Source organism: Neoarius graeffei, chromosome 5, assembly GCF_027579695.1.
Source record: "Neoarius graeffei isolate fNeoGra1 chromosome 5, fNeoGra1.pri, whole genome shotgun sequence".
NCBI lineage: Eukaryota > Metazoa > Chordata > Actinopteri > Siluriformes > Ariidae > Neoarius > Neoarius graeffei.
Genome location: NC_083573.1, coordinates 78,897,952 through 79,131,604, shown reverse-complemented (window position 1 = coordinate 79,131,604; position 233,653 = coordinate 78,897,952). Strand labels below are relative to the sequence as shown.

General features: G+C 42.3%; 1 protein-coding gene across 4 annotated transcripts; it reads right to left on the bottom strand.

The window, feature by feature from the left end:
- Positions 1-18,412: 18,412 nt before the first annotated feature.
- Positions 18,413-168,959, bottom strand: slc12a7b (solute carrier family 12 member 7b). 4 transcript variants are annotated; one of them, XM_060922449.1, is made up of 26 exons: positions 168,522-168,959; positions 100,241-100,332; positions 95,045-95,176; positions 92,770-92,919; positions 83,604-83,658; positions 83,328-83,458; positions 80,877-81,118; positions 77,086-77,297; positions 75,311-75,484; positions 74,610-74,708; positions 73,923-73,980; positions 73,342-73,516; positions 67,016-67,134; positions 66,458-66,556; positions 63,055-63,174; positions 62,790-62,894; positions 57,883-58,051; positions 53,817-54,012; positions 50,488-50,654; positions 50,214-50,345; positions 49,996-50,103; positions 48,579-48,695; positions 44,771-44,946; positions 37,595-37,609; positions 27,442-27,575; positions 18,413-23,290 (listed from the first exon to the last, which is right to left on the bottom strand). In XM_060922449.1, the coding sequence occupies exons 1-26, from the start codon at positions 168,625-168,627 to the stop codon at positions 23,199-23,201; spliced, it is 3,375 nt and encodes a 1,124-aa protein (XP_060778432.1). In that variant the 5' UTR covers positions 168,628-168,959; the 3' UTR covers positions 18,413-23,198. The 4 variants fall into 4 exon arrangements, with proteins under 4 accessions (XP_060778432.1, XP_060778433.1, XP_060778434.1 ...); XM_060922450.1 differs by lacking the exon at positions 37,595-37,609; XM_060922451.1 differs by lacking the exon at positions 48,579-48,695 and having other exon boundaries at positions 168,522-168,958.
- Between the last annotated feature and the right edge of the window lie 64,694 nt (positions 168,960-233,653).

Sequence of the window (233,653 nt, the reverse complement as noted above, 5' to 3'; positions counted from 1 at the left end):
TGTTCCTTCAGGGACTTGCACGAGTTTATGTAGAGTTTATGTAGAGTTTATGTAGAGTTTATGTAGAGTTTATGTAGAGTTTATGTATAGTTGTCAGTAGGTTTTTTTAGTAGTAGTTTTATATTAGTTTTATTGTACATATTTTCCTATGTTTATTTTAGTATTTATGTGTGCACTTTATGGTGAAGCTTTAAATCTCATTGTACTTGTATAATGATAATAAAGGCTTTCTATTCTATTCTATTCTACACTCACACATACTCACTCACACTCACTCACTCACTCACTCACTCACTCACTCACTCACACACACACACACACACTCTCACACACTCACTCACACAATCACACACACACACACACACACTCTCACTCACTCACTCACTCACTCACTCACTCACTCACACTCTCACACCCTCACTCACTCACTCACTCACACTCTCTCACTCACTCACACCCTCACTCACTCACTCACTCACTCACACACACACACACACTCACTCACTCACTCACACTCACACCCTCACTCACTCACTCACTCACTCACTCACTCACTCACTCACTCACTCACACAATCACACTCACACACACACACACACACACTCACTCACTCACTCACACACACACACACTCACACCCTCACTCACTCACTCACTCACTCACACATACACTCACTCACACACACACACACACTCACACCCTCACTCACTCACTCACTCACACACACACTCACACCCTCACTCACTCACTCACTCACTCACTCACTCACTCACTCACACTCACTCACACACACACTCACTCACTCACTCACACACACACTCACTCACACACTCACTCACTCACACACACACACACTCACTCACTCACTCACTCACTCACTCACACACACACTCACACCCTCACTCACTCACTCACTCACACACACACTCACACCCTCACTCACTCACTCACTCACTCACTCACACCCTCACTCACTCATTCACTCACTCACTCACACACTCACTCACTCACACACACACACCCTCACTCACTCACTCACTCACTCACACTCTCACACCCTCACTCACACCCTCACACTCTCACACCCTCACTCACTCACTCACACTCTCTCACTCACTCACTCACTCACTCACACTCACTCACTCACTCACTCACTCACTCACTCACACACACACACACACACACACACTCACTCACTCACTCACTCACACATACACACTCACACATACACACTCACTCACACTCACTCACACACACACACACACACTCACTCACTCACTCACTCACTCACTCACACTCACTCACACACACACTCACACCCTCACTCACTCACTCACACCCTCACTCACTCACTCACACACTCACTCACTCACACACTCACTCACTCACACACTCACTCACACACTCACTCACTCACACACACACTCACTCACTCACACACACACACACACACACACACACACACACACACACACACACACACACACTCATTCACATACACACACACTCCCTCCTTCCCTCCTGTGTGTTCTCATAGCACAGGCGCGGCCCCGGTGAGGGCGTGGCTTACTACAATGATGTGTTAGGGGCTCGAGTCACAGACTTAAACCCGCCCCTTTTCGGAATAGAGTATTTTATAGACAATAAATATCAGAAAATTTTATTTTTAAAAAAACATTTATTATTAGACAAGAATGAGCTTGTATATCATCCATCTATCCATTATCTGTAGCCACTCAACCAGTTCTATAGGGTCACAGGCAAGCTGGATGAGAGGCAGGGTCCACCCTGGACAAGTCACCAGATCATCACAGGGCTGACACATAGAGACACACAACCATTCACACTCATGGTCAACTTAGAGCCACCAATCAGCCTAACCTGCATGTCTTTGGACTGTGGACAAAACCCACGCAGACATGGGGAGAACATGCAAACTCCACACAGAAACACCTTCGTCGGCCACTAGGCTCGAACCCAGGACCTTCTTGCTGTGAGGCGACAGTGCTAACCACTACGTCACCGTGCCACCCTGAGCTTGTATAATATAGCTATATTACAGATCTTGGATAATACATTGTTTACAGCTAAGTAAACAATGTCTAAAATGTCTATGGTGTAGTGGTTAGCACTGTCACCTCACAGCAAGAAGGTTCTGGGTTCCAGCCCAGTGGCTGACGGAGGCATTTCTGTGTGGAGTTTACATGTTCTCCCCATGTCTGCATGGGTTTCCCCCACAGTCCAAAGACATGCAGGTTAGGTTAACTGGTGACTCTAAATTGACCGTAGGTGTGAGTGTGAATGGTTGTCTGTGTCTATGTGTCAGCCCTGTGATGACCTGGCGACTTGTCCAGGGTGTATCCCACCTCTCGCACATAGTCAGCTGGGATAGGCTCCAGCTTGCCCGCAACCCTGTAGAACAGGATAAGCGGCTACAGATGGATGGATAGACTGTTAGGGTTTTGCTGGGATTCGAACCTGGTTCGTTGGTGTGATAATCCAGCAAACCCCCACTAGGCCACCAGGGGGATGACTCAAATGCAGAGGCGTGAGGCGGAAGTAGAAAAAGAATCAAAAGGTTTATTTAAACTATATACACTATATACAGGGCAAAACAAAAGACAAAAAAAAACCAAAGAGTAAAATCCAAAAGAAAAGCAAAGTGCAAAAATACAAAAGCTAAGAAGATCAAAAAACACAGTACAAAGGAAACTGGAGATAAACATAACAGCACAAAGACTCCGTGACAAGAGGACTGAACTCAGGGGTATAAATAGACAAACTAATTAAGGACACAGGTGAAGATAATTAGGCAATTAACACAAACACAAAACACAGGAACAGTGGCGGCCTCTAGAGGCCAAAATAAACACGACATGAAAAGGAAATAACAGCGGCCTCTAGAGGCCAAAACAGTCCTAGTCCTAACAGGACCCCCCCCTCTAGGAGCGTCTCCTGACGTTCCCAGGGCGATCCGGATGGGCCGAATGGAAGTCCCGACATAGTTCTTTATCAAGGACATCCCGAGCAGGAACCCAGCAGCGCTCCTCAGGACCATAGCCCTCCCAGTCCACCAGATATTGCAACCCGCCGCGGACCCGGCGGGAGTCAAGCAGGCGATTCACAGTGAACACAGTCTGCCCCTGGAAGATGCGGGGGGGTGGGGGGTTCCTAGGGGCAGGGGCATACGTAGACGTCAGTACGGGCCGTAACAGGGAAACATGGAAAGTGGGGTTGATCCTCAGAGTCCGGGGCAACTGGAGCCGGTAGGAGACAGGGTTCACCCTGCGCACCACCTTGAAGGGGCCAATGTAGCGAGGAGCAAGCTTGCGGTTCTCCACCCGCAGTGGAAGGTCCTTAGTGGACAGCCAAACACGCTGCCCAGGGCGGAAAGCGTGTGCAGGTCTTCTATGGCGGTTGGCCTGAGTCTGGTTGGTTCTGGAGGTCTGTATGAGGGTCTTCCTGACCTTGCTCCAGGTCTTGCGACACCGTCTCACATATTGGTTGACCGAGGGCACCCCCGCGTCCTCCTCCTGGTCCGGGAACAGAGGTGGCTGGAACCCGAATTGGCACTGGAATGGCGACAGCTTGGTGGCCGATGACTGCAGGGTGTTGTGGGCGTACTCCGCCCATGGCAGCCAGGTGCTCCACGATGTCGGGTTATCCATAGCCAGGCCTCGCAGGGTGGTTTCCAGGTCCTGGTTGAGCCTCTCCGTCTGACCATTGGACTGTGGGTGAAACCCAGAGGAGAGGCTGGCAGTGGCTCCGATGACCTTGCAGAACCCGTGCCACACTCGGGAGGAGAACTGGGGCCCTCGGTCTGAGACGATGTCCTGTGGAAGACCAAAGACTCGGAAGACATGATTAAACAAAAGTTTCGCAGTTTCAAGAGCAGAGGGGAGTTTGCACAGTGGTATGAAGCGGCAGGCCTTGGAGAATCTGTCAACTAAGACCAAAATGACCGTGTTACCTTGTGACTCAGGGAGACCCGTGATAAAGTCGACTGCCACGTGGGACCAGGGACGCCGGGGAATGGTCAGAGGATGCAGGAGACCCTGGGGACGCTGTCGTGGGTTCTTGGTTCTGGTGCAAACCTCACAGGACAGGACAAATGACCTTACTTCCTTCTCCATGTTAGGCCACCAGAAGCGTCTTTTCAGGAAGTCCAGGGTCCTCCGAGCTCCCGGGTGGGCGGTGAGAGGGGAAGAGTGACCCCACTGGAGAACCTTGGCCCGGGCTTGATGTGGGACGTACAAGAGGCCCGGTGGCCCCGTCCCAGGACCGGGGTCCTGGCGTTGGGCTCGTCGAACAGCCTCCTCAATACCCCAGCGGACAGGGGCCACAATCCGGGACACCGGGATAATAGGCCCGACTTCATTCTCCCTGTTAGTGGCAGAGAACAGCCTGGACAGTGCGTCAGGTTTGGTGTTCTTGGAGCCGGGACGGTACGAGAGGGTGAAGTCAAACCGACTGAAAAACAGGGCCCACCTAGCCTGTCGAGGGTTCAGTCTCTTGGCTTGCTGGAGGTACTCCAGGTTCTTGTGGTCAGTCCAAACCAGGAATGGATGTTGTGCTCCCTCCAGCCAGTGCCTCCACTCCTCAAGGGCCAGTTTGACCGCTAGCAGTTCTCGATCCCCCACATCGTACCGGGACTCAGCAGGACTCAGGCGGTGGGAGAAGTAAGCGCAGGGGTGCAGCTTTCCTTCCGAACGTTGAGAGAGCACCGCGCCGACACCACTGTCCGAGGCGTCCACCTCCACGATGAATGGTTGGGAGGTGTCCGGGAGAACCAGAATGGGTGCCGTGCAGAAGCGGTCCTTGAGGTCTTTGAACGCCTTTTCTGCCTGAGGAGACCAGCCATAAGATCCACCTGTCCCTTTGGTGAGGTCTGACAAGGGTGCTGCCACAGAACTGAAGTTCCTGATGAACTTGCGGTAGAAGTTAGCGAATCCTAAGAACCGCTGAACCTCCTTAACGGACTTGGGAGTAGGCCAATCCCGGACGGCCAGGGTCTTGGCAGGGTCCATTTGGAGTTGGCCTGTCCGTACAATAAATCCCAGAAAGGAGACCTCGGGAACATGAAATTCGCATTTCTGGGCCTTGGCGAACAGATTGTTCTGTAGCAGCCTCTGGAGAACCTGGCGGACATGGTGGCGGTGCTCCTGCACGGTCTTGGAAAAGATAAGGATGTCGTCGAGGTAGACAAAAACGTATAGGTTAATCATGTCCCTTAAGACGTCGTTGATTAGGGCCTGAAAAACAGCTGGTGCGTTGGTGAGTCCGAAGGGCATCACCTGGTATTCGTAGTGCCCAGACGGGGTGTTAAAGGCAGTCTTCCACTCGTCTCCCTGTCGGATACGGATGAGGTGGTATGCGTTCCGTAGGTCCAACTTGGTGAAGACGGTGGCGCCTTGGAGCAGGTCGAAAGCTGTGGACATCAGCGGAAGGGGATATCGGTTGCGCACAGTGATCTTATTCAGGCCCCTGTAATCAATACATGGTCGGAGCCCCCCATCCTTCTTACCGACAAAGAAGAAGCCGGCTCCAGCAGGTGAAGTGGAGGGTCGAATAAACCCAGAGACCAGGGCATCTTTGAGGTATTCCTCCATGGCCTTGCGTTCTGGCTGAGAGAGTGAAAACAGTCTGCCACGAGGAGGGGTAGTCCCAGGGAGCAAGTCGATGGCACAGTCGTAGGCCCGGTGCGGAGGAAGAACGGCGGCCCTGCTCTTGCTGAATACCTCCTTGAGATCCCAGTACTCTGTGGGAACTTGAGATAACTCGGTGAGATCAGGGGGCTCGGCAGGAGACACAGGAGAGCTAGAGAGCAGACAAGAGGCATGGCATGCAGGGCCCCATTCCACAACCTGGCTTGTTACCCAGTCTATGCGAGGGTTGTGGCGAGTAAGCCAAGGAAGGCCTAGAATAACTGGGAACTCAGGTGAAGGAATCAGGTGCAGGGATATTTCTTCCTTGTGACCTTGAGACTGGAGGAAAACTGGAGAAGTAACTTGAGTGACTCTTCCATCACCTAACGCTTGGCCATCGAGGGCAGACACAGACAGAGGGACTTCAAGAGGTGCAGTAGGTATATTGATGCTTTGGGCGAAGTGAATATCCATAAAGTTCCCAGCCGCCCCTGAGTCTATCAAAGCTTGACAAGAGTGGACAGACTCACCCCAGGAGATGGAGACCGGGATGTAGATTCCTTGGCCAGGGAGTCCGGGAGAGAGGGTAGGCCCCGTCACAACCCTCCCTCGGCTGAACGGGGCGGTCCTTTTCCCAAGAGTTCGGGACATGATGCTCGGAAGTGACCAGGCTTGCCACAGTAGATGCAGCACTTGTCCCTCCTTCTGCGCTCCCTCTCAGATGCGGAGAGGCGAGTACGACCCACTTGCATGGGTTCTGGACAGTCACTGAAGGAGGTAGACGGTCTCCAGGTAGAGGTAGGGAGGCTGGGGGGGCTCAAGGCTTGGTGGCGTTCTCTCATCCTGTTGTCCAGACGAATAGCATGTGAGATGAGGGTTTCGAGGTCACTTGGGCATCCAATAGAGGCCAGACCGTCCTTGATGGGGTCAGACAGACCATGGTGGAAGGCTGACACCAGGGCAGTCTCGTTCCATCCACTTACTGCTGCGAGTGTTCGGAACGAGATGGCGTAATCTGCGACGCTTCCTCCTTGCCGGATGGACATGAGCTTTCGGGCTGCGTCGGTACTGATGTCTGCCTGATCGAAGACCCGAAGCATCTCTTCAGAAAACAGCTGGAAATCAAAGCACTCAGGTCCCTGTCTTTGCCAGATAGCAGTAGCCCAGGCTCGCGCCTTACCAGCTAATAAGGTGATCACAAAGGCAATCTTGCGGCGATCCGTAGTGTAGGTGGTAGGCTGAAGCTCAAAGGTGAGTTGACACTGGGTAAGGAACTCTCGGCACTCACTGTGCTTGCCGTCATACCTCTGTGGTGCAGGAAGGCTGGGTTCGCGAGGTGAAGAAGGCAGCATTGCAGGAGGCACTGGAGCAGGAGTGGGAGCTGGATCAGGAGCAGGAACTGGATCAGGAGCAGGAGATGCAGGCAGAGATGTCAGCTGTGCCAGGGTTTTCCCAATTTGCTGAAGCAGTTCCTCGTGGCGAGCGAGGGCCTCACGTTGGCTGGTGAGCGTACGTCCATGAGCGTCCATGGTCGCTCCGAAGCGTGTCAAAGCTGCCATAATTCCCTGAAGGTTGGCCGGGTAGACAGTTGAAGCAGCCTCTGCTGAGTCGGTCATGACGGAGTCTTTCTGTTTGGGTTTTGCTGGGATTCGAACCTGGTTCGTTGGTGTGATAATCCAGCAAACCCCCACTAGGCCACCAGGGGGATGACTCAAATGCAGAGGCGTGAGGCGGAAGTAGAAAAAGAATCAAAAGGTTTATTTAAACTATATACACTATATACAGGGCAAAACAAAAGACAAAAAAAAACCAAAGAGTAAAATCCAAAAGAAAAGCAAAGTGCAAAAATACAAAAGCTAAGAAGATCAAAAAACACAGTACAAAGGAAACTGGAGATAAACATAACAGCACAAAGACTCCGTGACAAGAGGACTGAACTCAGGGGTATAAATAGACAAACTAATTAAGGACACAGGTGAAGATAATTAGGCAATTAACACAAACACAAAACACAGGAACAGTGGCGGCCTCTAGAGGCCAAAATAAACACGACATGAAAAGGAAATAACAGCGGCCTCTAGAGGCCAAAACAGTCCTAGTCCTAACATAGACAATAAGTATCAGAAAATTTTATTTAAAAAACATTTACTATTATACAAGAATGAGCTTGTATAATACAGCTATAATACAGATCTTGTATAATAATTTTTTTACAGTTAAGTAAACAATGTCTAAAATGTCTATGGTGTAGTGGTTAGCACTGTCGCCTCAAAGCAAGAAGGTTCTGGGTTCGAGCCCCATGGCCGCGAGGGCCTTTCTGTGCGGAGTTTGCATGTTCTCCCCGTGTCCGCGTGGGTTTCCTCCGGGTGCTCCGGTTTCCCCCACAGTCCAAAGACATGCAGGTTAGGTTAACTGGTGACTCTAAATTAACCGTAGATGTGAATGTGAGTGTGAATGGTTGTCTGTGTCTATGTGTCAGCCCTGTGATGACCTGGCGACTTGTCCAGGGTGTACCCCGCCTTTCGCCCATAGTCAGCTGGGATAGGCTCCAGCTTGCCCGCAACCCTGCACTGGATAAGCGGCTACAGATAATGGATGGATGGCTTTAAAAATAATTGATATGAATTTATTTGAAATCTGTAAATCCTGTGGATATTCCTGACTACACAGTAGACAGATAGATAGATAGATTTTCAGTTATTCCGTGAAATCAAGTTGTACATGAGCTGTTAGCCGATGAGGCGCGTAGCACCGAGTTGGCTATAAGCCATGTATGACGAGATTGAGTGGAATAACTGTTTTATTCTCTCCACATTCACTGGATTTTGAGAAACAGAGCATTTTTTTTTGCAAATTTGATAAATAAAAATGTTCTACAAAAAATCTGACAAGCTCATTTCCACTTAGAATGTAAACAAACCTCTTACAATCAAATACTCTTATTCCATATTTTGTTGCTTTTTTGTATTTTTGGGGGTTTTGTTTTCAAGTAGAGTTTTTATTTCATCCTCAGTTGGTTCAGCAACACGCTCCGCCATTTTGATTTTCTCTACTCACGGTATATGAGCTGATAGCCTCGTAGTAGAATAGCCAATCAGAGCACGCGATTGCTCATATCCAGTGAACGTGGATAGAATAAATAAATAAATAAATAAATAAATAAAGATAGATAGATAGATAGATAGATAGATAGATAGATAGATAGATATTTTATTCATCCGAAAGGAAAGACATCCAGTAGCTTATATGTCACACACAGACACACATGCAGATACAGAAGGGGGAAAAAAAACCCTCACAGAATATTCTAGATTCTCGGCAGTATGTATAGTGAAAGCGGTGCAGTAGGATGCTATGGTAGAACAGATTGTATACCATGGTGGAAGTGCAAAAAGTGAACAGTGCAGGGATATACCAGTGCAATTACTACAGTAAACTGTGGGAGGGGTCTGGGGAGCCAAATGATACCAAAACCATCCCAGGTAACTACACTGTTAGAAACAGAGGTACAGTAGGAGTCCATTTCTGTCCCCGTGTACCCCCTACAGCTCATTATTAGACTTCAAGGTGACTATGTGTACCTTTTTAGGGCCAAAAAGGTACATATATGTTCCCAAGCAGTATATAAAAGGTACAAATAAGTACCTTAGAGGGTATGGTCCCAGTGACAAACCAGTGTACCCCTAAAGGTGCAATAATGTACTTTATGTTCTGAAAGTGTAAGATTGCAGCTTCCATAATGTTAGAGCTTTCACTATATGTTACATTACTGTAGGCTACCATATGGTACGTATAACTAACTACAACCCCGATTCCAAAAAAGTTGGGACAAAGTACAAATTGTAAATAAAAACGGAATGCAATTATGTGGAAGTTTCAAAATTCCATATTTTATTCAGAATAGAACATAGATGACATATCAAATGTTTAAACTGAGAAAATGTATCATTTAAAGAGAAAAATTAGGTGATTTTAAATTTCATGACAACAACACATCTCAAAAAAGTTGGGACAAGGCCATGTTTACCACTGTGAGACATCCCCTTTTCTCTTTACAACAGTCTGTAAACGTCTGGGGACTGAGGAGACAAGTTGCTCAAGTTTAGGGATAGGAATGTTAACCCATTCTTGTCTAATGTAGGATTCTAGTTGCTCAACTGTCTTAGGTCTTTTTTGTCGTATCTTCCGTTTTATGATGCGCCAAATGTTTTCTATGGGTGAAAGATCTGGACTGCAGGCTGGCCAGTTCAGTACCCGGACCCTTCTTCTACACAGCCATGATGCTGTAATTGATGCAGTATGTGGTTTGGCATTGTCATGTTGGAAAATGCAAGGTCTTCCCTGAAAGAGACGTCATCTGGATGGGAGCATATGTTGCTCTAGAACCTGGATATACCTTTCAGCATTGATGGTGTCTTTCCAGATGTGTAAGCTGCCCATGCCACACGCACTAATGCAACCCCATACCATCAGAGATGCAGGCTTCTGAACTGAGCGCTGATAACAACTTGGGTTGTCCTATTTGTACTTTGTCCCAACTTTTTTGGAATCAGGGTTGTAAAAACCAGTTGGTTTGAAGGCAGATATTGATGGAAAAGATCTTGGGTGAGGCAAAACTTCATTATTACCTCCACCAACTATGTTGGAGGAGGTTATGTTTTCACCTCCATTTGTTTGTCTGCTCCCAACATAACTCAAAAAGTAGTGAGCGGATTTTTCAGTGAAATTTTAGGAAAAGTGAGCCATAGGCCAAGGAACTATTGAATAGCTTTGATGCAAATCCAGATATGTTTGTAGATCCAGGATATGTCGGGGAGAGCGGTGAGACTTGGGACAAGTTTTCAGCTTTTGTAGATTGTGTGAAATTCTTTGCAAGTAGCATCATATTCATATTGCTTTAGAGAGTATGTATGATACCCATAGTTTCTCAGCTTGTCGCATATACTGGCCCTCAGGCTTCACTTTTTCTGGCATTATTTTTTGCGTGGAGACATGGGACAAAAATAGAATACCTAGGCCTACATGTTTAATTTTTATTTATTCTCAAAACTTGTAACACATGAACTGTATGAACACACAATGCTGGTCCAGCAATAGAAGAATGTCAGTTTACCCAAAACCTGACAAGACAAAACAGTTCCATTCTCAAGAAGGAATGAAATAAGTTTAATCCTCATGCAGGGACACACCCACATTTTTAACAAAGATTTTGAAACAATTTTATATTTATAGACTACAAGAAAAAACCTGTAACATGAACTGTCCCAACTCTCCCCATCCATCCATTATCTGTAACTGCTTATCTGATACAGGGTCACAGGCAAGCTGGAGCCTATCCCAGCTCACTATGGGCAAAAGGCGGGGTACACCCTGGACACATCGCCAGATCATCACAGGGCTGACACATAGAGACAAACAACCATTCACACTCACATTCACACCTACAGTCAATTTAGAGTCACCAGTTAACCTAACCTGCATGTCTTTGGACTGTGGGGGAAACTGGAGCACCCAGAGGAAACCCACGCAGACACGGGGAGAACATGCAAACTCCGCACAGAAAGGCCCCCTTTGGCCACTGGACTCGAACCCAGGACCTTCTTGCTGTGAGGTGACAGTTCTAACCACTACACCACCGTGCCACCCTCGCCATCTGGCCATTTTGAAAAAATCCTTAAATGTTTTTCCCCAGAGTTTAAGTTTAATAACTAATACTATATCTGGTAATTCTTGGCTACAGATTTTAATTCCTAACAAATCCCAAACTCCCCAGCACCCATTACAGCATAGAATGGAGGTGGACTGAAGTAGAAAATATAAGTTTTGGTTGATTAAAATAGTGAACTGCACAAACCTGACTGCAGTGTCCAGCTTTGTGGCTCCAAAGGAAGTTGGTTACTGGAGCAACATCTAACTTCTGATGTCATCTGAAACCTGATTGGTTGAAATTAATTGATGGGAATACAAACTGTCCCAGGGCGGCACGGTGGTGTAGTGGTTAGCGCTGTCGCCTCACAGCAAGAAGGTCCGGGTTTGAGCCCCGGGGCCGGCGAGGGCCTTTCTGTGTGGAGTTTGCATGTTCTCCTCGTGTCCGCGTGGGTTTCCTCCGGGTGCTCTGGTTTCCCCCACAGTCCAAAGACATGCAGGTTAGATTAACTGGTGACTCTAAATTGAGCGTAGGTGTGAATGTGAGTGTGAATGGTTGTCTGTGTCTATGTGTCAGCCCTGTGATGACCTGGCGACTTGTCCAGGGTGTACCCCGCCTTTCGCCCGTAGTCAGCTGGGATAGGCTCCAGCTTGCCTGCGACCCTGTAGAACAGGATAAAGTGGCTACAGATAATGAGATGAGATGAGACAAACTGTACCAAGTCTTCTTGCTCTCCCCCATGCGGATTGTGGATTTTTTTTTCGACTTTTCCCAACGTAACTCAAAAAGTAGTGAATGGATTTGGATGAAATTTGGTGTATACCTTTAATATTATCCTAGGTTCAAGTAATTTGATTTTGATGTTGATAATATGTGGCTTGGAGGCGGTCTCATCTCATTATCTCTAGCCACTTTATCCTTCTACAGGGTCGCAGGCAAGCTGGAGCCTATCCCAGCTGACTACGGGCGAAAGGCGGGGTACACCCTGGACAAGTCGCCAGGTCATCACAGGGCTGACACATAGACACAGACAACCATTCACACTCACAATCACGGTCAATTTAGAGTCACCAGTTAACCTAACCTGCATGTCTTTGGACTGTGGGGGAAACCGGAGCACCCGGAGGAAACCCACGTGGACACGGGGAGAACATGCAAACTCCACACAGAAAGGCCCTCGCCGGCCCCGGGGCTCGAACCCAGGACCTTCTTGCTGTGAGGCGACAGCGCTAACCACTACACCACCGTGCCGCCCCGCTTGGAGGCGGTATACACTCTATTGAGTGCCCTTCTAGTTTGTGAATGAAATCACCTTTCTAGCTTCAGTCGCCAACCCTCTTCTTTGGCCAAACTATTCTTATAATGAACAGTAGGACAAACAAAATAAAACACAAAGTATGTACTCTTAAATAGGGAATACATTATGATTTCAAGTGATTACCTCTTCTCTGTCTGAGTTAGCACAGGATGTTTACAAGGGTGAAAAGGATGAGGTAGCATATAAACACAACAATAACTGTACAAGGTGTACACCAGGGAAGCAGCTGTTTTTATAATTATTGAGTACAATAAAGCATTGAGTCATAGTTAAATTTAGTATTTCTTTTTTTGGAGCAGATCACATATCTTCACTGCTTGTTGCCAGATGTTGCCATGAGTTTATGTGTAGTGTTCAGTGTAGTCTGTATTAACACAGGCTTGAGATACATGCTTTATTTACATCCACTGTATTGTCCACGGAGGCTATGCTGGACTCCTACTGTTCGTCCAGTATCAGTCATGATGCATGCAGTTGTATTTTAAGAAACAATATTGGTAAAAGTTAAAGGTAGGGTCAGTGATTTTTGAATAATATGTAACAATCTACATTATTGTACATCAGCTGATAATAAACTATCCTGTCACCCCAGGATTTGTCAAAAGGAGGAACAAAAAATAATAGCAAACTAGAAAGGCGCTCGGTAGAGTGTACACCTCCACCAAGCCACATCTTCAGATTTGCATCAAAATCTAATCAATCGTTCCTTGGTCCATGGTTCACCTTTCCTCAACATTTCATCAAAATCCTTTCACTGTTTTTCGAGTTACGCTGGGAACAGAAAACAAACAAATGGAGGCGAAAACATAACCTCCTCCAACCAAATTGGCAGAGTTAATGATCTGGACCATCAGTGACTCCCAAATAAATAAAATGAGGCATCTTTTCTTGCCTGACAATCATGCCAATCAGCAAACGTCCTATCTTGAAGTAAAATTTTGCATTGAAAAGGTGTGTGTTTGAGGGAATGGCTTGGGAGTGAACCCTGAAGAGAGGAGCTGTATTTATCTTAAACTTCAAAACAGCTAGTATTATCAGCACAGTGGTGTAGTGGTTAGCACTGTCGCCACTCACAACAAGAAGGTTCTGGGTTTGAGCCCAGTGGCCTACGGGGGCCTGTCTGCATGGGTTTCCTCCGGGTGCTCCGGTTTCCCCCAAAGACATGCGGTTAGGTTAACATGGGGCGGCTTTGGGCTGAAGTGCCCTTGAGCAAGGCACCTAACCACCAACTGCTCCCTGGGCGCTGTAGCATAGCTGCCCACTGGTGTGTGTGTGTGTGTGTGTGTGTGTGTGTGTGTGTGTGTGTGTGTGTGTGTGTGTGTGTGTGTGTTTGTGTGCATGCTTATGTTCACTGCTTCAGATGGGTTAAATGCAGAGGACAAATTTCACTATGTTTGAGTGTGCATGTGACAAAGTCTTCTTCTTCTTCTAGCTTGCTGCTGCTGGAATTACTGGCCATACCACGAACCATTTATTGCTAATACTTTAAGCATGGTGATTCATGGTGACAAAATGAAAGTTTCCAGGGGATATCCATGAGGAAATATCTCTTCTGCTGTGTTAAACGTGGGGGCTAATTTCACCTTGTTGTGATGCCAAAATTCTGGTCATTATACAGGGTGTTTCAAAAAAAAAAAGATATGATTTGAGATGTAAATATCCCAGAAACTACATAGTCTCGGCAAATGAAACTGAACATGCTTAATGTTGAGCAATATAAGAATTATCCCTCAAAATTTGAATGAGAAATTCAAAGGTATGTGGAGTCCATGAACGATTTCACAAATTTTCAATATTTGCGAACCCGCTCGACCGTCTCTTCCGATGCTGGTGGTCGTCCAGATCCTTTCGCCCTGCACACACAGCCTTCCTCTTTGACCTTTTTGTGCCGTTTCCAAATCTTCATTGTAGTTGGTGCATTTTTAGAGAATTCTCTCATAAATGCACGCTGCACAGTCTTGTTCGACTGTGTCCGAGCGTACTCTAACACACACACCTTTTCTTTTCCAGTGAATGGCATTTCTATACCGAAAAAGATAAACCCAAAAAACATTAAACATAAAATTTTGATCTGTTTCCATACATGCTGTTAAAATTTGAGGTCAATTGAACGAGAATCAGCAAAGTTATTAGATTGTGAAACGATCTCAAATTTTTTTTGAAACACCCTGTATTATTTCTTTGTGGAGGATCTGGTGCCATCTGGTGCACCAAATTATAAGGAGCTATGAAGGACTTTTTGCAGATAATGTTCTGAATGTACCTTTTACAAAGTCATGCTTTCATACAGTATTTGATCTCTTTTACTAAAATAAATTTGTTTGAATAAATTATGGCTGGCAATAGAAATAAAGGACAAATAAAGGGCGGCACGGTGGTGTCGTGGTTAGCACTGTCGCCTCACAGCAAGAAAGTTCCAGGTTTGAATCTCATGGCTGATGAGGGCCTTTCTGTGTGGAGTTTGCATGTTCTCCCCGTGTCTGCGTGGGTTTCCTCCGGGTGCTCCGGTTTCCCCCACAGTCATGGAGATTAGGTAAAATACAAAAAAGCAGAGAATGCGCGCACATCAGTAGCACAGGTGCTGAACCAAACAGAAGATAACTAAAAGAAAATAAAGGTTCGCAACACTGTTATATGCCCCCATTTTTATTTTATTTTTAATAGCACGACGTTTCGGATGCTCAGTCCTTCATTAAGTGCAACAAAGAACAGGTGTAGAGGGTGTGGTATAAATACCTAGGAAAGGGAAGGGGGTGTGGTGTGTGATACAAAAAAAAAAAAAAAAAGGAATATATACAGAGTGGGCACCAAAGGGCACCTTTCCCAAAACATCATTTACAATCAACTAGAATAAATCTATGCAATATTTACAATCAGTTACTTCAGAGGTCATAAAACTATCTCTTCATCAGTCAGTCTTCAACAGATCTTCATCAGCCTCATGGCCTGAACATTGGAAAACAATTAAATACCATAAAAACCCACTACCCTTCCAGATTGTCTATATCATGAAAAAAATTATTAAGAATACAATAACACAAGGGCGGCACGGTGGTGTAGTGGTTAGCGCTGTCGCCTCACAGCAAGAAGGTCCTGGGTTCGAGCCCCGGGGCCGGAGAGGGCCTTTCTGTGCGGAGTTTGCATGTTCTCCCCGTGTCCGCGTGGGTTTCCTCCGGGTGCTCCGGTTTCCCCCACAGTCCAAAGACATGCAGGTTAGGTTAACTGGTGACTCTAAAATTGACCGTAGGTGTGAATGTGAGTGTGCATGGTTGTCTGTGTCTATGTGTCAGCCCTGTGATGACCTGGCGACTTGTCCAGGGTGTACCCCGCCTTTCGCCCGTAGTCAGCTGGGATAGGCTCCAGCTTGCCTGCGACCCTGTAGAAGGATAAAGCGGCTAGAGATAATGAGATGAGATGAGACAATAACACAATCATACACTTGTTCAGTACAGTTGGTAGTCATAAGGAAACACAAGATGGAGAGTCCAACAAACTAAGATATACAAGTGAAAAGGCATCAATATTAAACCACATCTAAAGAAGTTAACCTACAAAAACGGTTTAATGTCAAACTCCTCATTTAAGCCTGCTGGAGACATAGTGCTAAGCGTAAGTAGTAGATCAGTTGGTTAAATCATATACTACCACACCAGAAAGACTGCGCACCTTCTTGGATATTCCAGAAGGGAACTACAAATGCGCTAATTGTGTCCAATGTGGCTATACAGCCAAGTGCACAACATATAAACACCCACACAATGGTAAAACACTAAAAATACGTGGAGTCATAACATGTAACACCTCTTTTGTCGTATATCTCATAAGATGCCCTTGTGGCCTTGCTTATGTAGGGTGTAGTAACATCAGGTGCGGTGATGAGCGCAACCCTGTGGCGATGCACTTTAAAAAGGCCGGCCACAATTTGTGCTTTTTTCAATACATAGGTATTGAGAAAGTAAACAAGCCCCCTAGAGGAGGTAACCATAAACGTCTTTTACTGCAACGTGAGACTTACTACATATATACGCTTAGCACTATGTCTCCAGCAGGCTTAAATGAGGAGTTTGACATTAAACCGTTTTTGTAGGTTAACTTCTTTAGATGTGGTTTAATATTGATGCCTTTTCACTTGTATATCTTAGTTTGTTGGACTCTCCATCTTGTGTTTCCTTATGACTACCAACTGTACTGAACAAGTGTATGATTGTGTTATTGTCTCATCTCATCTCATTATCTCTAGCCGCTTTATCCTTCTACAGGGTCGCAGGCAAGCTGGAGCCTATCCCAGCTGACTATGGGTGAAAGGCGGGGTACACCCTGGACAAGTCGCCAGGTCATCACAGGGCTGACACATAGACACAGACAACCATGCACACTCACATTCACACCTACGGTCAATTTAGAGTCACCAGTTAACCTAACCTGCATGTCTTTGGACTGTGGGGGAAACCGGAGCACCCGGAGGAAACCCACGCGGACACGGGGAGAACATGCAAACTCCGCACAGAAAGGCCCTCTCCGGCCCCGGGGCTCGAACCCAGGACCTTCTTGCTGTGAGGCGACAGCGCTAACCACTACACCACCGTGCCGCCCTTGTGTTATTGTATTCTTAATAATTTTTTTCATGATATAGACAATCTGGAAGGGTAGTGGGTTTTTATGGTATTTAATTGTTTTCCAATGTTCAGGCCATGAGGCTGATGAAGATCTGTTGAAGACTGACTGATGAAGAGATAGTTTTATGACCTCTGAAGTAACTGATTGTAAATATTGCATAGATTTATTCTAGTTGATTGTAAATGATGTTTTGGGAAAGGTGCCCTTTGGTGCCCACTCTGTATATATTCCTTTTTTTTTTTTTTTTGTATCACACACCACACCCCCTTCCCTTTCCTAGGTATTTATACCACACCCTCTACACCTGTTCTTTGTTGCACTTAATGAAGGACTGAGCGTCCGAAACAGGGAGCATATAACAGTGTTGCGAACCTTTATTTTCTTTTAGATTAGGTAAAATACCCAGCCACTGGGGTTGTACAAGACAGTGCATACTTAGTGCTAGTCTCAAGCCAGGATAGATTGGGGAGGGTTGTGTCAGGTGAAAGAATCCTGTTCCCAACGTAACTCAAAAAATAGCGAATGGATTTTGAAGACATTTTGAGGAAAGGTGAGCCGTGGACCAAGGAACGATCGATTAGATTTTGATGCAAATCCAGTATGGTGGCACGGCAATGTAAGTGGTTAGCACTGTTCCCTCACAGCAAGAAGGGTCTGGGTTCAAGCCCAGTGGCCGGCGAGGGCCTTTCTGTGTGGAGTTTGCATGTTCTCCCCATGTGTGCGTGGGTTTCCTCTGGGTGCTCCGGTTTCCCCCACAGTCCAAAGACATGCAGTTAGGTTAACATGGGACGGCCTTGGACTGAAGTGCCCAAGAGTGGCGGTACCCATGTACCGTATGCAAAGGCTTTGCTCTCCTATGATGAACTAAATTTTGTTGTACATTTGTGCAGTGACAATAAAGGCATTCTATCTACGGGTATATGTGGCTTGGTGGAGGTATATATGCTACCAGGAACCTTTCTAGTGTGTTGTTCCTCCTGTTTACAAATCCTGAGGTGACAGGATAGTTGATTATCAGCTGATGTACTATAATGTATATCTTCTTTAAATATTATGATGCAGCCAGTGTAAAACCTATGCCAAGTCAAATACGTGGAATAGAGCCGCTGTGGTGACCCCTAACGGGAGCAGCCAAAAGAAGAAGAAGAAGAAGAATAGAAAAAAAAGGACAAATGAGACAAAGACTCTAGATGCATTTCAGTACTTTAATTTAAATTATTCAGAGGCACAAATGTAATTTAAAGGGTTTCTTTCCACTACTGTGGATCCATATGTGCTGCAATTGGTGCCTTTCTTGTATTATATGCACAAGGCTACTACAGGTTTTGGTTGAGTGTGTCTATCCCAGCGGACGTGAGACACAGGTGGTTCTTCTGGAAATGAAAATGATGAGGGACTTTGGATCTGAGAAGTTTTTTGAGAGATTTTTGATGATACTGCTACATATTTCAGTGCCCACAGATATTACACATACATTCTATGTTCTCTCTCTCTCTCTCTCACTCACACACACCTCTCTTCTCTTCCAATCAGAATCAGGGTTAAGCAAACATAAAATGGTTTCGAATTTTCTTAAGCAACTAATGAGACACTACTTTTTAAGCTCTCCACAATATTATCATTATGGAGCCTCTGACTGATCTTTTTGTAGCTGTATATCAGTAAATCCCATCAGTCCCTGGTTCAATGGCTTCTCACTCATCATTTCTATTTAGTTAAATTCCATGTGCTCGTGCCTCACCTTGATAAACATAAAGAGAAACCTTCTCCCACACCAAACAGATGGTCCTAATATGAGAACTTTTTTTTATTTTATTGCCCATTGCCCGTTTATTGTCCTGTTCCCATAGAAAAGTTTTCCCAGTGAACCACAAAAGCACTACATGCTATGTTCCAAATGGTTTAGTTGACAGAAAAGGAGGGAGAAAAAAAACAAGAACACAAAACCTTATACACACTTATTGCCCTTGCCACATTTCACTAAAATTCAGCATAACACTTAGAATAACATAACTGAAGTGCAGAGACTATGACCACAGACAACACGATAAGACGACTAGTAAATGGATAGAAACGTGGATGTTGAACCCCAGAGAAAGAGTCCCGCTTCATCAACATCCATTTGTAGGGATTCCCTTTCTCTAGCTAGCTCTATCACGATGCACTGCAGAAAAATGCAAATGTTCAGGTTACAAAATACTGCACAACTAAAAGAAAAGGAAAGAAAATAAACTGTTCAAATATATACAGTGATATATCCCTTTTTCTCCACACAGGCTTGAACAGCATTGGATACTAACAAGGCCATAAACCTGCAGAGATGATGGTAGGGAATCCAAATTTGCTCTCTCACTCAAGTTTCAGACCTTATTGACAAGAAAACAATTCATGCCACGGAAGCTGCAATCATAGAAACACACTTTTACAAGGTTTATATGTTGCACATACACATTTTCTCCATCTACTGTGCGTGACTGTAAATACAACTAAACACACACACACACACACACACACACACACACACACCTTCCAGTATGTTTTTTGGCACAAATCATATTTTGATACAAAGGACAAGTACATTAACTTAAAAACGTAAAATAATTAAAGCTCAAACAGTATTTTCTTTGTTATACCAGCTTATCACGCTTCCTAAACCAAAACAGGATTTCCTATGAGTCTGGCCCTTACATTTAAACTAAATTGGTGCTGAAACAAAAACACAAACAAACAGACAAACAAAAACCCCCAAAACATATGAGCACACGGACTATAGTTATGTTCACTCCAACTCTGTTACTGTATAAGGCCCTGGTCATGCTACTGGTCCCAATTATGTTGCCCAAGGGGTAAAATGGAAATATTCTTGTATGTATCCAGTACTATACTTTTTGATTTCCATCCATCCATTATCTGTAGCCACTTATCCTGTACAGCAGGGGTCTTCAATCCTATCCGCAAAGGGCCGGTGTAGCTGCAGGCTTTCATTACAGCCAAATTGGAGGCTCACTTGATTGTTGACTGGAGACGAGGGTGAAATGATTAAACAAGTGAAATCAGGTGTAGCTCCTGCTTGGTTGGAATGAAAGCCTGCAGCCACACTGGCCCTTTGTGGATAGGATTGAAGACCCCTGCTGTACAGGGTCGCAGGTAAGCCGGAGCCTATCCCAGCTGACTACGGGCGAGAGGCGGGATATACCCTGGACAAGTCGCCAGATCATCACAGGGCTGACACATAGACACAGACAACCATTCACACTCACATTCACACCTACGCTCAATTTAGAGCGTAGTCACCAGTTAACATAACCTGCATGTCTTTGGACTGTGGGGGAAACCGGAACACCCGGAGGAAACCCACAGACATGGGGAGAACATGCAAACTCCGCACAGAAAAGCCCAAGTCGGCCACTGGGCTTGAACCTAGAACCTTCTTGCTGTAAGGCGACAGTGCTAACCACTACACCACCGTGCCGCCCCTTTTTGAGTTCCTAATACCCTAAAGTTAATAAATCACAGGGAGTGAGAGCTTAATGGGACCTTGTGCACATTATCCAGGCATCTGAATGAAGCAACAAGAAGGCTCTTCTGCTTCAAATAAGAAGGTGGCGTAAACTCAATGTTTCTAAAATTCACTTTACCTAGGCTTGTCAATGATCCAAGCGAGGTAAACACACTTTTTGTGGCAAAACTTGAAAATTTCAGCAGAATTGGAACACTGCTTACAGAGGTAATTGAAATTCCGTATGTGACAAATGTTTACGGAAAATAGTCGAATGAACTTTGGTCAAATGGCACATCTTAAAATTCTCAGTGTTTCAGAAGTCTGTGTATTACACTTATATACTGCATGTTAGACTCCGCCTTCTCAGACAGCACTTTGAATGAGTCTGGTTCTTACCTATTAGGACACAGCAGCCTACTAGAAATAACTTAAAATTGTTTATGGAAAATGTCACATACAGAACCATGGGTTTGCATTGCTTCTGGCGAGACTTGCATTCAACATGCAGCTTGAATCTTACAACACATTTAAACGATAAACTGTTAGGGGTCCAACCAGCAAGAAATGTAGAGGCTATACCAAACAGGCAAAAACTCTGAACAGTTCCTATCTGGTCCGATATCTGCATGCAACATGGCATATGGCCAAATGGGAGGTTTTGGGTGACTGTCGTTACCTGGAAATAGATCATAAAAAAATAATTATGCTACCCAAGCTGAACACTATATGAACACTATTAGGACGTTGTGCTTTTGGTGATAAATATCTAACATGATCTAATAGGGGCTTAGACATGACATTTTTTGGAGTGGGACCAATAGTGTGACCAGCACCATAAGCTATATGACCTACCTATTATGACCTGCAGCCTGGATTTTAAATATTTATCCCTACATGATGTGTACGATTGTCACCACTAAAAACATTACGTGGTCCAGCATTTAAAAATGATCAGTTGTTCGTTTCCTTCATCTCACACAGATGTTAAGGCAGGTACGACTGTAAATGATGGGAAATAATACGGCTTTGGTTGTAACCATGCTGACAGCTTAAAACGTTGTGATCCACTGGATGACATTTATTATATATATATATATATATATATATATATATATATATATATATATATATATATATATATATATATATATTTTCAGTTCTGACATGTAACATTTACTCTCAAGAAGAGTCTTGTTAAAAAGAAAGATTTGAAGATTTTTGGTCTAAAACTTCGACTAAAATCAAGATTGTCCAAGTTCTTTGTGCAAGTATTATGGCTATTTTCCTGCTGCTCTGATGGGACGTAGTTAACATCTCAGAAAAACAAATCAACCAAGTAAACCCTTAAGCAGCTCGAGAATGATATGCTAGTGACAAAAAAGAAGGAACCAAAATGATTGCATGTATCCACATAAATAAAATGCGCTAAAATAACATGCACACATTTGGCAAACACATCACAACTAGCCCTGTACATGAAACAAATAAATACTCACTAGTTAAAAATGAATCGTGAGAATTTTCCTGGGGAAAGAAAATCAAATAATACAATAAAAACAATATAAAAGAATGATGTAGACTGAACTATGATGATTTGACAAAGTATATATAAAACAAAGGTGACAAAGGCTCTTTAGAATAATGTCATAGCAAGAAAATCGATGGAGGAACAAAAAAAAAAAAATCACACCATCAACGCAACATTTATATTAAATGGAATATTATCTTCGGAGTTCAAATGTGTTGCTGTTGTTAAGTGTAAAAATGGTTAAAGAATGACAACCAAAAGGTTGTAATTCCTTAACGGCATTACTCGAAACAGCCTGTGAATGCAAAAATAAAATAACTGTTTTGTAATCTAAAACCTTATGAACATATGGTGCAAAGGCCAAGGGAACAACTGCCCAGGTCTCCTCATAACGACATGTAGTGCTGCTGTGGTGATCAGAGCCACCAATCTGAAGTGTTTTATTCCAGCCCTCGTCACAAGCAGCACATTGAGAGTAACAGTAAATCTAATTCTACCTCTCCCACTGAAAACTCTGCATTGCCTATGTAAAATCGCTTAGTAATTTGAATATGCTCATGGCTGTTTTATGAATATGCTCATGGCTGTTTCGATTCCTTTAGAAAACAATAACAGTCGGCACATAGAGCATTTCCTGATATTACATATTCTTCACTGAACATAAACAGACATGGATGGTAGAAGAAAAAAGGAGAAATACAAAATAAAATGAATATAGATAGTCAATGAGTGCCAATAGTTTTGGTGTGCTCGTTTGTCCGTTGGTCTGGGTTATACGTCCTGCCCGAAAGGTCTTCCTGCCTAAGGGAGGCAGCCTCTTTTTCCCCACCAAGGCCAAAACTGCACAGTCTCTCCAGAAACACCAGTCCTCCATCATGCCACTGTCCCAATCCCAGCTTCGCCATCAGTGCTACTCAAATACAGCTGGGACAGCAAGGGAGTTAGGAGTAGATGGTGATAACCTCTCGCCCACCACCACGCACCAACAGGACCCGGTTGAGACCTTCTAACAAAACCTCCAGGAACTCCATGTCTGAGGCACACTGATTAAGAAATAAAATCATTCATTTGTCAGTGAATAGAAACAGAGATATACCAGAACTCTTCTTTAACTGTTGAACCTGGCTTTTGTTTAACTGGCAGTACCAGTCAAAAGTTTGGACACACCTTCTAATTCAATGTTTTTTCTTTATTTTTATTCATTAAAAGACACTTCTTCACATCTTAAAGTAATGATGGATGTCGTTTCTCTTTACTTAGCTTAGCAGTTCTTGACATAATATGGATGACTACAGTTGTGCAATCGGGCTATTTACTTTTAATAGTATTTTTATTATTTACTGTTTGATCTCAAACACATGAAGAAGGTAAGAAATTGCACTAATTAACTTTTAACGAGGCACCTGTTAATTGAAAAACATTCCAGGTGATGACCTCATGAAGCTGGTTAAGATAATGCCAATAGTGTGTAAAGCGCCATCAAGGTAAACGCTGGATACTTTGAAGAATCTAAAACATCTTTCGCTGTTTTTTTTAAACACTTTTTTGTTTCGCACATACGGTAACTCCACATATGTTCCATATTTTATTTAATAGTTTTGATGTCTTCAGTATTGGTAGACAATGTAGAAAATAGTCAAAATACAGAAAAACCTATAAATGATGAGTAGGGGTGTACAAACTTTTGACCGGTCTTGTATTTGTGTGGCGGTTTGGGAAAACTGAAAAATTGTATTATATATATATATATATATATATATATATATATATATATATTTTTTTTTTAATTGTTAGATTTTTATCTGTATATTGTATAGTTGGGGGCGGCACGGTGGTGTAGTGGTTAGCGCTGTCGCCTCACAGCAAGAAGGTTCGGGTTCGAGCCCCGTGGCCGGCGAGGGCCTTTCTGTGCGGAGTTTGCATGTTCTCCCCGTGTCTGTGTGGGTTTCCTCCGGGTGCTCCGGTTTCCCCCACAGTCCAAAGACATGCAGGTTAGGTTAACTGGTGACTCTAAATTGACCGTAGGTGTGAATGTGAGTGTGAATGGTTGTCTGTGTCTATGTATCAGCCCTGTGATGACCTGGCGACTTGTCCAGGGTGTACCCCGCCTCTCGCCCGTAGTCAGCTGGGATAGGCTACAGCTTGCCTGCGACCCTGTAGAACAGGATAAAGCGGCTACAGATAATGAGATGAGATTGTATAGTTGGTTTGTTCTTGGGATCTTTTTTCCCTTGAAATTCAATTTTATGTTGTATAGAGTGTCTTTTTTCTTTTCACTTGTCTGATAACTTGTGGCTGTAACATAATTTCCCTGATCTATCTATCTATCTATCTATCTATCTATCTATCTATCTATCTATCTATCTATCTATCTATCTATCCATCCATCCATCCATCCATCCATCCAGGGTGCGATTTGTCAAAAAACCAGAAGGGGGGGATTTTTTTTTTTTAAATCATGAAACGTCACAAAATTAAGGTAACAATAGGCTAACAGCTCAATAACATCCGATGATATCAAATGAATAACACTAAATGAAAACGAACACTAAACCAGAGATAGTAAATTCATCTTCCTATCTCTCTGACTAAATACACGAACACTAACACACAACAAAGTTCGCATTGCTTGTCGCGTTGCTGTGATGTTTCTCTCCCTCCGGATTAAATGGACAGTGACTCGAAAATCACTAAAATACATGAATACTAAATGAACAGTTTGCTCTGATGGCGCAGTTCACATTGTGCGCAGCTTTCCGATTTAAACTGTTTTTTTCTCATCCTTATACTTCCTGTTTCATGGACTGTAATGGATTTGCTTATTTAGTAATTTTAATACAGAATTTACTTTGAAATTATAATCAGACACTCCAACGCCCCCCCTAAAAAAAAAAATCGGCCGTGAAAAAGGCGGCATCCGCCAAAAGGCGCGCTGTTTGCATCCCTGCATAGAACGCAAAGATATTGTTATTATCTACAATGTATCTATTTGCTGGGGACGTTCGTGAACATCAAAGCTGCCACTTCGGGTCATTTTGAAAGTGAGTGCAATGTAGACCATAGAAAACTGTGTCACAACATGCCTGTCATGTCAACTTTTTTTTTGGTTTGTTTGTTTGTTTTTTTGACGGGGTTGTCCCCGAGGATTTTTTTTCAGCAGAGATAAAAACCAGAGGGGGGGGATGATCCCCCCCAGCAAATCGCACCCAGTATCTATCTATCTATCTATCTATCTATCTATCTATCTATCTATCTATCTATCTATCTATCTATCTATCTATCCCAATATATTTCATAGAGTGTGTGTGTGTATACTGTATATGTACACTGGAGATCAAAATTAGAGAACAACTTATAAAAACTTGAATAATTTTGAAATAATACCATCTTCACTGCTCAACAGTTTAAGGACATTTTGTTGTGTCTATACCATGCTACAACAACACTTTTTCACAAAATGGATAACGCATTTCAACAAAAAACCTGCATTTTGCAAAAAATGCACTGATCAAAATTAGAGAACACTTTCAGGTGCCTCCCACTTAATGGTGCTAATCTAGCACATGGTGCTAATTTCCTTGATTATCAGTCAACCCCTATTTAAGTGGCATTCTAACTGCCAGTTTCATTGACTTTGCAAGATGGTGGGTCGTTCTAAAGTGACTGAAAGCCTCCGGCAGCAGGTTGTCCAGATGAAGACCAAAGGGATGACCCTATCAGCCATAGCAAGACAAGTTGATCGTTCCAAATCTGTGATTTCAAGAATATTGAATCTTTACAAAACTACAAACTCATTCAAGTCGCCCAAGAAGGCTGGTCGTCCACGGAAGACAAATGCAAGAGAGGACAGGTCACTGCGAAGGATGTCAATGGGTAATCGTTTCCATACTGCAGGTGGAATTGCTCGCCAGTTCAGTGCTGAACATGGTAAGGATCTGTCTCGCCATACAGTGGCTCGCCGTTTAAGAGCATTTGGACTGAAGGCCCACACTGCAGTGACCAAACCTCTCATTAGCAAAAAAAATCAAAAAGCTAGACTGAGCTTTGCTGAGGAGCATGTTGTGTGGACAGAGGAGAACTGGTCCAGGGTTCACTTCAGTGATGAAAGCAAATTTAATTTATTTGGGTCTGATGGGAAGCATTATGTTCGGCGACACATTGGAGAAAGACTAAACCCAAAGTGTGTAAAGAAGTCAGTGAAAGGTGGAGGAGGAAGTGTCATGGTTTGGGGCATGTTTTCTGCTGCGGGAGTTGGGCCTCTTGTACAGCTACATGGCCGAGTGAATGCAAATGTGTATCAGAACCTTCTTCAACAGCACATGGTTCCTTACTTGCGTTCATCGCCCAATCAGCCTGCAGTCTTTATGCAGGACAATGCTCCATGTCACACAGCAAAACGGGTAAAGAATTTCCTTGAAGGTGAAAACATTGAATTAATGGCATGGCCTGCCCAGAGTCCTGATCTCAACCCAATAGAGAACCTCTGGAAAATCCTTGGTGACAAAGTTATGGTCAAGAAACCCTCTACAATCACCGAACTGTGGAGGAGGCTGGAAGAAGAATGGACCAAAATCACACCAGAGCAGTGTGAGAGACTAGTGCTATCCTGTGGCCGCAGATGTGCTGAAGTCATTCACAGCAGAGGCCTGTACACTTCTTACTAATTGCTGACTGTTGTAACCTTCAGATTTTTGTTCCAGATTGTTGTTCTCTAATTTTGATCAGTGTGTTCTCTAATTTTGATCAGTGCGTTTTCTGAAAAATATTTTTTTTTTTTGTGAAATGCCTTTAGTCATTTTGTGAAAAAAATGTTGTTGAACCATGATATGGACACAATAAAATGTCATTTAACTGTTGAGCAGTGAAGATGGTATTATTTCAAAATTATTCAAGTTTTTATAAGTTGTTCTCTAATTTTGATCTCCAGTGTACACCTTGTTAGCTAAAGCTGTCTCTACACTATACAATTTTCAGCCCATATTTACTGTCACAGACAAAAATTGTAAAATTATTTGAGTTTAGATCGGCAGTACCAGAAATGTAAAAATAAAATCTCAGAGTGTGACTTCTACAACAACACTCGTGTAAAAGGCAGCAGGGGGACAGCAAAGGATTATGTGAAACTCATCAAACAGCTACAAGTATGATAGTGGCTTAGACACTTATAAAATTCGATAAGGATACAGTTTTCATCTCCGTCACGGTTCCTGGGTGGTCCAGGCATGTTGAGGAGGACCAGCTGAGCGTCATGCGACTTGGACAGCACCACTTCGTTCAGCTTCACGGCCGTGTGCATGCGCCTCACATTCGACTGGTTGCTGTTTTCCAAAAGTGTATAGAGGAGGAGTAAATTTCAAGGGACTGATGTCTGAAAGCCTCAAAGAATAGGTGATAAACCATAGATACCAAATACAGGGACAAAGTGAATTAAGGACACTTAATACTTCAAAGTAATAGATGATCAAGGCCCTAGCTGGCAGTTCCAACAGCACAGACACAAGTCTGAGCTTATAGTCATAGAATGTAGTGCTATAATTAGTTGGTATAATTTATGTATCAATTAAATGATTAAAAATATACTGAAATGTCCCTGTGTTGAGTCCTGTGGTTTAAATCTCGCATTCAATTACAATGACCAATATATCATCCTGTACAAAACTGTGCAAAAGTCTTAGGCACATGCAAAGATATACTGTAGAGCAAAGATTCCTTCAGAAATAATGAAATTAAACACTTCTATATTAAAAAAATGCTATAAACAGCAGTAAGCCATAATAAATGAAACAAAGTCCATATTTGGTGTGAGACGACCCTTTGCTTTAAAAAAAAAATAGCAGTCTCAGGTCCAATGAGTGCAGTTTTATAAGGAAATGAGCTGTAGGTTTTACTGAGCATCTTACAGAACCAGCTACAGTTCTTCTGGACACTTTGACTCTCACACGTGCTTCTTAATTTTGCACCAAAACCCAGCAGCCTTCATTATGTTTTCTTTTTTTTAATCTGAAAAATGCTCTCTTATGTACAGTGGTGCTTGAAAGTTTGTGAACCCTTTAGAATTTTCTATATTTCTGCATAAATATGACCGAAAACATCATCAGATTTTCACACAAGTCCTAAAAGTAGATAAAGAGAACCCAGTTAAACAAATGAGACAAAAAAATTATACTTGGTCATTTATTTATTGAGGAAAATGATCCAATATTACATATCTGTGAGTGGCAAAAGTATGTGAACCTTTGCTTTCAGTATCTGGTGTGACCCCCTTGTGCAGCAATAACTGTAACTAAACATTTCCAGTAACTGTTGATCAGTCCTGCACGCCGGCTTGGAGGAATTTTAGTCCATTCCTCCGTACAGAACAGCTTCAACTCTGGGATGTTGGTGTGTTTCCTCACATGAACTGCTTGCTTCAGGTCCTTCCACAACATTTCAATTGGATTAAGGTCAGGACTTTGACTTGGCCATTCCAAAACATTAACTTTATTCTTCTTTAACCATTCTTTGGTAGAACGACTTGTGTGCTTAGGGTCGTTGTCTTGCTGTATGACCCACCTTCTCTTGAGAGTCAGTTCATGGACAGATGTCCTGACATTTTCCTTTAGAATTCACTGGTATAATTCAGAATTCATTGTTCCATCAATGATGGCAGATGCAGCAAAACAGGCCCAAACCATGATACTACCACCACCATGTTTCACAGATGGGATAAGGTTCTTGACCCCTGACTGCTCCCCGGGCGCTCTGGTGTGGCTGCCCACTGCTCTGAGTGTGTGTGTGTGTGTTCACTGCTTCAGATGGGTTAAATGCAGAGGATGAATTTCACTGTGCTTGAAGTGTGCATGTGACTGCTGGAATGCAGTGTTTTCCTTTCTCCAAACATAACACTTCTCATTTAAACCAAAAAGTTCTATCTTGGTCTCATCTGTCTACAAAACATTTTTCCAGTAGCCTTCTGGCTTGTCCACGTGATCTTTAGCAAACTGCAGATGAGCAGTAATGTTCTTTTTGGAGAGCAGTGGCTTTCTCCTTGCAACCCTGCCATGCACACCATTATTGTTCAGTGTTCTCTTGATGGTGGACTCATGAACATTAACATTAGCCAATGTGAGAGAGGCCTTCAGTTGCTTAGAAGTTACCCTGGGGTCCTTTGTGACCTCGCCGACTATTACACACCTTGCTCTTGGAGTGATCTTTGTTGGTCAACCACTCCTGGGGAGGGTAACAGTGGTCTTGAAGTTCCTCCATTTGTGCACAATTTGTCTGACTGTGGATTGGTGGAGTCCAAACTCTTTAGAGATGGTTTTGTAACCTTTTCTAGCCTGATGAGCATCAACAACGCTTTTTCTGAGATCCTCAGAAATCTCCTTTGTTCGTGCCATGATACACTTCCACAAACATGTGTTGTGAAGATCAAACTTTGATAGATCCCTGTTCTTTAAATAAAACAGGGTGCCCACTCACACCTGATTGTCATCCCATTGATTGAAAACACCTGACTCTAATTTCATCTTCAAATTAACTGCTAATCCTAGAGGTTCACATACTTTTGTCACTCACAGATATGTAATATTGGATCATTTTCCTCAATAAATAAATGACCAAGTATAATTTTTTTGTCTCATTTGTTTAACTGGGTTCTCTTTATCTACTTTTAGGACTTGTGTGAAAATCTGATGATGTTTTAGGTCATATTTATGCAGAAATATAGAAAATTCTAAAGGGTTCACAAACTTCCAAGCTCCACTGTAATATGCTGCTCAGATACAAACTTTCTTTTTCTGTAACATTTAATTTTGTGCTGGAGAACTAATGTTTGGAAATTGAAAATGGTTTTGTACTGACTCGATAACGTCGAAGTAAAATACATAATTAATAAAATAAAAATCTGTATGTACTAAAAAAAAAAAAGATCTAGGGTGCCTAAGACTTTTGTACAGTACTGTAGTGCTGTACTGACAGGGTTATTCTATGGTCCAAAATACACATAAGACAATTACAATGCCAAGATTATATGAGGATTAATTGTTTTTAAAGTATCATAAGGGAAAGAAATCACACTAAAGTCACCCTAAACCTGATTAAATCTTTATTATTGAATTCATTTCAATGTGTAAATTGGTCCAAAGTGTTCAGAATATCACTGCAGCAGTTTTCTTCTGTGAAATGGGGAAGATCTGAAATCTAACTGGACAATCTGAATTTACTGAGCAGGCAAGCATTAAAATATCAATAAATAATGCACAATTATATGCCAATATGCAAATATATGCAAATCACCACCAGTTTTAAGTGCATGTAGGACTGGTTGTGTTTAATTTAGCATATTCACAGAATCTACAGAAAGTCCAAAAAGTCAGGGACCAATGAGACTATGCATCGCAAATTTGTCAATCTGAATATGTTGCACGAAAATCTGGTAAAACACAATTCAGAAGCTGAGAAAATGAGTAGAGTGGAAGAGTGCACATGCAGCACACACACCGATCAGCCATAACATTATGACCACTGAAGAAGTGAATAACATTGATTATCTCATTACAATGGCACCTGTCAAGGGGTGGGATATATTAGGCAGCAAGAGAACAGTCAGTTCTTGAAGTTGATGTGTTGGAAGCAGGAAAAATGGGCAAGCGTAAGGATCTGAGCGACTTTGACAAGGGCCAAAATGTGATGGCGAGATGACTGGGTCTGAGCATCTCCAAAATGGCACATCTTGTGGGGTGTTCCCGGTATGCAGTGGTTAGTACCTACCAAAAGTGGTCCAAGGAAGGGTGAACCAGCGACAGGGTCATGGGTGCCGAAGGCTCATTGATTCGCATGGGGCACAAAGGCTATACGGTCCAGTCACACAGAAGAGCTATTGTAGCACAAACTGCTGAAAAATTTCATGCTGACACCCATTTTGGAGATGCTCAAACGCAATCATCTAGCCATCACAATTTGGTCCTTGTCAAAGTCACTAAATCCATTCGCTTGCCCATTTTTCCTGCTTCCAAGAAATCAACTTCGAGAACTGACTGTTCTCTTGCTGCCGAATATATCCCACCCCTCGACAGGTGCCATTGTCATGAGATCATCAATGTTATTCACTTCTTCACCTGTCAGTGGTGTTAATGGTATGGCAAGGTTGTAAATAACAAATACAAAATACATTCCATTACGTGTATGTTAGGACTAGGACTGTTTTGGCCTCTAGAGGCCGCTGTTATTTCCTTTTCATGTCGTGTTTATTTTGGCCTCTAGAGGCCGCCACTGTTCCTGTGTTTTGTGTTTGTGTTAATTGCCTTATTATCTTCACCTGTGTCCTTAATTAGTTTGTCTATTTATACCCCTGAGTTCAGTCCTCTTGTCACGGAGTCTTTGTGCTGTTATGTTTATCTCCAGTTTCCTTTGTACTGTGTTTTTTGATCTTCTTAGCTTTTGTATTTTTGCACTTTGCTTTTCTTTTGGATTTTACTCTTTGGTTTTTTTTTTGTCTTTTGTTTTGCCCTGTATATAGTGTATATAGTTTAAATAAACCTTTTGATTCTTTTTCTACTTCTGCCTCACGCCTCTGCATTTGAGTCATCCCCCTGGTGGCCTAGTGGGGGTTTGCTGGATTATCACACCAACGAACCAGGTTCGAATCCCAGCAAAACCCTAACAGAAAGACTCCGTCATGACCGACTCAGCAGAGGCTGCTTCAACTGTCTACCCGGCCAACCTTCAGGGAATTATGGCAGCTTTGACACGCTTCGGAGCGACCATGGACGCTCATGGACGTACGCTCACCAGCCAACGTGAGGCCCTCGCTCGCCACGAGGAACTGCTTCAGCAAATTGGGAAAACCCTGGCACAGCTGACATCTCTGCCTGCATCTCCTGCTCCTGATCCAGTTCCTGCTCCTGATCCAGCTCCCACTCCTGCTCCAGTGCCTCCTGCAATGCTGCCTTCTTCACCTCGCGAACCCAGCCTTCCTGCACCACAGAGGTATGACGGCAAGCACAGTGAGTGCCGAGAGTTCCTTACCCAGTGTCAACTCACCTTTGAGCTTCAGCCTACCACCTACACTACGGATCGCCGCAAGATTGCCTTTGTGATCACCTTATTAGCTGGTAAGGCGCGAGCCTGGGCTACTGCTATCTGGCAAAGACAGGGACCTGAGTGCTTTGATTTCCAGCTGTTTTCTGAAGAGATGCTTCGGGTCTTCGATCAGGCAGACATCAGTACCGACGCAGCCCGAAAGCTCATGTCCATCCGGCAAGGAGGAAGCGTCGCAGATTACGCCATCTCGTTCCGAACACTCGCAGCAGTAAGTGGATGGAACGAGACTGCCCTGGTGTCAGCCTTCCACCATGGTCTGTCTGACCCCATCAAGGACGGTCTGGCCTCTATTGGATGCCCAAGTGACCTCGAAACCCTCATCTCACATGCTATTCGTCTGGACAACAGGATGAGAGAACGCCACCAAGCCTTGAGCCCCCCCAGCCTCCCTACCTCTACCTGGAGACCGTCTACCTCCTTCAGTGACTGTCCAGAACCCATGCAAGTGGGTCGTACTCGCCTCTCCGCATCTGAGAGGGAGCGCAGAAGGAGGGACAAGTGCTGCATCTACTGTGGCAAGCCTGGTCACTTCCGAGCATCATGTCCCGAACTCTTGGCAAAAGGACCGCCCCGTCCAGCCGAGGGAGGGTTGTGACGGGGCCTACCCTCTCTCCCGGACTCCCTGGCCAAGGAATATACATCCCGGTCTCCATCTCCTGGGGTGAGTCTGTCCACTCTTGTCAAGCTTTGATAGACTCAGGGGCGGCTGGGAACTTTATGGATATTCACTTCGCCCAAAGCATCAATATTCCGACTGCACCTCTTGAAGTCCCACTGTCTGTGTCTGCCCTCGATGGCCAAGCGTTAGGTGATGGAAGAGTCACCCAAGTTACTTCTCCAGTTTTCCTCCAGTCTCAAGGTCACAAGGAAGAAATATCCCTGCACCTGATTCCTTCACCTGAGTTCCCAGTTATTCTAGGCCTTCCTTGGCTTACTCGCCACAACCCTCGCATAGACTGGGTAACAAGCCAGGTTGTGGAATGGGGCCCTGCATGCCATGCCTCTTGTCTGCTCTCTAGCTCTCCTGTGTCTCCTGCCGAGCCCCCTGATCTCACCGAGTTATCTCAAGTTCCCACAGAGTACTGGGATCTCAAGGAGGTATTCAGCAAGAGCAGGGCCGCCGTTCTTCCTCCGCACCGGGCCTACGACTGTGCCATCGACTTGCTCCCTGGGACTACCCCTCCTCGTGGCAGACTGTTTTCACTCTCTCAGCCAGAACGCAAGGCCATGGAGGAATACCTCAAAGATGCCCTGGTCTCTGGGTTTATTCGACCCTCCACTTCACCTGCTGGAGCCGGCTTCTTCTTTGTCGGCAAGAAGGATGGGGGGCTCCGACCATGTATTGATTACAGGGGCCTGAATAAGATCACTGTGCGCAACCGATATCCCCTTCCGCTGATGTCCACAGCTTTCGACCTGCTCCAAGGCGCCACCGTCTTCACCAAGTTGGACCTACGGAACGCATACCACCTCATCCGTATCCGACAGGGAGACGAGTGGAAGACTGCCTTTAACACCCCGTCTGGGCACTACGAATACCAGGTGATGCCCTTCGGACTCACCAACGCACCAGCTGTTTTTCAGGCCCTAATCAACGACGTCTTAAGGGACATGATTAACCTATACGTTTTTGTCTACCTCGACGACATCCTTATCTTTTCCAAGACCGTGCAGGAGCACCGCCACCATGTCCGCCAGGTTCTCCAGAGGCTGCTACAGAACAATCTGTTCGCCAAGGCCCAGAAATGCGAATTTCATGTTCCCGAGGTCTCCTTTCTGGGATTTATTGTACGGACAGGCCAACTCCAAATGGACCCTGCCAAGACCCTGGCCGTCCGGGATTGGCCTACTCCCAAGTCCGTTAAGGAGGTTCAGCGGTTCTTAGGATTCGCTAACTTCTACCGCAAGTTCATCAGGAACTTCAGTTCTGTGGCAGCACCCATGTCAGACCTCACCAAAGGGACAGGTGGATCTTATGGCTGGTCTCCTCAGGCAGAAAAGGCGTTCAAAGACCTCAAGGACCGCTTCTGCACGGCACCCATTCTGGTTCTCCCGGACACCTCCCAACCATTCATCGTGGAGGTGGACGCCTCGGACAGTGGTGTCGGCGCGGTGCTCTCTCAACGTTCGGAAGGAAAGCTGCACCCCTGCGCTTACTTCTCCCACCGCCTGAGTCCTGCTGAGTCCCGGTACGATGTGGGGGATCGAGAACTGCTAGCGGTCAAACTGGCCCTTGAGGAGTGAAGGCACTGGCTGGAGGGAGCACAACATCCATTCCTGGTTTGGACTGACCACAAGAACCTGGAGTACCTCCAGCAAGCCAAGAGACTGAACCCTCGACAGGCTAGGTGGGCCCTGTTTTTCAGTCGGTTTGACTTCACCCTCTCGTACCGTCCCGGCTCCAAGAACACCAAACCTGACGCACTGTCCAGGCTGTTCTCTGCCACTAACAGGGAGAATGAAGTCGGGCCTATTATCCCGGTGTCCCGGATTGTGGCCCCTGTCCGCTGGGGTATTGAGGAGGCTGTTCGACGAGCCCAACGCCAGGACCCCGGTCCTGGGACGGGGCCACCGGGCCTCTTGTACGTCCCACATCAAGCCCGGGCCAAGGTTCTCCAGTGGGGTCACTCTTCCCCTCTCACCGCCCACCCGGGAGCTCGGAGGACCCTGGACTTCCTGAAAAGACGCTTCTGGTGGCCTAACATGGAGAAGGAAGTAAGGTCATTTGTCCTGTCCTGTGAGGTTTGCACCAGAACCAAGAACCCACGACAGCGTCCCCAGGGTCTCCTGCATCCTCTGACCATTCCCCGGCGTCCCTGGTCCCACGTGGCAGTCGACTTTATCACGGGTCTCCCTGAGTCACAAGGTAACACGGTCATTTTGGTCTTAGTTGACAGATTCTCCAAGGCCTGCCGCTTCATACCACTGTGCAAACTCCCCTCTGCTCTTGAAACTGCGAAACTTTTGTTTAATCATGTCTTCCGAGTCTTTGGTCTTCCACAGGACATCGTCTCAGACCGAGGGCCCCAGTTCTCCTCCCGAGTGTGGCACGGGTTCTGCAAGGTCATCGGAGCCACTGCCAGCCTCTCCTCTGGGTTTCACCCACAGTCCAATGGTCAGACGGAGAGGCTCAACCAGGACCTGGAAACCACCCTGCGAGGCCTGGCTATGGATAACCCGACATCGTGGAGCACCTGGCTGCCATGGGCGGAGTACGCCCACAACACCCTGCAGTCATCGGCCACCAAGCTGTCGCCATTCCAGTGCCAATTCGGGTTCCAGCCACCTCTGTTCCCGGACCAGGAGGAGGACGCGGGGGTGCCCTCGGTCAACCAATATGTGAGACGGTGTCGCAAGACCTGGAGCAAGGTCAGGAAGACCCTCATACAGACCTCCAGAACCAACCAGACTCAGGCCAACCGCCATAGAAGACCTGCACACGCTTTCCGCCCTGGGCAGCGTGTTTGGCTGTCCACTAAGGACCTTCCACTGCGGGTGGAGAACCGCAAGCTTGCTCCTCGCTACATTGGCCCCTTCAAGGTGGTGCGCAGGGTGAACCCTGTCTCCTACCGGCTCCAGTTGCCCCGGACTCTGAGGATCAACCCCACTTTCCATGTTTCCCTGTTACGGCCCGTACTGACGTCTACGTATGCCCCTGCCCCTAGGAACCCCCCACCCCCCCGCATCTTCCAGGGGCAGACTGTGTTCACTGTGAATCGCCTGCTTGACTCCCGCCGGGTCCGCGGCGGGTTGCAATATCTGGTGGACTGGGAGGGCTATGGTCCTGAGGAGCGCTGCTGGGTTCCTGCTCGGGATGTCCTTGATAAAGAACTATGTCGGGACTTCCATTCGGCCCATCCGGATCGCCCTGGGAACGTCAGGAGACGCTCCTAGAGGGGGGGGTCCTGTTAGGACTAGGACTGTTTTGGCCTCTAGAGGCCGCTGTTATTTCCTTTTCATGTCGTGTTTATTTTGGCCTCTAGAGGCCGCCACTGTTCCTGTGTTTTGTGTTTGTGTTAATTGCCTTATTATCTTCACCTGTGTCCTTAATTAGTTTGTCTATTTATACCCCTGAGTTCAGTCCTCTTGTCACGGAGTCTTTGTGCTGTTATGTTTATCTCCAGTTTCCTTTGTACTGTGTTTTTTGATCTTCTTAGCTTTTGTATTTTTGCACTTTGCTTTTCTTTTGGATTTTACTCTTTGGTTTTTTTTTTGTCTTTTGTTTTGCCCTGTATATAGTGTATATAGTTTAAATAAACCTTTTGATTCTTTTTCTACTTCCGCCTCACGCCTCTGCATTTGAGTCATCCCCCTGGTGGCCTAGTGGGGGTTTGCTGGATTATCACACCAACGAACCAGGTTCGAATCCCAGCAAAACCCTAACAGTGTAGGTTCCTGACGTGTCGGACACTTTGTAGATTTATCCTCATCAAGAAAAGCGTAGGTTTACTTTTGTGTATTTTATCTAATGCCTATGAATTGATATTATGAATAAAGGGGAAAATACCTTCAAAATAGGTTTTGGGTGACTTTAAATAACTATTATATTCCAGTTATGTTACTATATGTTTATATAATATTACATTACTATTCTATTACAGGGCTTTGGTAAAAAAAAAAAAAATCAAATGCATACATTATAACAAGATGTAAAAATGATTGCTTAATGCACTGTATACAGTAATTGTTTAATAAAAATTGCATTGTTCTTCTACAGGGTCATAGCAACTAGGAAAATAAAGCAAATAAAGCAAACAGGATAATGTACTTTCAGCAAATAAAAGCACATTAGTGGAGGTTAAAGCGCATGGCACTGACAGCAGGTGAACAGAGCAGGATATGCACATGACCTTAATGCAAATTATAATGAAAAACTCACACGCAACACAATCAAAATCCATGCTCTCCATCACAACCTGATGTCAATTCAACCATCCACACTCAAGGATCTGTTTATTTTGCATGTCTTATGATGGACCGTAAGGTTTGAATTAAATTTTCAGATATTCTCAAACTGACACCAGGTGCTGTGGTTTGAAGAGCATGCACTCTTTTGGCTTAAAGGAAAATGCTATTCTGTCATGCTAGCTACATGACTTTATGCAGTGAAAGAACTCTCTCTCTCTCTCTTTCTCTCTCTCTCTCTCTCTCTCACACACACACAGAGGAGGATAAATTGTAATGAACCAAGGAGACAGGACAGCTACACCAAAGACACATGGCCTACGGTACATTAAAAAGAAAGTGGACTTACAGACTCTCCCACTCTCTGGAAGGAGGAAAATGGGACAAAACAATAGAGACAAACTTAGACGTTGCTGCAAACCCTTCACGAGGACATGCCAACCAACCATCCCAGCAAATCGACAGGTAAAAATATTTAATGCTGTAATCGGCAATTGTCTAATCACATATACTGAGAAACTTTAGCAACCGCTTTAAAGCAGGATTCCCAATCCCAGCGCCAAAGACACGTGTTCTACTTTAACACACTCCGAGACATTAGTTTTCAAAGTACATCAAAATTTGTTGAGTTAGCATTCCTCAGAACTGGGATTAGGAAACACTGCTTTAAGTATAGTTCATTATTATTATTATTATTATTTGAAGGCTTCATAATGAGGATACTGGTCAAATAGACACCTAAGTAAAAGATGGTTGTCTTGCATAACTACACACACAGGGCTGTATTCAGAGTTGGTGATACAAGTTTAATATTTATGTCAATATTTACGCAGGGGAAAATTACTCATATTCAGACTTGGGTTACGCAGCTGCTTCTGTCAGTTTTCTGGGCTCCCCATGCAGATGATGCAAATCACGTATGTGTAGTTTACGTGTCCAAAGTTGCAAAATTTTTCTCGAGTACAAGCATGTGACATGGGTTTTTAACAGCGTCTAGATCACCAACTAGCAGTTCCCGTTGAGCACGAACGAAAGATCGGGCAAAATAAAATAAAATCTAAAGAAGAATTTTTCATTAAAAGCATTAATACGATAATTTTTAATTTAATAATATGGCTTCCATCCTCATTATACAACAGCGAATAAACTAGCACGTGATCTAGCACGTCCTATTATTAATTAATGAATGAATTAATTAATTAATTGGTTGACTGATTGATTAATTAAAATGTCAGGTGCCAATATAATAGAATAGAATAGAATAGAATAGAATAGAATATACAGTGGGCGGCACGGTGGTGCAGTGGTTAGCGCTGTCGCCTCACAGCAAGAAGGTCCGGGTTCGAGCCCCGTGGCCGACGAGGGCCTTTCTGTGCAGAGTTTGCATGTTCTCCCCGTGTCCGCGTGGGTTTCCTCCGGGTGCTCCGGTTTCCCCCACAGTCCAAAGACATGCAGGTTAGGTTAACTGGTGACTCTAAATTGACCGTAGGTGTGAATGTGAGTGTGAATGGTTGTCTGTGTCTATGTGTCAGCCCTGTGATGACCTGGCGACTTGTCCAGGGTGTACCCTGCCTTTCGCCCGTAGTCAGCTGGGATAGGCTCCAGCTTGCCTGCGACCCTGTAGAACAGGATAAAGCGGCTACAGATAATGAGAGGAGATAATATATAGTTGTGTGAAGATATGACGTTCATCTTTGAGTGGTGAATATATTTTCAACACTATATTACACAGGGTTAGTCAAAATTATGTTAACACTAATGGATTATTTTTACTGTTCTTGTTTTTATTTTTCTTTAAATGGTACTGTTGCTTGCTGGTTTTTGTGTGTTGAACACGATGGCGAACAGGTTGAGACTGTCCTGTAAATCATCTTGCACATATGATGTATGTTTTGTGAATAAATGGTTTCTACCATTTAAGTGTCAACATAATTTTGATTAACCCTGTATATTCTTAATTTCCCTGAGGGAACCCATCCAAAGGGATCAATAAAGTTTTATCTAATCTAATCTAATAATATAAATATTATTATTATTCATACAGGACACTTTTTCCATGGAATAAAAACATGTGCTCTATTCCCCTCTAGTGGGTTTCATTCATTTGGTTTGATAGCATGCAGTATTGTTATCTTATCGCTTATTCTACATGTATTACGTCACTCTACCCAATGGAGAATGAGCGTTGAATATGGTTTACGATATTGCATAGTTGTCAAGACAACATCATGTCACATGGCGGAGACGTAAAACTTCCATGCTAGCGAGCGACTGTGACAATTTGTAAACAAACATGGCCGCCAGGTTTGCTTCATTAAATACGGAAGATTTTGAGAGAATTTTAAAAGAGAAAGACGTGTTGAACACCCGAAAGGAATGTGTATGTATAATAATAATAATAATAATCATATTGCCTAGCTTTTTTGCGTGGTATATCAGATATAGTCTATTCAGCTAGCATGATACCGAACTCATCTTTGACTATCATGCTAGCTGAATAGACTATATCTGATATACCACTCAACGCCAGCCAATATAATATAATATAATATAATATAATATAATATAATATAATATAATATAATATAATATAATATAGCCATGAGATTCTAAATCTAGCTAATAAAATTGTACTGTGTGTGGGATATAAGCTATTAATTTATGTGGGATATTAAGACTTATTTGGATAAATTTGAGTTGTCAATTAATAACATGTTATGGTTAATTTAATGCGCTCACCTCTTAAGAAAACATGCCCACGGTTTGAAGGATAAGCTCACTCAGCATTCAGTGTTGTTCCTAATTTTATTCACAAAAAATCTAGTCCATAAAAATAAACTTTTTGTGGATTTTGCATGAACAATTATAATTAATCGATTAATAGTGTCATATTTGTGTAATTAGTATCGGCTTCAAATGGCATTGTATAGTTTTTCTGGAGTGTATTTTCAAATCAGAACGTGAATTTCAGTGTGAAATAGTGCGGTTTTGTGTCAGACAGTGTTTCAGGACTTTATACTGTTCCTCACTCGAGCTGCTAATACGCAAGGCTTTAAAGGAACAGTCCACCGTACTTCCATAATGAAATATGCTCTTATCTGAATTGAGACGAGCTGCTCCGTACCTCTCCGAGCTTTGCGCGACCTCCCAGTCAGTCAGACGCAGTCAGACGCGCTGTCACTCCTGTTAGCAATGTAGCTAGGCTCAGCATGGCCAATGGTATTTTTTGGGGCTGTAGTTAGATGCGACCAAACTCTTCCGCGTTTTTCCTGTTTACATAGGTTTATATGACCAGTGATATGAAACAAGTTCAGTTACACAAATTGAAACATAGCGATTTTCTATGCTATGGAAAGTCCGCACTATAATGGCAGGTGTACTAACATCTTCTGCGCGGTTCGGCAGCGCATTGCTATCTGAGCTCCGTATCAATGCGCTGCCGAAGCGCGCAGAAGGTGTTAGTACGCCTGTCATTATAGTACGGACTTTCCATAGCATAGAAAATCGCTACATTTCAATTTGTGTAACTGAACTTGTTTCATATCACTACTCATATAAACCTATGTAAACAGGAAAAACACAGAAGAGTTTGGTCGCATCTAACTACAGCCCCAAAAAATACCGTTGGCCATACTGAGCCTAGCTACATTGCTAACAGGAGTGACAGCGCGTCTGACTGCGTCTGACTGACTGGGAGGTCGCGCAAAGCTCGGAGAGGTACGGAGCAGCTCGTCTCAATTCAGATAAGAGCATATTTCATTATGGAAGTACGGTGGACTGTTCCTTTAAGTTCAGAATCATGTGGAACTGAGATACGCTTCTTTGAATTTCGCTCAAGACCATGATTATGTCCGAGGTCTGAATACTGATGTGTGCAATTTCTGTATTAAATCCTCACTCTATGCACTTATTTCAACTCTGAATCCAGCCCATAATGTCAGAATAAATAACTTCGTGGTCATGAAAGAGAAATATTAATTAAGTTCTAGACTTAATTATAAAAGGACACGGACACTATATTAAAAATTATTGCCATTGTTGTTTACAGACATACAATATGCTGTATGTTATTCTTTTAATAGTAATTATTTCATACATGGATATCGTATACTGCATGTTATTTATCCTTCAGGGAAAATTTAGAAAGTGTTACATATTATTTAAGAGAGTTTTAAATCTCGAGTAACTGAAGCATGAGTATTACTTATAATAATAACGCATTCTTGCACACATGGATGTTGGGAATATGGAGGTTTCTTCATTAACACAGAGACACAGGACACATGGTGAGATCATGACCGTTAGTCCAGACAATGTGCCTACACACTGGGCCATGCTGTTTAACAGAGATGGCTTGCAAAATCCGATATGCAATAACCGACACTACTACACATCATGCAGGCTATGCCCTTGAAAACAAAACAAAACCAAAAAAACCCTTGAAATATACACAAGAACTTCAGAGGACGTGTCAAATCATACAAACTTCTTCCAGACCAGAGAAGCTTTTTTTAAAAATTGTGCTAATAAATCAAATACTGACAAAACTAGAATAAATTCTAACATGAATCTTAAACTTTCCATAAAGTTGTAACAAACATTTTAAGTATCATGGTTTTTGCCTTAACTTTAATCTTTTACATACTATGAGAACTAGGGCTGCAACGACCCACTAAGACACCGATTCGATTCGATCCGATTCGATTTGATTCATGACTCAGACCCTTCGATTCGATTGATTTCGATTCTGCAACTAAATATAAGGGACAAACAAACCTCAGATTTTAAACTTTAATTAACAAAATCCCATTGAAATTTGTCTGGAAAGATGAAAACTTTCCAAATGCTGACTAGGGAACAGGATATGTAAGTATAAAATGCTTAAAACAAAACAAAACATATAAAATAAGTTAAAATAAGGATATTTTGGCAACTTGAACTGATGAATTCCTGAGCATTTGCTGAAACATGTCCTACTAGGAATGGAATATCTTGGCTCAAGGACATTTATCATGTTTTTAAACCCATCATTCTGTACGGTACAGAATAATAAGATCCTAGAGAATGAGAAAATGCCAAATGAATGGAGAAAGAGTGTGCTAGTCCCAATATACAAGAATAAGGGAGAGGTACAGAGCTGCAGTAATTACAGAGGAATAAAATTGATGAGCCACACCATAAGGGTATTGGAGGCGAGATTGAGAAGAGAGGAAGCAATCTGTGAACAGCAGTACGGGTTTATGCCAAGGAAGAGCACGTTGGATGCAATTTTTGCTTTAAGAATGTTAATGGAGAAGTACAGAGAAAGCTACATTGTGTGTTTGTAGACCTGGAGAAGGCATACGATATAGTGCCGAGAGATGAGTTATGGTATTGTATGAGAAAGTGTGGAGTGAATGAGAAGTATATTAGAGTGGTGCAAGACATGTATGAGAACAGTGAAACAGCAGTGAGGTGTGCAGTTGGAACAACTGAATGGTTCAAGGTGAAGGTGGGACTCCATCAAGGATCTGCTTTGAGTCCTTTCTTGTTTGCCATAGTGATGGATAGCTTGACGGACGAAGTGAGGCAAGAGTCACCATGGAACATGATGTTTGCGGATGATGTTGTGATATGTGGTGAAAGTGGAAAGGAGGTTGAGTTGGGTTTGGAGAGATGGAGGTATGCATTGGAATGAAGAGGAATGAAGGTGAGCAGGAGCAAAACAGAATACATGTGCATCAATGAGAATGGGGATGAGAGTGTAGTGAAGATGCAAGGAGTAGACGTAAAGAAAGTTGGTGAATTCAAGTACCTGGGGTCAACTGTGCAGGAAAATGGGGGCTGCGATAGTGAGGTGAGAAAGAGAGTGCAGGCATGGTGGAGCAGTTGGAGAAGGATTTCGGGAGTCATTTGTGATAGGAAAGTCCCAGCAAAAGTGAAAGGTAAGATGTATAAGACAGTAGTGAGACCAGCTGTGATGTATGGATTGGAGACCATACCCTTAATGGAGAGACAGGAGGCAAAGCTGGAGGTGGCGGAGTTGAGGATGTTAAGGTTTGCGATGGGAGGTTGGACAGGATAAGGAACGAGCACATCAGATGGACAGCACATGTGGAGAGCTTGGGAATTAAGCTAAGAGAGATGAGACTGAGATGGTCTGGGCACATCCTGAGAAGAGATGCAGAGCATGTTGGAAGGAGAATGTTGAGGATGGAGCTGCCAGGCACACGAAAACGAGGAAGGCCAAAGAGGAGATACATGGATGTGGTGAGAGAGGACATGAAAGTGGCAGGTGTGGTAGAGAAGGATGTGGAAGACAGGGAGCAATAGAGACGAAAGATCCGCTGTGGCGACCCCTAATCGGGAGCAGCCAAAAGAAGAAGAAGAAGAATCTATACGGTACAGTATGGCCGCATATCATAGGCGAGGTAGCCACTAATAACCTTCGAAATAGCTTTATTTCTAGTTTCATTCAGTTTTGGTCTGTTGACAACATCAGTTAGTTTTAACTGTCCCTGCGGACCTGGTTTTACTACTTTTGTAACACTTTGAGTTTTCAATTCAGCGGCACTTACTTCGTTTACATCCACGTTGTGTTTTCGCTTTAAATGATTTGTGAGGTGGCGGCACAGTGGTGTAGTGGTTAGCACTGTCGCCTCACAGCAAGAAGGTCCTGGGTTTGAGCCCAGCGGCAGGCGAGGGCCTTTCTGTGTGGAGTTTGCATGTTCTCCCCGTGTCTGTGTGGGTTTCCTCCAGGTGCTCCGGTTTCCCCCACAGTCCAAAGACATGCAGGTTAGGCTAATTGGTGGCTCTAAATTGACCATGAGTGTGAATGGTTGTTTGTCTCTATGTGTCAGCCCTGGCTCCAGTTTGCCTGCAACCCTGTAGAAGAGGATAAGCGGCTACAGATAATGGATGGATGGATGACTTGTGAGGTTTGTAGTTGACCCTCCCTTATATTTCACATCAACATAACACGTGCCGCACGTTGCAATGTCCTTCGTGTCTTCTCGAAACCCAAAATGTAGCCAAACTTTCAATTTAAGATGAGACGAAGGATCTTTAAGCTTGGCTTCCGCCATTTTGGTGCCCAGCAACGGCGTTGCCATGTAAAGTGTCGGCTACTCTGATTGGACAAGAGCAAGGACCCAAACCAATCAAATTGCACATTTTATTTAGAAGCAAAGCTGTGCTCCATTCCGGCCGATCGCTTTATTGCATTGGTTTAACAATAAATGGTTACGTGGTAAAAGTGCGTTTATAAATCAGTAAAAATTGAAATTAAAAATGTCGCCGAATCGAACTGAAAATACAGCTACATGGATCGATAATCGGTACGGCAGGTATGAACTCGATTTTCGGTGCACTGTGGTTTATCGTTGCAGCCCTAACTAGAACATGAAGATTGCTCCAACTGATTCTCTTAACACTAGGCTAAGGCCACGAGCATAGTTTTGCTGTACTTGTACACAAATATAACCAATTCCCCCTTTAATATGTACTTTAACACAAAAAAATCCCTCAAACTGTGGTGTGTACTCACGGTTTCATGTTGAAAATATCCCGCACACCCACACCGGCGTTTTGCTCCCGGTTGCGATTGCGTTCACCAATAAACTTCTCTTTGGTCCAGGTCATGTGGACCCGGTCAGGAGTGGCATCAGCTTTGTCACTAATAGCAGCATGGGACGCTGTGTTCTTATCATGAATGAGCTGCGCCTGAGGAATCATCACAAGCAATAAATCAGTTCACATGGCTCAGAAAACATGAAAGCATCCTAGCCAACCCAAGGATATCCTCCCTGAGAAATGCTAAAGTCAGGTAATTTATATCCAAGGCTTCTCTTAAAACTTCAAATACAATAATAAACAGCACATACTGGCCTGTGAGAAAGGTATCTTTTTGTAAACTTTAGGCTCATGTAAGCTCACTGGCAGGGGTGCAGATCCGATGTCAGGATTGGGGGGGACACAAAAGTGATTTTTTTTTTTTGCCTGTATGCAACTCATACCATGCAACCATAAATCACAACTTCGTAGAGGCTCGCCACATCATTCAAAAAGTACTGCACAGGGAATCATTTGTCTGAAAATACATTTGTTTGTACAATTTTGAATAATTTAGGGGATTTTTATTGGGGGGGACAATTCATGTTTTTCAGAAATTGGGGGGGGGGGGGGGGGTCATGTCCCCCCCCCCCGTCATCTGCACCCATGCTCACTGGATTCAAAACGAAGTTAACATTCATCTTAGCAGCAGTTTGACACGATGTATAAATTAAAACACTTTTACAGATCACAAATTATAAGGAGTGTTTACTTTTGTGTTTTACTATTTCTGATTTGCAAGGTGGCTAACTCGTGCAACTCTTGCTAGCAAGAACAGTTGGCAACTGTAGCTAGCTAGCTAATCAACTTCTGGGCATGTTTATTCAACAAAAGCTTCAAATGTCCTTTATTTATACGAAGGGACATTACAGGTTTAGAGGACCTGTAACTATTTACAAAGACATAATCTAATTTAGTATTTGCTCATTTCTACAAACCGTGACTAGCATGGGGCTGAAATGCTGAGTCATTGCTAACATCACCACAAACCAAGATGGAGGATTTGGCTTTGTTGCTATTTTTCAGATCTCTCCTATTTTGTAATGACTTAAAATTTTAACGTACCTAATGAAAGTACAAGCTCCACCTAATACAATTTTGACCATGACTCTACTTTTAACTAGGGTGACCAGATTTCCCTAGTCTGAAACCGGGACACTTTTGAGCGCGACCATGCTCGTGCACGCACACCTTTTTTTTACATAAACGTGACACTCAGAGAGGTCCTCTTATCATTTTGTTGAAGCTCACATTTATCAACATCTCACATGAAATAAACAGGCATTTTGTTATCTAGTAGCATGGTGGTATACAGATCAGTTAAATTATGGTCAGACAACAGATTTTGTAATGGCTGAGAATAGGCCAGGCTATGTCCATAGGCCACATTTAAACTGATTTATTTCACCTGTTTGTGAGAACACCAAGAAGCATGCATATGCACATGTAGGCTATATCTCTAAAATTGTATGCACTATAGCATGAACTTAAAAAGTAGATATGTGACCTCAACATAGCCTAGGTTAGAATCAACCTTACTAACCATTCCCCACAACTGAATGAATAAAGCAAGAAGGTGTGTACAAAAGTGAACACTTTAATGGAAGGTGCAACAAGCTGTTCAACACAGCAATATGGCCAAACTGTCAGAATGGTATGTTAAACAGAAACAAAAAAGAGACAAGTGATTTGAGAATATATACTACGGAAGCCGAGAGAGGCCCTTCATATAATCCTTTTTTTTATTCACCTTGTTATCCCGAGATAACGACAATTTAATTCAGGATCTCGAGAAAACAACACAACTAATTCGAGATCTCGAGAAAACAAAACCGTTATTCCGAGATCTCGAGAAAACAAAACAATTATTTCATGATCTCGAGTAAACAGCTGAGAAATGGTTCATTCAGGTGCGCCAAGAGACTTGTGATATGCTGACTTTGGGGCTATTTCTCATTCTGTATAGACACAACTTTGGTCATTAGAAGGTCTGGAATAATCGATCACCTAATAAGGCAATATTTTGATCAGGGGTTGACACAGGGAGAGATTGCATTAAGTCTTTTAATAAGGGATAATTTCAAAATTATTCCGCGGCACCTCCACAGAAGACTGGCCCGGATTCGTCTCTACCGATGGAGATACAGTGATCCAGCTGAGATCATGAAATAACAGTTTTGTTTTCTCGAGATCTCGAATTAGTTGTGTTGTTTTCTCGAGATCCTGAATTAATTATGTCGTTATCTCGGGATAACAAGGTGAATAAAAAAAGATAATATGAAGGGCCTTTCGCGGCTTCCGTAAATATACACTCAAACAAAACAGCAATAAAGGAGGAGAGGGGCGACAGCCCGAGGAAAGCCCCCACAGGAGCGCACATCATTTGCAACATAGGCTACCCAACTCAGTACAAGAACAAAGCACTTACAGTGTGTGCAGTAGGCTTCGTGCGCATTGTTCTGTACCTCTCGGAGGAAGGGGTAGGTGCCCTGTAAATCTTTGGAAAAGGTACATTTTCTTTTCGGCATAATTGCTGCGGCATTACTGCTGCTAGACAAAGAGCATTCGTGCCAGTTAATGTTTATTTTATTGTTGCATGGCAACCCGTTCTGTTGTCTGGAATAATGTGGCTAAATAAACACCCATGCCACAGGGCCAGGGGGCAGTAACCAGGAAAGTTTGCGATTCCTGTCAATTCATCAAAATAGTAAATGCAGACATTTCTCCGCTAATGATTCCCACGCTGCTCAGTCGCAAACGTCGCGAGTGGCGAAAACCGGGACATATCCGTGTCCCGGCAGACTTTTGTCGGGACTCGGGACACACAACCCCAAATCGGGACTGTCCCAGTAAAACCGGGACGTCTGGTCACCCTACTTTTAACGACAATAACAAGCATTATTAGCATGCTTGAAATGTGCACACTGCAAAATATTAACAGGCTTTTGTTATTTTTTATTAGAATGTTTAGCCTCTTAAAATATTAAAACTTGTTCAATGAGCTCTATGATCAATGCTGGAACTTCACTTTAGTAAAATTTACATATTTTAGTACACTTGCTAACAAATTATAATGAATTATAAACCTTAAGCAATGGATAAACCAAAAACACAAACCAAACACAAACACAAATGTATACATAGTGGTGAACATGTGCTTCGTTTGAGTACCAAATGATCCATGCTGTATTACATGTAATACACATAAAAAGGTTATTTTGCTGTTTAGTTTTTGCATGTACTCTGCAAACTATTAATACGCATGATGAGGTGGTATTATACCAACAAGCTGGCATGCAGTTATGCATATCATTGGTGAACAAAAAGCAATGCACAGGTCAAAATACAAGCTTCCATTCGCTGCTTTTTGCTCGCGAAGTAAAGAGGACAGTCTGTGGTGAAGCTCTCGCTATGAGAAGGGTAGCAAATAATAAGGAGTGAAAGGAGAGAGGAAGAATATCTATATTCACAAGGGGTTCAGAAGGAGGTGGAGGCCACTGTGCATGGTGTCAGAGATTCATGCTTAATGGGAGGAGTCATGGAGATGGATAAACACACCATGGCAATTACAGAGCCATCATGTCACTTGATACCAAAGTGACAGAGAGCTCTATGTAAAGATTGAAGATTAAGAAGGTTTGTCTTTGATTATAACAAGCTCTCTGGACTTATTTGTGGCTCTGTAATTGTGAGTGTTGGATCCAGGGTGGTGTTATCGAGGGCACGGTTTTCATATTCGCTACCTCATTCTCCATTTCGTCCTCCAGTGCAGCACCTTGGTTACTTGAGCCCGAGCTCTGAGCCCGAGCATGGTTCTTCCTCCGAATGGAGCTACGAGATTCGTCAGTGATGCTCTGAATCTGAAGGGGGAAGTGCCCGTCCCCATAGCAGCAACAATATAAGACATGTCATATAGCTACATTATGGTGTGCAACAAGGATTCATGCTAGGTCTTCGAATGTTTTTAGACAGCTGATAATCAGATGCTGTTTTTGCATTTAAATGGATACATTAGGACCCAAGAGTAGATTTCTATGATGTCATACATTATTGATCAGGAGAACCTGAAAATGTACGTCCTGGTTTTTCACATACAATCACTATCACTATAGGTTCATTTTACAGCGCTTTGAAGAACAGCGAATTGGCAAGGCCAACCCAGAACTGTCTCAAAACACAATAGCATACTGTTATTCTTACATACATGGAGTTAAAGTCACCCTAAACTTCAAATGATTTTTCATTTCAATTAAAGTAGCATGAGTTTGTCGACTGGACAAATGAAAACAGTACTTTTAAAGATTCACTGCCTTCGAATATAAAATATAAATCTCATTAGAAATGGTGAGTACTGAACAAACAGAAAAGACTATCATGTTCCAATCTAGGCGGCACGGTGGTGTAGTGGTTAGTGCTGTCGCCTCACAGCAAGAAGGTCCGGGTTCGAGCCCCGTGGCCGGCGAGGGCCTTTCTGTGTGGAGTTTGCATGTTCTCCCCGTGTCTGCGTGGGTTTCCTCCGGGTGCTCCGGTTTCCCCCACAGTCCAAAGACATGCAGGTTAGGTTAACTGGTGACTCTAAATTGACTGTAGGTGTGAATGTGAGTGTGAATGGTTGTCTGTGTCTATGTGTCAGCCCTGTGATGACCTGGCGACTTGTCCAGGGTGTACCCCGCCTTTCGCCCGTAGTCAGCTGGGATAGGCTCCAGCTTGCCTGCGACCCTGTAGAACAGGATAAAGCGGCTACAGATAATGAGATGAGATGAGATGTTCCAATCTACAAATGCAGTCCATGTAATATTAAGGATAGTATATGAAGTCTTTATTTTAGTAGGGGAAGAGGTTGGGATGTGCGGATTTAAGGGCGTTTGCAATTGGAGTCAGTCGATTGACTCATCACGAGGGGATATTTCTGTGCCATTTTTATAGTAACTACTGAAAGCAACATAAAGCAATTCAATATTATTTGTTACTAATTATAGAAAATCATTATGGTCTACTTAAGTTTAAAGTGACTTTAGGCAATTAGAAAACTTAAAGAAAAAGAATAAAGATGATAAATCCTTGCATGCTAGCTTTACAATGAAATTTTTTGGTTGCTATGCAAATGTAATTATGACATTTCCATGTAACAAATTAAGGAAGCTCTTGCAAAAGCATTACCTCTCTCTCCCTCTCAGTCCGGGAGAGATGCATCTGCTTCAGCATCTGGGAGCGCTGCTCCATTACAAGGGTCTTCTCATAGGTAAAAGCCGAGATATCACTATCGTGCTGTTTTCATGAAAACACAGGAGAACACAAGTTTTTTTTTTTAAAGCAGCATTTATAATATGGCTATGATCAGATGAAACCAAGAGACAGCCATCAATAAGAAAGCTTACCATTTCGACAACCTCAACTTCAGCATCCAGCCGAAGGTGGTACAAGAACATCTGAAGGTCTTTCTTCATCTGGATGCTATTATCATCCAGCTGAGCTACGGTGAAGATACGCATCTTACACTTCCTCCACACCTGACAGAGACATGGAGAAAGAAAAGTAGAAGCAGAAGGAGCAGATAGACAGTGATTAATTCAAGCAAATGGGAAAAAAACACCATCATTGGTTAGTTAAGTTTAGTTTCAGATATCAGACTCAGATTTTTGTTTGGTGTACCTTGTGCTGGCGGAGCAAGAAAGGCAGCAGCATAAGCAGTCCTCCATCATGAACCACCCACCAAACATCTATGGTGCCTTCTCGTAGCCGCTCCTGGTGAGGGAAATTGTCTATGTTCTTAGCCACCATCAAAGCCTGATGAGCAGCTGTAGTCTCTCGCACAGTCTCTGAAGAAGACAGCAAGTGTTTTCAGGATGTTTACAGAAAAAAACTAAAAGGGCACTCGGTAGAGTGAAATCAAATCACTTGAACCTAAAGCTATACACCAAATTTCATCCAAATCCGTTCACTACTTTCTGACTTACACTGGGAAAAGACAACAAAATCCTGGATCCACATACATATCTGGATTGACATCAAAATCTAATTAATTGTTCCTTGAGCCATGGCTCACCTTTCCTCCAAATTTAATCAAAATCCGTTCATTAATACAACCCCGATTCCAAAAAAGTTGGGACAAAGTACAAATTGTAAATAAAAACGGAATGCAATGATGTGGAAGTTTCAAAATTCCATATTTTATTCAGAATAGAACATAGATGACATATCAAATGTTTAAACTGAGAAAATGTATCATTTAAAGAGAAAAATTAGGTGATTTTAAATTTCATGACAACAACACATCTCAAAAAAGTTGGGACAAGGCCATGTTTACCACTGTGAGACATCCCCTTTTCTCTTTACAACAGTCTGTAAACGTCTGGGGACTGAGGAGACAAGTTGCTCAAGTTTAGGGATAGGAATGTTAACCCATTCTTGTCTAATGTAGGATTCTAGTTGCTCAACTGTCTTAGGTCTTTTTTGTTGTATCTTCCGTTTTATGATGCGCCAAATGTTTTCTATGGGTGAAAGATCTGGACTGCAGGCTGGCCAGTTCAGTACCCGGACCCTTCTTCTACGCAGCCATGATGCTGTAATTGATGCAGTATGTGGTTTGGCATTGTCATGTTGGAAAATGCAAGGTCTTCCCTGAAAGAGACGTCGTCTGGATGGGAGCATATGTTGCTCTAGAACCTGGATATACCTTTCAGCATTGATGGTGTCTTTCCAGATGCATAAGCTGCCCATGCCACACGCACTAATGCAACCCCATACCATCAGAGATGCAGGCTTCTGAACTGAGCGCTGATAACTTGGGTCGTCCTTCTCCTCTTTAGTCCGAATGACACGGCGTCCCTGATTTCCATAAAGAACTTCAAATTTTGATTCGTCTGACCACAGAACAGTTTTCCACTTTGCCACAGTCCATTTTAAATGAGCCTTGGCCCAGAGAAGACGTCTGGGCTTCTGGATCATGTTTAGATACGGCTTCTTCTTTGAACTATAGAGTTTTAGCTGGCAACGGCGGATGGCACGGTGAATTGTGTTCACAGATAATGTTCTCTGGAAATATTCCTGAGCCCATTTTGTGATTTCCAATACAGAAGCATGCCTGTATGTGATGCAGTGCTGTCTAAGGGCCCGAAGATCACGGGCACCCAGTATGGTTTTCCGGCCTTGACCCTTACGCACAGAGATTCTTCCAGATTCTCTGAATCTTTTGATGATATTATGCACTGTAGATGATGATATGTTCAAACTCTTTGCAATTTTACACTGTCGAACTCCTTTCTGATATTGCTCCACTATTTGTCGGCGCAGAATTAGGGGGATTGGTGATCCTCTTCCCATCTTTACTTCTGAGAGCCGCTGCCACTCCAAGATGCTCTTTTTATACCTAGTCATGTTAATGACCTATTGCCAATTGACCTAATGAGTTGCAATTTGGTCCTCCAGCTGTTCCTTTTTTGTACCTTTAACTTTTCCAGCCTCTTATTGCCCCTGTCCCAACTTTTTGAGATGTGTTGCTGTCATGAAATTTCAAATGAGCCAATATTTGGCATGAAATTTCAAAATGTCTCACTTTCGACATTTGATATGTTGTCTATGTTCTATTGTGAATACAATATCAGCTTTTGAGATTTGTAAATTATTGCATTCCGTTTTTATTAACCCCGCCGACAGTAGTCGGAAGGGTTATTATTTTCACCTGCGTCAGTCTGTGTGTGTGTGTATCTGTCTGTCTGTCTGTGTGTCTGCAAGATATCTCAAGAACCAATGGATCGATTTGGACCAAATTTTGTACGTGTTGCCAATCACCCAGGAAGGAAACCATTAAATTTTGGAGGTCAAAGGTCAAGGTCATGGCAGAACTTCGAAATTTTCGCCCAATGTATTTTAATAGGGAAAAGGCGGGGTTTGCACTCGTTAGAGTGTCCCTGTCTAGTTTACAATTTGTACTTTGTCCCAACTTTTTTGGAATCGGGGTTGTATTTTAGTTGCGTTGGGAACAGACAAACAAATGGAGGTGAAACCATAACCTCCTCCAACAAAGTTGGCAGAGGTAATGCGAGAGCATTTTGTTATTTTGTTTGAATTTTGGGTTAAAGCTTCAGAACGTGTTGGGATTCCCATAGACTTTCTGTCTCTGTAAGCACCAAAAGGTGTGAAGATTTCTGTCTCTGTAGCCACACTTATCTTTTTTATCCATTTTTGACCATTTTAGAAATACTGCTCTCCCATTTCAATATTTTATGGACCTCACACCTCCAGTCACACACTGGAGACACCCCCCTACACCCCCAGATACACACACACACACACACACACACACACACACACACACACACAAACTGTCTTAGCCTGCTACAATTATTTTTGAGATCATGGTGAAATTGTTGTATAATTTAGCATGAATTTATGATTGTTATACTTGGGAGGTATTTTAACATCAAGCTCCTTTAAGCTGAGCCTAAGTACACTTTGAGTTTAAATGTTTCGAGGACCTCATGTATATGTGATCATCTTGTGTTCTCCACCACTGATTATCATTGTAAAGGTATTTTGCGTGACAAACAGACTCATCATTAAGTAGTAAAACCTTGAGAATGCCATTATGGCAAATGCTAGCATGTCTGCATTCTTTGGAAAAATAGCCAGAAATATGTTTTAGCCAATCAGGAGTCTGTGTTTCAAACAAAAAAGTCCTTGTACAATGATTTTAATAGGAGCTGCTATTTTGTTCTGGGGCAGTCCTGGGGCGGTCCTAGGGTGGGTCTCCCAAAAAGGGACCCGACTTAAAAACTAATGGAAGAAACTTAGACTTCAGTGCTTTTCTGGGAATCACTCACACTTCCATTGTTTCTGTGCAATAAAAGTGTTTAAGGCAACTTCTTTCATGTAAGTATATTTTTGGCTACTTTTAAGGTGCAGACTTCCACAACAGTAACTAGAAATAATCTTGACCAATAAATAAATAAATAAATAAATACATATTTTGAGATGCAAACCGATGAAGTTCTTCCATAAGAGAGGGTCGTTGGACTGTTTCCAGGAATTCGGCCATGCCATCAACACTGTGTTGTGCTTCATGCCCCCAAGACCGGCTGACTGGATTAGGTGTGAGATGCCATCACGCATGTTGGATGTCACCACCACGTGACAGAAGCCCTTGGTCTTTTCTGCAGTCATGGCTAATTTGATGTTCTGTGCAAGTACAAAAAAAACAAAAAACCCAAAACGTAAGTTATCTTATCAGAATATCTGTACCTTGTCTCACTTGTCTTTATTGCCTCACATTAAGTACTGTTTGTTCTGTGATAAGAACAGAAGAATAAACTGATATTATGAAAAGGAATGAACACTTGGAGGCATGTTGTTCTTGTGAAATAATCAACAAAGTGGTGGTGCAAAAAGGGAAGCTACCCTTAGGACCCTGAAGGAGATTATTTTCCCATAACAGGTCCCAAAATGTTGTATAGCTCAGATACCAAAGTAATTTCCCAGTGCTAACAATAGTTTATGCATTAAAGATGCATGGTTAGCACTGTCGCCTCACAGCAAGAAGGTTCTACGTTCGAGCCAAGCGGCTGACAGGGGCCTTTCTGTGTGGAGTTTGCATGTTCTCCCAGTGTCTGTGTTTCCTCCGGGTGCTCCAGTTTCCCCCACAGTCCAAAGACATGCAGTTAGGCTACAGTAATTGGTGGCTCTAAATTGACCGTAGGTGTGAATGTGAGTGTGAATGGTTGTTTGTCTCTATGCCCATGTTTACATTAGACCGTATCAGCGGATCATCAGATTAACGTTTTTAAAACGATTAGTGTGCACACAGCAACACCAATACACGATTTGCGTGCACACAGCAACACCAATACACGAATACGCTCGGCTCCGCAGGCATCCTGCGCTCCAAATCACTCCGCCCTGAACAGCGAGTGCCCTCTGGAGGGTGCGCACTCCGGCCCTGCGCAGCTCACACAGCGCACGAGTGAAGTGCACGAGCCACGATTCGGGACTGAGCCGCTGTGTGTGTGATCCCAGCGCATATCACTTACCACTTGCAAGTGGAAGGATGGCAAGCCTAAAGACAATCATAACTACACAATGGGCAGTATTTGCATCAGTATTTGCAGTATTTTCATACTTTTATACTCTTTAATGAAAGGTGATACAAGGCGAAAGTCCGCGCCGTTTTTCAGCAGTCGCGTCACATGACCAACGCCAACGAATCAGGAAGGTGGATGTCACAGTGACGTTGGCCAATGACGACGCCAGCTAGAGCTCAGCACAGCGTATTCGCGTATTCTGAATGTTTACACAGCACCGGAGCTGACACGATCTGGATTGAATACGTGGACCCTGGCGGATTCCCGTTTCCCGGCGTTTCCAGGCGGTTTAATGTAAACGGACAGTGCATCCGCGAAGAAAACGAGACAGATACGGTCTGATGTAAACTTGGCCTATGTGTCAGCCCTGCGATGACCTGGCGACTTGTCCAGGGTGTAGCCCGCCTCTCACCCATAGTCAGATGGGATAGGCTCCAGCTTGCCCGCGACCCTGCACAGGATAAGTGTTTACAGATAATGTATGTATGTATGCATGTATGTATGTATGTATGTATATTTTATCCATTTACAGTCATGTTTAATCTTGCAGAAGATCAAAGCCAGTTAATAAGACCAATTGCAATTGTAGCTGGTCAGGTGACTGAGAAACTGAAAAGTGCAGCTCCTCTCTCCTGAAGACTTTCCCATGTTGGAAAACTTACAGTTAAGAAAAGTTACAGCTTTACTGCTGGCTATTACAATGCACAGACACTCTTTCCATAAATACTAAAAAAATCCTTCACCACATCAACAAATACACACTTTTTAAATCCATTTATGGCTCCATTATGATTATTATTATTATTGATCCATGCCATGATGTGTTGTCCATCGTCTGTCTGTCATCCATCCACGTTTCACGAAAATCGCTTCTTCTCTCTCAGTTCTTCACCAATTTTTATTCTTTTTGGCAGGAAGGTAGATCTGCCTGGGGTCCATATGGCTTCTACCCAAATTTGCATAATTGCAATTGATAATGAAGATATGGAGTAATTAAGCCCAAACGAGCAGTTTCCACACAAATTGCTCCTTCTCCAATTTTGATTCTTTCTGGTATGAAGGTAGGGGTACCTAGGGTGCATATAACTTCTACCCAGATTTGCTTCATTACAATTATTAATGAAGTTATGGACTAATTAAGCCTTAATGAGCAGTTCAACAAAAATCACTTCTTCTCGATCAATTCCTCGCCGTTTTGGATTCTTCCTGGCAAATAGGTAGGAATTCTTAGGGTGTATATCGCTTGTATATAGTGTATATAGCTTGCAACATTTATTGCGCAAGGTGGCCCACTTTAGATCGCTTCTTCTGGACTAGATGGGGCCGGAGTGAGCTACGCCGTCATTGACGGTCTTGTCAGTATCTGCGATACAAATCCGTATCTAAGTTGTTACTGTCAAATTACCATTAGGAAAAGCACATTATTATAAATATATGATTCGAATTACAACCAGGACTACTGTACAGAAGAGCTGTGCTGCTAGTGCAAAGTAATCAACACATTCTGACCACTGAATTGAAAATAGAACAGAATTCACTGTGTATAAGACACTCTATAGCTTTAGATAAGCCAAAAAAACCCAACAGTATTAAAGAAACATGGGGTTTCATGGTATTAAAGAAATATGGTGTTTGAAATTCCATAAAAAACACCTGCGACTTAGTTGTTAGATGAGCAGACCTCAACACATCTAATCACCTGATTACAGCTACATTTCTACTTAGTGCCACTAGATGTCAGTATCCTCTTCTTCTGCATATTTGATTTGGCATAGGTTTTTACACCTGATACCCTTCCTGATGCAACCCTCCCCAATCTATCCAGACTTGGGACTGGCACTAAGGTGGTGTTTACATTAGACCGTATCCGTCTCGTTTTCGTTGCGGATGCACTGTCCGTGCACATTAAAACGCCGGGAAACGACTCCACAGGCGGAACAACTTGAATCCGCCAGGGCCCACGTATTCAACCCAGTTCGTATCTGATCCGGTGCTGTGTAAACATTGAGGAACGCGGAAACGCTGTGCTGAGCTCTAGCTGACGTCGTTATTGGACAACGTCACTGTGACATCCACCTTCCTGATTCGCTGGCGTTGGGATCACACACACAGCGGCTCAGTCCCGAATCACTGCTCGTGCGCTTCACTCGCGTGCTCTGTGAGCTGCGCAGGGCCGGAGTGCGCACCCTCCAGAGGGCACTCGCTGTTCAGGGCGGAGTGATTTGGAGCGCAGGAGGAAGCGCTGAGCCGCACTGAGGTTTATTTACACATTTCAACTTATTTACCTCCTTCAGGCGCTTAAACTCAGTGAGAACATGAACATCACAGCCAGGTGTGTTTATCTGCTGGAGAAGGTGTTCGCTTGCCACCCTTCCACTTGCAAGTGGTGAGTGACTTGCGCATGCCCGATATGCACTGGGATCATGTGACGTGCCGTCTAATTAGTCATGTGATTAGCGTATTGGCGTTGCTGTGTGCACGCGAATCGTTTTAAAAACGTTAATCTGATGATCCGCTGATACGGTCTAATGTAAACACCACCTAAGTATGCACTGACTTGCGCAACCCAGCGGCTGGGTATTTTACCTAACCTGCATGTCTTTGAACTGTGGGAGGAAACCGGAGCACCCGGAGGAAACCTGGACAAACACACGGAGAACATGCAAATGGGACACAGAAAGGCCCTCATCAGCCATGAGCTTCGAACCCAGAATCTTCTTGCTTTGAGGTGATCGTGCTAACCACGACACCACCGTGCTGTCCACTAGATGTCAATGTCTCCTCATGACACTTCAAGCTTCTACAAATTGAATTCTGTGGCCTACATGACATTTTCCTCCTGCTATAATACACTGTACCACAAATGAAATTAATCTCAATTTATCAGATAACAAAAGTAGCATGGTAGTTCAATCTTATAGCTGTGTTGCTTAATGCATGCAGCCATCATTGTGTAGAGGTGTGATCTTACTTGCTCGGCTTGCTTGGCTTCTGTCTCCTTGGTGAGGTATGTACCTTCCAGCACAGAGCCCACAATAGTGAGCCCTTTACCTGCCTTTAGCTGTGTGGTGAAGGAGAGGAGACGAGGGTGCATCACGCTCAACTCCGAGTCTAGTTTCAACAGCACCAGCAGCTGAGGTCTTAAACATAAGAGCAGAGGAGAAATAAGTGACGTACAGCAAACTTCAGTTCTCAATTATTTCTCTGAGGTTTTATTGTGCATGTATTCTTATATAAGCTTCTTATAAGAGGCTTATATAAAATGGGCCTAAGATCTGCTGCTGTAATCATAAAGACTTCACTGTGCTTATCCTAGGATTGTTATTTGCAATACGCTCAGACTCAACATCCTTTCTGAGCACATCTTTATAGCACACAGGTGCAGAAGAATTATGATTTATAACCCCAGTCTATGGGGAAAGTTAGAAAGTTTCCAGGTAAGGAACATCTTAAAGGAGAACTGAAGTCATTTTTAAACTTGCTTTATTTCTTAATTAACGTGTTATTCAATTACGTTTTCGGTTTTAGTAACCTTATAACATGACTCATATTGAGATTAAATATTATACTTATCGGCCTATTCGGTTTTTAGCCATGTTGAATTTAGTTCGTTTGGTCCACGGCAGGCGTCGCTTATCCGCGCGATCTTCATGAGACTTGTGCGAGACTTCGAAACGTGAAGTGTCAGCCAGGTGTCAGTGCCGCCATTTTGAAAACTGTTTTCCAAATGAAATATTGCACAAAAGTGACTTTAAATGACGATTACTGCCTACTTTTTTCAAACTTTCCTGATTGCTATCAAAACAAGCAAAACTTCCGGCTTGATTACATCAGCATTCGAAAGAGGGCGCGCGCGTCTTTTGACAACATCGGCAGATGTTGGTCACTTTGATTTCTGCTGTACGTTTTACTTCCGTCCTATGATGTCTCACACAGGTCTCAACAAGTCTCGTTTATGGCCATTGCTTGACATATGGACTGATATATTCTCATCTCATCTCATTATCTCTAGCCGCTTTATCCTGTTCTACCGGGTCGCAGGCAAGCTGGAGCCTATCCCAGCTGACTACAGGCGAAAGGCGGGGTACACCCTGGACAAGTCGCCAGGTCATCACAGGGCTGACACAGACACATACCCCTTTTCCACCAAATCAGTTCCAGGGCTGGTTCGGAGCCAGTGCTGGTGCTGGTTCACAACTCGTTCAACTTGCGAGCCAGCTGAGAACCAGTTTGCTTTTCCATAGCTCGCGGAGCTACGTCATTACATCGCTGTATACGTCATTACGTCGCTGTATACGTCATTACGTCCCTGTATACATCAGTTACGTCGCTACGTTTGCATAAACCTTGGCACGAATATTGAAGCAAAAACAACACGGAAGCAGCAGCAACAACAACAATAATAATAAATGACTTCGCGTTTGTACAGCTGCTGCTTCTCGTCGCTTAAAAATGGCGATCTTTCACGGTCGTTATTGTTGTTGGTCTTAACAACTCCGCCCCCCCCCGCTGACGTAAGCGGTTCTTTCCTCTGGCCCAGCAGAGAGTTGGTGCTAGCCTGGAACTGGTTTTTCTGGCCCCAGAGCCAGTTCTTTGTCAGTGGAAACAGAAAACCCGGTTCCAAACTAAGCACTGGCCCCGAACCAGCCCTGGAACTGCTTTGGTGGAAAAGGGGCAACAGACAACCATTCACACTCAATTTAGAGTCACCAGTTAACCTAACCTGCATGTCTTTGGACTGTGGGGGAAACCAGAGCACCCGGAGGAAACCCACACGGACAACATGCAAACTCTGCACAGAAAGGCCCTCACTGGCCACGGGACTTGAACCCGGACCTTCTTGTTGTGAGGCGACAGCGCTAACCACTACACCACCGTGCTGCCCAGACTGATATTACATAGCATACTTCAACCACTCATAACTTGCTATAGCAGTGACAAAATAGCTATCAAAAATGCATTCCTACATTTAATAAAATGAGAGAAATAGAATTCTCTTATCTCATCTCATTATCTCTAGCCGCTTTATCCTGTTCTACAGGGTCGCAGGCAAGCTGGAAAAATTGGCCTTCAGTTCCCCTTTAAAGAATCACCTCTGCTGCCTCTATTGTAGCTCTATTAGGAACAGAATCAAGAACTATTATCAGCTCTTGAAATGCAAATAAGCTGGTTGTCAATGAGGTGGTTTCCCTGAATGGTCCATTGCTGTGTCTTTTGCTCGAGGAACTGTAGAGGAACATTATTTAGGTATTTAATTTGAACCTAAGCAGGTTGTGGTGGATCTCGAGCCTATCCCAAGAACAAGATGGAAGAAGTCACCCTGGAAAGGATGGTAATCCAACACATGTCACCATTCTTACCCATGATTACACACCAGGGGCAATCATATACCCAATATACCTGCATGTTTTTTGAAGAAAGTATCCCAGATAACCATGCAAAGACACAGAGTACATGTGAAAGTTTGCACAAGCAGTAACCTGTGCTCAGGATCGAACCAAGGACCCTGGAGCTAAGAGGCAGCAATGCTGTGCATCGCATCACTGTGCTGTCCTATTTTTTGTACAAAGGTCCTTTATTTTTGACAGTGAAAATAATTCTGCTCTTCTTGTTTTTAACCACATGAATTTCACAAGCTGATACTTATCAAACGTCACATTCTTCTACGATAACACCAGTTTATATACAAAGATTACACTGTTGTCAGTGTCGTTCTTCATACACAGGGTTCTCCAGAAAATCTGAAGTAGCCAGCTAAAAAAAAGTATTTGGTGGCAGTGGAATTTGCAGTGGCAAAGCCGCCGCGGTGCACCAAAGGCGTGCTAATGCTAGGGGGGTCTAGGGGTATGCCCCGCCCAGAAAATTTTGAAATTTACGTGCCTTCTGGTGCATTCTGAGCTAGTAAATGATTAACCATTTCCCTGTAAAATACTTGCAAAATACGTATGAAATTTCCCTCTAGATGTGTGTGTGCTTGGCTTTCTCAGTTACCCTCTGTAGTACGCTGCCTGGCTCTGGAACATAACTACATACGCTACAGCGTGGTCATGTGGTCCGGCTCAGCCAATCAGAGCACGAGAATCGATCAACAAATATGGCATCGCTTCCGGTCATGCTTGACCCGAATCGAAGACAATGTCACAGTGGAATAATTAGATTTGCAGCAAATTATGAACAAAGGAGACAATATAAATCACCTGAACACTGAAAGGCAAGTTTTCTTTTTTTTCTGGGATCAAGTAGCCGGCGCAGACCATCTGTGTAGGCAGAGAAAACCACCAGTGCTTGTGGACATCCCTGATGTATCTTTTTTGCTCTTCTACATGGAGTCAATAGGGTTAAGGGTCTTGCCAAAACACCCTACAGTGGCAGATTGGCATTGCTGGAGTTCAAACCCCCAACCCTCTAATCAGTAACCCAGAGCCTTAAAGTGCATATCCTGGACCAATTTCGGGTTTTTTATATGAAAGTATGTCCCTTTACACACTCATCCAGAAGGGTAATTTTGCACAAGGCCATCTGTCTACAGCAGAAAAAAATAAAATAACAAAACGCATCTGGAAAAATCCCAAGGGAGTCTGGAGCCAGATTCGTGACGTTACCAGTGAAAGCGCCAGCAGGCTGCGCGAACTTTACACGGTTTCAGTGCACAGCCTGTGTAGACCAAGCGCTCCCATTTCTCTCTCATTGTCCGGTCTTTTGGGAAACGATGAGTACTAATCCCATCAAGATTGGTGTTGCTACACCCTCCTACGATACATCTGTTAACCATTTTAATAATTACGCGATAACGTTGAAGAAATTTGCAGAAAACCACCAGGTCGTTTTCTCATAAACAAACCAGCGCTGACGTAGGATTCAGAAGGAGGCGTCCCGCACGTGACGTCACGAAAATCAATGTTTGCGGGGAAATCCAAATGCCAAGTTTTTTTAAAGATATTTTTGTTGGGCTTTTTGCACCTTTATTGGATAGGACAGTGTAGAGACAGGAAGTGAGCGGGAGAGAGAGATGGGGAGGGATCGGAAAATGACCTGGGGCCGGAATCGAGCCCAGGTCCCTGGATTTATAGTACGGCGCCTTATCCACCTGAGCCATGACGCCCCCCCCCAATGCCAAGTTTTTTCAGAGGCGGACCAATTCGCCTCAAATGGCTTGATTTCAACTGAATTTTTCTGGTATTGCGCAAGGTAAAAAAATTGCAGAAAATGCAAAATGTGACAGATATTTGACCAAAGTTTAATATAAAATAGGAGAATTACATTGATCATTTACCCGTGATATGCAGTTTAACCCTTTGAGCCACCGCTGCTCCTACCAGTGTATTTACTCTATAAATATGTAACGATCCTCAAGGTTTGGAAAGCACATCGGTTAAATACTCTTGAGTTGGAACAGTAAAAGTAATAGCGTTTTATTAAAACCTGCTACGTAGGTCAGCAAATTTAATCTGTCTGCATGGACACGCTGGCATCAAGCCACGTAAAGATGCTTAAGCAGGAATGACAGTGCAGAAGGGTATTGGTTTTGTATCAACACATGACATTCTTCCCGCTCGGACAGATGGCACTATGAGTTCTTGTTTTCTTGGCATCAGCTTACAGCAACCCTTGGATAGTTGGACTGAAAAGGAGGAAGAGATTTGGCCTCAACATTTTCAACAACAGTCTGCTAAGGGTTGGATGAATTGCTGTCAGGGCAGGTAATTTATTCAGTGTGGGATTACCAAGGTCTTGAGGCAAATCAGATAGTAATTGTTTTTGGATTATACAAGTGAGAAATGAGGACACTAATCTGACTAGCGGAGTAAAGACAAATCAGATTAAAATATTTCTCCATATAAATTTTAGAATATTATATAGAGAGACTGGAATTCTCACCTCCAGTTTTTAGTGTGTGGTGGTGCTTCCTCCAGCCGAATGAGAGCATAACGAGCTGCATTGAGCGACAGTCCACGGATGCCATCACCCCACTCCTTTTCAGCACTGTAGACACACAAATGCACATATATTGGAGCCAGAGATTAGTTGTTTACTTTTAATGCTTTAGAAAAGCAAATCAGCTTATACGCCTACACACGCAGTGCTGTTGATCTGGACATGGTCGGTCACACCTGTGCTTACAGTCAAATTAAGCTGAGCTTACCCTCTGTATTCGATGTATTTGTAGATACAGCCAGCGATGACCATGGCCACCAGGGCATAGTACCAAGAGGAAATAAACATTAGGGCAAGACACAGGCTCATTCCTAGGAAAGACAGCGTCCTGTTGGATAAAAGGGAGACATAAGAGCTTGTCTTCAACTGAAAGAAAGAACTCGGTTATTTTGTTGGGGTTACTTTAAAAAAAAATGCTAAATGGCCACCTACCAGGACCTGTTTTTATAACATTTTTAGTATAAATACAGAGATGATTATATAAAATCGCACATGGTGATTGGTTAAGAAATTCAGACTATTTCTCGATAATCACCTCGAGCAACTCGGCAAAATGGCGGCCAAGCACTTTGTCACCGTAAGTAAGGAAGAATTACAAATTGGAAAAGAAAATGCTGTTTCTAAAAACACTAAAGATGTTATGACATTTGGTCTAAAATTATTCAAAGGTAAGGTGGAATTGCGATTTATTTTATCCATTTCAAAACAAAGTATTTTATGCGAGTCGGTGTAGCTATATATAGCTAGCCCACTGTTAAACCTACCGTACCTGTTTGCCAGGCAACTATGAATCATTAACTGTTATTCCACGAAATCAAGTCGTACATGAGCTGATAGCCGACGATGTACGTAGCGCCAAGTTGGCTATAAGCCATGTACAATGAGATTGAGTGGAATAACAGTTTTATTTTGTCCACATTCATTGAATTTGAGAAACAGAACATTTTTCTCATCTCATCTCATTATCTCTAGCCGCTTTATCCTGTTCTACAGGGTCGCAGGCAAGCTGGAGCCTATCCCAGCTGACTACGGATGAAAGGCGGGGTACACCCTGGACAAGTCGCCAGGTCATCACAGGGCTGACACATAGACACAGACAACCATTCACACTCACATTCACACCTACGCTCAATTTAGAGTCACCAGTTAACCTAACCTGCATGTCTTTGGGGGAAACCGGAGCACCCGGAGGAAACCCACGCGGACATGGGGAGAACATGCAAACTCCACACAGAAAGGCCCTCGCTGGCCACGGGGCTCGAACCCGGACCTTCTTGCTGTGTGGCGACAGTGCTAACCACTACACCACCGTGCCGCCCCAGAACATTTTTATATTTACTTTTTGCAAATTCGATCAATAAAAACTTTATACAAAACATCCGACAAAATCATTTCTGCTTAGAATGTAAACAAACCGGCGAAATGACAGGAGCAATTTGTGAAAAATGCAAGAATAATAATTCTTGAAAAATAAAAATACATATGTTCTTACCATCACATACTTTGATTCCATACTTTGTTGCGCTTTTTTGTGGTTTTGTTTTCAAGTAGAGTTTTTATTTCATCCTCGGTTGATTCAGCAACACACTCCACCAGTTTGGTTTTCTCTACTCTCGGTATATGAGCTGATAGCCAATCAGAGTGCGCGATTGCTCATATCCAGTGAATGTGGAAAGAATAATAGCAAATATCAGTCTGTCAGTGTTAAACTTTGTGTTGACAGGGACTCAATTAATTGGGTAAAAATATTGCTGAATGCAGGAAACAATTTTCCGTACAGATTTATTTTATGAACATGATTATTAATGAACAATTCAAATATCAGGCTCATTATTTTTTGTGTATGATAGCGCCAAAGAGCTTGTTATTCCTTACATTTCCACTCAAGAAAACCTTCATTAATAAAACTTTCATTCGATTGAAGTTCTGAACCTTGGGTCTATGCCATATATTAAAGTGCATATTCTGGACCAATTTCGTTTTTTTTATATGAAAGTATGTCCCTTTACACACTCATCCAGAAGGGTAATTTTGCACAAGGCCATCTGTCTACAGCAGAAAAAATAAAATAACAAAACACGTCTGGAAAAATCCCAAGGGAGTCTGGAGCCAGATTCGTAACGTTATCTGCGGAAGCGCCAGCAGGCTGCGAGAGCTTTGCGCAGTTTCAGTGCACAGCCTGTGTAGACCAAGTGCTCCCATTTCTCTCTCATTGTCCGGTCTTTTGGAAAACGATGAGTACTAATCCCATCATGATTGGTGTTGCTACACCCTCCTACGATACATCTGTTAACCATTTTAATAATTACGCGATAACGTTGAAGAAATTTGCAGAAAACCACCAGGTCGTTTTCTCATAAACAAACCCGCGCTGACGTAGGATTCAGAGGGAGGCGTCCCGCACGCGACGTCACGAAAATCAATGTTTGCCGGGAAATCCAAATGCCAAGTTTTTTCAGAGGTGGACCAATTCGCCTCAAATGGCTTGATTTCAACTGAATTTTTCTGGTATTGCGCAAGGTAAACAAAATTGCAGAAAATGCAAAATGTGACAGATATTTGACCAAAGTTTAATATAAAATAGGAGAATTACATTGATCTTGCTCCTGAATTTACCCGTGATATGCACTTTAAGGGTTGACATACAGCTTGATGCCAAATCTGTCCATGATTTATCCACAAACAGACAGCTATTCCATAATAAGATTTACATTCTATTCAGAAATGCAGCTGTTAATGAGTTAAAAAGTATTTTAAAAGGAGTGTATGTACTATTTAAGAGCCTTCCAGTCGACATGCTGATCAGGTTTTGTCAGCAACCTTGATACCTTCTACTGATACTATACGTCTCACAAATTGCCTTTTAGCAGAAACAAAAAAGCAGAGCTGAAAAGCTCTACTTTCTATCTGGGGGGCAGAGCTAATTTCTGGGTTGGAAAAATACAAATAGAAGCCAATAATGAAGAAACTAACCAGATTAATTCCATATCGATATTCCAAACTGCAGTTTTTCCACGGTATCTTTGAAATAATATGAGTAGTACAGGTCTTGAAACACTTTGAAACATTACATATGGCACCTTTAACACTTGATGAATTTGCCCACACTTCATCATATCCCTTATAATCTCAGAGGGTTGTTTGTATTTGCATGAGGGAACAGCACTAGAGCCTAGTGTGACCAGAATATGACTTGGTAATGAGATTTATGCAGCAGGCTTGGAGGAAAGGGGAGTGGCCAGAGACAAGGCATCCCTCAACTCTGAAGCGATGCCAGTTGGCAGGCTGTGTGCCTTTAGCCCTAAAGAACCTCCTCCTCCTGTGCAGTGGAACTGCTCTGATACGTCATCAAGGACCAATGTGTGTATCCTCCAAGAGCGTGTCCTCAGAGAGATCTGAGACTCTGTAAATGAAGTACCTCCTAGGAGCTGAGCAGGTTTCCATGCCTGGCTGCCATGATGATCAAAACAACTATCAGAGGTCACTGACCCCGGGGAAGCTCATTAGCTCTTGTTCATTTGCTTTACTTGGATAATCTAAAAAACAGGACCTACGCTGATAATGGACCAACACAATCCAGCATGAGTGATGTCTGTTCGACTTTTGCTCACCAGTGATAGTACTTAAAGCGGGGCCGCCAGTTAGGGGTGCGCAAGAGGGTCTGAAGAGCACAGGCCAAGTTCACAAACAGATAACACATCAAGAAGAACCTAGAAGACAGATACACATAAAAACACAGTGCATCTGTTAAAAAAAAACTCATAAAACAGCTTTCATAAACAACCAAGAAAGCGAGGTAAAGATAGGTGAGCAGGAAGGAAAGAGGTATAATGACCAAGAGGTTGTTAGGGGGTTTGAGAGTCAGTAAAGTTATTATCATCATTAAAGCTGGTGAGGGACTGCAGTCAGACATGGGGATAAGGGAGTTCAGGTTGAATTAGATGAAAGAGAAAGGGAGATAAAAGCATATAGGTGTCCTAGTGAGAAAATAGCAGAAAATGGAGGACAAAAACGAAGGCTCAATGAAATAGCATCGAGAAAAACATTTGTGAAAAGGAGTGAGAAAGTCACAAATGATCACAATTATATGACTAATATAAGCAAGTACTATTATGGCATTAGAAATGAACAGATGAGAAAAAGAGCAATGGAAAGACAGCTCAACTCACATGGACAAGATGGGAGCCACAGCGTCCAGTGAGGCGATGAGAATGCCGATTTCACAGATACCAGCAGTAAGCAGCAAAGCCCATGTAGGTTCTCCATTCGCTTTTCCATGCCCAAACACCTGAAACCAGGACCATTAATGTGACATTCTGTACTGTGCAAAAGTCTTAGGCACATATAAAGAAATGCTGGAAACCAAAAATGGTTTAACCCCTTGGCTGCCACCCACAATTAATTGTAATGTGCCGGGCATATACAACTCTGATTCCAAAAAAGTTGGGACAAAGTACAAATACGGAATGCAATGATGTGGAAGTTTCAAAATTCCATATTTTATTCAGAATAGAACATAGATGACATATCAAATGTTTAAACTGAGAAAATGTATCATTTAAAGAGAAAAATTAGGTGATTTTAAATTTCATGACAACAACACATCTCAAAAAAGTTGGGACAAGGCCATGTTTACCACTGTGAGACATCCCCTTTTCTCTTTACAACAGTCTGTAAACGTCTGGGGACTGAGGAGACAAGTTGCTCAAGTTTAGGGATAGGAATGTTAATCCATTCTTGTCTACTGTAATGTAGGATTTTAGTTGCTCAACTGTCTTAGGTCTTTTTTGTCGTATCTTCCGTTTTATGATGCGCCAAATGTTTTCTATGGGTGAAAGATCTGGACTGCAGGCTGGCCAGTTCAGTACCCGGACCCTTCTTCTACGCAGCCATGATGCTGTAATTGATGCAGTATGTGGTTTGGCATTGTCATGTTGGAAAATGCAAGGTCTTCCCTGAAAGAGACGTCGTCTGGATGGGAGCATATGTTGCTCTAGAACCTGGATATACCTTTCAGCATTGATGGTGTCTTTCCAGATGTGTAAGCTGCCCATGCCACACACACTAATGCAACCCCATACCAGCAGAAATGCAGGCTTCTGAACTGAGCGCTGATAACAACTTGGGTCGTCCTTCTCCTCTTTAGTCCGAATGACATGGCGTCCCTGATTTCCATAAAGAACTTCAAATTTTGATTCGTCTGACCACAGAATAGTTTTCCACTTTGCCACAGTCCATTTTAAATGAGCCTTGGCCCAGAGAAGACGTCTGCGGTTCTGGATCATGTTTAGATACGGCTTCTTCTTTGAACTATAGAGTTTTAGCTGGCAACGGCGGATGGCACGGTGAATTGTGTTCACAGATAATGTTCTCTGGAAATATTCCTGAGCCCATTTTGTGATTTCCAATACAGAAGCATGCCTGTATGTGATGCAGTGCCGTCTAAGGGCCCGAAGATCACGGGCACCCAGTATGGTTTTCTGGCCTTGACCCGTACGCACAGAGATTCTTCCAGATTCTCTGAATCTTTTGATGATATTATGCACTGTAGATGATGATATGTTCAAACTCTTTGCAATTTTACACTGTCGAACTCCTTTCTGATATTGCTCCACTATTTGTCGGCGCAGAATTAGGGGGATTGGTGATCCTCTTCCCATCTTTACTTCTGAGAGCCGCTGCCACTCCAAGATGCTCTTTTTATACCCAGTCATGTTAATGGCCTATTGCCAATTGACCTAATGAGTTGCAATTTGGTCCTCCAGCTGTTCCTTTTTTGTACCTTTAACTTTTCCAGCCTCTTATTGCCCCTGTCCCAACTTTTTTGAGATGTGTTGCTGTCATGAAATTTCAAATGAGCCAATATTTGGCATGAAATTTCAAAATGTCTTACTTTCGACATTTGATATGTTGTCTATGTTCTATTGTGAATACAATATCAGTTTTTGAGATTTGTAAATTATTGCATTCCGTTTTTATTTACAATTTGTACTTTGTCCCAACTTTTTTGGAATTGGGGTTGTAGGACAAAAATAGGTCAAAATTGGGATATTTTGATAATCTTTCTCTAACTTGTTTAGAACTTTATATTTTTAATATTTGTATAGAAAATCACAAAAAAACACTGTTGTAGAGTAAAAATAACTTTAGTCATCAAAAATCCCAAGACAACGGGTCTCGTCAGTGAGAACCTGCCCATAAACATGAATTAATAGCACTTGAAAACACAAAGGGTCCATGTATTCCAAGTAACCGGGTACCATTTTTATGATGGTCTTTGGTATGACCCAACCATGAATAGAACTCACAATCTCCCGATCAAGAAGCAGACACGCTAACCACTAGGCCAACTCACCGTAATGTACCACTCTGAAGTGAAAGCAATATGCCTTGTAAGGTACATAAAAGGAGGTGTTTATGACGAGTGGCGTACATCATAAGGCACAGCGGTAAAAGATTTCATGACGTACGGTACATGACTCGTCCAAGGGCATTGAAGGGGTTAAAAAAAAATAATGATATGAAATGTTTCAATATTAAAAAAAATACTATAAACCATAATCAGTAAGCCATAATAAATTAAACAAAGTCAGTATTTGGTGTGAGACGAGCCTTTGCTTTAAAAAAAAACAAAACAAAAACAAAAACAGGGTGTCCAAAAAAAAATGTACTCACATTTTGACTCCTTGTACCGTAACTCGTTGGCTTTTTCATTTCTTTTCAGATCAAATTAACCCTAATAATGGCAGAAGTACGACTAAGTTTTGAAGAAAGAAAATTTATCATAAAGTGCTACTGGAAGCACGAAAACATCATAGAAGTGCAAAGACAATTTAGAAGACATTTTCACAAAGCTCCACCAACGCGACACACCATTGCTCGCATCCGAGATAAGTTTGAATCAGATGGAACTGTGCATGACGTCCATAAGGAGCGTTCAGGAAGACCACGGTCATCAACCAGCCCCGCAAAGGAAAACCAATTGCTGAAAACCCTCAACTGATCCCCACAGAAATCTGTACGACAAATGGATTGTGAGACAGGAATCCCGAAATCAAGCGCCCGTCGCATTTTGAAGCAAGTTCATTGGAAATGTTACATGCCAACATTAATCCATGCTCTAAATGAAGATGATCCTGAGTGAGTGCATTTTTTGGGACACCCTGTAGTAGTCTCAGGTACAATGAGTGCAGTTTTATAAGGAAATGAGCTGTCGGTTTTACTGAGCATCTTACAGAACCAGCTACAGTTCTTCTGGACACTTTGACACTCACAATCGCTTCATTTTGCACCAAAACCCAGCAGCCGTCATTATGTTTTCTTTTTTAATCTGAAAAGTGCTCTCTTATGGAATATGCTGCTCAGATACAAACTTTTTTCCATCCATCCATTATCTCTAGCCACTTATCCTGTTCTACAGGGTCGCAGGCAAGGTGGAGCCTATCCCAGCTGACTACGGGCAAAAGGCGGGGTACACCCTGGACAAGTCGCCAGGTCATCACAGGACTGACACATAGACACAGACAACCATTCACACTCACACCTACAGTCAATTTAGAGTCACCAGTTAACCTAACCTGCATGTCTTTGGACTGTGGGGGAAACCGGAGCACCCGGAGGAAACCCACGCAGACACGGGGAGAACATGCAAACTCCACACAGAAAGGCCCTCACCGGCCGCTGGGCTCGAACCCGGACCTTCTTGCTGTGAGTCGACAGCGCTAACCACTACACCACCACAAACTTTTTTTTTCTTTTTTAAAATTTTGTGCTGGAAAATGAATGTTTGAACTCTAAAATGTTTTTGTACTGACTCGATAATGTAGAAGTCATAAAATAGAAATCTATAGCAAAGTTTACATGAAAAAAAATACGGTGCCTCAGACTTTTGCACAGTACTGTATATGATCAGATACACACTTAAAGGTACATGTCCACTTAAACTGTTTCCCTGTGTTAATGCTTCCACGGGATTAGTTATGATCACTTAAAGGGAAATAACTATCAAATGATCTCAAATGTGGGTGACATGGTAGTGTAGTGGTTAGCACTGTCACCTCACAGCAAGCAGGTTCTGGGTTCGAGCCCAGTGGCCGAAAGGGGCCTTTCTGTGTGGAGTTTGCATGTTCTCCCCGTGTCCGCGTGGGTTTCCTCCGGGTGCTCCGGTTTCCCCCACAGTCCAAAGGCATGCAGGTTAGGTTAACTGGTGACTCTAAATTGACCGTAGGTGTGAATGTGAGTGTGAATGGTTGTCTGTGTCTATGTGTCAGCCCTGTGATGACCTGGCGACTTGTCCAGGGTGTACCCCGCCTCTCGCCCATAGTCAGCTGGGATAGGCTCCAGCTTGCCTGCGACCCTGAACAGGATAAGCGGTTACAGATGATGGATGGATGATCTCAAATGTCTTCTGAAAGCAGCATTTCCCAACACTTGGAGAATGTCCGCTGCCTTGTTATATCAATACAGATTGCTGTGGATTGGCTCGTGACGCTCTGATTGACAAGGGAAAAAAATGTCCTTCCCAGAGAGCAGAACCGGTTAGACACACAGCTTATCCCTGAGTTATCCATAAATACTTAGTCAGCTATACATTAAGATTAAAATTCTATTCAAAAATACAACTATAACTGACAAACAATTAAACATTAAATTTAAAGTGACGCAGGATTCTGCATGAACACCGTGTCACGCATCAAACGGATGGAAGATAAGCAGGTAACCATGTTTTAAATAAACAGGCAATAAACTAGCCACTAGTTTATTTTGATTCATTTTCTAATACTGCATTGACATCATTTTTGTCGAGAAATGCAAACAAATTGACCGAGAAGCCATGCTAGACCATAATATTATTACTATAGTCTAGTTGTTGCTACAGAAGGACTCTCAGGCATGCTCTGAACAGCAAACTGCCCAGAACTGACTCACACGTGCACCGTGAATGACACACACCTGCCTGGGATTAAGGCACAATCAGCACGCCTGTATAAGGACTCAAAATGCAGACTTACTTTGCAAAGTATTGTGTTGTTGTGAGACATTACCCAGCCTTGTTTCCTGACTGATTTCCTGGTTTCTGATTCCTGTTCCTCATTTTTGATCCTGCTTCTGGCTACGATATTGTGTTTGTGCCTCGCTCAACCTTTTGCCTGTTTTACCGTTCACGATATACGCCTGCTGATTTGGACTGTTCACCTGTTTGCACTTTTCTTTATAATAAAGATCTTCTGCATATACATTCGTCTCCAACCATCCCTGATAGAATACTTTGCCCTGCTGGCACTAGTATAGCATGCACTTGTACACCTCCGCTATGCTTGCAGACAATGACGTCATGCCCGATGGAGTTATGGCGGCCTCCCTGACAAAAAATAGTCCCGTCTATTTTCATCACTTTAGTGGTTATATCGTTAAGAACAAATTCAACATGCAGCTTTTTTTTTTATAAAGGACAGACATAAAGATCGACTTTTAGCTCAATTTGTTTATTTGCGAGATAGTTTATTTCAAGAAACTGTCTTTTTTTTTTACAGCCTTCTTTTGCATGTGAGACAATCTGGACTATATTTAAAAAGATTTGCCCATTTAAATGTCCTCTGCTGAGACTATATAAGCCTTAAAAGTTGTCTTTAAAGGGGGAGGGGGATAAGTAGAGCAGAGCCAAACAGCTCCATTTTGCATTTGGCCAGACTAGCCAGACCAGCCAGATTAATATATTCCCAATATTGCACACTACAGTTTTTTTTCTTAGACTATTGTGTTGCTATTTTGTATTTTAATCTTGTGTTATGTTATCGAGTACATTATACCTTACATATATTTATATCTGGGGCGGCACGGTGGTGTAGTGGTTAGCGCTGTCGCCTCACAGCAAAGAAGGTCCTGGGTTTGAGCCCCGGGGCCGGCGAGGGCCTTTCTGTGTGGAGTTTGCATGTTCTCCACGTGGGTTTCCTCCGGGTGCTCCGGTTTCCCCCAAAGACATGGTTAACTGGTGACTCTAAATTGACTGTAGGTGTGAATGTGAGTGTGAATGGTTGTCTGTGTCTATGTGTCAGCCCTGTGATGACCTGGCGACTTGTCCAGGGTGTACCCCGCCTTTCGCCCGTAGTCAGCTGGGATAGGCTCCAGCTTGCCTGCGACCCTGTAGAAGGATAAAGCGGCTAGAGATAATGAGATGAGATATTTATATCTAAGCTTACAATGATGCAAGGACAAAGCATAGACACATGTAAGTGTGAAATACAATGTGCATCAGATTTCCATTTTGCAAAAACGCGAATGTATTTTTTCAGTAAAAACATTATAATTTATAATTTAAAATGCATAATTCAAAAGGTCATTCTGGGTTGAAGTACAGGAGTGACTGTAAGAATTGATGTGAGCTAAGCCTATAAATATAGCACACTCTACTCCACCACACAGGAAGTTATAATTACTCAATATTTCACATGAGCCAGAAATAAAGCGTGTGTGTGTGTGTGTACGTCAGGCTTACCTCCAAGAAAGGCACGATGCCATCTCGAGCAATGGCCTGCAGCAACCGAGGGGCGCCGGTGAGACTCTGCAGACCGGCCCCGCAGCACGAGAAGAACGAGCCAATCACAATAACCCATGGAGAGGGCCATGATAAAGTACCAATCACTAAGTTGTTCTTCACTGAATCTCCAAACCTGATAAGAGATGCATATTTTTAGTTCAAGTTTCATGTCTTAATTTTATGTTTGGTTTATATTCAGGGTAGTTTCTACAGCTGGGTTTTGACATGAGTCTGTTATTTGGAAGTAGGTTCCTCTACTTCTGATCACCTTTATTGCTTCATGCTTGGCAATAAGTCATGAAGGATGACAAACTTTCATTTTTTCATTAATCCTAGCCGGTTTTTGTTGCATTATCGTGTTTGTAGGTGTGGTTTTGCCCTTAAAATTTCTCTGTTTTGTGCTTTTGGGATTTATTTATTTTTGATCCACTTGCCCCTTTTGAGTATCATTGTGTTTTGATTTCTGTTTTTTTTTTTAAATCTTGAATTCAGAATTTGGTCTGCATTATTATTTATTTATAAAGTAAAAACATACTCACTTGTCTCGGAGGACCACTCCTTCAATGCAGGCACCAAAGAGCAAGACACAAGAAAGGTCTAAATTATATAGTTAAGAAAATTGTTAAAAAAGTAAAAAAAATAATAAAAAAAAGTGAATGTTAATTACTATCCATCAATTGTCTGTAGCCGCTTTATCCTGTTCTACAGGGTCGCAGGCAAGCTGGAGCCTATCCCAGCTGACTACGGGCGAGAGGCGGGGTACACCCTGGACAAGTCGCCAGGTCATCACAGGGCTGACACATAGACACAGACAACCATTCACACTCACATTCACACCTACGGTCAATTTAGAGTCACCAGTTAACCTAACCTGCATGTCTTTGGACTGTGGGGGAAACCGGAGCACCCGGAGGAAACCCACGCGGACACGGGGAGAACATGCAAACTCCACACAGAAAGGCCCTCGTCGGCTGCTGGGCTCGAACTCAGGACCTTCTTGCTGTGAGGTGACAGTGCTAACCACCATACCACCATGCCGCCTGTTAATTACTATACGACCTATACAAGAATTTAGGCGCTATTATTTGTCACTACATCATCCCGTACATCCTGTAGATTGTAATAACAAATTAAAAAGACTGACGTCTGCCCTAAAGTCTTTCTTAAGAAGACAAAAAATGGCACAGACTAATATTCTAAAGCCAGAGGGATCAAATTAAGGATACAGATGAAGGTAGTAGTTGCTATGGCAAGAATGGTTCCGATGGGAATGGACTTCTGTGCATCCCGCAAATCTCCAGAGCGGTTGGATCCAGCCATGATGCCTGAAAAATGAAGAGAGGACAAACAACAACAAGAACAGCAAAAATTAGGAATGATTAAAAAAAATAAATGCTAAATATATATATATATTAGTGGGTTGCTGAATCTTTCTGCCTTTATTTGATGAATTTATTCAATTTATAATTGATAAATTTTTATAAAACCAGTGCTCAATTTGAATTTTGTATTTGCATAAAGACAGTACATTCCCTTGGTTAAGCATTTTGTTCTTGTGTATTTTTTATAAATGTTCATATACCTGATTGTTTTACATATTTTAAGGAAGTGTGGACATTTCCCATGAGTGCTGATGCTGTATGAGCACGATTGTGTTACAGCGAGTAGGCATGAGGCCTCTGAGGGGAAAAAATACTGGCATGAGACATTTCCAGCTGAAGTGAACAGATAAGCACGATCTCCATGCTGGCTCCCTGACTGTCTATGTGTGTTGAGATACAGCACAAGCCACCAGGCAAGAACAGAAATTAAATACAAGTGGGTGGACCTGGGCTCGTAACAACCTTCTAGAGGACTATGCAGCTAAAAACATAGTGTGGAAAAAAAAACTGAAAGAAAAGTAATGGCGAGGTGAGAGTGTCCTTACCAGTGACTGAAGGAAAATAGATGCCCACCAGTAGGGTGAAGAAGGTGGCCATGTCGTTTAATACATAGGGAAAGGAGGTGATGGGCTTAGGGATGATTTTAGACACTGGTGTCACTGACTCGATGTTTTTCTCCAGCAGCTCTCCGTCATCACCGTAGGCCGACCACATGTTCTCTGCTCAGACGGAAACCACCATTAATGCTACAGCGAGCTCCATAAATGTTATAGCTCTACAAAAGATGCTACAGCTCACTCCACTGGCATTTACAAACAACATACAAAGTCACATTGCTGGTGCCTTTGCCATCTGGCAAACTACAGGGTTTCCTGACAGAAATATATTCCTATTTCTTTCTTGGTTACATTCAAAAGTGAAAAGAAAGAAAGAGAAGTTTTCAGTTCATCTGTCGTGGACATTTTGATGGCTAGTATCTGATTACAAAGTGAATTGTTCAGGCCCGTGTCTGTTTCACTAGGTCAAGTCAAGTTTATTTTATAGCGCTTTTAACAATAGTCTAAGTCTAAAGTCCTTCCCGCACCATATGGCCTGTTAGGCGGTGCTGATCTCCGTTTCTGTAGCCCTCGGCCTCTCACATAGCTAGGGTTACAGTGGGGGGCTGGTCCTCTGGTAACCACGAGAGTTTGACTCCCCACTCGCATCTGTATTGCAGCGTGCCTTGCCAGACGGCAGTAGGTACCATTTTTATGATGGTCTTTGGTATGACCTGACTGCAAGTAGAACTCGCGAGTTCCCGATCGAGAGGAGGACACGCTAACCACTAGGCCAGCTCGCAGTGTTTTAAACAATAGACATTGTCGCAAAGCAGCTTTACAGAATTTGAATGACTTTAAACATGAGCTAATTTTATCTGTAATCTATGCCCAATGAGCAAGCCTGTGGTGACGGTGGCAAGGAAAAACTCCCTCAGACGACATAAGGAAAAAACCTCGAGAGGAACCAGACTCAAAAGCGAACCCATCCTCATTTGGGTGATAACAGACAATGTAATTATAACATTTTTAACAGTTTTAACATGAAGTCTGTTTCGTTAATGTTATAAACTCTTCATTGATGGAAACTTGAGTGCAAAACTGTTCATGACAACTGCAGTCCTAATTTATATATATATATATATATATATATATATATATATATATATATATATATATATATATATATATATATATATAAATAAATAAAAGCGTAAACTAGGTATGTCTCCATCAACTTGAAAACAAAAATAAAGGAGATCATATGGATAAACCATTTATATTTCTGTCTTAAAGTTGATGTGCCAACGTACAGTATGTTATCGGCATATATTTTGGTCAAAACCTGATTTTTTTTTTTTTTGCCTGATTGCTCGAATTCAGCTGTAGCAGCATCCTCTAGGTTTTTCCCAGACCACTAACTACATGTGTACCGAGACATTATTTAGATCCATTCCTACAGTAGATAAGCTCAGCAAACACTTTTATAGCCAGGCTACTATCAGCAAGTAAACGCTGAATACTGAAGAACACTTTTCCTGAGCGCTCATATGAATGTAGCCTATATTTACAGAGGGTGTTTTTTACTTTACATACACGCAACTGGTAAGTGAAAACAGATGTGCGTTCTGCTAGTGCAGGTTAATGCCAGTTTCCGTACTTGCAAGGAGAAACCTTTTTCTACTAAATATAAGAGCAGGTTAAGACCAAGTAACCAAGAGACTGAGTGAGATTTACATGAGCCTGTCCACGAGATGTTTTGTATCCGAGTGATGGTCCCTTACCTGAGATGACGCCGCTGGTGAGGCCAGGAATACCCTGCAGTTCTGTGAGATTGTTTAATGTGAAATACTCGTCGCAGGAAGCATTGAGATAAGTGCTCTCACAAAATAGAGACCACAGCTTTGTGGTCACAGTGATATTATCTTTGATCTCCATCTTTAAGCAACTGTCAAAGTCTTTGTTTTGGAGTGTGCGGTTTCCCAGCAAGCAGACCCTTCAGGAAAACAAGGTTTTAATGAAATGATGAAATTGATCATAGTGAAATTATCAATACGGTGTTACATGTCTAAATCATAAAGTGCAATCTGGCTTACTACAAAACTGTGAAACCTAATTTACTCGTTTAAGACAAAGTCACTAACTTAATTACACAGAAACTGAGGTCCATAATAGAAACATTCACTCATGGAACCAAGGCCTAATTTTCAACCTGATGTCGGCAAATGTGTTATTTATAGTTCCACAGCTGCAACCCACCTGTTTTCTCTGCTCAAAACAATCTTATGTGCAAAAGGAAGGGAAAAAAAACCCCACCCCAAAGTAACGTGAATACCAGACTGTAGACGATGTAATAAATCCGTTTACATTATAAACTGACTTCCAAAAGACTAAATGGGCCATTTACAAATCCTGAGCTCCATAACTTCTACACCTTCCCAATCAGACACATTTAATGCCACTACTGAGTATCTAATACTGTGCACATTATAACCTACTAGGCATCAACTAGTTTAATTAACTATTCACTTCAAAGGTGAAGTGAATATCGGTGAATAATAACCGAGCCGAAATCGAGGTTATTATTTAAATAATATTGGCTGGCGTTGAGTGGTATATCAGATATATTCCATTCAGCTAGCATGATACTGAACAAGTCGAAAACGAATGAATAGAATATATCTGATATAACATACAAAAAAGCTAGCCAATATTATTATTATTATACATACGCATTCCTTTCGGGTGTTCAACGCGTCTTTCTCTTTCAAAATTCTCTCAAAATCTTCCGTATTTAACGAAGCAAACCTGGCGGCCATGTTTGTTTACAAATTGTCACAGTCGCTCGCCAGCATGGAAGTTTTATGTCTCCGACGTGTGACGTGATGTTGTCTTGACAACCATGCAATATCGTAAACCATATTCAACGTTCATTCTCCATTGGGTAGAGTGACGTAATACACGTAGGACAAGCGATATAATAATGATATTGCATGCTATCAAACCAAATGAATGAAACCCGCTAGAAGGGAATAGAATACATGTTTTTATTCCATCGAAAAAGTGTCCTGTACGTCCAGTAATAGCCAATATTCACTGAGCCTGAGGTGGATAATTGTTTTAGTATAAATACACAGGTGATTATTTCAAAAAATTGTATTAAAAATAATTTATTTCAACCTTCAAAAGCGGCATATAAATGTAATAAAGGCGCGGCACAGACTTCTGTCACTTATCTATGCTGAGTCACATAAAATACTCTGTTTTGAAATCAGATGGGAACTGTCAGGGCCTTGTAGGCGTTCAGAGAGAGCCCAAACATATCAGCATTTCAAATGTTATATTTAATTGCTTTCATTCTTTCATAATTTCATTATAATTATTCTCTTCTAATTCTAACTTGGCCTCATTTTCTATCACATTTGCTTCAGAAATGAAAGGGTCACTGTCCTGAAAATATTAAAATCGAGTTATCCAATGAGATTTTTTTGTTTGTTGTCTCTAGGCTGAGAAGAGTTTAGAGCTGCTCACTCATTGGTTAGGACTTCACTGCCGGGACAGAGGGCCATGGTACTGTATGTTTATGTAGGAAGTGACAGATGAATTAACCAAATCAGATTTAGATTTATAGTGGGAGGGACCAAAAACGTATCGCCCTCGGCCTTCTTGAAGGCCAACGTGAGCTTAACCGTGAGTCAGCGCAGCAGTGAAGTCACTTTCCACCTGGTGTAGCGTTCATCAGGAGTGTTAGTGAATGCTAATAAAGAGCAAGTAGCACAGGCTAACAACCGAGAAACGAAGATTTCTGCCTCCAGACTCTTCTTCCACGCTGCACACTCGGCACAGTATTTTTCACTCAAACTTAAAGTGCATATCCTGGACCAATTTCGTTTTTTTTTATATGAAAGTATGTTCCTTTACACACTCATCCAGAAGGGTAATTTTGCACAAGGCCATCTGTCTACAGCAGAAAAAAATAAAATAACAAAACGCGTCTGGAAAAATCCCAAGGGAGTCTGGAGCCAGATTCGTGACGTTACCTGCGGAAGCGCCAGCAGGCTGCGCGAGCTTTGCACGGCACAGCCTGTGTAGACCAAGCGCTCCCATTTCTCTCTCATTGTCCGATCTTTTGGGAAACGATGAGTACTAATCCCATCAAGATTGGTGTTGCTACACCCTCCTACGATACATCTGTTAACCATTTTAATAATTACGCGATAACGTTGAAGAAATTTGCAGAAAACCACCAGGTCGTTTTCTCATCAACAAACCAGCGCTAACGTAGGAGTCAGAGGGAAGCGTCCCGCACGCGACGTCATGAAAATCAATGTTTGCCAGGAAATCCAAATGCCAAGTTTTTTCAGAGGCGGACCAAAAAAATTGCACAAAATACAAAATGTGACAGATATTTGACCAAAGTTTAATATAAAATAGGAGAATTGCTCCTGAATTTACCCATGATATGCACTTTAAGTATTCATTTCCCTTTTTAATTTACTTAGTTACTTTTAAAATCAACATCGACAACTACACACGACGGAGCGACCTGGCAGCCTGCCGCTCACCCCTTGCAAAATCCTTTGCCCTGTTGCTTTTTTGCTGTGTCTAGCTAAGTTTTGGCTGAGCTCAAGTCTCAGCTCGAATAGTAACGGTTCACCACTGTTTGAAATAGATAAAATAAATCACAATTCCACCTTACTTTTGAATAGTTTTAGACCAAACTTCATAGCATCATTAGTGCTTTGAGTTACAGCATTTTCTTTCATAATTTGTAATTCTCCCTCACTTACAGTAACAAAGCGATTGGCCGCCATTTTGCTGAGTCGCTCGAGGTGATTGAGAAATAGTCTGAATTTCTCGACCAATCAGCGCGCGTGATTTTCTATCATCACTTGCGTATTTATATTAATATAATTTATATCGCAACACTGTTCAATTCTCAAATCTGATTGATCGGAAAGTGTTAAATAACTTTCTAGCACAGCGATTATGACAATCGACTTGACTGCAAGGCAAATAACAGATTTATAATGAATGTGCTTATTTGAATGCATTATTCTTTCGATAGTAACAGCTAATTCACAGTGACTTGGATGCAAAAAGGGCCACACAGTATAAGCCTCATAATAAATGGATTAAAAATGTGTTATTTAACAAAAAACAGTATGTAACTATTGATACGGTGAAGTTTTCTGTAAATTTATGAAAGGCGTATTGAGTATCAGCACTTTGTATGTCAGTCAGAAAGTCTTCCACCACAGGGGATTTTCTCAGTAACACGAAAACCCGATGTTGATTATTTTCCCATAACATGACACCCTGTTGCGATTTAGTGCTTGCATAATTGCAGAGAATGGCATTTACTGAGTCAATGTTTAATAAACCCACACACCTGCCCGAAGTGTGTCGACCACTTTAGAAACCGCATACTGTGTGTAAAACTGGATCAAAAATACTATCTACTCACATAAGCTTTTTTTCAAACAATAAACCTGAAAAACTTGGGTTAGACATAAAAAAACAAAAAAACCCAAGGAGTATTATGAGCAAATACAGCTTGTACTTTGTCACTCACGGAAAGTCTGGTGGCTCGAAGATGGTCTTGATGACTCCAGCATAGATGGCCAGAATAGAGAGGACGACGCAGGCCAGGAAAACTAGTGCAAGTTTATTGACATACTTCACTCCCACAAACACCACCAGCGCCATCAGGGCTAGGCAGCAGGTGCCATACACTCGCATGTTGTTCAGCATGGCTGCTGCTTCAAGCTCCTTCCCCTCACCCTTAAAGATGGCACCACTGGGTACTATGTAGGTCTGGATTATAAATACAGGACAACAAGAATGTCAACCTGATCTCGCCAGTAATTTAGTTAAGAGTTTAGTGAAGATACATGTAGACAAAGGTACTTTTAGTCATACACTGAGAACTTTAGTGACTGCAGTATGTTCATACATTATTATTATTTACTTACTTATATGCAATCTAATCTAAACTCTAGAGGGTCATGATGCTTTTATTTGTAGCTTGGATTGCATGATTGGCTGCTCTGCCATCTTGTAGGTGTTTGGGTGTGTTCTTTTAATTACAGGCCGCCGTGATGATTTGTTAGCATTAGGAGGAGCTGCCCATATAATAAAGACCATGACAGGAAGTAGGGGGTGTGTTTGCTTCTGGTGTGGGATTACGGCACGTTCCGTGTTCCCAGACTTTCCTTGAGCAGAACCAGCCAAGCCGGATTTGTTTGCTCGCTCTTTGGCTGGCAGATGGCGGTGTCTAGCTCACAGCTTACTGCTGTCTTGTGAGTGGTGTGTGTAACAATAATCGCATATAGGAACGAGACCATCAATGACGGCGTAACTCACTCCGGCCCCGTCTGATCCAGAAGGAACAATCTAAAGTGGGCCACCTTGCGCAATAAATGTTGCAAGCTATATACACTATATACAAGCTACATATAGAAGCTATATACACCCTAGGAATTCCTACCTATTTGCCAGAAAGAATCCAAAACGGCGAAGAATTGATTGAGAAGAAGCGATTTTTGTTGAACTGCTCATTAAGGCTTAATTAGTCCATAACTTCATTAATAATTGTAATTTAGCAGGATAGAAGTTATATGCACCCTAGGTAACCCTACCTTCAGGCCAGAAAGAATCAAAATCGGTGAAGAATTGAGGGAGAAGAAGCGATTTGTGTGGAAACTGCTCGTTAGGGCTTAATTACTCCATATCTTAATTATTAATTGCAATTATGCAAATTTGGGTAGAAGCCATATGCTCGCCAGGCAGACCCACCTTCCTGCCAAAAAGAATAAAAATGGGTGAAGAATTGAGAGAGAAGAAGCAATTTTCGTGAAATGTGGACGACGCCAGACGGATGATGGACTACACATGATGGCGTAAGCTCATTGCCTGTCAGTCAGATGAACTAATAAGGTGAAACTACTAATGCCGCTTTTCCACTACAAACGCGGCTGAGTCGGGCTGAGCCGTGCCGTGCTGAGTTGGGCTGAGTCGAGCTGAGCGGGGCTATTGAAGTTGCATTTCAACTACAACCGCGCTGAACCGTGCTGGCTGGAAGTGGGTGGACACATTGGGTGGAGTTAGCGAAAGTGGGTGGACGTCACGTGATGTCGTTAAGCAGCGCAAACAGTGACATCAGTGACCTTTTAAGCGGTAGTCTCACGACCCGAATAGTAAACAATAAACATGGAGGACATGGAGTCGTTAGTGTTGCTGGTCTTGGTTCTGTGGCTTGTTGTCACCGACAACGCCAACAGATACTGGCAAGAGCGTATAGATGAGGCGAGGCGCATAAGGCTTCAGAAATTCTCGTAATTCGTAATTATTCTTCTTCCGGGTTTACGGTGTTTACAGATCCCAGCGCGCTCGCGGGGCGTGTGTGGGCATGTGAGGACACTCCTCCTCACCAATCAGTGCACAGGGGAGTGTCTGCTCACGCCCCCAGCCTCACTCGGCTCGCTTTGGCTCGCTTCAGCCCCACTCCAAAACGGTGCGAGTTTTAGGGGCTAAGCAGGGCTGAAGCGAGCCGAGTCGTGCTGTTCTTTGGTAGTCGAAACGCGAGCCGTGTCGGGCTGAAGTGAGCTGAAGCGAGCTGAAGTGAGCTGAAAAAGGGTAGTGGAAAAGGGCCATAAGCATCCATATAAATAATGAAGGACTGCTTCTTTGTATTATTTTCTCCTATTTTTCTAACACTTGTTTGTAAAGAGTAGGTAGCACCCTACAATTTACATGAGATGACTTTTCTTTTGTCTCATCCTCTTTCATATGTAATCCCCTTTTCATTTCATAAATAAACCCAATTATGGTGGTAAACGTTGTTGTCTGAGGAGTTATGGGAACCAGGAGGACATGACTACTTCTGTCACTTTTTGTTATGGTCTGGTCCCAGACCAGGCCATAACACTATCACACACACACACACACACACACACACACACACACACACACACACACACACACACACACACACACACACAACTTTAATTCACACAGAACTCACCAGAAGAATCTCAATAGTACCAAGGATGTACATGGCTCCAGCAAATGTGGTACCCAAATAGAAACACAGTCCTACAGCTCCTCCAAATTCTGGGCCCAGAGACCTAGAGATCATGTAATAAGATCCACCGGCTATGATGAGAAAACAGAGACAGGGAAAACAGCAGTCATGAATATCTGCATTGTAAAATATTTGAGCAAGTAGTCCATATCCTTCATGGTTCTGAAGAGGGTGTGCTAAATAAAAGTGGACATTGTGATGATAAAGTGATTTCACCTGGAACTACTCCATTTGTAGCAATGGCACTCATAGATATGGCTGTGAGCATTGTCTGAAAGAAACAATAGAGCACAACACTTTAGAAAAGAGCGTAGACCCACAACAGAAAAATGACTCAATATAACATATAGCTTCACCCAATATAATTCATTATTATACATACAGGACACGTTTTCCATGGAATAAAAACATTTATTTTTTTCGCGGTCCAAATCCTGCACTCTGATTGGCTGGCGAGCGGGTCCGTACCGTAGGATATGGACCCGCTCGCCAGCCAATCAGAGTGGCTGTTACAGACTGGGTTAGGGTTACAGACCTCTGGTGACTCGCTCGTTCACAACAACAACAAACGTAGTAAAATTTTTTTGTGAACATTTATCTTTTTTTTTATAAGATTTATAAGATTATCAAAAATCTTATACATTTTTGCCAGTATTTCTCAGGAGAATAGCATTAATTTTACATCGTGGATAGCGATAACGACAGTGTTCACAGCGAAAGCGAGTTTTACTACCCTGAGGAAGAAGAAATAAAATAAAACATTTCAGGAGAAAGCTAAAACCTGTAATTTGCTCACACCGAGCAAAAACATGAATCCTGAATGACTCCTATTTGTATAAATAGGGGACTACATAGGCGGCAAAATGTAGTTTTTTTCCTGCCATGGAAGTGCACTTGTATACCGAGGAGGAAGCAATTTGCATTACAGCCGTGAATGAGGATTCAAAATGGCGGCTCGGCTCGGCTCGGCTCGGCTTTGCATTTCGGGCGCTCTCGTTTTCTGTTAGAATTTGGTAAAGAAAAAAATAAATATATTATTTACCAGCTTAAGGTCGGTCCGTATGGTGAAATACCGTGACCTCGGCCTTGAATACCGACCTCGGGCCAGAGGGCCTCGCTCAGTACTTTCAAGACCTCGGTCACGGTATTTCACGATACGGACCTCCCAGCTGATAAATAACATATATGTATTCTATTCCCTTCGAGTGGGTTTATTGATAGCATGCAATATTGTTAATCATATTGCTTATCCTCGATGTATTATGCCACTCTGGCCAATGGAGAATGAGCATGCAATATTGTTACGATATTGCACGTTGTCAAGACAACACGGCGTCACACATCGGAGATGTAAAACTTCTGCGTTAGCAAGCAACAGTGACAATTTGTAAACAAACATAGCCACCAGGTTTGCTTCATTAAAAATGGAAGATTTTGAGAGAATTTTGGCTGCCAGGTCGCTCCGTTGTGTGTAGTTGTTGATGTTGATTTAAAAAGTAACTAAGTAAATTATACAGGAAGAAAAATATTCAGCTTGATTGCGCTAGCATTGGCCTTTGCTAACACTACACCAGCTGGAAGGTAACTGGACTGCCGTGCTAACAGCATCGAGTCGCAGGCAAGCTAGCGTTGGCCTTTGCTAACGCTATTGCTACGCTGGCTCAAAGGTAACTGGACTGCCGTGCTAACAGCATTGAGTCACAGGTAAACTAGCCTTTGTGCCCCATGCAAATCGATGAGCCTTCGACACCCATGACCCTGTTGCCGGTTCACTGGTTGTCCTTCCTTGGACCACTTTTGGTAGGTACTAACCACTGCATACCAGAAACACCCCACAAGATGTGCCATTTTGGTAGGTAGCCTTTGCTAACACTACTGCTACGCCAATTGGCCTGCTGCGCTAACAGCATTGAGTCACGGGTAAGATAGCGTTGGCCTTTGCTAATGCTACGTCGGCTGGAAGGTAACTGGACTGCCGCGCTAACAGCACAGAGTTGCAGGTAAGCTAGCATTCGCCTTTGAGAATGCTGATATGATGAGAGTGTGTATGTATAATGATAATAATATTGGCTGGCTTTTTTTCATGGTCTGTCAGATATATTCCATTCAGCTAGCATGATATTAAACAGTAGCATGCTAGCTGAATGGAATATATCTGATAGACCACAAAAAAAGCCATCTCATCTCATTATCTCTAGCCGCTTTATCCTTCTACAGGGTCGCAGGCAAGCTGGAGCCTATCCCAGCTGACTATGGGCGAAAGGCGGGGTACACCCTGGACAAGTCGCCAGGTCATCACAGTGCTGACACATAGACACAGACAACCATTCACACTCACATTCACACCTACGGTCAATTTAGAGTCACCAGTTAACCTAACCTGCATGTCTTTGGACTGTGGGGGAAACCAGAGCACCCGGAGGAAACCCACGCGGACACGGGGAGAACATGCAAACTCCACACAGAAAGGCCCTCGCCGGCCACGGGGCTCGAACCCGGACCTTCTTGCTGTGAGGTGACAGCGCTAACCACTACACCACCATGCCGCCCACCCAAGATCTTTACAAATAAAATTCTTTTCATTTTCTGTTTCTTTCAAAACCATACCCCAAACCACATATCGTCGCTGTCAGGTCAAAACCTGCTATGTGACATTTTTCCTTTTTTACAGGAGACATAAACTAAATAAAACTCTGAAATAACAAGCTGAGAAGCCAGTAAAAGTTTACTTGTTCTATTATTAGCTTGGTCAGTTAAATATCCATCAAAATAGCTAATTGCAGCATTATATTAGCGTAAATTGCAAAAAAAAAAATCATCCTTGAGAACACATAAGAGGTTCTGCATGTCAGATATTTGCACATATAAGGTTTTGACTGTTTCAAAGATTCACATAGGAGGTTTTGATCCCAGTTTTACTTCAAGATACTTGTACATAAGAGTTTTTAAGCTGTCTATAAATTGATTATTTTAATAATTTTAATTTTCTTTTTTATTAATTCGTTCAATTAATAAGTTAAAGAAATCTCATTAAAGGCAGAAAAATCAAAAACAACATTGTGATTCAACCATGGTGGGTAAAAACTGAGCTAAAGCTTTCTTCTGCTAGTGTGACAGTGTAATGATGAACTACACTGCTAGGCCTACTAAAGTTGTGATTTCTCATTCTATTAGGCCTCTGTTTTCAGAAAAAAAATAGGACTACATGTATGAGCAAAAAAAGGATTTAGCTGAGTTGGCACTAGCTGAAATATTGAATTGACACACAAAAATTAGGCTTCAATCCGTAGTAACGAAGATAACTGGTTTAATTGATTAATCATGATTACAAATTGCAATTTTGGCAAAAGTAGTAGCATTCTATCACTGCTAATTTTTCTGGTGGTAGCCGTGTTAGTCCAAAGGAGGATGAAAGGATTTGAGGAGGCAGCACTCTGATAAGACTAACTTTTAATTTGAAAGGATGCATGAGCTTTCGCTTGTGATGTACACAGGCTTCATCAGGCGAAACTTCATTCGCAACTGTGTCACTGCATTCTCTAGGCATTCTTAATTAATTGAAGGCCATGATTTTCATTAAAGGACGTTAATTTTTATCATTATCTTGTGATACTCACCATCAGCAGTAGGCCTACTGTAGGGGTTTGGCCATTAGCAGACGAATTGCAATTCAATTCAAATCTGGTTTATTGACAGTCCAGCATCCACTTGAACTGAATGACTGATACCATCCAATCTGTCACTCTATACAAATAATGTATCTGGTTACAGTTTATAATATCTATAAAATCCTCCCTCGTTGATAATTCAGTCACAAAATGTTAAAATAATTCAAAATTTTGTAAAAAATAATCTAGAAAGAGGCGGCACGGTGGTGTAGTGGTTAGCGCTGTCGCCTCACAGCAAGAAGGTCCGGGTTCAAGCCCCATGGCCGGTGAGGGCCTTTCTGTGCGGAGTTTGCATGTTCTCCCCGTGTCCGCGTGGGTTTCCTCCGGGTGCTCCGGTTTCCCCCACAGTCCAAAGACATGCAGGTTAGGTTAACTGGTGACTCTAAATTGACCGTAGATGTGAGTGTGAATGGTTGTCTGTGTCTATGTGTCAGCCCTGTGATGACCTGGCGACTTGTCCAGGGTGTACCCCGCCTTTCGCCCGTAGTCAGCTGGGATAGGCTCCAGCTTGCCTGCGACCCTGTAGAACAGGATAAAGCGGCTAGAGATAATGAGATGAGATGAGATAATCTAGAAATAAGACATATTTTAGACATGCAAAACCTCCCATGTGCAATCTGAGTGACTAAGAGTATTGTGTGCAGAATCTGCTATGTGTGCCACTAGGTGCACATAGTTGATATTGCACACAGTTTATTTGGACCCATCACATGAAAGGGATTGAATCTAGTCTCTTCTGGATTATCCATTGGTCCTTCCATTTTCTAATTAGCATAAATGGAAGCACGAGGTTAAAATTGACCAATCAGCATAGAGAACCCAATTTAAGCTAAATTGTCACATAGTAGGTTTTGAACTGACAGCGATGATATATTTAGAAAATCCCCTTTTTTGTGTCCCAGAGCTGAACTCGTGATCTCTTGGTGATAACGTGAATCCTTTTTGTTGTACTACTTGGGAGTCCTGTTCTGAAACACTTTTGTGTATTAAAACAACCTTGGCCCATTTATTTTTTTGGATCCAGAGCAAAGAAACCCTTATTCGTCACATGCACACTTCAAGCACAGTGAAATTCATCCTCTGCATTTAACCCATCTGAAGCAGTGAACACACGCGCACACACACACACAGAGCAGTGGGCAGCCCAGAGAGCAGTCAGGGGTTCGGTACCTTGCTCAAGGGCACTTCAGCCCAAGGCCGCCCCACATCAACCTAACCTGCATGTCTTTGGATTGTGGGGGAAACCGGAGAACCCGGAGGAAACCCACACAGACACAGGGAGAACAGAAAGGCCCTCGCTGGCCGCTGAGTTCGAACCCAGAACCTTCTTGCTGTGAGGCGACCATGCTAACCACTACACCACCGTGCCACCACCGTATAGCCTCAAACAGCTGAAAGCTAGTTGAGGGAATGAAGCCTTCTGAAATCACAGGCAACATGATTGGCATGGAAGTACAAATGTGTTTTTGTTGTGATTGCACATACACCAATCAGCCATAACATTATGACCACTGACAGGTGAAGAAGTGAATTACATAGATGATCTCATGACAATGGCACCTGTCCAGGGGTGGGATATATTAGGCAGCAAGAGAACAGTTAGTTCTTGAAGTTGATGTGTTGGAAGCAGGAAAAATGGGCAAGTGTAAGGATCTGAGTGACTTTGACAAGGACCAAATTGTGATGGCGAGATGACTGGGTCTGAGTATCTCCAAAATGGCACATCTTGTGGGGTGTTCCCAGTATGCAGTGGTTAGTACCTACCAAAAGTGGTCCAAGGAAGGACAACTGGTGAACCAGCGACAGGGCCATGGGTGTCGAAAGCTCACTGATTCACATGAGTCACAAAGGCTAGCGCATATGGTCCAATCTCACAGAAGAGCTACTGTAGCACAAACTGCTGAAAAAGTTAATGCTGGATAAAACAGAAACGCGTCAGCATTAACTTTTTCAGCAGTTTGTGCTACAGTACTGGGAACTGTGCTACTGGGAACACCCCACAAGATGTGCCATTTTGGAGATGCTCAGACCCAGTCATCTTTGCCATCACAATTTGGCCCTTGTCAAAGTCGCTCAGATCCTTACGCTTGCCCATTTTTCCTGCTTCCAACGCATCAACTTCAAGAACTGACTGTTCTCTTGCTGTGTAATATATCCCACCCCTTAACAGGTGCCACTGTAATGAGATAATCAATGTTATTCACTTCTTCACCTGTCAGTGGTTTTAATGGTATGGCTGATTGGCGTATATTGTTCAAGTATATAATTTCGTATATTCACAGAACCTGGCCACCACAGAGACCAGAGTTAATCCTTGAAGGAGACTTTTGTTTCTCCTCGAAGATGTGAGGAGAACTTCACCAAATGTTATTAAAAGTGTTTTTTTAAGTATTCAACTGTTATAAAAGAGGAATCACTACTTCATAAACATTTAATTGCTTTTTAAGGAGATTTCTATCACTATTACATAACACACCTCTGCGTTCTAGTGTCCTTGAACTAACTCAGATAAATGATCAGTATAAATCACTTCATCTGCTTCTGTCTCAGTCATAGTCCAAAACCTACTCTAAAGCCACTTACTGGTCCATTACCTCAAACAGGGGATTAGTGATTGCAAGAGCATTACTTGAATGAACAATTTTGTGATCTCTGGCAAACACTATGAGGAGGAATAAATCTGTCCGATTTATTAGAACTTGACTGGGAAACTATCCATCCATCTATCCATTATCTGTAGCCGCTTATCCTGTACAGGGTTGCAGGCAAGCTGGAGCACTGGGAAACTATCTGGAGCAATATTTTCTCATCATCCAAATGTCTGGCTCATCAGTTAACACACTTTAAGTTTGCCCACAGGGTCTACATAACACCATGCAGAGCTTATTTGATGAAACTGTTGAATGACGAATTTTCTAATAAATGCAGGTCAGGCTCTATAACAACTGCTGAATTAAAAAAAAAAAGAAAAAAGAAAAAACAACACACAAGATCAACTGTGAGCTACTGCTCACTTACGTATCCCCCCCGCTCTCGCTTATATCAGAATGCAAGCAATCGAAGGAATAGGACACTTATTATGAATGTTGACTTCAACAAATAATTAACCCTGAAATAAGTAAGTAAAGAGCAGTGTCTCTCCCCAGGGATTTCAAACAGCATCCTGGTAAGCTGTCATTTTGAAACAGCATTTTACTTGAAATAGCGTCAAAATCCACGCTATATGTTTCGTAAATACATTCAGTCGATAAACAGGAAGTCGATATGCGACAGACCTGAAAACGGTATACAGGATATAGAACCCCAAGCTACGCCTGGTACCAAATATCAAGTAGTTGTAATTTGTAGTTGTTGAGAAAAGTGTTATGAAAATTTTGTAAATCCACCCTATATGTTTCATAAATACATTCAGTCGGTAAACAGGAAGTCAATGTGTGACAGACCTGAAAACGGTATACATGGTATAGAACCCCAAGCTGAAGCCTGGTACCAAATATCAAGCAGTTGTGATTTGTAGTTGTTGAGAAAAGTGTTATGAAATTTTTGTAAATCCACCCTATATGTTTCATAAATACATTCAGTCGATAAACAGGAAGTCGATATGGGACAGACCTGAAAACGGTATACACGGTATAGAACCCCAAGCTGAAGTTTGGTACCAAGTGGCTATGATTTGTGGTTGCTGAGAAAAAGGGTGTTTCGAATGGATGGACGGACAGAGGGAAACCAGTATACCGCCCTCCTTCGGAGCTGGGGTATAATAAAAATGCACACTGATAGTGGATTTTCATGATCAGTAAAAATGACAAGGGATTGTTTGAGCTTTCAACTTTTCCTGAGTGCCACTGTAAGCAAATATTAATGCCAGGACTGCAGTATTCAGAGCAGGCAGATTCATATCATTGTAACATGCATCAGTCAACTTCGACAGAGAATGTGATCCACACTGTGACAGCAATGCAAGCCTGGTACTGTGGTACTGTGATTGGCACTTCAACCTTTCTCTGGGAATTTATTTTATCAACTTGTCTTAAAATCAACTGCTAATTAAGATATGATGCAATCAGAGAAACCTTCAGTGCATTTATAGATCCCTGTATTTAAACAAAATGCATTTAACTATATGACATTTTTTGACCTAGCGATGTCACAACACAGAGTAAAAGCAACTCGGTAGATATCTCATTATCTCTAGCCGCTTTATCCTGTTCTACAGGGTCGCAGGCAAGCTGGAGCCTATCCCAGCTGACTACGGGCGAAAGGCGGGGTACACCCTGGACAAGTCGCCAGGTCATCACAGGGCTGACACATAGGCCAAGTTTACATTAGACCGTATCTGTCTCGTTTTCTTCGCGTATGCACTGTCTGTTTACATTAAAACGCCTGGAAACGCCGGGAAACGGGAATCCGCCAGGATCCACGTATTCAATCCAGATCGTGTCTGGTCCAGTGCTGTGTAAACATTGAGAATACGCGGATACGCTGTGCTGAGCTCTAGCTGGCGTCGTCATTGGACAACGTCACTGTGACATCCACCTTCCTGATTCGCTGGTGTTGGTCATGTGACGCGACTGCTGAAAAACGGCGCGGACTTCCGCCTTGTATCACCTTTCATTAAAGAGTATAAAAGTATGAAAATACTGCAAATACTGCCCATTGTGTAGTTATGATTGTCTTTAGGCTTGCCATCCTTCCACTTGCAAGTGGTAAGTGACTTGCGCACAGCGGCTCAGTCCCGAATCACTGCTCATGCACTTCACTCGCGCGCTCTGAGCTGCGCAGGGCCGGAGTGCGCACCCTCCAGAGGGCACTCGCTGTTCAGGGCGGAGTGATTTGGAGCGCAGCCGCTGAGGAGGAAGCGATGAGCCGCACTGACACATTTCAACTTACGTGCCGAATTATTCATGTGATTAGCGTATCCGTGTATTGGCGTTGCTGTGTGCGCGCGAATCGTGTATTGGCGTTGCTGTGTGCACGCTAATCGTTTTTAAAAACGTTAATCTGATGATCCGCTGATACGGTCTAATGTAAACCCCACCATAGACACAGACAACCATTCACACTCACGGTCAATTTAGAGTCACCAGTTAACCTAACCTGCATGTCTTTGGGGGAAACCGGAGCACCCGGAGGAAACCCAAGCGGAGAACATGCAAACCCCGCACAGAAAGGCCCTTGTCGGCCACGGGGCTTGAACCCACACCTTCTTGCTGTGAGGCGACAGTGCTAACCACTATACCACCGTGCCGCCCCCTCGGTAGATATATTTTTTGTAAATCAGCATTCCCTCAAAAGTGCCAATCTGAACAGTGACACAAAGACAGGAAGCGCATTGCCACAATTGTAAGTAAGGGCTCTCAAAAAAGATGACTGATCCCATTGTCTGCTCTGTTTCAGCACCAAAGATTACACACCAAGCTGCCAAGAGGCATAAAATGCTAGATTTCCGTTTGAAGAGGATGGCAGACTAAACATCCATCCACTTATTCTCTCACATAGAGCTTCAGTTTTCTTTGCCCCTGTTGTACACGATCTCAGTGTAAAGTTGGAATGTTTCAATTTGCCCCAAAAGAATAAAACATTTATTAAGCTACATGGAAAAATATCTAAATTTAGCCCCTTATGGCAAAACTCAAAATACAGTATTACAATCCACCAGGACAAAAATTCAAAAGCCATCTGTCGAGCAAACTTTCAAGGCACAGTACACTTACACAACAGCAGCACATGGATACGATAATAAAGGCCTCCAGGATGCCTGCAGTTCCCACAATCCAGGTCATTCGCAGAAACAGGATGACCCCCAGGATATTCTGAAGGCAGGGCAGGTAGACGCCCATGAACGTTCCCATTTGTGGACTCGCCTGAGTAAAGTAGAAGCACAAAACACAAACTCTTTTCACTCTCTTGTTAAAATAAGCAATGATAACAGAACAGAAACTCAAAGGGTAATCATTCTGAGAGTATTGAATTAACACTAAGTTTGGAAAATCACTAAATCCTGTCATTGTGATGTAATAATTAAAGTATTGTGAAACTATTTTGAACTCCTGAATTATGATCACAGCTTATAATTTTAGATATATGAAGTAACTATTTCTTTATGGGATAGAATAACTCATGAAAATACAAAGAAAAGTAAAAATCACCAGTAGGAATAACTTGATCAGGGTGGAACAATCAGTAGCCGGGGACCCCGGGATAAGCAGATTTCATGTCCTGGCTATTACTTCTTATTCTATCCACATTCACTGGATATGGGCAATCGTGCATTCTGATTGGTTACTCTACTACTAGGCTACCAGCTCATATACCGTGGGTACCGAAAAACAAAATGGCGGCACGCATCAAGTCAAATATATCATTTTGTTATCAAGTATTTAAAAGAAACAGAAATAGCTAAAAGAGTATTAAAAAATAATATTTTTAATAGTTGTTGGTTAGTGAGCACAGGACATCAGCAATTATTCTATCCACATTCATTGGATATAAGCAATCGCGCACTCTGATTGGCTACTCTACTACTAGGCTATCAGATCAGATCACTGTGAGTAGAGAAAAACAAAATGGCGCAGCGTGTTGCTGAACCAACCGAGGACGAAATAAAAACTCTACTTGAAAACAAAACCCCCAAAAATATAAAAAAAAACCCAAAAGATGAAATAAAATTATTTGATGGTAAGAACACACATATATATAATTTTTTTTTTTCAATCATTATTATTTTTGCATTTCTCACAAACTGCTACTGTCATTTTGCCGGTTTGTTTACATTCTAAGTGAAAATGATTTTGTCAAATGTTTTGTATAAAGTTTTTATTTATTGAATTTGCAAAAAATAAAAATTTTGTTTCTCAAAATCCAGTGAAAGTGGATAGAATAAAACAGTTATTCCACTCAATCTCATCGTACATGGCTTATAGCCAACTCGGTGCTACGCGCCTCATCGGCTATCAGCTTATGTACGACTTGATTTTGTGGAATAACTGTTAATTATTCATAGTTGCCTGGCAAACAGGTAGGTTTAACAGTGGGCTAGCTATAGTACCTCGAGTAGCTTAGCGTAAACCAATGTCACGTGCACGCCTACCTCCAAATAGAGTATCATAAAGGATCTAAGGGTAACCTTAGTACCACTCATGCACCATTAAAACAACTGTGCCACTCAACTCTAGGCTTTTATCAGAATCACAGCTCTTATTCATTCTAACATCTTCAGTATGTGAGAAGCATTTTGCAGCATCATAGCCCTTTATGGTCATTTCTCTGTATGTCTGCAGCCTGACCTACCAAGCAGAAGCCGTGGCACTCTTCGCATAAAACATGACAAGGGAATGAACCTGATCACTGCCACCACAAGGCACTGAGCCCAGTGTGTGTTTTTTATGGCATGACTTAGCAACCATTTAGAAATTTCAACAACAAACAAAGCAGGACGTTAAGTTGAAGAAGCCCACAAATGAAGGTTAGAGCTGTGCTGGCCCCGTAGATATATGTATGGGTAAAACAAACTGTCGAGCAGTCAACACACAATTTATCATTCTAACGGTCCAAGCATTCTTGTCTGATCAACGCGAGTATACATAAAGTATCATTCGAAATATTATTACAGATTGTGATTCGCGTGTCTGCTTTGCAACCAGTCCTAAATATCAATATAAAATCTCCATTCAGGAAGGTTTTGCGAGTGCAATTTTTCATAAGAGGAACAAGATCTACATTTACACATACCTGTGACTTAAGGGTGCCAAAACATACACAAACCAAATAGGGGAAAACAAAAGATTGTGTTTTCTGTACACATACCCTGAAGACACAAACACACTAAGATGATCCTATTTCACTGAAGGACAGAGACTAAAAACAAAGACTAACACCCTGACGGCATAAATTTAAATTTTATAAGCAGACGGTCCATTGGATTGAAAATTAAACACTTTAAGATTGGATTACAAAATAACCCTTCTGATAAAGTGCTACTGTGCTTACTTTTACAGTCTTCTTCTTTGCTCCCTCCTCCTCGTCCGCCTCCTCGTGCTCCCGAACCCCCTGTGTAAGGTTCGTGTAATTGGCCAGTTTGCTGAGAAGCGACGACACCATTGGGTTGCTGTCCATCTCTTCCTATAAAGTGTAAAACTTGTGCATTTAATTAATGTGCCAAAGATTACAACTATGAAACACTGGCACTCAGTGGAAATAAGTGGATGGAGGCCTGATAGTAACTTACCCAATATCAAAAGAGATGTCAAAAGGCACAACACAATACAATTGATATATATATCAGGGCTTTACATTAACTTTTTTGCTCACCGGCCACTGTGGCTAGTGGTTTTCCCAAATCACTAGTCATTCAGCCTTTTCACTAGCCACAATTTTGTTGCCAGGAAATCGCAGCTTTTTCTTCACCATGATACATTAAAGTTCGGAAGATCTAGATTTAATTATGAATGGCAGCGTATAATGTATCTCTACAGTAGCACTCAAGTATTCAGTGATGTTAAGGTAGCTCCCTATATGAAAACATGCAACCAATTCAGACAAAAATATAAACAGAGTATTCTGTTTATTGAACTCAAATTCAAGCCCCTTACAATATGAAATATCGTATAATATAAAAAATAACATTCAGTACAACTGATTTGATATGCAAGTATTATGTATTATCAAGTATTATTATGCATATTATGTATTTTCTATTAATAGTGTGTGAACATGTGTAGAGAGAGACATTAAATGTCCTCATTACATTCACGGGAATTAGCTCAAGTGGTAGAGTGCTTGCTTAACATGTAAGAGGTAGTGGGATTGATGCCCACATTCTCCAAAACAGTAACTGCCCCCTTGCTTGCATTTTCTTAATTTCCTGAGGGAACCTGCCCAAAGGGATCAATACAATTTTATCTAATCTAATCTAATCTAATCTAATCTAATCTAATCTAATCTAATCTAATCATCAGATGAGTCTGAATGGTCCATGAAAAATGGTTTTCGTGACCTGAGGCTTCCAGCATGCCATAAGTTGATAGCTGGGGCGAGATGAACTTCTTTCCAATTGCATGAACGTTTCTAAACAGCAGCTCCATCCTCTCCAGCTCAGCCGACTTCATGACAGCCAGGGACTGAAAGCAATGCTGTCCTGTAGTGAACCAGCCGTCTTCGCCGGTTTTGATGTGATAGTACCGATGTGTGCATTTGACTTTTCGTGGTCCTTTTATAGTTTCGAGTTTAAAATTACTGGTGCCTATCTTTGCCAGACTTTCTACAGTCTTGCAGTACATGGTATTTTTGGTTTTGCTATGAACTAGCCAATCTCACCTGAACTTCCAGTTGTCATTGAACTGTCTTATCTTCCTACTAGTGTCTTGTTCATCTCTATGGCCGCAGCCAGCTCTGAGGCCCCCGCGGTCCGGACCTCGGTCATTTTTAAGAGCTGAAAGTACTTTTGTATGCTAAATATTCAACTGGATAAAAAAATAAAGAACATTAAAACGTCTCTGTAAAAAGCGCATTGTTAATTATGTTAAACGTTGATTCTGTCTTCTGTGTCTGTTTCGTGCGCGCGGCTCTGAGACCAAGAACACAAAAGCGAATGAGCATGCGACTCGGGGGAGGAACGCAGTGCAGGAGACACGGGGTTTCCATGGTAGCCATCAGTGCACTTTCATAAAGCTGTGAAATTTACATTTTTGAAGCAGCGCAGTTGTAGCTTGCCTTGTTTGAGATTTTAAAAATAAATCATTCGATAAGCCAAAGCAATAGAGTGGAAAGTTTCAACTTGTGCTTGCCTTGGATAACTTTGCCTAAAACATGGTGGTGTATACTAATATTTTTCCCCAGAATTTTTTTTGTGTGTAGGTGTAACGGCTGCCAGATTGTTAATGTATCTTCGTTCCATAGGCTACATGGTGAGGGTATCTTTTGTCCTCATTGCTTGGGCCAGATCAAACCATTAAACAAGCTTAAATTATTCTTACTCTTGCCACATACATGATTTTTTTTCTAAACTGATTATATTCAGTTCAAACACCATTAAAAGTAATTTCAGGAATAGATCTCTTGTGTGACGTGTAATTCACCCTGCTCATTTAAACATAGTGAACATTTTTCGCCGCACACTTTGCGTATCATGGACCTCAGTGATTTTAAAATGCTGCTCCGGCCCTGATCATCTCTGCCCCTTTTTTCCTGAGCAGCAGGGTTTGAAACTCCAGCTATATGCTGTCACATAGTGCGCTTGTCAGTCGTCAGCAACTTTGTTGCTTCATTCATTAACCGCAGGTTACCGTATCATTGATTTTATCTGAGACATTAACAAACGTTCTAAACAATTCTAACATGTTGTGTCAGAATGTTTATGCAGGTGCTCATGGGAGTTGTAGGTCTGTAATATTACATTGCAATGCGTTTATTATATCAGATGCCTTCAGAGAAAACTACAATTAAAATATATTGTCATACCACAGAATAAACCACCCGCCAAAGTGGCGAGTGGGACTAAAGGCATTACCCACCAAAGCCGAATTTTACCCACATTTGGCGGGTGGGCGGGTGCTAATGTAAAGCCCTGATATATACAGTACCAGTCAAAAGTTTGGAAACACCTTCAAATTCGGTGTTTTTATTTTTTAATTTTTTTTTCCTACATTGCAAATTAATACTGAAGTCATCCAGACTATGCAGCAACATGGAAGGAATCATTTAGTAAACTTTAAAATGTTAATCAAACCAAAATATGTTTTAGATTTTAGATTCTTCAAAGTAGGCACCTTTTGCTTTGATTACAGCTTTGCACACTCTTGACATTCTCTCAATCAGCTTCATGAGGTAATCACTCGAAATGGTTTTCCAACAGTCTTGAAGGAGTTCCCAGAGGTGCTGAGCACTCGTTGGCTGCTTTGCCTTCACTCTGCGGTCCAACTCATCCCAAACTTTTTCGGACTGACTGACCTTAATTTCTTAAAGTAATGATGGACTGTCATTTTTCTTTACTTAGTTGAGTAGTTCTTGGCATAATATGGATTAGAACAGTATTCAAATAGGGCCATTCACTGTATACCAACTCCACCTCTTCACAACACAACTGATGGTCTCAAACACATTAAGAGGTCAAGAAATTCAAGAAATTAGCTCTTGACAAGGCACAGCTGTAAACTGAAAGCCATTCCAGGTGACTACCTCGTAAAGCTGACTGAGAAAATGCCAAGATGTGCAAAGCTGTCATCTAAGCAAAAGGTGCTGACTTTGAAGAATCTAAAATATAAAACATATTCTGGTTTGATTAACAGTTTTTTGTTTACCAAATAATTCCATATACCGTATATTTCTTCATAATGTAGTATTAATATACAATTCAGAAAATTTTTAAATAATGAAAAACCACTGAATTAGAGGCGTTTCCAAACTTTTGAATGGTACTGTAGAAAACAATCAGTAGCCTGGGACACTTACACAACATATATACACAGTGGTGCTTGAAAGTCTGTGAACCCTTTAGAATTTTCTATATTTCTGCATAAATATGACCTAAAACATCATCAGATTTTCACACAAGTCCTAAAAGTAGATAAAGAGAACCCAGTTAAACAAATGAGACAAAAATATTATACGTGATCATTTATTTATTGAGGAAAATGATCCAATATTACATATCTGTGAGTGGCAAAAGTATGTGAACCTCGAGGATTAGCAGTTAATTTGAAGGTGAAATTAGAGTCAGGTGTTTTCATTCAATGGGATGATAATCGTGTGAGTGGGCACCCTGTTTTATTTAAAGAACAGGGATCTATCAAAGTCTGATCTTCACAACACATGTTTGTGGAAGTGTATCATGGCACAAACTATGGAGATTTCTGAGGACCTCAGAAAAAGCGTTGCTGATGCTCATCAGGCTGGAAAAGGTGACAAAACCATCTCTAAAGAGTTTGGACTCCACCAATCCACAGTCAGACAGATTGTGTACAAATGGAGGAAATTCAAGACCATTGTTACCCTCCCCAGGAGTGGTCGACCAACAAAGATCACTCCAAGAGCAAGGTGTGTAATAATCGGTGAGGTCACAAAGGACCCCAGGGTAACTTCTGAGCAACTGAAGGCCTCTCTCACATTGGCTCATGTTAATGTTCATGAGTCCACCATCAGAAGAACACTGAACAACAAATGGTGTGCATGGCAGGGTTGCAGGGAGAAAGCCACTGCTCTCCAAAAAGAGCATTGCTCTTGTCTGCAGTTTGCTAAAGATCACGTGGACAAGCCAGAAGGCTATTCGAAAAATGTTTTGTGGACAGATGAGACCAAAATAGAAATGTTTGTTTTAAATGAGAAGTGTTATGTTTGGAGAAAGGAAAACACTGCATTCCAGCATAAGAACCTTATCCCATCTGTGAAACATGGTGGTGGTAGTATCATGGTTTGGGCCCGTTTTGCTGCATCTAGGTCAGGACGGCTTGCAATGAACAATGAATTCTGAATTATACCAGCGAATTCTAAAGGAAAATGTCAGGACATCTGTCCATGAACTGAATTTCAAGAGAAGGTGGGTCATGCAGCAAGATGACAACCCTAAGCACACAAGTCGTTCTACCAAAGAATGGTTAAAGAAGAATAAAGTTAATGTTTTGGAATGGCCAAGTCAAAATCCTGACCTTAATCCAATCAAAATATTGTGGAAGGACCTGAAGCGAGCAGTTCATGTGAGGAAACCCACCAACATTCCAGAGTTGAAGCTGTTCTGTACGGAGGAATGGGCTAAAATTCCTCCAAGCCGGTGTGCAGGACTGATCAACAGTTACCGCAAACGTTTAGTTGCAGTTATTGCTGCACAAGGGGGTCACACCAGATACTGAAAGCAAAGGTTCACATACTTTTGCCACTCACAGATATGTAATATTGGATAATTTTCCTCAATAAATAAATGACCAAGTATAATATTTTTGTCTCATTTGTTTAACTGGGTTCTCTTTATCTACTTTTAGGACTTGTGTGAAAATCTGATGATGTTTTAGGTCATATTTATGCAGAAATATAGAAAATTCTAAAGGGTTCACAAACTTTCAAGCACCACTGTGTGTGAAACACAAAAACAACATTGTGAGTGTAAGTACATATAAATATTTGGACACATTTTAAGAAGAATCAGACAAAAAAACTGAAACTGTCATTATTAGCTTGACTAAATGGAGAGAGTACCTCAAACAGGGCCATGTTTTTGCCATCATAGAGGCTGCCCCTGTCATTATCTGAGCTGATGAAGGGACTACTTTCCTTTGGGGTTCCATCACCTGAGACAAAAGAGAGAAAGGCAGGATGTTATGCGCTTATGTTAGTGAAATGATGACATGGCTTATTAAAAAAGCTTGATGTTGAAAAAAAAATAAAATGCTTCAAATTCAGATCCAAAACAGAGATCATAGCATTTGTCAAATGTGCTAAAGTGAAACCCACTATGAAACAAAACAACCACCTCGAACCATCCATAGCTGTTGCTTATCCAAACCTTGGCACGCAAGGAATTTTATGTTGCTCGACAACCTTTAGTTGATTTATGAAGAAAGGTAAATCCAGGACGGAACATTTTAATAAATTGCTAAATGCATCGTATACAGTGGCACATCACAGTTTAACAGTAACACACCTCCAAGACTGATTCAGCTCATTTCTGGGGGAGCTTCAGGCTCCACATCAGTATTGAGAAGAGCACAAAGGCATTTTCTTTCTTATGGCCTGATTACAGCCAAAAAATTTATTTTGACATTCCGGAAGAAGAAGGAGGCTCCCGCTTTTAAGATGTGGCTCAAAGAAATGGCTGACACCCTCCACCGTGAAAAAAAAAAGGTTTGCTCTGAGGAGCAGAGAGTTGCAATTTAACAAGATCTGGCTGCCCTTCATCCGTTACCTCAAAAACAACCTGTAGTCGACTTTCCTTGCGTAAGTGGCTGTCCGCTATCACTTTTTATTTTTTACCTTTTGCCCTTAATTCTCCATCACCACATGTATCAACATATATAATGTTCTGAGCAGAAGGGGGTAGGGCGGGAGGGTATACTAACCGTGTACTTTTGTGTTTATTTAGGTGGGACACCTAAATGTATTTTTTTTCTCTTTTTCTTTCTTCATAATGAAAATGTAGACTGTTTTCCTGTCCTACATTATGCAATCTACTTCTAATAAAACATACTTGACAAAAAGAAATCTCTCCCTCTCTATTTGGCACATCACTACAGTGACATGGCCACTCTGACCTCCACCAGAGTTTCTCGGGGCAGTTACAGTAGTGGTTTCCCGTTGCCTTCTACTGGATTATTATTGAGGTTTTCTCCTCTCAAACATTCACACCAATGGGCAATTTAGTGGAGCCAGTTAACTTAACTGCATGTCTTTAGGGAAAACTGGATCACCCGGAGGAGACAGGAGAACACGCAAACTCCACACAAAAAGGCACCCATCGGCCACTGGGCTCAAACTCAGAACCTTCTTGCTGTGAGGCAACAGTGCTAACCAATGCACCACCATGCCACGTGGAGAAGAACTGCATTCTTGTCAACATTTGTAGCCAAATTATGCAAACAACACACAAGCTGTGAAATGAGTCATCCATTTATTAATATTATTGGCCCAACTGTATCTCAGTGATATTCATTACATTTTTAATCACTGCCTCCAGAGATATCAAAGGAAACCAAACACTTTAATTTCTCTAGGTCTTATTATTGACAGTGCAGTGGTTCACACTGCCACCTCCCAGCAAGAAGGTTCTGGGCTCGAACCTTGCAGCCAACCGGGGCCTTTCTTTGTGGAGTTTGCTGTTCTCCCTGTGCCTGTGTGGGTTTCCTCCAGTTGATCAGGTTTTCTCCCACAGTCCAAAGACATATGGATGAGGTCAGCTGAGGACTCTAAATTGCTCATAGGTGTGAATTTGAGTGTGAATGGTTGTTCGTGTTAGGCTACGTTTACATTAGACCGTATCTGTCTCGTTTTCTTCGCGGATGCACTGTCCGTTTACATTAAACCGCCTGGAAACGCCAGGAAACGGGAATCCGTCAGGGTCCACGTATTCAATCCAGATCGTGTCTGGTCCGGTGCTGTGTAAACATTGAGAATATGCGGATACGCTGTGCTGAGCTCTAGCTGGCGTCGTCATTGGACAACGTCACTGTGACATCCACCTTCCTGATTCGCTGCCGTTGGTCATGTGACGCGACTGCTGAAAAACAGCGCGGACTTCTGCCTTGTATCACCTTTCATTAAAGAGTATAAAAGTATGAAAATACTGCAAATACTGATGCAAATACTGACCATTGTGTAGTTATGATTGTCTTTAGGCTTGCCATCCTTCCACTTGCAAGTAGTAAGTGATATGCGCTGGGATCACACACACAGCGGCTCAGTCCCGAATCACAGCTTGTTCACTTCACTCGCGCGCTGTGTGAGCTGCGCAGGGCCGGGGAGTGCGCACCCTCCAGAGGGCACTCGCTGTTCAGGGCAGAGTGATTTGGAGCGCAGGATGCCTGCGGAGCCGAGCGTATCCGTGTATTGGCGTTGCTATGTGCACGCAAATCGTGTATTGGTGTTGCTGTGTGCACACTAATCGTTTTAAAAACGTTAATCTGATGATCCGCTGATACGGTCTAATGTAAACATGGGCTTAGTCCTGTGATAGATTGGTGACCTACCCAGGGTGGACCCCAACTCTTGCCCAAAGTCAGCTGGGATTGGCTCTAGCTTCCGCTGGGACGTGGTATAGATAATGGACGGATAAATGGAAGGTCGTCATGTTCTGTCAGCAATGGTCTTGTTACTGTGCATAATTTATTATAAAGAAAATGGTTCTGGTGCATAAAAAAAAGATTATATTTATTAATCCAGCCATGATATTTATTTAAGTTTTGTGTGCTGTTTTCATGCAATGCTAACAAATGTACACTACTGTTCAAAAGTTTGGGGTCACCCAGACAATTTTGTGTTTTCCATGAAAAGTCACACTTTTATTTACCACCATAAGTTATAAAATGAATAGAAAATATAGTCAAGATATTTTTCTGGCCATTTTGAGCATTTAATCGACCCCACAAATGTGATGCTCCAGAAACTCAATCTGCTCAAAGGAAGGTCAGTTTTATAGCTTCTCTAAAGAGCTCAACTGTTTTCAGCTGTGCTAACATGATTGTACAAGGGTTTTCTAATCATCCATTAGCCTTCTGAGGCAATGAGCAAACACATTGTACCATTAGAACACTGGAGTGAGAGTTGCTGGAAATGGGCCTCTATACACCTATGGAGATATTGCACCAAAAACCAGACATTTGCAGCTAGAATAGTCATTTACCACATTAGCAATGTATAGAGTGGATTTCTGATTAGTTTAAAGTGATCTTCATTGAAAAGAACAGTGCTTTTCTTTCAAAAATAAGGACATTTCAAAGTGACCCCAAACTTTTGAACGGTAGTGTATCAGGGCATTAAATGTTGAACATGGCCTTAAGCTAGCATAATTTATACAGTGTTATATACAGCTTGACTGAGACCAATTAATTAACTAATCAAATGTATATCTGTACGTATTACTGGCAAAGACAGTGAGAAAGCTGAGAGACCATTTCCATCTGAGGTTTTCCTATCATACCACAGAAAACATGCACCTTCTGAAGAGCCAGATTAACATCGACTCAAACGGTCAAGCCCTTTCACACTATTATTTTAATCATTTACAACTAAACCCTCTATATTTTGTCTCTTTACATTTCACAGACTCAACAAATTTCTCCATGGAAGAAAAACAAATGTGTAACTGAACTAAATAAACAAAATGCAATGCCAGAAGCAGGGGAACTGATAAAAAGAAAACGTGAGTACACTGAGCATGGTCTAATCAGTCCACCAGACCCTGCCGCATTGATTTTCCTATAATTGGAAAGTAAATGTGATCAATGCCGTCCCTCTGGCTCTAAGGGTCATTTAATCCAACACTCCCGATGCCCTAAACTGCAGCCTATGATTTGCTGTTGTGGATTTTACCTTTGCCATGCTCATGTGCATAGAAGCAAGTAATAACCTTGTGAAAGTATACTGTGCTTTACATAGTCTGCACTTATCAGCTATAATTCTGTTGTATATTCTATACATGTTTTACAAGCTCTGGAAAGGAAAAATATCCATATGGGATGAAATAGTCGGAACAGGTATAGCAGAGCAGAGGTAGGCTCCAGACCAAAAATTCTTATCTAACTTTTATAAAGCATTTATAACTTTGCATAATGATTATGCCATACAGAAACTTTGGTCCATGGCTGGGCCATACAAAAAGGCAGAATAACTTAATTAAATCTTGAGTGGGTCAGACCATTATTGTCTGAAGATTCAAGCACTGAACAGTCATTTGCAGAGTTGCAAATACTTTTTCAAACTAAAAACCAAGAGTACCCTCTTAAAAGCTTAACCACTGACAAAGGGGCAAGGGGATGTGTCCCTGGGCAAAATTACATTCACTGAATGCAAGAATGGTCTGTCTATGTGAAGCATGAACTTACTTACTTACAACACCCATTCCAAAAAAGTTGAGACCCTGTGTGAAACATGAATAACTAGATAGAACTCGACGCCAACGGCGTCGATGGGGATGCCTCCGCCTGGTAGACTACACGCCTTATTAAGTTGTGATTTGGGGATGGACATTTGACCTCACAGTAATCTTGACCTGTGACCTTTTAACATCCAAATCTAATCAGTTAATGTTTGTCCCCAAATGCACAAATGGTGAAAGTTTGGTGAAATTCCTTTCATTTGCCTTGGAGATATTGTGTGCACAAGGTTTTCGGACAGACATTTGACCTCACAGTGACCTTGACCTTATACCTTTTGATCTCAAAATCTAATCATTTCATCTTTGTCCTAAAGTGCACAAATGGTGAAAGTTTGGTGAAATTCCTTTCATTAGTCTTTGAGATATGGCGTTCACAAGGTTTGGGGATGGACATTTGACCTCACAGTAACCTTGACCTGTGACCTTTTAACCTCAAAATCTAATCGGTTCATGTTTGTCCCAAAGCGCACAAATGGTGAAAGTTTGGTGAAATTCCTTTCATTAGCTTTTGAGATATCGTGTTCACAAGGTTTCGGGACGCACGCACGCACGGACGGATGGACGCACGGACAGACGGACAACCCGAAAACATAATGCCTCCTGCACCTTAAGGTGGCAGAGGCATAAAAACAGAATGTGATCATTTAAAATTTTGGGAAACCTTATATTTCATTGAAAATAGTACAAAGGCAACATATCAAGTGTTGAAACTGAGAATTTGATGTCAGCAACACATTTCAAAAAAGTTGGGACTACCACTATGTTGCATCACCTCTACTTTTAACAACACTCTGTAAACGTTTGGGAACTGAGGAGACCAACTGCTGTAGTTTTGAAAGAGAAATGTTGTCCCATTCTTGCCTGTTATACAATTTTAGTTGCTCAACAGTTCAGTGTCTTGTTTGTCATATTTTGCACTTCATAATGCACCAAATGTTTTAAATGGGAGACAGGTCTGGACTGTAGGCAGGCCAGTTTAGCACCCAGACTCTTTTACTACGGAAGGATGCAAATGCAATACCTGCAGAATGCACTTTGGCATTGTCTTGCTGAAATAATCGAGACCTTCCCTGAAAAAGGCATCATCTGGATGGCAGCATGTTGCTCCAAAACCTGTATATCTCATTCAGCATTAATGGTGCCTTCCCAGATGTGCAAGCTACCCATGCCATGTGCACTAATGCACCACCATATCATCACAAATGCTGTCTTTTCAACTGTGTGCTGAGAAGAAGTCAAAGGGTCCCTCTCCTCTTTAACCTGGAGGACATGGTGTCCATGATTTCCAAAAATAATTTAAAATTTTGGGGCGGCATGGTGGTGTAGTGGTTAGCGCTGTTGCCTCACAGCAAGAAGGTCCTGGGTTCGAGCCCCGGGGCCGGCGAGGGCCTTTCTGTGCGGAGTTTGCATGTTCTCCCCGTGTCCGCGTGGGTTTCCTCCGGGTGCTCCGGTTTCCCCCACAGTCCAAAGACATGCAGGTTAGGTTAACTGGTGACTCTAAATTGACCGTAGGTGTGAATGTGAGTGTGAATGGTTGTCTGTGTCTATGTGTCAGCCCTGTGATGACCTGGCGACTTGTCCAGGGTGTACCCCGCCTTTCGCCTGTAGTCAGCTGGGATAGGCTCCAGCTTGCCTGCGACCCTGTAGAAGGATAAAGCGGCTAGAGATAATGAGATGAGATGAATTTAAAATTTCGATTCATCAGACCAAAAGACAATTTTCCACTTCACCTCAATCTATTGAAAATGAGCTCAGGCCCAGAGATGACAGCAGTTTTTTTTTTCCTGGATATAGTTGCGATATGGCTTTTAACTTGCATTTGTAGATGCAGTGTTGAACTGTGTTTACAAAAGATGGTTTTCGTAAGTGTTGCTGAACCCATGCAGCAATTTCCATGACAGAATCATGTCCATTTTTAATGTAGCACCACCTGAGGGCCTGAAGGTCATGGGGCATTCAATGTTGGTTTTCAACCTTGTTCCTTGCATTCAGAGATTTCTCCAGATTCTCTGAATCTTTTAATGATATTATGTCCCATAGATGATGTGATCCCCAATTTTTTTTTTTCAATTTTACATTGAGGAAAGTTATTCTTAGGTGGTGTTTACATTAGACCGTATCAGCGGATCATCAGATTAACGTTTTTAAAACGATTCGCGTGCACACAGCAACGCCAATACACGATTCGCGTGCACACAGCAATGCCAATACGCTCGGCTCCGCAGGCATCCTGCGCTCCAAATGACTCCGCCCTGAACAGCGAGTGCCCTCTGGAGGGTGCGCACTCTGGCCCTGCGCAGCTCACAGAGCGCGCGAGTGAAGCGCACGAGCAGTGATTCGGGACAAATAGCAGGAAGTGAAAGTCCGCGCCGTTTTTCAGCAGTCGCATCACATGACCAACGTGGCATGACCAACGCCAGCGAATCAGGAAGGTGGATGTCACAGTGACGTTGTCCAATGATGACGTCAGCTAGAGCTCAGCACAGCGTATCCTCGTTCCTCAATGTTTACACAGCACCGGATCAGATACGTAATGGATTGAATACGTGGGCCCTGGCGGATTCAAGTTGTTCCACCTGTGAAGTCGTTTCCCGGCGTTTTAATGTGAACGGACAGTGCATCCGCGACGAAAACGAGACGGATACGGTCTAATGTAAACACCACCTTAAACTGTTGCACTGTTTACCCACGCAGTCATTCACAGAGCGGTGAACCCCTCCCCATCTTTACTTCTGAGGGACTCCGCCTCTCTGGGATACTCTTTTTATACCCAATCATGTCACTAACCCGTTGCCAATTAACCAAATAAGGTTTTTTTGTTTTGTTTTTGAGCATTACACAAATTTTTAAGTCTTTTATTTGTATTTACATTTTACAGCATCTTTTGGACTTTTTTGGAAACATGGTTGTATTTGCTTGTGTGTTTGTTTTTTGTTTGTTTATTTGTTATGTATTGTTTCTTGCTTATATATTAATTATTGCCTGCATCCAATGGCAAAGTTTCTCATTCTGGCTCAAAATGGATACCATCAGATAAAAAATGTATAATCTGTAATGATCAGTCAATAAGCATACTGTAAATGATTAACATATAATAATAATAATAATAATCATCATCATCATCATCAAGGCGGCACGGTGGTGTAGTGGTTAGCGCTGTCGCCTCACAACAAGAAGGTCCGGGTTCGAGCCCCGTGGCCGACAAGGGCTTTTCTGTGTGGAGTTTGCATGTTCTCCCCGTGTCTGCGTGGGTTTCCTCTGGGTGCTCCGGTTTTCCCCACAGTCCAAAGACATGCAGGTTAGGTTAACTGGTGACTCTAAATTGACCGTAGGTGTGAATGTGAGTGTGAATGGTTGTCTGTGTCTATGTGTCAGCCCTGTGATGACCTGGCGACTTGTCCAAGGTGTACCCCGCCTTTCGCCCGTAGTCAGCTGGGATAGGCTCCAGCTTGCCTGCGACCCTGTAGAAGGATAAAGCGGCTAGAGATAATGAGATGAGATAATAATCAACCACATTGTAAAAAAATAGCCCTGACAATATATAACTTCTTAAAATAGATCCAGTATGCGATCCATTCTGGAGATGTCTACACCCATAACTTCTGCTTCCTCGATCGTTGTTTAGACTGGAAGAGACTCTGTCTTTGACGTCTGTAATAAAATATGCCTTCATGTCTCCTCTGTGATTAAACTGCTGCATCTAAAGGGTCAAGAATAAACCTTAGTAAATAGGTTCTTACAAACAGATGTTTATGGCACATACTGTTCATTTATTAGATCACTGTGATATTGCAGTGTGCAAAGGTCAGGCTTTAAGCTTATATGCATTGCAGTTATTACAGAAGGTCATTTAAATAGTATGTGGTACGATGCTCTGCTGATTGGCTTGAATTTTCACAGTAAAGACACAATGGAGACAAAGTGATCATTTCCTGTGCCACAAAAAGATTTCGATGGAACTAAAATCATCAGAGAACAGCAGGCGAGAATCCTTGGCCTATACCACTAAATAAATAAATAAATAAATAAATAAATCTCACTTTGTTAATTACTAATTATATTAGACTGCTGTAGCGTTCTCCATACTGCAATCCCGATATACCCGTACCACCCACTGCGACACTTTATATGCTACTTTGCTCTGTCAACACTTCACTACCTCATGTTGAATGTTGACTATTGTGTTAACTGTTGTGTTATATGTTGTTAGCCATTGTTAGCTTTCTTATAGTAGTTAATATTTTGCACTTAGTATTTATTCACTGTAATGTTGAGGTGCAATGCGCCTCAAGGGCCTGGTTAGTACTGGGACAGGAGACTACCTGGGAAGATGAGGTCCTGGGACGGGAAGGCACTTTGAACTTTTGAATGTTGCACTGCTCTAACACTAACTGTCTGGTCTGTGGAGAAGCTTTCAAGTAAGAATTTCATTGCACTTTGTACATATGACAATAAACTTTGAACTTCTTTAATGTGGCGGAGTAAAAGAAAAATGTTGACAAGCCAGATGGACATGAAATGACAATATCTAAAGTCCTTCCTATGCCATGCAATAGGGCAGTGCCGATCTCCGTTTCTATAGCCCACGGTCTCTCACCTATACAGCTAGGGTTACAGTGACGGGCTAGTCCTCTGGTATCCGTGAGAGTTTGACTCCCCTTTCGCATCTGTATTGCAGCGTGCCTTGCCAGACAGCAGTAGGTACCATTTTTATGATGGTCTTTGGTATGACCCGACCACGAGTAGAACTCGTGACCTCCTGATCGAGAGGCGGACATGCTAACCACTAGGTCAACTCATGGTTGAAAAATTAAAATGACAATATGAACAGGGATAATTATGACAATGTCTCAGTGGCGATGCCAAGAATCACACTGATGTAAAGCATGCTAGGGTGTAGGATACAGTCTCTACTGGCTACTAAATCCTCTTTGAAACAGAAGGTAATGTTCTAATGGTGAGTCTAATCCTGGCCCCCGGAGTCTGTGTTGCTCCAGTATAGGTAGTAGGAGTGACATATCCTGATAGTTGAAGATATTTCTACAATACACAGATTTGTACCAGCAGTACACAGTATATAATTTTAATAATTCAGCCAAATCCAATCAGCTAAATCCAATCAGTGTTTGTAATTGTCATAATGAAACCTGTGATATCTCAGAAAAGTATGTTGTGACTTAATCTATTCAATTCAATTTAATCCAATTCAATTTTACTTGTATAGTGCTTTTAATCATGGACATTGTCACAGAGCATATTTACAGAAATATACTAGAAGAGTGTGTACCTCTGCCAAGCCACATATTTGAACTTGCATCAAAATCTAATCAATTGTTCCTTGGCCCATGGCCAACTTTTACTCAAAATTTCATCAAAATCCATTCACTACCTTTTGAGCTACATTGGGAACAGGCAAACAAATGGAGACAAAAACATAACCTCCAACAAAGTTGGCAGAGGTAATACATTTTAAGCTTATAAATGTACCCCTAATGACCAAGCCACAGGCAATGGTGGCAAGGAAAAACTCCCTGAGATGATATGAGAAAGAAACCTTGAGAGGAACCAGACTCAAAAGAGAACCCATCCTCATCTGGGTGAAACTGGATAGGGCGATTAGAAATAATTTCCCTTCTGTGTACTATATCGTCAAAAAATTCAACCTGGAGCTTGTGAGCAACTTATGAATATAAGCATCAAACTTATTTCTGAATTCATTAGCATTTTAACATGAACTTTATTTTGTTGAAGTTATCAACTGTTCAATAATGGGCATTTGAGTGCAAAAGTGGTTGTGGCAATTGCAGTCCTAATCCGCTGTAGTAAAACTGTTCATACCGGTAGCAGTTGCGGTCTTAGTCCATCTTTATGGTTTCTTCTTCTTCTTCTTTAAAATCTCAAATCCGATATCCTAATGTTATATTTCCCCGCCCGAGCAGTGATAATGAAAATCTCGTCAAGACTGATACTGAACAGAGGTTGATATTTAAAATTCACACAAGTGCAAGTTCGTGAACAGACAATGGTTTATTAACTATTTCCACACCCTAATGGTGGCCTGTGAAAGGGATCAAATATCAAGAACAAACTTTAATCTACGAGTGTAGATGTGAAGTTCATCAAGCTGAGCCTTCTGCCTAAGGCTTTATGGAAAGCGCTTAAACCTGACATAATTAATTCCTTGTCATTAAGCCCACTTTGTGATGAAAGCTCCTAATAATTGCACACTTGAGCTGATGCTGAGTTTTCTTTTCTTAAAGATGTGATGTTGGCGAGAGCGACACTACCGTTCAAAAGTTTGGGGTCACTTTGAAATTTCCTTATTTTTGAAAGAAAAGCACTGTTCTTTTCAATGAAGATCACTTTAAACTAATCAGAAATCCACTCTATACATTGCTAATGTGGTAAATGACTATTCTAGCTGCAAATGTCTGGGTTTTGGTGCAATATCTACATAGGTGTATAGAGGCCCATTTCCAGCAACTATCACTTCAGTGTTCTAATGGTACAATGTGTTTGCTCATTGCCTCAGAAGGCTAATGGATGATTAGAAAACCCTTGTACATTCATGTTAGCACAGCTGAAAACAGTTTAGCTCTTTAGAGGCTGTCCACACGGCAACGGATTCAGGTGAATCTGATAAAATACAAAAGTGAATGCAATGCAGTGGTTCATACAAAACAGCGAGAGTGCTGCTTGTTCTAGTCATGTGGTTGTGACGTCATCGTAAACAAATCCGTTCTACTCATCCAGACGACTTCGCAACGGTGCCGTTGCCAGATTTTTCCACTCTGGAACCCATGCTCAAAAAATATCGTTTTGGGGCACCCAAAACACCGGTGCCGTGTGGACGCCAGGCCGATCTCGTTTCGGCCTGGCGTCCACACGGCACTGGCGTTTTGGGTGCCCCAAAACGATATTTTTTGAGCACGGGTTCCAGAGTGGAAAAATCTGGCAACGGCACCGTTGCGAAGTCGTCTGGATGAGTAGAACGGATTTGTTTACGATGACGTCACAACCGCATGACTAGAACAAGCAGCACTCTCGCTGTTTTGTCTGAACCACTGCATTGCATTCACTTTTGTATACAGCTTTTCTTTTAAATAAACAAGTAACTGAACCATTTCTTGAATTTCTTTTTTTTTATTGGATAAGACTGCTTTTCAAAATGTTCACACACAATATAAAAAGTTATATAAATTATATAAAAATGCTTTTCAAAATGTTCACACACAATAAGAAAATTAAGTTATATAAAACTATGCACACTAATAAAACTAATTTGTACACACAGAAGGCACGATTTCCTCGCGTAGTCGCAGCCATCTTCTTGTTGCTGTTGTGTGCTTGTTCCTGTGAGTGCTTCACGCCGGGTAGAAGAAGGGGTTTATGCGCATGCGTCTACTTCTTCTATTGTTCTGGTGTCTCCGATGGGACCGTCTTACAGCGCACGTAGAGGTGTGGCATGCATATTGCATCGTTTTCAGCAAGCGTTGCGTTGCCATATGTACCTGATATTTTACTGATCCGTTGCCCATGTGGACGCGATATTTTTTTAAATAAAATCTCGTTGTCATGTGGATGTAGCCTTAGAGAAGCTATAAAACTGACCTTCCTTTGAGCAGATTGAGTTTCTGGAGCATCACATTTGTGGGGTCGATTAAATGCTCAAAATGGCCAGAAAAATGTCTTGACTATATTTTCTATTCATTTTACAACTTATGGTGGTAAATAAAAGTGTGACTTTTCATGGAAAACACAAAATTGTCTGGGTGACCCTAAACTTTTGAATGGTAGTGTAGGTAAACCGCAAATGACATGCACGCTGCTGAAGGAAATTTGGAAACGATAGCTAAAGCAGCAGTGTGGGCATGTTTTTACTACAACGATGCAGTTACACATCTGAGATCAAACATGATCCTTTTATACCATCAACAACATGGCTGACTTTGTTTACTTACTGGCATGTAACGCAATGCCACAATCTGTACATGTACAACCCCGATTCCAAAAAAGTTGGGACAAAGTACAAATTGTAAATAAAAACGGAATGCAACGATGTGGAAGTTTCAAAATTCCATATTTTATTCAGAATAGAACATAGATGACATATCAAATGTTTAAACTGAGAAAATGTATCATTTAAAGAGAAAAATTAGGTGATTTTAAATTTCATGACAACAACACATCTCAAAAAAGTTGGGACAAGGCCATGTTTACCACTGTGAGACATCCCCTTTTCTCTTTACAACAGTCTGTAAACGTCTGGGGACTGAGGAGACAAGTTGCTCAAGTTTAGGGATAGGAATGTTAATCCATTCTTGTCTAATGTAGGATTCCAGTTGCTCAACTCTCTTAGGTCTTTTTTGTCATATCTTCCGTTTTATGATGCACCAAATGTTTTCTATGGGTGAAAGATCTGGACTGCATGCTGGCCAGTTCAGTACCTGGACCCTTCTTCTACGCAGCCATGATGCTGTAATTGATGCAGTATGTGGTTTGGCATTGTCATGTTGGAAAATGCAAGGTCTTCCCTGAAAGAGACGTCGTCTGGATGGGAGCATATGTTGCTCTAGAACCTGGATATACCTTTCAGCATTGATGGTGTCTTTCCAGATGTGTAAGCTGCCCATGCCGCATGCACTAATGCAACCCCATACCATCAGAGATGCAGGCTTCTGAACCGAGCGCTGATAACAACTTGGGTCGTCCTTCTCCTCTTTAGTCCGAATGACACGGCGTCCCTGATTTCCATAAAGAACTTCAAATTTTGATTCGTCTGACCACAGAACAGTTTTCCACTTTGCCACAGTCCATTTTAAATGAGCCTTGGCCCAGAGAAGACGTCTGCGCTTCTGGATCATGTTTGGATACGGCTTCTTCTTTGAACTATAGAGTTTAGCTGGCAACGGTGGATGGCACAGTGAATTGTCTCATCTCATCTCATCTCATTATCTCTAGCCGCTTTATCCTTCTACAGGGTCGCAGGCAAGCTGGAGCCTATCCCAGCTGACTATGGGCGAAAGGCGGGGTACACCCTGGACAAGTCGCCAGGTCATCACAGGGCACAGTGAATTGTGTTCACAGATAATGTTCTCTGGAAATATTCCTGAGCCCATTTTGTGATTTCCAATACAGAAGCATGCCTGTATGTGATGCAGTGCCATCTAAGGGCCCGAAGATCATGGGCACCCAGTATGGTTTTCCGGCCTTGACCCTTACGCACAGAGATTCTTCCAGATTCTCTGAATCTTTTGATGATATTATGCACAGTAGATGATGATATGTTCAAACTCTTTGCAATTTTACACTGTCGAACTCCTTTCTGATATTGCTCCACTATTTGTCAGCTCAGAATTAGGGGGATTGGTGATCCTCTTCCCATCTTTACTTCTGAGAGCCACTGCCACTCCAAGATGCTCTTTTTATACCCAGTCATGTTAATGACCTATTGCCAGTTGACCTAATGAGTTGCAATTTGGTCCTCCAGCTGTTACTTTTTTGTACCTTTAACTTTTCCAGCCTCTTATTGCCCCTGTCCCAACTTTTTTGAGATGTGTTGCTGTCATAAAATTTCAAATGAGCCAATATTTGGCATGAAATTTCAAAATGTCTCACTTTCCACATTTGATATGTTGTCTATGTTCTATTGTGAATACAATATCAGTTTTTGAGATTTGAAAATTATTGCATTCCGTTTTTATTTACAATTTGTACTTTGTCCCAACTTTTTTGGAATCGGGGTTGTATGTGTGTTTAAATTTAAATCCCAAGTTGGCATGACCGAAACCAGAAACACTGGAAAAATCCCAGAGGTAGAAATGGCAGCACTGTCAGCAGGGTCTGTGGATTCCGGCTCTGACAGTTCCTCAAACTCAACTACATCACTCAACTTCAACGAGAAATGTGCATGGAACATTTTGATAACCCTGCTCGCTCAGTTTTTATTTATTTTTTTATTTTACCTGCCTGTAACATTTTCTCACAAATTCTGTTGGTTCTATTTCCAGAAACATAATCAGATTACTAGCCTAATTTGAACCACTGTGACCCTGACAAGGCAGTTTCTCAAATAGCTAATGTTACAGTGAGCTACGTCTAAGCAAATGACAGTTGACTGCACCCAGAGTGCAGGTCATTTCAGATATCTGCACAGCGATGGAACATTTTAAAATGATTACGGTTCTTCGTCCATCTTAAGGGCAGAGCAGTGAGACTTGGGACAAATTTTCAGCTTTTGTAGATTGTGTGAAATTCTTTACAGGTAGCATCACATTCATATTGCATTAAACAGGATTTACTATACCCTCTTACCACAGCATTAGTTTCTCAGCTTGTCACATATACTGGCCTTCAGGCTTCACTTTTTCTGGCATTATTTTTTTACGGGGAGACTAGAGACATGGGACATTATGTCAGGAGACTTGGGACAAAACTAAAATACCTAGACCTCCATGTTTAATTTTTATTTATTATCAAAACTTGGAACAAATGAACTGTATGAACAAATAATGCTGGTACAGCGATAGAAAAATGTCAGTTTACCCAAAACCTGACAAGATAAAACAGTTCCATTCTCAAGAAGGAATGAAATAAGTTTAATCCTCATGCAGGGACATGCCCACATTGGTAAGAAACATTTTTAAACAATTTTACATTTGTAAACGACAAGGGAAAAAAAAACCTGTAACATGAACTGTCCCAACTCTCCCTATCTGGCCATTTTGAAAGAAAAATCTTTAAAATGTTTGATTTAAGTTTAATAAATAATACTATCGATGGTAACTCTCGGCTACATACTTTAATTCCGAACAAATCCTGAATTCGCCAGTGTACATTACACCATAGAATGGAGGTGGACTGAAGTAGAAAATGCAAGTTTTGATTGGGAAAAATATTGAACTGCACAAACCTGACTGCAGTGTCCAGCTTCCTGGCTCTGAAGGAAGTAGGTTACTCTAAAGGGGCAACAATCTAACTTCTGATGTCATCTAAAACCTGATTGGTTGAAATTAATTTATGGGAATACAAACTGTCCCAAGTCTCCCCACTCTCCCCTACCATATATTGTAATTCACTTGAGACATGTTCCACTTTCATTTACCAGGAAGAGGACAATGACCCAGTTTCCTGACCTGTTTGCATCCCTGTCCGCATCACACTTACTTATTTAAAGCCTTAATAATGGTACACAGTGAGTCTCATCTGGCATGGACGGAGCTCTATGCAAAACTGCCAAGAGTTAAAAAAAAAAACACAGGGAGAGCCAAGAATAGATAACTGAACTTCTGACCTCAGGATCAAGAAAACTCAAGGTTCTTGGAAACAACTGGCAGCAGTTTAGTGACTGTGGTATGATAGCCAATAATAACAGACGTAGGATTCTCTGCATTCTTCACTACACTGATCACCAGCAGCTCTTGCTCCTAACTGACCAGTGTAAGTGACAGTGTGACGACTGCAGATATAATGTTTGATCACTTCGATCACTTCAGTTGCGCCAACCTACTAAGATCATCGCAAACTGTGCAAAAGTCTTTGGCGCACTATTTTTTTTCATACAAACTTTGTTATAGATTTCTATTTTATGACTTCTACATTATTGAGTCGGTACAAAAACATTTTAGAGTCCAAACGTTAATTTTCCGGCACAAAATTAAATCTCATCTCATCTCATTATCTGTAGCCGCTTTATCCTGTTCTACAGGGTCGCAGGCAAGCTGGAGCCCATCCCCCTGACTACGGGCGAAAGGCGGGGTACACCCTGGACAAGTCGCCAGGTCATCACAGGGCTGACACATAGACACAGACAACCATTCACACCTACGGTCAATTTAGAGTCACCAGTTAACCTAACCTGCATGTCTTTGGACTGTGGGGGAAACCGGAGCACCCGGAGGAAACCCACGCGGACACGGGGAGAACATGCAAACTCCGCACAGAAAGGCCCTCACCGGCCACGGGGCTCGAACCCGGACCTTCTTGCTGTGAGGCGACAGCACTAACCACTACACCACCATGCCAAAAAGTTTGTACCTGAGCAGCATATTCCATAAGAGAGCACTTTTCAGATGAAGAAAGAAAACATAATGAAGGCTGCTGGGTTTTGGTGCAAAATGAAGAAGCGAGTGTGACAGTCAAAGTGTCCAGAAGAACTGTGGCTGGTTCTGTAAGATGCTCAGTAAAACCTACAGCTCATTTCCTTATCAAACTGCACTCATTGCACCTCAGACCGCTATTTTTTTTTTTTAAGTAAAGGGACATCTCACACCAAATATTGACTTTGTTTCATTTATTACGGCTTACTGCTGTTTATAGTATTTTTTTAAATGTTGAAACATTTCATTTCATTATTTTTTTCAGCCATTTTTGGTCTCCAGCATTTCTTTAGATGTGCCGAAGACTTTTGCACAACAGTACTGTACATCAGCACGACCTTTAATGATATTCATGTAGCAATGAGATGAGTCTTGAATGCAAGTAAATGTAGGCTCTAAATTACAGTTCAATCCATTGATAAGGCAAAATGCAAAAACACCACTGCCATGTTTCTGCCATAGTCCTTTATGGAGTTGAAAATGTTACTAAAAGATTTAAGGTTGAAGTTACTGTTGAATGCAACACATGCTAGTCATATTACACGATGAAATCTAAGGCAGAAGTGGACAAAGTACCCAACTTCATTACTTCAGTCAAAGTACACATCCCACTGGTCAAATTTTACTCCGATACAAGTGAAAGTTATCCAGTCAATTTTTTACTTAAGTTAAAGTACTGAAGTACTTGCTTTTAAAAATACTTAAGTATTAAAAGTACATTTTCTGTCAACACGTTGTTGTATTATTGCCACAATGCCTACAAAACTTAATGCCGTTACCAAAGATAGAAATGTGAATTCTCAAAATGAACTCATGCTGTGCCATCATGGTGGTGTAACGTTAAGCTAGCTAGTCAGTGAAACTCCACCTGACATGCTAGCAAACTCTTTTCAAACTCGAAATCATATTGGGTAGCTAACGTTACTAGAAAAGAAAGATTTCTATATTTTGTTTATTTGGCAAGATTATGCTGAAACATATCTCTGAAAGGACTTCAGATAAGTTAGCATTATTCATGTTGGTGTAACTCTGTTTTTACATGCTAACTAACAGGGTCCACGTTAACTAGCTATGTGTAAACAAGATGATGGAAACTTGGTGGGCAAATCCATAGAAAGTTATGTGACTAACCAGACTGCATAGTTATTGCAACGTTATCACTAGCTTTAAAGCACAGACAACTTCACTGCAAGTTTTCTCTTGGAATAAAACGTTTATATACCTCAATATGCTTCCGCAGGTCGGACGGCGAGTTTTTGTAGGCTGTAATGTGGTTCATTTTCGGCAAACAAAGTAAACATTTCAAATGAAACAACTCTTTATTCCTTTCAGAAAACTGAAACGTGGGTTTTGGGTAAAGCCATGAGTGCGTGCGTTCCCCAGAAGAACCGCCTCCTTCCATTCTGCCATCAACTGATCGTGTTAAATAATGCTGCGGAGAAATCATTGATCTTGATTTTGTAGTCTATGGACGTGATGTGACCCTAGTGATTACTGATCGGCTATCTCAGTGTCACCTGCGAAAAAACCAATCACATTTTAGAAAAGAAAAGAAAAAACATTCACTTTCAAAGCCGCTTCATAGTAATGAGTAACGAGGACCTTGATAGAAATGTAGTGGAGTAAAAAGTACGATATTTGTCTTTCAAATGTAGTGAAGTTAAAGTCATAAGTTTCCAAAAAATGATACTCAAGTAAAGTACAGATACTCAAAAAGTGTACTTAAGTACAGTACTCAAGTAAATGTACTTCCTTAATGTCCACCTCTGATCTAAGGGCATGTGATTATTCAATACCCAAATATCTTTTGTTATTACACCAGGGATCATGGATGTGTCCAGATTGGAGGGAGTTTCTGATTTTCATAGTGCATAATCCAGATTTCTTTGTGAGATTAAACTCTCTCTCTCTCTCTCTCTCTCTCTCCTTGCCCTACAGCTGCCTAATGTGATGCCGGACCCTGCCACATTCCTGCCACTGTGGCTCCTCTTGCCCTGCTTGATTCATCCTGATGCTCTACTTCACTTCTGCCTGGAGCTTTTGCACTTGACAAATTTTGTGCTGCTCTGGATGGTCCCACATGGATACCCTAAAACTTTGCATTTCCCAAAAAAGTTGATCCCCTAGTCTTACCCTTTCTTTAGCGCATAATCTCATCAGAAGACTGTCGATTCATACCCAAGAACTGCAGCTGTAATCCCACCATCAGTTATCACCCAGAAGAGGATGGTTCCCTCAGGAGTCTTGCTCGCTATGGATCTAAATCTACACCCGGATTTCTGTTAAGCTGCTTGGTAACAGTGTCTGTTGTTAAAAGCGTTAAGACAATGTGACGATGCATTTGCTTATTCTGTCTGTCCCCGCTAGCAAAGTTCCTTAATGAGTACGAGCCTATAATCATACACTAGGACATCTTTGAAGGGCAGATCTGCTGCAGTACCGACCGTAGCACAATACAGATAAAAGTAGCCTACGCTCATGAACAAACTGTTTGCATTGGTGTCTTATAAACCAGTGTCTATGATCTTAAGCCTGTTCACACTTTTTTCGCAGAAATTCACAAATCATGCTCTGAACCATGTGATCAAAGCCTTCAGTGATTTGTACTTGGGAAAGTCTATTGTGAATCTGCTCGTGAGACATTATACCAGTGCACAATATCTGACCTCTTCTATTAAAGGAGAACTGAAGGCAAATTTTTTATTATCAAAATACTATTTATCTCATTTTATTAAATATAGGAATGCATTTTTCATAGCTATTTTGTCACTGCTATAGCAAGTTATGAGTGTTTGAAATATGCTCTATAATATATCAGTCTATATGTCAAAGCAACGGCCATAAACGAGATTCGCTGAGGCCTGTGCGAGACGTCGTAGGACGGAAGTAAAACGTACAGCGGAAATCAAAGTGACCAACATCTGTCAACGTTGTCAAAAGACGTGCGCGCCCTCTTTCAAATGCTGACGTAATCAAGCCAGAAGTTTTCCTTGTGTCCGAAATCGCTCCCTACTCACTATATAGGGCACTATATAGTGGGGACGCCATTTTGTAGTGCTGTCCGAAACCTTAGTGAGGATTATGTGGGAAATGCGCTCAGTATAATTTGTATTTATCACAAAAATACATGCATGTATTTATTATTTTGAAAACCCACCAGCCGCCTGATCTGGCACGTTTTAATTGTGCGACAGCAATGACGTAAATACCAGCGCGACGGACTAGTCCTTATCCTGTCGTCTTTCCAGCTCTTCTCTACTCCACGTTGGTTCGAAGTCGTATGGAATAATCTCCATCACTGATGAAGCTGGCAAATCTCAAAATTAATCTAAATTGGAATGATATGGCGATCTGGCCGCTGTGTAAACGGTTTTCAAAATGGCGGCACTGACGCTTCACGTTTGAAGTCTCACACAAGTCTTGTGAAGATCATGCGGATAAGCGACGCCTGCCGTGGACCAAACGAACTACATTCAATATGGCTAAAAACCGAAAAGGCCGATAAGTGTAATATGCCAATATGAGTCATGATATAAGGTTAATAAAACCGAAAATGTAACTGAATAACACATTAATTAAGAAATAAAGCGAGTTTAAAAATGACTTCAGTTCCCCTTAAATTCCCAAACAACCTACGTACTAGAAGGTCTGGACCATGACCGCTGCAATCCAAATGATATTTATCCATCGACAGTATTAGACAATACTTAGAAACAATGATGACTCCTAAAATATTTGTTAAGAACCAAATGGCAAAGATTAAGGAACTATATTAGTTTCTCAAATGCATACAGTGTTAAGATAGAGCAAAGAGTCTTACAAACATGACAGATATCTCATTATCTGAGCCAAGTACCTGTGCTGTGTCTGAAATCACTCCCTCCTTCAGTTGTTCACTATTTACTGTATAGTGTCCTATATACAGCAGCAGGAAAGGAGACACTACATGGAGCATAAAGCAGGTTGGAGTTTGTCCTTACTGCTATCACGCCGAATACAAATGATTATCTATTTATGGAGTGGACCAAGTGTGCACCAAAAAGCACACCAAAAAGCATTTTTAAAACGATTTTAGTCTGTATGAAGCATGTCTCCTGGAAAAGACACACTTCCAATTGAATCTGTATTTAAATCCACGCCTGCTTTTTAAACACCTCCTGGAAGTCTTTTTAAAGTTCGTTGATATGGTATACACCATCTACACACTCTCTTTCCTGAGAACATCAACTGTCTAATTTCGCTGAGCCTCAGATTATTGTTCTTGTTCTCCTGCTATTGTAGCCCATTCACTTTAAAGATAGACTGCCTTTCAGATTTTTCAAGTGTAGGTCATAAAAAGAATTTTCCCTAACACCCGGTTATTTTTGTTGAGTGGACCGAAAGCTACTGAATTCGAATCACAGACCTCCAATTTAAAAAAAAAAAAAAAAAACAATTAATGAATTTAGGGCCACATGGCCCTAAAATCTCCGCTATTTTTTCCTGCTTCACCTTGACCCAATTCAAGATACTACATCATGTATCATGTGGTGGGCTTTCCCCTGTTCGCGCAAGGCATTGTGGGATACAAATTTGAAACAGGAGAGAAAAATGTCGGATGTGAGTGTGCGAATGAAACGTGAAAAACCGACTACAGTAACGGAAAGCGAGAAGAAAAGACATTATCTTGTGGAGGAAAGGAAACGCAGGACCAAACTAATAAATATCGGCGATCAGCGGAGATGGTGGGATGATCAAAGGTAAACTTACGCATGTGCACATGCACTTCCTCCGTTTGCTTGACTGCAAGAACCGGGCGATCTCACGCTCATTATTTGCTACGGAATCCCCTCAAATTAGATATGTTCCCAGTCACAGAATGGCCTGATATTTTGTGAGATATTAGAGAAATAAACGTACATCATTATGACCAAGTTTCAGAGAGAACTAAATTTTATTGATTTTATTAAATTGAAAGGCAGTCTTCCTTTAATGTCAGGCATGTTGTATGTTCTGAGATGCTTTTCTGCTCACCATGGTTGCAAAGTGTGCTCATTTGAGTCATCATTACATTACATTACATTATATTACATTACAGACATCCAGAGAGGGGCGGCACGGTGGTGTAGTGGTTAGCGCTGTCGCCTCACAGCAAGAAGGTCCGAGTTCGAGCCCCGTGGCCGGCGAGGGCCTTTCTGTGCGGAGTTTGCATGTTCTCCCCGTGTCCGCGTGGGTTTCCTCCGGGTGCTCCGGTTTCCCCCACAGTCCAAAGACATGCAGGTTAGGTTAACTGGTGACTCTAAATTGACCGTAGGTGTGAATGTGAGTGTGAATGGTTGTCTGTGTCTATGTATCAGCCCTGTGATGACCTGGTGAATTGTCCAGGGTGTACCCCGCCTTTCGCCCGTAGTCAGCTGGGATAGGCTCCAGCTTGCCTGCGACCCTGTAGAACAGGATAAAGCAGCTAGAGATAATGAGATGAGATGAGACATCCAGAGAGATGTACAACATACCCAGACCAGAGCAACCTCGGGAGCAGCTGGGGGTCTCTTCTGCATCATGTGACCTATTTTTCCACATTCCAGACATAGTGTACAGCTTGGACTCCAACAACTCATATACGTAACCCTTAAATTATGTCCACTTTTCAAATTTGTATATTTCAGATTCTTCTATTTCAAATTCGATGTATTCAGCTACTTTTTGTCTTTGCTAAATTCTTCTATCTTAACTGTTCAAGCACCAATCACTAAAGCAAATCTCTTGTACGTGACAACGTACTCGACAACAAACTTGATTCTGATTCTGATGACAAAGTGGTTGGGACATTATTGAGTGTGACAAAATCCATTTCGAGTTATACCTCTAAAAAGTTTACAGAGACATTTTTATCATCATGTGTGTACTCATCTCTCATTACCATAGTCAGTGTAACTGCATCCACGCCCTTTGTATCACAACCCAAACACCGCACTACAGAGGACTTGTCAGTGTCTTTGCCGATTGAAAATGAGCCTAACAGGAGATGACACATGACCGACATTTAACGCAGATCAGGCTTGTAGTACTCGAGTCCAGGACTTGGACTCAAATTCAACTCGTGCCCTAATTTTAAGGACTCGTGACTTAACTTGGACGTGAGCACTGATGACTCAGACTCCTGCATTAACTGCATTCAGAATCGTAAATTGGAGACGAGGAGTCTGATTTTTTCTTAATTTTTTTCTAACATGCCATAATGATTTGGCATAAGACATTTATATCTACATTAATTTTTATACTAATTTCGTGCAAGAGAATGCACATTCACCTGTTCATACGTCATGTTCAGGAACAAACTAACGTTAATGGCGCTAAAATGCCTGGAGAGAAGCCTCTAGGATTGTCCGCTTTGCTTATACAGACTTCTCGTGCAGTGGGAAAAAATGCACTGCTACGTGTTCCATATGTAGAAGGAGACGATGGGGACAACCTCGAACTTCAGTCGCCATTTGGTAAGACTCCACCCAGAGAAGGAAGTGACACGCTATGTTCATTGCTCTGTTGATAGCGGGGCTTGCTTGCTGACCAATGAACTAGCTAGTGTTAACCCTCTCTCATGTTATTTGCCCTGTCGATAGTGGGCAGGGCTTGTGTTGGACTCGACTCGGACCAGTAGTGGACTCGACTCGAAATTTTCTTCAGTGACTTGGACTTGACTAGGACTTGAGGTTTAGTGACTCGACTACAACACTGACACAGATTTGACTTTTTATCACCTGCCTTGACAAGTTCACACAGCGCTGAATGATTTACAGCTGTGCTTCCCCGAAGGAGCCACACTGTTCTCATTTCTGCTGAATTTGCTGGGGGGGTTGCATCAGTCTCAGTGATGAATGACTGCAGGTATACCTGAGGTGGAATGCAGTGGGGACCTTGAGCTGGCCTATCGCTTGACCTCTCACAATACTGTCAGAAAGACTGCAGAGGAATCATTCTGCACGTTTTTTTTTCTCTGTCGCCAGCATTACAACTTGACTGTTTAAAATGACTTCATACCCTTATGTGGTATAGGTTTCAAAAACATGTCAAGACTTAATATCACTGAAAATGGCACAGAAACCTGGTCCAGTGGAGCATATTAATTATTACTCGACACAACAAGATATTCAAATCTTGGAAGCTTGGACGCAATTGTCCAAATCTGGATGTTGGATGAAAGTATGTGACTCAAAGCCCTTTCATGACTGAAGAGCTTTGTTAATTTGTTATTGAGCATGCAGTCTATTTATACCTGCTCAGCTTGAACTCTAAGCTGCCTAATACACACCTAGGCTAGGTTTCCCTAAAAATAACAGTGCCACAATAACAGTAGAAGAAGGTGCACTTCACTGCTTTTATCCAACAAATAAACGACAACACAAAAGCATGATTAGCAGCTCACACGCAAGGTTGCAAGCCTTGAAAACATACTGATATTTCAAACGTATCACAAAAGACGGCGCCGTCAATTAAAAGTTTGCATCGGTAAGAAATATAGACGGTTTAAATATATTGTCCAACCTGACTTTTCTGGAACCATCATCCTCAAAATTATTAAACCAAACAGCAAAGAGTGATCCTAGGCACTTACCCTGACATCGGGTGCTCTCTCTGTGCTCCATGCTTGATGGAGAGGAGAGGACTGTGCTACGAAAGTGGTTGCGTTCAGGTTCCTCAAAGCCTGAGCTGAGGAAGGTGATATGCTAATGTCTGTTCTGATGATCACCTACTGTCACACGGTCAACCTGATGCCAGTGACACATCAGATGCTGATCCCTGAACATCGGCACTAGCAGAGAGGGAGGAGCCAAAGGACAGATGAGGGAGAGAGAGAGAGAGAGAGAGATACGCACTGCTGTTCACCTAGCTGAGTGTACAGTGTTTCGGTACACACCAAGGCTCTAAACAGCATGAGCGCATGGACCTCAGAGCACGGCAGGGGAAAAAAAAATAGTTCTGTGTTTTAAAATTGAAAATGTAAGAGCTTTCCAAATGCCATCGTTCAATGATGAGGTCTGGCGAGTTTCTCAATACCAGATTTCACATGTGCTTCATGCAAGACCAAGTGACTGTGTCATGGGAAGATTAAGGCCCTGTCCACACGGCAACGGATTCAGGTGAATCCGATACAATTGTTTATCGTTTCGGCCTGGCGTCCACACGGCACCGGCGTTTTGAGTGCCCCAAAACGCAATCTTTTGAGAACGGGTTCCAGAGTGGAAAGATCTGGCAACGTTGCCGTTGCGAAGTCATCTGGATGAGTAGAACGGATTTGTTTACGATGACGTCACAACCACATGACTGTGAGTGCTTCACGCCGGGTAGAAGTGTAACGAACTCGATGCGAGTTGTCGACAAATCCTATAACTTGGTTCATGAAACGCGCTTACAAAATATTTTCACTGTGAATATTTACTGTGTAATGGTGCAAAGTGAGAGAGAGAATAGCCCTTAGGGCAGAGTCAATCCCGCCAGCAAAAATAGGGAAAAAAAGGAGCGATCTCACCTCTTCAGATGTTGGTTTAAGTCCTACAATACATTCCTCAAAAAGGGCGTAGAAGAACAAATTAATCCATCAGCGTGTAGCATTCAATTTATTCCGGACCATTAAAGACACCGCCTTCCGCGTAGAATCATACGTCATCCTCACCGCCATATTGGATAGGTCAAAGCGGAGAATAAAGATGCCTCATTCATGTGCTGCGTTTAACTGTACCAACAGGTTTACCGTCCAAACGAGATCACATGGGATTACCTTTCACAGGTGAGACTGGAAAATACTTTTCATTGTATTTGGTCATTATAATGTAATTTTACGAACAGATTTTTCTGACTTTGTGGCTAATATGAAGTCTCGCGCATAATAGTTTATGCGCACGCGTCCTTACTTCTTCTATTGTTCTGGTGTCTCCGAAGGGACCGTCTTACAGCGCCCCTAGAGGTGTGGCATGTGTATTGCATCGTTTTCAGCAAGCGTTGCGTTGCCATATGGACCTGATATTTTACTGATCGTTGCCCATTTGGACGCGATATTTTTTTAAATAACATCTTGTTGGCGTTGTCGTGTGGATGTAGCCAAAGTGTATTTCTGTTTTCTGGTGTTAAAAGTTACACGGTTCCAGTCCATAAAGTCTGATCAGCGGTCATTATTGGCCTCTTCATCTGCATGTGAACAGAACAGTAATCACTTAACAAGATTAGCAAAATCCTGTCCTTTTTATAAAACGCACAGGCCGAGCGCCTAGGCAGCAGGACCACTTGAAGAATATCCATAAGCAGAATTTGTCTTTTTAATTTTATAGGAAATAAACCAGAGATCTTCCATCCATCCATTATCCATAATTCCTTAAGTTTTGATTCACAGATCAATGTTCTGTTAACATTGTCAGTTGATCGAAGTTGACTTTATTTAACAGCCTACTTGTATTTGAGTTACTGAGGTTTGGATTAAACTCATTCATGATGATAAGAACTAATAAAAATGGTGACACGGTGGTGTAGTGGTTAGCGCTGTCGCCTCACAGCAAGAAGGTCTGGGTTCGAGCCCCGTGGCCGGTGAGGGCCTTTCTGTGTGGAGTTTGCATGTTCTCCCTGTGTCCGCGTGGGTTTCCTCCGGGTGCTCCGGTTTCCCCCACAGTCCAAAGACATGCAGGTTAGGTTAACTGGTGACTCTAAATTGACCGTAGGTGTGAATGTGAGTGTGAATGGTTGTCTGTGTCTATGTGTCAGCCCTGTGATGACCTGGCGACTTGTCCAGGGTGTACCCCGCCTTTCGCCCGTAGTCAGCTGGGACAGGCTCCAGCTTGCCTGCGACCCTGCACAGGATAAGCGGCTAGAGATAATGGATGGACTCATAAGAACGCAAGAGCATCCTGATTCCCTAACTGTCAGCCTTTTCACCAACTTAGTACATCAAACAATATATTTAAACACTCCTTTTACCCAAGAACAATAAAGGATTAGAATAATTTACCTATATCCACAATTCCTGAGACTCTTGATAAATTTAAAGCCATTACCACAAATGTTTAGACATAGATATCCCATATTTTATTTCATTTTATATTACTGAATTATTATTCTAGTCTAATTGTCTCAAATGTTACTTGATATATAATTTTTTTGAATTCCTAGTATAGTTATGCTGACTGAGGAGGATACTTATGAAAGATTAAAGACATGAGGTGTTGCATAAGACATAATAGTAACAAGCAGTATTCATTTTAATGCAGTCTTTGTTTTCCCCCCCATGAGTTCATTAAAGTGAGACGGCCTTTCGATCTCATAAAATCGGTGAAATTTAGTTCCATCTGAAATTTGGTCTTTGTGAGATATGTTTATTTCTGTAATATTTCACAAAATATCAGGCCATTCTGTGGCTGGAAAGTTATTTAATTTGAGCGGATTCTCGAGCAAATAACGTGCATGAAATCGCTCGCTTCGTGCAGTCAAGCAGACAGAGGAAGTCCGTGTGCGCATGCGCAGGTTTACCTTGACCGTGCACTGACAGTTCCATCATTCTGTCGCTAAACAAACAGCTGAGCACACTGAGGTGCTCGCTGACCGCCGATATTTATTAGTTTGGTCCTGCGTTTCCTTTCCTTCGTATATAACATAACGTCTTTTCTTCTCGCTTTCCGTTACTATTTCCGTTCACATTTCATTCGCACACTCACGTCCTCCATTTTTCTCTCCTGTTTCAAATCTGTATCCCACAATGCCTTGCGCGAACGGGGAAAGCCCACCACATGATGTCGTATCTTGAATCGGGTCATGGTGAAACAGGAAAAATAGTGGAGAATTTAGGGCCATGTGGCTCTCATCTCATCTCATTATCTCTAGCCGCTTTATCCTGTTCTACAGGGTCGCAGGCAAGCTGGAGCCTATCCCAGCTGACTACGGGCGAAAGGCGGGGTACACCCTGGACAAGTCGCCAGGTCATCACAGGGCTGACACATAGACACAGACAACCATTCACACTCACATTCACACCTACGGTCAATTTATGGCCCTTTTCCACTACCCTTTTTCAGCTCACTTCAGCTCACTTCAGCCCGACACGGCTCGCGTTTCGACTACCAAAAACCAGCACGACTCAGCTCGCTTCAGCCCTGCTTAGCCCCTAAAACTCGCACCATTTTGGAGTGGGGCTGAAGCGAGCCAAAGCGAGCCGAGTGAGGCTAGGGGCGTGAGCAGACACTCCCCTGTGCACTGATTGGTGAGGAGGAGTGTCCTCACATGCCCACACACACCCCGCGAGCGCGCTGGGATCTGTAAACACCGTAAACCCGGAAGAAGAATAATTACGAATTACGAGAATTTCTGAAGCCTTATGCGCCTCGCCTCATCTATACGCTCTTGCCAGTATCTGTTGGCGTTGTCAGTGACAACAAGCCACAGCACCAAGACCAGCAACACTAACGACTCCATGTCCTCCATGTTTATTGTTTACTATCCGGGTCATGAGACTACCACTTAAAAGATCACTGATGTCACTGTTTGCGCTGCTTAACGACATCACCTGACGTCCACCCACTTTCGCTAACTCCACCCAATGTGTCCACCCACTTCCAGCCAGCACGGTTCAGCGCGGTTGTAGTGGAAATGCAACTCCAACAGCCCCGCTCAGCCCAACTCAGCACGGCACGGCTCAGCCCAACTCAGCCGCGTTTGTAGTGGAAAAGCGGCATTAGAGTCACCGGTTAACCTAACCTGCATGTCTTTGGACTGTGGGGGAAACCGGAGCACCCGGAGGAAACCCACACGGACACGGGGAGAACATGCAAACTCCGCACAGAAAGGCCCTCGCTGGCCATGGGGCTCGAACCCGGACCTTCTTGCTGTGAGGCAACAGCGTTAACCACTACACCACCGTGCCGCCCCCCATGTGGCTCTAAATTAATTAATTGTTCTATTTAAAAAAAAAAAAAAATCAGAATAAAATTGGAGGTCTGTGATTCGAATTCAGTAGCTTTCAGTCCACTAAACAAAAATAACTGGGTGTCGGGGAAAATTATTTTTATGAACTACACTTGAAAAATCTGAAAGGCAGTCTACCTTTAATGAGAAGGAAAAAGACGTGCACAGAATACAGAATGTCATAACGGTTCCTTATCAAGTACTCATTTTTTCCTGATTTGTTTCAGTGCAATTTACATACCTTCAAAATAGTGGAAAGCACAAGCAGGGCTGTGGCAGGAATAAAAACACACCAACAGGGCATGCTTTTATGAGAAAATATTCAGTGGCTGGGTGGTGATGTGGCCCGACACAAAGCATTACTGTCAACACCCTGAAGTTGGGATTTTACAATAACAGCGTGTCCCGAACAGTTCTATTCATCTCATACCACAGTAATTTTCCAAAATGAACAAGTTTTTAGTTATGAAAGAATGGCATTTTGTATGTCTGAAGCATTTACAGAAATATTTAATATTGTGGAATGCTTGCAAAATATTTCCAGCTGTAAACAGTTGTTCCATCTCTCTCTCTCTCTTTTTAAAAGACATTAAGAAGGCAAAAAATGCAGCTTGTCATGTCACCAAAAATCCTGAAAACTCTGTCGTGATCACTTCCCATCCATCCATCCATCCATCCATCCATCCATCCATCCATCCATCCATTATCTCTAGCTGCTTTATCCTGTTCTACAGAGTCGCAGGCAAGCTGGAGCCTATCCCAGCTGACTACGGGCGAATGGCGGGGTACACCCTGGACAAGTCGCCAGGTCATCACAGGGCTGACACAGAGACGTGAACACTTCCCATTGTTGGAAAACATAAAGTTACAGCCTTTCTGCTGACTGCTACAAAACACTGACACGAGGCTCTGAGTATAAATGCTAAATAAATGATTTCTCATAGAAAACCTCACCATTTCAATAATATCTATATTTAAATCTGGTCATAGTCAAATAAACTCAAATCAAACTGCTCAAATGCAGGGTTTAAAAGGGCACTTCAAGATGTCGTAAAACGATAGACAACATTTATTATAACATGTTATTACTTGTCCACTACTGTCCAGTAAAAATCATAAATACATTATGGCTATGGCTTAAAGGTTAGAGAAGCAACTTTGGGACCAAAAGGTTGCTGGTTCAATTCCCTGGACCAGCAGGACTAGCTGAAGTGCCCCTGAGCAAGGCATCTAACCCCCAACTGCTCCCCAGGCTGCTCTGGGTATGTTGTAAGTCGCTCTGGATAAAAGCCTCTGCTAATATTTAATTGCAATTAGTTGCCAATATAGTCACGATATAAGGTTACTAAAACCGAAAATGTAATTGAATAAGATGTTAATTAGGAAATAAAGCAAGTATAAAAATGACTTCAGTTCCCCTTTAAAGGGCTGATGACACGAACATGACTCTATGCAATTTCTTAAATAAACTCTACAACATGGCAAACATGTTAGATTTCTGTTATAATTACGTGAAAAGAAGCTGTTGTTACGCAAATATCCAACTTTTAATTGCACAGCGCAAGAAAACTGGGTCCGTGGCTCGCGGCCATGTTGTGACGTCAGTGGAAGAACACGCTGCGGTTCACTGGCTGTTCTACTCTGGTTCTACTCAATGGAAATGGCGCATGAAAACGCCGGTGAACTCTCTAGTGCTAGCTCTTCCTCTTCTGGGAGTCTAGAATTGTGTTGATCTCTTCCGAATAGAATCTATGATAGCCTACCCTCTTTACCCTTTGCCTCTCGTTGCTAGGCGGCAGTTACATGAAAGCCGCAAGCTTTCACAAGCAAATGCATGACTGATATCACGCCGACTTTATGATTACATTTATGATTATCATGTAGAATCTATAGCTCTACGTACCTTTATCTTATGTCGTTAAACAAAACACATTCTCTGACAGGAGGACTGTCTTTGGATCCGGCATAGCTACAAGTAGACCCCCTCCGGAATACTGGCAGTGTTGCCAGATTGGGAGGTTTCCCTCCCAGTTGGGCGGTTTCAAGTGCATTTTGGTGGGTTTTGAACATATTTTGGGCTGGAAAACTTCAGCAGTATCTGGCAACAGATACTGCTGACGTTTTCCAGCCCAAAATATGTTCAAAACCCACCAAAATGCACTTGAAACCGCCCAACTGGGCGGGAAACCTCCCAATCTGGCAACACTGTGTAGGCACTGCTGATGGTAGCAGCACACGTTTGTGCTGAACTGAACACCCAAGAGATTCTTTTAAGCTGGGAAGGGTGTCAAAACAATCCAAATCGAAGTGTTCAGAGCACAGGACGGATGTTGGTGAGGGCTCCCACTTGTCACGAGTGCGCCTGACTTGCTTCACCCACTTCGCATGCAGCTCGGGATCTCTGGGAAACTTGAATAAACTTACCCCATCCTTGTGGGTTTTGGAGCAAAAGCCGGCAACACAACGCGAAGGCATAATAACTATATATATATATATATATATATATATATATATATATCATCTCATTATCTCTAGCCGCTTTATCCTTCTACAGGGTCGCAGGCAAGCTGGAGCCTATCCCAGGTGACTACGGGCGAAAGGCGGGGTACACCCTGGACAAGTCGCCAGGTCATCACAGGGCTAACACATAGACACAGACAACCATTCACACTCACATTCACACCTATGGTCAATTTAGAGTCACCAGTTAACCTAACCTGCATGTCTTTGGACTGTGGGGGAAACCGGAGCACCCGGAGGAAACCCACGCAGACACGGGGAGAACATGCAAACTCCACACAGAAAGGCCCTCGCCGGCCCCGGGGCTCGAACCCAGGACCTTCTTGCTGTGAGGCGACAGCGCTAACCACTACACCACCGTGCCGCTATATATATATAAAATATATAATAATGACAAACTGAACACCTGTCGCATCAACAACAAACTGGTAAGTTAGGAGGAAGGTTCTTTCGCTGACGTCATATAGCTCCTCCTCCTCTTTCGTCTCCTGGGTGCTGCAGCCCTGTCAAATTTGTCCAAATAGCCGAGTTTTTTATCATAACTTGTAAAATAGGCGCCTTCGTGAATTAATATATGGATCATCGGGAATTGCTTTTTATGTTATAAAACATCGCCAAAGATGTCAAAAACGTGTCATCAGCACTTTAAGAGTGTGATTATACTGCATATAAGTATGGCTGTGATTAATCACAGGCACAAGCTCGCAAAAAATAACAAATACGATATTCAGTATAGCCACATGATTGTGAGTGTGATAATGCTTTTATACAACAGTGACATTTCAGACACAATGTTCTGTTTATTTTTGCTTCGCTAACACTAAGGTGTAGACTCCTGTTAAAGTTGCTTCCAGGTAAATTGGTGTCCCTTCTTCCTTTTCATCTTCATTTGACAAGCTTTTTATATTGTAAACCAAATGTTATATTCCTGTAAAGTATCGTTGGCCATTTCTGATGATGTTGCTAACAGTATGAGTACAACAGTAACCGTTTCAAACTGGGAAGTGGAATTGTACAAGGCAAACACAAAAGAGCGGAGTCACACACACACACACACACACACACACACACACACACACACACACACAGTGAACTATCCCATTGTGATGATCATAAATATATGTAGCACTCTTAAAATGCCTCTTGACCAGTCAAATAAGACGACCGCAACTAACTGTTGTACAAAATGAATGTAATATTTGACTAGTTGGATAACGTTCGTGAAATAAATCTGAACTGAGGTGGTTCATGGAATTTGGTTTTTAATTCAAGGGATTCTTCTACAAAAGGTATATTGTACAGAGTGACGTCTTTCGCGATCACCAACCAATCAGGAACATCAACTGACATAAACAGGAAATACTAAATCCAAGGAAACAGTTGGCACCTGCGTCTCAGTGTGTTTCCTTTCAGTGAGCAAAATCCAAATGTATTGTTCTGTACATCAAAGTGATGCATTAAATCATCCATTTCTTTTATGTATATGCTCTGTACTGGCTTCTTGTACTGTTTGGGCTCTCACGCAACAATGCTAAGAGCATTTTAATGAGTCATGGCCATGAAAAATAACAAAGCAAATGTAGTCTGTATTTGAATATAGTGAATGATATTTAAAGGAGAAAAAAAACAAAGAACAGTCCATTATTACAGACCAAAAGGTTGCCGGTTTGATTCCTTGGACCAGCAGGAATGGCTGAACTGCCCTTGAGCAAGGCACCTAACCCGCAACTGCTCCGTGAGCTGCTCTGGGTACGTCGTATATCGCTCTAGATAAGAGCGTCTGCTAAATGCCTGTAATGTAATGTAATAGCAAAGTGTTTAAAATAATTTATGATGTTGCCAATAATCTGAAGCTAACTGGTGGCTGCTTCAGATTATTGTCATTATTTCAAAGTGTCATTATTTTACACGGTAAAGTAAAAGATTTGGGATAACTAACATGTTCCTGAATGCACATGGACAGAGGTGTAATTAACGCAGGGTCCTGAATAAACATGCACAATACAGTATTAAGTTCAATTTCCCTCTAGACATCAATAACAGAACAGGAAACCACAAGAGTAATTAAAATAAAACATCAGTATTGACCAGCAGATTAGTGGTGTATTATTTATAACATTTCTGTGCCACAGTGTGTCCTTAATGTTGACCGTGATGTAGATTTAATGCACCGACTGTGTCCAAAAAAAAAAATGATACAAAGAACATGCAAGTTCTGGTAATTTCCTGTGCAATCCATGACACAAACAGAGTACTTCCTTTTCCATTAGAGGGGGGAAAAAAGCACGTTCGAGTGTGTGCGTGCGTGCGTCTGTGCAATACATACTGAGGGAGGCAAAAGTAGTCATTACATGTCGTGGCTTGAATCCGTCAGCCACAGAAACCTTAAATGACAACATGTTGAAGGTCAAGAGTGTGTTGAGTAAAATGAAGATAATGTCCACATGCAAAAATGGAGAGTATTGAACATGAAAGGAAACGCAAGGCTGACTTTATGTCCACCAGAGGGCATCACTGACAAACAAAGCAGTGTCTGCTTTCTCCATATTTACTGTACGTTCATGTCTTACTATGCGTCTCAGTGTTGTTGTTGTTTTCATTGTTAATTTCATAAACTATTCTCAAATAAAAGGCCTGAGCTACCATCAACTTGTGTCGAATAGCGCCAGAAAAGTTAGTGTAAAAATCTAAAAACAAAAAGTGCCTAATGAATAACAGACACCAGATGTTTTCCAGTCTGCCTTGGTGAAGGTGAATTCAGCTGGCAAGTTCACTGCATCAGCAATAAATGTCCTTTCAGAAGGAAACCAGTTTCCTACAGATGTAGTAGAGCAGTGAATCAGCACACAGCAGCTGAAGAATAAAAAAAAATGTAAAAAAAAAAAAAACAAAACCAAAAAACTTACTCATGCCTACTCACTGTATAGACATTTTAGTATTTACAGTCAAACAAGTCTGGCCACTTTAACTATTTTATTTGTACTATAGTACACACAACAGTGACAATAGTGTACATTCCTAGTAACTAGTTGATTGAATCCACATGTCTGTGGACTGTTGGAGGAAACCGGAACAGCTGGATAAAACCCACATAGGTACAGGGAGAACATATAAACTCCACACAGAAAGGGCCCGGTCAACCGGTCAACCGGCAGGTTCGAACACGCAAACTGCTTGCTGTGAGGCAACAATGCGAAACCATTGCACCACCTGCAGTGTTCGTTTTAATGCATAATCTGAGAAGAAAAAGAAGCAGCACAGAATGTCGTAACTGTCTATTATCAAGTAGTACGTGTTTTTCCTGAGTTGTTTCACTGCAATTTACATACCTTCAAAATGGCTAAACGTCAAAGCAGGGCTGTGACAGGAATAAAAACACACCAACAGGGCATGCTTTTATAAGAAAATATGCAAGGACTGGGTGGTGTGATGTGGAAAGACACAAAGCATTACTGTTAGCACCTGAAAGTTGAGATTTTACAATAACAACATGCCCCGAAGAGTTCTAGTCATCTCATACCACAGTGATTTTCCAACAGGAATGAGTTTTTAGTTTGTCATGTTCCCCAGAAACCGTAAAGCTCTCAGTCCTGAACACTTCCCAGTGTTGGAAAACCTATACCCTGTCCACACTAGGGATTTTGTACCGATACGAAACTACTTTTGTACCGTAACACCTGTCCACACTAGCAACTATACCGGTACTGTAGCGGTATAACTGCCATCTCATCTCATCTCATCTCATCTCATCTCATCTCATCTCATCTCATCTCATTATCTCTAGCCGCTTTATCCTTCTACAGGGTCGCAGGCAAGCTGGAGCCTATCCCAGCTGACTACGGGCGAAAGGCGGGGTACACCCTGGACAAGTCGCCAGGTCATCACAGGGCTCGGTATAACTGTATCGGTACGAAACCCACAAATGTATGGGTTTCATACCGGTACAGTATCGGTGCTGTAGTGCTTCGCTGTAGTGTGGACAGATGAAGCGGCTCTGTATCGATACAAATATAATGTGCAAGCGCAATGAACCATTCCTACTTCTTCCAGGTTATTCATACAATACAATACGCCCGCGCTTTCCAGCTGTAAATAAAACGTCAAAATGGCTCAAAACGACCGTGGAGCTACATGGAGCAAAGAAAGGGGGGAGAAAGGGAGGGGGGAGAAAGGGAGAGGGGGAGGGAGGGGGGAGGGAGTGGGGGGGGAAAGAGGGAGGAAGAAAGGAGGAAGAGGGGAAAAGGGAGAGAAAGGGAGGGGAAGAGAAGGAAAGAGGGAGAAAGTGAGGGGGGAGAAAGGGAGATTCGTTTTCTTTGTTTCTTTCTCAACTGCCTCGCGTGTTTTATATGATTCAACTGAATAAATGACCACCAGAAATACAGACTGTACACTGACAACAAAAAGCACACACACGTTGTTTCATCCGCCATATTCTCGGAAGGAAGTTACTCGGTAACCACGGAAACATTTCGCGCACGCGCATTTCAACTTCCGTGAAAGAAAACCGCAAACATTTCTCGCTAGTGTGGACAGATGCACTAAACTGTACCGGTATACTTTGTATCGATACAGTTATACCACTTTCGTACCGGTATAAGTGTGAACACAGCACTAAAGTTACAGCTTTACTTCTGACTGTTACAAAGTGCTAACACTCGAGACTCCTTCCATAAATGGTAAGTCAATGTCTCCTCAAGAGAAAACCTCACCATTTCAATACTTACATTTTTGAGAAGAAAAAAAAACTGTTTAGTCCACCATACAAGTCCTGAAAGTCAATTGTTATCATAAAACACTAATTTAGTATAAACAAGTGTTGCCAGGCAAAACAAACCTTGCCTGGTAGCATTTCTGATGAATATGAAGGAAGATATTGCGAAAAAACGACTTTTACTTTTTGGTGACCTTGACCTTAATTTTGACCTTGTGTGTAAACATACTTGGCCAATAAACATTCTCTGCTGCTCTCAGCCAATCAGAACACACTGTACTGCTCTCAGCCAATCAGAACACACCGTACTGCTTACTGCTGTCAGCCAATCAGAACACACCGTACTGCTCTCAGCCAATCAGAACACACCGTACTGCTCTCAGCCAATCAGAACACATCGTACTGCTCTCAGCCAATCAGAACACACCGTACTGCTCTCAGCCAATCAGAACACACCGTACTGCTCTCAGCCAATCAGAAGACACTGTACTGCTTACTGCTCCCAGCCAATCAGGACACACCATACTCCTTACTGCTGTCAGCCAATCAGAACACACTGTACTGCTCTCAGCCAATCAGGACACACCGTACTGCTTACTGCTGTCAGCCAATCAGAACACACTGTACTGCTCTCAGCCAATCAGGACACACCGTACTGCTTACTGCTGTCAGCCAATCAGAACACACTGTACTGCTCTCAGTCAGTCAGTACACACCGTACTGCTCTCACACCGTACTGCGCAACTGTTACACTCTTACATTCTTACAGCATGATGACATAGTGGCTAGCGCCTCTATATGAAACAGTATCCACAAAAACCTTGACCGGATGACCCCCAAAATGTTGGCGGTTCTATTTGAGACCAATGCCCACCTATCCTGAAAGTTTCCTGAAGATTGGTCTAGCCGTTTTCCCATAACATCGTTTACAAACAAACAAACCCGACCGAAAACAATACCTCGCCCCCTGGTGGACTCCGTCCCGGGTGAGGTAATAAGCAGGTGATTATAGGAAATCGTGTGCTGATTGGTCAAGAAATTCTGACTATTTCTCTATAATCACCTCGAGTGACTCGGCAAAATGGCGGCTAATTGGTTTGTCATCATAAGTGAGGAAGAATGACAAATTATGAAATAAAATGCTGTTCCTAAAAGCGCTAAAGAGGCTACGAAGTTTGGTCTCAAACTATTCAAAGGTAAGGTGGAATTGTGATTTATTTTAGCGATTTCAAAACAAAGTATTTTAGCCGGCACAGATAAGTGACCCAAGCCTGCGCTGTGCTCTTATTACATTTGGATGCCACTTTTGAAGTTTCAAATAAATGTTTTTTAATACAATTTTTAAATAATTGCCTGTATATTTATACGAAAACAATGATCCACCTCAGGCTCAGAGAATATCGGTAAATAATAACCTCAACTTCATTTTGGTCATTATTCATTGATGTTCATTTCTCCTTCAGCGAATAATTGTTAAATATTAGAACACAAGCATTTGGGGAAGCCGTTGCCTAATGGTTAGAGAAATAGCTTTGGGATCAAAAGGTTGCTGGTTTGATTCCCTGCACCAGCAGAACTGGCTTAAGTGCCCTTGAGCCAACCTACCCCCCAACTGCTCTGGCAAGAGTGGTGGTGTAACTTGCGTCTGATTAGCCAATGAAAAACTGATGATGAGATTATCAGTTTGAGCACTGAACCTGAACTGAGAACATAGGCTTTAATATAAACCTGTGATTTGCCTTTGAGCTACACAGGATTAATCATTAGATTCCAAATTCAGGGTGGCACGGTGGTGTAGTGGTTAGCGCTGTCGCCTCACAGCAAGAAGGTCCGGGTTCGAGCCCCGTGGCCGGCGAGGGCCTTTCTGTGTGGAGTTTGCATGTTCTCCCCGTGTCCGCGTGGGTTTCCTCCGGGTGCTCTGGTTTCCCCCAAAGACATGCAGGTTAGGTTAACTAGTGACTCTAAATTGACCGCAAGTGTGAATGGTTGTCTGTGTCTATGTGTCAGCCCTGTGATGACCTGGCGACTTGTCCAGGGTGTACCCCGCCTTTCGCCCGTAGTCAGTTGGGATAGGCTCCAGCTTGCCTGCGACCATGTAGAACAGGATAAAGCGGCTAGAGATAATGAGATGAGATGAGATTCCAAATTCATATGCATGTGCTGGGAGTATATAGTACATTCTTTAAGTCAGCCTGAATTTCTTTATTATTATTATTATTATTATTATTATTATTATCACTAGCCTAATCTTCGGTTCATAAAAGACTTGAGCAGCTTTTCATTCATTTAAATTAAAAATTTAAAAGTCAAGCCAAGCAGCCTTTATTTGTCACACGTACACTCCGGCACAGACTTAAGCACACAGTGAAATTTAACGTCTGCATTTAAGCAGTGAACACACACATGCACACACAAGTGAGCAATAAGCACATACACATACCCAGAGCAGTGGGCAGCTATGCTACAGCACCCAGGGAGCAATTGGGGGTTTGGTGCCTTGCTCAAGGGCACTTCAGCCCAACCTCAGTCCATGGCTGCCCCATGCTAACCTTAGCATGTCTTTGGACTGTGTGGGGAAACCAGGGCAAGCCCACACAGACACGGGGAGAAAATACAAACTCTACACAGAAAGACCCCGTCGGTCACTGTGCTCAAACCCAGAACCTTCTTGCTGTGAGGCAACAGTGCTAACCACTACACCACCATGCCACCATTCATTTTCACTCAACGCTTTTTCCTCATCAGGGTTGCCATGGATCACTGGGAACACTGGGTGTGAGGCAGGGACACACCATGAATAAGACACCAATCCATCACAGGACACATAAGTAACTCGTTTCAGTCCAATTCAAACCAAGACATTTCCTTAATTTGTTGAGATATGAGCAAGTAAAGATACAATAAGAATAAAGATGGCAATGACGGGTGTCCAGATAAACATAACCGGCCTTGTCTTCTTCTGGACTGTATCAATCAGAACACTATTAGCCAATCATGGGCATCGGTGAGCTCATGTATATAAAACAGGACAGTATTCTCTGAGTGTATCCAGCTGCCTTATGACATTATATAAGCAGCTGTTCAAAAAGAAGTGGTGTGTGTGTGTGTGTGTGTGTGTTCTGCAGTCCTACTCGTATGACGTCACCTGCACATACAAGTCCAAAAATCGAAGGGCCATTCTTTTCACGGTGTGTTTATCATGGAAACCGTATGGTAATGATAACAATAAGATGGATTGCAGTGTTATCTTTCGCCTCGTCCCACGCTGCTCCACTCAGCTCAGTTTTATTTGCCTCTTCTTATTACTACATGCAATTTCTGCAGAAAATCTTACATGTTTTCCCACATACTCGACCCCAATGTCCTCGATTCTCCTCCCCCACGAATTACAGATCCAGTCTTCTTTTAATTAAAAAAATGCTCGACTTCACTACTCCCTTCGACTTGACTCCAACCATTTATGGGCTCAAGACCTCTCTAAATATTTATGGGCTCGAGAGTTCTCGGATGATCTAATACACGGTATTCTTTATCATGTCCGCCTTTCCTCTTCATACATTAGACCAAGTGTAGATCATCTGGAATTTATCACCCCTCCTGTATTATGATCCAGGACTTCATAAACGTCTTACATGACTTCAGTTTTCACGATATCAGGAAACCGATTCTGGGTCGAGCCTTTAGGGGGATTAGGCTGGTTCTAATAATTGAGGAATCATAGCCTTTTTTAAGCATCCATTTAGTGAACTGCCTTAAAGTCAGAGCTTATGGTGAAAGTTGCTAGATGCTTGATTTTGCCAAATTGAATGCATAAGACTTACCAGAGCGTCAGCGTAGCTCACACAGCTGTACTATGAGAAACCAGACTCATTTATAATTAGCTAAGTTGTTCTTCATGAGAACAATCAGGACAATTTGATCTTCGAAACAAAACAAACAATCAGAATCAAAATCCACTGACAACTCAGGGAGGAGTAGCGATTTTCCTGAACGTTCATTAACCGGCCTAATTAGCAACTTGTTAAGGAGAAATCACAAAACCAGGGAGTAGCTTTTGTGCAGATTGATTAGGTCTTCCAAACAAACCAGTCAGAATCATCATAATCCACTGAAAACTCAGAGAGGAGTAGCGATTATCGTGAATTGTGGAATAACAGACGGACGTACAGACAAACGAACGATGGATGCCGTATGATGGCAAGCTCATACACACACACACACACACGTGTAAAGATTAATAAAAAGGGTTAGAAAAATCCACCTTTTGGTGAAGTCGCTTTATCTCCCACTGAAAGAATGAGAAAAACCAGACCTCATCTCATTATCTCTAGCCGCTTTATCCTGTTCTACAGGGTCGCAGGCAAGCTGGAGCCTATCCCAGCTGACTACGGGCGAAAGGCAGGGTACACCCTGGACAAGTCGCCAGGTCATCACAGGGCTGACACATAGACACAGACAACCATTCACACTCACATTCACACCTACGGTCAATTTAGAGTCACCAGTTAATCTAACCTGCATGTCTTTGGACTGTGGGGGAAACCGGAGCACCCGGAGGAAACCCACGCGGACACGGGGAGAACATGCAAACTCCGCACAGAAAGGCCCTTGCCGGCCATGGGGCTCAAACCCGGACCTTCTTGCTGTGAGGCGACAGCGCTAACCACTACACCACCATGCTGCCCAGGAATAATTATTTTCAACAAAAACGTGCCAGTAGTATTGACACCCCTGCAAATGATAGTGAACACAATGTAACTGAAGCATGTTTCACATTTAAACTGTACATTTGTGAGTTGATTGAAGTGTGTGGGAACTTTCAAGCTGTAACCCATGATTTCCTGATTAACTAGGGGACAAATATGAGGTGACACAGAGGCCAAATTCCCTTATCTTGTGTCTGAAATCACTCCCTACTCACTATATAGGGCACTATATAGTGGGGACGCCATTTTGTAGTGCTGTCCGAAACCTTAGTGAGGATTACTTACACCCTATATAGTGCACTCAAAGTATCCCACAGTGCATCACGAAAAGTAGTGTACAACGGTGGTCACTAACCAAAGCAATATATCCCATCATGCATTGCAGTCGCGTGGAAAGAAATCAAATTAAAAGTCTCAAATTTGATTTAATAAAAGACAGCGGCAAAGAAGAAAGAAAGTATTCAGCCTTGATTTAAAAGAACTGAAAGATGCAGGTACTTTGTATTGATTAATGTGGGAAACTTTATTTTGATAATAAAATCAACTCATATGCAACCTCGTGTTACAGGATAATAATTGGCATCAAACTCACTGACAGAGTCTCTAACCTGTCCATATACCAACGCCTGGAGGTGGAGCCACTCATTAACACTGTACAACGCCGCCAACTGTCCTTCCTTGGTCACCAACTTCGTCTGAACACAGACGAGCCAGCAAGGACTTATGCCTTGTATGTCCCACAACATAGCAAACGAAGGCCTGGTAGACAAGCCACCTTATATCCAACCCACATCTGGAAAGTCATGGGTGAAGGATATGATCTCATTTCCGACAAGCTGAAATGGAGGAAGCTAGTGGTCGCCTGCTCCGCAACTGAACGATGATGATGAATGTGGAAAATACACTCAGTATAATATGCATTTATCACAAAAATACATGCAGGTATTTATTATTTTGAAAACCCACCAGCCAACTGATCTGGCACGTTTTAATTGTGCGACAGTAATGACGTAAATACTAGTGTCCAAAAGCGTTTTTTCATTTTACCAATGAGCTCACTTATATAGTCCTCTATATAGTAATTCCCTATATATGGAGTAGGGAGTAGTGAATGAGTGAGCGATTTCGGACACAGGGTTAGTCCTCCATCAACATGGGAAAGAGAACACGCAAACCAAATGAGAGAGAAGCATGTTGACCTTCATAAGTCAGGGAATGGGTATAAAAATATAGCAGCTTGCCCGAAATGCTAATTTCTGAGTTTCATCCAAACTCTAACTCTTCTGCCCCCAGCTCACACATTCCTCCCCCAAGTTGACAACAATTCAAGTCCAGTCTATTCTATTTGATTTTATTCAGAAGGTGATATTAACAATAAGAATGGTCACAAAGCAGCTTTGCAGAACTGTTCATGAGCAATTCCAGCGTTATGGACGTGACACTTGAACTCAAAATGGCAACAAATGACCCAGTGCATGTTTTATTGTCTCCCAGTATTTAAACAGGTGTTGCATATTTTAAGGCTGTACCATACTGGAGAAGTGATAGAACAAGAACAATTCCCATAGTACATCTAGGGCATGCCAGAAAATGCCAATAAAAGATGCGTTATGGATGTGACAGAAAAAGTATCACTTTTTTTGGGTGACTGTACATTTTTATCAAACTCTGTGAAATTGTAAACCTAATGTCGAAATGGAGATATCCGTTTGATAGAGGGGTCCAAGGTGAATATTAAAAAATCTTTGTTTAAAATATTTTGTATTTCATGCAGAGTTTCGGAAGGAAAAGTCAGCGTTATGGATGTGACGAAATTCCGTTATGGATGTGACGCGTCTGAAATAGACATGGCATATGTTTAGAAAATCAGCAATTTAACCACCATAACCCTTTGAAAAACTCTCTAAATATCAGCTAAAACTATCAAAGTTCTTAAATAATATTTAGGATGGCTATTGTTTTGCTGTTTTGTGGATTTTAGCATACATTTCTGTGGCTTGTGGCAATAATATAGAATTGTACATGATCAAAGTTGATTTTAGCTTGGGTTTTACATTATAAGAAAGACAGACTGACCGTGACATATTAGGTTGGTTACAAATTGGTTCAACTTATTCACATCTGTAAAATACAGGCCTAGGTGATATCTCTGGGAGTGGTTTTGATGTATTACATGTTGCTTTATTTTTGCATGGTGAGGTTGACATTTACATGGAATTGCCCTCATGTAGATTTAGATCCATAATGAACAAGCCAGAGGTGACAAAAACACCATGCAATGAAAAACAACACCATGAGGAAGAAACCCTAAGAGGAATCAGACTCCAAAGAGATCCCATCCTCTTCTGGGTTCCACTGGATGGTGGGATTATCAGTCATATACAGAAAAGGCAAGCATTAGTAAATGTGACAGTCTTGATGATAACAGCTGCAGCTTATATACTGCGTTCACACTAGCAAGTGAGAAGTTGCTCATGTCATAGTTTTCCTCTTGCGGTTGTTTGCGTTAAGGACCCAGTCGTTATGGGAAATGCCTGATGCTGATCTGAGCACAATCAGCATGCACATATAAGGGCACGGAGGCTCTGCGAAGTATTATCATTATCACTGCCACGTTTGTTTCTAGCCATGTTTATGACTCTGCTTTCGGTTTTGTTTGTTTTGTTACTCTGACCTTGCCTCACGTTTTGTTTTTGTAAATATCACGCCTGCTAATAAACACTCTTCCTGCACTTAGATCCGTCTACGGCCGCATACCTGACAGAATACTTGCAAAGTCTCTGTGAAAACAGCGTCCTTATATGCGCGTGCCGACTGCGCTCAAATCAGCATCAAATGTTTCCCATAACGACTGGGGCCCAAGCATATGTACAAAGCGCTCTGAAGGATCCCTGAATATAAATGCACTTTTTAAATCCCGGCGAAGGTCAGGCTATGCTGAGCCTCTGTGTTTACAAGGCTCCCGGGATATGGATTTGAGACAAATACATCTCAAGAGGCTTGATGAAGGTTCCCTGAGCTTCGGGAAATATTCCCAAACCCATCTGTGAGTATTCGCTGCTTAGTCTGCCAACAAAAACATCACCACCAAATTTCAATGCACGAATTGAAAGTTTTCGCAATGATTTTGGCCACTCACAAGGCGGAGACACAACAAAAAACAACTTGCAAAGCTTGGAGAACAATCGCCGTGGATTGCACAATTGGTCACGATGCTATCAATTTTTCATCGCCAAGTATTCACAAACCCATCACAAGCTGTAGTGTGACCAGAGCCTTAAACTGCATATTCTGGACCAATTTCGTGTTTTTTTTATATGAAAGTATGTCCCTTTACACTCTCATCCAGAAGGGTAATTTTGCACAAGGCCATCTGTCTACAGCAGAAAAAAAATAAAATAACAAAACGCGTCTGGAAAAATCCCAAGGGAGTCTGGAGCCAGATTCACCTACGGAAGTGCCAGCAGGCTGCGCGAGCTTTGCACGGTTTCAGTGCACAGCCTGTGTAGACCAAGCGCTCCCATTTCTCTCTCATTGTCCGGTCTTTTGGGAAACGATGAGTACTAATCCCATCAAGATTGGTGTTGCTACACCCTCCTACGATACATCTGTTAACCATTTTAATAATTATGCGATAACGTTGAAGAAATTTGCAGAAAACCACCAGGTCGTTTTCTCATAAACAAACCAGCGCTGACATAGGATTCAGAGGGAGGCATCCCGCACGTGACGTCACGAAAATCAATGTTTGCCGGGAAATCCAAATGCCATGTTTTTTCAGAGACGGACCAATTCGCCTCAAATGGCTTGATTTCAACTGAATTTTTCTGGTATTGCGCAAGGTAAAAAAAAATTGCAGAGAATGCAGAATGTGACAGATATTTGACCAAAGTTTAATATAAAATAGGAGAATTACATTGATCTTGCTCCTGAATTTACCCGTGATATGCGCTTTAACTGCTAGTATTGTCACTTGTACAAGGAGTCATTGCACTGTCTGACTTTAAACTCAGATATAACACTATACTAGCTGAAATCTACACACTCGAATGCACAATTCAAACACATATCTTTGTGATCTTTATTCAGTCATGTTTTATATTATATAGGTGAACTTAGGAAAAAATGAAACTCTTATTTTCTTCCATTTTTGAGCTCAACGTGTGGTTAAAATGGAGGCTAAATGCAGTCAGGAACTAAAATTGTATCTATTGCTGGGAAAATAGATCATCTGAGATGTATGGTTTCAATTCATAAGATTTCAACAAGAGCCAAACATTTGGCTTTTTTACTTTCATGCATCATACCTCATGATGACCGGCAAGTGGCCTTGTGGTTAGCGTGTCCGCCTCTTGATTGGGAGATTGCAAGTTCTACTCACACTCGGGTCATACCCAAGACCATCATAAAAATGGTGCCTACTGCCATCTGGCAAGGCACATTGCAATACAGATATGAGTGGGGAGTCAAACTCTTGCGGTTACCAGAGGACCAGCCCCCTACTGTAACCCGAGCTATGTAATATAAGCAAGAGGCCGAGGGCTACGAAACGGAGATCGGTGCCGCCAAATGCGCCATGCATGGTGCGGGAAGGACTTTGGCATCACACCTCATTTGCAAAGAACTGAGAAAATCTGTGTTGCCTGTTATTCTGTGACATGAAAAAAAGGGCCAATATTTAAAAAAGAAACCATCCCATTTACGGAAAGAGTATTAAAATATTAAAAGGATCTATTTGCCTGGCACAGTAAAAACAGCGAAACCCAGGATACAAATTGAGAATTGAAGCTTGTAGGTCCTGCCTTGACACAAAAGAGCAACATTTTGCATACAGCTGACTGCAAAAGTTTGCATACCCTTGGTACACAATGTTGTTTTATTTTGTGTTTTCATTTTCAGTTTGGTGTATTAACCAGTGTTCTGTCAACACAAATGCTCATACAGTGTACATATGTGAACATATAATATACACTAAGATATTACATCATATCAGTTCAAAAGTTTATATCTCCCTTTCTGAATATAACACAATTATTCTTAATAATTGTATGACCAACTTTTGCTTTCATAGTTAATCTATTTGAATCCCCATATACATTATAGATTATAACTCTTCTCTTGTCATTTTCAAAATCTTTGCCTTTATTTTTGGCTTTTGCTTTCTGTCTTGTTACAGGACACACCCACTGTTCATTTTTCACTTCCTGAAATTGTGTTTTTTTTTGTCGAAGCATTATACAAATATATCCACATCCCAACTACAGCAGCTTTATTTATTTTGAGCTTGATGTGTAATACTTTTTGTTTTCATGTCAACAGCACCACCAGCAGCTACATAATGCCATTTTGTCCTTAATGCCAACTCAACCATCCCATGAAATGCCATCACTGATATATTATCAGCACCAAGCAAGCTTGAGTGTAGATACTTAAAGCTAGACGGCCTTTCGATTTCATAAAATCGGTGAAATTTAGTTCCCTCTGAAATTTGGTCATTGTGAAATGTTTATTTCTGTAATATCTCAAAAAAAAAAAAAAAAACTAGGCCATTCTGTGGCTGTGAAGTTATTTAATTTGACTGGATTCCCTCACAAATAACGTGCATGAACTCGCTTGCTTCGTGCAGTCAAGCAGACAGAGGAAGTCCATGTGCGCATGCACAGGTTTACCTTTGACCGTGCACTGACAGTTCCATCATTCTGTCGCTAAACAAACTGCTGAGCACACCGAGGTGCTCGCTGACCGCCGATATTTATTAGTTTGGTCCTGCGTTTCCTTTCCTTCGTATATAACATAACGTCTTTTCTTCTCGCTTTCCGTTACTGTAGTCGGTCTTTCACGTTTCATTCGCACACTCGCATTCTCCATTTTTCTCTCCTGTTTCAAATCTGTATCCCACAATGCCTTGTGCGAACGGGGAAAGCCCACCACGTCATGCATGACGTCGTATCTTGAAATGGGTCATGGTGAAGCAGAAAAAAATAGCGGGGACTTTAGGGCCATGTGGCCCTAAATTCATTCACTGTTCTATTTTAAAAAACGAATAAAATTGGGAGTCTGTGATTCAAATTCAGTAGCTTTCAGTCCACTAAACAAAAATAATTAGGTGTCAGGGAAAATTATTTTTATGACCTAAACTTGAAAAATCTGAAAGGCAGTCTACCTTTAAGACTATTAGATGAAATATGAATGTTGAGAGGAAATTAATGGCATTGTGATCAGTTTCTCCCAATAGGGTCTCTTTTCCCTTCTCCAAAAATCCAACAAAATGGTCACCGCAAGTCCACATTCAGGTGTTTTTGCGAGTTGCAGGAACAACTTTTCTCTTTTCTTTAGCTTTCTGTAGTTTATAAAATGATAGGCCTAATTTCTTGTTGAATCTATTCGTACAGTCTAGCGCAAAACAGTTCTTTCGCATTTTAGATGTGTTTTTAGGATGGATTTTCATGCCATTTTTGTGTATTTGCAGCTGAATGCTAACTGCCATTCACTGGGTCTAACCGCATAACGTGCACTATTGCTTCATCCTCTCATTTTGGTGTATCAGTGCATCCTGTCTTGGAGCTAGCTGGTTAGCATGCTAACTTCAGGAGATATCTCTGCAACACCATAGTCTAACAGAATGTTAAAGCTGTTATTTCTTCATATTCTGTTGATAATTTGAGTTAATCTTTTGCATGTTTTGACCTGACACATTCTTAAACATAGCATCTTTAAAGAAGTGTGTTTAAATGTTAACAAAATATTCACAAAACATGGCTCCATTAAATAATGCTTATTTAGTTCATGAGCAAAAAAAAAAAGAAAAAAGTTGACATAATTTAATTTACAGCATGCTGTTAACTGTTGATAGTGATATCAACTCGGGTATCTGGTTGTAAAAACAGGAACCCATCATTCATTTGACCAACTAACCAACACTTACATTAAAGCAATGGTTCATATTGGTCATAATGGATTTGTCTTCACTTATGGAAGAAGTACACTCACCGGCCACTTTCTAAGGAACACCCATACACCTGCTGGTTTATACAGTTATCTAATCAGACAATCCCTTGGCAGAGCTTCAGTTAATGTTCACTTCAAACATTAGAATGGGAAAAGTTGTGATCTCAAAGTGTGACTTTCAACATGGCATGAGTGTTGGTTCGAGCCAGATGGACTGGTTTGAGTATTTCAGAAACTGCTGATCTCATGGGGTTTTCACACAACAGTTTCGAGAGTTTACACAGAATGGTATGAAAAACAAAAAAAAAAAAACATTGAGTGACAGGTGGACAAAAATTTCACCTTTTCATTTTACTGTGAAATCAGAAAACACAAAGTCCTCTGGCCTGAAGACAGTCCCATGATGGGAAAACATACGGATCGCTCGTGTCTGATTGCTTAATCATTTAAATTGATTAGATTATGTAGCTAGGCTCCCATAAAAACCACTATGAATGAGGTACTGCGATAGAAATTATAATGTATTTGAACCTATGATTTGAATTAGTCAGCACTACTATCATAGCTGCACTATTAGAAAAATAGAAAATGGATAAATTCATAGAAAAATTATTCTACACCTTCTGACCAATCAGATTCAAGCGTTCAAAAGTGCTCTGGCGTAAATAATGCTACTTAATTTAACCTTAATATAATTTAATAATATTGGCTGGCTTTGAGTGGTATATCAGATATATTCCCTTCAGCTAGCATGATACTGAACGAGTCGAAGACAAATAGCTGAATGGAATATATCTGATAGACCATGAAAAAAAAGCCAGCCAATATTATTATTATTATTATTATTATTATTATTATACACTCTCTCCATATCAGCATTCTCAAAGGCCAACACGAACTTACCCACGACTCGGTGCTGTTAGCATGGCAGTCCAGTTACCTTCCAGCTGGTGTAGTTTTAGCGAAGGTTAATGCTAGCAGTCAAGCTGAATATTATTATTGTTATTTTCCCTGTGTAATTTACTTCGTTACTTTTAAAATCAACATCGACAACTATACACAACAGAGCAACCAGGCAGCCAAAATTCTCTCAAAATCTCCCACTTTTTACGAAGCAAACTTCGCGGCCATGTTTGTTTACAAATTGTCACAGTCACTCACTAGCGTGGAAGTTTTACATCTCCGGCGTGTCTCTTTTCCAGTTTTTCGATGTCCATTGGTATGTTTTTCTCTTGTAAATATGTGTGAAGAATATCTCATGAAGTTTTGGTAGCCTTTCGGATGTTCAGCGCGTCTTGAGTTTCAGTTTTCAGTTTATTTATTTAGTGCTTAATTATAGCATAGCTAATCCTAGCGGTAGCACTGGATTAACTCTGTCTTCTCTCTTTCCCAGCGGACAAAGAAATGATTGTGCGCATGCGCAGCAGAAAAGATTTGTCATTGGATTTTCGCATGAGCTCTGACGTGTGACGTCGTGTTGTCTTGACAACGCACAATATTGTAATAATATTGCATGCTCATTCTCCATTGGGCAGAGTGGCATAATACATGGAGGACAAGCGATATGATAAAAATATTGCATGCCATCAATAAACCCGCTAGAAGGGAATAGAGTACATGCTTTTATTCCATGGAAAAACTGTCCTGTATGTATAATAATATATTATATTATCTATTCAAGCATATTGTTGCAATGCTTGGAGCAACAAAACACTCAACAAAGGACGCTCTGGTTAAAATGCTAAATCAGTTGAGCGACATGCCTGAAAGGTGGAAGTGTGTATTACAAAATGAAGCACAAAAATATGTTGCATAATACTTGTGCAACTTGACTCGCTAAGGCTGAAAACAAGTATTTTGTCATTTCATCTGCAAAGCTGAAGTCATGGAAAAGTTTCGGATGTCTCATCTCATCTCATTATCTGTAGCTACTTTATCCTGTTCTACAGGGTCACAGGCAAGCTGGAGCCTATCTCAGCTGACTACGGGCGAAAGGCGGGGTACACCCTGGACAAGTCGCCAGGTCATCACAGGGCTGACACATAGACACAGACAACCATTCACACTCACATTCACACCTACGGTCAATTTAGAGTCACCAGTTAACCTAACCTGCATGTCTTTGGACTGTGGGGGAAACCGGAGCACCCGGAGGAAACCCACGCGGACACGGGGAGAACATGCAAACTCCGCACAGAAAGGCCCTCGCCGGCCACGGGGCTCGAACCCGGACCTTCTTGCTGTGAGGCGACAGCGCTAACCACTACACCACCGTGCCGCCCAGTTTCGGATGTTGCATCTCAAAAGACACAACAGTAGGGCAGAGCTCAGTTCAGATCACACAAAGTCTTACTGTAATAACAATACAAAAAAAAAAAACCTGCTCCATCAAACCGCCAGACTACACGCACACACATGCCAAAAGGTGGCATCCTGTATAACACAGCAGTGAATCCAGCATCATCCCCGCCATTCAATTCCCCCACAAGTAACGCCTGTCTTCCATTTGAAAAACACCCCATCCCATTTTCTAACATTTCAATAACAAGAACAGACCAGCATGCCCAAGCAATATTTTGTTGTTTGGAAACTAAGGGTAGTGCAAACATTCCTAGTGCACTCCTTTTCACTGATTGCGAAATGCTTTCTGATATACAGAACTAAAGCAATGCTGAGAAGAATGGAACTTAAAATATTTGTAAAGTCATTTAGGTCAATGAATGTCACGTACTATTCTATCTGGAAACCAACTTCACGTAGAAGAAAAAAAGGCTTGGCATTAATGCCACAGCTAGTGCTCCATGTGTGGTGTTTCCACCAGATTCTCCATCACCACAACCTAAATTTGCGATGCGTAGTTGTGAAAAATCTCACGTTAAACACGAAAAGCAAAATTTTTGACCAATTTAAAGATTTTGGGTCTGAATTCACCTGTTTGAAACTTGGGTCATAAACATTCAGCTTCAAGAGGAGGTTCTTATTCTCACTCATGTTACATTTTTATCCAGAGTGACATACAACACACCTAGAACAGCCTGGGGAGCAGTTGAGGTTTGGCACGTCAGGTGTACCGGATGGTCTATGGAACTGAACCGGCAACCTTTTGATTCCAAAGCTGCTTCTCTAACTATTAGGCCATGCCTTCCACATCTTCCAGCCTGTCCCACTTATGTGTGTAGGGTCATTGCCATGTGGACCCTATTGATCCACACGTCATATTAATTGGAGCACAGTTTTACACCAGATGCCCTTCCTGCCACAACCCTCCCATTTCCAGGCTTGGGGAAACAACCATTCACACCTATGGACAATTTAGAGCAGCTAATTAACCTAACCTAACGACTGTCTTTGGACTGTAGAGGAAACCAGAGCACCTGGAGGAAACCCATGCAGACACAGGGACAAGATGTAAGCTCCATACAGAAAGGCCCCTGTCGGCTACTGGGCCCGAACTCAGAACCTTCTTGCCATGCGGGAACAGTGCTAACCATTACAGCGTGCCACCAATGGGAGGTTCTTATTATAAAGACTTAAAACAGGAGACAATCCTGCATTTACAATCGTTATTATAATTCTAAAAATTCAAGGAAGACATTCTGAGTATGTCAAAAAGGTCAATACTTAGAGAATGGATTTAACCTTAAGTCAGACCTGGTCAAAACCAACACACATCAGAGAGCAAAGGTTTCTCACCCAGGTGTGCAGTCAAGGTGTATATGGTACTGTTTTGTGAGCCCTACTCATGCCTACTTCCACAGTGATTATATTATATATGCTTGTACCTTCCTTTAATATTTTCTCGTGAACTTAGTTGGTCACAGCAAGAAGGTTCCGGGTTTGAAATTCACAGCCAATGGCGGCCTTTCTGTGTGGAGTTTGCATGTTCTTCCCGTGTCTGTGTGGGTTTCCTCCCACTTCAAAGACATGCAGATTAGGTCAAACTTGTACGTCGCTCTGGATAAGAGCGTCTGCTAAATGCCTGTAATGTAATGCAATGCAATGTATTTCCCAAAATGTAAACAAACCAGTGTCCTTTACCAGGATAAAGCACTTACTAAAGGTGAATGAATGAATGAATGAATGAATGAAGTAAATGTGTTGCTTAGCACCACACAAGCATCCAATACATTCCTATGCTAATCAGCGCCTTTCTTTGTCCCATGAGCTTCATCTCTGACTGCCCGCTCTCACCTCTACCTCCAGTGTGCAGTGATTTCTTCTTCATCATCATCTCTAGCTGCTTTATCCTGTTCTACAGGGTCGCAGGTAAGCTGGAGCCTATCCCAGCTGACTACGGGCGAAAGGTGGGGTACACCCTGGACAAGTCGCCAGGTCATCACAGGGCTGACACATAGACACAGACAACCATTCACGCTCACATTCACACCTACGCTCAATTTAGAGTCACCAGTTAACCTAACCTGCATGTCTTTGGACTGTGAGGGAAACCGGAGCACCCGGAGGAAACCCATGCGGACACGGGGAGAACATGCAAACTCCGCACAGAAAGGCCCTCGCCGGCCACGGGGCTCGAACCCAGGACCTTCTTGCTGTGAGGCGACAGCGCTAACCACTACACCACCATGTCGCCTGCAGTGATTTCATTTGTCTATTTATTTGCAGAAATTTTATACCTGAGTCACTACCAATTACTGCACATGTGCACTGGTGAGTTAATAATTCACCAACAGCTAACGTTAACTGAAACACATTTCCAGCACTATTCAGTTAATGGCATTAATTATTTATCATTTCATTCTGATGGGGTGCACTATTCACTCTTAGGTGTCAGGATCACATCTCATTCGTATTTGGCAAGCGGTTTGCGATTTCCTCCCTGGGAGGGAAAAAAAAAATCACAGAGGACAAAATAACACTTTTTCTGGCATGAGCGACCGTCCATGTCTGTCTCTGCACACAGAAATAAACTGATTAATAAAAAATCATTTCAGATGAATAACAGGCAGTCACCTCAGCATGTGGGATGACTAACTTTATGATATTGTATGAATACGTAATTACACAGCTTAATTAAATATACTATATCCTGTCACATTAAAACAGATTCATTGGGGGTGAAGAAAAATTTGAAAATACTCGATTGTTTTCTGAAATTCGATTACCTGAATTTTGAGAAGAACTGAATTCATATAGATATTTAGACACTTCTTAAAGGAGAACTGAAGTCATTTTTAAACTTGCTTTATTTCTTAATTAACGTGTTATTCAATTACGTTTTCGGTTTTAGTAACCTTATATCATGACTCGTTTTGGCAACTAATTGCAATTAAATATTATACTCATCGGCCTATTCGGTTTTTAGCCATGTTGAATTTAGTTCGTTTGGTCCACAGCAGGCGTCGCTTATCTGCGCGATCTTCACGAGACTTGTGCGAGACTTTGAAACGTGAAGTGTCAGCCTGGTGTCAGTGCTGCCATTTTGAAAACTGTTTTCCAAACGAAGTATTGCACAAAAACGAGTTTAAATGATGATTACTGCCTACTTTTTTCAAACTTTCCTGATTGCTATCAAAACAAACAAAACTTCCGGCTTGATTATGTCAGCATTCGAAAGAGGGCGCACACGTCTTTTGACAACATTGGCAAATGTTGGTCGCTTTGATTTCCGCTGTACGTTTTACTTCCGTCCTACGATGTCTCGCACAGGTCTCAACGAAATTTACAGCCATTGCTTTGACATATGGACTGATATATTACAGAGCATATTTCAAACACCCGTAACTTGTTATAGCAATGACACAATAGCTATCAAAAATGCATTCCTATATTTAATAAAATGAGATAAATAGAATTTTGATTTAAAAAATTGCCTTCAGAGGGGCGGCACGGTGGTGTAGTGGTTAGCGCTGTCGCCTCACAGCAAGAAGGCCTGGGTTTGAGCAACGTGGCTGGTGAGGGCCTTTCTGTGCGGAGTTTGCATGTTCTTCCCGTGTCCGCGTGGGTTTCCTCCGGGTGCTCCGGTTTCCCCCACAGTCCAAAGACATGCAGGTTAGGTTAACTGGTGACTCTAAATTGACCGTAGGTGTGAATGTGAGTGTGAATGGTTGTCTGTGTCTATGTGTCAGCCCTGTGATAACCTGGCGACTTGTCCAGGGTGTACCCCGCCTTTCACCCGTAGTCAGCTGGGATAGGCTCCAGCTTGCCTGCGACCCTGTAGAACAGGATAAAGCAGCTACAGATAATGAGATGAGATGAGAATTGCCTTCAGTTCCCCTTTAAAAGCGGAGCTCCTGATGAGTGTAGAGCAAAATATTTGTAAGGGCACAAAATCAACCTGAATAGAACAATAAGCATATGAACCATTGAATTGTGTAGTGTCGTGTAGTTCACGTCAGCAAATTGCTGCATTGTCTTGTAGCAGTGATACCAATAATGAGATACACATCGCAGTTATGATACATATTTATTCCTTTCTTTGACACCGCATGACATGCGCCAGAAACAATTTATTATGATGTGGCTCTGCTGGGTGCCTGGTGGACAGTCGTGAACCAGCACTTTCACTTTACATCATTACTATAAAGTTATTATCAGGCTTGTAGTACTCAAGTCCAACTCATGCCCAAATTTCAAGGACTCGTGACTTGACTTGGACTTGAGCACTGATGACTCGGACTTGGACTGGTGCATTACCTACATTCGGACTTGTAAATTGGAGATGAGGACTCGGATTTTTTCTTTAGTTTTTGTAACATGCCATAATAATTTGGGGGCGGCACGGTGGTGTAGTGGTTAGCGCTGTCGCCTCACAGCAAGAAGGTCCTGGGTTCGAGCCCCGGGGCCGGCAAGGGCCTTTCTGTGTGGAGTTTGCATGTTCTCCCCGTGTCCGCGTGGGTTTCCTCCGGGTGCTCTGGTTTCCCCCACAGTCCAAAGACATGCAGGTTAGGTTAACTGGTGACTCTAAATTGACCGTAGGTGTGAATGTGAGTGTGAATGGTTGTCTGTGTCTATGTGTCAGCCCTGTGATGACCTGGCGACTTGTCCAGGGTGTACCCCGCCTTTCGCCCGTAGTCAGCTGGGATAGGCTCCAGCTTGCCTGCGACCCTGTAGAAGGATAAAGCAGCTGGAGATAATGAGATGAGAATGAGATAATAATTTGGCATAAGATATTTATATCTACATTAAATTTTATACTAATTTCGTGCAAGAGAATCCACATTCACCTGTTCATACGTCATGTTCAGGAACAAACTAACGTTAATGGCGCTAAAATGCCTGGAGAGAAGCCCCTAGGATTGTCCGCTTTGCTTATACAGACTTCTCGTGCAGTGGGAAAAAATGCACTGCTGTGTGTTCCATATGTAGAAGAACTATCGAGGAGACGACGGGGACAACCTCAAACTTCAATCGTCATTTGGTAAGACTCCACCCAGAGAAGGAAGTGACACGTTATGTTCATTGCCCTGTTGATAGCGGGTCTTGCTTGCTGACTGATGAACTAGTGAGTGTTAACCGTCTCTCATGTTATTTGCCCTGTTGATAGTGGGCGGGGCTTGCTGAGTGATGAACAAGCTGTTTATCTGTAGCCTATTAACTAAAATGGGGCAGTCAGGCAGTAACGTTTGTTCAACACAGTAGCAGAGACAGTTTCACATAAAGGCAACGACAGCCACCGTCAAATGGTGCAGTTGGAGTCATGTTCTCGGACTCGACTCGAAATTTTCTTTAATGACTTGGACTTGAACACTGGGGACTCGAGCCTGGACTAGAGGTTTAGTGACTCGACTACAATACTGGCTACAATCCAATACCTAACTTCCTGTGTCAAACAGTTCTCTGGTTACAACTGTCAACTGTCCAACAAGCTAGTGAACTAATAAAACTGTTTTAACTAGTTTATATGAAACTGCCGTGAATATTTTCCATAAAACGTGTTCGTAAATGACCCGTCACATATTCTGCAGAATGAATATGATCTGTTACCTTCAGGCAGACGTTATGGAGCGAGTAAATGTAAAACCAACAGACTCAAGCTCTCATTCATTCACACTTCTCAACAAGGAAACATGTTGATTCTGACATGTATCTTGATGCACTTGCACTTTACTGTAGCATTTCAGTCTAGCACTTTATTCTTGCATTTTGCACACTGGTGTACAAGTATTAATGCCTGTTTCTACAGTGCACTGAATTACAGGCTTAATGCCAGGCCTTGCTTATTTATTTTCTCATTTAGTTTTTTACATTTTTTCAGGGGTGGCATGGTGGTGTAGTGGTTAGCGTTGTCGCCTCACAGCAAGAAGGTCCGGGTTCGAGCCCCGTGGCCGGTGAGGGCCTTTCTGTGCGGAGTTTGCATGTTCTCCCCGTGTCCGCGTGGGTTTCCTCCGGGTGCTCCGGTTTCCCACACAGTCCAAAGACATGCAGGTTAGGTTAACTGGTGACTCTAAATTGACCGTAGGTGTGAATGTGAGTGTGAATGGTTGTCTGTGTCTATGTGTCAGCCCTGTGATGACCTGGCGACTTGTCCAGGGTGTACCCCGCCTTTCGCCCGTAGTCAGCTGGGATAGGCTCCAGCTTGCCTGCGACCCTGAAGGACAGGATAAAGCGGCTAGAGATAATGAGATGACACATTTTTTCAGGGGGTTGCAATATATATATATTAGTGCTGTCAAAGTTAACACGATAACGCGATCTCAATTTAACGCGATTTTAAAAAATAGTGCCGTTAACGCAAATTCTAATTTGGCCCTGCGAGTCACCCATAGTTTCTGTTGAGGCTTGTCGCGCGCTGCTTCAATAAGAGTACGTGTGAGTGATGGAGAAAGGCATAGACATATAAACATCCTCGCCGCCATATTGGATGTGGCAAAGTGGAGATTCTTCAGCCGTCTCTGGTACAGCGTCTAGACAGTAGCCGAGAATAAAGATGCCTCATTCATGTGCTGCGTTTAACTGTACCAACAGGTTTACCGTCCAAACGAGATCACATGGGATTACCTTTCACAGGTGAGACTGGAAAAATACTTTTCAATACTGTTCCTTCAGTCTTCAGTTTCCCAGCTCATCTCCACCGGGTAGGTGTAGAGTTATAAGCAGTGAGAATTAGAGAATACAGTGCCACACTATGATGAACGTTTTTGAACGTATGATGAATGTTTTTATTTTTGTTATCTCTGTTTTTTTCTTCTTTTATGGCAAATACTTCTCTTCAAAAGAAACTAATGAGTAAAATAAAACCTTTTTTTATTTTCACAGTGATATGTACTTTATTTTTCATCCCTTGGTTTTCTCATCTAATATGGAAGTTATGGATGTCAGTGGCTGTGACAAGACGTGTTATGCTCTGCAATAAAAAAAAACAAACAAAAAAAACATTGGTACAAAGCAAGCCCATTCACTTTTTTATGCTGATAAGAGAATTACAATGGTTTTTCATGTGACAAAAATGTGCGATTAAATTGCGATTAATCGCGAGTTAACTATGACAGTCGCGACATTTATCGCGATTAAATATTTTAATCGCTTGACAGCACTAATATATATATATATATATATATATATATATATATATATATAGTATTCTTTTATTCTTTGTCATACTGTATTATTCTGTGTATTGCTTGTCCTTTGTTTGCCATTTTGTATATTTGTGCAGCTGTTGCAGCACTTTGCCCAAGAAAAATTTCCCCACAGGGACAATAAAGTATATTTGATTTGAAATACTTGAAGTACTTAGAAACACCTTTTTGTAAAACCACTACTTTTCAGTCCTCTTTTTTCAATTGCGCTGCTAAACTCTGAAACCTCATATGCAACTTAGCTACACCTAGGAATTTCCTTCGTCTCAAGTCTTTCAAGGTTATCCTGACTAAATGTGTACAAGGATCAATTATTTAATGTTTTTGATACTGGCAGGCCTTGCTCATGGAGCCTCTGTCGTAATTGTGGTTGCCACTGGCAACAATAGATTTTCCTTGTATTTTTCTTTTGCCCAAGTCTTTCGAGATTTTTAACCTTTTAGTAGCCTTGCATGGGACTCTAGCCCTGTGTCCGAAATTGCTCCCTACTCACTATATAGGACACTACATAGTGAGGACACCATTTTGTAGTGCTGTCCAAAACCTTAGTGAGAATTATTACACCCTATATAGTGCATTCAAAGTATCCCACAATGTTAGGGGTCGTGGAGGTGTGGTGAGATAAGGATCCACAAGAACACAGACAGTAATCAAAAAAATAGAGAGATTTAATCCAGGGAAAAGGGCGTGGCACAAGGGTAAACAAATGGGACAAAAACAAATGGCAAAAATAATCCAGATAACAAGAGACAGAAAACTAGACAAAAACACAAAACAGGCAAGAACAAAAAAGTGCGAGGACAAAAAAACAAAAACAAGAAAAAATAAACCCTAGAGCAAAAAACCATGAACTAGAAATAAACCCTTAGTGCAAAAACCATAAAATAGAAAAATGAGCTTGAGCAATCAACCATGAAACATACAGAGGCACAGAAACAGCCAGAAGCAAAGCAAGACGTTCTGGCAAAGTTCCTGTCTGAGAACGGCGTTTTTATAACAGAAGAGAAAACCAGGAAGTGAATGCAGGCATGAAGGAATTCCCGTTCCGGATTCAGATTGGCACTGGCGTGAAAGATTCGTAATCTCCGGAGTGGATGTCCGGAGCGGAGCATGGCACCACAATACAACACGAAAAGTAGTGTACAACGATGGTCACTAACCAAAGCAATATATCCCATCATGCATTGCGGTCGCGCTGAAAGAAATCAAATTAAAAGTCTCAAATTTGATTTACCGTAATAAAAGGCAGCGGCAAAGAAGAAAGTATTCAGCCTTGATTTTAAAAAAACTGAAAGATGCAGGTACTTTGTATTTATTAATGTGGGAAATACGCTCAGTATAATATGGATTTATCACAAAAACACATTCATGTATTTATTATTTTGAAAACCCACCAGCCGACCGAGCTGGCACATTTTAATTGTGCGACAGTAATGATGTAAAAACCAGTGCGACGGACTAGTGTCCGAAAGCATTTTTTCATTTTACCAATGAGCTCACTATATAGTCCTCTATATAGTATAGTGAGTAGGAAGTAGTCCTGTTTGCGCCTACCCTTTTGGACCTTCCTCTTTTGTTTTTGTTTTGTGGTTTTGTTGCATTTGCATGTCTTGTAAATTTGTAGTTTTGTTGTTTGGAGGTCAGTAATGCTGTAAAAAAAAAGTACATAATCCCACTATATTTAAAAAAAGCGAATTAAACATAAGTGCTGGATAAAAACCCATCCATTTTATGTAAATATAGATACAAATTTCATTGTCCGGTGGTCAAGTGTTTATGAGATACGTTGCCTTACTTACGATCGGGTTCCCTGGGGTGGTATACGTATGTACGGATGTCATTCAGTCGCAAAAGCCATCAAAAATCAGGTCAATGCATTACCATATGTGACGAGTCATGGAATCCACAGACACATGTCGGCCGAAACGAATCCTAATTAATTAATTAATTAATTAATTAATTAATTAATGCTTCTTTTGCGATTTTCTCGGATTCATTTCGGCCGACACGTCACATATTCTCTTAAGTATGGAGCTTTGCTCCGCTATAATGATCCTAGACTGGAAATACTGAGTGTGAAACACACTCTGGATAATACACCACCCCATAACACAGCATCATGCACAACTACGTGTTTTAGTGCAGTCAATCCACCTACTGGAATGTTTCTGGGAGATGGGAGGAAGCCCACATAGACCCGGGGAGAACACAGAAAAGTCTGGGCAGATAGGAGCCCAAGCTCAGGATCAAACAAAGGACCCTGGTGCTGCGAGACAGCAATGCTACCCACTTCAACTTTTCTGTTATGTTACACATTTTTCTTTTCCCTCAAATGTCATTTCACAAAATGCCACACCAATCTTAAATGACTGCCACATTTCCATAGGTATCATGTGATAAAACTGCATATTGGTTGAAAAATTTGTCACAGGGCATGAATGTCGATGATTCATCAGAAAATTCCCAGAATGAGGAACATGACACTAGTTATGTTGTGTGCAACACACTTTGTTTGAACACCACTTTGTGCTCTACTACTCTGATTAAAAAAATATATATATGTTGTAGTGGTTATCACTACCGCCTCACAGCTAGAAGGTTCTGGGTTCGAGCCCAGCAGCCAGTGAGGGCCTTTCTGTGTGGAGTTTGCATGTTCTCCCCGTGTCCGCGTGGGTTTCCTCCGGGTGCTCCGGTTTCCCCCACAGTCCAAAGACATGCAGGTTAGGTTAACTGGTGGCTCTAAATTGACCGTAGGTGTGAATGTGAGTGTGAATGGTTGTTTGTCTCTCTGTATCAGCCCTGTGATGACCTGGCGACTTGTCCAGGGTGTACTCTGCCTTTCGCCCGTAGGTGGGGTTTACATTAGACCGTATCAGCGGATCATCAGATTAACGTTTTTAAAACGATAAGTGTGCACACAGCAACGCCAATACACGATTCACGTGCACATAGCAACGCCAATACACGGATACGCTCGGCTCCGCAGGCATCCTGCGCTCCAAATCACTCCGCCCTGAACAGCGAGTGCCCTCTGGAGGGTGCGCACTCCGGCCCTGCGCAGCTCACAGAGCGCGCGAGTGAAGTGCACGAGCAGTGATTTGGGACTGAGCCGCTGTGTGTGTGATCTCAGTGCATGTCGGGCATGCGCGTCACTTACCACTTGCAAGTGGAAGGATGGCAAGCCTAAAGACAATCATAACTACACAATGGGCAGTATTTGCATCAGTATTTGCAGTATTTTCATACTTTTATACTCTTTAATGAAAGGTGATACAAGGCGGAAGTCCGCGCCGTTTTTCAGCAGTCGTGTCACATGACCAACGCCAGCGAATCAGGAAGGTGGATGTCACAGTGACGTTGTCCAGTGACGACGCCAGCTAGAGTTCAGCACAGCGTATCCGCGTATTCTCAATGTTTACACAGCACCGGACCAGACACGATTTGGATTGAATACGTGGACCCTGGCGGATTCCCGTTTCCCGGCGTTTCCAGGCGTTTTAATGTAAACGGACAGTGCATCCGCGAAGAAAACGACACAGATACGGTCTAATGTAAACTTGGCCGTAGTCAGCTGGGATAGGCTCCAGCTTGCCTACGACCCTGCACAGGATAAACGGTTATAGATAATGGATGGATATATATATAAGTGCAATATACTATTTATCAGAACTGTGTTTTGGGTTTCCATTTGTCGGTTACAAAATATGAATAAAAGCCAAATAAGTCAAACTAACAAGAAAATATGCTAAAAAATATTTATCAAGGTTTGGTATGTACGAGTTGGCTAAAGTTATCATCTTGACTTAAAAACATGAGATGATAAGATGTGATGGACACAGACTTCTGGAATAAACAGTGATTCAAGCAAAAGTATCTTTTAGCTTCTCCATGATCTATTTGTTTGGTTGCCAAACTTTTGATCATCTTGCTGTGCCAAAATATCTCCAGAATATCTGCATGACGGACTTCCATTCATCTTTACTGACTTTCTTGAGAAAAAAAAAAAAAATTGGAAAATTTGTAATATAAACTCGAGGCAGGGGCGACACGGTGGTGTAGTGGTTAGCGCTGTCGCTTCACAGCAAGAAGGTCCGGGTTCGAGCCCCGTGGCCGGCGAGGGCCTTTCTGTGTGGAGTTTGCATGTTCTCCCCGTGTCCGCGTGGGTTTCCTCCGGGTGCTCCGGTTTCCCCCACAGTCCAAAGACATGCAGGTTAGGTTAACTGGTGACTCTAAATTGACCGTAGGTGTGAATGTGAGTGTGAATGGTTGTCTGTGTCTATGTGTCAGCCCTGTGATGACCTGGCGACTTGTCCAGGGTGTACCCCGCCTTTCGCCCGTAGTCAGCTGGGATAGGCTCCAGCTTGCCCGTGACCCTGTAGAACAGGATAAAGCGGCTAGAGATAATGAGATGAGAATGAGAAAATCGAGGCAAATCGTGCTAGAACAGTTCACATGTGATAAATTGTGCAGTTTGTCGAAGTAAACAGAAGCAGAAATGTGAGGGTCTGTGCTGTGAGTCACCTGCCAATAATGTCAAGACCTGTATCAAGTCAAGTCAACTTTATTGTCAAATATGCGATACATGCTCGACATACAGCACAGATGAAATTTCAGTCCTCTCTGACCCACGGTGCAAACAGGCAATGCAATAAATAAAAACAGAATAACTGAAATAAACAGTATAAACACTCTAGATAAGAAATAGACAGACTAAACACTGATACATACAACACATATACATATCCTTAGCCTGCTAAAGATAATACGGGGTTATAAAAACACACAGGACAGGTTCGACAGGAACAAGTGCTTAGAAACCCTCACACCCTTGAACACTTTTGGATAAGTCACGAGGAAAGCACAATAGACTGATGAGGGATATTTGGTCAATCAGAACAAAGGGAAATCTGAGTGCATGCAAATACTGAGCCGTAAACTGAATACCAGAAAAGAGCAAGAAACACGCAAACCAGCAACAGTTACCAACCAGGAAAAAGCCAGTGGTTGTGGGGGTTGACCATTTAGAAAACTTGACACCAGGGGAGAAAAGGTGAAAAACAGGAAGCATATGGCAGTGTAAAAGACTGGCTCAACGCAGAGCTGAAGAGAACTGATGATCTTTGGGATAAACGGCATAAAAGTCTAACAGCACCAGTGTGAAGCCTAATCGTGTGATAACTGTCCGTTCTATCAGAACATTATTACAGTACAGTTAAACTCACTGTTTGGTTTATTTTTCTCTTTCTTTTATTCTTCAGAGGGAGATCATGTCCGCACTAATCCATGTTTTCAAAAGAGGGCTTTTTTTGTCCACATTGAACACAGATGTCAGGAAAATACGTATAATAATCAAGCACAGATTGCAACGATATCTGAACCGGGATGTTTATGCCATTTTGCAGTTTTGTACGGTTTTATATGACACACCCAGCAAATGGCAAGTGGCAAAAAAGACTCTTTGTACAGTCAATAACAGCACTGAGCACACACTTGGACAATATAGAGAAGTACTTCATTTTGCACACCTAAGCAACAACCGAAAACAGCCCAAGACAGCCGAAATGAAGACCACAACAGCTCATAAAAACATAAAAGAAGACAAAAATAGGCCCAAAAGAGCCCGAAGCAGAGTCAAAAGTGCATCAAACAGCAACAAAACACCACCAAAAACATTAAAGCTGGACTGCCTTTCAGATTTTTCAAGTGTAGGTCATAAAAAAATTTTCCCCGACAGATAATTATTTTTGTTTAGTGGACTGAAAGCTACTAAATTCGAATCACAGACTTCCAATTTTATTAGTTTTTTTAAATAGAACAATTAATGAATTTAGCACCATGTGGCCCTAAATTCTCCGCTATTTTTTCCTGCTTCACCATGACCCAATTCAAGATACTACATCATGCATCACATAGTGGGCTTTCCCCGTTCGCGCAAGGCATTGTGAGATACAAATTTGAAACAGGAGAGAAAAATGGCAAACGTGAGTGTGCGAATGAAACATGAAAAACGGAAAGTGAGAAGAAAAGACGTTATGTTGCGAAGGAAAGGAAACGCAGGACCAAAATAATAAATCTCGGCGGTCAGCGAGCACCTCGGTGTGATCAGCTGTTCATTTAGCGGCAGAATGATGGAACTGTCAGTGCACGGTCAAAGTAAACCTGCGCATGCGCACACGGACTTCCTCTGTCTGCTTGACTGCACAAAGCGAGCGATTTCATGCACGTTATTTGCTTCGGAATCCCCTCAAATTAAATAACTTCCCAGCCACAGAATGGTCTGGGTTTTTTTTTAAGATATTGCAGAAATAAACATATATCACCTCATCTCATTATCTCCAGCCGCTTTATCCTGTTCTACAGGGTCGCAGGCAAGCTGGAGCCTATCCCAGCTGACTACGGGCGAAAGGCGGGGTACACCCTGGACAAGTCGCCAGGTCATCACAGGGCTGACACATAGACACAGACAACCATTCACACTCACATTCACACCTACGCTCAATTTAGAGTCACCAGTTAACCTAAAGGCCCGGTCACACAGCACTCCGCGTCTATATCACGTACAAAAAGATACAAAAATCTGGTGGACGTGGTCGTAAGTGGTAATTTTTGGTCAATTTTGGCTTTGCCGTGCTTTGTACGGGGTATGGCCGTCGGCGGCTGTTTCACTGCCATAGCACTGCCAAATCACGGGTAACCGCGGCTCAGCGTCGTTGGAAGAGCGGCTTGCTGCGCATATAAAAGCGGTAGGATATGTTGAGCCTGTATCAGTTGGTTCTGTTGGTGCTGGAGCATTAAGATGAGGACATCACAGCGTTGAGGGTTCATGTTCACCCCTTGACATCTAGACTGCAAGTGCCGAGGTCTCAGAAAATTACGGTATTTACATGCCGCAAATCAGAAGTGATGCAGAAGTGATTAGACAGTGATCAATCGAATTTAGAACTTGTTTGAGACGTCGTTTAACGGGCTTAGACAGTGCTATGTACGCGGAAAAATCCATTTCTCAGTGATAAGCCGCTAAACACACGCTATATCCCGTGATACCAACGCGTAACACCCGTCCGATGACCGTGCTCTGCCCGTGATAGACCGCCAAACTTTCGCGTCTTACCACGTCTCCCCAAGTTTTAATAACGGCCGGGACACTGATTATCACGTGTTTTTCACCTGTGTTGCACGTCTTTACCACGTGTGCCGGCCGTGGTTGTCCGCGGTCTAAAGTTTTGAGCAGTCCAAAACTTTTTGCCGCGTCCGACGCCGTTCCGATTTTCCCCTGCATCCTGTCACGTCTGTATATCGACTGTAACACGTCTTAACTTCGACATCAACACGAACAATATCGTCTGCTTCACGGGAGAGCACTTTTTGACGGGTTTTGGCCGTGATAAAGCCGTAAAGCGCTGTGTGACCGGGCCTTAACCTGCATGTCTTTGGACTGTGGGGGAAACCGGAGCACCCGGAGGAAACCCACGCGGACACGGGGAGAACATGCAAACTCCACACAGAAAGGCCCTCACCAGCCACGGGGCTCGAACCCGGACCTTCTTGCTGTAAGGCGACAGCGCTAACCACTACACCACTGTGCCGCCCTAACATATATCACAATGACCAATTTTCAGATGGAACTAAATATCACGGATTTTATGAAATCGAAAGTCTGTCTCGCTTTCACAAAGCAAAATTTTCACTGGCACCCTGACAGTTTATTTGCTCTGTCTCTCTTGAGGAAACCTTCAAGCTTTGTGTAGTTTTCTATAATCAATTCTATTATCACAAGCTTCTCACCTCTTATCTGTATGTTTTCCAGCAGACCAACTCCTGGTCATTTTTCTTTCCCACAGACAACATGATCTGTACAAAATGTACTCAACTTTAACGCTCACGTCAAACCCTGCTCTATAGAGCTGTTGCAATATGACAAGTGGTCCTCATTATCTCATCTTACACAAACGTGCGTTCTGAGGCATGTGATCCTGTTTCTTGTATTCACACCCAGACAAAAGGACAAATAAAGGAACAGTTCGTGCACAAATGCTCGTGGGGATCACTTACCCAGTGTTAATAGGAATAACCAAAAGAGATAATCTGACATTGAATCTTAAAGCGAGACGGTCTGTCGATTGCATAAAATCGGTGAAATTTAGTTCCCTCTGAAATTTGGTCATTGTGATATATTTTTATTTCTGTAATATCTCACAAAAAAAATCAGGCCATTCTGTGGCTGGGAAATTATTTAATTTGAGAGAATTCCCCAGCAAATAATGTGCATGAAATTGCTCGCTTCATGCAGTCAAGCAAACAGAGGAAGTCCGTGTGCACATGTGCACGTTTACCTTCTACTTCTTCTTCTTCTTTTGGGTTTTACGGCATGCAGCATCCACAGTGTTGCATTACGTGCGCTGACAGTTCCATCATTCTGTCGCTAAACGAACAGCTGATCACACCGAGGTGCTCGCCGACCACCAATATTTTTTAGTTTGGTCTTGCGTTTCCTTTCCTTCGCAACATAACGTCTTTTCTTCTCACTTTCCGTTACTGTAGTCGGTCTTTCACGTTTCATTCGCACACTCACGTCCTCCATTTTTCTCTCCTGTTTCAAATTTGTATCCCACAATGCCTTGCGTGAACAGGGAAAGCCCACCATGTCATGCATGATGTAGTATCTTGAATCGGGTCATGGTGAAGCAGGAAAAATTAGCGGAGAATATAGGGCCACGCGGCTCTAAATTCATTAATTGTTCTATTTCAAAAACAACTACTAAAACGGGAAGTCTGTGATTTAAATTCAGTAGCTTTCGGTCCATTAAACAAAAATAATTAGGTGGCAGGGAAAATCCTTTTTACGACCTACACTTGAAAGATCTGAAATGAAGTCAACCTTTAATCAAGATCTCACAAGTTAAGGTTCTATCTGACAAGTCAGTCATTTATTGATATGAAGCAAAATAGTTTTCTATCTTCAATAAGGCCTAAAACCAGCACAACTTATTTTTAAACACTTTTATTTAATATTGTGTAAAACCACTCCCAGATATTCAGTGAAATATAAATAATGCATTTAAGGAACAGTCCACTGTACTTCCATAATGAAATATGCTCTTATCTGAATTGAGACGAGCTGCTCCGTACCTCTCCGAGCTTTGCGCGACCTCCCAGTCAGTCAGACGCAGTCAGACGCGCTGTCACTCCTGTTAGCAATGTAGCTAGGCTCAGCATGGCCAACGGTATTTTTTGGGGCTGTAGTTAGATGTGACCAAACTCTTCCGCGTTTTTCCTGTTTACATAGGTTTATATGACCAGTGATATGAAACAAGTTCAGTTACACAAATTGAAACGTAGCGATTTTCTATGCTATGGAAAGTCCGCACTATAATGACAGGCATACTAACACCTTCTGCGCGCTTCAGCAGCGCATTGATATCTGAGCTCCGTATCAATGCGCTGTTGAAGCGCGCAGAAGGTGTTAGTACGCCTGTCATTATAGTGCGGACTTTCCATAGCATAGAAAATCGCTACGTTTCAATTTGTGTAACTGAACTTGTTTCATATCACTGCTCATATAAACCTATGTAAACAGGAAAAACGCGGAAGAGTTTGGTCGCATCTAACTACAGCCCCCAAAAATACCATTGGCCATGCTGAGCCTAGCTACATTGCTAACAGGAGTGACAGCGCATCTGACTGCGTCTGACTGACTGGGAGGTCGCGCAAAGCTCGGAGAGGTACGGAGCAGCTCGTCTCAATTCAGATAAGAGCATATTTCATGATGGAAGTACGGTGGACTATTCCTTTAAACATCATGGACAAATCTTTGCCAAAAGGTCAGAACAGTATACTTCCAAAGTACTGTGATACTGATCTATTAAAAGGCTTTTAAAAAGCCGTCAAGGCATAGGTGTAAGCGTAGCAAGTTCATCAAGGTCTTTGAATTGTATTTTGCCTCCTTTGCAGGGTCTTCGGATAAAATCATTTGCCGATGAATAAACATGGCTTAAATCGAATAAATAAAACAGAGATTTGGCTTCAGGTCTTCAGTTGGTTGCCAATAACCTCTGTGTAATAGACAGAATAAAGAAACAAGGTTGAACAGGCCACTTGTGAATGCCAGCTCTGAAACCATTATTGCAAAAAAATAAAAGAAAATAATCATAAAAATGTCACCTATTGTCAAAACATGTTATTTGACTCTTTGGTGTTGGGTAATCTCTTTTTATGGATTGACTCTCAAAAAAAAACAAAAAAAACAAAATAAAAAGTCATAAAGAGATCTTTCTGTTGGCCACACTCAATTACAACTAAAGCTCCCACCAAAACCCTGAGATAAGATTCTGGACTACAAGCTTGATCAGAGTTTACACTTAATTTCAGGTTCTTCTTTGGGTGGAGCTCAGAAATAATTTGACACAGATGGCTATCATTCTGCTGCAGTACACAATCAGAGAGAAAGAGGCGTATCTTCTTGATTTCTCTGAAGCCTTTTGTGAAAATACAGTTGACATCAAGAAGAAGTTCAGCTTTGGATACTTTGATACACTTCATAGATGAGCAGCTGAGCATGAGATTGAACTGGTGGACGCAAAAAAAAAAAAAAACAGTTCAACTCCATTGCTAAGATGACTGATAGGTGGACTGTCAACTCGCATTAAAGGCAACCAACAGATAGCAAGCTACAAGGCCGATCAATAGAACTGGCCAGTGTCTGAATTCACTCACTGGAGGGGTGGGGAAGAAAAACAGGCATTGCACAATGCAGGACCCTGCCAGTCATTTAACCTTACATAACCCTCGACAAGACTTCAGCTTCTCCACTGAGTCTATAAAAGCGTAACTGCACACCATGTTACAATTAACAGGAACAGACTGGAACAATGAAAAACTGTTTGCAGGACTGGCTCAAAAGAGTCTGTTAGGAGTTGGAACGCTGCTAAACAGATGAAACCAATGACCTTTCGTGCAATCCGTATGCTCTCAGCGAGCACTGACTCAACATATAGACGATAACACTGCAACAGCAATGTAGCACTGGAACAGGCTGTACTAGTAAATATTAAAGTAGCAACTCCATTTGCAAGAAAGCATGTACTCCAAATAATAGGTGATGCCTTCCAAACGTGTTAATACTACTTTGGAAAAACACAAAAAGCGATTACAATATTGCTGACCACCACACCACGAGAACATACAGTGGAAGACAGATAATGCATGCATGCACAAAGTATGAGCATAAACGGATAAACACGCAAGGAGCGACCCTTCAGATATGCTCTGCTCGCAAGAGTGTGAAAGAGATCGAAAAAAAAAGAAGTTCTTGAGCGCATGCTCTATTTGTCACCACTTTCAAGACTGACAGCAGGAAGTTATCACAGATACTATCCCACAAGAAGATCAGCGTGGCTGCAAGAAGACTGGGTTTTCTAGAAAATTCCACAGACTGTGCGTAAAGGGCTCACCTGCAGCGTCTTCATCTTCCTCTCTCAGGACGTTGTCATCCGTGCTCTCTTCCTGAACTGAATTCTTGTCATCATCCACGGGGACCACCGTGAAGTTTGTGGGCATTTTTACAGCATGTGCTTCTCAGCGAGCACGGCTCCTACTCCTTATCTCTCTCTCTCTGTCTGTCTGTCTGTCTCTCTCTCTCTCTTATTGTCGTTTTTCTTCCTCAGGAAGCAACTCCTTGTTCCGTGCAATGGCTTATCTGAGCCAAGTTCTCTGTTTCACTCGGAGTGCTTGGATACCGGTGGCCCATGTGACCAGCCTTCTGACAAATATGGAGCAGCCACGCCCAACTGTCCACGCACACATGCACCCACATGCACAGCCTGAAGTCTGTCTTTTGTCTACAGCAGCAGGAATCTCCAAAGGCAGACGGAACCAGAACGGGCGAGAGCTGAAAGGATGTATTGATTAAGCTAAGCGCTCCAGCCTCTTCCTGTATCTCTAAAAAAGGGTGAAGGGGCATGTCACGAAGAGGGCTTGTTCTTGTTCAATGAGTAACGCAGAGACTATTTGCACAATGTGTCATACTTCCTTATAAGAGAAGTTCAATGAAATTCAGACGAGAAATTTCAACTGCAGAATTACACATAAATACAAATAAATATTCATCCAAACGTTTCTTAATGCAGTCTAGGGAAGGGAATAAACATGAATATGAATTTCTTATCAACATGGACCTCAGCTCCAGTGCTGAACTGTTCTGGGAAAGCAATCGTACGGAGCTAAAATTATCTTCGGCTACGTGATGAATAGCTTACTCTATTTGCCAGCATTATTTAGTATCTTATCATAATGTCACTCCACATACAGAACTCGTCTGTTTGTGCTCCATGCTTCACTACATAGTTGGGTTACGGTCAGGTTGATAAGAAAAATTCACAAATGCATACAAAAAAACAACAACCCTCCCTTCATTAGGGCTGGGCAATGTATCAATATAACGCTACGTTCACACTGCAAGGCTTAATGCTCAATTCCGATTTTTTTGTGGAATCCGATTTTTTTGTGAGGTCGTTCACATTAACAAATATATGCGACTTGTATGTGATCCTCAGTATGAACGAAAAGCGACCTAAAAGTGTTCCGCATGCGCATTGCAGGATACGACGACGTCACACGCAGTGAGCATGGCCAATGTTTACGGAAGTAAAACCGCCCGGTTGCAGTATGACTCATCCAATCTAGCTTGAATAGCTGTATCCCCCCAAATGGAAATCAGCTCCCTAACCTCTGCGTCCTTCCATTGAGAAGATTCAGAACCTTCACAGCCCGAAGCGTCCCTCGCATTGATGTCATGCGCAGGGGCGCAGATACATTTTTTGAACTGGGGGGGACAAAGCTGCCAGCAAACCAACCCCAACCCCGATATGCCTGTCAAACTTGTTGTTAGTAACCATAGCAACCAAGCTCGAGCTCGCAACCTGTGCAGTCTGCGCAGCTCAACCAACCGAATATCAGTCTTTGTTTTGTTTTATGTGAGTTGTTGCAACTATGTATACACTGCCGTGCACCTCAATAAACCGAATGGTAATTAGTCTTTTGATTTTTCCGTGAGGTTTGCCTTATGCAAAGAAAGACAGCATAGACGTTTTTTCCTCCCTATAAGTGGGGGGGACCGAGCGAGGTGAATTTAAATCTGGGTGGGACGAGTCCCCCCCTCTATCTGCGCCCGTGATTATGCGCCATGTTGTTGTAACTTTTTTGAGAGACCCGCCGCCTACTTCAGCGCAGAATAGTGACGTTTGTGGCTTGTTGATGACGTGTAAGTCGGATGAATGCGACCTGGCGGTTCAGACTGAAGTCGCATATGAAAAGAGCGAATAGGAATCGGAATTAGGACCACATATCCAAACGGCCTGGGTCGGATTTGAAAAAATCGGATCTGTGTCGTTCATATTGTCAATAAAAGATCGGATACAGGTCACATATGGGCGAAAAGATCGGATTTGAGTCACTTCAGCCTGCAGTGTGAACGTAGCCTAATATTATTACGAGAGTATTGTGGGTAATGTTAGGACTTTAATAATACTGACAAAACTTCAGCGCTTCCCAAAGTAACATATACCTGAACATTTATTTTTGTCTAAATTGTTTAAAAAACAAACAAACAAAAAAAAGACATGCAGGCACAATAGAAAAGTGTAATCAGGAAACTACTAGTTCAAAGCTCAACAATGCCACAGTCAACAGAACCCAAAAGAGCAAAATAGACCATGCTCCATAGGTAGGAGGGATCACATTACTCTCCTAACCCTCGTTACTTTCCCCTGCCCATTAGTGTGACATTAGCCAACCATGAGTCCAATGGCAGCTCCGCCCCAATATCCAGTGGGGTCCAAAAGTCTGAGACCACACTGAAAATGTGGGATTTAAAAAAAAATTTAACTGGAAATTAACAGGAAGGTTTCGAATTTTGAAAATTCTAAATCAAACATCAGAAAGGTAAATGTGTAACATGCTGACAAGTCACTTTTATGGCCCTTTTCCACTACCCTTTTTCAGCTCACTTCAGCCCGACACGGCTCGCGTTTCGACTATCTAAGAACAGCACGACTCAGTTCGCTTCAGCCCTGCTCAGCCCCCAAAACTCGCACGGTTTTGGAGTGGGGCTGAAGCAAGCCAAACCGAGCTGAGTGAGGCTAGGGGCGTGAGGAGACACTCCCCTATGCACTGATTGGTGAGGAGGAGTGTCCACACACGCCCACACACGCCCCGCGAGCACACTGGGATCTGTAAACACCGTAAACCCGGAAGAAGGAGAATTACGAGAATTATGAAGCCTTATGCGCCTCGCCTCATCTATACGCTCTTGCCAGTATCTGTTGGCGTTGTCGGCGACAACAAGCCACAGCACCAAGACCAGCAACACTAACGACACCATGTCCTCCATGTTTATTGTTTACTATCCGGGTCGTGAGACTACCGCTTAAAAGGTCACTGATGTCACTGTTTGCGCCGCCTAACAACATCACCTGACGTCCACCCACTTTCGCTAACTCCACCCAATGTGTCCACCCACTTCCAGCCAGCACGGTTCAGCGCGGTTGTAGTCGAAATGCAACTCCAACAGCCCCGCTCAGCTCGACTCAGCACGGCACGGCTCAGCCCAACTCAGCCGCGTTTGTAGTGGAAAAGCGGCATTATTTACAGTGTCTTGCGAAAGTATTGACCCCCTTTGTGTTCGTCCTGTTTTGTCGCATTACAAGCTGGAATTAAAATGGATTTTTGTGGGGTGAGCACCATTTGATTTACACAACATGCCTACCACTTTAAAGGTGCAAACTGTTGTTTTATTGTGACACAAACAATAATTAAGATGAAAAAACAGAAATCTGGAGTGTGCATAGGTATTCACCCCCCACCCCCCACCCCAAAGTCAATACTTTGTAGAGCCATCTTTTGCTGCAATTACAGCTGCAAGTCTCTTGGGGTATGTCTCTATTAGCTTAGCACATCTAGCCACTGGGATTTTTGCCCATTCCTCAAGGCAAAACCGCTCCAACTCCTTCAAGTTAGATGGGTTGCATTGGTGTACAGCAATCTTCAAGTTATGCCACAGATTCTCAATTGGATTGAGGTCTGGGCTTTGATTAGGCCATTCCAAAACATTTAAATGCTTCCCTTTAAACCACTCCAGTGTAGCTTTAGCAGTATGTTTAAGGTCATTGTCCTGCTGGAACGTGAACTTTCGTCCCAGTCTCAAACCTCTGGCTGACTCAAACAGGGGTTCCTCCAGAATTGCCCTGTATTTAGTGCTATCCATCTTTCCTTCAGTCCTGACCAGCTTTCCTTTCCCTGCAGATGAAAAAATCCCCACAGCATGATGCTGCCACCACCATGCTTCACTGTAGGAATGGTGTTCTCAGGGTGCTGGGTTTGCGCTACACATGGCGTTTCCCATGATGGCCAAAAATATACATTTTAGTCTCATTTGACTACAGGATCTTCTTCCACGTGTTTGGGGAGTCTGCCATATGCTGCTGGGCAAACTTCAAACATGTTTTCTTAAGCAATGGCTTTTTTCTGGCCACTCTTCCATAAAGCCCCACTCTGTGGAGTGTACAGCTTAAAGTGGTCCTATGGACAGATACTCCCATCTCTGCTGTGGATCTTTGCAGCTCCTTCAGTGTTATCTTTGGCATCTTTGTTGCATCTCTGATTAATGCTCTCCTTACCCGGTCTGTGAGTTTTGGTGGGCGGCCTTTTCTCGTCAGGTTTGTAGTGGTGCCATATTCTTTCCATTTTGCTACAATGGATTTAATGGTGCTCCGTGGGATATTCAAAGTTTGGGATATTTTTTATAACCCAACCCTGTGTCACAATAAAACAACAATTTGCACCTTTAGAGTGGCAGGCATGTTGTGTAAATCAAATGGTGCTACCCCCCCCCCCCCCCAAATCTATTTTAATTCCAGCTTGTAATGCAACAAAACAGGACAAACACCAAGGGGGATGAATACTTTTGCAAGACACTGTATATGTACGCAAATGTGTGACACTGGCCATGTTAAATTCTTTGTACAAAAGGTCAGATTTCTATGAGTATTATAGAATACCTTCCATTAAAGTCCATGTTCAGACGACCCAATGATGGATTTCATCTAAAATGGATCATCAGTTTTTACACAAACGTGTGGAATCTGCATCAGCTCGATTGCACACTATTACTAATACAAAAAGGGGAACGTACTGAATACCAAGAAAATCTGAAATTTATAGACGGTACCAGTCAAAAGTTTGGACACCCCTACTCATTCATAGGTTTTTCTGTATTTTGACTATTTTCTATATTGTACAACAATACTGAAGACATCCAAATAATGAAATATCATATGGAACATAGCTGGAATTATGTGGTAAACAAAAAAGTATTAAAAAAAATGTTTCATATTTTAGATTCTTCAAAGTAGCCAGTGTTTACCTTGATGACGCTTTGCACACTATTGGCATTATCTTAACCAGCTTCATGAGGTCGTCACCTGGAATGCTTTTCAATTAACAGGTGCCTCGTCAAAAGTTAATTAGTGCAGTTTCTTGCCTTCTTAATGTGTTTGAGATCAAACAGTCAACAGTAAATAATAAAAATACAGTAAATAGCCCTATTTCACAACTGTAGTAATCCATATGATGTCAAGAACCGATTAACTAAGTAAAGAGAAATGTAATCCATCATTAATTTAAGACATGAAGTGACTTTTAATTCATAAAAATAACGAAAAAAACATTGAATTAGAAGGTGTGTCCAAACTGGCATTGTAAATATTTCTAATATTCTACCATTAACAAGTTGTTGCTGATAATATAATATGAAATGAAAAACCTTTGTGTTAAACTGAAAAAGAACACCAAATTCGCATTTTCACGAGTGGTCCTAGACTTATCAGCCATCAGCCATTCAATCAGTGTTGTCCTGATTCAAACACATTTTAAATTCACTTTAAATAATAATTACCTCATGAGTGACCGATGATTTAAAAATATTGCTGTTTAATAGATATAAGTCAATGAGCCATTAATTTGGTCTACTTTCTGAATGTTGTGCAATTGCTGTCCCATTTAGTTCCATAGAGCTATTATTGCACCTAGTGGTCAAAAACGGGAACTGCAACAAATGCTGACTGAGGCCCATGCTCATTCTACAATCTGAATAATTTCAGTCAAGGAAGAGCAATAGACAAGGCAGTTAAGAACCGCGTTCTCAAATTAGGTTAGTTTAAACATTTTCCATGACAAAATAATCAGAATTAAATCTAATAAATTTCTGTAAGGGGCGGCACGGTGGTGTAGTGGTTAGCGCTGTCGCCTCACAGCAAGAAGGTCCGGGTTCGAGCCCCGTGGCCGGCGAGGGCCTTTCTGTGCGGAGTTTGCATGTTCTCCCCGTGTCCACATGGGTTTCCTCCAGGTGCTCCGGTTTCCCCCACAGTCCAAAGACATGCAGGTTAGGTTAACTGGTGACTCTAAATTGACCGTACGTGTGAATATGAGTGTGAATGGTTGTCTATGTGTCAGCCCTGGGATGACCTAGCGACTTGTCCAGGGTGTACCCCGCCTTTCGCCCGTAGTCAGCTGGGATAGGCTCCAGCTTGCCTGCGACCCTGTAGAACAGGATAAAGCGGCTGCAGATAATGAGATAAGAGAAATTTCTGTAAGTGTAGACAGTGTCTTCTTCTTCCTCCTTGTCCAGCACTATTGCCAGGTCAGGGTCCATGTGGACCCTACTGATCCACATGTCATATTAATTGGAGTGTAGTTTTATGCTGGATGCCCTTCCTGCCGCGATCCTCCCATTGCTGGGCTTGGGAACAACCATTCACACCTATGGGCAATTTAGAGTCACCAATTAGCCTAACCGCATGTCTTTGGTAGGGGTGTGCAAAAATATCGATACGGCGATATATCGCGATACTTTGTATTCCGATTCAATATCGATACTCAAAATTTGAATATCGATATTTTTTCAAATAATAAATCATGTTTCAGACGGGTTGTAAATCCAGTACGACTTCCGCACCTCCGCTCCGCGAGGTGTCACTGTGCCGCTCCCTCACTGCAAGGCACTCTTCATCTTCTCTTTTTTCCCCGGCGGTTGCAGTGAGGAAAAAAAAAACAAGCAAGCATGGCTGTTAACGTAAACCTAGAGACGCCGCCGAACTTTAAGGCAGATGTTTGGAGGCACTTTGGATTCCAAAGGAAAGGAGAAAAAAACAGTGAGCTGGACAAAGAGTATGCACTCTGCAAAACCCGTTTCGCTCCAATTAGATATTCAGGTAACACAACAAACTTGCGAACTTACTTAGCACGACACCACCCCGACATATTAGCTCAGCCGGAGCCGCTGAAACCCGACCCGAAGCAAACTACACTGGACAGTGCCAAAGTCCTCCCATCTACTTCAGTGATGTGTGACTTACTGTAACTGTGAACTTAATTTTGTCATTTAAGGCCAAAGGCAAGAAGCTGCACTTTATCTTGCATTTTCAATTTTAGTGTGTGTGAGACACTGCATTTTATTTTGAGTATTTACTCAAAGTTCAGAAGAAACATGATTCACTGAGGTTTCAGTTCAGTTTCAGTGTGTGGACACTGACCCACACTGCACTTTGTTTCATAATTGTGCTCAGGGAGACTAAGATGCCCACTGCACTTTTCAATATGTTTCAGACAGTGTGTTGTTCCTGCAAAATAAGCACAAGTTAAATGTTCTCAGGTTCTCAAGTTTACAAAGAACAAATTGATATTAGTGTTAGCACTGAAATGTATGTGCAGTCTGCAGTGCAAGTTTTAAGTTTTCATAAAACAGTTTGATTCTGCTTGTTAAGCAGCACTGATGTGTCCATGCTTACAGAAAAGTTGAGAATACTAGCACAGAAATGGGAATTTTCTGTATGTTGTAGTGAAGCAACTCTTGGTTTTGCCAGCAGTGGAATAGAGACAAATATATGTCTGGCAAGAGTGTGTAGTTATGTATGTGAAATGTAATTTTACAGTGGTCAATAAATTCTGATTTTCTTCAGTGACACAGATATCGTGATGTGGTTGAAATTTCTTGCAATATATCGATTATCGCAGAATCGCTGTACCGTGATATTATCGTTATCGTGGGCAAAATATCGCCATAGTATCGTATCGTGAGGTATCTGGTGATACCCAGCCCTAGTCTTTGGACTGTTGGAAGAAACCAGCGCACCCGGAAGAAACCTACGCAGACACGGGGAGAACATGCAAACTCCACACAGAAAGGCCCCTGTTGGCCACTAAGCTCGAACCCAAAACCTTCTTGCTACCCACTACAGTACACCACCGTGCCGCCCAACTCTGTCTTACAAAACTGCCAGAGGGAAAGGGAGATGATGGAGTTTATCATGTCTGTACATCAGAAATGTGTGCGCACCACAGTGACTTTGTCTCCCACGCAATGGCTAAGAAAAAGAAGAAAAAATGTCTCCCTCATTTGGGAGAAAATGAGCTCAAGAAAAAAATCCCACAAAAAAATCATAGTTTTTCTGATGGTACTTTATACATGGCTTGAAATTATATGGCAAAGTAGCTTGCTTACAATGTGTCCAAACGTTTAACTATATGTTGTAAAACCCTTTTGTGAATCTCTATAATCAGTTCCTGTTCTTGTTCCAGATTGTTACCTCTTGTCTCATGGGTCATGAACATCCCATGCTTTACCTTTTTGAGTTAAATAAGAATTCCCAAAACATTCCAATAACGTCTCAAGAGTTTACTCAGACTGCAGGTCTGCTTCATGTGTTCCTACTCATGTGACCTGGTTGCGTGAAGAGTCGTGCACTGACTGGAGCTTTAGTCATTAAAAATTTGGAAACTGGAAATTCTTGTGACAAACTGATTACCCTGAACATAAAACAGACCCGGCTGCTTAATTAGCTGTTATATATAACATGCAGTTAGACAAAACCGCCACTTTGTTTCACTCCTGAAATATCTTCATACAATTCTGAAGCTGTAAAAACACATTGCACCAAATTAAATTACAGCCCTAAGTGCATTAAAAAATATGTATCAGTACGGCAGTAACCAGTAAAATCCGTTCTTTACTCAAATAATATTATCAACATCAAAAATAATTGCCAAAGTGCTGCAGACAATCCAGAGGCATTTTATTTTATTTTTTTAAACAGGCCATTGGCGTCACCAGACCCATTTTACTGGAGCATGTGCCCCAGTATATATCTGCAGTGCCTCAGTAAAATTTCCTGATCACATTTCAGAAACAGTAATGTCTCTGGCACTGCGGAATAACTGTATACGACCGATGCGTCCAAATCGCACCCATTCGTCTCTATTAAACTGCTGGTGAAACACTCATCATACAATGAACACACATATATCACGTGAAACCACACGACTTGAGCGTCCCAATGGTGCTACCCACTAGTTACTGTGATAAACAGTTTGCGATAAAATTAACATCAATGAATACACATCGGGCAGCATGGTGGTGTAGTGGTTAGCGCTGTCGCCTCACAGCAAGAAGGTCCGGGTTCAAGCCCCGGGGCCGACGAGGGCCTTTCTGTGCAGAGTTTGCATGTTCTCCCCGTGTCCGCGTGGGTTTCCTCTGGGTGCTCCGGTTTCCCCCACAGTCCAAAGACATGCAGGTTAGGTTAACTGGTGACTCTAAATTGACCGTAGGTGTGAATGTGAGTGTGAATGGTTGTCTGTGTCTATGTGTCAGCCCTGTGATGACCTGGCGACTTGTCCAGGGTGTACCCCGCCTTTCGCCCGTAGTCAGCTGGGATAGGCTCCAGCTTGCCTGCGACCCTGTAGAACAGGATAAAGCAGCTAGAGATAATGAGATGAGATGAGAATACACATCAAATTTAATCATATTCTGCATACAGCTCTGCGTCCATCTCCACGCCCGTTCTTGTCGGCGCAATACCTCGCTAACTCCTGAGTTTACATGACAAACCATACATCAAAATAAACAGCAGTCCCTACCATTTCGAATGGTAGAAAGTATTCATCTGTGCCTTTTGCCCTTCTCAAGTAATCCGGTTTTGAAATTACAGCAACAGAAAATTATTATTATTTTTTTTTAGAAATCTGTTTATTGATGAAAACCAAAGTGATACAGAGGGTGAAGTAGACATTGTCTACTAAGACAAAGATAGTAAAAAGCAGTTTCCACCTTATTTCCTTTTATAAAACATGGAACAGCAACAAACAATACCATAAAGTAAATTTCAAGCCAAGAAGAGAATAAAAAATAAAATAAAATAATAATAATAATCTCTAATAATAATAATAATAATAATAATAATGGGGGGAAGGAAATAAATAATTGAATAAGCCTAGGTATTCAAGAGCAGCTTCATGTGTACTAGACCTACTCACTCAAAAAGATCATGGGAAGGTAACATAAGCTATGTGGATTCAGCCTCCAGTTCTTTTAACTTATCAAAGTAAGTGATAAGGGGTTGCCATCTCAAGTAAATTTTTTTCATTGACCCTCTAAAAGTAAATTGAATCTTTTCTAATTTAAGAAAGAGCATAGTATCCTCCAGCCACCAGGCTAGTGAAGGGGGTGTAGAAGATTTCCATCCTAAGAGAATTCTATGGCGGGCAAGCAGTTAGGTACAACCCCAATTCCAAAAAAGTTGGGACGAAGTATAAATTGTAAATAAAAACGGAATGCAATAATTTACAAATCTCAAAAACTGATATTGTATTCACAATAGAACATAGACAACATATCAAATGTTGAAAGTGAGACATTTTGAAATTTCATGCCAAATATTGGCACATTTGAAATTTCATGACAGCAACACATCTCAAAAAAGTTGGGACAGGGGCAATAAGGGGCTGGAAAAGTTAAAGTCACAAAAAAGGAACAGCTGGAGGACCAAATTGCAACTCATTAGGTCAATTGGCAATAGGTCATTAACATGACTGGGTATAAAAAGAGCATCTTGGAGTGGCAGCGGCTCTCAGAAGTAAAGATGGGAAGAGGATCATCAATCCCCCTAGTTCTGCACCGACAAATAGTGGAGCAATATCAGAAAGGAGTTCGACAGTGTAAAATTGCAAAGAGTTTGAACATATCATCATCTACAGTGCATAATATCATCAAAAGATTCAGAGAATCTGGAAGAATCTCTGTGCATAAGGGTCAAGGCCGGAAAACCATACTGGGTGCCCGTGATCTTCGGGCCCTTAGATGGCACTGCATCACATACAGGCATGCTTCTGTATTGGAAATCACAAAATGGGCTCAGGAATATTTCCAGAGAACATTATCTGTGAACACAATTCACCGGGCCATCTGCCGTTGCCAGCTAAAACTCTATAGTTCAAAGAAGAAGCCGTATCTAAACATGATCCAGAAGCGCAGACGTCTTCTCTGGGCCAAGGCTCATTTAAAATGGACTGTGGCAAAGTGGAAAACTGTTCTGTGGTCAGACGAATCAAAATTTGAAGTTCTTTATGGAAATCAGGGACGCCGTGTCATTCGGACTAAAGAGGAGAAGGATGACCCAAGTTGTTATCAGCGCTCAGTTCAGAAGCCTGCATCTCTGATGGTATGGGGTTGCATTAGTGCGTGTGGCATGGGCAGCTTACACATCTGGAAAGACACCATCAATGCTGAAAGGTATATCCAGGTTCTAGAGCAACATATGCTCCCATCCAGGTGACATCTCTTTCAGGGAAGACCTTGCATTTTCCAACATGAGAATGTCAAACCACATACTGCATCAATTACAGCATCATGGCTGCGTAGAAGAAGGGTCCGGGTACTGAACTGGCCAGCCTGCAGTCCAGATCTTTCACCCATAGAAAACATTTGGCGCATCATAAAACGGAAGATACGACAAAAAAGACCTAAGACAGTTGAGCAACTAGAATCCTGCATTAGACAAGAATGGGTTAACATTCCTATCCCTAAACTAGAGCAACTTGTCTCCTCAGTCCCCAGACGTTTACAGACTGTTGTAAAGAGAAAAGGGGATGTCTCACAGTGGTAAACATGGCCTTGTCCCAACTTTTTTGAGATGTGTTGTCATGAAATTTAAAATTACCTAATTTTTCTCTTTAAATGATACATTTTCTCAGTTTAAACATTTGATATGTCATCTATGTTCTATTCTGAATAAAATATGGAATTTTGAAACTTCCACATAATTGCATTCCGTTTTTATTTACAATTTGTACTTTGTCCCAACTTTTTTGGAATCGGGGTTGTAAAAGCAATGACATCAGTTTGAGTCTTTGAAACTGTGTCTGCAGGAACACCAAAAATTGCAGTTAAGGGGTTTGGTTCGATAGATATATTGAGTGCCTCAGACAAAGCCTCAAACACTCCAGACCAGTATCTTTCAAGGGAAGGACAGGACCAAAAACTGTGCGTAAGATTAGCTGGAGAAAAGGAACACCTACTACAGCTCGCATCCGCTCCTGAGTATATTTCAGCCAATTTTGCTTTACTATAATGTACTCTATGTAAGACTTTGAACTGAATAAGAGCCAGGCGTGCACAGGATGATGACAAATTAACTTTTCTAAGTGCACAGTCCCAATAGTCTCCCAGCTCTATTCCTAACTCATCTTCCCACTTAGACTGAATTCTGGCTAAATTGTGGTCATCCAAATACATTAGTTTCTGATATATGACAGAAATTACACCTCTTTCTGGTTTTAAAAGAGTTAAGTCTTCCCAGGCTCCCAGTGTTGGTAGATTGGGGAAGGAGGGGAAACTAGTTTTGAGAAAATGTCATATTTGGAGATACTGAAAGAATAATTGTCTGGGTAGATTATGCTCTTTCTGTAGATTTTCAAAACTGTCCATGGTCTTGGAGCTGTAAAGACTCTGGAAACAGTAAATATCCTTCTTCCACCACTCTATGAATGACAAGTCTATGGTAGATGGAGGAAATAAGTGATTTTTGTGAATGGGGCCAAGGATAGAGGCAGAAAAAAAATTGTAATGTGAACGAAACTGGTTCCAAATTTTTAGTGTGGACAGAACTATAGGATTAGAGGAGAAGTGAGAAGGCTTTAAAGATAAGGATGAGTAAATTAAAGCCCTAAGGCTTGAATGTCTGCATGACTGTTCTTCCAAAATACACCAGTTTGTGTTCGCGGCATGTAACCAATAAAGTATCTTCTGGACATTTGCAGCCCAGTAGTAATGGATAAAACTGGGCAAGGCTAATCCACCTACACTTCGCTGCCTTTGTAAAAAATTCATCTTAACTTTTGGTACTTGACTGCCCCAAATAAATGAGATCACAGCTTGACCTAGCAGTCGAAAGAAAGACTTGGTAAGAAAGAGAGGTAAACACTGAAAGAGGTATAAAAACTTTGGGAGAACCGTCATCTTTACAGTATTTATACGGCCTGCCAAAGTAAGAGGTAAAGCAGACCATCTTTTGAAGTCATCCTTCATTTGATTAATGCTGTAAAATTTGACGAAAGGGAAGCGAAGGACTTAGTAATCTTAACTCCTAAATATTTGAAACCTGAACCAGAAATGTGAAGAGGAAGGGAAGGTGTTTGTCCAGACAGTGCTGGAGAGTTTAGTTGGAAACATTCGCTTTTCTGCAAATTCAGTTTATATCCAGAAAATCTCCCAAACTCTTCTAATATGGAAACAATTTTAGCTGCGCAGGTGGTTGGATGACTGACATATAGCAACAAATCATCGGCGTACAATGAAACCCTGTGTTCCAACCCCCCTCTTACTATACCCTGAAATGCTGTTGTGGTTCGTAAGGCTATGGCAAATGGTTCGATCACAATGGCAAACAAAAGTGGGGAGAGTGGGCAACCTTGTCTTGTGCCTCTACTCAAGGGAAAAAAAAATGATCTCAAGTCATTGGTTTGCACGCTTGCTTGTGGATCCTTATACAAGAGCTTAATCCATGAAATGAAATTTTTACACTACCGTTCAAAAGTTTAGGGTCACCCAGACAATTTTGTGTTTTCCATGAAAAGTCACACTTTTATTTACCACCATAAGTTGTAAAATGAATAGAAAATATAGTCGAGACATTTTTCTGGCCATTTTGAGCATTTAATCGACCCCACAAATGTGATGCTCCAGAAACTCAATCTGCTCAAAGGAAGGTCAGTTTTATAGCTTCTCTAAAGAGCTCAACTGTTTTCAGCTGTGCTAACATGATTGTACAAGGGTTTTCTAATCATCCATTAGCCTTCTGAGGCAATGAGCAAACACATTGTACCATTAGAACACTGGAGTGAGAGTTGCTGGAAATGGGCCTCTATACACCTATGGAGATATTGCACCAAAAACCAGACATTTGCAGCTAGAATAGTCATTTACCACATTAGCAGTGTATAGAGTGTATTTCTGATTAGTTTAAAGTGATCTTCATTGAAAAGAACAGTGCTTTTCTTTCAAAAATAAGGAAATTTCAAAGTGACCCCAAACTTTTGAACAGTAGTGTACCAAACCAAATTTGTCCAATGCTGCAAATAAATACTTCCACTCAACCCTGTCGAACGCTTTCTCTGCGTCTAAATAAATAATTGCTTCAGGCAGACGGTCTGTGTTTTTTGTATATGCTATATTAATAAGGCGACGTACGTTCGAAAAAGAATACTGACCTCTAATAAAACTGGTTTGATCTTCAGAAATGATTGTTGGAAGAAAATTCTCCATCCGGCGGGCCAAAATTTTAGCTAGTATCTTTGCATCCACGTTCAAAAGAGATATCGGACGATAAGCACCACAGTGGGTGGGATCCTTATCTTTCTTGAGAATAAGTGAGATACGGTAGATGCTTGAGAGAATGTGGGGGGTAAGGAACCTCTCTCCAGTGATTCAGTAAAACCTGCCATGAGGAGTGGGGCAAGCTGGTCTTTAAACTTTTTATAAAACTCGACAGGGTATCCGTCCATGCCTGGAGTTTTTCTGTTCTGCATGGCCATAATGGCATTGAGGACCTCCTCTATCTCTAAATTTCGTTCAAGGGTAGATGCATCAGAGTGACTAAGGGAAGGGGTTTTCATTTTATTCAGAAAAGTCATCATAAGGGTGGTGTCTGTAGGGAAATTAGAGGTGTAAAGTGAGATGAAATGAGAGACAATTATGTCATTTATGTGTTTAGGGTCTGAAATTAATGTACCATGTTCATCCGTGACTTGAGGGATAAGACGGGATGCAGCCTGGCATTTTAATTGATGAGCAAGTAAACGACTGGATTTATCTCCATATTCATAGAAAGTCCCTCTGGTTTTAAGTAAAAGTTGCTCTGCATGTTTAGTGGTTAAAATGTTCAGTTTAGCTTGCAAATCTATCCGTTTCTTGTTCAATTCTGCATTAGGTGACTCAGAGTAGAGCTGGTCAAGCTTACTTATAGATTCAGTTAAGCCCGATATCTCCTTAGAACGCTCCTTATTGTTAAAGGCTGTATATGAGAGAATTTGCCCCTAAGGTAGGCTTTAAGTGAGTCCCAGAGCATGGAGTATGAGATCTGATCAGTTTTATTTATGGCAATATAAACATCTATATTGGTTGCCAGGAATTTGCAGAAGTCCTCCTCAGATAGCAAAAGAGGATCTAGTTTCCATAATGGACGCTGCTTTATATTCAGAGCAAAGGAGATATCCAGAACAACCGGGGCGTGGTCAGAAATGATGATAGCTAAGTAATCGGCTGTTTTTATTGAAGGAATGAATGAACTGTCAACAAAGAAATAATTTATACGCGAGAAGGAGTGGTACACTGGAGAAAAAAAGGAGAACTGTTTCAAATTTGGGTTGAGAAATCGCCATGGATCTATACAACCACTTTGAGCTATGAAAGCAGAGAATGCCTTTGCCATGCCTGAAGGGGATGATGTTTTGGAGCATGATCTGTCTAATACAGGATTGATTGCACAATTTAAATCACCTCCCAAAATGAGCTTATGAGTATCTAAATTTGGGAGCGTTGACAACAGTTTATTCACAAAATCTGTGTCATCCCAATTAGGGGCACAGAGGTTTACAAGAATAACTCTGGTTTGAAAAAGACATCCACAGATTATGACAAAACGACCAAGAGTATCAGTGATGACCTCTGTCGGTGTAAACTGCACTTTTTTATTTATTAGGATGGCAACCCCTTTTGAACTACCATTGTGTCTGGAGTGACAGACTTGGCTAATCCAAGCTTTACGTAAACGAATGTGATCCTTTACTCGTAAATGTGTCTCCTGTAGAAACAGTACATCAGCATTGAGAGATTTAAGGTAGGAGAAAATTCTAGAGCGTTTGATTGGTCCATTTAATCCCTTAACATTCCATGAAACAAAACATACTACTGGGCTGCTATTCATTTTGTCAAGGGTAGTAGTGGATGAAAGATATAAAAGAAGTGATGACACATTTTGTTAAGGGGACCTAAAAGAGGTGTAGAGATGTCAGTAAAGTGAGGAAAGTGAGGAAGGATATCACACATTACATAGGCTAAGTATGACTGTAATATTGGCTTGAGTCCTAGGCTTACCATTAACATTGTAAGAACTGAAAAGAGGGGGGAGAAAACTAAAAATATAAGGTAAAAAATAAAAATAAAAACAGAAACAGCTCAAACAGCAAGAACACTTTCCTAGATACACCTCTATTAAAGAACCTGAGGAGGATCGCAGGCTTAACCAATCTAAAGACTATCCGATTTGACATTGCCTAAGAAGCAAAGTTAACACACACACACACAAAAAGAAAAACACTTAAGTGGCTCCCAAGGCCATATGTAAAACAGAACCCCATATATGTTGAATGTTTAATAATCTAAATGCCCCATTTTAAGATGAGGAAAGAGTTAAGTAGAAAACAACCCAAGCTCTAAGAAAAAAAAAGGTCTAGGTTTCAAAACGAAATTGCGCCAAGCCCAGCCAATGTTACTCCCTCAAAGTAGGCTGATTAGGCTACAGTGGCATGCTAATAATCACAGAAGACCAAAATCATTCAACCTGGTATCGACTTTAGGAGGGAGAAGAATGTTTCGTGCGTGGTCCATAATAGCAGAGTCCAATGCAATTTAAAATGTCTTTCAAAACAAAATGCATCACACACTGTTCATGATTTAGGCTAACACTAGGTTACGTTACCTTAGTCAAGAGATTCTAATGCACCAGAGGTGCTGGAACCCCAGTGCTCGTGGTAAAAGTTCATCGCCTTTCCGGGAGTATCGAAACACAATTCCGTATTGTCGAATGACACTCGGAGGTGAGCTGGGTACACCATCCTGAACTTGACCTTCTTTGCATAGAGTAGAGCCTTCACCTCCTTAGAAGCCGCTTGCTTGCGTCCCAGTTCAGCGCTGACATCTTCGTGAAGGAAAATCCTGTGGCCCCAAAAGGCCATCTCTCGCTGACGTCTGTGTGTAATAATCCGCTGTTTATCTTGATAATTGTGGAATGCAACGATGAAAACTCGTGGGCATTGGTTACCGCTCGCTTCTGATGTGGCAAGTGGTCCGAGCCGGTGGGCAAGAGTGAGAACGAGGGGGGCCTGGAAAAAATCTTTCCCAAATAGTTCTTCGAAGAAATGTGTCATGAAAGCGACTGGGTTAGATCCCTCTACCCTCTCAGGAATGCCAACCACTCTTAAGTTGAGCCTGCGAGAACATTTTTCCAGATCGTCAACTTTGTCCTTCAGCCAGGTGTTTTCAGACTGAACAGTGGCAAGTTTAGCTTCGACGAGAGAAAGTCTCTGTTCGCTTTGGTCAAGAGTAGCCTCGATTCCACCAACCTGCTCCTCATGTGACTCGTATAACAATTTCACTTGGTTCAACGTAGAATTGAAAGGAGATAAAGCTGTATCAAGGTCCTTCTTTATGACCGTGTGAATAGATTGAGTAAGTTCTGAAAGAAGCGCAGAGTGGAGTTTTTCAAACTGCTCGGTTAGCTCCATGCTTGAAGTTTGGCTAGTCTTGCTTGTCGTCGAATTAGCAGTCTCTTTATCATTCGGTTTTCTGTCACGAGGAGGCTTTTTAGACATAATTAAAATGGACTATTTTTTCAAGAATTGCTTTAACTTACTGTTGTAAACGATAATACTAGATATTAATGAGGTAAACAAGAAAATATAAAGTAAAGATTAGGGAGCCACTACATCGCCTTGCCACTCACGCCATATCCAACGCGGAAGTCAGCAACAGAAAATTATAGCAACAATTTGTCTCCAACTTCGGACTGATATTCTAATGGAGCTTACATTACGTAGTTATGTCAGTACATGATATCTCATCTCATCTCATTATCTCTAGCCGCTTTATCCTTCTACAGGGTCGCAGGCAAGCTGGAGCCTATCCCAGCTGACTATGGGCGAAAGGCGGGGTACACCCTGGACAAGTCGCCAGGTCATCACAGGGCTGACACATAGACACAGACAACCATTCACACTCACATTCACACCTACGGTCAATTTAGAGTCACCAGTTAACCTAACCTGCATGTCTTTGGACTGTGGGGGAAACCGGAGCACCCGGAGGAAACCCATGCGGACACGGGGAGAACATGCAAACTCCACACAGAAAGGCCCTCGCCGGCCCCGGGGCTCGAACCCAGGACCTTCTTGCTGTGAGGCGACAGCGCTAACCACTACACCACCGTGCCGCCCCAGTACATGATATATTTTACAAATTATTGCTAAGACATACAGTAGGCTATCCTACTATCATGATATTTATGTTGCCAAATTCCAGATATAAATATACACTGAGTGCAGAATTATTAGGCAAGTGAGTATTTTGACCACAACATCCTTTTAATGCATGTTGTCCCACTCCAAGCTGTTTAGGCTTGAAAGCCTACTACCAATTAAGTATATCAGGTGCTGTGCATCTGTGTAATGAGAGGGGGTGTGGTCTAATGACATCAACACCCTATATCAGGTGTGCATAATTATTAGGCAACCTCTTTTCCTCTGGCAAAATGGGTCAGAAGAGAGATCTGACAGACTTTGAAAAGTCTAAAATTGTGAGATGTCTTGCAGACGGATGCAGCACTCTTGAAATTGCGAAGATGTTGAAACGTGATCACCGAACAATCAAGCGTTTCATTGCAAATAGTCAACAGGGTCGAAAGAAGCGTGTGGGGAAAAAAAAGGCGCAAAATAACTGCACATGATCTGCGGAAAATCAAGCGTGAAGCTAACAAGCAGCCATTAGCATCCAGTTCCGCCATATTCCAGAGTTGCAACATTCCTGGAGTGTCAAAGAGTACAAGGTGTGCAATACTGAGGGACATGGCCAAGGTAAGGAAGGCTGAAAAACGACCACCACTGAGTAAGGCACACAAGATAAAACGTCAAGACTGGGCCAAGAAATATCTTAAGACTGATTTTTCTAAGGTGCTGTGGTCTGATGAGATGAGCGTGACTCTTGATGGGCCAGATGGATGGGCCTGTGGCTGGATCAGTAATGGGCACGGAGCTCCACTCCGACTCGGACGCCAGCAAGGTGGAGGTGGAGTACTGCTATGGGCTGGTATCATCAAAGACGAGCTTGTTGGACCTTTTCGAGTTGAGGATGGACTCAAACTCAACTCCCAGACCTACTGCCAGTTCCTGGAAGAAACCTTCAAGCAGTGGTATAGGAAAAAGTCAGCATCTTTCAAGAAGAACATGATTTTCATGCAGGATAACGCTCCATCTCATGCGTCCAAATACTCTACTGCGTGGCTAGCCAGTAAAGGTCTGAAAGGTGAAAAAAATAATGACATGGCCCCCTTGTTCACCTGACCTAAACCCCATAGAGAACCTGTGGTCCATTATAAAACGTGAGGTCTACAAAGAGGGAAAACAGTACACCTCTCTGAACAGCGTCTGGGAGGCCGTGGTTGCTGCTGCACACAATGTTGGTCGTGAACAGATAAAGAAATTGACAGAATCTATGGATGGAAGGCTTTTGAGTGTCCTCATGAAGAAGGGTGGCTATATTGGTCACTGATTTTGTTTTTGTTTTGTGTTTGAATGTCAGATATGTTTATTTGCAAATCTGGAGTTGTCATATCAGTGTACCTGGTGAAAATAAATAAGTGAAATGGCTACACATTTGGTTTTTATTAAGTTGCCTAATAATTCTGCACAGTGAAAGTTACCTGAACACATACATATTCTCCTAAAATGGCCAAAACTAAAAACACCCCACTCTAACTTCCATACATATTCAGCTTTGATATTTATGAGTCTTTTTGTTTGATTGAGAACATAGTTGTTGTTCAATAATAAAACTAATCCTCAAAAATACAACTTGCCTAATAATTCTGCACTCCGTGTATATTCCAAATATAGAAAATTCTAAAGGGTTCACAAACTTTCAAGCAACCACTGTAGACCGAATAAGTGCCACTGTGTCTGAGTCCTGATAGAAAATCAGCTTGGTGCTGATTTTAGGGACTAGACATAAAGCTCTACTGGGGCACAGGCCTCCTTCCCCCCAATACCCATATCATTTTTTTTTTTGAAAGCTTGCTGTGTATGAAATGTGCTTTTGTAGGCTATGTGTTTCACCACTTCCATTGCTTTGCTCATTATTATTGCCACTGCCATACTCATACTGACAAAAGCACTGGTAAAGGTAAGAATGCGAAGATACATTCATGAATGTATGAGAATATTTATTGAAATAAACATGAACCTCAACAGATTTTACAAAGTAAAGCAGATCTGTATGCAAATAATAGCATTTAGGGACAGAAAGTTGCCTATGTTGATGCACCCTGAAGTAGAAAAACAGCCACTCTATTCCTGATATTATCGATCTAAATTAACCATAGGCTATTTTCAGGGTATACTATCTTGACTTTTAAGCTCATGGTCATTATAAGGGCCATCCATCTACAGTGGTGCTTGAAAGTTTGTGAACCCTTTAGAATTTTCTATATTTCTGCATAAATATGACCTAAAACATCATCAGGTTTTCACACAAGTCCTAAAAGTAGATAAAGAGAACCCAGTTAAACAAATGAGACAAAACTATTATACTTGGTCATTTATTTATTGAGGAAAATGATCCAATATTACATATCTGTGAGTGGCAAAAGTATGTGAACCTCTAGGATTAGCAATTAATTTGAAGGTGGAATTATAGTCAGGTGTTTTCAATCAATGGGATGACAATCAGGTGTGAGTGGGCACCCTGTTTTATTTAAAGAACAGGGATCTATCAAAGTCTGATCTTCACAACACATGTTTGTGGAAGTGTATCATGGCACGAACAAAGGAGATTTCTGAGGACCTCAGAAAAAGCGTTGTTGATGCTCATCAGGCTGGAAAAGGTTATAAAACCATCTCTAAAGAGTTTGGACTCCACCAATCCACAGTCAGACAGATTGTGTACAAATGGAGGAAACTCAAGACCATTGTTACTCTCCAGGTACCCCAGGGTAACTTCTGAGCAACTGAAGACCTCTCTCACATTGGATAATGTTAATGTTCATGAGTCCACCATCAGGAGAACACTGAACAACAATGGTGTGCATGGCAGGGTTGCAAGGAGAAAGCCAATGTTCTCCAAAAAGAACATTGCTGCTTGTCTGCAGTTTGCTAAAGATCACATGGACAAGCCAGAAAGCTATTGGAAAAATGTTCTGTGGACGGATGAGACCAAGATAGAACTTTTTGGTTTAAATGAGAAGCGTTATGTTTGAAGAAAGGAAAACACTGCATTCCAGCATAAGAACCTTATCCCATCTGTGAAACATGGTGGTGGTAGTATCATGGTTTGGGCCTGTTTTGCTGCATCTGGGCCAGGACGGCTTGCCATCATTGATGGAACAATGAATTCTGAATTATACCAGCGAATTCTAAAGGAAAATGTCAGGACATTTGTCCATCAACTGAATCTCAAGAGAAGGTGGATCATGCAGCAAGACAAGGACCCTAAACACACAAGTCGTTCTACCAAAGAATGATTAAAGAAGAATAAAGTTAATATTTTGGAATGGCCAAGTCAAAGTCCTGACCTTAATCCAATCGAAATGTTATGGAAGGACCTGAAGTGAGCAGTTCATGTGAGGAAACCCACCAACATCCCAGAGTTGAAGCTGTTCTGTACAGAGGAATGGGCTAAAATTCCTCCAAGCCGGTATGCAGGACTGATCAACAGTTACCGGAAAGTTTAGTTGCAGTTATTGTTGCACAAGGGGCTCACACCAAATACTGAAAGCAAAGGTTCACATACTTTTGCCACTCACAGATATGTAATATTGGATCATTTTTCTCAATAAATAAATGACCAAGTATAATATTTTTGTCTCATTTGTTTAACTGGGTTCTCTTTATCTACTTTTAGGACTTGTGTGAAAATCTGATGATGTTTTAGGTCATATTTTATGCAGAAATATAGAAAATTCTAAAGGGTACACAAACTTTCAAACACCACTGTACATTCCAATAGCCAGTTCAAGCCGAAAGTATGAGCTGACCTTCCCTCGAGAACATCTCAAAACCTTGATCATCTCCCCCACCATTACCAGAGACTCAGGAAATGAAGGGAATTGTGTTTTCCACATTATAGGAGTCTTTACCCCCAATTGTTGGAAGCTGAGTTCCCTGCCTTTTATTCAGCTTGATCAAGATTGTTGGAAAAACAAATTTAAGACCTTATAAAATAATGTTTGTTAAATCCAAAACAAATTCGTCTCACATTCATGCAACCTGCCAATGGCATTCCAACAGCAAACATCATTAGGTATTTGAACACCAACACAATTATTTCTTGTGGTATTTTCATTATAAACAGTCTAGCACGCCATCGTGTTGTGTCAATGTTCCACAAGTCAAACAAGTAAAGTCTGAAAGTTTGTTCGTTGTTATCTCTAAAGCATGAAAGATATTTGATGTTTCCCTTGAAGTATCCGCATGACTTGCTGTAGTCCCTCCCTCCACCAGTTTCCTGTAGTTGCCCTCAGCCAAAACATAACAGCTGTGCTTCATTACAAGGCCAAAACAGACCGCACATACCTTAAGGCACTTACAAAACCCTACACTGAACCATGCTCCCTTCGAATCACAAGTGTGACTTGACTTGGTGCAATGTCAAGCATTTCAAGGTTTGTTCCCTGCACTAGTTTCCTGTATCTGCTCACGACCAATGTGAAACCCAAGTACTTGCTTACAAATCCAAAAACGGACCTCACCTACCTGAAGACACTTATAGAACAATGCTCTAAACTATGCTTCCTTCCAGACACAAGCATTTCCTGAGTTACCCACAAGCCTTAAATATACAAGGAAAACAAGCATCAAGACTTGACCTACAGGCTGGAAAGTGCTGACCTGGTGATCCGTTCATCTGACCTTACCACCCTTTGTAGGGCTTTGTGGGCTCATATGGGGAAGCCTTGGCCTAATGGTTAGAGAAGCAGCTTTTGGACCAAAAGGTTTCTGGTTTGATTCACTGGACCAGCAGGAATGGCTGTAGTGCCCTTAAGCAGGGCACCTAGTATGTTGCTTGTCGGTCTGGATAAGAGCATCTGCTAAATGCCATTAACGTAATGTACCAGGCGGTGATGTTCCCAGAGAGGATGCTCTCTGTAGTGGTGGTGCAGAAGGATGTCTGGATAGCTAAAGAGATTCTTCAGCAGCTGACATAGATACTAAAGGTGCTGTCTTGACTTTCCTCTTGTCGTCAAATTGCGAAGAGTATTTGATGGGTCTCCGCTCATGTGTACACGAGGTACCAGAAGCTGCTCACTCTCTCCACTGATGTCCTGCTTATTTGCACTAGCATGAGGACATTTTTAATGGAGACTGTAAACAAGACGCTTCTGTAAGACACTCTACAAAATTCTGTAAATGCAGCATTGCTACGTTTTACATCTAGCATCTTAGATGCAGTTAAGCTATTTTATGTGTTGAGAGATGCACCATTTCAGTTTCTTTCAACCTACAAAATAATCATTTTATATCCAGCAGGTTTGGAAGCACAATTGAAGAAGACAATAACTTGATAGCTCTGACACTACTCAGCATGCAAAACAGCATGTGCATTTAAAGGTCATAGGCAACAGTCGGAGGTGAAATGTAGAATATCAACTTTATCATCTAGAAGAATGACCCAAAAAGCGAATTAAATCTTCCTGGTGTCTAATTTGCACCCTAAAATTGAATAAAATGCTTTTTTATTTAATTTCCAAAGGTTTGTTTATGGCGGCACGGTGGTGTAGTGGTTAGCGCTGTCGCCTCACAGCAAGAAGGTCCGGGTTCGAGCCCCGTGGCCGGCGAGGGCCTTTCTGTGCGGAGTTTGCATGTTGTCCGCGTGGGTTTCCTCCGGGTGCTCCGGTTTCCCCCACAGACATGCAGGTTAGGTTAACTGGTGACTCTAAATTAACCGTGAGTGTGAATGGTTGTCTGTGTCTATGTGTCAGCCCTGTGATGACCTGGCGACTTGTCCAGGGTGTACCCCGCCTTTCGCCCGTAGTCAGCTGGGATAGGCTCCAGCTTGCCTGCGACCCTGTAAAACAGGATAAAGCGGCTAGATATAATGAGATGAGATGAGGTGATGAGGTTTGTTTACATCTCACTTATGCGCACTTTCACCATCGGGGGCTGTCGTCGTGACGTCATTTAAGCCAAACAGACCGGGAGCAGCTCTGTGTTTACTTGCAAACCGCACACACGTGTACGGATTTTGGTTGTGTAAAATGTCTGAAAGCAATGGCAATTTTGAAGCAGAAAGTCTCCAAATTGAATATCAAGAGGTGAAACCATACATGTATGAGCCTATGGCCATTGTGAAGCAATCTGTGAATGTGGCTCACTGGTTTGACCATGCAGCCTCGGAATCGGATAGCGACTCGGCCAACTCTGATCACCTCAAGACTCACGCCCAAACGATTTATCCTGGTAATTATGATAAATTCTTACTTTCATTGTAAGACTAAATAAGAGCCCTTCTGAAGAATAATTAACCACCCTCCCTAGTGGATATAGGTAACGATTACTTGACAGTGCACCGGTAGGCCACATTAGCCTGCCATCTGCGGCATTTTTTTCAACTGCCGAGCATTTAAATGAAAAGTGGAAAACAAATACCCACTACTGAAAAACTCTGCAATCAAAAACTGCACGTAAATGAGTTTCATTTCACGTTCAAACACTTCAAGCCCGCATTGAATAAGGCACAATTGGCCACCCAATGTTACAATAGGCTTATCACAAAAACTATTTGCATGGGGTTGGCAGAATCTTGGGATTTATGGTAAGAACTGAATCTAAACTGCACCCATAATCACTCATATATTTGATATCGTTTACAAAAACTTTTCATTCTCCAATTTCAGAGTCTATTGGTATCTGGCATACCGGAGTTCATATGATGGATCTGGAGAATCCTGGGCAAGAAGGTTCGACGACCACTACCAGCCTGTGCTGTCACAGCAATAAGAGAGAGGTTCCAAAGTGCCGAATACACTGGATTCAAATACCCTGACTTATAACAAGTTTGTGTTGGGGCTCAACTGAAGTGAAATACCTTATGAAGTTATGAACATTTAGCAGAGGTAGCTCAGAGTCATTGTGTTAGTGAAAAATCTCCACTTAGGTTAAAGTAAAACATGAAGGTTTTATTACATGAAGGTTTGATATTATTGTGCATTGTTCTACTGAATAAATTTAACTTGTTGAACATGCCCTGATGTTGGAGAACTGTTATTGTAAAACATGAACATTTGAATATAGAACACCAGTCAGTGAAAATAATTCAGTTCTTCTTAAATCGGTTTTGATGGTGGAGAACAGTTGTGGTTTTGTCCTTCCGCTTGTACTGGTCACAAACTGGTGCAGGTGGCTAATCAACCAGTTCCTTGGCTCGTCTGTAGCTAGGATATAGCTGCCTCAGTTGCATAACTTCATCCAACAGTCTCCGCACATAGTCTGTGAAAGAGGTAAAAACTTGTATTCTGTACAAAACTCACTAGTTGCAGTTAATGTTGCCGTGGCGTTTTTCATCTTAGATATTTTCAAGGAATACCTCACATATGGCTAATTGTATGTTGTTTACACGAACAATCCAGTCACAGCTGCTGCTCAACCAAACCCCATCAAACATTCAAATGGTAGTCTGAAGGGTCTGAACCAGGAAAAATGCGATAATAATAATAATTCTTGAAAGATAAAAAAGATACATTCTTACCATCAAATACTTTCATTCCATATTTTGTTGCCTTTTTTCTGTATTTTTTGGGTTTTGTTTTCAAGTAGAGTTTTTATTTCGTCCTTGGTTGGTTCAGCAACATGCTCCGCCATTTTGTTTTTCTCTACTCACGGTATATGAGCTGATAGCCTTGTAGTAGAGTAGCCAATCAGAGCATGCAATTGATTATACAACCCCAATTCCAAAAAAGTTGGGACAAAGTACAAATTGTAAATAAAAACGGAATGCAATGATGTGGAAGTTTCAAAATTCCATATTTTATTCAGAATAGAACATAGATGACATATCAAATGTTTAAACTGAGAAAATGTATCATTTAAAGAGAAAAATTAGGTGATTTTAAATTTCATGACAACAACACATCTCAAAAAAGTTGGGACAAGGCCATGTTTACCACTGTGAGACATCCCCTTTTCTCTTTACAACAGTCTGTAAACGTCTGGGGACTGAGGAGACAAGTTGCTCAAGTTTAGGGATAGGAATGTTAACCCATTCTTGTCTAATGTAGGATTCTAGTTGCTCAACTGTCTTGGGTCTTTTTTGTCGTGTCTTCCGTTTTATGATGCGCCAAATGTTTTCTATGGGTGAAAGATCTGGACTGCAGGCTGGCCAGTTCAGTACCCGGACCCTTCTTCTACGCAGCCATGATGCTGTAATTGATGCAGTATGTGGTTTGGCATTGTCATGTTGGAAAATGCAAGGTCTTCCCTGAAAGAGACACCATCTGGATGGGAGCATATGTTGCTCTAGAACCTGGATATACCTTTCAGCATTGATGGTGTCTTTCCAGATGTGTAAGCTGCCCATGCCACATGCACTAATGCAACCCCATACCATCAGAGATGCAGGCTTCTGAACTGAGCGTTGATAACAACTTGGGTCGTCCTTCTCCTCTTTAGTCCGAATGACATGGTGTCCCTGATTTCCATAAAGAACTTCAAATTTTGATTCATCTGACCACAGAACAGTTTTCCACTTTGCCACAGTCCATTTTAAATGAGCCTTGGCCCAGAGAAGACGTCTGCGCTTCTGGATCATGTTTAGATACGGCTTCTTCTTTGAACTATAGAGTTTAGCTGGCAACGGCGGATGGCATGGTGAATTGTGTTCACAGATAATGTTCTCTGGAAATATTCCTCAGCCCATTTTGTGATTTCCAATACAGAAGCATACCTGTATGTGATGCAGTGCCATCTAAGGGCCCGAAGATCACGGGCACCCAGTATGGTTTTCCGGCCTTGACCCTTACGCACAGAGATTCTTCCAGATTCTCTGAATCTTTTGATGATATTATGCACTGTAGATGATGATATGTTCAAACTCTTTGCAATTTTACACTGTCGAACTCCTTTCTGATATTGCTCCACTATTTGTCGGTGCAGAATTAGGGGGATTGATGATCCTCTTCCCATCTTTACTTCTGAGAGCCGCTGCCACTCCAAGATGCTCTTTTTATACCCAGTCATGTTAATGACCTATTGCCAATTGACTTAATGAGTTGCAATTTGGTCCTCCAGCTGTTCCTTTTTTGTACCTTTAACTTTTCCAGCCTCTTATTGCCCCGTCCCAACTTTTTTGAGATGTGTTGCTGTCATGAAATTTCAAATGCGCCAATATTTGGCATGAAATTTCAAAATATCTCACTTTCGACATTTGATATGTTGTCTATGTTCTACTGTGAATACAATATCAGTTTTTGAGATTTGTAAATTATTGCATTCCGTTTTTATTTACAATTTGTACTTTGTCCCAACTTTTTTGGAATCGGGGTATGTAGTGAATGTGAATAGAATAATTGCTGATGTCCTGTGCTCACTAACCAACAACTATTAAAAAACATAGCTGTCTCTTACTGCTCCACACTCTACTGGTCAGGCCATTTGTTAAAATTCTTCTCTTTTTTTTTATTTATTTTTTATTTTTTACAGTTTCAAAGTTTGGTTAAACAACACCCAAAGTACAGACCCCAAGTACATTTCGAACAATCAGACATGTTTACTCTTCACCAAAACATCTTCTCAAAAGCATTTGAAAATACAGAAAGCTGTGGACTTTTTTTTCAATCCACTGACTGTATCTTGCACTGTAAGTAACTGTGTCATAGTGTTCAAAAGTTTGTTTTCCAGCATATAAAAATGAAATACAGTCACGGATGTGCACTGAACCAATTAGACTGCAGCTCCAAGATTCCGAAGCTTGTGGCCAGAAAAGTATCTATTAAAAAATATATTCCATAGGCTGTGGATGGAGAGGTTGAAACTGAGACTACTCCATTAAAGACACCACAACAACCCCATTTCTTTATAGAAAAGTGACTGGGTAGTCTGTCACTTTACAGAGCTGCACAGTGTAATGGAACAGAGCTGAAAGGTCTGCATTTTAAAGTACATTCACTGGCCACTTTATTAGGAACACCCATCCACCTGCTGTTTGATGCAGTTCTCTAATCAGCCAATTTCTTGAGAGCAGCACAATGCATAAAATCATGCAGATACAAATTGAGAGCTTCAGTTAATGGTCACTTTAAACATCAGAATGGGAAAAATTGTGATCTCAAAGTGTGGCTTTCACTGTGGCATGGGTGTCGGTTTGAGCCAGATGGACTGGTTGGAGTATTTCAGAAGCTGCTGATCTCCTGGGGTTTTCACATACAACAGTCTCTAGAGTTTACACAGAATGGTGTGAAAAACAAAAACCATTCAGTGAGCGACAGTTCTGTGGGTGGAAACGAACACTTTGTTGATAAGAGAGGTCAGAGGAAAATGGCCAGATTGGTTTCCCTTAGCAAAAAGAAGTTTAATCAAGTGTGCTACAAGTATACTTATTTTATACTAAAATCGAGGAAGTGTACTTGAAGGTTACTTCTTATAAACTAATTCTTGATACACTTACAACATAGTACAGGGAAGTATACTTGGTTTATACTGAACCAAGTATAAAAAAGTATAAGTAGACCTATATCAATACTAAGACTTACACTTATACATTACTTTAATACTAAAACTTATACTTGGACCTAAGTATACTTTGTAAATCTTTTTGCCACAAAATAGGAATGCTTAGCATATATCTTGCTTCAAGAGCACAATAAGGTCAACTCATTAATTGACTCAACGTTTAATTTATATATTTATACTATATGTATAGGCGGCACGGTGGTGTAGTGGTTAGCGCTGTCGCCTCACAGCAAGAAGGTCCTGGGTTCGAGCCCCGGGGCTGGCGAGGGCCTTTCTGTGTGGAGTTTGCATGTTCTCCCCGTGTCCGCGTGGGTTTCCTCCGGGTGCTCCGGTTTCCCCCACAGTCCAAAGACATGCAGGTTAGGTTAACTGGTGACTCTAAATTGACCGTAGGTGTGAATGTGAGAGTGAATGGTTGTCTGTGTCTATGTGTCAGCCCTGTGATGACCTGGCGACTTGTCCAGGGTGTACCCCGCCTTTCGCCCGTAGTCAGCTGGGATAGGCTCCAGCTTGCCTGCGACCCTGTAGAACAGGATAAAGCAGCTAGAGATAATGAGATGAGATGAGATGAGACTATATGTATATATTATATTTATAATTTATATTACATTATATTTTATATATATATATTATATTTATAATTTATATTACATTAGCTGAGCTATACAGCTGGTAAGTGATTAGGGAATCCAACCTGATCAGAGGGCCCCTCTCACCCCCTCCATCACTCCTTCCAACTGCTCCCATCAGGCTGGCGCTACAATGTACCACTATAAACAAAAAGTCCTTCATCCCCTCTGCAGCAGCCTTACTCAACAGCACATGATGAACATTACCAGCCAACCCAACCGTCAACATGCATGTCTTGTTTAATGTCTTATTATAATTCTGGAGATTAACACTTAGTCATTATGTGTACTGAATTGCATTATCTTCATGTACCTTACACTTCATCATACACAAAAACAGGAAAACAGAAAAAAGTTTGGCTTGACTTTATTTATTTAACTAGTCCCTTTCAAAAGGGTTTGGCAATGGTGTTATGTACAGTGTGTCAGCTGTTTCAACAAGGACACATTTTGTTTTGATCATGTCAGGCGAGACAGCATGAACAGTTTCAGTTTTTTGAACATCATATACAAAATGACTTTGTACATTTATTTGCGAATCTTTACATACAGGCCTGCCTGATTTACTAAGTACGTCAACTAAAACACAACATAGTTTGCGACATGGACAAAAAGCAGAGATTTCATGTGAACATATTTGTTTAAAAACAACCAATTCTATAATACAACAAAATGTACCATCTTTCAAGTATGCAGCACTGTTGAATCTCTTCTTTAGTCTGTCATAGGTTTTACTGTGGTACGTAACTCCATCAACCAAAAAACGGTTGTAAGACCAAAAGCAGTTACTTAGTTTCCCACACAACTTTTCAATGGCAAGCCTATATGACATTTTTATACTGGTTTCCCTTAGCAAAAAGTAGTATACTTAAAGTTCATTTTGTAAAGTATTCTGAAGTGTAAGTATAAGTATATCAAGTGTACTACAGGCCATGTACTTCAAGTGTACTAGAAAGCATACTAATTTAATACTTCTTCGGACTAAATTGGAACATTTTAAGTTTATAAAAGTATACTTCAAAGTTACTTTTAAGTTAGCAAAAGTACTCTTTAAGTACTCTCATCTATACTATATCTATACTGTAAATGTACTTGGTATATCCCTCTTGTATACTTACAGTATATAACTAGTACAATGGCAGTACATAAATAAGTGTACTTATGATATACTTCAAGTACACAATAAGGATATACCAAGTACATTGATAGTATATAAATGAATATACTTACAGTATATAACTAGTACAATGGCAGTACATAAATAAGTGTACTTATGATATACTTCAAGTACACAATAGGGATATACCAAGTGCATTGATAGTATATAAATGCGTATACTTGAAAGTGTACTTTTGTAAACTTAAAACGGACTTGAAAGTATACTTTTATAAACTTAAAATGTTCCAATTTAGTCCGAAGAAGTATTAAATTAGTATGCTTTCTAGTACACTTGAAGTACATGGCCTGTAGTACACTTGATATACTTATACTTACACTTCAGAATACTTTACAAAATGAACTTTAAGTATACTACTTTTTGCTAAGGGTTGAGCTGCCAGGAAGGATATAGCAACTCATATAATCACTCTTTACAACTGTGGTGAACAGAAAAGCATCTAGTATGCAACAGCAGAAGACCACATTGGGCTCCACTCCTGCAGCCAAGAACAGGAATCTTAGAATTAAGAACAAGTTCCTATTAAAGTGGCCGGTGAGTGTAGATTGCAGTAAGTATTTCCTGTTTTTTAGTAAAGGTATCAAGTGATGTGTTTGACATGGTTCTGTGGAAACATGTCACATGTGCACCTCAATGTGACATCAACCTCTGACAAGAAAATTGGAGAATGGTTCGGATAAAAGCCATGGGCAGGTCAGGTGTTTTGTGTGTGTGAGGGGGATTCACGGAAATGTTCAAGTCAGAAACAACTATGACTATCCTCCTGCATTTTAGCTGCTGTGGTTCATCATAGCTATTCCCAGAGTATTGATCCTTCAGGAAATAGAAGAGACGTGCACAGATAAGGTTTCCAATGCACCCTCTCCAAGCTGCAGGGCCATTTTACCACTCTGAAACAATCGTATACAGGTCACTCTGATAATTCGATTATACAGTAAGAATCAAAGGCTAAAACCGTGTTTTTGTTCTTAACAGAAGGTAAACATTTTGTCAAAATGGCCCTGGGACATTCACAAAGTTGTTATTCCTGACCGGGCCTTTGAATAACTGTTTCAAACCCTGCTGAGTTTCAGTATACAACCGGCCTTCAGGCACTCGAGCATATCTTAGGAATTTTAGCACACCAAGACAGGCATTTACCCGTTTTTTTTGGTGTTCTTAATTCTTCACCTTTGCTTTATTGATTGTGTCATGCCTCAAGGCCTGTATATATTATTATGATGACACAGCTCTCGTTTACTTTGTATCCTAACAACTAATGCCCCCAGCAAACATCATCGCTACTGAGCAATCAAGTGGACCAAGTAAATACACACAGAGAGTCAGCTGTTAATGACAGACAGAGTAAGATGGACACAGCATTCCCACGAATCCTACTGTTCATCCTAATCCAATAAGTGGTAATCCCATACTCTGGATTTTGCCTTTAGTCAGACTGACATGTCAGCTCTTGCTGAAGGCACATGAGATGATATCTTGTACTGTCAACATGTCTACAACAAGTAGCAAGAACATATGAGCAACAGCCAGTAGGTGGGTTTCCCACTGCAGTTTTGTGAAAAAGTAGAACCGATTTAAAAACAGTCAACAAAACACAACTGTGAATGGATTTGTTTTCGCTGAGTGATGTTATATAATTAAAGCTGGCTTTTTGATATTCATCCCAATGAAACATGGTGGCAGATCTCCAAGACCTGATAAGTCTTTCGATTACGTTCATTATGTCTTATATTGATAAGTGTTGGCAAGACGACTGTTGTTGGTTTTGTTCCTCTTCATGTCATGTGAAAAAATGTGTTTCCATTTCAATTTTGCAAAATAGTTCCTTGTTGAGTCATCTAAAAAACCACCTCATGTAAGCATATAACCATTTTTTGCAATATTTGAGAGGGGTTTTTTTTAAATCACATTTTTTTCCCTTACTCTCTTATTTAAGTTGCAATTTCTAAATGCTTTATTAAGCAGGTTAATGGAAACCTGCATGCTGAGAGACAAACAGGAAACAATAGATGCTTTCAGACCAAACAGTTTTTGAGACTTGAAAGGAACCACCCACTGGGGAGCACACCAGGAACTACATATCTTCAAGGGCAGGGCTCGACATTAACGGTAGTCCGACTGTCCGGGACAACCAAATGTTTGGTCTAAACAAGTCAAATCTATATCTGCCTGTCCGATAGGACAAGTGGAATATTTGTTAACAATCACCATTTTGATAGTAATTATTCAAGAGTTACATCAATAAAGTTCCAACAAAACTAGTTCAGTCCCCTCAGTGATCAGGGCGTTATTGTTTACAAAATTCCGGGGAAGCCGAGTACAGCAGGTGTGTGTGTAAAAATAACCACGTCGTAATATCTAGTTATAGATTATTAGACTCTGAATTCATCAAAATCAGAGAAATGGCAATCAAATACCTCAAAAAAATAAATATCTGTGGTGAATCTTCATTTTATCTGGATAGTGATTATATTTTTCTTTTGTATGGGACACATTCAATATGAAATGGGACACAAAATATATAGCATGTGGATCAAACAAACCAAAAAGATATACCAAATATCACATTTTCTTTTAAATATCATTGTGAAAGGAAAATACTATGTTTGGTGTATACACACACTGGCTTCTTAATAGGAACTTGTTCTTGATTCTAAGATTCCTGTTCTTGGCTGGCAGGAGTGGAACCCAATGTGGTCTTCTGCTGTTGCATGCTGAGATGCTTTTCTGCTCACCATGGTTATAAAGAGTTGCTATATCCTTCCTGGCAGCTCAGACCAATCTGGCCATTTTCTTCTGACCTCTCTTATCAACAAGGCATTTGTTTCCATCCACAGAACTGCCGCTCATTCAATGTTTTTTGTTTTTCACACCATTCTGTGTAAACTCTAGAGACTGTTATGTGTGAAAACCCCAGGAGATCAGCAGTTTCTAAAGTACTCAAACCAGTCCATCTGGCTCAAACCAACACCCATGCCACAGTGAAAGTCACACTTTGAGATCACAATTTTTCCCATTCTGATCTTTGAAATGACCATTAACTGAAGCTCTTGATTTGTATCTGCATGATTTTATGCATTGTGCTGCTGTCAAGGGATCGGCTGATTAGAGAACTAGCAGGTGGATGGGTGTACTTCATGCTAGCATGATTTTTCTGCCTTTGATCTGGTATATAGCAGAGTTCACAATGCACTGCATCTGGACATCAAGGTTTTTTGTGAATATGATCTAAGGGTTCTGCAGGTATGGCAGTACAGACACAAGTAATGTGATGTTGCATAACCTACATTACATTAATCTGATTTTGACAATCCTAGCACTTCCTAATCTTATGAGTATGACTAGAATGCCACATCCATGAAATTGTAGGCTATTATATACAGTATATATACATATACTGTATATAAATTATTCTGTTAAGTTAGCAACACTCATTCTAATATGTTAAGATCACTCTTAATGTTACACTGACGTTTGGATTTGGCAAAATCATTAAAGGTCGACTGCCTTTCAGATTTTTCAAGTGTAGGTCATAAAAATAATTTTCCCGACACCCAATTATTATTTTTTAGTGGACCGAAAGCTACTGAATTCGAATCACAGACTTCCAATTTTATTAGGTTTTCTAATGGAACGATTAATGAATTTTAGAGCCACGTGTTCCTAAATTCTCCGTTATTTTTTCCTGCTTCACCATGACCCAATTCAAGATACTACGTCATGCATCACATGGTGGGCTTTCCCCGTTCGAGCAAGGCATTGTGGGATACAAATTTGAAACAGGAGAGAAAAATGGAGGACATGAGTGTGCGAATGAAACATGAAAGCCCGACTACAGTAACAGAAAGCGAGAAGAAAAGATGTTATGTTGCGAAGGAAAGGAAACGCAGAACCAAACTAATAAATATTGGCGGTCAGCGAGCACCTCGGTGTGATCAGCTGTTCATTTAGCGACAGAATGATGGAACTGTCAGCGCACAGTCAAAGGTAAACCTGTAGAAGGCAGTAATGCAACACTGTGGATGCCAGCTGCCATAAATCCCAAAAGAAGAAGGAAAAGAAGAAGAAAAAAAGAAGGTAAACTTGTGGACTTCCTCTGTCTGCTTGCCTGTGCGATGCGAGTGATTTCATGCACATTATTTACTCGGGAATCCCCTCAAATTAAATAACTTCCCAGCCACAGAATGGTTTGGGTTTGGTTTTTTTTTGGTTGGTTATTTGTTTGTTTTTTTAGATACTGCAGAAATAAACATATATCAAAATGACCACATTTCAGAGGGAACTAAATTTCACCGATTTTATGAAATCAAAAGGCCGTCTAGCTTTAACTTGGAAACAAAGCAAAGTGGATTACACAGTTAGTTAAAGCTGCAAATGAATCAAGTGATCATGTGAATCATGACATTCACAGAAACATTCATCTGGAAGACTAGAACATCTGATTTCTGCTCCTAGTACGCACTAAAGCATTTAGTAACATGTTAGAGAACTTACTGAGGTTTCCCTATGATACCAAATTATGTAATCCTCCTGCAGAGCCCAAGATTAAAATCCCAGCTTCGGGATTGTTCACGGTTTGATCCTTTCTAACTCAGAGAGCAAATACAAGATGACAGGGTGTTTAAACTAGCTTTGAAAAAAAAAAGTAGTAAGAGGTCGAGTGTGTTTCTGTAGAAAAGAAGCAGCAAATGACAGAAATGGATGTTACAGTGGATATAAAAAGTGTACACACCCCGTTAAAATAATAGGTTTTTCCGATGTAAAAAAAATGAGATGACAATAAATAATTTCAAAACTTTTCCCACCTTTAATGTGACCTATAACCTGTACAATTCAATTGAAAAACAAACAAATCTGTTTGGGGGAAAAACATAAAAAAAGTACAATAAGCTGGTTGCATAAGTGTGCACACCCTTAAACTAACACTTTGTTCAAGCACCTTTTGATTTAATTACAGCATTCAGTCTTTTTGGGTCGGAGTCGATCAGCCTGCCACATCTAGACTTGGTGATATTTGCCCACTCTTCCTTGCAAAAGCACTCCAAATCTGTCAGATTGTGAGGGCGTCTCTTGTGCACAGCTCTCTTCAGGTCACCCCACAGATTTTCAATTGGATTTAGGTCTGGACTCTGCTGGGTCGTTCCAAAACTTTAATTTTCTTCTGGTGAAGCCATTCTTTTGTTGATTTTGATGAATGCTTGGGGTCATTGTCATGCTGAAAGATGAAATTCCTCTTCATCTTCATCTTTCTAGCAGACACCTGAAGGTTTTGGGCCAAAATTGACTGATATTTAGAACTGTTCATAATTCCCTCCACCTTGACTAAAGCCCCTGTTCCAGCTGAAGAAAAACAACCCCAAAACATGATGCTGCCACCACCATGCTTCACCGTGGGTATGGTGTTCTTCTGGTGATGTGCAGTGTTGTTTTTGCACCAAACATACCTTTTGGAAGTGTGGCCAAAAAGTTCAACATTGGTTTCATCAGACCGTAACACATTTTCCCACATGCTTTTGGGAGAGTTGATGTATTTTTTTTTTTTTTTTGCAAAATTTAGCCGGGCCTGGATGTTTTTCTTTGTAAGAAAAGGCTTCAGTCTTGCGACCCTACCCCATAATCCAGATATATGGAGAATACGGGAGATTGTTGTCACGTGTAGTACACAACCAGTACATGCCAGAAATTCCTGCAGCTCCTTCAGTGTTGCTGTAGGCCTCTTGGCAGCCTCCCTGACCAGTTTTTGTCTTGTCTTTTCATCAATTTTGGAGGGATGTCCAGTTCTCAACAGATGGATAATTTCCAACTCATAGGAAAAATCCTTCTTTGTTAGCGTGTAAGGATCTAATCCCATTGAGTGGTTTCTATATCCACTTCTTTTGAGTGTACTTCTTGGTTTTAATAACTTGCTTGTTTGCTGTACACAAACATGGCAATAAGTTCTTGTGTTAATGGACGAGACTTCACTTTTGGATCATTAATCCCTTTTGACTGAGAATGACCCACATGCATGGTTGTGTTGGCTTCTGGCACATCCATACAGTTTTAAATACAATACCTAACAGTTTGTTTTTATTGTATTTATTTAATTCCTGGGCTCCCATCTGTAACAGGGAGCAATGTCGCATCCCATTAATACATTTGACAATAGATTATTAGATTCTAATAGAATAGATGAGCCAAAATAATTGGGGATCTTTTGTAATGGGCCCCGACTTGTTACAAGTATGAATAGGTGGGCCTTAAAGCAGAAAAGGTTGAGAACCCCTGATCTATTCTATCTGTCCGTCCTGGCATCTCCCTCACAACGCTCAAGAACTTTAACCTCAGAACTACAAGTATTGAAGAAGTACATTGGATAAAGTCTTTGTGACTGTAGCATCACCTACTGGTGATCCTCAGAAAAAGCAACATACTTTTCTTCCCACACATTAGTGGAAAATTCCACATGATTTTAAATAGAAACTGGATGACTTCCTACTTAATGAATTAAAAGTTAACTAAAACATGATTAAGATAAATAATGCAATCTTATACATTATAAAGTGTAGACGTACCTCTCAAACCTGAACCTTCCCTTCAACTATTGTACACATTCAAATATTATGAAAAAATGTGGGGATGGCGTGATATCCTAGGAAAATTTATGATAAATTTTCCTGGCAATCTTTCATCAACACAGCCTACCTTGAATTCCCAGTTGTTTACAAGTAAAAAAAAAAAATCCTTTTTAGTACTTTTAGTCAACCTTTAACATTGGTTATTAAGACTCATTTGATGTTTGGGCATTAGATTGGATTGGATTGGATTGGATTGGATTGGATTGGATTGGATTGGATTGGACTGGACTTTACTGATCCCTTTGGGCAGGTTCCCTCAGGGAAATTAAAATTATAGCAGCATCATTACAGGATAAACAGAGAATAGAAAATAGAGAAAAACTTCTAGATAAATTACATTAAATTAAATTAAGTATTTACATATATAAAAAAGAATAAAATATGGGGGAAAAAAGAAAAAAAAAGCCAGCAGGAGAGGTATTGCACATTTATATTGCACATTGTCCAGTATTGCTTATTGTCAGGCTAGGCTACTGCTCCTTCCCTTCCCTTCCCTTCCCGTCCTCTGTCCTCCTGTTACCCCTCCTACCCCCCAGAGAGGAGTTGTACAGTCTGATGGCGTGAGGGACAAAGGAGTTTTTAAGTCTGTTAGTCCTGCACTTGTGAAGGAGTATTCTGTCACTGAACAGGCTCCTCTGGTTGCTGATGACAGTGTGCAGAGGGTGACTGGCATCGTCCATGATGTTCAGTAGTTTGTCCATAGTCCTCTTCTCTGCCACCATCACCAGAGAGTCCAGCTTCATGTCGACCACAGAGCCGGCCCGCCTGTTCAGTTTGTCCAGCCTGGATGTGTCCTTCTTGGATGTGTTGCCCCCCCCAGCACACCACGGTGTAAAACAGGACACTGGTGACCACAGACTGATAGAATATCCACAGGAGTTTCCTGCAGATGTTAAAGGACCGCAGCCTCCTCAGGAAGTATAGCCTGCTCTGTCCCTTCCTGTACAAGTGGTTGGTGTTGCAAGTCCAGTCCAGCTTGCTGTCCAGCCACAGCCCGAGGTACTTGTAGGAATCCACAGCCTCCACCTCAACTCCCTGGATCAGAACTGGTCGTGACCTTGGTCTGGACCTCCCAAAGTCAATGACTAGCTCCTTGGTCTTCGAGGTGTTGAGCTGCAGATGGTTCCTATTGCACCAAATGGCAAAGTCCCTATACGCCTCCTCTCTGTCGTCCCTGATACACCCCACGATGGCTGTGTCATTGGCGAACTTCTGAATGTGACACAGCTCTGAGTTGTAGCAGAAGTCCGCGGTGTACAGGGTGAAGAGAAGAGGGACCAGCACCGTGCCCTGGGGTGCTCCGGTGCTGCTAATCGCAGTGTCAGATGTGATGTCCTTCAGCCTGACATACTGCGGCCTGTCGGTGAGGTAGCTGGAGATCCAGGTGACCAGGCAGGGGACCACTCGCATCCTGTTCAGTTTGTCCTGAAGCATAAGGGGCTAGATGGTGTTGAAGGCACTCGAGAAGTCCAAGAAGAGGATCCTTACTGTGTCATTTCCCTTATCCAGATGTGAGTGGGCTTGGTGTAGCAGGTAGAGGATGGCGTCTTCCATACCAACACCTGCCCGGTATGCAAACTGCAGACAGTCCCGGGCATGTTGCACCTGGGGTCTGAGGAGGCTGAGGAAGAGCCGCGCCAATGTCTTCATCAGATGTGAAGTGAGTGCCACCAGTCGGAAGTCATTCAGCTCACTGAGCCGGTTCTTCTTGGGAACTGGAACAATGCATGGTGTCTTCCAGAGGGTGGGCACTCTCCCCAGCTGCAGGCTGAGGTTGAAGATGCGTTGGAGTGGTTCACCCAGTTCAGCAGCGCAGGTCTTCAGTAGTCGGGGACACACCTTGTCCGGGCCTGCTGCTTTCCTGGGGTGAAGCTTCCTCAGTTGACCTCTGACCTGGTCTGCAGTAATGCATGGAGGAGTCTGTGTTGAGGTGGGGGAGGAGGGAGAGGAGGGGGCTGCTGCGATGACTGGGGGGGTGAGTTGAGGGAAGAAGGAGAGATGGCTGCAGTGAGGGGGAGGGTGGGGGGGGACGTGGGCTGGTTGAACTGGTTGAAGAAGTCATTGAACTCGTTCGCCCTCTCCACTGTCTCCTCAACGACTCTGGTCTTTGTACTGTGGCCTGTGATAGTTTTCACACTTTCCCAGACCTCCATCATGCTGTTCTCCTTCAGCTTCTGCTCCACCTTTCTCCTGTAGCTGTCCAGCTGTCCTTAGCTTCCCTCATGCAGCATTTCACCTCCTACTGTGCTGCTTTCATCGCCTCCCTATCCCTGCTCCTGAAGGCGGCCTTCTTCCTGTTGAGGACAGCTTTGACTTCCTGTGTTACCCATGGCTTGTTATTAGGGTAACACCATACAGTCTTAGCGGGGGAAACCACGTCTGCACAGAAGTTGAGGTAATCCGTCAGACAGTGTGTCAGCCCCTCTATGTCCTCACAGTGTGGGCTAAGCAGCACATCCCAGTCCGTGGTGTCATAGCAGTCTCTGAGGGCATCTTCCATTTCAGGGGACCACCTCCTGATGGAGCTAGTTGTTGCAGGCTGCCTTTGGACCAGGGGGGTGTACTTTTGCCGCTTTTCCACTACAAACGCGGCTGAGCCGTGCCGTGCCGAGTCGAGCTGAGTCGAGCTGAGCGGGGCTGTTGGAGTTGCATTTCGACTACAACCGCGCTGAACCGTGCTGGCTGGAAGTGGGTGGACACATTGGGTGGAGTTAGCGAAAGTGGGTGGACGTCACGTGATGTCGTTAAGCAGCGCAAACAGTGACATCAGTGACAGTGGCGGAACAAGTCAGAGCCGGGCCGGGGGCGGGGCAAATGACCGGGCCCTTTATTAAAGCTTATCATAACATAATTTTAGGCTACAAAATGTCCGCAACTGCGGTGTTTACCAATTTCAACACTACCGGGTGCAACTATGTTATTTAGTACATCAAGTCCTTCAAACGAACATGTAACTCAGAAACAAAAAACATTAGGATACTGTACATGGCTCATAATAAAACATCAATAGCCTATACTGCGCACATTATTTGAAGGGCATACGAATGAGCGCTCAGAGGTTGCAACGGTGACAGGAAGAGTCAGAAATAAAAGGAGGGCGGTGCAAACCTCACTGAATGCACTGTGTTTACCAATTTCAACACTACGGGGTGCAACTATGTTATTTTGTACATTAAGTCCTTCAAACGAACATGTAACTCAGAAACAAAAAAACATTAGGCGACATACTGTACATGGCTCATAATAAAACATCAATAGCCTACTGCGCGCATTATTTGAAGGGCATACGACGAGCCTTGCGCTCCGCGAACTCGTCCACGATGCTCTGTATGTCACTGATTCAGTGATCTTTTAAGCAGTAGTCTCACGACCCGAATAGTAAACAATAAACATGGAGGACATGGAGTCGTTAGTGTTGCTGGTCTTGGTGCTGTGGCTTGTTGTCACCGACAACGCCAACAGATACTGGCAAGAGCGTATAGATGAGGCGAGGCGCATAAGGCTTCAGAAATTCTCGTAATTCGTAATTATTATTCTTCCGGGTTTACGGTGTTTACAGATCCCAGCGCGCTCGCGGGGCGTGTGTGGGCATGTGAGGACACTCCTCCTCACCAATCAGTGCACAGGGGAGTGTCTGCTCACGCCCCTAGCCTCACTCAGCACGGTTTGGCTCGCTTCAGCCCCACTCCAAAACGGTGCGAGTTTTAGGGGCTAAGCAGGGCTGAAACGAGCTGAGTCGTGCTGGTTTTTGGTAGTCGAAACGCGAGCCGTGTCGGGCTGAAGTGAGCTGAAGCGAGCTGAAGTGAGCTGAAAAAGGGTAGTGGAAAAGGGCCATTTGTCTGTAGATGAACCAGGTTGTGGTCAGACTTCCCTAGTGGGGGGAGGGGTATGACTCTGTATGCATCCCTCACATTAGCATACAGTCATTTGTCCTGTTGTTCCTTGTTGGACAGTCCACAACCTGGTAAAAAGCAGCCAAAGTAGAGTCCAAAGTAGCATGATTAAAGTCCCCAGAAATGATCATAAATGCCTCAGGGTGCTGTGTCTGCAGTCTTGCTGTGACAGAGTGAATCCTCTCACATGCAGCAGCTGCATCTGCCCTCGGAGGGATGTAAACACAGATGGTGATCACATGACTGGACTCCCTCAGCAGATAATATGGCCGCAGGCTAACGGCTAGCAGCTCCAAGTCTGGGCAACATAAGACTGTCTTTACGGAGATATGTCCTGGGTTAAACCAGTGATTGTTCACATAAATGATGAGTCCCCCACCTTTGCCTTTCCCACATGCTTTAGTGTCTCTGTCGGCTCTCACAGCAGTGAATCCCTGCAGGTCCATGTTAGCATCCGATACGAGGTGTGTTAGCCATGTCTCTGTAAAGATAAATAAGCTGCTCTCCCGGTAAATCCGCTGGTTGTTCAGTGCGGATAGCTCGTCGACCTTGTTCGGCAGCGAGTTCATATTCCCCATGATAACGAAGGGAATGGATAGTTTGTCGCGCCACCAATTGTCCACTAGCCTAGCCTTTAGCTTAGCCCCGGCTTTGCAGCCCCTGGGTCTCCTCCTCAGCTCCGCCAGGATGGGGTGTCGTATCCCGGCTTGTCCCATTGTTTTCAGGGCCAAGAGCTCCTCTCTCGAATAAGCAAGAAAACTGGCTCCTGGTTGCGTGTTAAAGTTAAAAATATCCATGTGTTATGAAGAAAAACACACTATGTAAGAAGAGCAGAAAAGTAAAAAGGTGGAAAAAAGAGGTTTAAAGAGCTAAAAACTACAGAGCTACTGGAGAGGCAGCCATCTCACAGCGCCACACTCTTAAACTCTTGATCTTTTCTTTAAGAAAGGATCAGGAACCTCTGAGTCACATATAATCAGGACAGCGTTAAGGTATGAGGTAATTCAACCACATGCCTAGTCTGTGCAAGTGAATGTATTTTTTGAGGCTGACTCCCCTGACAAAAACATGTCCTTGTCGATAAGAGAGGTCAGAGGAAAATGGACAGATCTGCTCTTTACAACCGTGATGAGCAGAAAAGCATCTCAGCATGCAACAGCAGAAGACCACATTGGGTTCCACTTCTGCAGGAATACAGTAATAGAATCAAGAACAAGTTCCTATTAAAGTGGCTGGTGAGTGTATATCTTTTGATATATTAGTAGAGTTGAAGCCACAAATTTACATACACTAAGGCTAAATGCATTCATACTCCTTTTCACAACTCGACACAGTTCATATTACCACCCATGTCCGATATTACGTCAATTCAGGTGTCTCCTTTATTTCCATAAGCAGTTACTTCAAAATAAAAGCCAATAAATTGATTTACTTAAGCTTTTTTATACTATATCAGATTTTCAGTTGGTATTTGGTGGCCTTGCCCTATTAATTGCTCAAGTTTCTCACAATACTTTGCCAGACTTTTTGCTCACTCCTCCTGACAGAACTGGTGTAACTCAGTCAGGTTTGTGGGCCTCCTTGCGCAGACATGCTTTGTTGTCTTTAAATCGTATTGTTACAGCTTTGGAGGTAAGCTTTGGCTCATTATCCTGCTGGATATCCCAGTTGTGACCAAGTTTTAACTTTCTTGAGGTTTTGCTTCAGTATTTCTTGAAAATCATCCGTCTTCATGATGCCATCTATTTTCAGAGGTGTACCAGTCCTTTTTCCAGCAACTCATCCTGACAACATGATGCTACCACCCCCATTCTTCACAGTTGGGATGGTGTTCATCAGTTTAAAAACCTTACCCTTTTCCCGGCATACATAGTGCTCATCATTATGGCCAAACAGCTCCATTTTGTGTCACCTCATTCGAGAACATTCGGACAAGAAGGTAAGTTTTCATCATGATGATTACCTGCAAACATGAGTCTTTTTTTTTTGTTAATGCTGATCTTGGAGAGCTTTTTGTGAAAGCCTTTCATTCAAGGCCATCTCTGACTGATGACTGTACAGTACATACTTTGGTACCTGATGCCTCCAACTTCTTCACCAATTCCTTTGTTGTTTTGGAGTTCAGCTGAACCTTTTATCCAAAGTTTGTTCATCCCTGGGAGTTAATTTGTGCCTCTTTTCTGAACACTGTTCAGAAATGCATACAATTGTTTCTACAGTTGTTCAGGCAACCTTAAGTTGTTTGGAAACTGATCCTAAGAAGGAATCAGACTTGTCTAGTTACACATTTGTCTCTGTTGCCTGGATATTAGAGCTTAAAAATGATAGTATCAAGGGCAAAAAGGCACTGGCTCAATGTAGGCTCTGAAACAGCCACAGGTGCACTCCCAATTAACTCCTGTTTCTGACAACTGGTCAATCAAAAGCTTCGAAATGTCTTTACTTCAATTTCTGGAATCTTCCACACTGTTTAAAGAGATAGGTTGTGTCCGAAATCACTCACTCATTCATTACTCCCTGCTCACTATATAGGGAATTACTATATAGAGGACGATATAGTGAACTCATTGGTAAAATGAAAAAACACTTTCAGACACGAGTCCGTCATGCCATTATTTACGTCATTACTGTCGCACAATTAAAATGTCCCAAATCAGACGGCTGGTGGGTTTTCAAAATAAAAAATACATGCATGTATTTTTGTGATAAATCCATATTATACTGAGTGTATTTCCCACATGAATAAATACAAAGTACTTTGTGTCTGCTGCATCTTTCAGTTCTTTAAATCAAGGCTGAATACTTTCTTCTTTGCCACTGCCTTTTATTAAATCAAATTTGAGGCTTTGCACTGTAACTTTTATTCTTGTATTTTATCTGCCTTATTCTATTTTAGCTTTTTTTCTATTCTCTTACTATTTTTAATTGTAGTTGAATGTCTGTTTTATAATATGTTTCTTCCCCCATCCATTCACCCCAATACACTTTTTTCTTTCAGTGTGACCGCAATGCATGATGGGATATATTGCTTGGTTAGTGACCATCGGTTGTACACTACTTTTCATGATGCATTGTGGGATACAACAAGTGCACTATATAGGGTGTAATAATTCTCACTATACATTCGTACAGCACTACAAAATGGCAAACTCACAATATAGTCCAATACAGTGAGTACTGAATGATTTCGGACACAGGGATTCTTCCATTATCCATCCATTATCCGTAGCCACTTATCCTGTACAGGGTCGCAGGCAAGCTGGAGCCTATCCCAGCTGACTATGGGTGAGAGGCGGGGTACACCCTGGACAAGTCGCCAGATCATTGCAGGGCTGAGATAAACAACCATTGATACTCATGGTCAATTTGGAGCCACCAATTAGCCTAACCTGCATGCCTTTGGGCTGTGGGGGAAACCGGAGCACCCAGAGGAAACCCACACAGACATGGGAAGAACATGCAAACTCCACACAGAAAGGCCCCAGTCAGGTGCTGGACTCAAACCCAGAACCTTCTTGCTGTGAGGCGACAGTGCTAACCACTACACCACTGTACCGCCCGGATAGTCAACTTGGTGTATGTAAATTGTAACCCAAAAGAATTCTGATATCGTGAATTAAAGCTGCAATTAATCTGTCTCTCAACAATTGTTTTAAAATTAGCTTTGATGTGAACAAAGCAGTTGCCCTAACTGACTTGCCAAATGAAATGTATGGTAACATGAAATGTGTGGAGCTGTGAAAAACTGAGATTGAATATCTTAAAGCCAGTATCTCACTGGGCTGCAACAGCTTGCGACAAATTGCGAACGTCATTTGCGAGAGAGTTTCAAAAGTGTCTTGAAACATTCGCGGGGCTTCTCAATTTCCTCGCATGAGTCGCAAAGTGTCGCTCCTTCGTCACTGAAATTTTGAACATGTTCAAAAAATTTGTGCAACAAAATTTCTCTCAAAATAGCCACAAATGCGTCGCTGGTGTCGCAAAGCCGTCACGAACCCTTCTCAAGTCAGTTTCCGTGAGTCAGGAAGTGTGAGTTCAGCCAGTATCTCACTGGGCTGCGACAGCCTGCGACTAGTTGGAGACACAACAATTGCGATAAATTATGCGAATATTAATTCAGTGTGATTCCAAGTTAAAATTGTCACTAATTCGCATATTTTATCGCAATTGTTGTGTCTCCAACTGGTCGCAGCCCAGTGAGATACTGGCTTTAGCTGAGGTGTATGAAACATTTGACCTTGGTTGTAAGCATGTATTAAATCGAACAAACAGGTCAAATAAAACACAAAGCCAACTGAATAAGAAAAAGAGTGGCACAGGATAAGAAAAAGCACCCACTACAAATCCATCTCTGATGAGGATCAGATTGTAAAAGTAGGAAGAGGAGTTCAGCACTGAAGTGACGAAGTCATCCGTATATAGTATGTCTATGTGCATGGCGCATTTGAAAAATAAGTACAGTAAGAACTTCTAAATACAGAAAGAACTGACAGGAATTTTGACCACGCAAATGCAGACAGTCGACACAAGTACACTCACACACCATCTCGAATGACAAATTATATGTATGCGACTCTCTCAGCTGTTTGCTTGACAAGATGGGATCAGGTGATGTTTTATTTTTCCCTCTTATGCAATGTGAAAGTTATTGCCCAGCATGCCACAGGCAGCCCTAGTAGACCGGTAGAGGTTTCCTGAGGTATGAAGGGAGGGAGCGTCAGGGGAAGTCACATAAAACCACAGACTCATCAGCCTTTCATGCCAGCAGCTTAACGTCAATAAGTGAAAGAGACAGCTGAGTAGAATTTACATGTGAGATTTAATAACGTGTCATTTAATCTACAGCAGACTGATGACTCACATGTCTGTTATTAGACTGGCAACAGGAAGAAACAAATTCTGTGAATTCACAGACAGGTCATGGCTTTTAATTTGAAAACAGAAAATTGTTGTTGCATTCTGCCATGACCTTTTTTAGTAACTTTATTGGATTATCAAGCTACAACAAGAACAAACAGACTTGAACTTTATATTACCTTTATCAATATACAGTACCAGTCAAAAGTTTGGACACCCCTACTCATTCATACAGTGGGGCAAAAAAGTATTTAGTCAGCCACCAATTGTGCAAGTTCTCCCACTTAAAAAGATGAGAGAGGCCTGTAATTTTCATCATAGGTACACTTCAACTGTGAGAGACAGAATGGGGGGAAAGAATCCAGGAAATCACATTGTAGGATTTTTAATGAATTAATTGGTAAATTCCTCAGTAAAATAAGTATTTGGTCACCTACAAACAAGCAAGATTTCTGGCTCTCACAGACCTGTAACTTCTTCTTTAAAGGACATGGGACATGGATTTTTTTTCTGGGTATAATTATGTATAAAGGACATAAGAAATGCCATCTAAATCACTGCAGGGCGTCAAAAATGTGAAAATCATCACATTATCCAACTTTTTTATACATCAGCGTAAAACAATGATTTGTTAATTAGCTAAGCGGTCACGTGACCCGTGACGTCACAAAAACTTTTCAAGGAGCCAGCGCTTGGGTATCTAATGTAAACAGGTTACCGAAATGGACACCATCGACAGTAACATTCCCGATGTTTCACAGAGATGTGAAGTTAGACCCTATCAATTCGAACCGATAGCTGGAAATTCACATAAACATAGATCTTGTCTTTACTCTGACGGGTGAGATGATTCTGAGAGTGAGAGTTCATTCAATCCCCATGAAACTGAAAGCGGTCGGCTCGATAACACATCCTGGTAAGTTAAAAACAATTCTGCTCAAAGGCTAATGATCTGTTGAAAGAAGTATTATTTTTGTATCATACATTGAAAGTTCATCATAGATCTAGCTAAAGTCCGTTGCAAGCTAGGTTTTTTTTTGCTGATATTTTTCGAGATTGACTGAGATACAATGCTTCCAGAGTCCGAGATGAAAACATTCAAAATGGCAAAACGAGTCAGAATTGATAATCAATAATTGATACACCCAAAATTATAATACTAATCTTTACCGCATGAGGCCCATGGTAAAACCACACTTCCAGGAGGGGCTGCCGTCTGCCTCCCAAGCCGGCTGAGAGCGCTCCTCGTCGGGCACGGCCAGGCGGGCGAATGCCCTGGTCTGTCCGCCCTGTCTAAAAAATAATGTTACAACTCCAAGTGAAGGTATCAATGCACTGTCGAAGCGCGCAGAAGGTGTTAGTACACCTGTCATTATAGTGCGGACTTTCCATAGCATAGAAAATCGCCACGCTTCAATTTGTGTAACTGAACTTTGTTTCATGTCACTGGTCATATAAACCTATGTAAACAGGAAAAACGTGGAAGAGTTTGGTCGCATCTAACTACAGCCCCAAAAAATACCATTGGCCATGCTGAGCCTAGCTACATTGCTAACAGGAGTAACAGCGCGTCTGACTGACTGGGAGGTCGCAATACACCATGATGTTCAATGTACGTTAAACACTCTAAAAACGAAACAATTTTCTTGTCATCCAAGACACAAAAACTATTTTGTCGCATTCGTCATCATCACGATTCACACTTCTCCATATTCATCTACCCGCTTGTGCTGTACCTGAAAGTTTTTGTGACGTATGATCACGTGACAGCGGCTCTTCCGGTTGTAAAATATGCATATCGGAGCTCGAGCAGAAATGCCATATAATCATCACGAATATAACAATTTTGCTGAATTTAATAGATAATTTTGTATTTGTTGATGCAATTATTTCATATTTTTAATGGAAAGAAACTGATATAGCGTGCATTTATGTTTCATGTCCCATGTCCTTTAAGAGGCTCCTCTGTCCTCCACTCGTTACCTGTATTAATGGCACCTGTTTGAACTCGTTATCAGTATAAAAGACACCTGTCCACAACCTCAAACAGTCACAGTCCAAACTCCACTATGGCCAAGACCAAAGAGCTGCCAAAGGACACCAGAAACAAAATTGTAAACCTGCACCAGGCTGGGAAGACTGAATCTGCAATAGGTAAGCAGCTTGGTGTGAAGAAATCAACTGTGGGAGCAATTATTAGAAAATGGAAGACATACAAGACCACTGATAATCTCCCTCGATCTGGGGCTCCACGCAAGACCTCACCCCGTGGGGTCAAAATGATCACAAGAATGGTGAGCAAAAATCCCAGAACCACACGGGGGTACCTAGTGAATGACCTGCAGAGAGCTGAGACCAAAGTAACAAAGGCTACCATCAGTAACACACTACGCCACCAGGGACTCAAATCCTGCAGTGCCAGACGTGTCCCCCTGCTTAAGCCAGTACATGTCCAGGCCCGTCTGAAGTTTGCTAGAGAGCATTTGGATGATCCAGAAGAGGATTGGGAGAAAGTCATATGGTCAGATGAAACCAAAATAGAACTTTTTGGTAAAAACTCAACTTGTCGTGTTTGGAGGAGAAAGAATGCTGAGTTGCATCCAAAGAACACCATACCTACTGTGAAGCATGGGGGTGGAAACATCATGCTTTGGGGCTGTTTTTCTGCAAAGGGACCAGGACGACTGATCCGTGTAAAGGAAGGAATGAATGGGGCCATGTATTGTGAGATTTTGAGTGAAAACCTCCTTCCATCAGCAAGGGCATTGAAGATGAAATGTGGCTGGATCTTTCAGCATGACAATGATCCCAAACACACCGCCCGGGCAACGAAGGAGTGGCTTCGTAAGAAGCATTTCAAGGTCCTGGAGTGGCCTCGCCAGTCTCCAGATCTCAACCCCATAGAAAATCTTTGGAGGGAGTTGAAAGTCCATGTTGCCCAGCGACAGCCCCAAAACATCACTGCTCTAGAGGAGATCTGCATGGAGGAATGGGCCAAAATACCAGCAACAGTGTGTGAAAACCTTGTGAAGACTTACAGAAAACGTTTGACCTCTGTCATTGCCAACAAAGAGTATATAACAAAGTATTGAGATGAACTTTTGTTATTGACCAAATACTTATTTTCCACCATAATTTGCAAATAAATTCTTTAAAAATCAGACAATGTGATTTTCTGGATTTTTTTTTTCTCATTTTGTCTCTCATAGTTGAGGTATACCTGTGATGAAAATTACAGGCCTCTCTCATCTTTTTAAATGGGAGAACTTGCACAATTGGTGACTGACTAAATACTTTTTTGCCCCACTGTAGTTGATTCTGTATTGTGATTTTCTACATTGTAGAACAATACTGAAGACATTAAAACTATTAACATCTGCAATATATATGGAATGATGTGATCAACAAACAAGTTGCCAGGCAAAACAAACCTCGCCCAGGAGCACTTATGATGAATATCCATCTATCCATCCATTATCCATAACTGCTTATCCTGTGCAGGGTCGCAGGCAAGCTGGAGCCTATCCCAGCTGACTATGGGTGAGAGGCGGGGTACACCCTGGACAAGTCGCCAGATCATTGCAGGGCCGACACACAAAGACAAACAACCATTCACACTCACATTCACATCTACGGTCAATTTAGAGCCACCAGTTAGCCTAACCTGCATGTCTTTGGACTGTGGGGGAAACCGGAGCACCCGGAGGAAACCCACACAAACATGGGGAGAACATGCAAACTCCACACAGAAAGGCCCCTGTCGGCCACTGGGCTCAAACCCAGAACCTTCTTGCTGTGAGGCGACAGTGCTAACCACTACACCACCGTACCGCCCCTTATGATGAATTATGATGGACAATATAGTGAAAAAAATAGGTACCCTATGGGTACAGGTGGCTACTGCTTATGAATAAAATTGTTTTCTGATACCATGCCCATACAGTAAATATAGCATATATATTTACTCTATGAGGCAGTAGCCACAAAGATGACACGTAATCAAAAAATGAACAATTTAAAATTCACAGAAGTAAAATATACCAAGTGTCTGTACTTTATGTTATTCTACTTTTACCTCTTACAGTTTTCGAGACTGAAACCTCTGAACTGAGGCTGACATATACACGCTGTCGCCACAACCCAAACTCTTATTTCCTGGAAATGGCTCGGCGCTAGAGCTCAGTGGAACACACTTTCCCCCCTGTAATAAGCATAAACATGTCTGAAAGCGATTTCTTTAGTCTAGTCCATAGCGTGCAAGGTAATAATAATAAATCAACAGAGCGGGGAAGTTTTTATCAATGGGGTTTAAAAGTGGGCGTGGCCAAAACCCCTTCCTTTGCAAATGTAAACGAACCAAGAAACCATCCAATGACAGCAGTGTATGCAAATGATGCAGGTAGTTATCCAATCAGCGTGTTTGTGGGAGGAGTCTTTCTGAGGCAGCGCTCCTGCAGTCTGAGCTCAGAGCTTTTTTTTTTCCCTTTTTGGTCACCTTGACCTTGAGCGGATGACCCTCAAAATGTTGGCCGTTCTATTTGAGACCAATGCCCATCTATCCTGAAAGTTTCATGAAGATTGGTCCAGCCGTTTTCCCATAATATCGTTTACAAAACAACAACAACAAAGAAACAAAGAAACCTAACGGAAAACAATACTTCACCCCACTTACTCTGTAGCGGGCGGGGTAACAAGAGTGCTCTGAGAGGGGGTGTCGTGGCTCAGGTGGCTAAGGCACCATGCCATAAATCCGGGGACCCGGGTTCGATTCCGACCTGAGGTCATTTCCCGATCCCTCCCTGTCTCTCTCCCGCTCATTTCCTGTCCTGTCTCTACACTGTCCTATCCAATAAAGGTGAAAAAAGCCCCCCCCCCCCCCCCCCCCAAAAAAAAAGAGTGCTCTGAGAACACAATATCCCCTGCTGACAACTATATCTATGCTATAAGTGCTTAAGACACCCTCATGAAATTGTCGAAGTACAAGTTTGGTAATCAAGGGCCATAACTCTGAAATGTGACTGAATTGAACAAAATTGTAATATGTGCATTATGATATATAGCAAAGCCTTTTGCAAAGTTTCAGAAAATTTCTGCAAAAATTGTGAGAGGAGTTAATTTCATTCAGAAGACGAGCACACTTTAATGAAATTGCCAAAGTACTAGTTTGGTAATCAAGGGCCCTAACTCTGAAAAAAATTCAACCGAATTGAACTAAATTGCAATATGCGTATTAGCAACATATAACAAAGCTTTTTGCTAAGTTTTGTGAAATTCCTCCAATAATTGTGAGAGGAGTTCATTTCAGAAGACAAGCACAGCCTGATGAAATTGTCAAAGTACAAGTTTGGAAATCAAGGGCTGTAACTCTGGTAAAATGCGACTGAACTGAACGAAATTAGAATATGCGTATTACCGACATATGGCAAAGAATCCTGCCAAGTTTCGTAAAATTCCTCCAAAAATTGTGAGAGGAGTTGATTTCAAAAGGTGAGCACCCTTCCCGGGACGGACGGACAGTCATCGCCACGACATAATCCCCCTTCAGGCCTTTCAGCCAGCAGGGGATAAAAAGTGTTTAAAAAACAATATATTTTAGATTCTTCAGCGTAGCCAGGTAAACAGTAACATTTACCTTGATGACGCTTTGCACACTATTGGCATTATCTTAACCGGTTTCATGAGGTCATCACCTGGAATGCTTTTCAATTAACAGGTGCCTCGTCAAAAGTTCATCTCATCTCGTTATCTCTAGCTGCTTTATCCTGTTCTACAGGGTCGCAGGCAAGCTGGAGCCTATCCCAGCTGACTACGGGCGAAATTGTCAAAAGTTAATTAGTAAAATTTCTTGCCTTCTTAATGTGTTTGAGATCAAACAGTAAATACTAAAAATACAGTAAATATCTCGATTCCACAACTGTAGTAATCCATATTACGTCAAGAACCGCTCAACCAAGTAAAGAGAAACGACATCCATCATTACTTTAAGACATGAAGTGACTTTTAATTAATAAAAATAAAGAAAAAACATTGAATTAGAAGGTGTGTTCAAACTTTTCACTGGAATTGTATATTTTAGGCACCAAGGAGAATAATAGTGTGATTTTATACCATAATCACACTAATCCCCCATTTACAACATCTCCGACATTCCTTATAAAACGAGACTTTTTTGTCTTGTGGCCTCATCAGAGAGACGGGTGGACAGTTTGTGCTTTAACGCACCAGAGCAGTTGCATTTCCTCAAGTAACTGAAGAAACCACAGTCATGACCATGATTACAATATGATTAATTATATAAACCTACTATATTACAAAAACACTATCTTAAGTCAGTCACTAAAATTCAAATTCTATTTGTCACATACACAATCACAGTGATTTATTTGTCACTAACCACATAGTACAACATGCAGTGAAATGCTTAGTGCAATGCTCCATAAGTAGTATAGCTTGGGGGGGAGAGCAGGTAAAGTAGTAAAAATAGAGTTAAATAGAATATAATAAATATAATAAAATGTCAATAGAATACTCTGCAGAATATTTAACAGTTATTGCATGAAATCAAGTTGCACATGAGCTGACAGCTATAAGCCGTATACGACAAGATTGAGTGGAATAACTGTTTTGTTCTATCCACATTCACTGGATTTTGAGAAACAGAGCATTTTTATTTTTTGCAAATTCAATAAATAAAAACTTTCTACAAAACGTCCAACAAAATAATTTCCACTTAGAATGTAAACAAACCGGAAAAATGACAGGAGCAATTTGTGAAAAATGCGAGAATAATAATTCTTGAAAAATAAAAAAAGATATGTTCTTACCATCAAATACATTCATTCCATATTTTGCTGCTTTTTTTTTATTTTGGAGGGGTTTTGTTTTCGATTAGAGTTTTTATTTCGTCCTCGGTTGGTTCAGCAAAACGTTCCGCCATTTTGTTTTTTTCTACTCACGGTATTGCTGGGTTTCAGTCACATGACTTTTCTTCGCGGTTTTACCAGAAGTGAAATAGCTGGTGGTCTAAACGGCTGCCGTAGTGCAAACAACTAGCAATAACTTATCAGAGTACGCTCGTAATCTAGAAGCCACTGCTGGCTTTAGATATATTCAGAAGATTGCTATGTGCAATGGAATCGACCCCTACAGTCTGGGAAAGAAGGATTTGTCATCCGATCTCGAAAATTACCCTTCAGTCGAGTTCCCCGACATCTCGAACTATCTGGTGTTGCAGACGTCCTTCTACACCGCAAAACAGATGAAAGCGTGGAAGAGTACGGAGGCTTACAACTTTTTTGCATGCGGCTGGGTAAAGGACCCCGGTATCAAGTCACTGCCGAATGAATCCTGTATTGTTTTTGCCCATGTAAGTGTTTTTTTTTAAGCTTTTTGTTCGCATCTTTACAACAAAGCGCTGCAAGTTGAAGTGTAAACAAACAACAGTGTTAGGACTGGGGACTGTCTTGGCCTCTAGAGGCCGCTGTTATTGCTTTATCTTGTCATGTTTGTTTTGGCCTCTAGAGGCCACCACCGCTTCTGTGTTTTGTGTTTGTTTTGATTGCCTGTTTCCATGTGCCGTTTACCCCCACCTGTTCTTTATTTCCTGCCCCGCCCAGTTTCTTAATTTCCCTGTGTATAAATACTTCCTCAGTTTGGTCCCTAGCCATGGAGTCTTTGTGCTGTGCTGTTATCACTAGAGACCTCTGTTCCGTGTTCCTTGCCTTTGTCTTTGTGGTCTTTTGTACTTTGCTTTCTTGTGGACTTTTTGGACTTTGTATTTACCATTTTGGATCTTCTGAGCGTTTGGATTTTTGTCTTTTCTTTTCTTATTTTTTGGCTTTTTGTTTTGACTTTGAACTTTTGGATTTTTTATTTTTTCCCGTATATCTTCTGAGCGTTTGGATTATACTTTTGTTTTTTGCCTTGGATTTTTGCATTGTAAATAAACTGTTTTTTCTACTCTACTTTCACCTCACTCCTCTGCACTTCAGTCATTCCCCTGGTGGCCTAGTGGGGGTTTGCTGGATTACTACACCAGCGACCTGGGTTCGATTCCCAGCAAAACCTTAACAGAAAGACTCTGTCATGACTGACTCAGCAGAGGCTTCGTCAACTGTCTACCCAGCTAACCTTCAGGGAATTACAGCTGCTTTAACACGCTTCGGAGCTACCATGGACGAACACTTGCAAGCCAACGTGAGGCCCTTGCTTGTCACGAGGTACAGCTTCAGCAAATTGGGAAAACCCTGGCACAGCTGACTCCTCTGCCCCCTGCTCCACCAGCGGCTCCAGTGCCTCCTGCCATGCTGCCTCCTTCACCTCGCGAACCCTGCCTTCCTGCACCACAGAGGTATGACGGCAAGCACAGTGAGTGCTGGGAGTTCCTTACCCAGTGCCAACTCACCTTTGAGCTCCAGCCTACCACCTACACTACGGATTACATTTGTGATAACTTTGTTAGCTGATAAGGCACGAGCTTGGGCAACAGCCATCTGGCAGAGACAGGGACCCGAGTGTTCTGATTTCAAGCTGTTTACAGAGGAGATGCTTCGTGTTTTCGATCAGGCGGACATCAGTAAAGATGCAGCCAGGAAGCTCATGTCCATCCGGCAGGGAGGAAGCGTTGAAGACTACGCCATCTCGTTCCGGATGCTCGCAGCAGTCAGTGGATGGAATGAGACTGCCCTGGTTTCAGCCTTCCACCATGGTCTGTCTGACCCCACCAAAGATGGTCTGGCCTCTATCGGATGCCCAAGTGACCTCGAAACACTGATCTTACATGCCATTCGTCTTGACAATAGGATTAGAGAGCACCGCCAAGTCCTAAGCTTCCCCTGCCTCACTGCCTCAACCTGGAGTCCGTCTACCTCCTCCAGTGACTGTCCGGAGCCCATGCAAGTGGGCCGTACTTGTCTCTCCGCATCTGAGAGGGAGCACAGAAGGAGGGACAAGTGCTGCATCTACTGTGGCAAGCCTGGCCATTTCCGAGCATCATGTCCCGAGCTCTTGGGAAAAGGACCACCCCGTCCAGCCGAGGGAGGGTTGTGACGGGGCCTACCCTCTCTCCCGAACTTCCTGGCCAAGGAGTCTACATCCCGGTCTCCATCTCCTGGTGTGAGTCCGTCCACTCTTGCCAGGCCTTGTTAGACTCCGGGGCGGCGGGAAACTTTATGGATGTCCACTTCGCCCAAAGAATCAATGTCCCTACTGCACCTCTTGAAGTCCCGCTGTCTGTGTCTGCTCTGGATGGCCAAGCTTTAGGTGACGGAAGAGTCACCCAAGTAACTTCTCCAGTCTTTCTCCAGTCTCAAGGTCACAAAGAAGAAATATCCCTGCACCTGATTCATTCACCAGAGTTCCTAGTTATTCTAGGCCTTCCTTGGCTTACCTGCCACAACCCTCGCATAGACTAGGTTGTGGAATGGGGTCCTGTATGCTATGTCTCTTGTCTGCTCTCTAGCTCTCCTGTGTCTCCTGCCGAGCCTCCTGATCTCACTGAGTTATCTCAAGTTCCCACAGAGTACTAGGATCTGAAAGAAGTTTTTAGCAAGAGCAGGGCTGCCGTTCTTCCTCCGCACCGTGCCTACGACTGTGCCATCGACTTGCTCCCTGGGACTACCCCTCCTCATGGCAGACTGTTTTCCCTCTCTCAGCCAGAACACAAGGCCATGGAGGAGTACATCAAGGATGCTCTGGCCTCTGGGTTCATTCGACCCTCCACCTCACCCGCTGGTGCCGGCTTCTTCTTTGTCGGCAAGAAGGATGGGGGGCTCCGGCCGTGTATTGATTACAGAGGCCTTAACAAGATCACTGTGCGCAACCGCTATCCCCTTCCGCTGATGTCCACAGCGTTCGACCTGCTCCAAGGCGCCACTGTCTTCACCAAGTTGGACTTACGGAACGCATACCACCTCATCCGTATCTGACAGGGAGACGAGTGGAAGACTGCCTTTAACACCCCGTCTGGGCACTACGAATACCAGGTGATGCCCTTCGGACTCACCAACGCACCAGCTGTTTTTCAGGCCCTTATCAACGACGTTTTGAGGGATATGATTAACCAGTACGTTTTCGTCTACCTCGACGACATCTTGATATTTTCCAAGACCTTACAGGAGCACCACCACCATGTCCGCCAAGTCCTCCAGAGGCTACTACAGAACAATCTGTTTGCTAAGGCCCAGAAATACGAGTTTCATGTCCCCGAGGTCTCCTTCCTGGGTTTTATTGTACGGACGGGACAACTCCAAATGGACCCAGCCAAGACCCTGGCCGTCCGGGACTGGCCTACTCCCAAGTCCATGAAAGAAGCTCAGCAGTTCTTAAGATTCGCTAACTTCTACCACAAGTTTGTCAGGAACTTCAGTTCTGTAGCAGCACCCATATCGGATCTCACCAAAAAGACTGGTGGATCTTATGTCTGGTCTCCTCAGGCGGAAAAGGCGTTCAAGGACCTCAAGCACCGCTTTTCCACGGCACCCATTCTGGTCCTCCCGGACACTTCCCAACTGTTCATCATGGAGGTGGACGCCTCGAACAGTGGTGTCGGCGCAGTTCTCTCTCAACGCTCAGAAGGAAAGTTACACCCCTGCACATACTTCTCCCACCGCCTGAGCCCTGCGGAGTCCCGGTATGATGTGGGAGATCGAGAACTGCTAGCGGTTAAACTGGCCCTTGAGGAGTGGAGGCACTGGCTGGAGGGAGCGCAACATCCATTCCTGGTTTGGACGGACCACAAGAACCTGGAGTACCTCCAGCAAGCCAAGAGACTGAACCCACGACAGGCTAGGTGGGCCTTGTTTTTCAGTCGATTCGACTTCACCCTATCGTACCACCCCAGCTCTAAGAACACCAAACCTGACACGCTTTCCAGGCTGTTCTCTGCCACCAACAGGGAGAGTGAAGTTGGGCCTATTATCCCTGTGTCCTGGATTGTGGCCCCTGTCCGCTGGGGTGTCGAGGAGGTCATCCAATGAGCTCAACGCCAGGACCCCGGTCCTGGGACGGGGCCACCGGGCCTCTTGTACGTCCCTCGTCAAGCCCGGGCCAAGGTTCTCCAGTGGGGTCACTCGTCCCCTCTCACCGCCCACCCAGGAGCTCGGAGGACCCTGGACTTCTTGAAAAGACGCTTCTGGTGGCCGAGCATGGAGAAGGAAGTGAGGTCATTCGTCCTGTCCTGTGATGTGTGCACCAGAACCAAGAACCCACGACAGCGTCCCCAGGGCCTCCTGCATCCTCTGCCTATTCCCCGGCGTCCCTGGTCCCATGTGGCGGTCGACTTCATCACAGGCCTTCCAGACTCTCAAGGTAGCACTGTCATTTTGGTCATAGTCGACAGATTCTCTAAGGCCTGCCGCTTCATACCACTGTGCAAGCTCCCTTCTGCCCTTGAAACAGCTAAACTTATATTTACCCATGTCTTCCGAGTCTTTGGTCTCCCACAGGACATCGTCTCAGACCGGGGGCCCCAGTTCTCCTCTCGAGTGTGGCATGGGTTCTGCAAGCTCATCGGGGCCACTGCCAGCAATCTCCTCTGGGTTCCACCCCCAGTCCAATGGCCAGACGGAGAGGCTCAACCAGGACCTGGAAACCACCCTGCGAGGCCTGGTGATGGATAACCCGACATCATGGAGCACCTGGCTGCCATGGGCGGAGTACGCTCACAACACCCTGCAGTCATCGGCCACCAGGTTGTCGCCATTCCAGTGCCAATTCGGGTTCCAGCCACCTCTGTTTCCGGACCAGGAGGAGGACGCTGGGGTGCCCTCGGTCAACCAGTACATGAGACGGTGTCGCAAGACCTGGAACAAGGTCAGGAGGACCCTCATCCAGACTTCCAGGGCCAACCAGACTCAGGCCAACCGCCATAGAAGGCCTGCCCATGTTTTCCGCCCTGGGCAGCGGGTTTGGCTGTCCGCCAAGGACCTTCCGCTGCGGGTGGAGAACCGCAAGCTTGCTCCTCACTACATTGGCCCCTTCAAGGTTGTGCGCAGGGTGAACCCTGTCGCCTACCGGCTCCAGTTGCCCCGGACTCTAAGGATCAACCCCACATTCCATGTTTCCCTGTTGCGGCCCATACTGTCGTCCACGTATGCCCCTGCCCATAGGAATCCCCCGCCCCCCCGCATCTTCCAGGGTCAGACTGTGTTCACTGTCCGCCGCCTGCTTGACTCCCGCCAGGTCCGCGGTGGGCTCCAATATCTAGTGGACTGGGAGGGCTATGGCCCTGAGGAGCGCTGCTGGGTTCCCGCTCGGGACGTGTTAGACAAGGAACTGTGTCAGGACTTCCATTCGGCCCATCCGGATCGCCCTGGGAACGTCAGGAGACGCTCCTTGGGGGGGGGTCCTGTTAGGACTGGGGACTGTCTTGGCCTCTAGAGGCCGCTGTTATTGCTTTATCTTGTCATGTTTGTTTTGGCCTCTAGAAGCCGCCACCACTTCTGTGTTTTGCGTTTGTTTTGATTGCCTGTTTCCATGTGCCTTTTACCCCACCTGTTCTTTATTTCCTGCCCCGCCCAGTTTCTTAATTTCCCTGTGTATAAATACTTCCTCAGTTTGGTCCCTAGCCACGGAGTCTTTGTGCTGTGCTGTTATCACTAGAGACCTCTGTTCCATGTTCCTTGCCTTTGTCTTTGTGGTCTTTTGTACTTTGCTTTCTTATGGACTTTTTGGACTTTGTATTTACCATTTTGGATCTTCTAAGCGTTTGGATTTTTGCCTTTTCTTTTATTTTTTGGCTTTTTGTTTTGACTTTGAACTTTTGGATTTTTTATTTTTTCCCGTATATCTTCTGAGCGTTTGGATTATACTTTTGTTTTTTGCCTTGGATTTTTGCATTGTAAATAAACTGTTTTTTCTATTCTACTTTCGCCTCACTCCTCTGCACTTCAGTCATTCCCCTGGTGGCCTAGTGGGGGTTTGCTGGATTACTACACCAGCGACCTGGGTTCGATTCCCAGCAAAACCCTAACAAACAGTTTGCTTGATTCTCACTTGTGTTGGCTCTTATCTCTTGAGTAAATCATTCACAAAGATAATCAGAAACCCCTTTAAAGACCTGGATCTTAGTTAAACAAGACGGAGAAGTGATCACGGCGCATTGTAACTGTATGGCAGGGGAAGAATTTTGTCGCGACCTTCATGCATATGGACTTTGTGAGGAGTGAACAAAGAAACAGCTGGGGACTTTAGCACTTCGGGACTAAAAAAAGTACTGTAAAATAACGACACAAAGCAAGAAAAGTACTTGGAAAACACTAAGGATGTAGCTGAGAGGGAAATACAAACCTTTCACCAAGTGATCACTGCAAACTTGAGCATGCTTCGACTCGGCTCCCTTCGATTTCAGTGAGAAGTTCAAAAGCCACCTTTCTCCACGTCTTTTTGTGAAATCCTGTGTTCGTTCACCCTTTTTTATTAGTTCATAGGGAACCCTGAAGAAACTTTTATCAGTTTCACGGTTTGATCGATTCAAACAACCTAAAACAACACAAGCGTAAGGCATTTTTCATGCGAGCAATGCACCTTCTCCGTACAAACGCTTTGTCAACTGAGCTTTGGGAGACCACCAGCTAAAGTTTTGAGTAACTAATGAGACAGATGTGATGTCACGTGAAACCCAGCAATATGAGCTGATATCCTCGTAGTAGAGTAGCCAATCAGAGTGCTCATATCCAGTGAATGTGGATAGAATATATATATATCACTATGATAAGATACATTTGCAATACTGTATATATTGCACTGTAATGAAGTGTGAAATGGAATTGCATGAGCTTTTGGAGATTTTTACACTGTCCGAGAACACAAAATCTTTTTTTTTAATAAACAGGAACTTTGATGGAAGATGGGAGCCATTCCGATAAATAACAAACCATTTCTGAATTTGTGTATGCATCTGTGTGTTTGTATAAGGACAAATTTAGGAGTAGGCATAGCATTAGCTGCCTAAATAACTATGTCAGGAGAAGGTTTTCGCAATACAGGAAGACAAACATGTGTGTGTGTGTGTTACAGAACCCACTAAATTATGCAAAGAAGAAATACTCCAGTAAGAGGGTTGAAACCTACTGACCTGGAATAATGAGCTTCAATGCTTCATCCTGTGACTATAGAAATCCCTGCCCCCCAAACCACTGTCATCAATCAAACCATCCTGACTAAAATGCCAACACAGCTCCATTTGTGGTTGAATTTTCATTTTGTTGTTTGGTACTAAACATCAATCAATGCCAGTGGTATTTAATCAACTTCTTCATGCATTTACTGTATTGTTATGATCGCTAACTGTGGCAAGTTAAAACTCGGCCAGTCCTTGACACCATCCTGAGAGCATATATGGACATTTGGGAGGGTAGGAGGGATAATAAAGGACTGGTGGGCAACATTTGTTTCCACTTCACATGTAAATCCTGACCATTTCACCAGTGAACATCGTGCATCAATAAAACAGCAAGAATGCTGAGACTGGCTGAGGTTGAAGAGGCCTGAAGTTCTTATGAGATTTCTGTGCATTCCTGGAGGAGTTGTTGCTCTCTGGGAAAGACTCTCTACTGCTTTAAATGTCCTCGATTTGGATATTATGGGTTGGTGCTACCATAATCACTGTGGTCCACTAGTCAATTTGCTTGTATGGTGCTTTTAACAATAGACACTGTCGCAAAGCAGCTTTGCATAAGATATTTATATCTACATTAATTTTTATACTAATTTCGTGCAAGAGAATGCACATTCACCTGTTCATACATCATGTTCAGGAACAAACTAACGTTAATGCCGTTAAAATGCCTGGAGAGAAGCCCCTAGGATTGTCCGCTTTGCTTATACAGACTTCTCGTGCAGTGGGAAAAAAATGCACTGCTGTGTGTTCCATATGTAGAAGAACTATCGAGGAGACGACGAGGACAACCTCGAACTTCAATCGCCATTTGGCAAGACTCCACCCAGAAAAGAAAGTGACATGCTATGTTCATTGCCCTCTTGATAGCGGGGCTTGCTTGGTGACTGATGAACTAGCGAGTGTTAACCGTCTCTCATGTTATTTGCCCTGTTGATAGTGGGCGGGGCTTGCTGAGCAATGAACAAGCTGTTTATCTGTAGCCTATTAACTAAAATGGGGCAGTCAGGCAGTTATGTTAGTCCAACACAGTAGCAGAGACACTTTCACATAAAGGCAGCAACAGCCACTGTCAAATGGTGCGGTTGGAGTCATGTTCTCGGAGTCATGTTCTCGGACTCGACTTGAAATTTTCTTTAATGACTTAGACTTGACTCAGACTTGAACACTGGGGACTCGAGCCTGGACTCAGACTCGAGGTTTAGTGACTCAACTACAACACTGCTGAACATTATCCTGATGTATGGCATGGACAATGGTCTAACTCACAGTGCTGTGATTGCAGTGTGACACAATCAACAAGATAGACTTTATCTTGCACCCCAGGGATAAGTATGGACTTATCCCTGACATCGATAGCTTCATCAACAATTATATAAACTGACTGATCTTTGAGGATGGTTTTTAATTGTGCGATGTGCTCCTCAAATAGCCTTGGCAAGTACACCTGTCATAGCGTAGACTGTTGAGGTACAGACCCCCATGAGGACAGTGTTTGGGAAGAAATGGCTTCAGTCTCTCTACTTTATAGAGGGAGATGTCAGCTGTAACTAGCGCTTTCAAAAAATCATAAACTCTTCATGCATGTTTTTTGATGTCACTGCTTTTAACATCAAAGAAGTAATCGTTGTTTGCTTGGATGTCGACTTGCAATGCATGGCCCGAGATTTGGCTGCGACATGTTTCCACAAACCGAGATGATCTTTCACCGTGTTGACACGTCTATAGTCCACACTGTGCTGACAAAATTTGCAGAATAGAATCCCACCATCTTCGTAAAAATCGTGGAGTTATGGTTTGGCACGGTAGCTCGCTGAAACTGATGTTTCGCTCTGTGCACGTTTTTTGACATTTAGCAGATGTCGCCATGTTGGACTTGACTATGTGAGTGTGAATGATTGTGTGTCTCCATGTGTCAGCCCTCCGATGATCTGGCGACTTGTCCAGGGTGTACCCTGTCTCTCGCCCATAGTCAGCTGGGATAGGCTCCAGCTTGTCTGTGACCCTGTAGAACAGGTTAAGCGGCTATAGATGATGGATGGATGGATGGATGGATGGATGGATGGATGGATGGAAGGAAGGAAGGAAGGAAGTGTGTTCACACTGACAAGGACAGCAACTTGGAGTACCCAGATGGTGTATTCAAAATGTTGAGTGTGCAACTCTGCACACTTCGTACCCTCAATGGTCGCCATCTTGGCTATGTAATGGGAGAGGACGGACCGCTAACCTATTTTCAGCCGGCTGGAAGAGAGCACGTCGTTGACGCCAATGCAATTTTCATGTCATTTTTAAAAGGTGAGCAAAAAAAGCTGTCAGATATTTTTTGGTGAGGTGTGAGACAATCATGGTAAAATGTTGTGATCATCATTTCCAGTAAGTGCACAACTTGCCATTTTCAATTTGAGACAACACTACTCTGTCACACTTCATGCACTATGTAGTACATGGCATGCATGGTGAACTACACAGAAATTTACTCACAGAAGTACGCAAATTGAGACAAAGCCTAAATCTTAGCTTTTTTTGCCAGCGAGTTTGGTATGATAAGCGTGATAAATATGATGTGTCACTTCTTTCACTGATATTGTGAGTGTGGTTAACTACAGTAAAAACACATTGGACATGTATATGTTCAAAACACATTCATGGTGTGGTACATCGGAATGTCTGTAATTATTTTATATCCATGTGAACTACTATGATGTCACAGTACAAAAAAAATAAACAAAACCGGTCAGGGCTGTAGCACTTTAGATTTCTTTGTTGGTTTCATCTGTGTAAAGCGAATTAAAACTGATCAAATACTGCCTTGTTTATTCCTGTCCAGTGGCTGATGGTATAAATGGGATACCAGAGCTTTAAAAATTCTATATAATGTTTCGTTTTTGATATCTACGTCAGAATATTTGCTGTTAACAGATATGACAGTCATGTGAAGTGATTACACAGGGCGAGACACCCCTTAGACTTTATCCATTTGGGCTGATATCCATGTGACTGACACGTTTGTAACACCCCATACGCTCACCGGCCACTGTATTAGGAACACCCATACACCTGCTGGTTTATGCAGTTCTCTAATCAGCCAATCCCTTGACAGCAGCACAATGCAAGCATCAGTTTTCCCCATCAGAATGGGGAAAATTGTGATCTCAAAGTGTGACTTTCACTGTGGCATGGGTGTTGGTTTGAGTATTTCAGAAACTGCTGATCTCCTGGGGTTTTCATACACAACAGTCTCTAGAGTTTACACAGAATGATTCGAAAAACAAAAACACATTGAGTGAGCGATAGTTCTGTGTGTGGAAACGCCTTGTTGATGAGAGAGGTCAGAGGAAAATTACCAAATTGGTTCAAGCTGTCAGGAAGGATATAGCAACTCATAGCAACTCTTTACAACCGTGGTGAACAGAAAAGCATCTCAGCATGCAACAGCAGAAGAACACATTGGGTTCCACTCCTGCCAGCCAAGAACAGGAACCTTAGAATCAAGAACAAGTTCCTATTAAAGTGGCCGGTGAGTGCATGCCATGATTGTAAAGGTGCATTTGGGACACAGCTGTGGGTTTACTGTACATGACCATGGTAGATTATTTACTCTATCATCCTTTTTTCCCAAAAAAATGTATTTGGATATGAAGCTGAAAGTAACTAAACGATGTACACATTATTCAATCAAAGTACAAATTACACAAAAGGACAAATTACAGAAGTAATGTGTTGCTTAAAATGTTTCTGTTCAGCAAGTTTCACAAAACACAAAAGCAGCTGCCCCTTAACTGTCTGTAAGTTTGCCCTTCTATCACTCTTATTTTGCTAACCATTTCACCTTATGATATAATGTATTGCTCAATTCTAATCATTTCCTTGTCAAGCTATTGATAGATATTTTGATAGATTTTAGCTCTCCTATCTCCAACCCTAATTCCAAAAAAGTTGGGACATTGTGTAAACTGTAAATAAAAACAGAATGCGGCAATTCACAAATCATGGAACCCCTATATTTCATTGAAAATAGTTCAAAGACAACTTATTAAACGTTGAAAGTGAGAAATTTTACTGTTTTTTGAAAAATATATACTCATTTTGAATTAGATGTCAGCAACACATTTCAAAAAAGTTGGGACAGGGGCATGTTTACCACTGTGCTGTATCACCTCTACCTTTAACAACACTCTGTAAACGTTTGGGAACTGAGGAGACCAATTGCTGTAGTTTTGAAAGAGAAATGTTGTCTCATTCTTACCCGATATACAATTTCAGTTACTCAACAGTTCGGGGTCTCCTTTGTCATATTTTGTGCTTCATAATGCGCTAAATGTTTTAAATGGGAGGCAGATCTGGACTGCAGCAGGCCAGTTTAGCACCTGGACTCTTTTACGACAGAGCCATGCAGTTTTAATATGTACAGAAAGCGGTTTGGCATTGTCTTGCTGAAAGAAGGAAGGCCTTCCCTGAAAAAGATTTTGTCTGGATGGCAGCATATTGCTCTGAAACGTGTATATATCATTCAGCATTAATGATGCCTTCCCAGATTCACAAGTTACCCATATCATGTGCACTAATGCACCCTCATACCATCACAGATGCTGGCTTTTGAACTGTGCACACAACTTTTTCAGTAGTTTGTTGCCCCTGTCCCAACTTTTCTGAAATGTGTTGCTGACATCAACTTCAAAATGAGCATATATTTTTCAAAAAACAATAAAATTTCTCAGTTTCAACATCTGATACGTTGTCTTTGTACTATTTTCAATGAAATACAGGGTTTCCATGATTTGCAAATCTTCATATTCTGATTTTATTTATGTTTTACACAGTGTCCCAACCTTTTTGGAATTGGGGTTGTAATATTACAACCAGCCACAACTGTCACTCTTCACCCTTTTTTTCTTCACTTTCCTTGAATTTCCTTAAACATGAAAGTGTTATGAAAGAAGACAATAGTCTGAAAATAAAGTATATTTCCTGAAACATCAGATATTTTCAATGGCATAATTGCTTAAACCACAAGGATAAATTGCAGTTAGTTTGAAAAGGCCCAACCTATCTGAAAGGACGGAAAAGATGGTGATCCAGTAACCCTATACGGCTTGAATATGAAAACAGATCCAGTCATTGCATCTCCTTTTTCCTTCCACAGCAGCAGATATGAAGGTTATATTACGCACACCCATTGGATTTATCACATTAATTGGAAT

Coding starts and splice junctions, on each gene's coding strand:
- slc12a7b (XM_060922449.1), bottom strand. CDS start 168,627: ATGCCCACAAACTTCACGGTGGTCCCCGTGGATGATGACAAGAATTCA. Junction 74,709..75,310: donor CTATTTTCCTTCAGTCACTG/GTAAGGACACTC, acceptor TTCATTTTTCAG/GCATCATGGCTGGATCCAAC. Junction 50,655..53,816: donor CTTATGGAAGAACTTCATCG/GTTTGCATCTCA, acceptor TGTCTTCTTCAG/AGACTGTGCGAGAGACTACA.